At 40.3% G+C, this 238,273-nt stretch overlaps 5 protein-coding genes across 14 annotated transcripts in view; 4 read left to right on the top strand and 1 right to left on the bottom strand.

Moving 5' to 3' along the window:
* Positions 1-12,366: 12,366 nt before the first annotated feature.
* Positions 12,367-67,561, bottom strand: LOC121294766 (A disintegrin and metalloproteinase with thrombospondin motifs 7-like). Its single transcript, XM_041218843.1, has 24 exons — positions 67,162-67,561; positions 66,196-66,545; positions 63,582-63,780; positions 62,383-62,579; positions 61,172-61,255; positions 59,060-59,184; positions 56,444-56,593; positions 54,431-54,574; positions 48,939-49,083; positions 45,907-45,999; positions 44,187-44,332; positions 41,295-41,464; positions 40,813-40,946; positions 39,718-39,838; positions 39,258-39,502; positions 36,125-36,266; positions 30,593-30,719; positions 29,651-29,864; positions 26,267-28,480; positions 24,667-24,819; positions 23,541-23,714; positions 23,180-23,326; positions 20,609-20,768; positions 12,367-13,013 (listed from the first exon to the last, which is right to left on the bottom strand). The coding sequence occupies exons 1-24, from the start codon at positions 67,292-67,294 to the stop codon at positions 12,850-12,852; spliced, it is 5,931 nt and encodes a 1,976-aa protein (XP_041074777.1). The 5' UTR covers positions 67,295-67,561; the 3' UTR covers positions 12,367-12,849.
* A 3,454-nt stretch (positions 67,562-71,015) lies between these two features.
* LOC121294560 (relaxin-3 receptor 1-like) lies at positions 71,016-72,192 on the top strand. Its single transcript, XM_041218347.1, has one exon. The coding sequence runs from the start codon at positions 71,016-71,018 to the stop codon at positions 72,186-72,188; it is 1,173 nt and encodes a 390-aa protein (XP_041074281.1). The 3' UTR covers positions 72,189-72,192.
* Positions 72,193-74,789: 2,597 nt separating this feature from the next.
* LOC121295006 (mortality factor 4-like protein 1) lies at positions 74,790-90,185 on the top strand. Of its 3 annotated transcripts, none has more exons than XM_041219271.1 (12): positions 74,790-74,940; positions 77,753-77,799; positions 79,520-79,587; positions 80,015-80,098; positions 80,586-80,690; positions 82,115-82,140; positions 82,889-82,977; positions 83,369-83,470; positions 84,013-84,101; positions 84,862-85,034; positions 86,546-86,630; positions 89,415-90,185. In XM_041219271.1, exons 1-12 carry the CDS (start codon positions 74,901-74,903, stop codon positions 89,497-89,499), a joined length of 993 nt encoding a protein of 330 aa, XP_041075205.1. In that variant the 5' UTR covers positions 74,790-74,900; the 3' UTR covers positions 89,500-90,185. The 3 variants fall into 3 exon arrangements, with proteins under 3 accessions (XP_041075205.1, XP_041075206.1, XP_041075204.1); XM_041219272.1 differs by having other exon boundaries at positions 80,012-80,098; positions 80,610-80,690; XM_041219270.1 differs by having other exon boundaries at positions 80,012-80,098.
* A 12,799-nt stretch (positions 90,186-102,984) lies between these two features.
* LOC121294662 (uveal autoantigen with coiled-coil domains and ankyrin repeats-like) lies at positions 102,985-140,387 on the top strand. 2 transcript variants are annotated; one of them, XM_041218619.1, is made up of 19 exons: positions 102,985-103,425; positions 120,629-120,759; positions 124,247-124,335; positions 124,660-124,724; positions 125,571-125,628; positions 125,731-125,801; positions 126,369-126,475; positions 127,510-127,691; positions 128,942-128,979; positions 130,149-130,229; positions 130,691-130,798; positions 131,071-131,103; positions 131,560-131,658; positions 131,775-131,805; positions 132,108-132,157; positions 132,824-135,496; positions 136,235-136,375; positions 137,989-138,054; positions 138,803-140,387. In XM_041218619.1, exons 1-19 carry the CDS (start codon positions 103,378-103,380, stop codon positions 138,872-138,874), a joined length of 4,143 nt encoding a protein of 1,380 aa, XP_041074553.1. In that variant the 5' UTR covers positions 102,985-103,377; the 3' UTR covers positions 138,875-140,387. The 2 variants fall into 2 exon arrangements, with proteins under 2 accessions (XP_041074553.1, XP_041074554.1); XM_041218620.1 differs by lacking the exon at positions 102,985-103,425 and adding an exon at positions 119,610-120,078.
* An 82,804-nt stretch (positions 140,388-223,191) lies between these two features.
* Positions 223,192-238,273, top strand: part of LOC121294393 (transducin-like enhancer protein 3-B) — a 24,028-nt gene continuing 8,946 nt past the window's right edge. For 3 of the 7 annotated variants that reach the window (XM_041218033.1, XM_041218030.1, XM_041218029.1), the window contains exons 1-6: positions 223,192-224,176; positions 224,815-224,915; positions 225,522-225,585; positions 226,758-226,802; positions 233,224-233,286; positions 233,851-233,925. In XM_041218033.1, the coding sequence (XP_041073967.1) occupies positions 224,153-224,176; positions 224,815-224,915; positions 225,522-225,585; positions 226,758-226,802; positions 233,224-233,286; positions 233,851-233,925 (372 nt within the window). In that variant the 5' untranslated portion in view covers positions 223,192-224,152. Of the gene's footprint in view, positions 224,177-224,814; positions 224,916-225,521; positions 225,586-226,757; positions 226,803-233,223; positions 233,287-233,850; positions 233,956-238,273 lie in introns of all 7 variants that reach the window. The other 4 variants (XM_041218031.1, XM_041218026.1, XM_041218028.1 and 1 more) reach the window with 3 other exon arrangements.

Raw genomic sequence — 238,273 nt, 5'->3', positions numbered from 1 at the left:
CTTAATAACCACAGAAAAAGAGAGGCACTTTTTATAAAAAACAAAACAAAACAAAACAAGGCATTATTTATTATTTATACAATGTCTTTTAGCATGGCCAGCTCAAAGAAACATCAACATGTAGGGAACGTAGAAGCAATTTGTTTTAAACAAATTGGATAATAAATAAAGGAATGATGGCCATATATACAAAAGGGTTCAAAAGCAACCAAAAAGAAAAACCCATTCAAATTATTCGTGCCAGGGACCCTGTTCATGTGGAGTGAAATGCAGCTGTTCACAGTTGCTCAAAAGCCCTGCAAGTTGGCAACCATGGCAACCTAACCACAACAGCTGACCTGTCTCGTGCATATGAGCCACAAACACAAAAAACAAATTTATAATTGTAGAGTGATTTATTTGGAAGAGTGGAGGAGATGGGGTTTCTCAAATGTTTTAAAAACGTTGTGAAAGGTTTTGAATTAGTGAGTGATTCAGTGCAAGTGGCAGAACATTAAACTGCAGGTGTAATGCACGGGTAAGAGACGGGTTATACATTTAACATTGTGATAGTTCAACATGTTGCACCTGTGGATACAAATAGCACAGTGGAAGTTAAGCATTATTGCTAGAGGGCATAATCAGAGGTTACTGCTGCAGACAGACCCCCAATGGAAATGATTTGTAATGCTAAACAAAAATGTTTCAATATTAGTTAAACATTTTTTGTTGTGTTTGTTTTGCCAGACAATTACTCCGGTAATGTCTTTTAAAATTGGTATTTATGAATTTAGTAGGGGCAGTATTGATCTTCCTAGCAACGGTCTAGGGTAGTCCCAAGCAAATGAAACTGAATGTATTTAATCAAAATACAGTGAAATGAACATGCCTTAAATAAGTCATGAGTTTACGTTTTGTAAACAGGCCTCTGTTATCTCATTCTCGTGCTTGTTTACTCAATATGCAATGTTTATGTGTGTTTCCATGCACCCAATGGGACTGCCGCAAGGGGTCAAGAGATCAAGCGATACTGTAGCCTTCAAGGCCACCAGTGGCTGTGCTAGGAATTTAGGAAATAACAATGCCTCCTTCATAATTAAATAGTCCCACCTTAAATCAGTCTTAAAGGTGCAGTGTCACACATGGTCCCGAAATACGTTATTAACCCCTTCGGGTATACAAGGAATTGAGTGGTTGTTCTAACGGTTTCTTCTTAAAACACATTTGAGAGTGACTCAAGTATCTCAAGCTTGTCTCCCCACCCCTGCTGCTGCTGTTGCATAATCTTATTTGAGTACATCCCCTTGACTGATATCTGAATATTCCCATTCTCATCTCCCCAAGTCAATTCAAGCCAATTAATCCTGTGTGGGATGGGCTCGGAATGCCCTCTTGTTTTGCTCTACAGGACTGACAGATTTTGTTCTTGGGTTTCAGGCTTTGTTCACACAGCATGATTAGAAATGTCTGCTTTAAACTTGAAACCACTGGGACATTACCCAAAACAGACTGAAATCACTGTAATGGTTTGAGTGCTTTCTCAGTCCTTGGACAGAAGCAACTTCTCCTGGGGCTCGCGGTTGAGAAATGCTGTAACAACTCAGCTGATTTCAACTGAACTTGAATGACTTTGACTTGATTGAACCAATTGAAACAGAAGCCAACGCAAACTTGATCAGACCCTGATGGACTAGTTACTGTTACTTGAGGTGTGGCAGCCCGAGACTGGCACTAATCGACATTTCTGAAACCACCTTATAGGTTCTATTGTCAAAACATTTGACAATACCTTCAACAGATAAAATACAAACCTGTTTTTTCCAGCAATGCATCGGAACACTGAACGTGGCAGCGTCTTGAAGCCATGCTGTTAAAGGACAATGCATACTGTACCTGCTGCTGTAATTCTACATGTTTTCCACTGTCCTGATTAACCAGCAACACTGATGAATTAACAAAATAAACATTCATGAGTAATGCAGATGTATTATCCACAGCAGGCCTGTCTGTTTGCTGTCTTCTTTTCCCCCATGGCTATGCATGTGGATGATTTAAAGGCATTGTTGTGAGTAGCAGCTCTTATTGAAATTAGCCAGGCGTGAGGATTAGTTAACCCTACAAGGCTCTCTGTCGCCATGGCAGCACAGTGTTTGTTGGTTACACAGATAGCTGTGAACACTGGAAGCTGTGAAGTCGGCTGGCACTACATCTATGGTGCATTTGTCTTGCTGATTAGCACATACTGTAAAAGTTGCACTTACTGTATTTTACACAATATTCAAGGTACAGTCCTATTCTACTTTTGGTAACACTTCACAGTAATCATGTCTTAATTGCACTTAATGACGCCGGAATCTGACGTTTCATTTTGTAGTTCCAATGCAACAGCATGATTAACTACTAAATTAAAATACACTTGTTCTTTTGTAATGACACTTTATTCCCGCATGCAGTTGTGCATTTACAAGGTAATTACAATGTAGTTATATAGTAATAGTGGTGTAATTAGAGAAGCTTAAAACACGTGTTGGAGGACAAGCAGTACAGGAAACGAAGCATTAGAGCTAATACACACCTGACATGAACGTCACCTCAGATAAATTTTTCCATATCACATAACGTTTCCATTCACAGTTCCATTCCAATGCATTTAATAGTATAATATACAATCAAGGAATAGCAGCTTTATGGGACTGAGTTTCCAAGATATCGATTTCATAGTCATAGTCATTACTTTCTTTGCCTCTCGCTGTGGCTTTTCATTGAATCCCATTAACAGGAGAATCTCAGGTGGAATCAATGGGTGATGGCTGATGTTGACCCTGAGAAGAATTTTAATTTCCAATAGATCGCTGTCAGATCCTGACTGGAGTCAACATCAGGGATTATCCCAGCAGACTCCTGGGGTCTCCCAAGAGATAATGACGGACACGGTTATTATTATACAGCCACACTGTAGCTACTATTGGAAGCAACTGTATTGTCTGGAAATAGTTTAAGCAGTCTGAAAATATTTGTTTCTTTTCATTAATAAACTCAGGATATCACTTCCAGTCTCTCAGCCACTGTCCCTGTAAAGCTGTCCTTGTCAAACACAGGTCCCTAATGAATGATCACACACAAGTGTCTATTAAATTGACCTTTAGCAGAGCTGGATCAAACAGTGGTGGATCAAATAGTCTCTTCTGTGTGTTTTTGTCTTTGAAAGTCAGTACAATGGCACACTCAGCCCAGTTCGAATCTTTAAACGGTGATGGTGTTTAGATCAGTTGAACAGACACCACGGTATTGCCATATCTGACAAGCGGATTCTTGTGCTTCTATTCAGGAGAATGAAGAATGGCTGGGACACCTGTTTGTCTGAACTGACTACTCTGCTTTACTCATGATCTCATGTGAATTCTAATCCAGAGCTTCTTTACCATAAACTAAGAGGCAGGATGGAAGAAAGTTTGATTGTCGTTGACCCGGACGGCTCTAATCATAGTCCACACAGGAAGATAAACACCAGTCCATGTCCCAGTGTGAACCTTGACATTTTTCCTGCTTGAAGTATAATGGGAATAAGCAGAAGGATCAAACAGACGAAGTCGACCCAACTCATCTCCTCAGTGGACATGCTTTCACTGTCCAGATCATACGGTTATATCATCAATAAATATGCATCACCATCTTATCAGCTAACAAGAATCTTGTGTCCACATCATTTTAAATTTAGACATAGGATATGGCAGTGTTATTCATATTTAAATTCTTCCTAATTGATCTTGCGGATCAAACTTTTTTTTTCTTTATCTTATCTTATATCTTATTTCTTTAATCGGACACTATCCAGCATGAATGAAACACAAGGGCGGAGATCTATCAATCTATTAATGTTAAGGCTTTTGTAATATGTAACTCCCCAGTGGCTGAACTGCTCAGCTCCTCTCTGCTTGTCAGTGATTCCAAGCTCCTCTCTGCTTGTCACGGATTCCCAGCTCTTCTCTGCTTGTCAGTGATTCCCGGCTCCTCTCTGATTGTCAGTGATTCCCAGCTCCTCTCTGCTTGTTGTGGATTCCCGGCTCCTCTCTGCTTGTCACGGATTCCCAGCTCCGCTCTTCTTGTCACGTTCATGCTGGTATGGGGTGTTGATACCACTATACTATGCCCTTGAAGGTGTTCTAAGCCATGCTATAAAACCCATTACTTAAAGAGTAAGTAGCGGGGTTCTGACAAATATAGCTTTACACATCCCCACGTGTGGCTACAACTGATTAAATAAAGTACCTGTCATTGTTCTTTTCATTGTTAACATCCTGACAACTTTTTACACTTATAACTTGAAACTCTGTTTCAAAGCTCTTTTCAAAATGCCTGCAATAGTGCACTGATAGTGTAAGGATTGTGGCCCACATTGTCAAACAGGTAACACAGCACTAACAATCCATGATGCGGTACGGAACAGAAAAGCCAGAGCACTCATTCACGAGAAGCCAGTTAAACATCATTAGCATGTTAAAACAAAAAGCATCATTAATAAATGTATTGAAAATGTAGCAGGCATTTCAAATATTACTGAAAACTTGGCACAACTGCATATATTGAAACATTTTCTTAAAGAACTACTATTATAAAGGATATTAGCAAAGTCTAATAAAGCATAGTGAAAAAATGGTCTTTGAAATTCTCCAAATTGTACACTACTTTTCAGAAGAGGAATGGATCCAGTCTTATACTAGATTTTGGCCCACTAGTCCTGCAAACTTTTTGGGCACAGACCCATTTGAGTAGCGAGAACACTAGAGTCTTGCCAGCAAACATTTTTGCCACAAGCACAGCTTTAAGAGACACTGGTATAAACTATGGCTCGTGGTACAAAGCTTCTCCAGAAGAAGTAATGGGCAAGGGAAAGCTGGCCGGAGGCGACTCTTCATTTTGCTAATGATTGTAACACTTTTGGAGCTGAAGCTAACCAAAGTTATTTCTAAGACCCAGACTCATTGTAGGCGGTTCTTTCTTATTCTTCAGCTCTCTCTGACCTCTTTTGCAGAGCTCCTTCGCTCTTTCGACACATCAGCACAGCAAGCAGACTATGCAATTTTATATATTTCCGCTGCAGAGAACATATTTAATGATGTAATATATACCATATACTTAGGCTGCCAGTTATAAATCTATCTTCCAGCTACAACATTACAAGACATTTACATGAGTAAAGTGCATGTCATGTAAATGTGATGCAGCAGAGTGCTTTATGGGGGAATGAGAGAACCTTCAGCACCAGTACAGATTAAAAACAGCACAAACAACGTGGTCTCAAGCACACCAGTTTACTATTATTTTCTTCTAAGTGGCCTCCATGGGTTCTCCAGTTGGACAGACAGACTAAAAGCCCACCAAAAGCTATGGAAATGTAAAAGAGCCGTATAGTGGATGAGGTTATACCAGATCCACTCATGTCAGGGATCCCGCAACCATATCATTGAATTATGGAGGAGGAGGTGGAGGCTATGACAAGAATGATGGTTAATATTGCCTCTGTTTATGATATTATGAGACTATGAAGTGTGTGAATAGGGATCATTGTTGGAACGCTGTTGGGTGTTTTGCTGAAGTCTCTGAGAGAGCTTAAACAGTTATTATTATTTTTTTTTATTTTTTTGCCAACAGCGCTGGCTGGTTATGTGATTTAAGAGGTTATTTGCAGCCTCTGGTACGTATTACAATGAAGTTATTGAGGTTTATTAAAAAAAACAGTTCCCTTCGAGCCATCTTATTCACTGATGATCTGTGGATCCTTTCAGCTTTATTCTGCTGTAATGGTTCTTACAGACGGCTACTCTTGCTCTCTGCAATTAGCGACGAAAACAATTTTCCCCACTTTGCTCTCATTTATAAACAGGATGACAAAAAAAGCTCTTACTCATTTAAATCAAAATGTTGCTCTCATAGCAAGACTGACAGTGAGGGAGAAACTGAGGAAGCCTACCCACAGACAGACACAGGCTGCTGGGTGGAATTAAATGAACCTTGATCTCAATAGAGCAATGTGAAATGTGCCTGAAATGTATTGTGTGCCAGCAGTTTTACCTTAAAGAGAGACCCTCTCTAAGTGATGTGACCACCTTTCCACTACACAAGTATATTGAGGGACAGATTCTCTTCTATTCAAAACATATTCTCTTCAGATTCAAATCTATTATACCTTCCTGGAGAGTGTACAATGTTTATTTATTTATTTATATATTTATTTATTTATTTATTTATTTTACACTGCAATTTATCCTTGCTTCCATTCTTGGTTAACCTCCTGACATGAGATGGGATAATATTTAAAAGGAAATAGCCTATCTAAATGAAACAGTCTATTTTACAAGGTCAATGAAAGTGAAAACCTGCATATAACAATTCCAGATTCAAGCAGAAGGGAGGTGTCTGTCATATTGCAGTGTGAAGGGGCTGAAGAAACGAATGCCTATTCACCTCTGCACACTCTTGTGTCTTGAATATTAATGCAGCTGTTTTGTGCTGTGATTCAGGATGCTGTGGCACTGAAAGGCTGTCTTCTCTTCATGTGCTGGGGCGCTGTTCACATGTTTTGGCAAGTCAGTGTATATTTGCTTGACTGAACTAGCAGACTATGATAAAGAATAAGAATACAAAGTAACAGATTTGGGAGTCACTTCACATCAAGTGTCTCTAATTACTGTGCATTGACATAGCATTTGCTTAGTAAATACATGTGTACTTACATAAAATGGCAATGTTATTATGCATTAATGTGTAATTTTTTTTGCTTGATATAACTCTAACACATTTACACACTAAGTACATTGTAGCTATGCATAATAGCATTGTAATCCTGTGTAAGTACACATGTATTTATTAAGTGACTACTATGTAAATATACAGTATTTAGAGGCACTTCATATAAAGGGTTACCCATTTTAGTTTTACATTTCTTGCTGTTTGTTTCATTTTAAATTGCATTCATCTGGCCGTAGTTATTATGTGTTTCAGACCCTCCACACATGATGTATACCAGCCCTTCTCCTTCTTGCTTGCCTAGTGTCTGTGACTAACAGAATTCTGGTCAACAGCCATAATTGACAGGCTATATGGAAGGTTACAAAGATTACCGAGATGTCCAGAGTGTAACACTATACAGTGACCTCCACAACCTTTACAGCAAATATAGATACATCAGTGAGATTCCTGCTGCCTTTGCCAATATAAGAACATGCAATGACAGCATGAGAACAGATTTAATAAGACAGTAGAAAAGTACTACACTTGTGTCAAGTCCTGCGCTATATGGCTGCACAGGTATACAGTTGTTGTTCCCTTATTTACTCTGGTCTAGGCTTGGTGTAAATAAGACACACAGTTAGGATTGCATTTCAGACATGTGAGGTATTTGTTATGCTGCGGAGACTGTAACTGTAGTACTGTAACAGTTATAATGTGGTGTTATAATAAATACATGCGAGAAGAAGAGGGTGTTTGCATTGTGATTGTTCCTGAACATGCGTGGCAGTCCTGCCTCGTCCGACCTCCTGCTCACACCGGTCAATATGACAAGCTGGCACGCCGTCCGTCTTGCATTTATGACATGGACCACAAGCAGCAACTCCAGCGCTGTACAGATAGGATGGGGGTGACGGGTATTAAGAATAGCTTGAGATATATATATATATATATATATATATATATATATATATATATATATATATATATATATATATATATATATATATATATATATATATATATATATATATATATATATATATATATATATATATATATATATATATATATATATATATATATATATATATATATATATACACACACACACACACACACTCACACACACACACATATATATATCCGAGTCTGAGATATTGTATCTGGAAACTGCATAACCAAAGCAGCTGCCATGGGCCAAAAGTACATCCTCCATACCAGGTCCTATGTGCACTAGAAGAAGAAAAATAGTGTATCAGTTACAGTAGAAATGTATCCTGGCTATTTAATACAAAGAAATATGTTCCCTAGAGGTTGTGTTTCCAGACTCCTAACCACAGAGGACTGTGGGGGCCTGCAGCAAGTGTGGAGGTGCACCATGACTGCCTTTATTAAAGTGAATTCAATTCTTTAACCACACACATTGCTGCCAGATGTAATGCACTTGGAAAGAAATGTGCCTGTGCTTGCATAACAAAAAGGGATTTCAGAGAGCTTTGTGCAGACTAGGAACACACAACTGAGACAAAGACTTCATTACTTGAGTATGGGAAGTGCGTTTCTTTAACGAGCAGGGGATTCTCCTGTACTGCAGTACAGTAAGATGTCTTTAATTCATAGTAATAGACTTTTTGCTAACAGAGTTTTTTTTTAATTGGTACATTGTTGTTAATTGCTCATGATTAGCAGTCTGGCAGTTTTAATCAGCAGCAATACATTAAGAAATGCTTTTCCTCAGCGCTGTCGGCTTTCACGCATGCACAAAGGGTCACATTTCCGCTGTTTCAATTCAAGGCAGCACAGCCCGCACGTATTGCTTCGTTATAATGCACTCTGCCGCACTGGGACGCACGTCTCAGCACTCTCCTGATTTCAAATGGAAGTCCTCCTCATTATTTTTTACGTTGGTGTTCTTCACAAACGGTTGCCATTTGCTTTGCTAAGTGGTTTAGTTTTTGTTCTGTTTCCAAGTCATTGAAGTCAGAATCATTCGCAGCGATGCTGGCCCAGAGCATCCCATTTGTTTGGCTGAAACATTTCAATATGACGTGCTACATGGTTGTGTCAATGACCAAACAGACTCTAGTTCAAAGGTCTCTATTTCACACGCACATGCAGCACAGAGTCGTTATCAAAGCAGAGCAGTCTTCAAAACCATCAATAGAATAGCAACGAGGAGAATACAGTGCACTTCCTTAAAAAAGAAGACAAATAACAATGCAGCTAGTTTGCTTATACAGTATGTTTAAAGATCTAGTTCTTCCTTTGTAATAATCTAGACATTGCAAAAGATACTCCGATCAACTTTGACTACCTTAATCTATCCATGTCTTTCTCTGGTGATGGTAAATGAGTGCATTTTTGACAGTACATTATTTCAGATTACACTTGTTTTCCCAACCAAGTAGAATAATGTGATCACATATTTATCAAAGTTACCAAACAACCTACAATAAAAGTAACTTAATCTATATTAAATATGTATTCTATTAAATTTGGTTCTGTCTTTCTCACTGTAACACACTTGCCAAGTTTATTGCACGATAAGGGCAGGTAGCGATTAGCAGTACAATCATTGTAACATTCCCATTACCAGCAGGCTCTGAGAGAAAGACAGGAGACCCTTTCCTGGCAAAGTGAAGCCCGTTGTAATAGTCTGATTTAACGTGAAGAGCAGCCTGATGATCCGCTGCCTGTTTGGCTTTCTTCAAGGAGCTGAATCTGCTCCAGTGGTGCTGTGTAGCAGAGCGACAACCATTCCGACAAAGAACTCATTACAATGCACTACACGATTTGACACAGTGATACTAGATAACAGACAGTGAAAAGGGCAGTGAATTTCTTCGTTTATAGGTGAAGGTTTTTCTCTCACAAAACTCTAATTCTAAAATGTACAAATCAAATGACAGATTTCACAGGTGGCATATGAGCAGAGAGCGGACCACAGTGCCATGGAAATGCATCAGTATTGCTTCAGGGTTTCGCTATTCCTTTCTTTACCGTTGCATGCAAAGCTTTGAGGACTGGGTCAGGAGAAGTGAGCTGAAACTGAGGGAAAGGGAGCAGAGAAGAGCAGGGTTGTGGGAGGACAGTCTGTGTTTAGTTGCAGGGTGCTGACGTGCAATTGCAAATGCTGTCTGTCTTGAGTTTCTTCATTCACGGGTTAGGCTTTCCATCATACTTGACTGAACTTATTCTGTATACTGTACTTCTTCTATTAATATCTTTGCCGGTGGACTAGCTGATCCCACTGGGAGTGTCAATGCTAAGATGCATTCAGAATGGTCTAAAGCTTACAGGAGAATGTTGCTACTGACACATATTCATTTTTTGCCAAGTAAGAGTCTGCAGTAGCCCCAAGGTGTATGTTAGTTTGAATATACGGTATTTGGGAAAGGTTTGGGATAAGTATTATATATATATATATATATTATAGATATATATATATATATATCTATAGGATATATTATATATATATATATATATATGTGTGTGTGTGTGGGTGTGTGTGTGTGGGTGTAGCTGCTAATGTCAATGTTACCAAATTATATTGATCTTCATGTTTTTTAATAGTTCACTGAGTCTAATTCGGATCTAAATCAATATGTAATATCACCTTCCAAAAAAGAAAAAAAAAAAAAAAAATGTAAACCTAATAAAAATACTTGAGGGATTTCCAGCATCTTGTTGAGCTCTGCTGTCAAAATAAGCTGTTCAGAAATGAGTCAATAACGCCCATAGACTTGCACTTATCTTGTTCAGACTGCACGGTATCTGTAATCTGTAAGTCCAGGTTCTGACATGAGTAGATTCCTGGTGCCATTTTAATATTATAGATACATATTCAATCAAAACAGACCTGCCTGTGTGTCCCATTAGTATTCAAAGAAAGTTACAACTGCTGCTGTTTTATTTATTTATTATTACAATCTTGGAATTGACAGGAATACAAAACAAGTTTGAAATAGTTTAAAAAGAAATGACAAAAATCATGACAAAAGAAAAGAAAAAGAAAAAGAATACCAACAGATGAGCAGCAGGCACACCCTTACTAGCTATATAGGGTTTGGGTTAAATAATCCAGGTGATCATTTAGATGCTGCGGTCAATGGTTGAAACAGAACAAGCTACAGAGTTTAGTTTAATTAAAGCGCATCATTGCACATAATCAGACAACTGCTCCCATTGTATTCTACAAAAAATACAACTGTATATACAGCAAGAAAAATATGTTTCCATATGCAGTGCTACTGTGTGAAGGTATATAGTGGAATCTATACTGCATTCATTCAATCCAGCTAATAAAAAGAAAGCCATTACCCAAATGAAATTGTTTCATTTAGGTTCAAACATACTCTCCTTACCGTCCAGTCTACTTTACTAGAATAGTACACAAACTTACATGAAGCAATACCTCATTACCGTTCATGGAGCGTGCTCTATATATGTTATGCATCGTGTGTTAACTGGAATGAAACAATAAATCCCAGTACCATAGGTAGCATACCTCCAGCATAACATTGTAGTGTCAGAATAGTGGTACTTACTCCTTTAGACTTTGCACCAGAATCTCTTTAAATATTTAATTGAACATATTATTCAGAACGGGCTAGAAGAATACATCAGTGAGCTTGCACATTCCGCTTTGAGTTCTAGAACCAGTTACCCATGTGACTCACGATGGTAGATTACTATTGCATTGATCTCAACCACTATGCATTTGAAATGAGTCCTCTGGGTTTTTACAACTAAATAGCCTAATTGAAAATATATACGACTCTGTACTCTGTCTTTATCCTCTGTGTATAATGTTTTTTAAAATGAACACATTTGAAATGCTTACAATAGACACCATCACCCATACCAAACAAATACACTGTGTCTGTACAAATACATTGTACATCTTGAATACAGATCTTCACACGCACAGCAAATGTGTGACTTGCGGATGAACAACTTTTAGTACAGACCTGACCATACAACATAAAGTGTCCTTGCTACCTTCTATGAATGCAAAAAAAAAAAGAATGTTTACAGCTCACTGGGAAACATATAATCAATGCATAAGGACACTGGGCTAGATTCATAAAAACATTTATTCAAAACCTTCATTAGCAAAGATTTGCCAGCTGGTAGAAAGGTACCCAGTAAAGTTACCAACCCAGAATAAACAGCTCAGAGATTTCATTAGGAGCACTCTCCTGATAGGGTTTATATAGTAAATGATTTGTATTCCCTTGTGATAATGATTTGGAGTAAGAGGCTGTGAGAATGGAGCCGCTATCTTATTTATACAATGGGTGCAGAGTAACAGCGGATTCCCACTCCTAAACACAACAATGGTGCAGAACCTTTACTGAAGACTCACTGAATTGTTATGTTAGACATGCCACCACAGGAACATTACAAATACATTCGTGTATCATAGTCTTTTAGACCTACTCTGTTAATCTGTTTATGCTGTAAATATATTCCTATGTTTGTTACAAACTGAACAAAAATATAAAATGATTGCTCTGGAAATACTAGAGCTAGTCAATTAACACAAATAATGTGTATTTACTTTCCTGTGTAAGGCTGTCACAAAGACTCTGATATACAGTAGCATTATTATTATATATATATATATATATATATATATATATATATATATATATATATATATATATATATATATATATATATATATATAAACCACAGATCAAGTATGGAAAGTTACTGTGCTGGCCTGCCAACACCCCCAGAGCAAGCGAAGAATGCAGGACTGTCGATAGCACCGCTCTCATTGATCGTAGCACCGTCTTTAAAGGGTTCAAGTTACTGGTGGTTGCACTTTGGTCTGCCTTGACAAACCTGTAGCAAGGAGAGATTACACAGCATCTGGTTGGTTCAACCAGACGTGTCTCCATGTTTCCATGTCAACCAGCGGTACCTGAATTTTGTCTGGGCGACCCCAGATGTAAACACTGATTGGTGGTTTCCCAACCAATCAGATCTAAGATATTCTTCTGTTTGCTAGCCGCATTCTGTGAACTTTTGTACTGTATTTTTCTACGGGTCATTTCTCTCTTCTCTTTTAAGGCAGCAGGATGCTAAAGGATCGTCGTGGTAACACTGGTGCTTTTCTGTCTCCACCTCTCACCTACGTGTGGCGCGCTCGTTGCCCCTTTCTCGGACCCCGTAGCCCCCCAGCGTGCAGGTCTGGCAGCACTGCACTCGGACAGTAGGGAGGGAGCACCTTCCCAGGAGCTTCAGGGTCTGGCAGAAACCGAAGGTCAGACGATTTCTTACACAAGTGTGACCTAAAAAAACAAAACAAAAAAACAATACTTAGAGGAATTCAGGATCAACCACTGACTATAATCGACCGTTTTTATCATGTTCTATTGTATTTATGTTGAAGACCTAAGGCTGGATCATAAGCAGCTTTACTATCTGGTTGTCAAAAAATCTGTCTTTAATCCAGATTTTTCCACTACTTTAAGGTGCATCCTCATATGATGCTATCATGCATTTACATCTTCCCTATATAAAGACTAGAAGATTTTTTAATCCGACCCATATGAGGTTGCCATGCATGAACAACTAATCCGACCACTGTCAGTTTGCACCCATCACACACTCAGTTTTTTACCCCTGTAGTGGCATCTGGTGGTGGTTGGGGGTGGATATTAGGGTTCTGGGGGGTATTTTAGTTCCAGTCATGCCCTAGTTGTACACTGCCTGTATCTAAAGCAGCAGAGGCCCTGTGAACACAGACATTTAGAAGAGCTGGAGAGCTAGCAGATTGCACCAGCTCACATGGTCTGTGCCACGGGGGAGGGAATGAGAACACAAAAGGGAGTTATGCTTTTTAAGGTTAGCAGAGCCTGTGGTGCAAAAGTAATTACATTTAGTATAGAGATGGTTGGCTTGAGAGAAAAAAAAAAAAAAAAAAATAAAATAAAATAAAACAGAAAAGTCTATAGTGCTGCTCAGTCAAGTAAATGTCATTATTCCAGAAGAATGTCATTTCTAACACATGGAGCAAGCTGTTTCACACTGGGGTTTTTCTTTTTAGTTAACATTATTCATGAAAACACTCTGGGATGTACAACTGTCTGAGATGAAATATGTGCCAGTCTTGCAAGTGTTTGTTCATGACCAAGTGATGTGAGATTTAATAAGCACTCTGGAAATGTAGACGACTACTCTGGTTTTGTAACTAGGTGTAAAATTAGACCTCTGATCTTTCCTGTTGCAAGATCATACACACTGTATTTCCAACAGAAGCGGAACTATGTGTCTCAGCAAGGCTACCTCATCAAAAAACATTCAGTGAGGGCATACAGCTGACACAGAAACAGTGCTGTCCAAAGAAACAGCTGGAGCAGCAGTGACGATTCTCCACGCCATGCCATCATCATGCCATCCTGATTAACAACAACATGACTGAGCTGCAGAATGAGTGCCAGCCTGCATGACAATCAGCTGTATTCTTACGGGAGAGAACGCGCTTTGGGTTCACTTCACAGGAACAGTAAGCGCCAGTTGATATGATACGTTTCTTTTGCAGAAGTTTCTTTCTTTCTTTTAACGACAGATATCTGAGCATCACATCATTTCAATTCCTTGCTGGTAAATTGATTTTCATTCTTGTTATGGAATGCCGTTTTTATAACAGGTTCTGGTTCTCTTTGTCTTTTTTATCATTAACCCTCCTTCATGTCAGCAGATTCAGAACCCCTGGTACATGAAGGCTGGCGTGTAATGCTTGTAAAATATCCCAGCCTCTTCCTGGAGGAAGTACGTTTTTGGTAGGGGGAATTCTCATGAGGAATTTTCAGTGTATTCCTTTTTTCTGAGTGGTTATTGAAGTAGCAGATTGGCAATGTTTTTGCCAGGTCCAGCTGCTTGTAACATTTCCTGTCAGGGGAAAGGGATTATTCAGCCATAGTGGGCTGGATTACTTTAGCAGGACCTTTCCAGGCTTGAAGGGCAAACCTATCTTCCTCTATGACCCATTCAACCCAAGCTCAGCTCCTCTTAAAAAAACCCAAAACACTAGCACTGGCTGAACTGGACAGTATATTCTCCATATTACTGGAACAACGCCATAATACATTAATACCTCTAAGAAAAGCTTGTTTTGAGCAATATGGTGTCCGCTTGTGAATAATAAAGGATTTATATATTGTAATAGAAATGCCAACATAGAATCTTTTAAAAAGAATGGAATAGAGATCCTATGAGGTGAAATAAGCTTGAGTTCCCTGCTTCATCTCCGGTTAAAGGAAGAAAAACACACACACACACACACACACACACACACACTCACACTCACACTCACACTCACACTCACACTCACACACACACACACACACACACACACACACACACACACACACACACACACACACACACACACACACACTCACACTCACACACACACAGTGATCAATCAATACATTCCCATTAGAACAGGGCATAGTTTATAGCACACGAAACAACTGGATTATAGGAATGCTAAAAAGTATAGTCCGTTTACAGTACAGCCTCATTGTGTCTTCAATATCCTACCTATCTCTGCTCCCATTCAATGCAAGACCCTTGTTCTTGCCTACCTCTCTCTTCACCACACTGAGGATTACACATAACAAAGAGATGCTGCAAGGCAAGGAAGGTAACTGGCATTATGAAACACTAAACTCAAGCCAGAGAGCTCTTTAAATATCCCCAAACATGATATCCAGCTCTAGGAACAAACCCAAGCTCCAGTGATTACACACAAGCCAAAACGAAGCCCACTGCAGACGCAATAGGCACTAACACAAGTCATTCAGTAAGCTAAAGCTGTAGAACTCCCTACAGGTTGTTGTTTATTATTATTATTATTATTATTATTATTATTATTATTATTATTATTATTATTATTATTACCACAGGGTCATCTTTTCCTCCTCTAAATGGAATAACCAAAGGGATTCACAGAGCTGTAATAAATGATTTCCTGGCTGACATTACTGCCCTGCTTCTGAACAGAAGCCCAGTCTTTCCCATACTCTCAGATCACAGCAGAGTGACATCATCATATAGGTCAGAGGGCACAGCTGTAGAACAATACAACAGGGCCCCCTCAGCAATGTGCCAACCCCCTCCCCCTCCCCTGCTCATCCACTCTTATATTTGATTCCTTGAGGCCCAGTAAGGTTAAACAATCTGTGGATTTGGGGCTGAAGGCAGGCTGGCGCATCCCCACTCACAGTACAGAGCCACAGAGATTCCATTTCTGTTGGTTTCTTATGGGGAGAGGGTCTGAGTCCACTGTGTTCTGTTAATCCCTTCAGAAAATATCTATCCAATTGAGACTGCACACCGGAACTGGGTGTGAGGCTTAGAATGTGCTGTTCGCAGTGTAAACGTTTACAGAGCTATGTGATGGTAAACAGAGAGAAGAGGAGTAACGCACAGTGAAAGCATGCTAACAAAAACAAAAGCATGCATATTTAACATGGGGAGCTTTTGTCGCTGAGGGTATGGTTATACATGTTTTCTTCAAGTAGACAAACCTTTCGGGTAGTGCCTTCTTCAGTACAATGCTGATTTTAAAACTCTAGTAAAACTAATCCTTTTAATGATGTTTATGTCTTTCACAGTGATGGATTCATTTTCACACCATGTCATATCTAGGCTCTGCCCAGCGTGGGTCCACAAGGTTTAGAATTATTCCACAGGTCAAAAGCAAAAGGAGCTTAGGTTTCTATACAGCAGACACGCATCTTTGGCAAAGCAGGACAAAGGCTAACAAATAGAAACAAGCTCAGAGCTTTACCACGCCACTTGAAATGAATTAAAAACCCAAGCAAGCAGCTGCCTGATCCAAGACCTGCCTTGAAGCAACATGCCCACTGCAGTATCTGCCAGTCAGACTTGAGGTACATGTCTTCAACAAATGAGCTCTAAACCAGCGCTGGTGGATAGGGAGAATACATTGGAGAGCAGTCAGACAAGCAAGCTGAGAACCTCCTTTACCTAGTGTAGTAACAGATACTATATTGTCTTTTCAGATGAAAAGATATGTTCACATGTTTTTATTTCAGCGCTGCCCAGAACAAAGCTGAACTATCTTATAAAGAATAAGCTGGCTTTCAGTGTTGCTTTCAGTGTTGCTTTCACCTCCCCCCTCTCTCCTCCCCCAGTAGGGTTCTCAGTTACATTATACAAACAGATATTTTTAATCAACTTCCTCATTCCTGTGAGATATGAGAAGGAGAATGAGAGACTGATCTGCTGTCTTTACTTCAGCCAATAAACAGGCTGATAATGCGGGGTGCTTGTTATTATCCAGCAGACGCCTCAACTCAAGGCATAAAAAACCCCCAAAAAACAATCTACATGATAGTCAGAGCCTTTGCACGGCATGCAAAAACAAGCATTATTTTATTCCCAATCCTCTTAATTAAGCTTGAGAGATGGACTTTATCTCAATGTTAGATTTTTATAGATATAATATTCAGGTTGCCAGCTGAGTCCACTTGGCTTGGGGGAGTTGATCTTCTGCTTTGCATGATTAAGGGAGCTGCAAATCCCAGGTCAGATTCACACAGCACTGAATAACTAACAGCATCCTCTACTCTCACTGTTGCTGCTTCTTTGCTTTTGGTTACTGTTGTTGTTTTTTTTCTTTCTTTCAAATCCTACATGGTCGTAAACACTGTAGTACTGGTAACCTTATCTGATCAGAGAGAGCTTAATGCTGCAATCTGTGGAGATAATTGTTGCTGGAAACAGCAGGAATACACCTGGTTTTCAGAAGCTCTGTTATCTCCTGGGTGCAGCCAGTAGGAAGATCAGGCCAGTTTATAGCTTAACAACGTTTCCTTTACAGAAACTCTGCTGGCTTTCATTCTGCAAACCCTGCACTGGGTCAGGCGGCCATCAAATAGTAAAGGACAGTACTTGTAAAGCATATGCTACTGTTGATTTAACAAGTTATTCTGAACTGCAAGTATTTAAAAAAACAATATTTACTTAAAAATATATTTACTTGCAAGAAATCTCATGGTATACTAGATGCAATAATATGTGTAGTTCAATTGATTACACTACGTAACACAATTTTTGTTCCTGGGTAGTAAGTGTTATTTCCTAATTGCTTATGCCTCAAAAGTATAGAAAATGGCTATTATTCCCCACAAACTTTGCTTTTGTGACCAGGACAGTGATATTTCAAAATATCACTATTTCCAATGGGAAAACGGGCAAATGTGTGTCTTTTCGTTCACATAAAGTCAGAAAAAAACAACATATGAATCCAAATTAACATGCATTTATACTAAAGTAATACAAAAATGACTACAAAAGATTTAGAAGTGAGTAGTTTTTCGAGATTTACGATTATACTGTATTTACATTATTTTTTTAAATAATGACATCTCTCTTTGGAAGTGAAGCTGTCAATATCAGGGACAGGCAATCCCAGTCCAGGGCAGATAGGAACGAGGATATTGTTTCCGTTAACACATTGAAGTTGGAAGTTGCATATGCTCTATAGAGTCAATAGATACACCTACCCAACAAACACTTCTTATGTCTCTTCAAGTCCCCTTTCCTGTGTCTTACTGCAAAGATAAGTGAGAGTGATGGATATCCAGCAGAAGGCATCCAGGTTTACCCTTCACTCATTATTCGTGGCTTCACTCTCAGCCTCTCAAGCCCGACAGCCACTTGCTGATAACAGCAGTTGATAAGAGGAGGCGCTTTTGTGTGACCAACGTTAAAAATGATGAGCAAAACAAAAGCAGACTTCATTTTGCAACCCTGCAACCTGAAAAGCCTTTGTTCCATCCAGACCCTAAATTATGAAACCAATGTAGCCTCGTTACAGGTCTTATGAGTCATTGACTGGCACAAATGAAACATGGTAGACTGCTGATCTCGAGGACCTCTTTAGTGCACTGCATTTTGCAAACCAAAGTCATAATAAAAGCTGTGCATTACACATAATGTGCCTTAATATAGAGCAGACACATAGGCTGACACATACCATATTGCCTACTGCACTGTGTAATCTTCTCATTAGTGTTGAATTGCTCTGCTCCCTCACTGACAGCAAGTCCCAGGGTATGTAAGTGGACCCATGCTGCCCCAGAGCGCCTGCTTGTCAGTGCTCGGGTTGTCGCACCAGTGCCCAGATTCATGTTCCCCCTTCCCAGGGAGGCCAAGGCTCAGTGTAGTGTTGAGCTTAGGGCCTCATAAGCATGTGTGCTGTTAGCTACCAGAAACTCAACTTCAATACTGATCGACAGTCAACATCCGAATGTGGTACTCATACAGGCAGGGTTTCGTACTCACAAACTCAATGCATTGATGTGTTCGACCACTATGATGGTCACCCACCTTCATTCTAAAGGGAAACTACAATGTGCATGTTATTACAAATCAGTATCCGGGATTGCAGTATGAGAGGTAACTAGTCACAGTACACAGGGAAAGAAATAGTGCCAGTGTCTAATTGGGCTCATGATAAAAACCTGGAATGGCTCAATGTGCAGCTTTAGTGTTATCCCCGTCACTCATGCATGTACACAGTCATTGAGACAGAAGCATGGACAGGCGTGAGGGAGGGATAAACTCAGTGGCACCGCATTGGCGTCTTAAATAAAATCGATAACAGCCCCAAACTCGACAGACAAGCAGAATCGCCTGCAGAAGCCTGAAAATGTCAGCGAGTGGATCAGTGTGAAAAGATTATGTTCATCCACGAGTTCGCTATCTTTCAAGAAGCTCATTGAAAGCAGAACAGACACAGCACAACACAATACAGCTCGTGTCAGAAGAGTAGTGATCTGCCAAAGCTGGATAGATATCACAAGCTCCATCTTGCATTTGGCACTCATACTAGTTATACTACTGCAGTTTATCAGGTTGAATCTAAATAACTCTGTCACAAGGGCAGCAGTTACATTGAAAAATGCTTAAAGTTATATTTGTAAACTGGATTGAATGGAAATATGTCCAAAAGTGACCATTGTGTCACAAACACATTTTGTAAAAACATCCAGGCTTGTGTTTAGGGCCAAGCCAACAGGTTGCATTAATCTCTTCCAGCAATTACTGTCTGGATTATATATCCACTAAAATGTTTTAAAGGTGTCGGGGGTAGAAGAATGTCCTTTTATTCGCCGAAGGTGACAACGTCAGGTCTTATTTTAAAACATTGCTTTCCGAGTACCAACGGAGCTTGAAGAAGACTCTCCTAACCTCCTACTGCTGCAACACGTCTGCATGGCTCCCAGTGACACAGTATCAACCTTCAGGGACTGTGTGAACCGAGCATGTGAAGAAACCAAGCAGGCAAAGTCATGATGCTTTCTTTATTCCAGCTCTGTACAGAGAACCAGGGCTGATGGCTGGAATTCAGTTTAAATCATTTTCTCAACATTGGCACGCTATCAGACCACTTCCAGGCACTAGGAGGAGCCTGGATAGCAAGAAGACACTTTCCAACATCCTCACATTAACTCAGAGACGCACAGCCAACTTCCAAAACTAGGTCAAACTTCATCAGTTAGAGGCTTCTGGCAGCCACTTACCGTCTTAAAAAAAAGAACAAACCATTTGGCTTCAGCCTCTGTATCAAAATGTTAAGTGCTAGAACTTTTCCTATTTTCTCACACTAAACAATGATCTGTTTTTTCTGCAGGACTGCCGCAGTGGAGTAAAACAAAACAGAGTCCACAAAAAAGCTAATTTGTTGTGTTCAGTTCCAGTTTTCCCCCCAGGGAGAAGCAGCAAGGAGTTCAAAAACCCAGACACTTAGACAGCCTGGAATTGGAAAGGGAACCTGCTGCACTTCTTTACTATAAAAGCTATTAGTCACGTATACATGCTAGCGAGTGCCCTCCACTGTCCTTACTTGGTTCGGCGTTGTTGCATTCCTGCGTGTTGCACTTCTGTGTGTTCTCTGGCCAGGGCTCGTGGTCACACTGGCTGCTGTCCTCCTCAGCATCGCCGGTCTTGGTGTTGATACACTTCACCAGTCGCCGCTGTACCCCCCCTCCACAGGTAGCAGTGCACTGCAAGGAGAGGGGAAATCAATATTATTAACACTGACGACAACACTGCCTGTTCTGGACTCATCAAGGTGACAAGAAACATGCAGTTTGCACCGTTTTTCAGAAATTTAAAAAAACTGTGAATCACAAAATAGGACTGTTTCATGGACTGTTTTTTTTTTCCACTAGGTTAAACAGTACTTTGAAAAATGTGAATGAATTAAGTAGCTTAATTTAATAATAAAAAAAGCAGCCCTTTTAAAAAAATTCTATAAAACAGTCTTTAAAGTTTTGTGAATAGGGCTCTATTTTGCAAAACTACACAACTAACTTCTAGGGCTCACTTTAAGAGAACCTTCTGTCTTATGCTGGCTTTGTTCCCTTTTTCTTATTTGTACACATTTCTACTTGCAATAAAGACCTTGATAAATATGGCCCAAATTTCCACACTCAGAGATGCACCGGAGTCCTGATTATTCAAGTCCCAGGTTAGACTGTACTTTAGCAATAGGGCAGAGGGAGCTACTGTACTACCAATCACAGACGAAAGGGCTCTGCAATAGGTCTGAGCCCAGGCCTTGCAGGGTTCACTCTGCATTTATCCAATATTTGCATGCTTTAACTTGAATAAAAGGGTCCTGTGTTACAGCAATATCTCATTCTGGGCTCCTTACTGTGCATGCACCGCATCTAAAATATCCTATTAATGGAGTCTTTATTTTCTTGCACACAATGTACAGAGGCTGCTTGGGAGCACAGCATGGGCTTGCATGCCACTAAAGCATTGTTACATTACAACATCAGAAACAGCATAATCAAAAGATTATGAGACGTGCACAGGGTTTAGTGTTATTGCATCAAAACGAGTAGATGTTTTGTTTATGTGCGTGGGGGTGGGGGGGGGGGGGGTGTCGTTTTTAATTGTTGTCACTATAAAAGCAAAATCCTGTTATGGATGGATGTCAATATTTGAATGTAGCCTTGCTATGTGCTGGAATAATTCATGACTATTAACGGAAAACTGGAAAGCTGTGATTGTATTACAAGTGCTTGAGGTTCTCTAGTAGTGTGTGTGTGTGTGTGTCTGTGTGTGTCTGTGTGTGTGTGTGTGTGTGTGTGTGTGTGTGTGTGTGTGTGTGTGTGTGTGTGTGTGTGTGTGTGTGTGTGTGTGTGTGTGTGTGTGTGTGTGTGTGTGTGTCTGTGTGTGTGTGTGTGTGTGTGTGTGTGTGTGTGTGTGTGTGTGTGTGTGTGTGTGTGTGTGTGTGTGTGTGGGGGGGGGGGTGTGTGTGTGTGTGTGTGTGTGTGTGTGTGTGTGTGTGTGTGTGTGTGTGTGTGTGTGTGTGTGTGTGTGTGTGTGTGTGTGTGTGTGTGTGTGTGTGTGTGTGTGTGTGTGTGTGTGTGTGTGTGTGTGTGTGTGTGTGTGTGTGTGTGTGTGTGTGTGTGTGTGTGTGTGTGTGTGTGTGTGTGTGTGTGGGTGTGTCTGTGTGGGTGTGTCTGTGTGTGTGTGTGTTTGTGTGTGTCTGTGGTGTGTGGTCCCAGCATGTGTGTGTGTGAATATAACATCCAACGAAGTCAAGAAAATCCACCATTTGATTTCTGGCTTAAAGCCTGTTCTAAAACTGGAATAATTTTACACATATATTGAAGTAATCAAATAAAGCAGCAACAATCTAAACATTTCAAAGATGATCAGTGGGCTGTTTCTTGTGAATTAAGTAACAGGTGCATGAATTAGTTTCAGAAAAAAAAAATAGCCAGATGTGTAGTCCCGTCCCCACTTAGCAGGACAAGGCTAGAGTCGATCATCTGCTTGCCAAGCTGAAGTAGATCAGTGGGGAACAACCATTCCAGTCTGGAGTTTGTTCCAATCAGGTCCTATATTAGTTAAGTGACCCTGAGCGATAGAGCTGCGTCAACCCATTATTGGATTATTCAGATCGAGCTCTCCACAGAAATCAGGTGCTGACAATCAGCGGAGAGTCACTGGTGTTGACAGGGCTGATTCACCATTCAGAGTGAAACAAGTGAAGAAACAGCTGCTTGGGGTTGTGTGGATCGCTGTCCTCCACAGAGTCCAAGAAAAGCAGCCATCAACACAATTCATCCAGCTGTTTCTTCACTTGTCACTTTGAATGGTAAATTAGCCAATCAGCACCAATGACCTTCACTTGATTGGTCCTTCCATTCCTGGTCTTTGTTCCAGCCCTGTTCTACTGTAAATTGTTTAATTCAAACCTCCTTTCAGCCCCTGAAGCAGTTCATTATCACATTTTACCTGTTAAAAGTGTAGTGGAATGGCCCTTTAGGACCTTGATTGGACACGTCTTGTTCAATATTCTAATTTTGGACCTAGACTGGACTGGATCTCGTATGTGTACTGCACTGGGTCTAGCACTAACCTTGGAACATGACTGTCTTCCAGAACCACTCACCTGGCCCCAGGACCCCACCACCCACTTGGTGCAGGGGTGCACGTTGCACCCCTTGGTGCTGTTGGGTTGCATGGACTCCTGACATCTTCCAACCTCAGGACAGGTGACGAAGCGCTCCTGCTCCCCTCCTCCACACAGTTCTGAGCACTGTGGCGAGACCAGAGACATATCGCTGGCGTTTCTCTCAACACACATTACAAAACACTGCAATCACAGCGCTGTCTCAAGCACTGAGCTACGCAAAAGACCTTTGAGGTTTAATACAAACACCTACAGTGGAGTACTTTAAGTGCCACTAGTTGAAAACAAATGTGCATTCTTTATTAATGCTCAAAGCGAAGGGGGAGTTTAAAGAGCACACCTCACTCCATGACGAGGTGTACCAATCCATGCAGGGCCTGGAGTTGCAGGATATCTGCAGAGGGGGCTTGTGGGAGACTGCCTGGCAGTGGAAGGGCCTCAGTGGCCTCTGGTCTCGAGTGTCGGTGCATTGCACCTCGCGCACTTTCATCCCTCCTCCACAATTACTGGAACACTGAGCAAAAAAAAAAAAAAAATGAAGATACTTAAGACTGTAATTTACAATGCACCCACAACAACCCGACTAAAGCACTTCCCCTTTAAGAAGTCAGCCTCACCCTTGTGTTCACAGTCTAGGCTGACCTGCAGTGATGAGTTACCAGGAAGCAGCCACTTAACTGTATCTACATATACCGAATCATAATAAATGAGGTTACTGGGAAATGTGCTTTCCTTGGCTGGTCTCCTGGTAATGTTTTATGCAGCTCGAAACCGCAAAATAACATTGTGATGCAGAGTACAGGTTAGCTAACTGCTTCCTGCGCAGCAAGCTAAAGAAAGCTCAAGGAGTTGTACCCTTTTAGAATTTGTGGTACATCTGACTGTTCTAGAAGGAAAACATTAGTTTATCTGGTGTTTAAAAGGGCTACAGTATTATGAGGTCCATATTTTAAAAGGTTCATTGATACCACTAAGAACTGGTCTGTTGTGTACCAGTGTTTTAATAAATGTATTGTTTGGGCTATACAATGTTGATCAATTCTGAATTGGTTCAGTACTGCTGTCAACACAACACATTTGTGAATGAGGTTGTTTTTCTCAGTGAGCTTGGCTGAGTAAACAGCTTTGGGTAAGTCGTAAGCATGTGAAAAGCATTTTGCAATGATGTAATTGCGATGAAATGAAAAGACACTAGTAGCTCAGGGTTTAGAGAAGTGGTCAGAAAAGACAATACTCTTAATCTTAAAAGCTTAACAAACCGTGAATAAAAAATTCAGAACATTCGTCCGCCAATCACGAAGCTCCATTGGCAGTAGTGTTTATCACTCGCAACCAATGAAATGCGTTTTCAGACACAGCAGAAGTCAAGGAGTCCCACAGGCCTGGGCTCTTTCCTTCCTGGCTCTATATACACAACGGTACTGGCCTCTAATCCGAGTCCTGCCGCTTCCTTCTCATGCTTTTACCTTGCTCCATTCTCCCACACGCCATGCTGAGCAGGGTCTCAGGTAGCAGCTCCGTGCAGGGGCTGGCTTCTTGGTGATGTCACAGTCTGTTTCCCTGTGGCTGCTGCACTGCACTGGCCTCCAAATCGCTCCCAGACCACAGCTCGTGGAGCACTGCAACAGCACCACACAATCAACGAAGGCTTGCAAAACAATCCTACCAGCAGCTTAAACATTGTAAAGAACAACAAGGTGTGGAAAAGCATATTAATAGATATGGCAAACCACTGTACACTATGGTAGATGCATAGTATAATCACAGGAAAAGCATGGTGAAACCACATAAATACTGGTGGTACACTTTTATAAAGGTTTTTTTAAAGAGCTGCTTAGGCAATACTTTCTTGCAGCTTTAATAAATTGTATAAAACGTTACACTTGAGTTCTGAAACCCCAATACAAAATGAAAGCGCTCTTTTATTAGTTCTCTGAAGTACTTTACTTTTAGCCCAATGTACTTTCACCCCTTTTTAACCCATGACTGAATTGCAAGGTAACATATCAACAACAAGCAAAGAGATTACAAAATATAAAGCGGGAGTGAGGTGCTCCGGTGGGTTCATTTTCTTCTAAAAGCTATAGAGGAATATCTTGTATGAAGCTGTTGAGAGTGGAAAGGGTTTGCAGAGGGAACAGAGGGTTTTCAGAACAGCAGAACAAGAACGAGAGAGTGCACGTGACATCCACAGCCATTATTCTCATTGTCTTGTGGAGCTGAGTGTATTGAAGTGCCTGTGCTGCAGTGCAGATGGAGGAACTAAAAATGATGCTAATTGGCCTTGGGTACACATAAACCCAGATAAAATAGTGCATCAGTGATAATCAATTTCCATTAACGATAACGTGAAAGACAATCTCATACAAATCCAACAGCGGAATTATAAATTGGATCAAGCTCAGACTAGCCGCTCTACGGCTAATCAGGTAATCAGGTATCGACATAAAAACATTGTTTATTCTTTATCAAGTACTCTGAAGACAGACATGTGCCTGAAGATGAAGCCGTAATTACCAATCCCAACGAACCTGTGCCGTTAATCCCAGAATATAATTGGCAATTTGTATGTCTTGTTACGTTGTAAAAAACCAAACTGCTCTAATGAAAACAGGAAAGCGCACATTTCCTTTGCACATGATGGTACATCACCAGTAACGTGAATTAATATTCAAAAGCACGTTTATGAAACGCTTTATGCACTTCACTGCATCGTAGCACATAGGTCAGCTTTCCTGGGGAAAAGTGACATTACAGCTTCTGAATGTGGCACCCAATAGTGTTTTATTAATTAGTATAGCATGTCGCTTTAAATGAGATTATGTAGCCACATCTGTTTCAGTTATGCATGCATGAACGTACTGCAATCTCCTAAATTTTAATTTTTAATTTTACTATGTCCTTTTGTTCGTCACACCATATGGGACTCAGTAAATGATATAAAAGACATTTGTTGTGTAGCTATATACCTAAGCATCCCCTACTTGTGTAATAATACATCGTCAACAACTAACTCAGCTTTGATCAGCATTTCTTTTTACGATGAAAAGAATTTGGATCACTTACTGCACTCCAGTGGCTCACCCTCCAGAAAGCAGCCACGCTTGTGTCTTTGTTGGCCGACTGTGTAGACAGCAGCGGCTCTGTTGGATTTGCAAGTGCTGGCGTGGACGTCTCTTGGAGATGCCTCTGAAGATGATACCCACTGGTATGGCTCGAACTGTGAGGTGCATCTGTAGTTTGGTGCTCTCTGTCTTCATGCCTGTGCCTCAGCATGCGCTCGGGAACTACGATTTCATTGGAATCATTCTCTGGCCACTCTGTGGTGCTGGCGGTGGCGGCAAGGGCTTTATTCTTCTGGGGTGTCATCTGAGAAGGCTGAGCAGTCACATGTTTTTGGGAAAAATCATCCGCAGAAGCTGGCACTTTACCTTGTGGAAATCCCAAATGAATTGCTGTAACTGGGGGTGAACTTGTGGAATAGATGTCAGTCTGTGAATCTAACTGATCTTCTTCAAAGGGCTTGTTATGTGGTGGCTGGCTGTTGGATTCAGAGATAATCCAGGGATAACCATGCCCTACAATGGGTGGATGTAAGTCTGGAGTGTGGAGCATGGAGAAAGCTGTGGTTTGAATTTTCTCTGTTGGTTTTGTTCTTGATGTTGCAGAGTCTGGTTCTGAATCTGAAGGGCCATAATCATGATCGCCTATTTTATTATAAAGACTTGTGTCCTGTCCTTCAAATGAAAGTCCCACTGAAACAGGATTTAAATTGTACTGGTTTGGCATAGTTGTTATTGGTGGCTCTGAGGTAAAAGGGATGGCTTCAGAATAAGAAATGATTGGAGTATCCAGTTTATCAGATAATACTAGGGGGGTTTCAGGGTGCTCCTTGGATGTCAAGTACCTTTCCAGTTCAATATTTTCGGTAACATGTTCATTGCTATCTCCTACTGCAGAATCTTGTTCAATCACGTTCATAACATCTTGACTGAAATCATTCTCATTCCTGGAATCAATGTCCTCATCATCCTCTCCGATAGTAAAAACGAGATCATCAATAACATCCTCCTCATCGTCAATAATGTCGTTCAGACCTTCACCTGCATCTTCATCAGTGTCATCGCTTTCATCTGTTTCTCTGAAACCCTCTTGATTAAAATCGTTCTCTTCACTCTTGTGTTCTTCCTGTGGGTTTTCATCATCACCGTCATGAGCTTCCTCTAAACTCTGCTCATGGATGTCTTCCTCGGTGAGGTTTGTCTCATGGCTTTCAGTGCCAATGCTGTGAGGGATTATAGAATGGCTGTTGTGAAGGATCTTGGTCACAGCTACCTCACTTGGACTATCTGTTGGAGCCAGGCCTCCATTTGGTTGCTTCTCGTTATCTGAAGAATTGGGTATCGCTGTATCCAAATATTCCGTTGTACGATTCACAACCGGTAGCAGATGGTTAATTAAGTAGAATACCTCTTCGTCCTCCTTTTCAGTGTCAGCTAGGTCTGGCATTGTTGTTTCAGTCTCCTTTTCTTCATATGGGCTTTCCTTTGCTTCAGGCGTATTATATTTGTCATTTTCCCCACCCTGGAGATTCTTATTCTCTTGTTCGATCAACACACTATTGTATGGTGTATCTAGAGCAGAATGTGAGTCCTCTGATGTAGCATCAGCCTCCTCTGGGGTGGCTGACGTCGTGTTTTCTTTGGGATGACCCAATGATTCTTCATCAACGCCATTTACCCGATGTGAATTTTGGTCAGATTCTCCACCCACGCCATTTACTCCCGGTTTCTTTTCTTTGACGTTTTCTTCTTCTTCTTCTTCTTCTCCTTTTTCTTTGACAGGGTCATAAGACAGATCTTCATGGAAATTGATAAAGTTATAGTCGTAGTAAAAATCATCCACAAATACATTTTTGCCGGGGGAGGAGCCCTTATCATCAGTCGGCTCTATACGGCTGCGTCCGATGAAGTCATCTTCAATTAAATGGTTCAGATCGTCATATTTGCCTGGCCGGTGTGATTTGGGAATCACATGTTCTGGTACGGGGTGTTGATAGTTGTCATTCTTGGGAATGAAGTCGACTTCATTGAACAGTTCTCTGCTCGATGAGCCACTTCCAGACCACTCTGATCCAAAGATATCCACCTTCTTGGGACACGGCTGTGGGCTGCATGTTGTTTCTGATATAGGCTTTTCTCTGGGATCACAATCAGTGCCTGTGTTTTTACTGCAGCCTATGGGACGTCTTTGTATTCCACCACCACAAGTTTCAGAGCACTGAAAAACAAAAAAATAATGCATTTTAAATGACCAACTATGGGAAAAAAAGTGAACGCTGTTATGCTATAATTTTAATTGTTTATGTATGTAACCCCTGCTAAACCGTGATGTATACTTTAATATGCATTTTTAAAAGGTAAGCAATCCGTTGTCTTAGGCAGTGTGTTTGCCATTAAATACTGCATACCTGTAACTGGGACATATAACAATAGCTTCCATTACGTTTTGATATGAGTCCTTAAAAAGTAAAAGTGTTTTACCGAGACCAAGTCAAGAGACACTTCTTGACTTTCTAAAATCACACATTAGCCTTGACTGGCCTCTTATCGCGTTTAGTAAATGGCAAAGTACTTTTCACAGAGGTTAAATGAAGGGTGCTTATAACACTTGATTGCTGGAAGGCTCTTGTTAAAATTCCATTGTTATGCCGTTTGATTTTACTGATTCATCAGTAGCATCTAAGAGCTGTGTAGACTATAACCAGATTGCTCAAAGTACGTCAGGGACAGTCAAGGATCTCAATCTTCCCTTTGTGTGAAGGTTACACTAAAAATCATTTGTTTAATTGGGATTTTAATTTTCCTTGTGATGCAAAAACAAATTGTTTTTCCATGAGCAACTATCACACCTAGCTATTAAATGCTCTCCTGTATAAATCACTGGGATTGACAGGAACAAAAACATATAAATATACAAAAAAAAAAAAAAACGACAGCTTTACAAAAAAACAATAAGTACTACAAAGAAACTTAGTACAACCTAAAGACAAATGTTTGAACAAGAAGTCTTCAGATCAATGTCTCACGATTTTTTAAATACTTACTCGTGGCATATTCTGTAGAGATAATGGGTGGTGGTCATAATTCAAGGGATTGCTGGTAAGTACAATGCAGTCCATTTCCCAGCGTGCTCAGCCCAATGCCATGTTATTGACCAAAAACAAAAACAAAAAGGAACCACCAAGCTAACCAGGACTTAAGAACTGGCGATGGACTGATCCAACAATAAAAAGGTAATCCAGCATTGGTTGTCACACTAGGTATTCATGGTGACACATTTGTGTTGTTCTTGCAGGGCACAATAAATGAATGTATATTTGTCTAACTAATTATCTGTGTTTCTTAGGTGACTGTGACTAATGTGACCTTTGGTCTTTGACTTTCTCACCTCTGACCAGTTGCCCACAGTCCATTGAGCAGGGCAGGGCTTCTCCCTGTTGCAATGGGCAACGGCCTCTGGCTTGGGGATGTGCTGACATTCTGAAGGCTGCAGCGCTCTCTGTTCATCCGTCCCGATGCTCTGAATACAAAGAACGGTTCTCTTCATTAGCCCAGTGTCCCCGCAGCTAGCTGAGCACTTCTGCCACTCTCCCTCCCACCATCTGCAATGGAAAAAATGACAGGAATTCAGTGCCATCACTATCAGGCCTTCTGCCAACTCTAACAAAGTATCTTTACAAAAGGAAAATTAAATCCAAATACAAAAGTTCCCAGTGTAAGAATACAGAATCTGAAATTTGTTTTCTAAATACCCCTTCATTTCTTTAAGTTTCTGCTGTTGCAGAGAGCATTAATTATCATCTGAACTAGTGAGCCATTGCCAGGAGTATTCTAAAAAACACACCTATGTTTACTATCTACTACCATGTTGTATCCTTCACAAGGTGTGCGCTGCTCTCCAATTACCTCATCAGACATTTGAAATCAGCATTTATCATGCTGTGTGTCTTCAGGGAAAAGACTAGACACACAAAGCTTATTATTCTAAGCCTTAAACAGGTGTCACATGGCCAGGAATTTGGTGTACCCAGCTGTTTTTCAACTCTCTCCCAGAAGTAAAAGGCATGTGCTCACTACACCAAGCCCCCACTACTGAACTTTCTTTCAATCAAAACTGAAAGAAATGCAATGGGCCATATTGGCATTTACCACCAGTTAACACCATTTTAGAAAAATGAAAACAATACCTTGGTGTGGAAGTTGTTTCTTGCAGGTTCCGTGACCAGTTTTTTATTTTACCGAAGAATAGTGCAATCTAACAAAAACAAACCCTAGTTTCATATGAGCCATTCCTGCCAGATGGGTTGCCCCGCACTGGAGCAGCACTGACCTGGCCGGGCAGAGCTCCTCATTGCAGCTGGCATGCTTGTCGTCAGGTCGTGTGGCGGGGTCACAGTACCGCTCCTCCACTATCCCAGCAATCCTCTCCAAACAGTGCACAACCTGCCTCTGAACACCTGGAAGGAGAAGCACATGTGCACACAGACACACACGTCAATAAGGAGCTCATTGTTCTGAAGAGGACCTCTGGAACCCCCCCCCACCTCCACAGCAGAGCACACCTGCAAGACACAGTCAATCCTCACTGAGACAATACTACATGTGTTTGATGTCTGGAATGCTGTAATTACATGACCTTTCAGGGTCGAGCCTGAGGTTCCCAATTAAAAGTGTGGTTCAAATTGCTGAAAAAGAAACGACGAGGGAATAGTTCTTTGAGGCTGCAGCAAAAGACTTACAAACAAGACTGTTTACAGTACCAGACACAGAGATGGTACCAGCACAAATGATTGCTTTTTCAGCAACTTTACTTTTTTTCTATTACCGTTTCATATTTTGAAAAACTTTGAACAGACAGCAGTAGCTAAACTAAGCGAAGGTGCCGAGAAGAGCTTTAATGTTAGTGGAAGATTGTTTTCCTGTCTGTGTTGTCTTTTGAAGTGTTAACATCAGTGACCTGCACTAACCCTTCATAGACAGGCAGTCTTGGAGAAGTACCTTCAACCTCGCATCTCTGGGATTTTCCCGGAGGGACAGTACCATGTTTCTTACTGATTTATAGCTTTATTACCAGACCCACTTACTAGCTATTTGACGAAGACACCAGGTAATCCCCTTAAGGGAACAAGAACAGAGCTTTGGAGCCAAGGGATATTCACAGGCATCAAACAATCAGATTAGAATTGTGCTCACTCCATTGTGTATGCCAGAATCCCATACTCAGACAGCATCTGCACTGTGCCACCTCCGGATTCTCAGATTCCCTTGAGATTGAACAAAAACCCAGTTCGTACATCACTTGATCAAAACTGAATCTAAATCGAATGATCAGTTCTTCTCTTTCTACTTTGTTGACGGAGGTCACAACCTACTGCCGTTTCACACAATTATTAATCAAAAGCTAGTGGTGCGATCTACTACCGGGAGCACATCAGAAACAGTCTTGTGTCTGCCTGGGATTGGAGGTCAAAGGCTTCCTACAATCTTAACATGCCACCTGGGCGATCAAGACCTCCCTCACCTAGTTTTTAAATTACTGAGTGCGAAGAACAGCATCAGTTTAGTATACCGAAAAAAAAAAAATCCATCTTTGTTAAAAACTATAACACAGCTTCATTTCCAAGCTTGCAATGAAACTAAATGATTTGATTTCAGTTTAAATTTGACCATGCTGAAAGGCAGAAGTTTTTGTGCTGCAGTTTTGTTTGGTTTTGCACAGCAGTTGAATGCGATTAGCCTACTACACTATGCTTTGGGATATTACATACCTTAGGTTTAAAGCAGAAACCATGAGTGATGTATCTCAATCTGAGGAAACCTTACGGCACTACTGACACAGAATGTGGTTTTCTATGGCACTTAAACAGAATCAGTTATATTATTCAGAGGAAGACTTAATGGATAGATTACTTAACTCCTTTTGATCTCACTTTGTGGATGCACCTGTGTACTAATGCTGTTGTATAACGAACATCAAGAGTCTGTACCATTAGGCTTGTAAGCGCCATAATGAAAACAATAATCTGCATTTACAAGTTCACATCCTTCTTGAACAGCTTTGTTTTGTCCAACTAAAAGGTAATTGCGCAAATGCCATTCATTTTCCGATGGGAGGAATGGGTAATAAGTGCACTTGTGTGTGTTCTCTAAAGATGCAAAGAACAGGAACTCATCTTTTGTTTTAGACAAGAGATGTACAGATGCCCACAGTTTTCGTTCAAGTGCCAGTTCTGATGTTCATTGTTCACTTTGTCCCCTGGCTGCGTTCAGACCAGATCCCTGAGACACAGGCCAGCATCACAAGTCTTTCCATAGATCAGCCCTCTGTGTTATATAAACAGCATTAGAAAATGAAATGCTTTGTTTATTACTTCATGTACAATCTGCAAACCAATTCCACATTAACAGTGTGGTTAGCTCCTGTGTAGACTTGTTGCTTAAATCAGTTTACATAACTAATGCCATTCCCTGCTTTCTGGTTGGGAGGTCACGCCATGAGTGGGTGTCAGATGAAATTAGCTGATGCAAGATAATAAATGCAGCAGTATCCTTATGATCTCTTTTTATAGAGTTCTACCCTGTGTGCTCTTTTTAACAATGGCTTAACAAACAAACAAAAAACAAGGTTGGCACAAACGAGCATGAAAGTGAAGAAAGCCTCTAAGCGTAACCTATAGAGCTGTGTTATTTTTTATCAATCATAATTAGTGGTTTTCTAAAGAAAAAAAAACAAACAATTCTCAATTCTTATAATGTCGGCATCTACTAGTGCATGCAACTACTTTCCATCTCTCACACAGTGGCACAGTCACAGAGGAACAATGCCCCTATTTTACTGCACATCCAAAGAGAATAATTTGCAGTTAGCCCCGTGGCACAGTACTAGACTTTCAGACTGGCATTGGAGAAATTAGATCTGAGATTGCCCTGTCACATTCCAGAAACTAGAAGATGACAGTGTTTTCATAAATTAACATTCTGAACAACTAGAACAAGAAAAAAGTAGCAACTAACCAGCGAGCAACTGCTTCCTTTAATTAAACTGTAGAGACTGATATATATATATATATATATATATATATATATATATATATATATATATATATATATATATATATATATATATATATAAAGGTTGTGGTATTAATTACCTGCCACTTATATGAATTAAAGGGGCTGAGGCATTGCCTTGGCTGTCAAGCGTGTTCCTCAATGCAGCCTTGCAGAATCTCTTATTATTGTACTGGCCCTCAGTATTCTGTTCTACACAGCCAGCAATCAAACCAATCAAACTTCCCTTGATAGGAGGGTATGGCCCAAATGCAGAATCCAGCAATACTTGAAGCCTTTGTGAAACTATAATCACCACAAGATAACAAGCTACAGCTATGGCCAAAAGTTTGGCATCACCCTATGCAATTAACTCATTTTGCTTCATCAAGTCGAATGAACGCTAACATATTAAATTACATACCACATTGTAGTTTTCCACATAATTTACAAAAAACTGACTAAAATTTAAAAAATGTGACATTTCGAAATCTAAGATTAAATAGTTTACCTACTATTATAGCTTCTGTTATACTTTTGCTAAATCATTTTGTAGTTTCTTTGATTATATGAAACATGATTACATGATATTAAATCAAACATCTAAATTATGTTCACACACACACACACACACACACACACACACACACACACACACACACACACACACACACACACACACACACACACATATATATATATATATATATATATATATATTTAAATGTCTGAATCATAAAATTCTAGTTGATGCTAAACCTTTGGCAATAGCGGTACACTGATACGAGAGATTGGTTGTCAAAAATGAAGGTCATTTCAATACAGGGCGGGGTGTTAAAATATCTGGTCTGATGTGCTCTGTCTGAAAGTCAGTGTGTGGGCCCTTCACAGTTTTTTAGAAACTCTACGATCAGCTTCAATCTCGAATGGCAGAGTTGGGAATGGGCTGCATTGTGTCTAAATCTATACGCTCAAGTTCAAACCAGAGACTGCGCGACTTATCTGCAAACCTGCTGTAGTGTGAAATGCATATTTAAAATGTACCAGATGGGTATTTGCACAATAGTTTTAACACTTACCACAGTAACTTTCTAGGATTTTTGGAAATCGTAGCAAGATTTTGGATATAGAATTGTACTCTAATGGGAAGAAAAATGGTAAGAGCTCATTTGTGTGACTGAAGCGCTTTCTCTGCAGGGTCCCAGTCAGGAGGCTGTGAGGCAGGAAGGTAGCACAGGGGTAGGGCCAGCAGGAGGTACCCAGAGCTCAGCTGTAACTCAAATCATGGACCCTGCTCCCCCCACTTTAATAGGATCTCTGAGCATCTCTGCAGTGTTGGCTCAGCCAGCTACACTAACGGCATGGCTGCTGGCTCGCAGTCTGGTGGGATTACCCTCTGACCCTCACCTTTGACCTGCTCTTGCAAAGGGGACTAATTCATTTTGCACATGGGAAACTTAAGACAAGTAATAATAATAACAATAAAAAAAACGAATAAATCTGACAACTGCATGCAGTACCCTGCTAACCAGAGTGCCTGTGCAACACTTTGATAGGTCTGGCTCTCATTCATGTGAACACAAGTTAAAGTGAACTCAAAGCACATCCTACACCTCCATCAAGCTGAAAGAAATGATTTCATTATGAATCCTTACTTCAGTAAATGTAACACCCTTTTACATCAGTTTTTAACCATGCTTTTCCTATGCTGTAGTTTATCATGATTACCCGTGGGTTTTTAGACCACTTTACTATGCCGTCACTGTGCTATACTTTAGTGCACCTGTTTGCTGTGCTATACTGTATATCAGTAATATTTTAATAAGAGTAATATGTAAAGTAAAAAAAAAACTAAAATCAAACCCAATTGCAAATTGCACAAGTTTGGCAAATGATAATGGAGCTTGCACAAATTGGCAGAAAATGTGGCAATGTTCAATAGTCATCATTTAAGCCACGATTGCTGTCACAGGATGCCTGATGTGTTGCAAGATTTTCTTCATTTTCTTTGCACAACTTCACAACCCCACCAACAGCATGGTGTGAACACAGCAAAGAGCAGAGCAGCACCATCAACGCTATGGTTACTGCCTGGAAAACAGAATAGAATTTCAGAATAGAATATTCCCAGCTCTGTCCTGGACTCTGGGCATTTACTGTGTAAGTGAAGGAACTGCCAATACACTAAAACCAATGAGTACCAACTCTGCATGGAGTGAGAGCGGCACTCTGTTACACTCGCAGTGAGTTTTATTGCAGTAAATCACAGTGAAACAAAACCAGGAGGATTCTAAAGTATTCCTTAATCACAGCATTTTAGAAGAAGTCTCTCAAACTTGGATGACACTGAAATAATACAAGAAATGGAGATGAAAAGACCAAACCAGGAAAATACGGGCGTTTTCATTTAAAAGTATAAGCAGATGTTCGCAGATTTGGAAATTATGGCAAGGAAATTCAAAGTCATTATTTCGCAGTACAGGGGGTGGGGGGGTGAGTATTTCAGCCTGTGTTATTTTATCAGTCTGAGATACATTTGCCAGTTTTGTGTGTGCGTGTGTGTGCGTGTGTGTGTGTGTGTGTGTTGCTATTGGCAATAATCCACCCTTGTAAAAAAAAAGAGTACAGTACTTCTACCAACAGGAGTTTGGGCAATACCATATATGTAGTGCAGGAGACGCCAAATCAAGATGTAAATTGCTTTTTAATGAAATGCATATAGCTTTCTAGGGCAGTACACGCTGTGGTAGTAATTCACTGAGAGACAGCTCCATGAAATAATCCGTGCAGAATCACTACACTCTTCCCTCACCTGTCCCACAGGAGGCGCTGCATGCAGTCCAGGAGCCGTACAGCCAAAAGAATTCCGGGGGCTGGATTTCGTTCTCGTTGTCCATTTCCCTCCGGATGGTGTACTCGTAACGGACCCCTGGGTTTGTCTCCTGGAACAGCAGCTGCGGACACACACCCTTAACGGTTAAGAGCATGAAATCACCAAACCTGCCCCCTTTTTTGGTGGGTCTCGCTTTCACCTGCCCATATCCCTCCATCCTCACATCTGGTTGAAGCCATTCACACAGCCTTTCCCCAGGAACCGTATTTGATATGTTATGCTCGACACCATTTTATCATGGGAAATGGTTCTGCCTGGATTCCAGCATGACAGAAGACTTGATTTCACTCGAAGCAAAACGAGGCTGCTGCACCAGATTGCTGAGCCACAGCCTCATGTAATCAAACAGGCCATATTAAAAACATGCCCCAAAGGGTCCGCAGTCTGTGTACCTACTGATTCAAACAATCTGCTGTTTAAATACAGGCAATTTGAGTGACAGATAGCCTGCCCAAAATGAAATATGACCATTGTTAGCAAGAGCATAATCCTCGACAGCAATTCATCACAGCGCACAGGCTCCCTGATTCCACCTTTAATTACTCAGGACTGATTCCCTACAGACACCCCTGTGCGGACTGTGTAGCTATTAGGCCTGAATCAGTGATATGTTCTCAAATCAAAAATAAACACATCGGTATCTTCCCTTATTTCATGATTTTATTCTGTATCCTCCACCAAAAACAAACAAACAAAAAACTCTTTGAATTGTCTTCTGTTGTCAAATAGAAGCTGATTACAAAGTTGTGTTATTACTGTGTTTACTTTCTCCAGGGTTATCTTGAGAAGTCACTCCTGACTTCTGGATGACTTGGATTTCTCAGGGAACAGCTGTTTACTTTAAGATTGGGGGGAGGGGTGCGATAGAAGAGAGCCGTGTGGGAAGCAACACTGCAGAAGCAATTCTGTCACTTGATCCCGCTTTATTATTAGGATTTTTTTTTTTTTTTTACAGTCTGACGCTTGTTAAATCCAAATGTAGTACTTCAAACCGGGATAAAGCACTGAAAACACCAGGGAAGTCTCAATCTCTAAGATCCTTATCTTATAAACTAAACACAGTGTCCAAACAAAGCACAACGCGGCTGCTGAGGCACTGAATCAATCACGGCCCAGGTGACCTGGTTCCAGGCAGCCTCACAGAGGAGGGAGGGTCGTTAGATTGAGCTTGATGCTGCTATAGCGTTTCTACTGGTGACCAGCCATTGACTGGATAGTGTAAATTCAATTCGATGTTATTGTCATTTTTATTTTCAGTTGTTGTAAATAACAATACGAGGCTCTCGGTTTGTTGTACAAAACTAAAACACAATAACGAAAACGACTTGACTGCGCTAAATAAAAGACAAACATTGGAAATGCATGCAGAGCCAACAATGCATCCCAGAGCTGTTGATTAATCTTAAAGCTTGCTTAATTACAGTGCACGCACGATGCATCCTGATTGGCTGGGGGCAGTGAGCATCACTCCACACAACAGCTGGCAGTGTTCACATAAAGACCTGTGCTCAAGTTTTCACTTTCCTATATTCCTATATTCTTCCATTCTCATCTCTCAGTGTGGTAAGACAGACAGGGGGTAATTATTAACAACGTCTGAGAGGGAACGGTGGCCTCCTGTTTGACAGCAGCTAAAGCAGACAGTGCACAACTTTGCACTCTACTCTCATTTGCCAAGAACCTCTAAAGTTGTTTGCTTGAGACACTCCCTATTCTTTTTTCAGTTTAGCTAGCGCATTAATGATCAGGCACCTGCTTTAACGTGGTGTACCCGTGGCATGCAAGCTAGACTGAATTAAAAGCGTCGCCTGAATTTTCAGCACATTTTCATGCTACGGAGCAGAGGATCCTTAGTTTCTGAACACAGGAAATATGCTGCGATGTCTGGCAATTAACCAATACAACGTCTGAAATATCAAAGTACTGCTTGAGAATGGAAACATGCAAACCAAGTTCTACTGCGCAAGCCAGAAGGGGATCATTATCTCCCAAAACTTTATCCCACATTTACAAATGGAGCTATACTAAGCAAAAGGGTACTTGTGTGTAATAATAAAGGCAACTCTGAAAAGGCACCATCAAGGTTAATTGCTTGAATGTTTTCCACCATTGAGTAAACCCCAGTTGAATAAAGCCCCCGCAAAGCAGCATCCTAGCGATGAATCTGGTTTGAAGCCATTACAGTTGATTACACTGCAAAGGAAATGACTTCCAGTATCCTATATGCTTCCCAGGCAAAGTCATCATTAGTGATAATAATGTTTTCATAATATTGCAAGCTGGTCCAGCTGTGTGCTCCTTACAAGCCTCCAACATGCTGATGCGGTGTCTAGCATGGAATGAAGATCCTGCAAATATCTATCAAACACAAAGCCTCACAAAATGAAATTCTGCCATCTGCAAAATTGATGTTTGGATGTACAGGTCATTGAACAGAAAAAAGACAATTATTCCTCTGCTGCGTTCCAGCAACTGTGGATCCAACTAATTTTGAGCTGCAGTAAAATGAAAACTTGAAAGTATGACATGGAGGGACTAGCTCCCCCACCCGTTACTCCCACCCCCCACAACTGCACAGTGTGTGCAAGCAAGCAGGTCTCTGAGGGTAGACCTGGTGCCATGCAGTGCATTTTAAATTGAACACTATTAAACTGGAAAGAACTGTCACAGGAAGCTCTGCAAACAGGATGCTGAGGTTATCTACTGTGGAAGACAGAATCTGAATCTGAATCAGAAGCACAACACTAAACAGGTCGCCTCATTCCGCTCTGTAGGGATACAAGAGAGACAAGCACTTCCTCCAGGAGCCTGCATGGCTTGGGGACTCAAACAGATTAATCTATATTACAAAAAGAGCTACAACTGATTAAACCCCTTCCAGATTTTGGTCTAACCTGATCTAAGTGAATGTGTACCACAATAGACTGTGCTTATATCTGTTTGCAGATTGCTTACTGGCCAGTAGAACATTTTGAACTCTTGGTTCAGTTCTTACTGCAGAGCCTATGGACCTGCCCTAAGACGATGTACCCGACATTACTGAGAGGCTCACCTGGATCCAAACGGGCTCCCTGGTGGGCCCAGGTGAGGTCAGATTCTCCAGGTTTCCGCTCCTCTCGTAGGTGAAGGTGGTCCCGGCCACTTTGTAGTCCCCGTTCCACTGGATTGTCCAGCCCCCATTCAGGAAATACTTTTCCGGGTCCTGGCTGCGCAAGGCTAGAAAGTTCCCAGCTTCCGCCACTTCTTCGACACGGATCTCCCGCGCCCCCTCTGGGATCAGCCCGATATCCACGTAGCCTGCGCAAACAGCACACTGCATGCTAGGAACAGTTTATAGGTGCATGCGTTCAACCATGGGGGGCTCTTTTATTTAGAGACAGGCGCATGGGCTTTTAAATGAAACCAAAGGATTATCTGCTTGTTTCTCAGCACACACCATTTACCCAAGTACACGTGATCATAGTGTGGTCGAAATATCCCCGTGGAGGTAGTCAGCGAGCGTGCTTCCTTACCCATCCCCTCGCTCTCATCGAAGGTCTTCTTCACCGTCTCGCATGTGGAGCCGTTCCCGTGGCAGACCCCACATCGATCCTCCACTGCGTTTGAGTCAATCTCGTAGTCGCAGCCCACGTTCTGAAACACCAGGGGGGAGGGAGGGATTGGGGTGTAAAACGGGACAATCGTAAACAGAAATAAAGCATCCCCTGTGTCACATCATGGTACATCAACCCACTGGGCCTCTGAACCCCCGAAGCACAGAGGATCCAGAGTCTGAAGTGGATACATGTAGAAACTTTCCATAGGTCATTTCATCTTGTCTACAGTCACAGAGTCTTTGCACTGTCTTTATGCGTGTGCCTTATTTTCCTTTCCTGTGTCTCTCCTCACTGCCTCTCCTCCCCCCACTGTTTTCTTACAGTAATACAAGCCAGGCTGAACTTCACCCTTAGATAATCAAGAGGGAAACAGGAAGACGCAAGAAGTGGATGTTTAAATGGATATGCACTAGACTAAATATTTATCACCTCCACAAATCGAAAAGTCCAAAAATATATACAATACACTGGGTTAAAATAATAAATGACTTTTTAATGTACTTTTCCGAGCAATATACAAAGCTCTTGAATCCCATGGTAGTAGATACAGTATGGGTTGTTTCTGATCCAGTAAAATGTAATGAAGGTGGCCTCGATTTACACTGAACTAATCAGGCAGGATACAGGCTTACCTTGAATAAACATCATTTGTGACCCCAGTGGTGCCGACGAACACCGGTTTATGTATAAGAACCAGGGTCAGAGCAAAGTGCAAAATTGCTAATAAGATCTATATTTGAATATGGACAGGGGTGCTACTACAGTACATATTCAGAGTTCAGAGTTACTTTATATATTAGACCTAATAGTTATTTACTATATATAATATATTAAAGGGAGCGCTTACTCAGTAGTAATGCAAATTGGTATAGATATTTCTTTTGCCGCAATTTATTGAAAGCATCTGATGATATCAGGAGCTGCCTGTGTGTCTGTCGGTACATAGGCATGCCACAGGGAAGCGCATTCTTTCCCACGCTATTCGCAGTGCCAGTGTGTGGCGATGCATACCTTGCAAATGCCGTTGATGCACATGTCCCGGCTGATGCTGCCCTCGTAGCATTGAGTCCCGTCCGTGACGGCGTCCAGCATCTTCTCTGAGAAATAATCGTTGAGCGGGCGGCAGTGTAGCTCACAGGGGTTAACTGGTGAGGCAGAGCAGAGCACAGTGTCACGCCAGGGCAAGCTCTTCACTAACTCCCTACACTGCCATATGCAACGTGTTGTTACACTGTGCTGTCGTAATCACAACACAGAGTTTAAACGACTTCAGTAGGTCAAAACTTTGTTTAACAAGGGATTACTGGTTTGATTCAGCACTGTGCAAACATCTGGATTATCACTTGTGGCTTCTATAAACCAGACAAAGTGAGATCTCATCTGAAATATTTGCCATTTATCTTTGCACTTTAGGGTGGTCTTCTAACTCCCTCTCTGTTATAAATGCAGCTAGCTTTTTTGTGGGCTTTTTTTGCCTTAGCTGTTGTACTCACTTCTGTTGTTCACTGGGATCCACTCGTAGAGTTTCCCTTTGTAAGGCATGGTGTCGAAATGTCTGCACTGGATGTGACGGAAGGAAGGGTTACCCAATTGGCAAGAGTCAATATTGCAGATCTTGTATCGTCTCCGCTCACCAAGGCAGTATTTTCCACCATACTTCGGGCTGCAATCCAAAAGAAAATAGCAGGATTATGTGGAAATTGCAGCATGTTCTCCATTCCACACAATAACCATTTTTGCTTGACGTTCTGAGGGCAGGGGGCGATGTATTTTGTTCTGAAATATACATCTGTGCCATATTCATGGGCTATCGATTCTGAAGCCTTCAATAGAACAGCAATTCAGAGGCTAAGCGACAGCCATCACAATGGCCTCACTACCCCCAATACTGCTCACTTTATAGTAAAGAATTGAAATGGAAATACAGTACATCAGTGAGCTTGCACTATCAACACACATCTCTCCCAGATGGCAGAGATATTGGGGGTGTTGATGTCTTCTCTGTACCACTTGCTACTGAAACAGTCAGTAAACAGGCTTTCTAGAATGTGTTACTATAGCATTAAAATGTTACAATATTGGAGACAAGCTGCAACCCTAAGACAGCTTTGAATGACTCTGTTCCCCATGACATCATTCTACTCACAAGAGAACATTGCTGTCCATCAAGGGGAGAGACGCTTTGATCTGTCAAGCAAAATCACAGATCCTTCAAATAAATTAGGCCAATTAATTTGTTCTAATGAAGCTGGAGGCTTTCTGAGAAGCGCTCTGTAACCTTCTTTGATGATGTGTTTACTGATTACATCGCTTTCTCCGTTAATTACGTGACAGTAAATCGTCCCTCCACATTTTCTCCTGTGTAAAATGGTAATTGAATGGATACACAGGATCTGGATTTATTCAGAAGACAATAAAAGCCAGTAATAAAATATCTGAATTCTTTGAGGATTTGCAATGTGTTTCTGCATACTAACACAGTTGTCTCTGGCCAGCGGGGTGTGAAATCGCATTTGGGAGGCACCGCCTTGAAAGGCTATTGTCCAAACACACTTTAACGAGCATATCGGTGAAAATGGCTGGAGAAGAGGTACGAGGGAGTGTTGTGTAAAGTTTATCATTGGCAGGGTGTCCATTGTGTCTTCTGCTCCCTGTTGGAATTCCTTGTCAATCTGGGACTGCGTTATGGTCAACGAGCGTCTTCTTGCCCCAGTTAAATTTAATTAATGCTAAAAGTAAATACATGACTTTTGAATGCCCCACAGTCCCAGAGAGGATTCCAACAAAGAAAAGCAGGGCTGCCTCAAGTCCTCAGACAAGCAGAATGCTGTTTAGTGTATGCAGACTGCACTGAGTCACTATGGGACCATACAGGCTAAAATTAGACAAGCCCATTTATCAGAGTGACCAGGGACATCAATCCTGGGTCCAATCACATCCCATAAAGACCTGCATAAATAAATCTTTTTTTAACTAAGGCTGCCTGCTTAGCACTCCTCGCCTCCTGCATTCAAATTTGTTTGCACCAGAAGCATGATTTAGTGGTTTATAACAATACTCATTTGATATGCATTCTTTTAGGCACTCCAACCCTCAGTGATTTTGAAGTTGTTGCACTAACCACATGCAATATATCATTTCATGGTCAACACAAATGTTTCAAAGGCAATCTGCATTGGATATTTCTGGAAGTTCCTACTTTACCAAAGTAGTTTGAACTTCTGCAAAGCTGATGTGCACCAGCAGTGAGGATCTGCTGGCAAGTGAAGCCCTGCATTCAGCCTTGGAATCTTCCTCCAGCAAGGCTGACTAACTGTGTGCAGATGACATGCCCTGCATTTGTGAGCAGCATGTCCAGTGTGAATTCAAGCCACAATACCAATGCTTACTGCGTATTCCAAGCTGTTATGAATACAGTGAAAATAACATTCTAAGTGCCTTGCTATCCACTGATTTACAGCTCATAATGTGGCGCTTAGTATTATTCTTATTATTCATTATAGCAGCTTTGGTTTGTTATACAATTGTTACTGTCCAATGCTCCAGTGTAGTTGGGGTTTTATTCTTGCAAGATAAAACAAAGATTGTGCCAAGAAAAACTGTTCACAGAAATATTTAAGTTTGATAGAGTGTAGATGCCTGGGGAGGTTATAAAAAGTCTGCACATGGTTGCAACTAAACATGGCCACATGTGAGCAATGTGTGTGCAATACTCTTCACCCAACACCACACTTTTGCAACAGTGCAAGCTTGCTTTTTTTTTAAGGTCAAGCAAATAATTCCATTTTAATAGTCAGTCCTGTGACAGGCAGGTCAAGGTCATAGTTCACAAATTCTGACCCCGAAAATAAGGACTAAAGACTATTCCACCAGCACAGGAAGGGGGAGCTGCTTTAACACATTTATCAGATCTCCAGCATTTCAGTGAATTATAGATCTGAAAGACAAGCCCTAACCCTGACTAATGAAAGTTCAGGAGAACAGAAGAGGGGGAGTCACAGTCCCTGTTTGACATACAATGGGCCCTTGTGCTAGAAATATACAAATCAAACCTGTGTGTGAGATACTAATGCTTTAATGATGAATGCTCGTCTCCAAAAGAGGCCACTTTCTCAAAAAGCTTTAGTTAGAGGACTGTCCTCTGGGGACCGCCGCTTTTCTTAATTGAAGACCGCAACTCCCGTGGTACAGGCTGGGGGAGTTGACAGGAGGTTGAGAGCGTAGGGCTCGAACAGGGGGTCATCTGGCCAAGCTATGCTACCAGCAAAGCTCTAATCAAAGTACCTGTTCTTTTCAAAGCCTCTGAGATATTGACAAGTAAATCCCTGTATGTTTGAGGCAGGCAGTAACACGCTGCTTTAAATCCCAGGCTTCATGCTACTCACACAGGGTTGTTGCACTGCCTCTCTGCATTCTGCACCCCAGCACCACAGCTCCGAGTGCAGGCTGACCAGCTGCTCCAGGAACCCCAGCCTCCACTGATGCTCTCGGGGCGATACCCCACAGCAACACACTCGCCATTGAAGCACCACTGCAGGAAACAAAAGGAAAACAACATCTGTTAGTCCCTTTATAAGTGACCTCCCAGTCCTCCAAGCTGCCCATTGCTTATACTCCTCTTCAGTAGGTGTCCTGAACCAACACATCTCTAGCACAGTCAGGACCGCATCTTAACCCTTTACCTCCCTGTGGGCTCGTATTTACAAAGGGTTTAATGAACTCCTGTAGAAAAACAGCTGTGAATACAACAAAACTAGATCCAAACAATTAGGCACGGTCATGTATTTCTCATAAGCACTCAATAATTCTCTTTAGATATACTTACTAGATCCTTGATGGTAACCAGCTATCTACTGATGGTAGACGTGTTTAACAACTGCATTGCAGACACTTGTTTTTTACAGACTATTTATTTTATTTACTCTATGGCTTCTTCTTGTTCTGGCTTCTCAATTGGTCCTTCTTAAGATCAGAGCATATACTGCAAACTACTGCTGAGACATATTTGATTAATTCCTCCAGTAATTAGTCTCATATCATGAGAGGTTAGCAAAAGCATGGCAAATCCGAGCTCTTTCATGGAAACTGTCAACATGCCACTGAGTTTGAAGCTTTACATTTGAAATCTTGTAATGCAATGTTATTTTATGTTAACAGCTTCATTAATCTACTGAACAGATTGAGAAACCGATGGCACTCATTAGTTCATTTTAAGAATAATAGAATTCATGTGAACTCTATGGGGAACGAGAAGTTGCCCTACCAAGATTTTATAAAACATTTTTTGCATTGTAAAGAACAGTATAGAGAAGAAAGTTAACATGGTGCAAATCTACACACAGTGTAATTGCACTACGGACAGCAATGCTGATAGCTTGTTTATCACATGGACAGCTTTCAGCAGCAGTTCATTTTCATCCTTAATAACACCGTTCCAAGTATTGATTAAAAAAAAATCGTTCTCCCGCTTGAACGACACTTTTCTTTTTTTAAAGACTGGCAAAGGCAGCATTCTCAGTTCAGTTCACCCGAAGAACATTTTATTTTCTGAACAAACCAATTCTAGACCCACAAGCTATTTGTCCGTAAAATTGAAAGAAATCGAGGCTCTCGCTCAGTTTGAAAGGAGCCTAATAGTTGGGGCCCAAGACTAGAACTACGGCTGAGAAATCAAGGATAACTGTGCCATTTATTTGAGGAATGAAGCTCAGAGTGTCTGCTGCCTGACCACGGGAGACGAAGGCAGCACAGAATCACGCTCGGCATCTATCACTGACAGTAATCCGGGACAATGTGCAGAGAAAGGGGTTATCCCTTCCTTAACACTGGATAAAATATTAATGGACACCAGAAGCACTGTTCAGTTATCACTCATACTAACAGGGTCTGGTTAGGTTAAGACAGTTCATGACTCAATGTGACAAAAGATGGAGTTGCTTGTGCGAATCCTGGTTGTAGTGAGTTGCAGGTCTCGGCTAGGGGAGGGTTTGTTTAGTAAGTGGGTTGCAGTGGCAAGAAAAAGTTGTATTGGGCATTTCATACTGGTAGTGAAATTGCTGCACTTACATAAACAATAATATGACTACATAGAACTGAGCCGTTTACCTTGTTTGAGCCACACTTTGTCCCGTCCACCGCGGCGTCCAGCTTTGAGTGACAGGTGTTACCCACAGTGCACCACAAGGTGCTGCAGACATTCTATCAGAGAGAAGACAGGACTTACTCAGAGGAGATACTGGGGGAAAAAAAAAAAACCCTTCTTTCCAACGGTGTCTGAGAAACATAACAGACAACTACACATTTCACCTCAAAGGTTGAAAAAAAAAGAAGAAACAGGATAAAATGAATAAATGTTTCATATTGGCCAAGTACAACAAGTTCACAGTTAATTTCGTCTTTTAGAAGAAAACCAAGTCAAATGAAAAATTGATGACACCAAATTGTGCATCCATAAGATTCCCTTTAATGGATGTAACTAAAAACATAAGGCAAACAAAATATGTATACAGAAGTACAGTTAAAATCAATTTCCTTTGTCAATTTCTTTTATTTAAAAGAAAGCAAATCTTCTAGGTTTAAATTCAACTAATATAATTAACAAAGCTTCTAAGATCACATTTAATTACATTTGAAGTCAAACAGTATGGTATTTAAAAGGTCTTGGCCAGTTTTAATAAGCCTGTCAAACTGCTTTGTATCAGTGGGGCAAAAAGCCTGAGCAACATATAACTCATTAAGTTCATTCAATTAGCTCATTACGATAATCAAAATAATATGTCAGAAAAATAAAATGAATGCAGGATGTCTGCTAATTAACTGAAAATGCAATGAAGTGAGAGAGGAATGTGGAGGGACAACACAGATAGAAAAGCAAGACGTTAGCCAAAGAATTGATCACCTTGCACTTATTTTACCACTGGTTGTTTGAAACTATGAATTAACACACTCTTCGGCATACATAATGTTGTGGAAATATGTCATTATTATTATTATTATTATTATTATTATTATTATTATTATTATTATTATTATTATTATTAGCAGACAGCAGACACCCTTCTCCAGGGCAACCTACCATTGTTACAAAGTATCAGATTACAGATAATAGCAGTTATAAAATACAATACAACCAGTAGTAAGTAAGAGCAATATAAAAAATACAGTAAATAATTATGTTTGAGAGAGACTGCGACTAAGAGAAGTTAAACTAAATAGATAAGAATGTACAATAAATGGATAAGAACAATTTCAAATAAGAGCAATTGTGAATCAGGAACAGGAATGTAAATATACAGCCCTCCTGCTAAAACACTGGGTCTGTCTGATAGGTCAGGCCACCTGCCACACAGCAACCTCCATTACTGCCGCTACCACCAAAGAGAGCGGGGTGCCTTCACACACAGACACACACGCGCTATGTTTAAACAGACCACAGCGGACACACTGCCTACTCTTACAGCTCTGAACAAAGCCCTATCTGAAGAGAAGAACTGATTGGGACATGCTTTAGGAGCCATCGTAAAGAGCTGGTATTTCATCTAGAAAACGGGGCAATTGAGATGTTTGCCATGTAAACAACAACAACACAAGGTTATGGCAATACAATGTTATATACCATGTACGGATTACATAAGAAATCGCTTGATACGCAACATAAACAAATCACTTCAGTATAGCGACCCAATGCATGTGGTTAGAAACACGGTATTAATTAAGATACTAAGAGCTATAAATTAGGATTAGAAATAGCAACATTGAATACACTTTTTTTATATAGCTATATATGGATCCCCAACATTTGAGTGCAGTGACATTGTAATAAACCGCTATCCTTTGTTAATAGACTTCAATACATTTAATAGCATAGCAAGAGATTCATTGTGTCAGGTCTTCTGGCAGCTTGTTGAGAAACTTCCTTTGTATCAGGTGTTAAGAACAGTATTATAAGAAGCTGGCATTAGATTAAATCTCTTTATATTCCATTGCATTCCAATCTTATCAAGGAATAGAATCATTTCTAAATGTATTTTACTCACTAGCTCACAAGCCAAGCACAATGTAATCCTGTCTGTTGATAAAAGCACATTCTTTGGTTAAAAGTCAAACACGTGGAAAATGTGACCCAATGAAACAACGGCTTTGACACTAATTCAATTATTAAAATGCTAATTTTATAACACAGAGTCAAAGTTTCTTTTAGTATTTCTGAAATGAACACTGTAGGTTGTTTAATGGCTGTGGTTCAGGCACAGTTACTGGCACATTTACAAACATGTGAAATTCAAATTATACCTTGAAGGCACATTATTCCTTTTAAAGCCTAACTACAGGCTCTGTATTAATGAATACAAACCTATCCTCAGTCTGATCTGTGCAAGCCTAGATGCTGAACTGTTCAGATTCGTTTGTGATTAAAACCAGTTGTGGCGATACACACGAGACCACGAGAAATGCTTCCCTTAATAAAAACAGGAAAAGGGGCACTCCAGTTCGTATAGTCACATTTTTTTCCATTTGCATTTGGCATTCAGAAAAAGATACAGACCAACATGCACAACACACGCCACACGATTGAGGGCAACTGCAAATGCAGGTCAGCTACATATTTCCTATTAATCAGTGGCATAACTTGGTCATTTCTTTAAGCAAGCACATATGGAGCAGTCTGGAACTTGTGACAAGCTGTTCAAATTTAAAAGAAACAGGAAACTCTTAGCTCAGAGAAGCAATAAAAAACCCAGCATACATACTGTACGCTCAGACCATTATTTCAGAGTTCGTGTTGCTGGTTTCATCTGTAGTTGAGAAAATAAACTTGGAGCAGAAATGCGTAAGTTTTATTGCCTGTGTTGTATTTGTTGGCTTGTGTGGTATTTATTTAAAGCATTAATTAGTAGGTCTAGACATGGCTTATCACTGAGTGTATTTGAAATAACACTTTTGTAACTTTTAACATATTCTGTGTAATTGAAGTGCAATCGATTCTTTTGCATCCCATTGTGTTAGCTACTGAAGAAACGCTCAAGAGCTGACAGACAGCACGCCCCCGAAAGCAGCTGCAATGAGGAGGCTGAGTTGTATTGCTCATCTGTAAACGATGCAAGGTCAGGTCAATCAATAAAAGAAAGTGTACTTACATCCATATCGTCGCAGAAGACGGATCTGGAGCCGTATTGCAGGCGGCACTGGTGAGCAGCATCGTACAGCACTCCAGGGGGCACCATTGAGAACTCAATCACATCCTGGACCGGGGGGTCATCCAGACAGAGCCCCCAGCCTCGACTGCAACGACAAGGGGGGGTTACACGTGTCACCGCAACTGTTATAACGAAGCGCTCACTGCTGTTAAACACGTGCAGAGACACAAGCAGCTCTACTTCACTGAGCTCAATTAGAGCACATTCAACCCCATGCTGCATGGAGCACATCAGCGCTCACCCCTGGCAATTGTGCTAAAGTAGAGTCCTGTGTAATAAATCACACACCACACTGCCAGAGAGGCAGACACCATGCAGAACTCTCCAAGCTAATCTCATCTGAGCGGGCAGCCCTTAATACAGTACCAGCACTTTCACTGGAGAATACCATTTAACTCCATGTCATGCTGCAAATTATTCAATTCTACCTCCGTTCTCCTTATCATCTGTCCAAAGCAACCATTTTTTTTAAGTTGGATGATAATGAATTCCGAAATCTAAAATTGTAGTCAAACATAGAATGGAGTGAGCCACTTTTATTATTAAAGATTGCCAAACAAAGACTTAAGCAATACTGGAGATAATCAAAAGCAGTTATAACAGGCTAGGGGTTCTAACTTCAGCAGATGAAAAACCTTAGACGAATATTCAGCAAAAGCCACTGATTCTGATTAAGCACACTGGGCTTGGTTTTCAAAGACATGCCGCTGCAATGCATTTCTACATGCAAATGAGTGTGTATCTGGTTTGGAAACTCCAGCTCAATATATTTACTAGTTATTTAAAGTCACCTCAGGGCAAGCCCTGATCCTACAATCAAACAGTCTTCTTCATACTGTGTGGAGAAATGGGATACACTGCATCATGTATTATGTATCGACAGCCACCCTACAGTGGATACTTCCAGAATATTTACAGAGGAAGCGAATACATTAAAAACCAAATGATCTAGGAGGCCTCATTAATATGGTAACTACATTGTAACAACACATGTATTTTAACTGCATCTGTAAGAGAATACAGTTGTGTGCCAAATACTGGGAAACATCTTAAAGTGTGCTGCCTCTACACCAAAGTACCGTGAAAAGTCATATGACAGTTGAAAGTGAAGTGTAACGCTCTTCCAGAACCCCAAAGTTTCACGGTTTCTGACATTTTAGCAGTTGAAGTTGAGCTGTCAAAGGCATTGGGTTTTGCAAAAACATATAAAGCCCCCTCAAGGGACGTCTAAACAGAGTGTTATCAATAAATGACATCTATATATAAACATGCACTGTGCATCCATCCACAGCAGGATGCACGGCTCCATTTGCTGGCCGGGTTATTCCAAAGATGCACACCAAGCTATGCGTGTGATCTCCTCACTCATGCGTGTCTAGAGAACTCTTTCAAGTGACAAGACACTGATAAAGCTGGCATCTAATCCTGTCAACCACCCACCATTTATCAATTAAGGAGAACCTCTTGCAGGAATCTGTAAGGCTGTTGATGTGACAGCCACAGCTGTGATATGTTACATAGCACACAGCACATCAATAACCGTCCATTGACCGTCTCCATTGGCAACACTGAAACTCAGTTAAGGAGTGGGATCTTTGAAACAGGAGTTAGGGGAATCTGCTGTTGTTCAAAGAATATCTGAGATTCCTGTTCAGTTTCAAACAACGTATCTGTAGGTATTACCAGTCTTTGCACTGCACTAGTCACACATCTACAGTCTCCTTTTCCGAAGGCACAGGATGCTGAATGTGTACAGCTAATGCCGACAGCAATCTTTCTGTGTAAATCTGACAGCAGTTTGCCATTTACTGTGTAAATAAACCAGCAAAGCATGTGGGAGACACCAAACCCCTTTAGTATCAGCCTGCCGGGTTACTTAACCATTAACAGACTAATGCGTTTATCTACGAGGCAGTCGACGAGCAGTCCAGAGGTGAACAAGGGGGCAGCAGAGGGTTTAAGGCTCACTAGTGAAGCAAGATGTGGCTGGGAGAGAGAGGCCTGAGGTAGTGCTGCAAGCTGCACCTGGTAAGCAATGCTGCTAATCCAGCACCCAGTCAATCTCATTTCATATTAAATGGTACTTCTTATTTTAGACAGTATGGTTTTCAATAGCTGCTGGGGAGAATTTGGGTTTACAGTCAATCTGCGTATTTTGTTGCTTTCTTCCTTTGAAGATGAGTCACGCCAAACAGAATAAGAAAGTTGAGTAACCTCCTGCCTTTGTCTGTGTAACTGGCACTGGCTGAAACGTTTGCGTGCTTGGGGCTGGGAATCAAGGAATGTGATGCTTCTTTGCTGTTTCTCATCTGGATAAGCCAGCTCAAGTCAATCAGCATGGTGTTGGATTTGAGTATAGTAAAGTGCTTGTTTATTAGTAAGGTGCAGAACATAGATCCCAATTGTACTGTATTACACAGTGCACAGCCAAGTAAGTGTCTGCCCAAAGTGAAAATGGCCAAGTTTTTGACTAAAGTATTGCCAGACATGGTTGTGGTCTATTCGATTGATCTAAACAAAGGCTGGGCAGGGTTCTCCTACAAAAAGCACATCTTTTTATGAAGACAAAGTAGGTTCATTTTAAAGGACAGGGAGACCCCAACCCCCACCTTTAAACAGCCTAAAATTATTCTCCGGACGTGGGCGTGGCAATCAATGCGGCTGCTGTTTCAAACAACTGAATAGACTCCATTGTGTTACAGCAGCTTAATAATATACTGCTGGGATTAGTAGTCATTTATTTTCCTTCCATGTTCCATAGCCTTTGCCGTGCTACTTTATTCAGTGCATTCACCTTCTTATAAGAGCTGATCACGTAATATCATAATAGAAGAATGCAGTGTAGCAGATCATATTATAAGCAAATAACTAGAGGGAGCACCTGAGTGGACACAATGTGAGGTGGAGTAAACATTTTTAGTCTGAATGCTGTGAATTTTTTAAGGTCCTGAACGTTATATGCAGCTGCTACTCATACTTTCAGTGGCAAGTGTGCTGTGCCGTGAATGGGAGCCTCTGTGACGTCTGTTAAACAAAACTGTACCGTGAGTATAACAGGACTTGGAATCCTGCTGAGAGTGAACGACATTCCGCTCTTCATAAAACGCAGCTTAAGTAAATCACTGAGAAGTTCGGTAATGCACGGCAAACCTCCGCACAGCACAGCAAATGCAGGAGCGTGGGAAAAGCATGGGAAACAACAGTACATGACAAATGTAACCTTTTCGCTGCTGCTGTTTTTCTCAAGTCAAAATCAGTTCTTTCGTCAGGCCAACACTAGAGGAGTGGAGGGTAGGGAACACTCCTGCTGCTGTCAGCTGGAGGGGAGACGTGGAATCCTGGTCAATGCTGGAGGGGAGACGTGGAATCCTGGTCAATGCTGGAGAGGAGACGTGGAATCCTGGTCAATGCTGAGGTTTCGCTGGACGAGCTCCAACTGCGACAAACAGTGCTCTTCCTTCACTTTGGATGCCAATTAAACAACAGACATGCAGAGGAGGAACTTATAAACTTCATTTGTTCCATAAAAAAAAAGCTGGGAAAAGTGCCAATTCCTGATTGTTTATATGGGTTCAGTTTGTTATTCCTACTAAACAGCGGACAATCTGCTTCTTGTTAGGGTGTGTTATATTTCTGACTTGACAGCACCCACTGTTGCTTTTAAACACAGGTTTATTCCAAGTGTCAAATTTCACTTTTTTGCTCAGCTTTACTCTTCAAGACCTCCATACCCAAGGGAAATGCTTCCTAAGAACAGGGCTTGGGGTGAACCCAGAGTGCAGGAGTATTCATTTCAGATGGAAATACAAATAATCTGAGATCGTGAGGAACGGTATCCAGATAATCGCTGGTGATGTGATTTGGAGGTTCTGGTCCTGATTTAACCCTGTGGTCCCTGGAAAGCTCAGGATACTGTATCGCAGTGTACACAGGACTGTTTCATCCAATACTTACATGCTCCTTAATTGGCACCATACGCTACACTGCTATTTGTTAAACACTAAGGCCAACATTTATTACAGTACTTTGCGAAGTGGAAACAGTCATTTAAGACTGCCCAAAACACAAGGTTAACTCACATATGTTTTCATTTGTGAACAGCTGCTGCAAAGGCAGGAGTGCTAGCTCAGAGGCATACTTATATATAGGTGGGCTGCAAGCATATAAAAAGGGAATTGAGTTGAGGTGAGTATTATGAGTTGACACAGCTCTCTCAGCATTGTGGGGGGGCTATCAACACTTATTTCAGGCATGCAGATTCCACAATCAGTCACGTCAAGAAAATATAAATATATATATACAAAATAATTAGCTAAATTCCCTGCATGAGACTAAACAGGGTATGAGCAGCCAGGATGATCAGAACTACAGCAAGGGAAGAGCAGGTTACTGGCTTGATTCAGGACATCATTCCTTCCTTTATATTTGCCAAGAACTCTGTGGTTGTTATCAAAAATAAAACAGATAAGTGCAGTAAAAATTATAATGATATATTTGTTTTTAGATGTGGCTCACTTTCGTTTATAGCATACTTTTAAGCTCTGTGAATGTTTTTGTTAGTGTTGCTTGTCACAAAACTAAACACCGTCTAAACAGAAACCAGCAATACAATTGCTCTGCAAAGCCACATGCATCTCCCAGAAGAACACATGATTCGAGGTGCTGTGAGACACCGTGGATCTTCCTGGAGGTAAAGGTGTTGAGACTGGCAGTGGGCTTGTATTTGAATTGGGTAATTGCATTATTAAATTGTATACAGGCTATAACTTTCTCATATCGTTGTAATCATGCATGCCTTTTTCATTACTGCCACATTTTGTTACATGATTTTGTAGCGGTTTAACAAACCATGCAGCTATCTAGAAAAAAATGAACAATTTATTAATGATTCATTTTGAATATTATGGCTATTTTGTTTGATCCTATTATTTTCTTTCCTGATATGAACTATACAGGGAGGATGTTCTGCTATGGAAGTCACTGCACCGCAGAAGAGGATCTGTGTCATGTGCTGGTTCCCACAGCTACTGCAGCCAGCCATGGTGCGATTACTGCAGGGAAGGTGATGTCAAAGAGAGCCCAAGGCAGTTCAGGTGGAATCTCTGCTAATCTAGTAATCACTGAAGCAAGGGGAAACAACAAGTTATCTGTGCATCTTCTGTTGCGGATCAGCACATGCATTTGTCTCCTGATCAACAAACAGAAAACAGCTGTATAAGTTACTGGTAGGCCCAGTACATAAGGGTCTGATATCAGGTAAAAAATCCCCCATAAACAAGTGTAAACCAGGTAACTCACACACATAACAAATCAGTGTAAATATCTCTGCATTAATTATGCATTTAATTGCATTTCCATTTTAACAGCTCATTACCGTCTATATAAATGCATTTTCTCATGACACACAAAGAGGAATGGAATCGTGCACTCACTCGAGGAAGCGGGTGATGTACTCCCGGCTGCAGCGAGACCAGCTGGGCGGGGCGCTGCCGTACAGGAGCTGTGGAGACATGATGAAAGGTCTTTTCCCAATCGGCTCACAGTCATTCCCGTTCCCATCATGCTGAATCCCAAAGCTGTGGCGTAAGAGCACAGGTCCCACAAAGAGGGAAAATGAGGGAAATCTCCGAACTAAACAAATAAAATGCTTTGGTTTCCGTCACTGACACAAAACATGAAGTCACTGGACAGGAATGCTGCCTTAATGTGTTTTGCAAAATGCACACAGTAGGATAGTTGCAGATCATCATGATTTGAAACTTCAATTGGAACTCATATTAATGTATAGCAAAGTCAGAGCTGCAGCATGCTATCACACAACATGACTCCGTGGGGCAGTGATACTCACTCGCCACTCTTTCATTCGACTGCACTTCAGCACCTTGTTCCAATCAGGCTCTTAATCATTGAATTGAGCAGTCCAGGGGCTTGCTCTACCCACGTCTTTCATTGCTAAATTGTTGAAGGTGTTCATTCAAAGTAATTAAGATTAAGATCTAGATTGGAATGGACTGAAAGAGCCACCATTGTGAATCACTGCAGTAAGGTCACAGTGTGTGCTAGTGGTGCTATAGACGTGACCTTAATGCCGGGAAATGACAAGAAAAGAAGTATGTGTGAGGCTGAAAAGGATTCATGCTGCTAACATTTCTCATTGTTTGCTGTTGCTGCATCCTGTGCTCTATGTATTGACACTGTAATCTGCATTGTTTTGATATTTTTGTTCACAGGAACCTAGCAGAGATTGCAGTTCTGAAACACGCTTTTTCTCACACTTCTGTCTCAATAAAAGCCTCCCACCCTGCAGCTCTCAAGTTGTTTACACAATGGCTGTGGTTGCAGGAGGTGTTCATTGAGAAACGCAAGTGGAAATGTGACTCGGAACACAACAGGCTCCAGCACAGAGAAAGGGAGGTGAAATGCTAAGCCTGTGTGGATAGATGTGCCAAGACATGTGGATAAGAATATCACAAACAATCACAATTACAAAAAGAAGGAAATTGGAGCTATATTGAGAGCACAGGAGGGAAAAACAGTTAGCCTTGAGGGATAGAAGCTGAGTTGACTACCTCTCCCTTGTTAAAGAACACAGACCTGGCCCAAGTGCTTTATTTATTAATAGTTTTTTTAATGTTTTGTTTGTTTCTTTGTCTTTAACAGTTTTTTGTTGTTGTTGTTGTTGCTAAAACAAAATTGAGCACAATGAGTTTTCTGAAGAGGCCTCTCAGTGTGGAGAGCAGTGTGTCTCTCAGCTATACTCTTCATCTTCATATTATTTACAATGACCCCTTAATCTGCATAATAATAAGCGGAAAATATAATGTTACTGTTCATTATAACTGGCCCTCAAACCATCTATCCTTTCATATTATTATTATTAGAAGAAGAAGAAGAAGAAGAAGAAGAAGAAGAAGAAGAAGAAGAAGAAGAAGAAGAAGAAGAAGAAGAAGAAGAAGAAGATCAGCTAGTGGGTTTGCACATTTTCCACATTGTGAGATTAGTTAAGCTCCAGTATTTAAGCAGGGCTTTTGTTCTGCTATGATTTAGTTTACTCCTACAACACATGGACTAATGCCCTGAGAGGCTGTATTGAATAGCAAAGAGGGGGCTGGTCCTTGCAGCTCCCATCAGCCCTACCCTGAATTACAATTCTAGTATTCTGGGCTCCCTGTAGTTGGTTTGTGAAAAAGAAACAGAATAGAAATGCAACTGGAGTGTCCAGAACACTGCTCTTTAAAGCAGCAGCAGCAGCAGCAGCTATGCTTCCTGTAGCTAGTACCATTATGAGCTGAAACACGCACTTACACTATTGTTCTGTCAAAAACCTTTTAGCACTCCCTTACTAGAAACATTTGAGTGCTGGCATGCTGGGTATGATAGTACTCTTCAGCTGAGGTATCTCAAGCACCAGATCTCAGAAAGGTTGAAAAGTGCAAAAGTCTTACTTGTGCCCGAGTTCGTGTGCCACGGTGAATGCCACAGGCAGTCCTGTGTCCTCATTGATGCTGCAGCTGCGGTGAGGCTGGCACATGCCCGACACATGGGAGAGACCCAGCGTCTCGCAGGGCCTGTTCATGGCAGCGCAGATGTCTTTCCTGTGTAAAATAGACAGCTGTATTTGTCATATATATCCTTTATATACCTGCCTGCCTGAAAAGCTCAGGGTGGGAGAATTTCCATTTTTGGTCAGTAATGGGTGATATAGAAACAACAGGCACTCGTGTGTGAAAATGTTAGACCACTTTGTGCTTTAATTAGGCATCTTAAACAACTTCAAGTCTCATGCATTTTAACCTTCCTGGCTATGTGTTCCTCTTACTATTTTAAATGAATTGCATGTGCGGCCTATTAAAGTCATCAATTCAATTAAACAATCACCAATTCGCCTATTTTGACAGTTTTCAGAGTGGTTTGACTTCATATGCACAACAAATCAGAACTGCAGAAGCACTGGGGGGTTCTAATAAATCTGCACACTAATGTACGCTATATTAATCTGAGAGGACTCAGAGCTGCAGAAGCACTGGGGGGTTCTAATAAATCTGCACACTAATGTACGCTATATTAATCTGAGAGGACTCAGAGCTGCAGAAGCACTGGGGGGTTCTAATAAATCTGCACACTAATGTACGCTATATTAATCTGAGAGGACTCAGAGCTGCAGAAGCACTGGGGGGTTCTAATAAATCTGCACACTAGTGTACGCTATATTAATCTGAGAGGACTCAGAGCTGCAGAAGCAATAGGGGGGTTCTAATAAATCTGCACACTAATGTATGCTATATTAATCTGAGAGGACTCAGAGCTGCAGAAGCAATAGGGGGTTCTAATAAATCTGCACACTAATGTACGCTATATTAATCTGAGAGGACTCAGAGCTGCAGAAGCAATAGGGGGGTTCTAATAAATCTGCACACTAATGTACGCTATATTAATCTGAGAGGACTCAGAGCTGCAGAAGCAATGGGGGGGGTCTAATAAATCTGCACACTAATGTATGCTATATTAATCTGAGAGGACTCAGAGCTGCAGAAGCAATAGGGGGGTCTAATAAATCTGCACACTAATGTATGCTATATTAATCTGAGAGGACTCAGAGCTGCAGAAGCAATAGGGGGGGTCTAATAAATCTGCACACTAATGTACGCTATATTAATCTGAGAGGACTCAGAGCTGCAGAAGCAATAGGGGGGGTCTAATAAATCTGCACACTAATGTATGCTATATTAATCTGAGAGGACTCAGAGCTGCAGAAGCAATAGGGGGGGTCTAATAAATCTGCACACTAATGTACGCTATATTAATCTGAGAGGACTCAGAGCTGCAGAAGCAATAGGGGGGGTCTAATAAATCTGCACACTAATGTACGCTATATTAATCTGAGAGGACTCAGAGCTGAAGTCCATGTGCTTTATACAAAACTTTAAAGCTGCAATGGGAAGATATGTAGGGTTGTGTGTTAACCACACTAACAGAGTGAGGGTAGTGTTAGCGTGCAGAACGCAGGAATGGGCTGGAGCTGCAGTCGATGAAGGGTTGTGTGTTAACCACTCTAACAGAGTGAGGGTAGTGTTAGCGTGCAGAACGCAGGAATGGGCTGGAGCTGCAGTCGATGAAGGGTTGTGTGTTAACCACTCTAACAGAGTGAGGGTAGTGTTAGCGTGCAGAACGCAGGAATGGGCTGGAGCTGCAGTCGATGAAGGGTTGTGTGTTAACCACTCTAACAGAGTGAGGGTAGTGTTAGCGTGCAGAACGCAGGAATGGGCTGGAGCTGCAGTCGATGAAGGGTTGTGTGTTAACCACTCTAACAGAGTGAGGGTAGTGTTAGCGTGCAGAACGCAGGAATGGGCTGGAGCTGCAGTCGATGAAGGGTTGTGTGTTAACCACTCTAACAGAGTGAGGGTAGTGTTAGCGTGCAGAACGCAGGAATGGGCTGGAGCTGCAGTCGATGAAGGGTTGTGTGTTAACCACTCTAACAGAGTGAGGGTAGTGTTAGCGTGCAGAACGCAGGAATGGGCTGGAGCTGCAGTCGATGAAGGGTTGTGTGTTAACCACACTAACAGAGTGAGGGTAGTGTTAGCGTGCAGAACGCAGGAATGGGCTGGAGCTGCAGTTGGTGGATGTTGGTATTGAAGCAGTCACAGTGGATCCAGGAAGAAAGAAACACTCTGCCTGAGACAATCCAGGGGGACAGAGCACCGTGTTTGATGGACAACCCTGCCTGAGACAATCTGGGGGGGGGGGGGACAAATAATCCTAAAGCAGTGCCCGATATCATGTCTTAAAATGAAAATAAATGTTTGTGAAGGACATGTTTTGTTTCAAAACTGAACAGCTGAGGCCTATGTGTAGCTAATGAAAACGCAAAGATGTGTGGGATTATTTATCTTAGCTGTAACAACCTCAACAATAGTCCATTGTATCATCTTCCCACTTGGATTAGTGTTTTAACTGTGCATATAGTAATTATTAGTCTGCTGCCATGACTCTGCATGGATTTCCAGTGAGGAAACTGAACTCTCTAGTAACCATAGCTGGCATTGCCGTTAACCCTTCCCTACCTGGTGAGCAGCACAGCCACGTCGTGGTGTGTGGGGTTGCCGTCTCCCTTCATGTTCAGGCTCTTCTGCCACTTGCAGAAGCTGGAGAGGCTGTTGTCCGCGTGGTGGGTTATTTTGAGGTCCTCCTAACAAACAAAAACAGCGTGAGGCACTCAAAGCACTGGAGAGACTTGTTTTGTAAGTAAAGGTTAAGGAGCAGGTTTCCAATGCAATGCTGAATTGTATTAAAAATGGGAGGGTTGGTTTGTTTCAAGCTATACTTAAGTGTACTTGACAGAAGAATTAGATTACACTCTTCCAAGTTTAATAGGGCAGCCGAATGATCCAGGATAGCAGAGTTGGCAGATTCTAGACCACACAGCTTTACTATTTAATGCTGCATGTCTTTCTTCATTGTACCAGACGAACCAAGCAGAACATGCAATCTAATCTGTACTGGGGCACTGGAGCAAATAAACTTGTTTATTTGTTGGGATTTAGATAGTCGTAGGTGGTACATTTTGGAGGAAACATTTCATTCACAGAGTTCAGAAAATGACAGACGTTGAACTCTGGCTCAAATTAAACAAAGAGAGTCTAAGAGAAGCCGTGCTGGTGCCAGACACCTGGAGGTTGTGCGGATATACAAATCTGTTCAACAGCTATGGCAGCAAATAGTACATAAATTTAAAAAAAAGGATGCATATGTGTATTTTGTGGTAATCTTATCACTTATTGTCAAAGTGTTGGATGCTGCTGTCTTCATTGTGCTCAGGAATTCAATTCCCAAAAGCAGCTTTGTACTGCCATATAGAGCTAAGAAAACATAAAATGCATCTGATGGGCTGACATTGCAAATGGTGTTGAGCAGGCTGATTAACATGAGGCGCTTTTGTAATGTTCATTCTTGTATAGCCTGAGCCAGGAACGGCTGTCATTAAGGTACAGTTGAAAAGGAGAGGAGAAAATGTGTTTAGTTATAATTCCCCCAGATTGTGGAACTCATTGCCCTTTTCCATTAGAGACCGTCAATATTATTAAGTCAAGAGACTTACTTTTATAGTTTTACCTGGCTTTCAAAGGTAATTGTTTTTATTTATTTTATTTGCTTATTTTTATGATTTATGTTGTTTTCTCTATCATTATTAATTTCTTGTTTTCTACAATTGATTTCTTTAGGCTTTTTATTGTTGTTATTATTTTATTATTATAATTATTTACTGCTATTTTGTAATTTTGCTACTTCTTGATGCTGTATACTTTTGTTCTGTATAGCTCTTTAAGATACTGTGATATGAAAGGCGCTTTACAAATAAATGTTAATAGAATTAAAGCATACGGTTTGCATTAGTAAAACCTCATCTGTGCAATGCATTAGCACAATGCATCAGTAAGACCTTATCTAGAATATTGTGTTCAGTTTTGATCACCTCGCTACAAAAAGGATATTACTGCTCTAGAAAGAGTGCAAAAAAGAGAGACCAGATTTTAGGTTTAAAAGGCATGTCATATGCAGACAGGCTAAAAGAATTGAATCTATTGAGTCTTGAACAAAGAAGTCTATGCGATGACCTGATTCAAGCCTTCAAAACTCTAAAAGGTATTGACAATGTCGACCCAAGGGACTTTTTCGACCTGAAAAAAGAAACAAGGACCAGGGGTCACAAATGGAAATTAGACAAAGGGGCATTCAGAACAAAAAATATGAGGCACTTTTTACACAGAAAATTGTTGGAGTCTGGAACCAACTCCCCAGTAATGTTGTTGAAGCTGACACCCTGGGATCCTTCAAGAAGCTGTTTGATGAGATTCTGGGATCAATAAGCTACTAACAACCAAACGAGCAAGATGGGCCAAATGGCCTCCTCTCGTTGTAAACTTTCTTATGTATAGTACGTAAACCATGCCACATACCACTTGTATCAGTGGGCATCAGTCAAGTGCATGCATCAATAGTAGGGACTAAAACTGGGACCCTGTCTGACAAACAAAGAGAATGATGAGCTGAAAGATGAGATAAGAAATTAGTGCCACCATCAGCACCTGTTTATTCAGCTACTGAAGAGCAGTGCATCACAGTGAAGCAAACAAACAGACAGGCGGGTGAACTGAAAACACAAGCTCCTCTCTCACCTCGTCTTCCTCCAATAAAATCAGACGAACCACCACAATGTGGATGGAGTTTCCAACACTGGCATCATGGAACAATCCTGCAACCTAAAAAGCAAACAAAGCCATGAGGATCAGTAATGTTTTTTTATTTTTTTTAACTATATAGAATTCCCCTTGTAATTAATTCTCGTAACCTTGTTTAACATTTTCTTTTAAATGGGGGGGGGGGGGGGGGGGCTCCATACTGCTTTTAAGTATAGGGTTTGGTTGCTGCTTTATAACAGGCTAAACTGTGAAAACATGGAGAAAAATGCCATCCCCCCCCCTCTGTTCTTTCTACAGAAGAGTTGCGTTGGCCTTTTTGTATCCAGGATAAGAACTCGAGAGTGTCCATGGCAACCACAAGACAGGCGCCGGCAAATATAAATTGTACCTCACAGTTTGACAAATAGACCCACTCATCTCTACATTACATGTTCTTGACAGGGTGCTTATATAGCACAACTTGTTCCACGGTTCCTCAGATAATTCAGGGACATTGTTTGTGGAATCGTCTCTTTAATGTGTATAGGGCCAAAATGTGACTTTTTTGTTCCCAATGCTATTAGGATATGCCAAGCTGGCTATGTGGTTCATGTGGTTTACTTCCAATTTCCAATCTGAATCAGTGACAGATTCCCCCCAGGTAAGAATTCAGTTGCATTTTAGAACAGAACATTTGCCAGAAGGGATTTTATTTCCAGTTATCCTAGAAACTATTATCTGAATGTAATGGCCATGCAATATTTAAATTTAACATGTATTATTATTATTATTATTATTATTATTATTATTATTATTATTATTATTATTATTTACATGTAATTCCTTAGAACAAGTGTGCATCATTCTTTATCCCTGCTATAGTCTGCAGAAGTTCAGCTATGCAAAGATTTTATCATGGTCCAATTAGAGCTAAGAATAACGTGTTCACCTCAAAACACAAGACTATAAGGTTCAGAGAAGAGCCACTCCTTAAAGGGCTAAATATGAAGTATAGAAAATTCAAAAACTTGAATCAGCTTGGCAGTTTTCCCCATTTAGAAAAGCCTTTATTTTCCCAGTGCTTGCAGGGTTAACCATTTGGAGGGATGAGATGCTATAAACCCTTTTCTTTGTCACTGTCATAGAGCAGGCTGTACTGAATTAAACAATGCGGTGCACACAGCTGAGGAAGCCCCACATCAGCTCACCATGTTCATGACGGTCAGCACATAGTCCTCCACGTGCTCGCTCCCGTGGTACTCCACCATCTTGGTGTCGGCCACCACCAGCGTCTCCACCCACTTCTCCTTGCTGATGGAGCGCTGGCGGATTCGCCTGTGCCGGCGCTGCTTCTGCTCCCACTTCACCCGCCGCTTCTCTGCCATCTCCCAGCTCCTCCTGGACTCTGAATACGACAGAACAGCCTTTCAGGACTCAGACAGACTGCAGGACGTGACTCAGCTTCTCTCGCTGAGGGACAACAATTCAGCAGTGAATCTCTTGATTATCTACCTGCTCATTAATATCAAGCACATTTTCTTAATCCAGTCGAGCTTTCCGCGAGATCGGACAATGGCATCCCTTCCCAGCTGTCTGTGTGTCTACCCGTGACATCTAGCCTGTCCAAATCAGACCTTTGTTCTAACCTTGTTTTGTAACTGCCTCTCTTCTTTGTTGAATGCACAGAATGTTTTGGAAAACCAATTTAGAAACTGTCTGCCTCTACACATCAAATAAAAGTCTGTATTTTTTCAAACCTGTGATCAGAGCAGAGTGCAATTTAAATAGAAGAGCTGTATCGTTCAGCTGAGCCGGCTTATTTCGATTTCTATAGGCAGACGGGTTAGGTAAGTAATTTAGTGCTTCTCATGCTCCTGAATACATGATGCAAATAATGAATGAACCCTAAGTGCCTGCCTCTCACCCAGCAAGGCACTCTCACACTATCAAAGCTCACTGAAACTGAAGACAAACACAATCTATATTGGCAGATATATCTATATGGCAGCCCATTCACAACTGGGATAGAATGGATGACACAAGGAAGCTGTTTGGCTGATCGCCAACATTGCCTGGATCGTTAAATTAAGTTAAAAGTTCAGTCTAACAGAAGTCTTTATACAAAGGTGATTTAACAGGGGAAACACAGTCACCATATACATCCAGGAGGAAAATACAGAAAAATACAGATATACATATTGAAAACAAACAGTGGATATACTTGTATGCTTTTGGTGCCATGGCAACTACACTCACTTATTTCTATTTATATCCACTAATGTGTTTGTGCTGCAATTTACTACATAGTTAATGATTTAAGAGTCTACTATTCCTTTCTATCTAACCCTTCAGGCATCCTGGTATTGATTCTATTTGTCCATTTATTTTGCTTTGCTCTCTACAGTACCCTTCACTCCACAGGTCCCATTAACGGGGGAGTCCTCGCTGACGCTGTTCTGGCGTTGGGGCTCACTCCCTCTCTCGCCGCCCCTCTCAGCGGCGTGCCGTTTGTATATGGCATGCGGCTGTGCTGCTCCATCCTCCTGCTCCTCTCCTCCCAGAGGTTCAATAAAGAAGTCTTCATTGGAAAGCTGGAAAACACCCATCTAGAGGGGAAAGCAGCACTCAGGATAGAAGAAGCAAAGCACTGCACTTGTATAAAAAGGGATGGGCAACAGGCATCTCTAACAAGAGCTCCTCCAGCTAGCCTGTTTATTTATCTTAAGACTTATCATCACTGTCAATTGAGAGAGAACAAGTGTGTTTACATCTGTGTGACACCTTGATGTAAAATAAAGGTATTAAACAAACAATGAAAACAAATACAAGTAGCCTCAAACTTATAAATACTGCAGTTGATGTTGAAATGAATGATACATTGTAGAGCTGGTATTGGGTGCCTAGATTTCAAACCTGCCCAATGCATTCTTTAGCTATCTACTTTAATCTATTTACTGACCCTTAACTATAAGGTAACCTGCAGGCTATTTTCTTGCTCTGGTTTTCTATCAAGACTAAACGACTCTGTGCACAAGCCTGCTAGCTCACAGCACTGATCCTTAAAGAACACACTGGTACAGGTCTGGAATATCAGCCATCATCTTAACTAATGTATTCATCTTGTTGTTTAAAAACACTTTGTATCTCTTTGTCTGGTAACTTTTTAAACTTTAAAGCACCCATGTCTTCTCTCCAGATAGTACACCAGATGTAACCATTACCTGCTCCTTGCAAAACACATGCCCTACCTTTAGAAACGTTTGCCACAGTAAAAGCACAGCAAAGTGTAATAAAGCACAGTGCAAGCATGGTAAAGCATAGGTAAGCATTGAAAAGAAAACAGGGGGACGGGATAATGGTTACACTCTGGTGTAACCATTATGTCCTAAAGGAGCCCTAAAATACTCAGAACTGGATCTACAAAGCTGTGCTAAGCACCAAGACATTAGTTAACAGAAGTGCTACTTAAGACCTGTGCCAAGCTGCTCTGTAGCTGACAACCGATAATCCTGGCTTGGGAAGCCGCAAGTGAACAAAGTACTGCTTTGGGATTTGATAATTTCATTTTAATAGGGTTGCTGTTACACACAGACGCTTGTAATCTCTGCTCAGACAGGATGGTCACTAACTGCTTGCCTTCACTGCAAAAGCTCTGTAGCCTTTCCCAGAGATGGGAATCGACACTCAGAAATGTCAAGTATAAGGGATTTATAAAGTGGCTTTTTCTTTTTTTTTGCACTGCACAGCAGATGGAAACTCTATGCAGTGCTATACTGTACAGTCATTCAACACAATCGTATCTATACTCTAAGAGCTGTCTCCGCTAGCCTGTGTAACACTGCTCACACCTGGATTAAGCTCTTAACAGCAGGATGCAGACTTTCTCAGCGTTTCAAATCTCGACAGTGAATACCCATTGGCAGGCTGTGGTTTTCAGTGATAAGTCTTTTTGTTTCCACTGCCAAACTTTCTTATGCTGTATTCTGAAAACTTCTGCTCTCTGTTAATTTATCCCAGTGTGGGCTGGTGTTTAAATGAGCCCAGATGTCCTTGTCTTCAGGCTTCTGTTGTATTGCAGATGTTGAAATCTATTGCCCATAATTCGAATGATTGCAATAAGGGGTATTGGTGTAATTTATATAATGTTGCAGCTGCTGTTGATGCACTTCAGGGTAGCATTCATTCAAATAACCATTTCCACTATAAATCATCCTTTCTCTTGCTTTTGCTTTTTTTTATTTATTTATTTTTAGCAGTATGCCAAGAATGTGTGTTTAAAAGGGGTAGATAAGGTGAACAGTGTCTTTTTCTAGAGCACTACTCTGCACCTGGTTAATATCTGTTACCATGCACAATACAGACCCATAGAGGCTTAAGAAAACATTCCTGAACAGGACAACTATTGAAATGCGTCTTATTAGTCAACACTCATAATACCTGCAGACGGGATATTTTGCACAGAACTTTTAGTACAGAGAGGCTAATGGACTTAAATTTAATGTGCTTTTAGCTGGGAGAAAGGGCTTTAGAAATGTAAATGAAATTGTTTTTTTTTATTTGGATTCACCATTAACAATGTGCTAGTCCAATTATTTACTCTGCATGAAATGACCATTAATGTAGCCGCTATAATGAAGCTCGCTGTGCATCATGATATAGTGACCTTGCAGTGTGCATGCTCCAGTCTGTTAGATTATGCAAGTATGATATTCTGGGTGTGTGTACATACAGGGAAGAGAGATTGATAGACACTGAGACATATTTATTTTATTTTAGTTTAGTTTATTCATTTTGTGCACAGGCACATATTGTCAAAGTTTTACTCCGGTCTTTAATGAACTCCTAATGTAGAAAAAGAGAAAGATGCATGTTCAGAAAGTGATCCTTGTAAACACCTGCATGAATATGTCTTTGTGAGCTAGGGTTAACAAACACCACTAACAGAAGGTGGGAGCGTGAACACAGAGCTGTGAGTGCCATGATATCAAAACCCTTGACAGCGCCGGGACTATGCTACTTACCAGTCCGTTGCAGGTACTGATAGCTGCCTTCCCAATGGTGGAAGCCTGGCCCTGCACCTCTCCAATGAACTGACAGGAGGAATGGCTGTGGGTTCGAATCTTGGCCCCAGCCAGGCCCCCGTACCTTCTCTCAGAGACGAAGCCGGGAGCCAGCAGGTGGGGGTTTCTGCTCAGGTTGAAGAGCAGGTCCTGCCCGCTGTACTGGAGCTTGAAATAAACTGGAGTGCTGCTGCTGTCCTGGGAGCTCAGGTCCCGTCTGAGAATCCTGCTCACGCGACGGGACACAGAGTGGGAGACAAACTGCCCAGCTTCATCCACTCTAACAGGGTGGACAACTTCAAAAGGGGTCCCTGCGAAGAAGAAATAATACAAACTAAAGTTACAACAAAAAAAAGGCATATCAATGCTGGCGATCTGTGCTCAACCAGGCATGTTTATTGTTTTTAACAATACCCTTTTTAATGGCTCTGAGCATTAATACAATAATGCAAACGTAATGCCTCTCCTCCTAGCGGCTGATCAGTTAATAACACCGACATCGGCGTGAGAGCCGTACTTACCTGCCCGCTACAGCGCTTACGCTTTGGTTGAATGGTAAAACGTTCGTCTTTGACCCTTATGGTTTGCGATTCTCGTCCATTCCCTTACCTTCCTAGTCACAGCAATAGGCTGAGGTGCCACTTATCTCTAAAACCTATAACAATAACTTTCCTAAAAACTTTCCTTTTTCTTTACACGGCGCACAAACGTCTTCAGTTGGATTAAGATTCAACTTTCCCGTATTTTAAAGATTATTTTTGGTGAACGTTTGTGACTATAGTGGATGACAAAGAAACACTAGTAACGCGTTTCATTTGTTTTATTGTCATCGGTCAACATTGTTAACTATCTGTCTATCTAAAGTTTTAATTTAATGACGCCCCGTTTACCACCACTGTTTACAACTAGGCAGAAGAGTTTACAAACCTTTTCCTTGTGTGAATCTGTATGTCGTGCAGCTGCCCAGCACTGCTAAAATCCCTGAAAGTACCACCAAGAGAGAACATGTCTGTCCAATAAAACGAGAAGCCCAGCTTCTGCAGCTCGGAGGGTTCAACATGTTGCACCAAGAAAAAGAAAAAAAGGTAAAATAAGATCCAGTTCGGTGCGTTGAACCCCTGTGTAATAATTTCACAAAAGATGCATTTTTAAAAGCTTTCGCTCAAGATAAAAATCGTTATCTGTGCTGCTGTACTGTTCTGTCGCCAGTGTAGTGTCGTTAGCAGAGCCAAATTCAAGCTGTTCAACCCACTTTTATCAAGTCCTCAAACTTGTGAATTCCCGAGCTGAGTGACCGCAGAAGGAATCCTTGGCTTTGCACAGTAGCACTGGGACCAAGCCCGGGCTAATTAGCATAAACCTCTTGAAAAAAAAAAACCACCAAACGGAAGGGGGTTTAGCTACTCTTATCGGTTCCCTACTGGCTGCAGGCGGGTCGCCCGAGTATCTGAAGTTTGCATGTACTTTATGTCGTTGGGAACAACCCTTTCTTTTCCCTTTTCATTCCAGCAGTAATGCAATCAACGACGTTTTTACAAACAGGTTAACATTATCAAGACCCCCACGGTGTTAGCTCCTGGTTACTGGCTAGAGGGGGCAGAGCTACTACTATCACGGTGATGCGAAATGTTTCTTTAATACAGTAATACAATACATTGCATGGAAAAGATCATTCCTGTCTGTGTCGTCTAGTCTGCAGAAACCGATTATATATTAGGGTCCTTTTTTTCATTTTCTTCAAGGTCTTAACTACGCGTACGCGTACGCGTGTGTGTGCGTGTGCGTGTGCGTGTGTGTGTGGTTAAGAACTTCCAAGTTGGCTTCTACACACGCCTTTGTCTCGAATACCCGAGTACTTTGCAGTTGAACTCGAGAGCCGTTTAGTGGTACAAAAAGGGAACTGCAGGTCGTTATGACTACCACCTTGAACTGGTCTATTTGGATAGGAAACAGCCCATGACATTGAGATATTCTTTTCCAAGATAGGTGTTATTTAAGTCAAAGCTACTTGGTGTTAGTTATTAATTATATCTCCAATTATTGATGCGAAACTGTGCTTGACCTCGACACAGCAGTTTAACTAGAAAGCTCTCCTAATGGAAATCAATATTGCAGGGCGCGGTGCTGGGCGTGCATTGTGGGGAAAAAAAACAGCGCCTGCAAAACAGAACAAATTGAGTTATCTCATACCATATAAATTTAAAATATCCAAATCGTTTGTGTTGTTGAGTGTTGAACTCTCTGAAAGCCGGCTTACGTTATAACATCAAAACAGTGGCATCATTATACTGTAAATGATGTATCTCGCAACCATGCGCATGTTTGCACGCTGCAATACAATAGTTCAATCCTCTATGCACTATACCTTATTAGAAAGTAAATCATAGTCCAGGCCGGCTGCCCTATGGTAACGTTTAGCTGTGGAAACACAAGCTACAACCCCCCCAATTAAAACCTCCCTGCATGCATAGTCCCTCTGTGAGCCTCATATCCGTGCTCCTGCTGCTTACAGGTTTAAGAGGAGGCTGTGATAACTTTTAACCGACCCATTCAAATTCCATTATAGCTAACCCAAACCCAAACTAAACACTTTGCAGGATACCCAAACAGAGGTTACACATTCAATATTTTAAGGTAGCACCCTTTTCATTTTTCCTTTAATATATAACGGGGCTGTGTTTACACCTACCCCTCTTACAATATCTCCTCCTTCTGCCGTGCCACCTGGTGGACAGAGAAAGAGGTACAGATTGAGGGAGGTTAGCCGTAAATATTTAATATAAATAAAGCACCTGACGCGACAAATGTGAGGTTTTCGATCCTTTGAATAAAGACGATTCATTTGGGTAAGGTGGCATTACTTTATGATGTAGAACATTATCTCTGATTGGCATGCTTACAATAACCAATATCCTATACATTCATTAAAATCTAATTGGCACAACTGTATTTGTTTTGCAATGCACCCATTTATAATGAATTCGGATTTAGAAAACACTGTTAAATTCTGAATAAGAAACAACACACTGTTCTGATGAAGTCGGGTTAACTACAATTTAGCACAGCCCTTTGAAAATCTGGCTGCCTTTTTTTCGGTGATATGAAGAAGAATCATTCTTATTAAGCCAGTGGGCTGTAATGGATTCAATGTACAATCCATCTGTGATCAAGCAGAACAGTTCGTGTTTCCGTTATTTAATTATCCAGTTGCTTCCTATTTGTAATTCTTAATTCTGGATTCCAAATAAAGCATTGCATTATGGACCCCCTCCGAGTTCTATTTGGAACCATTTGATTTCAATTAACATTTCAAGGTTCCGAAGAAATCCTGAAGTATTTATAACTCTATTGCTGACAATGTTTGTAGTTAACTGGGTCTACCTACATACTGGCTGTTAAATGTTATATAATATTACACCTACTAGAATTGGAGGCTATGATGTGCTAATATTTTACTGCCGATGTGCTTTGGAACATCACTGTCACTTCAGCACCTTGGATAAAGGTCGAGACACAGCGCGCTTCATGCTGGAATCCTTGTGTAATGAAAAACTGTGTACGAGAGGCAAAGGTATTTTATTTGTGTGTGTGTGTGTGTGTGTGTGTGTGTGTGTGTGTGTGTGTGTGTGTGTGTGTGTGTGTGTGTGTTTTTATTTCGTTTAAGTGTATACATGATACATGAAACCCCAGGCAGTTTGTATTAATCAAGGATCAGGTTAATGCCCCGGTGATCTGTACAGCACCACATCCTAGCATGTACACGATGGAGCTCACATCCTAGCCTGTACACGATGGAGCTCACATCCTAGCCTGTACACGATTCACATCCTAGTGTACACGATTCACATCCTAACACGATGATCACATCCTAGTGTACACGATGGTCACATCCTAGTGGAGCTCACATCCTAACGATGGAGCTCACATCCTAGCATGTACACGATGGAGCTCACATCCTAGCCTGTACACGATGGAGCTCACATCCTAGCATGTACACGATGGAGCTCACATCCTAGCATGTACACGATGGAGCTCACATCCTAGCCTGTACACGATGGAGCTCACATCCTAGCATGTACACGATGGAGCTCACATCCTAGCCTGTACACGATGGAGCTCACATCCTAGCCTGTACACGATGGAGCTCACATCCTAGCCTGTACACGATGGAGCTCACATCCTAGACACGATGGAGCTCACATCCTAGCCTGTACACGATGGAGCTCACATCCTAGCCTGTACACGATGGAGCTCACATCCTAGCCTGTACACGATGGAGCTCACATCCTAGCCTGTACACGATGGAGCTCACATCCTAGCTTGTACACGACTGAGCTCACATCCTAGCCTGTACACGACTGAGCTAACCGATTCTCCTCATTGTGACAGCTTTGCGACGGACTCTTTGATTGACAAGGCAAGCGAACAATCAGTTTCAGCCTTTTCTGGAACTTACCTGTAGCCTGTACTCCAGCCCAATCAACGATTCCAAGAGGCGGATCACCAAAAATGCACTCGCATTAACTAGCTTGCAGTGGCAGCCTGCTGTCCATTTAGCACATGATGCTTGTTGCTGCGAAATCTGGAAGCTAACAGAGTTGGTCAAAGTCCACAGCGACAGAAGAGAAAAGGGAGAACAAAGTTAGGAAGGCGAGTCAAAAGAGGTTGAGGTAAATCTGGTGGCGGTGGGGAGAAAGCTCTGGATCCGCATTGGTGACATGCTAGCAGTAAACAGTCTGGTGCCAGCGAGCGCACTTGCAGCACTGCTTATGTCTGAGACGATGGTGGACCTTCAGAATGATACCGGGGCGGCGTACAACGCCTCTACCGAATGGCAGACATTCAGTAGTTTGGATGACATCGATGTGATAGCGGATGGGAGTCCAGTATTGAGGATCCTCATCTCCATCATCTACTCCGTGGTTTGCGCAGCGGGGCTGGTGGGGAACCTGCTAGTCTTTTTCCTCATGAGGGTGAGCCAGGGGAGAAAGAAATCGAGCATCAATTTCTTCATCCTCAACTTGGCTGTGACAGACTTCCAGTTCGTCCTGACCTTGCCCTTCTGGGCTGTGGATACTGCCCTGGACTTCAGCTGGCCGTTTGGGGATGCGATGTGCAAGATCATACTTTCGATCACCGTCATGAACATGTACGCGAGCGTGTTCTTTCTGACTGCCATGAGTATCACCCGATACTGGTCAGTCGCCTCTGCATTGAATAACAGAAGCCGACGAATGTCTTGCTCTGTGAAATGGATCAGCTTGCTGCTGTGGGTCTCTGCTACCGTGGCCACCGCGCCCACTGCAATTTTTTCGACAGTGACAAACGTCGCCGGAGAAAAATTATGCCTTCTCAAGTTCCCCGCGGACCAGTACTGGCTGGCTCTTTATCACCTCCAGAAGATCATGGTTGCCTTTGTCATCCCAATGCTCATCCTCTCCATTTGCTATTTGTTACTCCTGAGGTTCATTAGGCAGAAAGGCATGAACAACAACAATCCGAAAAGAAGATCCAAAGTTACCAAATCTGTTACCATAGTGGTGCTGTCATTCTTCCTGTGTTGGGCGCCCAACCATGCCATAACTTTCTGGGGCGTCCTGGTCAAATTCAACGAGGTTAACTGGGATAAAACGTATTATATGGTCCACACCTACATTTTCCCTGTCACCGTATGCCTGGCGCACGCCAATAGCTGCCTCAACCCGATTCTGTATTGCCTAATGAGACGGGAGTTCAGAAAAATGTTAAAAGATGTTTTTTGGAGGGTCTCGTCCCCGACTGTTTCACACACCTGTCCAATACACCCGTTTTCTGGTTCCCGTAAACCGGACCAGGTTGACACACTAGTTATCATCCCGCTCCAAGCTATTGAGAGCGAACACGGCACTCGCGGCTCGCTCTTCAATGAAAGATGTGACACTTTACCTTCTTCGAGTACCCTGGTGCAAAAATGAACGAAGCCACAAAAGAAGCATAAACTGCTGGGTTCAAATAACTGTGAATGTGAGTGTGTGTCTGTGTGTACCGTGTGTAACATGTGAAGACTATTATTATTAATAATAATAATAATAATAATAATAATAATAATAATAATAATAATAATAATAATAATAATAATACCAACACAGAGCATATGCTAAAAAGAAAAAAGAAAAAAGAAGTATATTACCTGATGCATCCATCATTCATTTCGTTAACAAACTATAAAAGGTTGAGAAAATATATAAATCAGAAATGTAATGTGCTAAACTGCCAATGTGTGTTTAAACTTTGCTGTACTAATCTATAGGAGTTGTGATTCTTGAACTGCTATAAGCAGCTTTGGTTGATCTGTGTTCAGATATGACTTACCCCACAGTGCATGGCGGTGTTTGATTTGACTTATTGTATGCATTTAATATATGTTAACACCAAATTCAGTATATGTGGTTATTATGTATTTATTTATTTCTTGTGTTTTACATCTGAAATGTGTATTTTGTAATAAAAAAAGTTTGGATCACGATGTCTTATTTTCACATTATAAGGTAATTATAGAAACTTGAATGCAACCAACATTGGAAATACATCACGCATCTAAACGGGATGCAGATAAATGCAATTCTCACTCAGAATGAGCCCAACAGAAAATCACCACGAAGCTCACTGCCACGCATTGCTTCATATTGCAAAATTTACATTTCTCAAATAAAAACTCCTACTCGGGCTAATAAACAAAACCAATACAGTAATTCCAGACAATCAGGTGATTTCACAGGTTCCGATAAGCGTTACCTACGTTATCTAAAATAACATTGGCTAGTCCAAGATTAGTGCAGACTAGGGTCTATGAAACCAGCTGAACATAGACGCGCACAGTGGTTTGTGGATAAAACTACCAATTATTTTGTTAAGTATTATTATTATTTTTTTTTTTTTGTGCATATTGTGTACTTTAGTGTTTATTGCTTAGAATGTTACGCAAAAAAAGACATGCGTTATCACATTTGATTTAAAATGCAGTCATATTGGAAGGGCGTATGACATTCATATTTACAATATAATAATAATAATTAAAAAAAAAAACTAAAAAAGATGGCGGGTACGACTGTTCACGCATGAGCGCAGTTTGAAAAGGGTTCACCAGCATCCAAAGGTTAATTTAATGTTGCAGTTTGGCGCAGTAAATGAGAATGGTTGCTATGTTGCCTAGATGCTTTGGCTAGGTTTGGTGCTGCACAGATCTGCTGCTCATAGAATGCGGGCAGCACAACGGAAACAAGGACGTTCAGTAGAACATTGATGCCCGTCAACGTTCTAGCCACTGACCCTGCAACTGAACTAAACGCATGTGCGTTAAACACGGATGACAGAGCACTGGCAGATTCACATAACTGATCTCTGATCATCTGGACAAGCGGAGTGAGTTACATGACCATGTTCTCAGGAGCTTTAAACGGGCCACATGCTATTCTTTGACGAGGCATGGCTGTGCTCAGTCTGAAAGCAAATCAATGTTAATTGTACATTTGGGTTGAAGACTGGCTAGTCGCGCTTCCCAATAGTCAACGAGCACCGCAATCGAGGAGACACATCCGTCACAGGGCTGGAAATAAGACTCCTACAACACAGCAGTGCTTGATTAGTCAGTGTGTAGGTAACAAGCTCAGGTGCGTGTTATTAAACATTGAAACCAATGGATCAAACCGCTATTCAGATGGGAGTCTTAGTTCTATCCCTCGAGAAGCAATGAATGGTCAGAATGAAGAAACCTTAACGATGTTGATGTGTGTTCACCCCGAGTTCAGAGTGCGTGTTACAGCAAAGCAAACATATACGCTGTATATATTAATGCAAAAAAAAAAAAAAAAAAAAAAAAAAACCTGTTAAAGAAAGGTCTTTGTTGTGAGTTTGCATGCTATACTTATAAGGTATGTTTCACATCCCAGATAATTTCACCTGGATTGTGAAATACTTAAATATGATCTATATGACTAAACCGTCAATGGCAAAATAACGCAGAATACATTTCAGTGCAATTCTCTAACTTTAATACACCGATAGTAAAAACAAATAAATAAAATAACGATTAACAATAATCGGACTTTTACTGTCCAGTCAGTGGTTCTGACCGGACACTACAATTTCTCTTAAAACCGGATGTCCGGTAGAAAATCGCACAGTTGGCATTGGCAAGCCTAAGGTTGTTGGATACTCTGCTTGGCTCCAACTGTAGCAGTCGTGTGAAATTCGTGTAGGCATGAAGACACAGCTCCCTGCAGTGCAGTCGAGGTAATGCAGCACTAGCAGGCAAGTGTGGTTTTTCTTATAGAATCGGCTAAATAATGAAATAATATAACAGTGACAAGCCCACGTGAACCACTGTCAATGCACCACACGTTTTCCCCACGTCACTCTCTGCAAACCCTTGCCAGTGCAGAACACAGCGCGCAGACGAGAGAGAGAGAGAGAGAGAGAGAGAGAGAGAGAGAGAGAGAGAGAGAGAGAGAGAGAGAGAGAGAGAGAGAGAGAGAGACTCCGAGCCAAGGGGATCCACGTGACGCCGTGCGCAAAGCTTGTGCGTCGCTCGAGTGACGCAGAGCGGCGCCTTCATTGTGTCTGGCTGAATTGCGAGCTGGCGATGCTTAAAATTGATTTTTCAGATATTTTAATAGTTTAATCTGTGAATGGCGCCAAAACAGGACCCTAAGCCTAAATTTCAAGAAGGTAAGGAACCGTTTAAGGTGTAATAAGGTGTCGGAATTCGGGCACTTGCGTTTCCCCCCCCATGAGCTGCGGAATGAGCGCTGATCACAGAGGCAGGCTCGTTTTGGGTTTATGGCGCGCAGTTTTGGGGAGGCGCTTTTAATCTGCTTGCAGTCAGATCGAAAAGGACCCGACACAAAAGACTTGATTTTTATTTGGGATTTGAGGTTTAAAAGAACAAAAACAAAAATTCGCCGCAGTGCATCTCAAACGGTCTGACGCAAACATGTGCACCTTGTTTTATTGTGAGTAACGAAGCTGCAGTCTGCAAGGCAGTGGTGGTAAGCTCTTGTCTCCGAGCTGAATTGTGTAAATTAAAGGTCCTGTCGATTACTAAAGGTGTGTTAACACATCATATAATCTTTTAAGATTACAAAGCGGTAGAAACGATGTTTGATATTTTGGAACATAGCTTAGTGTTTTTCTTGTAAATCAAATTGATTTTTTTTTAATCGTTTTGAATCGCGTCTTGGTACCTTTCCTGCTGCTACTACTAGGCCAGTTTTTTGATTTTTTTTTTTTTTTTTTTTTTTTTTAAAACAACCAAGTCTATCCCTTTTAAACCTCAACACATTATGTTAAGTGTAGTATAAAATATATTTATATATCTTTTAAACAAATCAGCTTTTGATATATACTTTCTTTAACATAGGTTTGCTTTGATTACGTTGCTCAGATATTTCATCCCTGTCTGGCCCAGGTAATTATTATTTTTTATTCTTAATATAATTTAGCAAACATCAGTTTGCTTTTTACAACTATCAATATTCTCAATATATCTATAAATATATCTATCTCTTTTAAATTAAAAATATTACTAACATCGCTTTTATATACAATAAGATATACAGGGGCCCGTGTTGCATGGTTTCATTTGGGAATTAAACATTTTGTTCTCATATAGTGGATGTGTGTATACTACAGCTATGCTTTTGAGAAGCTTGACCAAAAGTGTCCCTGTTCTTGCAAAGCACACTTAATTATATTATTAATATCTATTGAACTATGTAATGTAATTGACCTGCTACTGAAGAGACGACATTTCAGTGTCAATTCACTGCTCCAGATAATGCCTTAAAACATGAAGTTAGCAGTTAAGCATTTTGTAATGATTTGCCCCACTAAAGCATTTGTTTGCAGTTATTTCTGGTTACCGGTCCCAGGATTATGATGGTCCTATTTGTATACATTGATGTAGTCTTTAAGGTGTTTGTAACATAAAACTGGGGGCCACTCATGCTGTTTGTGCCTTGAAATCTAGTATAGTAAAATAAAACTAGGTATCTGAACCCCAAAGTTTAATCTTCACATAAAAAAACAAAAAAACCCTTTCCAGTTCCCCTACAAGCCCTATTGGCGAGTGTTCTGTGGCACTAAAGTTAACGTCAAGCAACTGGCAACCTTAAGAAGAAGCACAGCTCCCTGCTTTAAATATTACAGTACTTTGAATACATTGGTAAGTTCATAAAGTTTACCAGTCACTACTATACAGAATTGTGGGTCATTCCTTGTTTTTCCCCTTCCTCTCCTTTTAAAATTCCCGACATGCAATGTATTATTTAAAATAAAAAGGAAATCACAAGACTATCCAGGTGCTTTTTTTTTTATTACACTATGTTTGAGGTGGTGGTGGAGATGTGAGAGAAATAACATGGAATGACCCATTAAAACAATCTCATGAATGCTCTCTGAACCCCTGATTGCGGGAGAATTTGAAGTCAATTTCAATAAGTTTGACAATAAAACGGGCATTTTTTTTACAACCCTGTCTAAATGAGAAAAGCTGCTGAAGTACAGGGCTCTAGCCCTGGTGGGGGTTCAGGACTCCCCTTGTATTGAAATGACCGGGTCCCATCAGGCCCCTGGTAAGTGAACTCATATTGCTCCTCGTCACAACATGTGTAAGTCACGTTTGTGAGTGTCTAGGTTTACTTAGAGGAGCTGTTTATTAGGGGTTAAGATAGGAACATTGTAATTAATATCAATCTCCTGGCTCAGGATCATTTCAATAATATAATGAATCAGTATTTCAGAAACCCAGGACTGGGTGCCAGGCTAGCGTGAGTTTCAAGCCCTGGTTGTATGGCTTGCATCCAAATGCAATATTGAAGAATAGGTGAAAGCATTGGGTGATTTGGGGTATCTGCTTTAAGCTGTGTGTTGCTTTTATTCTTACCAGTTGGTCATTATTGAATCCAGCTTCTCTGTGAAGCTTGCACCACAACTCCTGCATTCTGACAGTTTCTGCAGTTTCTATTCTAGTTGTTGCCCATTCATTGCTCTTTATTTATTCCCCCTCTCAAGTGCTGAGCTGTTTTAGGAGCAACTAACAATTTGTATCTGCTGCACCAAACAATGTTTGTTTGGGTTTTATAGAATGTACTTGTATGGAGATATTAAGTGAATCGTGAAACCTGAGTGTAGGCCTATTGTATGTATTGGTTAGAGAACCTACGTTTATTGTACATTAAGGGATATCTCTTGTTGATTTAATGATCCAAACGGCTGTGGTGCTGAATACAGCTGCCTTCCTGTAGAGACAATCATTGCAAAATAAGTGATTTGAAAAAACACAAACAAAAACAGAAAAGAAACAGTACAGAGAATTTAGAAAATTGATTTTGTAACCCACAAGGTAAGATGATCTACAGTTTGGTGACTCATGCTGGGTGTGTGTGCAGGGTGTGCAGTTTAAATACTGACCTGTTAAATGTGCCTCTCCAATAGTCTGGTTTCTAAATCCACATTTCTTTTTTTTTTTTTCTCTTTACAGGTGAACGTGTTCTCTGTTTTCATGGGCCATTGCTCTATGAAGCTAAGGTATGTTTTTTTTTTTTTTTTTTATATAATCGTTGCAGTGTATTTCATTTAGAGTAGCCTATAATGCCATTTTAATAAAAGGTAGATGATGAAAATCCATTAACTGGTTTAAAGCATTGCAGTGCAGTTTTTGTTAAGAAATCCCAACCCCCCCCACCCCTTTTTTTTTTTTTTTTTTTGCAGAATGACACAGCACAAATAAAACTTACTTGCACGTGCATAAGTTATTTTGTAAAGGAGATTTGTTGCAAGTTTTAATTTCTTACCTTTCCTTGCAAAATGTTTCATTCTGTTATTGCTGCTTTTTATTTCGTTCAGTTTGTATCCTCTCTTCCAGTAGAACAAAACAAATACCTTTTTTTTTATATAGCGAGTGCAATTACTTTCAATGCTTTTTCCCTTTGGGCTAGCACAAGCCTACTAAAGTAGATAAAGGGTCCCTGAAGCCTCTCGCTGAGCAGAAGGCTGGGAATGTAACTGCAGATCCAGATGGCACCACCTCCATTGTGGCCTGCAGACCTCAGTGTTCTCATTATCTACACAGGCTTATTCTTTATTTGACAGACAGACACTTCCTGGGATTCAGCAGATTATTTCTCAGTAAAAAAAAAACATTTGAATGGCTTTTCCCCTGTGAATTAGATTTGTTTCATTTGCATGTTTTTGAAATATTTTTTTTTAATTCAAGCTATTATGAATGCAAACCATTTCATAAGTGTAATGATCTATATATGATGTAAAAACTGGTGTATAAGTTGTGATCGCCCCCTTTCAGGAAAGTCTATAGGTCACACTGGTGTATAAGTCGCTCCCCCCTTTTTATGACCCTCTAAAAATACCTAGAAAATAGACTTATACAAAGGTTTTTACAGTAAGTAAAGCATTAGAATAACAGTACTGTATCTATCTGGTGGTTGTAATGGAGTAGCGGACTGTTTGAATGTGCTCAATGTGGCTGTCATTCATCTTAGAGAGGGCTCACGTAAAACACAGTAAAATAAAGCATTTCTGCTGGGACTCCATACGTCTTAATGGAAGGCATCTGCTAATTCTGTTTGAAATGTTTATTTTTTTCAGTTCCTAATAACAGTGTAGCTGTGGCATGGATGGCAGTGTAAATATATTTCATTGGTTGATGTTCTGTGAAGAGCATTGCTTTAACTCCCATTGGGTGATGACATAAACAGGACAGTGTAACCCCGATCAAAGCAGCAGAGAAAATAAGTGTGCAAGGCATGTGTATCTGAATAGCCACGCTGAATGGGAAATAAAGCAGCATTTTGATTTTGTAACTAACTGTTCATTTCTTCTCGGAGAAACACGTTTCTCAAGGCAAAAAGCTCATGAGAGGTCATTATTTTATGCCTGCAGATACTGTATGTACCCTTGCAAATTAAACTCAGATTAGCATTTACAAAAACACCCCGCTGTGCTTTAAGTATATTCAGTTTTTGACCGTAGTGGTAGTTTAGCATTCCATTGTTGGATACCAGATACTAGTTGCACTAGCTTTTACACACCTCTCCACTACTTTACCAGCCCTAACAAGATCTAATGCATTTTGAAAAGTTCATCTTGAAATGAACTGCCAATATCGAGGTGTGGGACTAATGAAGAATGAGTATTGAATGAAAGTGCATTTCAAACTTCCCTTTTAAAAGAATTGAATTCATGTATCTTTTTTTTTTTGCATGACTAAAGTACTTTTGTTTTATTTCAGTGTGTAAAGGTTAATATAAAGGAAAAGCAAGTGAAGTACTTCATACATTACAGCGGATGGAATAAGAAGTGAGTTTCTGAACTGAATAACAACTGTTTGGGTGTGGAGCAGTGAGGGGGAATCCTAGCAATCCAAGTGTTTTGTCTGTCTCTCTGTCTCTCTCTCTGTCTAGTTTGATTTGTATTCCTGTTTATTTCTCATAGTTCATAATTATTAAAATGCGTAAGAGGCAAACCAAATACGATGCTGGATGACACCTGCTTGCCTTTTGTCTTTGGTCCTGTTATATCCTATACTGTGATTGGAAACAAACTTTTTTTTTTTTTTAAAGTGCAATGTTTATATTTAAGCAGTCATTTTCCAAGAATCCTTAAAGTGCATTTGCATTATTGTATTGCACCTTTCAGCACGCGTTTTTGTTTTCATTAAGCTGTCACTGTTAAGGACGCATTTCTGTGAGAATGTTTGATGATGTCTTGTGTTTCTTCTTAGCTGGGATGAATGGGTTCCTGAGAGCAGAGTGCTCAAATATGTGGATACCAACCTGCAGAAACAAAAGGAGCTTCAAAAGGCTAATCAGTAAGTGATGACAGTAAAGTTTAAGGTAGACTGCCGAATTCTCATTCATTTGTGGAAAACCTTCTTTCAGTAGGATTGAGTTAAAAGCCAGCGAGGAGTAAAAATGTAATATTGTGCATCTACTTTTTATTCTGCAATGGGGATAGTTCTCATTCCGGTGTTAGTTGCAGTAGGAAAAGCAAGCACATAGTGTAGCCTTGCAGTATTCTTCAAACCATTCAATATTAAACTTGCATGGATTTTTTTTTTCACAAGAAATCCAAGCAGTATAGCCTCCTGTCATAGCATAGCAGTATTCTGTGATTTGTACCAGTTGTCCATTAACTCATCAGTACAAGGTAACCCTACCAAACAGTCTTGTATTGGGGGGGGGGGGGTCCTAAATTTATATTGGGACATATTCAAGACCGGGCCATTGTGAGATAGCATTAGTAGTATTTTTATTTATTTATTTATGTTCCTGTAATCTGCTTCAATATTCAAGTAGTTTTTTTCTGATTTTGTCCCAAAGGGATCAATATGCAGAGGGAAAGATGAGGGGTGCAGCACCTGGCAAGAAAATTGCTGCTGTGCAGCAGAAAAATGTTGAGTTGTAAGTAACAAAAAGAACATTGCCAGCTTTGTTCTCTGAAGGGATTCTGTTAAGAACCTGAAAGCTTACTGCTCCAAAGAAATAAGGTGTATATAGATTCAGAGATGATCCAGGATTTGTAACATTTTATATAGTATCATAAGAATATGCCTTCAATGTTTGGAGCAGTATATCTAGAAAGGGGATCTCATGCATTCTCTTTTCAGCCAGTACATTAAAGTTGATGTACTGAATTCTAGAAGAAAATGTAAGTGATATATTGCTAGCAGCAATTACTTTGAAGTCCTTTGCTTTTATTTAATCCTTTGGGTTTGGCAGCTGGTAATTATTGTGATTTAATAGGTGCCTTTGACTCTTTACAAACTAGAAATAAAACAGTTAGTTCTTGTTCTCTTTAAACGACATTTACAATTTACAAAAAAATATGTAAAAAAATAGCCTCCCTATTTAAATTAAGCATGTCCTGTTTTCCGAAGCATTTTTGTTTAAATAAATGTGCAGGAATGGTAAATTGGTAGTTTCATGGAAACTTAAAATGCTTCTCCTTTCTCTGTTAAATAGGCATGGGAGTGATGCAATTTGCAGCAGTAATAGGTCACATAGTTCAGAGATGAAACAAAAATGGATTAAAAATGAGTTGCATTTAAACAGGTGGATGCTTGGAGTTTGTTTTCCAAGATAAGCACGCTTGAAACTGGCAGTTAATTAAGTGAGCTTCTGATTTGTTTAATTTAATTTGTAATTTCTATCTACACAATATCTAATTATGTATTTGGGATAATAAATACAGAGCTAAAAGTGAAATCTAAATCAAATATTTAATCTAAACTGGTGCTGTTTGTAGTTTGTTGGTTTGTTTACATTATATAAAATATGTGTGTGTGTGTATATATATATGTGTATATATGTGTGTGTGTGTGTATATATATATATATATATATATATATATATATATATATATATATATATATATGAACAGCCGTAAATGTTTGCTCAACACATTCTTCATAGGCAGCTCTGTGTTGGATTACATATTTCTAGAAATGGAACCATTTGACATTCTAAAGCTACTTTGACAAACAGATAGCTATTTCCATGAAATACAGAGCAAAGGAAAATAAACTTTCATATTAGACTGCGTTGGGCTGCTGTTACAGTGCAGTTTTTGCTCTTTTCGGTATTCTTCTTGGTGTTGACGGCTGTCTTAATGGATTGCTTTGTGTATTTCTCTCTGGACCAATTAAATGTATGTATTTATTCTACCACGACACCTAGAGGTAGAAAGCAGCTTTTCATGTTTTAGTTTTCCTTAACCCTGAAAACACACTAGGATGTGAATATCTGAAAAGCATTCTACTGTAAAAAGAGATTTGTTCCCTTGCAAGAGTCGGTAACTTTTTTTCTCCTGTTATCTTTCTTTATAGGAAAACAAAAAAGAACAAGCAGAAAAGTAAGTTGTTTGTTTTTCTACATAATTTGAAGATTTATTTAATCTCCCCGAAACAATTTGTTTTCCAGTTTCATTACATTTAACCATGGGCGTTTCTGAGGGCTCAGTGCTTTTAAAAAAATAACACGTGCGCTCAGTGATACATTTTCATGAAAGAGGCTCTTGTAAAGCAGAGTATAGTTATTCAAGCAACTCTGGAATCCCTTTGGAAATTATTCATGTTCTGCTTGAACAGATACAAAAAGACAAAGAGCAACAACTATTATTATGTAAGCACTGGAGCGAAACAAAAGCCCTGAAACAATTGTTACTGAAGAGTTTAATGAGCATCGATCGTATGGACTGCTAGCTACGTGACTGCGTGGTACCAGCACAAACCCGTCAGTTCCACAGATCCCATTGAAAGAACACAGCAGTACAATACAGGCCAAGCTTCCTGCTAAATGATGGCGGTATGAATTGTGCTTTGTTTCCATGTAGTGCCGGAATTGAAATGAGATCCATTTTGAAATCTGTCCCATTGGTTTCCATCAGGAACAGGGCAGTTTGAACCAGGACTCTTACAGTATGAGAAGCGCGATGAGATTGAGATTTAGACTTGATTTCATGGCACAGATAAAAACACGGCAGTGGCTATGAAGGGAGCATTTGTTGAAGTATTGGAAAAGGTACTGGTGAAGGGGTGGTGGTACTGTGATTGGGTAAAATCGAAGTATGATTTTAACTAGTCTTACTTTCTGTTCATAAGCTCCTGGGCCAGGTGAGGGGACCAGCACGTCTGAAATGCCGCAGCCCCCCAGGAAGAAACGGGCACGCGTTGATCCCACAGTGGAAAGTGTATGTGTTTCTTTTATCTGCCAGAGGCAGACTTGCTCGATAACCACACTGTTAAGAATGGGCAAGGCCTTCAGCCATCTTGCTGGTTGGCTGAGTGGCGAAATAGAATCTGATTGGCCCACAGTCCTGAGGTTACTGTGAAGGGAAATATTCTGATAAATCACTGTTATATATAAATAATGACAGAGTTCAGTGCAGCTGTAAATAGAAACTACAGCAATTACTAATGTTCTTATGAGTGTACTGTACTTGTATCAAAACTCCCAGTTGCTTTCAGCTAAAGTAGATATGGTAGAATACACTGTAAACTGCCATGTAATTATGCTGCAAAAACATGGCAGTTACCTAATGGTTCCTGCTCTTAATTGTACTTATTGCATCCATTCTTAAGGAGGAAACATTTATGAACAGAGTGGAGGTGAAAGTAAAGATCCCAGAAGAGTTGAAGCCGTGGCTTGTGGATGACTGGGACTTGATTACAAGACAAAAGCAGGTAACTGATTGCATAGTGTGAGTTCAGGGTTGGCAATAAGACTGTAGGTGCCATTGTAGGTTTTAGTAAGTGCAACGTTAACAAGCTAAGTGGGGGTATATTTAGTGGTCTTTTAATAGCTGTGCCGTTCAAATAAACAAATGCAGCTTGGTGTTTCATGGCTTGTTAGGCAAAGACATGGACTAAAGAAGCTCACTGGACTGTTTGAGGTGTTGGTTTTCTTTAGTCATTTTTGAGTGAATTCAGCGATAGTGGTATTAAGATCAGTCACCTTTCATTGCAGTTGAATACGCTCCTGGGTGTGTCTTACTGACTTGTAGTAAAACCTCGAATGGCTGTAAATGCTATGCAGTGGGAGCCTGTTTTTCCCCATCTCTGGGCTTACATGTTGTTTTTGTGCATTTTCATTTGGATTTGCTTTGCAGTGCTTCCATTTTAACAGTAATTAATAAAACATATATGATCTAAGCGTATTCTTTAGTATTCCTAGTAATCATAACTGGGTAGTTTCCATATTTATTTTCACCCTTTTTGTTTTTCAGCTGTTTCATCTACCTGCCAAAAAGAATGTCGATACTGTCTTAGAAGACTATGCAAATTACAAAAAATCAAGAGGCAACTCTGATAACAAGTAAGTATTTCCATAAATGTGTTAGACTGTACAACACAAACATGTTTGTAAAAACCGCACTACAAAAATTCATGGGAAATGTCTTGTGTAGTTTTACTGTAAGTGAATCAGGGTGGTACCTGATTTCTCAAATCGACAGCAGGAGAATTGCACAAGCTGGTGGTGTGTTATGATTTTTTTCTTTTTTCTTTTTCCTGCTGATTTGCTTTTAAGTAGTTACATCATTGTTGCTGCTGTTGGTAGATGGTTGGAATGATCATGTCAACTTTGCAGCAACCAACCTTCTTCCAAAACTGAATCTGTTAATTTAGAGTCAACAAAATGGGTTCATGAACTATTGAGTTTGGGGCTGCCCTATATACCACATCTGGCTTTAAATTATCAAATTTTCTCTGCGCCTTCATTTCTAATCGCACACTCAAAATGACATTATTGCACCAGCATGAAGAATGTAAGCACTGCTGTTAGAGCATTCCTCATGCCACAGTGCGAGAACATAGATCTTTACATTTGAAACTTATTCGAATGGTGATCTTCCTCCAAAATACCAAAAATGTCTTAATAGATCTCTGAGCACAAATCTTTGAGCTTACACATCAGCATTTTAGGTCAGTATTGCCATTTTAATGTGATTTCTGTCAACTGGGCAGGGCGTATGAAGAATGTGGAAAAGGATACTTGGAAGCTGGATATATATATGACAGACAGTTCAGTTAGTTTTCCAAAGTCCAGTGCAGATGAATTTTGTTTCCTTTTATAGGGAGTTTGCTGTTAATGAAGTGGTTGCTGGAATCCGGGAATACTTTAATGTAATGCTGGGCACACAGTTACTGTACAAATTTGAGAGGCCACAGTACGCAGAGATACTGGCAGATCACCCAGACGCGCCCATGTCACAGATCTATGGAGCACCACATCTTCTAAGACTTTTTGGTGAGTAATTACTAATTGCTCCATATTCCAAGCGCTGTACTATATGAGTAGTGTTGTTGATTGGCCAGTCAAAGTCTGATTTATTGTGGCAGTTGCTGGATGTAGTAACTACTAGCTTGATCATAAACTTAATTTAAATATTTGCATAAAAATATAATCTTTTCAGTGGATGAAAAATGGGGAGAACGTAAACCAGTTTATGAATATTCAAAAGAAAATGAATGTTTCGAAGTATACAAAAATCAAAGGTTAGGTGAGGCAGAGGATGCACAGCGCTGCAAATACCGCTGCATTGAGGTACGTGTGCACACTGACAATAAAAGAGCATACTGAAAAATAAACGACACATTAAACTAAAACAAAGTGAAGAGAGACACACAGTCCGTTTTATCCAGCTTTTACATGCGCTTTAATAAGAGAGAGCGCAGAATGACTGTGTTAATGAGTTTGTCAGAGCACTGTGCTTTGCTGGACAGTCACTGTTTATTGCAGAGGTATGTATCGATGACTTTGTGTGACAGTACTGCCTGTCCATCAGTTAAAACACTGACTAACGGCGACAATCTAATCGTAAATATTTGACAGAAAATGGTGAATCTTTAGTTGGTAAACTTAAATGGAACACATTGATGTTAATGTCCAGTGTGATTTATGACGTGTCTCCCATTGGCTTGCACCACCCAGTTTTGTCAGTTTTCTTTTTATGATGAAGGTGGTTAAACCTGGCTTGTGTTGTGCTGAGGTCATGTTCATACCTTCTGTAGGTACTATTTATTTATTTTTTTACAGATGTTTCAATTAAAAACTATTTTAATATATGTAAAATAAACAAATTCCCAGATTTTTTTTTTTTTTTTTAAAAGATAAAAAACAAACGCAGAACACTATGTAAGCTATTTAAACCATACATGCAGTCAGTGAGTTGCATGGAGCCAATCACTGGTGATGGTATAATGAATGAATTGGGAATATTAAATACTGCTGAGTAAATGTTAAGGAAAGCAGTTCAGACTTGGAGGTTTTCATCCCTTGAAGATTAAAGATCATCAGGTACAGAAGATTGGTTTCCTGTCAGAGGGCTTGAATAATGGTAATTGTGTTTTAAGTGTGCTGATTTTAAAGTCGTTTGGGAACAGACGAATGGAAGTGCCTCAGACAGTTTGTTTACTTCTTGATTTAAGTAGAGGATTTAATTTGAGCCATTTGTTTCTCCTTAAAATGTCTTTTTACTTTCTGGCAGTTAAAACAGAATTTGCAGCTGTTGATTTATTATTGTTACCTTACCAAAGTTACGTGTGCTGACTTTTTTTTGAGTATGAAACAGCTTCTCATGTGTGTAATGTTCATTAAGAACAAATTATAGATGTTTCAGCTGAGCTTTTATCGAAACAGGTTTCTTACTCATTAAAGGCCTGCATTCTGTCGTAACAAAACTACAATTATTCCACTGGCTACCTGAACCCATAACAAGTGTCAAGCTTTCTAGCGTTGTTTGTATTTGTTATTTTCAGTTCGAATTGGTGCCATGTTGGCCTACACGCCTCTTGACGAGAAGAGCCTGGCACTGCTGCTGAATTACTTGCAAGATTTCTTAAAGTAAGAGTTTTGTATTCCTTTTGAAACTACCTTTTTTATTTTGTATTTTTTTTTTTTTTTTTTGTAAAATACAGCTCTGATATGGTAGACCAAATGGAAAATGTATAAATAAATAAATAGTGCGTCCTCGTTACTTCTGCTGTTTTGCGCATACAATCTAAAAGATCAGATGCTGTGGGATAAACTGTTTGCTGTCAACGTGCCTTAACAGTTCACCAAATGTGTGAACGATCCAGTTAAATACAGAGGAAGCACTGTGATTTTAAAATTAGACAGCAATGTGTAGAATATGACACTTCAAGGAGCTGAAGAGTCTGGACAGCATGTCCTGGGTTGTGATTGTTGCAATGGATCTGTGTTTTTAATTTATTTGTTTTTAGGTTGATTGCTGAAACATTTCAAACTCGCTGACCTGCTGTTACCAGGCAAATGGTCTGTTTTCATTCTAAGTGTTTATCAAAAAGTCTGGCAGTGGGTGCAGATTCACGTCACAGATGATCAGTAACTATGTAGATCTGCGAAAGTCGGCTTTCCTGTTTTTCACTGTCTCTGTATCATGCAGTATTTTTTATTAATCCTACTTCACACATGGTGTAAATAAATAATACAAGGCTTTACTCTGTCTCCGTCCTAAAGATGGTTCTGTATTTACAAAGCTTGTGTGAAGAGTGCACGAATGACAGTTTGAGATTGTAGACTGTATGTATTTATTTGTTTATTATCTATAACAAACCTATCCCCTGGACCCCAAATTAAAAAAAAAAAAACACTGTCAACATTCCGGTCTGTACAAAACAAAAAATTTTATGATGCAACAAAGCTGGACACTGTCTTGATCATTTGAAAGAAGGAGTAACGCAGGCATAGCTCTGTCGTGAATACAGGTTGTCAAAAGGCATTTTTTTGGCTTGTTCAGCAACCATGTGGCAAAGCAAAATTGATTTAAAGAAAAACAGCAAAAAAGGTAACTTGAGGATCTGATTCACTTTTCATGTTAGCTTCATTTAGAATAAAAATCTGCTTGGGATTCTTACGAGTTGGATTGATATTTGGTGCACTTTGAAACTATTCATGTCAGATTGATTTTGCTTTTTGTACTGTGTTTAACAAAAAGGATAAAGCAAAGGCAGAGTACCTCATACATGAGATGAACAAGTACATGTAATTCTACTTTCATTCACTATCATGTCATCAACTTGCTCCCACCGTATCGTTCATTTTGATTGTCCTTTTGCCATAATGAGCAAAAGGCTTGGACCCCAGCAGGTTCATACAGCGGGGGGTGTACTGTCTTATATTTTTGAATGGTTTATCAATCTGTTGCTCTTGACCTGTCATTCTCTTCCATTTCAAATCACTTCAGTATTAGCAGTCTCATTTCCTGCATGCTGTACAAATGGAAAAAGCAGTGTACAGGTGGATTTGTCAAGCCAAGATAAGCACAGCAATTTCAAGCACATTACTTTATCTGGCTGCCTAGAAGATTTCAAAAGAATTAATTAAACTAGAGGCTAGTAGGAAATACATTTGTGAATAGTTTTTAAAAGGTGACTACATCAAACAATTTAGGATTGGAACTATGCTTTGAAATGGATACTTTTAATTGGAATGTGCTGTATGCATTTGTATTATATATATATATATATATATATATATATATATATATATATATATATATATATATATATATATATATATATATATATATATAATATATATATAATTATATTTATGGTATAAAATTTTAATTTTAATCTCCACAAAACCAATTTCAAGTTGGTTAATTTGTAGTAAACTTTTTTTGTGTTGATTGAAATAAACCCACATTACTATGCAGAAACATGTTTTCTATAGTGCCTATTATATTTGATGTATTGCGTAAGTGTAGTGGTTTGGTCTTTTGAAATACTGGAGACTGCTACACAAACCTTGATGCAAGTAGGCCCAAAGATTCATGTTTAATGTCTGTGTCTGAGCAGGCAACTGCTGTGAAAGCACTAGATTGGAATTACCTTTATCATAATTCCAATGTATGCAAGTCTCCATTTTTTTCAGATAATTTATATACTCGTTTTTGTACTGACTTGTATGAAAACATTTCGGTGAAGTGTTTGTGACCCAACTGGAATTTTCCAGATGCAGCTGAGCTCTTTCAATGAGGGCTTTTCTATATACCTGGGGGCTTCTCTTCGATTTTTATTAATTACATTTTTCAGTGCCTTTTTCTTTTTTCTAGATAAAATCTGATTTTGGGATGGGGGGGGGGGGTATTCAGATTGAATCAATGATAGATACAAGTTTGGAAGGAGGGACATTGCCCAGATGTACTGGGAATGTTTTTTTTTTTTTTTTTTTTTTTTCCTTTCTAATGGGAAAGGTGTGAAGTCCATGTTAACTGAGTAACCACTGCCAGGGGTTTTCCAGTGTTTAATGGCTATACACATTTATTTTTCTTTTTTTTTTATTGGGTGTGTTATCGGGTAAAACCGAAAATCAGAAGCACTAACTATACCTCACAAGGGTATGGAATAACAAGCATGTCGTCACTGCTGTGTCTTGTTTTTCTAAACGCGCTACAGTTCTTGCTGCTCACCGTAGAGCCGAGAGTTGAACCATATCATTTTGGAGGATATAGTTAGTAACTGGACCGTTGAGCTGGAATACAGGTAATTCAAGTAATCTAGGTGGGACTGCATGTGGTGGTGTTCATTGTTTTAAAAGACAGGAATGTTTCTGCACACACTGTAATGGTCTCTCGAATGATTTTTGTTATTTTTATCCCAGATATTTAGTAAAGAACGCCTCCACCCTGTTCAGTGCCAGCGATTATGAAGTGGCACCACCAGAATATCATCGGAAAGCTGTGTGAGCTTGCCACCCAGCATTGTGCCACGCTGGAAGAACAGACGCATGGAATCAGAACTGTATGCGCTGTCATGTGGTTTCCAGAGAATACACAACGGCTTCAATCTCAAAAGACTTTTGAAAAGACTGTCAAAGATTGATTGGTTTATTGGATGGGCTTTTTGCCTTGAAGGATTATTGAAGGGTAGGGGTTGGGAGATTGCTGAAGGTAAGCCCGAGTGGTTTTTCAACATGCTGAGTTTCTTACTGTGCACCCACAGTGTGATCAGTGTTGAGACTGGGACTGAGGGTTGGGATTCAGGAAGTCTTAAATGCAAATGGGCATTATGCATTGGTATTAGCGGGACAGTCTTACCGGATAATATACCGAAAATCATGCCTTTGCAATTTTCATGTGAACTGCTGGTTTAAAATCAGCAGACATTTTTATTTTATTTATTTTTTTATTATGTTGGAAATTCAGTATCCTTTCTAGCGTTCGGAAAAGACTTTGCTTTTAAAGCTTTGACATAACCTTGTAAAATGTGTCATGTTTTTTGTAGGACCAGATATAATATTTGAAGTTCGTTGCATTTGATACTGTATGCAATACAACAAAAGGTTACAATGTTGTTGTTCTTCATTTGGAAGAAAGTTTCATTGTTTTTCTCTCATTCATATATAAACAAACAAACAATTGAGGTGTTTATATATATATATATATATATATATATATATATATATATATTATATATATATATATATATATATATATATATATAAAACAATTGAGGTTATGGTCATGTTTTGTATTTTCTGTTCAAAGTGGTTATAGTACCTGTATTCTATGAATGTAATACAAGAAGTACAAAATATTTAAGTACAAAAAAGTTCAAATCAAACTGCATATTTGCTCCTTGTATATTTTGCTTCAGAATATCTGGGGGAATTTTAATTGTACACAAAGGACACCATTGCCTCCCCATATTAAAGCAGCCCCACTCCTTTCCAATAAAGTGTTCGTCAAAATATTTTCCATTGTTGTATATAAACATTGTAAATAAAATCATTTCAATTCTAAAACTCTGGGGGGGGGTTTGTTTATGCCATGCACAAAAATAAACAAAGTGCTCTATTAAGACACAATAGGTAAATTAAGAGCACTTGCACTTTAAAAAGCAGAAAGACCTTGTTCCAGCCTCCAAACAATGTTACACCTTTAATTTAGAATGTGGTTTGTCTTTCTATAAAAAAAAATATATATAAAACTAATAGTGTTTTCTCCTGGATACTGAAGGCTGTGTGGATTTCACATGTTAGAGTACACAATATTGCTCTGATGAATGGAACGAGTCCCACAGTGAGGTATTGATGCTCAGTATTTATTTCTGCCGTAGTGTATGGAAATGAAGCAGCACTATTCAACAGGTGTAGTGTATTTGCCACATCTTTAAAAAAGGGTGTGATCACAAACACATTGTTTTCCATCGTCTCAATCATCGAGTTGTCACGTGTGTAAGAATAAATAAAACTGAATCTTAACACCACCCCAAATCCAAGAGATAAAGGGTTCTAAAATAAGTCAAAACGTTTTCTGTATTTTCATTCACTGGAGGATAACTGGCTCTTAATGAATATGTGCTTGCTAAATGAAGATTAAAGGCCTTATTTTTTAATTAACTCAAAATTCATTGAGGGTTATCATCATGTCTAGCCTAAGGGCAAATCCCTTCAGAATGCATTTAATGCCTTTTGAAAACTTTGAGTACAGTGCATGGAGTGGTTTATTAATGAACAAAGTATTTAAGATGTATCTATTTCAATTGATCGATTGTGCAAATAATACCACCCGAGATGTGATGTATTATTAAACTTTGATGCATGCCTGCCGTTAGAAGAGAAACACTTTTAATTCTGCACAGTATTGTAAATGAATGTCATTCTTTGTTGCCGGAAGGTCCTGAGATCAGCCAAAAGTGAACGTCAAGGTTAACTTGATTGTCAAAATGCTACTCATGCTTGTGATGATTAGGAAAGTTGATTTTACCTAACCCTGCTTCCTCTACAGCTAAAAGAGTCATGCATCACCTTGCTCTGATCCTTGAGTAAAAAACTAACGACTCCAGCACACTGGATTGAATCTGTTAAAGGCAGAGGTGTGCAAAAAAATTGCGGTATGTTGTAGCTAAGATTCCAAGCTTTGGTTCTGATGGAATCAAATGTAAGTTGTCTTCTGCATACGGTAGCGGTGCATCAATGTTTCCATTTCAGTAGTTTTTTGAAGATGGCAGGGACTGAAAAAAAAAAAGAAAGATAACGTAGATGAAAAAAGCAGCCTGCTCTTTGGGTAGGAAGAATTCATTTCACACTGAATAACCCCTGCTGAAGGCAGTGAACATTACATGACAGATTCTTTACAGAGTGGTCTTGCCCGACACAAGTTTAGATGAATTTAGCAAACAATCTACAAAGATTAGTTACATTTGGAGCCGCAGGTCTAGATTCATACCCGTCACGACTGGATTACTGCTGCATCACATTAAAAAGTACAGAAAGGCTGCTTCAGGGAAAAACTGCTATTTTCCACTCTTCCATTATTCAGGTATAAACCTTCTGGATGCTGCTATTTAAAAAAGCTGCATCATAAAAGGTAAGAGAAGCTGGCTGTGTACAGCCCTCGTTCCCTGAGAAGGCTGTGTCTGATTAAATAACGACTGATGTGAGACCATTGGTGTAAACCCTATTCAGTTAATAACAAACTAACCGACTCTGAATGTGTTCAACCATCAACCAGAGGTTGACAGGCAATCACTTATAGACAGGATACTGGATTAAAAAATCCTATCAAAAAGATAAAAGAAATGGAAGACAAATAATCACTTAGGAAATCTAAATGAGTTTTAGTTTGGTTGGTTCTGTATTAAATAACACTATCCGATTGTTCATTGATACTCAATAATTGCAAACGAGGAACTGAATCCGAGGAACCGCATTGGGTTGTGTTGAGTAATTTCATTTCCATATAATACCTAACAACTTCAATTTTCTTCAAGACAACAACTCGCCACACCCTGGCGGAAACCATTATTTTAAATGAATAATGTGTCCCAGCACATTACAGCAGCGTGCTTTTAAAAAGTTCAAATTTAATAGCAGCCCCAATGATTTGGTCGGGTCGTCAGAAGCTTCCGTCAGAAAGAAACTCACCCGTCGACCTGCTGGTGAATATTACAGTGAGGTCTGCAATTGAGAGATAAATATTCATAAACAGATGAATGCAATTTAGGTCCGATCACACACTGGAATTCGTGTTTGTATTACTGATGGCTTGAGCTCAGTTATCTCACTGTAGTCTGATGCTTGACCTGCTTTTCTGCTGCCCCCCATGCTGCTATGTATCACTTTGCTTTCATCATGTATCTTGCACAGGAGCCTAGGCTATATTTATAAGATATAGTTATATTAGAAACAGCATAGCTAATCTCACTGTTTACTGTGATGTCTTTTCCATCTGATACAAACTATGTATTATATGACAGGCAGGCTCCAGTTGAGCTGATACCAACCCTCATTTTAAATCCCACCTCTTAGAGTGTTCTGATCCATGCAAATTCAAACCAAAGACAGAAAAACGGGTAAAAGCAGAATGCTACCTTCATGTCAGGTAAGGTGGGACTTTTGTTATGGGCTTTTACAGTATAATACAGATCAGTACAAAAGATATAATTCACCAAGCTCATTAGTTTATTAAGGAATTAGGTCATTACTGCAATCTAGAATACTGCTGTCTGTGGGATATTGTGCTGGTTTCCATGTGAACAAACAGTACATAGCTGCTCTAACAAATGCCGCATTCATGTTAATGAAATTTGCAGTAGATTGTATGATAACCCTTTGGAGGATGGCACAGCCTGATGCAAACTCTGCCAGGGGATGGCAATGGATATGTCACAGAGGGTTTACTCTGTTTTTTTAGTTAATACAAAAGCATTCCCAGTCAGAGAGGGGTGGGGTCGACAAACAATTAAGTAAATCAGTAGACTCTGGAAAATAGGACTGTCACAATCCATACTGGCTGTTGAGTTTCTGACACTGTGCAATCAGTGCATTCTAATGGAAAGCTGTAGCTTGAAATTAATGTGCACCATGCCCACAGCATGGGATAACATGGCAGGGCCCCCTGTTCAATATGAACAGCACCAGCGAACAATCAGAAGAGAATGAATTAACACTGGTTATTTAATTAAGCTGGTTTTCATCAGTCCCCATTGTGATGACCTCGAAAGGGTTTGTGTTCTTCAAAACACACCAATCCACACATAACTGCTTTCCAGGACACGTGCAACTGGTGTTGCATATTGCATTAAACATGTAATCTTCCATGTGAATAAAGCAGTTTAGTTGCCAGCAATCGATTTGCCTGGATGCTGCCTCGTGAATGGTGAATTCATCCAAACTATGTGACTCTTATCTCAGATCCATTGATAAAGGATGCTACATGTTCCCATGTAAAGGTTCCTAGCTAGCACAGCAAGCTATGACAGCTTCCTTCCCCACAAACAACATGTTTGTAATATTAGAAACTGGCTTGGCTTCTCTGTTCTTTTTAACAAGCCTTGACACAGGAGGGTTGTGAAAAGACAACCCTTCGAAATCAGCACGACGACGTCCCTTTTCCAGGTGGAGCAACCAAACCGGTCCCACTGCAAGGCAATTCTTCACTGAACATTCATAAGCACTGCAATAAAGAGTTGCCTGATTCTGCAAAAAGGACTGGCAAAGGAAAGCATGGCTTTCACAAGAACAGATAAAAAATCCCTTATTACTCTCTAAAGACTTTATTAGCAGTGCTATTTAAACAATTATAGCTGAGAAGGGAATTACCATGGATTACAGACTTTTTTTTTTTAATATTATAGGCCCTACTCGCAAAGCTTTAACTCAGTAGTAACTGAGTGAAAATGTAAAAAATAGAGTTTGATTTGTATAAAACTGTTATGGACTGTTCTGGGTTCTTGGCTTCATTCTGTTACTCATGCTAGGTACCTGCAGGCTTGTACACTTGTATTGCATTGCACTTTTATAAAATCAGTTTGGAATCGTGTTTAACCCCACTTCGTCAGCCCGCTGTGAAAGCCATCTCACTGCTACCACCATTGAAGATGAGGTGAACTAGCCACAGTCCATTTTCTTCCCTGACTCGTTGTGCATGGGATTTGAACCTGGCTAGTACAGCTCATTCAGTATTTCAAGGGGTAGAACTTTTAGCAGGTGAGCCACTAGGCATTTAAAGGAATAGTACAACAAACACATTGCTGGATTTAAATACAAATAAGTGAGTGTGTATATATATAGTGTTAAATCAAGCTAGAGGATAGCATTCCCACTGTTCTAAATCTGTATTCCCATTAACCTTTTGCATTTAAAGTCTGAGGCTTCATTTGCATGTGAAGCGCGGTGGGATTAACAGAGACATGATCTCCACTTGCTCATCTCTGTCAGGCTCCCACTGGCTTCTCAAATGGACTACAGTGTCACCTTCAGCAATCAACAGCAGGAGAAATGTTTAGTGATCAGATTTGCATTGCAAATGCTTCTGCTTTATCTGTAACACTGGCGAGGGTCTGAGTGCAATACCTTGGCTGACTGATTGGCTGACCAGCTTGCTTTGTTAGGATCAGTGGCACAGTTTATTATTGTTTTTAAAATGGTAAAAATTAAAAAGGTTAAACTCGTCTGACTTCAGGAGCCTTGTTTTAAGTGGCAGTGATCCCAAGAGGAGTTTTGTTGTTCAAAAGCAGAGATTGAATCATTTTGTCTATTGCAGCCCCTGGCCTGTCTTTGAGCTGGCTTTGAGAACCCTTTGTTGTTTGTTTATGTGCTTCCTGATTCCATCATGTGAGAGCGTTAATATCTGTTGGCTGAACCTGCTTCTATTATTCATTCTCTGTCGGTGATGTTTTTGAATCCCTCTGCTGCACTATAATAGTTAAAAGAGGATATGCATGACATTAACAACTTGTTCAGTGATAGCTGTCCGCCTCATTAGATACAAAGAGGTTATAATAGGCAAGCAAGACCACCAATTAACCATAGGAGGAGGATCAGGGAAAATCAAACCAGGGCATTGAAATGGGAACAAGTGTGATCTGGAAACAATGAAATGGGAACGAGTGTGATCTGGAAACAATGGAATGGGAACTAGTGTGATCTGGAAACAATGGAATGGCAACAAGTGTGATCTGGAAACAATGGAATGGGAACGAGTGTGATCTGGAAACAGTTCTAAAGGAATGCAACAAGAGATTCTCCTTGACTCATTCAAATCCATTTAGATTATTTATATATTTAACAATGCTTTTTGGACAAACCCCTGCTCATCAAGCTTGAAGGTGTGTGGATTAGCTGATCGATGTGTACGCTTTTCAGGAAATTAACCATTCCGTCTGATATAATGACAGACTGGAAACTGTGGCCTGCTTTCCGCAAGTCGCTCACTGCCATCTGAGGAACCCATTCATCTCAAGCTTTGCAACAGAACAGATCTCTGTAACGAGATTGACTACAACATGAAACACATGTTCAGTAAAGTATGGGCCAAGCTTGGTAAGTGCTGATGAAAAACTGCCTATTGGCTCAGCAGTATCCTCAATTTAGTAGCACATTCTGGTGTTTCAGTTTGTTTACTGTTTCAAAACCAGATATAAACAAACCGGGAATGCTAATGCAAGCGCTCTTACTTTGCAGGCACCAACCTTGTTGCTTTACTGTTAATATTATAAAGTGAACAGTTTCTTGGCTCCAATGCCAGCTTTGATCTGGTGGACAAGCTTAGTAAAACTGCCCTGTGATTGAAAAAGCACCACATTAACCATCATGTAAAAAAACACAAAAATAACTTACATCCAATGATGGGTGGATGCTTTAGAGCAACGCATTGAATATGTTGTGCTAAATCTGTATCCGGAGGATTTCAGTGAGGTCTGTATAAATGTAACGGTTTAATTTTACATTTCCTTTACGCCACAGATCGAGGTGCTCTGTTTACCCGAAAGGAAAGGATTATGCACATTGTAGATATGTCATTTAAGAAACCATGGCAACTCAGTATAAAAATATGTTGCCATGGTCACCAACCTCAGTCCCTTTGCAGCCTGATAGTGTATCTTTCATTTTAAATGACAGAAACAGGTCGATCAGTTTACATCCGAATTGGAGCAGAAGAAATGTGAGCTGGTGCTTTGTCATGACATCCTAGTGTGGGATAATAACAATAACACCATCTCCAAATATAACCCGAGGACCACCGTCACCCTTACCCCGCCTTGCAGAGAAGCAAACAATCGCATGTTTATGTACTTAAATATGCAATTCCTTTTGTTTGCTTCTTCTTTGTGTAGTGTAGGAATTGTAATTCTCATTGTACAGCTGTCTTAGGAAGACAAAAAACCAAAACAATCATAAACATTTGGTTGCAATTTGGGATTCAACCAGAAGGGGGAAACCACACTCTTTTTGGGAAGAGATGGGTTTAAGCCATTATATTTGGAGAATGTTGAAGTGTCTAACACAAAAAGAGCCTAGATTAAGCTTTTTCTTTTCTGTGGTAGAGAATATATTTAGTACTAATAATATTTAGTATGTGAATGTTGTTAAAGCATGCTGTATTTCACTTTATAATTTCAAACAATGAATACTTTTACAATTCAAAAATTCCAGCACATTATAAATAATAAAATCCCACTGACAGCAGTTTGGGAAAATGAAGATTCTGGTTTCTCTGAACAGCACCTGATCCCTCTGCTATACTGTGCTTGCGATGGCATTAAACTAGAGTCTAGCTTAAAGAACAGTTTGCATTGACACAGTCACTCAGAGCTAGGGTGTCAGTGTGGAAATGAACACTGTATTGATCTTGTTCCAGTAAATTAAATCTGCTCTTCTGCCAGTTTGGAATTGGACACATCGATATTTCTGGGACAGGCATTCAAATCCTTGTACAGTTTATGAACACCACAGCGGCAGTGCTGGACGTGTCAGTATTTGCAAGCAATTTATAGAAGGTTATAAAAAAAAGAAAAAAAAAAAATTGTTATTTTTATGTACTTCTTTAAAGCTCTTTTCCACTTTACTTTAAAGCTCTTTTATATATAATATATATATATATATATAATATAATAGATATATATGATATCACTGTTATATATATATATATATATATATATATTTTTTTTTTTCTCACCATCCCCATTTACATAGAAATTAAATATTCCAGGTGCACATGCTTCTAAAGTTTCTTTAGGGATTTCAGAAATGAAATTTAAGAACTGTAATCCCTTTTCACAACTGTGTTATGCGTAATAAAAAGACAATTTAGTGATATACAATGCTATAATTGACTTGTCAACAAACAAAGGTGGCTTCTTTCTTTCTTTCTTTCTTTCTTTCTTTCTTTCTTTCAACTTTGCATCTCTGGCATGGACTATGAAACTGTGTTTGGCATCATTGAATGAATACTTAAACGCTCACAGTACCAAACTGAAAATCTGTTGCTGTCGCTTTCAGCGCTTACACTGGTTTACAGTGTCTTTAACTATTTGACTGTTCCCACTTACCCCATGTAGCTTGTACACACTTTCTGTACAGAATACAGGGGTTGGTCAAACAGTAAAACAAAGTATTACTATATGTACAGATATTCTGGTATTAGCTGATTTCTACTCTCTATATCTCTGAAGGAACCATTGAAGAATAGTCACGTTCTTCACCCCCATCCCCCCATTCAATATAAACCCTCTGCAGACACATCAGCTTGGATGCATATACCCAATTAACAGTGCTATGACATGTTATCACGTCTTTTTAACACAGAGATACAGTGTTATTTCTGGGCTTGACTTCAGTTCCATTATTTCCTGACATCAAGACTTACTCATTGAACTTAGAAACAAGTGGCCCTGATCTCTGGATACTGATAATAATATCCTCTCTCATATCCGCAGTGTCCTGTATACATCAGACCTTAAATATGTGTCCCCATTTACATATAATCCATGAGAGCTCCCTTTTTGCATTTTAATAATCTGCCACACCGGGATATTACATGAACTGCTTGTTCTTTCTTACAGTGCTGTGCAAATTCATTACAACACCCCATTGCTTCTGCCGTTTTCATTTGCTGTGCATATGAAATCAATCCACTGTAACTGAAAATCTTGGATGATTGTCAAAATTGGCAAATTAGTGATTGTCTAATTTGATTGATGACTTTAACAGGCCTTTTAGCATTTATTAAAGATGCCTGATTAAAGCACAAAGTGGTCTAAGATTTTCACACATGAGAGACTGTTGTTTCTATATCACTGATTACTGAGTGGAAATGCAAACTCTCACACCCAGAGGTTTTCATGCAGGTCGGTACAGGATATAAATAACACATCTTGAGGTGTTCTAATACATTTGCATACTGCTGTGTCTCCCTCAGAAGTGATGCTGCTTTCCTGCCAACCCCAGCGAGGGCAAGTTATACCAAGGGTTAGAAATGAATAATATTGGCTGTGAACTGGGATTCCATCCACACCACAGCAATGACTTTCTTTAACAAACAGCACAAGCAGCAGCTACCAGCAGTACATTATTCATCTGCTCAAATCTGTGCTGGCTTCACCATAGGGACTGTGGAGGAGAAAGATTGCTGTCAGCTCTCACCCTGTGATGTTTTTATCTAAAGCAGCTAGCCCCTTTCTCTAACCACTGGCTCACCAAGACTGGAAATATGACCATAAGTGCAGGAGACATGTCTAAACCCTTTAAAGCATCACCCATCCCAATAGACAACAAGGAACCAGAGTGATGTATCCCCACAAGACTGCTTTGACTACAGGATACTGTACATGAGACCATAATTCATACTATCAGGTGCACACATTACTTTTAATTATGTACAGATAGGTAGACTTTCACTACAGTTCAGTAACATGAATGGGGACTGTGATTCAATTAGTCAACCCCTAAATGTTGAACACAGAAATTGGAGTTTAATATTACCAGTGCAAAGCCCATTGCAGAATGAGCGACACCCTGTTTAAGGGGAGAGGGATTTCATCTTGTAGCACCTGCCTAGCTCCTCTGTTCTATAGCCCGGTGTTTGAGATCTGAAGAACTGTAACGCATGTTTCTGACCGTGTCCCCAGGGGTTGTCTTCGTCTCTCTGTCAGTCTGAGGGTTAGAGCTCCAAGCCCTTCAAAAAAAACTCTTGTGAATTCCAGCAAAACTTTGTGCCAGATGTATTGTGCATTGGATTGGACAGAATTGCATCATCTTAATGTATCAATAAAGTTAAAATCGGATTAAAGCTTTAAATACAACAATACATTAGGGTCAGCTAACAGCTAGCTTTAGAAACTCAAAAGAAAAGAAAAACTAAGCCAGGTTTTGTTCTGTGTGAAGTTGTTTGCTGTCTGTTTTATGTGATGAGGTTTTTGATTATGTGCCAGGCAGAGAGAACTAGATTGTATAAGCACGACCCATATGCGCACTTCAATTAGCAAGCTTTTTTCTTTTTCCATTTGCATTTCAATCAACGCCTTGTTTACTTTAAATAAAAAGGGCCATTCTTCATCCGCTAAAAGCTGTTCTTATGTCCAGTGGAGATGAATTCTCAGAAGAAACAGCCAGCAGTGAAGAGCTTTAAAGCCGAGGAGACACAGGGAGTACATTCTAACTGGGTCACATGACACCAGAATCAATTAGCTCAGCATTGTGAGCAACAAAGCCAGACAAACATGTTTACAGGGCTGTGAGGGACGAGAACACACTGACCAGCACACCCTTAAACTGCAAAGAGCAGGAGCTCCGGATGGTGGGAGTCTGTCTGTTGCACAGTAGGTGGGAAGCAATAGGACTAACATTGAACTTGAAAAGGCTTGCTGTAAAAAACTTTTTCTGTTCGCAGAAACCACTTACTGCTTTCCTTTAATATGCTAATTTATTTAGTTTTCTCTTGTTTTTAAACCACTAGATGTTAATCACACCAGTTTAGTCATGCTATTTTGCAATTTAAGATTAACAGAAACAAACAGCTATCATTATCCCTACGCTGTGCATTGCTTTCCTAAAAGTTTGATCATTTTGATCAGACTACTTACTGAAACATTCTGCATAAACAGTATTGTACTGTTGGAAGAATTGTGAAAAGTATGAAACAACATTTAAATATATTTCATTTTTTTATTTTTTATTTATGAAACTTTTTAAAACGTTTAGCTTGTTTTAAAATTCAACATCAGTTTATGCACAATGATCTGAGAGATTAACAAACTCCTGGCTCTTGAAAAACACAAGTCCAGGCCTGAGCGATCTTGTTTCTACAAGCCTCTAGACTCAAACAGGTTTTGTCTGTTGATGTGTTTTACAAATTCCCTGCCCTCTGCGCTGTGCATTAGTTCCCAAAACAAACAGAGGCTTGATATATCCATGCAGGAGATATATGTAAATATGCACTATTATCTTTATTGGTGATGAAAAAACAGCATCAGCTGAGTTTGGGAGTCACTGAAGGAAAAGTACAAAACTAAAACAGAGAAAGCCCTCAAACCCCATGTAACACATGATAAAAAATAAATCTACAGATTGTAAAATATATTCTCATTTTCCCCATCAATCATAGCTTGAAAAAAAGTATAATGTCTGTCAGCATTTGTACCGTATTTCACAATCCACAGACAAGCAAGTCCCAGCAGGAAAACATCTTATATAAAGGGCTATATTGCTCTCTTCAAACCAGAGCAGGGTGTGTATCAGATGGCACTAGAGTATTGTATCATACAATGACATGGTAACATACAAAACAAATGTATAATGGATTTAATAATACAGTGTAATATTGGGGAAAAAACAGTATTGAAACCAGTGGAATAGTGAAGGATACTTTTACTTATACAAACACCCATATGTATAAATATGTCTCATTTACTGTTAACATGACCTAACCGGGAATTAACCACATTTACTGCATTGTGAAATATCCAGGGAGCGCAGTCAAACTTTAGACACTTTATTTGTTTTGTAGAAAAGTGTAATTATTTTAGTGAATTATTGACCTAAACAATATCCAGTTTTGCTAGTGATTGTGACCCACCAGCTCTAAGTGTAATTTACAATGCTTACCTGTGCTTCATCAAGTTTACACTATGCTTTATTACACTTTGGTGCTTACAGGTGCTAACACAAATAATAATATAATAATAATAATAATAATAATAATAATAATATAATAGCCTTATATCCTTACCTATTAATTACACTTAAAATATGTACAAAAAACCCCCCAAAAAAACGTGTTTAATGGTTTTGTTTGGTAATCCATATCAATTTCACAACAGAACAGTATCATGAATAAATCTTCTTACAGTGTCAATCAGCAGGTATTATACAAACAGATAGTGGATGACTTTTGAAGTAGCTCCTGAACTGACAAGCATTGTGGTCAGAAGTTTTGCATGATTCCTGCGCATTTAAAAACCCTGTGTGACAAACAAAAAGAAGTGCTTTACCAACGCTTCTCAAAAATACTTCAACTTTTGTGTTGCTGCAGGAAAGTATGCTGAAAGCCCTGAAGTCGGTCAGCCTTAATTATTTTATAAACAATGGGGTTGAGCTGGTTAACCATGTGGAAAACTTTTAAGTATAATGAGGTTTACAAAACAGGGTGTTAATGAGAATCCCGTAATAAAAATGCGTAACAAACTCTAAAGTCAATCATCGTGATGCATCTCAGAAGGAAACCTGGACAATATAAGGATGAAGAGCGTTTCTTATCTGTAGCTCTTGTGCAAACTGAAAACTGAGCACACAAAACAGCATGAAGACGCCCGGGTTTTAATTCAAGTTCTCTTGTGAAATATTTTCAACAGTTCAATATGTTTAATAGTTGTGAAAGGAGAAATAAATTAGGTTATGTTACAAAACAAGGGTTACCAGTGACGTTTAAATGGAGTAATCAGATGAGACAGATAAGAGGCGGCACATCTCTATCCACTCGTAACTGCTTCAGCCAGGTTACACGGTGCTAAGATTCAAGACTAAAGCCAATTTACTGATGCAGTGATGCGTGGAGCTGCCGTGTGTCTGTAGCGACGCTTTACCACCTGAATTCCCTCAGGGAATCAGCACCGTTCTTGTTACCTGAAGAGGATGGGCGATGCATTCACCTGCGTGGCTGCAACATAAAACAACGCTGCAGGAAGTATTGCGTGTTGTGATTCTGATACCAGTATAATAGCAGCAGCAGGCAATAAAAATAAAATGAAAATCAAAGAAAAACCACATTCAGCAAACAAATGGTTAACTAATCTAAAATACATTGTATATTTACTAAATATAAAATGAAAAACAGTTTGCTTTATTTGCCTTGTATTCCTTTACATTCTGTAAAATAAATACATTCCATATAGGGTACTTTTTTTGTTATGCAGTATATAATTGAATATATTGGCGGTTAAAATGCACAGACACTGGCGTGTCACTCCAGCCCACAGGTAGTGGCAGTTTCTCCACAACTACGCTCCAGAAATCAAGGTGTTTTCAACTCAGCCCTCGAAGGAAGTCCCGCCTAAATTCCTCGCTGATTGGTTCAACTAATAACTTTGGGAAAACAGTTCACCGCACTATTGGTTGTTGAAAACGTCTGTCGAGGAGTTGGTCTGGGCGTCAGGTGAAACTTACAAAGTAAGGCGGTGTGTGTGTGTTTCTGAGCGCTGGGGCAAGTAAAGGGAGTACTGTACCTGGCGATCGAAAAGTTCAAAGAAACTACCGGAACTGGCCACCCCCTCCTCTCCAAGGAAACGCTCTACTAACTGGTCCAGCAACAGGATACGGGGGGCGAAGGTGTTTTCCTGAGAAGATGAAGAGCCTAAAATCCCGATTGAAGAAACACGAAGTAACAATCACTGTAAGTTCAAAATGATGTCTTTCTCCCTGCCTCCGTCCCTTACGCTAAGCGCCGGAGCATGTAGACGTGCTGCAGCAGTATGCGAGATCCTGAAGCGCTTGTGGAGTGAGCGTGTAATAGGGTTATTAGTAGTGCAGTCCGAAACTTTCTGTTCAGTGAATCATGCTTGCTGTGATTTGTATATGATGTTTTCATTGCTAAGCTACATGTTTCCTGCTGTTAGTTTATATTCAAAAAACGCTTCTGTGTTGTTGTGAAAACAGTTGTGCGTTTGGAAAGCGACTGGTTGCTGAATGCTCTGTGATACTGTTTATTGTTTTTTTTATTTAAACCATGGGGTCTTTCACCTTTATTTAAGGAATTTCAACACGGTGGTCTGTCTGTTGCTTAATTGTAATTTTTGTATGTATTTGTTTAGTTATTGATTGATTGTAAAACACAAACGTTTTTTTTATTTTTTTTATTTGACCATGCACCAGGTGTTGGACGCAATAATTTATACACAGGGCTAACCAAGAAGTACATCATATACCAGGCAGACCACACAGTACACCCCAGCAATCCAGCCCTTTATCAAACTGAACGCTGAGTGCTGTACTGCAGTATCAAACAGTACACAACAACGCTTTCTATGCACAAACCCTGCTGTAGATAATCAGGAAGCACTTCATCTTATTGTATGACTAGCATACTGTAATGAGTTATTCCCCAGACTCACATGTGTTAAGACTCCCAGACTTGCCATAATGTTTTCTGACAGTTGTGGATAGAACTATAACTGAACTGCCAGGTCAAGATCACCAGTGTTTGACAAGTGTTTTTTATAGCCCTAAACAGTCTTGAAGCAGACCTATTAATTCTTTGGACTGCAGTGTGATGTCAAGTTGACTTAAATTCACTGCTGGCTAATTAAGAACTGCATTTTAACCCTTTCAGTCCTGGTGGGATCTCAAGCTCCCTCCTTATCTTAGCACAGTTTAGAGTTCTTCTAAAGTCTAATTTACCAAAATGTGTAGCGGTATATAAAACTTCATTTTGTGTGTGTCCAGTTAAAGGAGCTCCTTTTTGAAATTATAATAACTTCACTTCACCACCTTCAGAGCGATAAAAGTCATTCTGGACTGAAAGTGTTAGATGTGCAGTTTGAAAGAAATGGCACTCTAACCGTTTAAAGAGCCAACCGAGGCTGTAAAATCTGTTTGCTTAGGTCTTATTGGTACTAGTTTTATAGAGAGAACCCTTTGGATCTGTTGTCTGCTTTGGTTTGGAATATGCAGATACTTCAAAGACAATGCTATAGCTGGCTATAGGGGCTCTGCTTTCTTGTAACTCTGTGTACTTGTAGTCCACACAGGTGAGCTTCAGCAAAGGTAATATTCTCAGCACACTGACAGTTTCTCACACTAATGCATCAAACTTGATGGACTTTATCCTGCATGTGTGCCTTTGTGTAAACTCTTCACCTTAATAGATTGTATTATAAATACTCACTCGGAGATGTGTTTATTCTCGACATAAAACACACTGACAATTTAATAGATGTGAAGTATTTTCTGGCATCAGATTTCATATCTAATAAAGGGAATTTGACCTTTTGAAGATCCTAACTAGAAAGAGAAAAAAAAAACAAAAAACCAGAATCCTGAATTGCAGGCCCAGTTCAACCCCTGTCGTGCCTCACAGCTCAGCAGACTCGTCTGCAAGGTGTTCGTTATGTAGATGTGCTGTGTGTAAACATGCACACAGTCATCACAGCGCTGCCTCACAAATGAACTGTCGACCCACTGCAGCAAGAACTGTCTAGTTGGTGTTTTGGGCTTCTGTCAAAACCAATACTTTCAACAGTCTATCCAGAGTATTACTCCACCCGAAGAGAAGGTGGTTTTTATTTTAATGAAACGGTAACAATATATTTTAATTCCACAGTATTACACAGAGTGGATGATTGCTGCTTCACCCCATGCACATGCAGCCACTGTATTCAGATGGAACATTCTATTCACTTCTGTGCTTTCATTGAGAATCTGGCCAGTGGAACCGTGACCGTCACGTGGCTCTAAGGAGCATGCAGTAATTAACGTTGCATACCAAAAAAAAAAAAAAGGTTCCAAGCCGAGGCTAGGGTTTGCTGTTTGAGAGCCAGTTCAGAAACAAATGATCTCTTCAGGATTTTTCTCAACAGAGGCTTGGGAGATTGTTGCATGTTTTCACGTGCAGGGATGTTGCATGATTGTAGAAACTCTGGCACACAATTTATTGTGCAGTTCTGTAGCCAGCTGCTGCCCTGTTAACTTGTGTTAATAATGACTGTGCAGAATTATGAATGGCTGAAGGCAATCCAGAACCCATTGCAAGGGCCTGGCCTGCCTATTTTAGCATTCTGCCATAAAAATATTTAAGCCGATAATGGAGCAAATTCCACTTGACTGAGTAATGAAATCTTAGTGCCCAGATTTTTCAAACTTAAATTCTTAAAAGCTTAACACAGAGCTTCACCTTATACCAGAACTTCCCCTAGAGATTGTAATACACAAGAATTAGCTGCTAAACCCATTAAGACTCACTGTCCAGTCCACAGTAGATGAACAGTATGGCTGTTTTGCATAACATGCAGATGCAGATTTTCAGACAGGAGTACAATATTTTAACAGTATGAAATTAGCTTGAACGGTGCTTGAACACTATTTTCCTTAAACGAAATGGACCCATTCTGGATGCATGCTGTTACAACTGTATTAACTGGTAGTGAAGTACGACATGCATGCTCAGTGTGAGCACTGCAGCCAGCAACTCTTTTGATACGGGTTTGACAGGAATTCATACCTGCAGGCTTTCATTCCTCACCCACTCGTAGGCACAGGTCAGGTTGTTTGGAGAGCTTTGGGGACACCTGAAGGTGACATGAATTCAGAAGAAATCAAATCTGCCCTGAGACAGCTCACATGATAGATTGTCTTGTGTGTTTAGTGGATTCATTGTGGTTAAACGTGTGCTTTGGGGAATGCAGATCAACCCCAGCGCTTTTAGCAACCTGTCTGTGATGAGGTTCAGGCTTGTCTGACGTGTTACTGTGTGTGCGTCTGCATTATAGCCGTCAAACCTTATAAACCTGAAACAGCTACTTTATATGTGGTATCTAAATTGACATTATTTAAATAAGCTCTTATTCCCAAACTTGGTTAGGACATTATTGGTCAGCATTGAGATGCCCTGAGTCCTGGGATATAAAGTGCCTGACTCTGTCTTACTGTCTCAGGGGGCAGACTGGCAGTGCTTTTTCTACAGCTCAGAGTGCATTTCAGCTGATTATTCTGAATTGCAGTAGCCTGTTTGTGAGTGTGATTTCCCCTGGGTACCATCAACATCATTGACATCGAATGATTTGGTGTGCGAGAAGACCGTGAGAACATGTTTATTGAAGGGCCGTGCTAATCAAGGATCTGGAAAGAATGGGTTTTCCCTCCTTCGTTTTAACCCTCGATAAAGGGATTGGGTGGAGTTTGAAAACCGCTTGCTGCTTGGTGAACACTCCTTGTTGAAGTTGCAGCCAGGATGGCTTCATAGTGAGGAGAGCAAAGCAGCTGATGTTCCCATTAGCCTCATGTGACGCAGGAATGCTTTGTTGAGAGCCATTCGTTTATAAAGAGCTCTGTGATCTGAATTGTTTTGTTCTCATGGGGTGTGGGAGCTTTTATGTTCAGTCATTTTAACTTTGATATTTTTCGCTTTTATTTCTTTATGACACAAAAGGATATACGTGCACTGAAATACACAAATGCATGTTTCTGGTGAGGCTGAGGAACAAAAGCTACTTTATTTTCTTATTTTTTTAATTGAACATCCACTTAAAGCTGCAGTCATGTTTCAGGTTACAATGATCTCTATTCAGTAGCAATACAGTGCAAGCTGCATCCGTTTCACTTCATGATGCTTTTGTTCTTCTCATGCTAAAATTGTTGCTAGATTCTGCCAGGTGGCCCCTGCTGCATTGTAAAGAACATCATGTGAACAGTTCTACATGATTCCATGTTGCTGATCCCATATGGTTTGTCATGTTCTGCCTTGCTTTCTAACTGTTCTGCTTCCAGGAGGGGTGGGGAAGCATATTGGAGCTGTGCTTAGAAGCCCGTATTGTGCATTTAGCCCAGGGTGGCACTGATCTCATGCTTCCTCACCTTTCTTCTAATTCATTTTTTGCTGGGATAGATACTGTATGATGGGGAATTTATTTTGGCTTTACTGGCAGTTTTGATTGGATCACCAATAATACTTCCACCAATCAGAGGGCTGCATACAGTGAGCGGTCCCAACCTCTGTAGCACAGGTTAAAGAAGTGCTGGACAAGGGAAAGAATGTGGCAGATGTCTTAGTGGATATGAGAATGGCAGGGATGAAGCCAAATGATTTTACAAGGGGTTAATTAAATAACAGCCAAAATTGTTAATGCCAGACTTGTTGCAAAGTCTGTAACAAAATGGTGCAAATTTGCTTTGGATTGTTCTTGTCTAAGTTGTAAATTCTGAGGCACCCACCGTGCAGGTATCCATAAATAATATGTTAAAACAAATTAGTTGTGCACTGTATAAAAATGAGCTGATTTTGCAAGACCCTTGCTAGTCTTTAAAGCATTTTTGTTTTGTCTTTTATTGCTTTATTTTTAAATGTGGCAGTACTGTCCTACAATTACAAAATGGTACTGTGGTCATTCCACTGTGTTATATTAGTGAACCTATAGCTATGTTTTAAAACTGAGAGTTAGCAAATGCCTATTGTTTTAAGCTTACTCCAGTTATCCTTTCCAATTACTGGAACCTTAAAATAAAGGGCCATATTAGAACGATAAATATTGTAACAGATTTTCAGAAGGTCTTCTTTGTTGTTCTCCAAGTTGCTGCAGTGACATTGTAGATGCGATAACGAGTTGCTGTCAATGAGATACTGTTTTAGCAGACACATTTCATTAAGTAAACATGTATTTGAATGTTTTTATAGTTAAAAGTATAACTGCAAAAATGTGTAGCATTTCTTTGTGAATGTGCTAAGGGAAAAACGGCCATTCAGAAACAGTGAAAATCCACCAAGGTGGCAAATCCTGTGGCTTTAATACCAGCCAAAATTTCCCGTTGTACTGTAAAGGTTAGCATGGCACACAGTGATCTAAGCAGAAGCAGCAATAGAGGATCTTACGGAGCACACATATTAAACAGGAGTTAGGAATCTTGCTCTTTGGGAGCCAAGCCTAAAAGGGAATGACCTAATCTTGAAGACCTCTCGGGAATTCAATGGTTTCCAGATGAAAGCTTTCTGTCTGCGTTGGTTAGGGAAGGTCAGTAAATCCTTTGGAAATAATAAACAATACCTCACTGCTTTTGTATTCGAAGGTTGGATCAGTTAGACTTAACCCTCTATACGCACACACCTACTTAAATACAGGAATTCCCTTAGAGATGTTGTTTGTGCAGCTTTTATCAAAGTGTCTGGATCTTTTCATATGACCTAGGTGAAATAATCGGCTTCTCCGAAATGCTGTGCTTGCGAGTGTGACTTCACTGCTCTGCTCTGGTTTCAGTTAGCATTGCTTTTGGAAAAAAACACATGGAAGGCATGTCTGTGGAGCAGGAGAGGAAGGAAGGGGATGGTTGTGACACCTGGGAGTGTTGATGAGAATTCCTCCTAGTAGCTGTGCATCTCTCTGCTGCCAGCGCTGCTTGTTTAGTTCCTATCACAGTTAGGAGCTTCCTCTTCTCACATTCTGTACTGCTGTACGCATCACAGCCTCAAACAGGAGTGTGGGGGTGCTAGTGCTGTGATGACTGTTGGCGTGTGCATTTGAATCTAATGACATGTCCAGCTGGATTTCTGCATTGTGTATGGTATTGGGATCTTGTACAGTATGCCACAATGTCTTGGACTTTCATCCCTGGCTCTTAAGTGCCAGTAGATTATTTTTTTTAATATTATATGAGTAAATAAATACTTTTTATAATGACATTTTTATATATGATTCCAGTCCTGAAAGGGATATAATAAAAATGCACCTTTGTCTTGCCTCAAGGGCAACATCCCAGGAACTGAAGACCAGGAAATTCTGCTATTTGTAGTCTGTCCTTTTTTTAAATTTTTTACTTTTTTAAATATATGTACTTGAAGACTTCTGGAATTTGTCAGTTCTCTTTAAATGTTTTCAAGGAGAGAGCGAGAGAGAGAAAGAGAAATGTGTGTGAAGTCGTCCACAAGGCAGTGCGCCAGTGGTCGCATGGACTGGAAGCCTTTGGGGGACAGAACAAAAACATAAACAAACATTACAAAGACATTGTCTTTCACTTTCCATTAGCCAATGCAGACAGCTTTCAGTGGCTGGCCCCAGCATGGTGTTTGTGCAGCCTTGTTACTGCAGTTTCTTGGAAAAGGCCTAGTATACTGTCAAGTCATTTATCAAGGCCTTTATTTGAACACCTAGCTTAGCGCTTCCTGTTCAGATTCTGAACGCTCGTCATCTTCACAGAGTGGTACTGTTTGTGAAGTTGCTTTATTTTTTATTTTTTGAGCTCTGTGGCACCGAGGGCAGTATAGCCTCCATATACACAGATAATGCAGCTTGTACTGTGAAGCTTGATTATGCTCCTGGGGCGATGCCTAGCCACGTGTCCGGGTTCAAAGAAACTACTGTTTGCATGGAACTGTGAACGATCCCAATCTGCATACTTCCGGCAGAGGTCATTGGTAGCACTCTCGCTTTTCATATGGAAACAAGATCATGGGATGGAAATGGGCCGTAGTGGTCATGCTATCACTAGAACACCTGTGCGTTTGAGTGAAGCAGGTCCTTTGGCTAGGCGATGCACAATAGCTGGAGATGTTTTTACAGTCCTTTATTGTGTTGGGAGTCTCTTCATATTCATGCCATTATGGGGACAGATCCTGTGGGAATCAGCCGCACCCTGCTGAATAATCATCAGTGCAGATTCAGTCTCTTCTCTAATGAAAATGATGAATGGCACAATCACCAGAGAAGCACAATCACGAGTGAAAGAGAGAAAGAAATCATTGCCTGCTTTGGCAGCGGGATGCGTGGTTCACTTGGTTCGTTTTAAAGATAAAAGAAACCTTAAACCGAGTTAAATATCCCTTTGAACCGTCCCGCTGCTTCTTTTTAAACTGCGCCCAGTGATGTCAGACATGCATCTGGGGGTGATAGTGTGAAGATGTTTTAGTTTTCATTAAATCATATACTGCACATGCTTTTCAAGTTGTGCAGTTTGAAAATCCATTGTTTCAGTGTTTAATCTTGTGAAGCTTTGCTTCTGTGATGGCATGCAGCGGTTATAAACATCTCATCAGCAGATTTCCAGAGCTGCTGCTGCTGCTGTCATGGAAAGAGATTAGGATAGTGGTGCTCTGTGCAATGAAGGGCAGACGACAGGCAGTCCCTTCTCCAGCAGACCTGACCTCAAAGCACAGTCCCCAGGCAACAGCACAGGACAGCTTTTGGAATTCAGAAAGGTAGAAAAGCTTAGATTCAAGAAGTGACTCACAAAGACCTCAGCGTGTTAATATTTTACGTGCAGAGATATTTATAATGTAACAGTAGACATGAAATATAAATTCGATGAAATGTTTTTAACCCACTGCTGTGTAAACCTATACAATATACACGGCAGTGGTGTTAATACTGTATGATCCGTATGATAACACAAAATCTATTCATTAATCTATTACCCCTGCCCCAGCCCTTACTCTAATCTAGTGGTGTAATTGCACAGTGCTGGTTTTCAATAATTGGTTTTGCTGAGAGCCCCCGATTCAAGGCAGCAGGGCTGCCCTCTAGTGGAGAGATGAAAGTCTTTCAGTCGCTTTGTGTGTCTTGGTGTTGCTTATTGCACTGTATGATCTGCCTGGTGTCAAACAACCCTTTAACCCTCCTGACGTCTTGCTTAAGCCTGTCCTTTAGGGTCCTTGTGTAGACACCCTTTGATACAGTATTCAGAGTGGGATATTATCCAAGGTAGGACAGTCTTAACAGTGGACGAGGTGCAGTTAAGCAGGGCTTTGTGTATTTATTGTAGTTTCTCACATGTATCTCACCTTGGAGGTAATTGTTTCAGTCTTTGACATCAGACTGTCTTGTGCATGATTCCCTTCCATATATAATAAATCAATTGCTATTTCATTCAGTGTGGTTTCTATGAGAGTACACTTTTTAAAGCCATTATTTTCCCTAAAGGTTAAACAGTGAATGGGGCTGTTTAAAATGCAGGATGAACCTGTATTGCAGACAAACAGTCTAGACTACTCAGTTATCTTCATCAGTGTAAAATGAAGTCAGTCAGGGAGCATCATAGAAGCACTTCTTTGCATTCATTGTACCCTTATTTGTGCAATGTATTGCACTTTTTAGAGACTTTAGGAGATTTTGGGGGGGGGTCAACTAAATAATATCATTACCTGTCAACTGGTCTTCTCTGTCTTGTTAAAGTATGAAAACCAGCCTTCAGTTTCCAGCTTTTGGGCTACTGTGTTTGTCTTTTATTCACCTGATTCAGAGGTGATTCAGCAGGGTGATGCTGGAGCTGTGCCGTGCCATCGCTTGTATTGCACACCATAAACCAAGGTGTTCTGTGTGGCTGATAGCACCTTCATTCCCACGCAGGCTGAAACCCTCCCCACAGTCCTTTAGTTGAATGCCACAGCAATCCAGGAGTTGCATTTTTATTTCCCACCTGAGACATAACCTTTACGTCTACCCTTACTAGGAACATGCAAACCAATATGTTGATGATCTCCTGTAAGTGGAGTGGGGTTATTGTATTGCAGTATACCTGGGCTGTGTCTTTTGATTTTAGTGGGGTTTTATGGACAGTAATCGGGGAAAGGAAACTCTTTCCATACAAGTGATCACGTTCCCTTGATACTGCAAGAGAACGCCCTTATCGGCACATACAAAGGCTTATTGTACAGAGGCTTAGCTAATGGGAGAAATGGCAAGCTGTATTGTCGGTATGGTAACCCTGCGGTAACTGATATTCTTGTCTTTTTTTTACCATTATCGTCACACCCTACGTCTCCGGGTTTGCAAAGATAGTGTTTTAACACGTTGGCCGTTCTTTTGGGATTTGCCTGTGAACCTGATAATCTGCTGCCTGTTTTTTAAAAAAAAAAATTCCACGGCTCATTTATAATAGCAAAGCATTGATGTGTAAACTAATATGATTTTGTTTTGTGCTTTGCTGTATGGGCCTGGGGGGCAACATCCTGCTGTTTTATCATCTATTTTTTCACAGGAATTTGTAGAATGATTCCTACCAAGCCATCTACGATATCGAAAGACGAGGTACAATATTTGGAGGCAGGGGGTATAAGATCAAACATTACCATAGTCTAGTAGTATGTATAGAACATTGTTATTTTTTGTTGTCATGTGTCTGCGTGTGTTTCCCCCACACATACCTTATATTTGCCAAAATGCGTTTCGAAGCGTTTTAAAAAGGGGCAGACTTATCTGTTTTAAATGTTGCAAAATATAAAGCAGGTACTGATGTGGAATTGCGTTATGTTCCTCCCTTTCTACAGTATAGGAAGAGGCACTAATCCTTTTTCATTGATCCATATGTTACATCTTAAAAGGTTTGACAGTTTTACTGAAAACAGAGAAATGCTTCAGGGGAAAAGGGATTGAAATAATTTTTTTTGTCATCTGGCAGACCAAATAAAATAAAACAAGCCGTTAATATACGATCCTGCCGCCTTTTTTAATACAGTAAGCTTACTCCCTGAATGATAACTACTTACTTTTCTGTGTCTATACAATGTTATTCTCTTGTACTAACAAGTCAGTGACTGCACAGTCCACTCGCTGTGTTGTACAGTGGTGTTAAGCTGTCATTAGTGCTGATGTTGGCTCCCATTCTCGAGCAGTCTGAGTGTACAGTGTGTTCTTGTATGAACAGGCATGGGAGGGCTTACAGAGCCCTGGAAACTGAGAGCTTTGATGAATAGAAAGAGTTATCTTTCAATTTCCACGTTTTGAAGTATCGCAGTTGGTATTAAAGTTTTCCTCTGTGCACTACATTGACATCAGCAGTAAAGACTGCAAGCGACCGGACTAACTGAACTTGCATGTCGGGTTGATGAGACTTTGTAGTTTTTAAAAGTGCCTCACTTTTAGTCCTGCAGCTTTACTAGGTTATGTGATTCACTGAAGTCAGCACTGTATGTCATGTGGCGACTTAGTGAGTTTAAAGGGACAAGATTGTGTGCCTGGCAGAGGTTTTAAAAATTCTGCTTCCTGTTGTTGCCTTGCTCAGGGCTCTTCTTGTTGAGCGTGGTCCTCGTGAGTTTGTAAAGGACAGCAGTAGCTGCTACTGGTCGAAAGGTGCAGACTTCTGATTGGTTCAGAACCTGTGCTGAGAATTCCAAATTGCATGCGATGCTGAGTCAGAACTTTATTTAGTTATAGCTTGGTATATGTTTCAGTTATCGCATCCTCTTGGTGACTTTTTAAAACATCTGAAGTTTTAAAACACCCTTTGGCTTCAAAAAGGACCTCGAACATGCCACCTCTCTGAGTACAGCTAGAACACCAGAGCGTAGCCTTTTAATCTGCCCCCTTGCACCAATCTGCTCCTAGTCAGTGTAACAAATACATGAAAAGAAATATAACAATTGCAGTGTTTTGTACGTCCACTGGGGACAGTGTTGCAGGAGGACAGGTTAATGACGGTGCTGTAGTTTGATAATTTACACTACATCCTGGTAGCATAGAAAAAAATACCCAGTTTTGAAGAAAAGTGGCAAGCGCTTTAATATCTGTATAAACCTGGCAAAGTCAAACCATGTCTTTCTTTGCATCTGCATGTCATGCAATAGCTTGGGTGATAAATAGTGCAGCGTTTTGTTTCTGATGTGGCTGTAACGACTTGGTCACAAAGATCTCTGAAGTATCTCAGGAATCTTTAATCATGGTTGTTTTGATAGGTTTGCATTCCTCTGGTTTATGAGGGATGTTTTAGTTTTCGAATGCCAACAGTGTTGGCTGTATTTCAAAAGTTTTCTAGTGATTTATTTCCTATTATCTGAACCTTCATGTACTCTCTCAGCATTACTAGCCAGATGTTCAGAGAAATGTTGTTTTCAAGCTAAAATACAATAAATATCCAGCTGCACAATTTTAACAAGAGCATGGAAATAAGAAGCCTGGCAGTACCTAAACCAGTCATTTCAGATCATGGCCGTCTACTCTCTGACACACCAGTGGTTTTCCAAGTGCGCCCTTTTCCTCCACTTGGTTGAATTTATTACTTCCCCTTTCTAAAATTAGTATAGCAGAATAATTAATCTTAATAAGGTAAAGAGTTTCTTGACAGAAGGAAATCGAAAGCCTAGTGTCTCTCTCTTTATATGAGAGGCTACAGCTTTAGGGCTAGAAGTGCTGTTCCTGTCGCAAACCAGTTGAAAACGAGTTGGAAGTCTTGCGTGAAATGTAAACAAGCGCAATGCTTTTGGCGACTTTTTCAGGTGCAGTTGCGGTTCCTAATGTAATCAGGGTTCCTGCATACATTCGCAGAAATGGGGTGGAGACTGTAATGAGATTTACTAAAGCTGCCGGCAATTGCGACACTTACAATTTGCATCAATTTGTTAAGAACTTTTTGAAAGCGTGTTTTAAACTGTCGCAACTGTTGCTGGCATTTCCCAGTCCACTTATTCTTGTGCGTTGCCAGTTGTGCTCTGTGCATTTGAGGTGAACATCCTAGTACTTTAAGCCTTGAAAACAAATTTCTATGACATGTTGGGAGCAATAGACTTTACACATGTGACACCAACCCCTCCAGCTCATTCTGAGCATCTGTATAGGACCACGGTCTATTTTGTGTTAACATTTTTATAGTTGAGCTGAAATCTCCAACTGTTTAAGAGCAGAAAACATTTAAAAATTCCAAATTAAGCTAATTATTAGTTCAGTTAAGGGTTTAGTTAAGTAATTGAAAGCTCAGTTGGAATGAAAACCAGCCCACACTGGGGTCCCCGAGGGTCAGGATTGAGAACGACTGCAGTAGATCTCATGATGTGGAATTTATTCAGAGACTGACCGTTCATGACCGGCTTCAGCAATGGCTCATCTGCAGCTTGCAAATCAGCAATCTGCATTGGGACCTGAAGGTACCTCACTGCTGTCTGCAAGGAAGGTGCCAGCGAATCAGATTGTGGAGAGGGGAATGCAGCTTCAACCTTTAGCCTGCGCTGTCTGAAGCAGGCAAATGCCTGGCTCAGGAGGTTATAGGTTCACATTCTGCAAGTGGATAACCTGGACCCACATCCGAGCTAGAAGGATCTTGACACATGTGGTCCACAACCTTTTAAGAAGACGTGTAATATGAATCTACCCCTGTGCAGACTGTGGTGGTGCTTTCAAAATTCAGGTGTTAGGAATGAAGGTGTCTGCTGGATCACTGCTGGAAGCAACACATATTACAGTTTGTTTCATTTGGTTATTTCCGTGTTTATTTTATTAAATACAAATAACCAGTACGAATGCTACCAAGGCCTCTGGGGTTGCAGTTATTTGTGGGTGTACTGTACAGTGTGTTCTGTTTTTTAGTGAAACCTCATTTTTACATTGGCTTGATTGATCATGTTGCGTGTGGCAGTGTGCTGCAGTCCCCGAGCTGTTGAAGGGAAAATCACTATTGGGCTAAAATAGCAAGGTTTAATCTGCTTTGTGGACATAAAAAGACGGTTGTCAAAAAATATCAGACTATTTAAAAGCCTCAGTTCAGCACCCCAGTATGGGGACTGCATGTTTTCTTGTAGCCATGATTTGTAATACAGTTTCCTCAATAAGCCATCGTGTATGACATATTCAATTAAACAATATCTCCAATGCAAATCCATAGTGGCTCCTTTTGCGGTTCTGTAATTTAATTCCTCCCCTGCTGGTCTTTGCAGTGAAATAAGATCTTGTTCAGAGACGAGAACAAATGGGTTTGGCAGCTGTTAAGTGTCATGCTAATTCCGTTCCGACTGCATTAACCTTGTTTTCAGAGAACGAAAGGCTTCTAATTCAACAGCATCAGCAGTTTGGAAAATACGTTTTTGTTTTATTGTCCTGTAAACCGCATTTTTCAATAAAATAAAAAATCTTAAAGAACTGCGGAGCATTCTTGGAGTCATATTCACGGTTTAAAGCACTCTCTGGCACTCTCTACACCCTCCGTAGAGATTTCTATATACAATCCCATGGCTTTCTTTTGTTCTTTAGGTCGATGCCTCACTTGAAGTATTATTTTTTTATACTGGCTTGTATGCATGTGCTTTCATATCTAACTCACTAATTTTTAGGATTCTAATTATTTTTTTAAGATATGCCTGGTATTATGATTGGGTAGTTATTGACAGTGATTGGGTAGTTATTGACAGTGATTGGGTACAGTAGTTATTCAAAGTGATTGGTACAGCAGTTATTAACAGTGATGGTACAGTAGTTATTAACAGTGATGGTACAGTAGTTAACAGTGATTGGGTACAGTAGTTATTGATAGTGATTGGTACAGTAGTTATTAACAGTGATTGGTACAGTAGTTATTGACAGTGATTGGTACAGTAGTTATTGACAGTGATTGGTACAGTAGTTATTGACAGTGATTGGTACAGTAGTTATTAACAGTGATTGGGTACAGTAGTTATTGATAGTGATTGGTACAGTAGTTATTGACAGTGATTGGTACAGTAGTTATTAACAGTGATTGGTACAGTAGTTATTAACAGTGATTGGTACAGTAGTTATTGATAGTGATTGGTACAGTAGTTATTAACAGTGATGGTACAGTAGTTATTGATAGTGATTGGGTACAGTAGTTATTAACAGTGATTGGTACAGTAGTTATTAACAGTGATTGGTACAGTAGTTATTGATAGTGATTGGTACAGTAGTTATTAACAGTGATTGGTACAGTAGTTATTAACAGTGATTGGTACAGTAGTTATTAACAGTGATTGGTACAGTAGTTATTGATAGTGATTGGTACAGTAGTTATTAACAGTGATTGGTACAGTAGTTATTGATAGTGATTGGTACAGTAGTTATTGACAGTGATTGGTACAGTAGTTATTGATAGTGATTGGTACAGTAGTTATTGATAGTGATTGGTACAGTAGTTATTGACAGTGATTGGTACAGTAGTTATTGATAGTGATTGGTACAGTAGTTATTGATAGTGATTGGTACAGTAGTTATTAACAGTGATTGGTACAGTAGTTATTGATAGTGATTGGTACAGTAGTTATTAACAGTGATTGGTACAGTAGTTATTGATAGTGATTGGTACAGTAGTTATTAACAGTGATTGGTACAGTAGTTATTAACAGTGATTGGTACAGTAGTTATTAACAGTGATTGGTACAGTAGTTATTGATAGTGATTGGTACAGTAGTTATTAACAGTGATTGGTACAGTAGTTATTGATAGTGATTGGTAATGTATTACTTGACATAATAATCACTGTCGCTGTTGACTGTGAGACCCTGTTTCTGGCACTGGATAATAAATAAGTGACTCTCCGTCACTTCCTCCCTCCCTTCCTGTAGAGGACTTGGTTGCAGCACAGCTCAAATATCGGCAGTTACTTCATATGTCAAAATAGTCTTGGGTGAGCATAATGTCAACCCTGTCATGTCAGGCTAATGTCCTCGATGCTGAATGGTGAGTATCTGGCAATCCTGTACTGCGCTGTGGTGTTGAAGGTCAGGTGTTAATTGCTGTTAGTTTTAATCACTGTTTGTTTAAAGATGTTTTGTGTGTGTTTATGTAGGCTAGGTCATCACTGAAAATGCCAATGTGTTCTCTGTTCATTTACCTGGGTATTGGACTTCACCGATACGTTAACCATGCCCAGCAGCCTGGGACGTTGTTATAGTTCACACCATTGTACCTCAATTGGATGCATACACGTGTATTTGAAATGTAGGCCTAGTGCAACTGGGGATTCCTGGTAAGGGACTCTGAAGGAATGGATGTTGCAATGACTTTTAACAGGAATGATGCCCCAAACCCGGCTGTTTTAGTAAATTGCTATTGTGATGTATAATGTATCACCACACAATAATATTGTGCAACTTCTCCATATTTGGTAGAAATGATAAGCTTCATGAAGGAAGGGAAATATACAGTTCAATTCCTCAGAAGTGTCTGTGCCTGATATGGGTGAGACAGGGAGGACATTGACCTGTTACTAACAGCTGTTACTCAGAGCTGCGCTATTGTATCCTGTTCCTCTTAATCAGATTCATGTGCCAAATGACTTCACTTTGGGGTTTTATCTTTGAGTAAAGAGCTGAGCAAATTAACAGCAAATTCTATAATTCAGAGATTGTTTATTTACAGTCTAATTAAATATCTTTGGGGAGTGTGATGTACTGTACCTGCAGCTTGGTGTTACAAACTACTGCGGTCAAATAGTCGTCAAACAATTTGAAAGGGGACACCTAACCTTGCACGTTTATAAATCTTTCTGTGGGCCATTTCGCATGTCAGTAACACTTCTCAATTAACAGACCACTAGCCAGACTGGCTGCAGTTATAACATGAAACCTGGTTGACGTAGATCCAGAGAGAGTGCAAATTAAATGCCTAGCCCCCCACCCCCACTCCCAAAGTCCAAAATAAAATGTGACATCTTCCACTGAAAATAGAAAGAACACGTTGTGTTTACCACGAAGGCACCGTCCTGTACGGTTCTGTCCACAGACAGCTGATTGTAAAAATCTGAAATTGAATCCCGGTATCGTGCGTCGGGATTACCGGCTCTGCTTCCAACAACATTAATAGCAAGCAGTTAGAGCGCTCCTGCAAGAGCGCTGCTGGGGGTCAGCCAGAGCCTGCTTAAAACTGTCACTCTAATCCCTCTAGGTGAATATTTCTAGATGCTCAAAACATACCAATGCTAGCACGGTTCCTCCTTGGTGTGCCTTGTTTGCTGTCAAAAGCCACCGATTTGCCATTAGTCACAGTCCTGGCATGCTCAGAATGTATTATTAGACCTGTCTTCCTATCTGTCACTGGCAAAAGGTTGAAGGATCAAAAAATAAAGAGGTAACCAGTCTGAGAGGCCATCTGCATAGTGTTTACTGGGATATTTTAGATCCAAGTGAGACCCATATTTACTCACAGGGTAAGCCAGCCTGCCAATTAGCTTTTCTTGCATCGCAGAGAGCAGAGCAAACTCCTTAAGTCTCTGCTTTTAGGAGAGAGGAATAAACAGTGCCTGTGTGACAGGGACAGCCTCAGACAGGACTTGGTATGAAGAGGTGGAGCTATGAGCTACTGTACCTGGCTCAGGCTGTCCCGGGGAAGCAGGCAGTTTTAGTTTGGGAAGAAACTTTTTTTTTTTTTTTTTTGAAGTTATGAAGTCTCAAGAGGATGCAGCAGGCTGGGGAAGTTTGCACAAAGTCTCAGCTTGGCTCTTTAAGGGTTGGGTCTGCAAAGCTGGTAAAAAGTTTTGAACAGATTGCACAAGCTGCAGCTCGTTTCTGATTCTGACAGTGTGCCTCCTCTGTTGCTGAGAAACACGTTTTAAGATAGAAGAGAAGCTGGCTTTGCTAGGACTTGCATTACTGAACAAGATGAGTCGGTGGCTTACGTGTACCTCCTCATACGTTGTAGGTATTTATTTATTTATTTTTAATTAGCAGTGCATGTCATTGGCTGAAAAGATTTCAGGTCTGTGCTGATGTTGGAGTACAGTGTGCTGGCAATGTAACTGAAATGTGTAATCTGTGTTTAGGCTCTTTTTCAGTTAAGTGTTTGAAGAGTAATGATGCTTTGAAATTAATTTTTGAAAGGATCGTTATTTGTTTCTTGTCGTTTTTTTTTTTTTTTTTTTTTTTTTTTTAAACCCTAAAAAAATATATACTGTAGGTTCTCATGTGTTAAATATCTTTTTCCAATGCACACAACTTGGCATTCAAATTTAATAATTTAATTTAGGAAGGAGAAAATGATGCAAAACAGCCTTTTGAAAAGCATAGGCAGGTTTTATGTGTTTTTTTTTATTTTTAAAGACACCTGTCTTTGGGGGTGTATGCTACCTGCCTGAAGTGCGTGTAACAGATGTGTTCCCACTGGACCCTTTTTTAAAAGATTGCTGCTTTCTAAAGATTGCACATTTCCTAAGTTAATTGTCTCCCTGTTTTATTTTCTCTCTCTAAGAATACGGACTGGAACAAGTACGATGACCGGCTGTTGAAGGCAGTGGAGAGGGGGGAAGTGGACAAGGTTTCTGCGACTCTTTTGAAGAAGGGAGTCGTACCCACCAAGCTTAATGTGGAGGGACAATCCGCGTAAGTAACAATCCTCCTCGCTTTGCTTGCGATTCGGCGATCATAAGAGATCTATCTGGGGAAAAGAAAAAAAAAGAAACATGCAACCTTAAGAATTTTATTGAGAATAAGGCATTCCAAGGCTGGGGTATTTGTTTAGTGACTTCTCCCCAAATAATGCAGGTATGCATTAAAAGCAACTGGCTTGAGACCAATTCTACCTTGAAAAATGAACCTTTTATCCCTGATGCTTATCTACAAAAATAAATAGCGCTCCCCCCCCCTCCCCCCCGCCGGCGTTGTGTTCCTGTGGAAAGACCAGAAGTGCTGCATTATTTCAGACAGAAACTCCCCTGAAGGATCCCTCAGCCTGCGCAGTTGCTGTCCGCTGTGTTTGCATGTACACGCAGCGTAGTTATGTCATAAAAGAAAAAAAGGAATGATGGTTTTGTTGTCTTGTTTATCCTCCACCGCCTTTTCTTTACCTGCCTGTTTTGTTTCTTTTGTTTTTGTTGAAACATGCAATATATCCTCCGGTCCTCTTGCTGGGCTTGTACAGCACATGGGGTTGCTCTTAATTACGCCAAGTTCAGCAATGGGAAGACTAAAAGTCATGTGGTCAGAGGTCGAGCCAGCTTTAGCCTTTGTGGTCAGGAAGTGCTTTTGAGCTGGATTGAATTATACGTTTCAGCAAATTCTATTCAAGCCAGTGTAATTCCAGGGTGAAGTGCCTTGTGGCAATCAGCAGGGTTATCTTTAGACTGACTTGTTTTGAGAGCTGTTATTGGGAGCACTAAAGTACGTGTACAACTTCCTGCCACTTCATAATAGAAAACAAGCTTCACTGTTTGTATTGATGTATCATCTGATCTAGAAAGAGTTTTTCTGACAAAACAATGGAGATGCATTATTAATCTACAACTTTTGCTTCTGTCATTTCTAATAGGTATACCACAGCTGTGCGCAATATAATCTGTAACTAGGAATGCTTCCCTGGGTGTTGATGATGATAAAGTTTACCATTTTCTGGTATCTGATTTTAACTTTTTTACTGTGAGTCCTTTTACAAGTATCCTTTTTTATTCTGCCCCCCTAAGTCCTGCTCGTCGAGACATTTTGCACCTTTTCTTGCCAGTGGAAAACTTGTTTCTCCTTGGCACACAGTGTGAAGAACATTGTCTGGTAATAAGATGCTGGAATTTCTCGGTATCACCCAAGGTACAGCTCCGACATAGACCGTATACACAGAACATTGCAAAACAGCACCCTCAGTGTTTAGTGGCCCTGAGCAAGCTTTTGAGAGATGTGGTGGTCTGGCAGGGAGGGTTTAATATCAGCTGAGACCTGAAGCCTTTATAGTGAGTATGGGAAGAGCGATGGCACAGGAAAAACATCCAACGACTTAATTAGTAAAATAAAAACCATACAAGTCATGCCTGACTTTCATTCTGATGATTCATCGCTGCATGAGTTCCACCCGTCAGTCTCATTCCACCCGCATGAGTAGTTGCTTTGCTAGCAGGCCGCCTCCTCCTCATATCTTCAGTGCCCACGGTAGTCACTTCCAGCACTCTGCTGGGCATTTCCCAGAATGCCTTGTCACTGCACTTCTCTACTGGGCTGCTGATGTTGCTGCTGGGCTGAAGCTGTTCTGCTCACTGCGGTCCTGATTGTCCTGACTCTCTTTATTTAAACCCCAGTGACACCGAAAATAACAAGTTTTAACTTCTAGCTGATTGGAATGCAAGGTCATATTCCTCGTTGGGAGGAATGCAAGCTCCCAAGAAAAAAAAAACAAGCTTCAGAACAGTAAAGTAATTTAATATAAATACACTGCGCTGCCAGTATTGGAAGTGCATTGCAGCAAAGTCTTTTGTGGCAGGTAATGTTTTACTAAAACTGATTTTAAGGTCAGCAGAGATGCACTGCTTATCAAAATGTTATTCTTTGCAAGACCTGATAAGAAAGGAAAGGTCATTTTAATAAACCTTCTCTCAGCACAGTATGCACCCTGAACTTATCACCACCTTTTTGTTCTTGTTCCATCTAAGAATACGCTGTATTTGCAGCACTCTTTGTTAGGAGCGTTCTCTTTGACCATCAGTGTCATGCGGAGATGACAAGGTGCATAGGGTTTCTTAACATGGGTCTGTCATCAGAAAAGACTAAAACGTGACATGAATGAACATGAAGGATGGTGCTTGCTGTCACCGTGTATTAAATAAACTCGGAGACTTAAACAGAGGGAACAGGAGTACATTTTGTAAAATTGAACATTCTCTTGTACTGTAGATTATTATTTATGGTTATGTTCTGTCTAGAGCAGTGCGGCTTGTCTTTGCAATGAATTAAAGTCACTTTTTTGGGTTAAGAAGTGTCTTGGACCTCACGCTTTGTGATGCTATGGAAGAACGTACGAAGCATTACAACATGGCAGGCAGAGGCCTCCAAGTAAGGACAGAAAGATCGTTTGACTTCCACGATTAGTCATGCAGTAGCGGATGCTTGTACAGTAGGTGTCCTTGCATTGCCTGGCTGAGCCACGTTCAGTATCACTTTCCACTCACTGCAGTAAATGACATGCAGCTGTTTGCAGCAGTGCCTGCTACACATTTACCTACTAAACAAGGTGGCGGACAGGGCAGTGTAGTTTTGTTAAAAGGTGCTTTTAGTGGGATTAGTTTGCTTTTGTTTCACCTAGTCCACCTAGACGCTCTGCCCCCACCAGTAATTCTAGCTATAGCCGCAGACACAAAAAAACAAATAAATAACTGCTTCCTGATCCTTGCGTATTTGTTAAATGGATGCTTGAGTTTTCGCTGATAATAATAGTAAACAGCACTGTTTTGTGAGTGCTGAGATCATGCGTTAAGAAAAGACTCAGCATGAAAATAAAACCCCAAAACATTACTGTCTATGAATTTCCGAATGAAAATCTCCACATCTATTTACATTAATGCAAGGACTGAGGGGGAAATACATTATGGAAACCTGAAAAGGCTCATCCAATATTAACCACCGAGGCATCATTCATAGACAATGTGTTCCTGTGCTTGACTAGATGAGTGTGACAGTTATGTCCCTGCTCGTTGTGATTCCTCTTATGTTGAGAGGTTCAGAGGCTGAGAATCAGTATAATTGATAATGACTGCTGCTTTTCTGGCTCTGATGCTGTCTTTCTCTGAAGTCACATTATGGTGAATTGCTGCAAGATTTCCTCTTGTCCATTCATATTTTAACAGCAGTCATTAGTGGCCTCAAACACTGTCCTTGAGTGTTTCCCAGTCCCAAGGCAAGATTAAAAAAAACTATTGAATAGGATGTTTTAAGGTCCAAACATGTGCCTTTGACTTCAAACTGGGAAAGTGTGTATAACGCTGTTGTTTGCTGGTCCATTCAAAGACATCTCGTCTTCCACGCTTGGTAACAAGGTCTCCTCAGAGATCCAGAACTACAGAAATCGAAATCAAGTAAAACTGAGTTGAACAGCTCTGTGTGTTTTTTGTAGGTTCCACCTGGCTGCTTCCAGAGGGCATCTGGATTGTCTCAACATCATGCTGGCCCATCATGTTGATGTGACTGCAGCCGACGCCACTGGTATGTTGACTGAAGGAATATTTTGTTGCAAAATGAAATTGAGCAGAGCATTGGTATTCAAACAGTATAGCTCCACAGAGCCCAGATGTCTAATGACGTTGCTCAATCATCCTAAAATAATGTCATTGTTATTAATGGTACTCATTCTCTATTCACGTATGTACGTCAGTAAGGCAGACAGTGTGACTGAGTTCAGTGGAGGGGGATTAATAAACATGCACATTTAAGCATGTTCAAACCACCAGTGTGGTTTTTTTCTGTTTACTTTAATGCCGTCTTCATAGTCATGTACTTTCTAAACTGCATTCTTGTTGTATCCTTTAGGGAAAAATGCCTTGCATTTGGCTGCAAGGAATGGGCAGTCACTGTGCGTGCAGAAACTACTCCAGGTAATATGCCAGATCACTCTTTACAGGAAACTGTATGGGAACCTCCATGGTAATTCAGCAGTCACAAATGGGTTTTAAATGTTGGCCAAAAAGTTTTTAGCTATGTCAAGACTATTCTTTCTCTGCCAGTGTGTATATTAACATGTCTGTCATGAATTGAATGTGGGCACGTGTTGTTTTTTGTTTTAAATATACAAATGTTTAAACTGGTCCTCTCTAAGTCTGTACACAGGATGGCGGTATATAACTCTCTGTGCTCTAGATAGAATGCTGTCTCCTGGTCTAGCCTAATTCCTGTGCCCCAGGGTTTTGAATGTCAGTCCCTATGTGTAACATTAGTACTTGTTGCTGGATGTTTTGGAAGCTGTGAGGAGTTGCAGTGCACTAACAGGCTAGCCTGGTCCAGCCTTGTCTTGTGAACTCCTACACATGAACAGAAAGTCTGGATTTCACTGGCCGCTTCTGTCTTGCTGCAGGCAAAACTAGGGTTCAGAAAATGTACCGATGCATCTGGCTTCACACAAAGATCAGTGCTAATCAGGTCCTGTGAAACCAGCCAATACTGTATTAAGTGGTCGAGGTTGGGTGGGATATAGAAAACTTTTGGTAACTTTTTAAACTGTCAAAGTTGATGTCTCGCACAGACTATAGTACAGTGCACAGGCATGCAGAACAGTGACGTTGGATTATCTGCTGTTTTATTGAATCTTAATGCAAAGTTGGAGCCTAGTGTGGGCAGCATGTATTATGACAGTCCATCGAAAGCCCCTGATATCAAGCTTTGTTTGCATCATCCCCACAACGTGATGAACCGAAGTCCCTGATGTTTATGTGCTCATGTTTCAGCACAACTGCCCTGCTGGAAACGTGGACCTGCAAGGAAGAACAGCGCTTCATGATGCTGGTGAGTTGTTCATACGTTTTGGTTCTTCAGTAATAGAAATAGCAGTGATTTCTCCTGCACGCTTTCACACACAATGTATTTTCACTTGTGTGTGTGTTTCAGTGATAGCGGGCTGTTCTTCGAGCGTGAAGCTGCTGTGTGACAGTAGAGCCTCTGTCAATGCAAAGGATTTTGTGAGTAGCGTTCTTTACTGCAGAGTGATTTTGACACCATTCTGTCAGAGGTTTACAAAATGTGCATCCACCGCAAACCTGCACACTTGGATAAGAAATCTGTTAAACTGGATGAGAGTCTCTTACATTTTGTCTTCATAGTTAATCTGCTGTAAAAATTCCCAGCAAGTAAGCCTGTAGTTATATATAGAAATATATTCATCTCAAGGTTGGAGGGATTTCTTCTGTTTTTCGTAATTATTTTGTGTGGTTTTACATGGTCTGTTTACTTGCTAATTCAATGTTGTATAATTGGATTTCTAGAGAACTAGATGTATGTATATGTATTGATATATGGAGTATGGATGCTCAACAACCTAAATTAGTGTGTATATGTATATAATATACTTTTTTTTTTTCATGTCTAAAATGTAACTAATGAATTTTTTGAATGAACATGTTGGATTTCTTCATGAATGTAAGTGTTGTCTCTCTGTTGAAGCGTTACCTCTCTTTGCTTCAGAGTGCGGTTGACATTTCTAATGTAATATGTAATGCAGGAACAATCCCTTTCTTTCTCTTGGGCAGGATGGAAGAACGCCACTGGTGCTGGCCACACAGATGTGCCGTCCAAAGATTTGCCAACTTCTGCTTGACCACGGGGCAGACATCAGTGCCAGAGACAAGCAGAGCAAGTATGAGAGATGGTCTTGATCACCGTCTGTTTGTTTGTGTTTGTTTTCCAAATTGCCCCTCTTTCCTTGTTGTCCCTTGGCAGATCAAGCAAATCAAGACATATGCCCAAACGGTGGGGGCTCAATGCATTTCTAAAAACAGTAATAATGGCATCACTTTAATCCCAGTAATCGCTTTGTCTCGGCACATCGCTTTCTGGGAATAATCTCGATTTACTGAGCAACAGGGGCAGCGAGGCAGAGCCATGCTCTCCAGTTTGTCAACAGATGAGAAATACGATCCTCCCATTCCCTTGTGCTTCTTGATGCTGATACACACGTACAGTGAATAAATAAAACACTGTTGCAGAGCTGGGGATCCATTCACAATTAAAGTGTCTTAGCAGAGTGACACTAAGCAGTCCAATCTCAGACCCCACCCCAACCAAAAAATAAATAAATAAAAAAAGTTGATTTAAACCTGTGCAGCTATTGTGTGTGTGTGTGGCTGCTTTCTCGTTGCATTTGTATGATAGATTTTTGAACAGCGCTCTTAGTATTGGTATAGCTGCTATTTGAAAAGCTGTTTTCGTCACATCAGACAGTTAGTCATTAGCTGCAAAATCAGTGAGAATGTGTGTTTGCATGTGTGAGATCAAGTCTTTCTCCATTGATTGGTGTTGCAGTAAACGCATTTTGCCTGCTGGTTTTGGATGATGATAGAAAATGATGCAGAATAAAGAAAAACTCTAGAGTGATGGAAATGAATCCTTGCAATGTAATAAGGAAATTTAAAAATAACTGTAATCTGTGTTGTTGTCATTGCTAAGTCAGGTAAAACAAAATCTTTATACCTGAAAAAAAAAAAAAAAAGAATTTGGAGGAAAGAAGGGAGAGTTGTCTCATAAGCTTTTGCCTCGCAATATTTTTCACTTGAATTCCAAACAATTTCAGTGGTTACATGAAAATAAATAAACACATAAAATAGTCCTATATGCTGCAGCAGGCAGGACGTTTGTAACATGTTTTTTTGTTTTCTCCGCCCGTGTCGTTAGGACGGCTCTGATTTTGGGCTGCGAGTACTCCTGCAGGGACGCAGTGGAGCTGCTGTTAAAGAGGGGTGCTGATGTCACAATGATGGACTCCCTGGGTCACGACGCATACCACTACGCTCGGCTCTGTAAAAACTCGGAACTCCTGTCAATGGTCAAGGCTGCCTATGATAACGCCAACAAAGGTATCTATCCTATTGTGCCCACCAGCTTTGAATTATCCCAGCGCGTTTTTTATTAATGAGAAAATTTCAGCAGCCCCCCCCACTCCCACCCCCAGAGGTCTCTATCTTTCTCCAGTCGGCAGCGTGGCGCAGGTTGCTCCTTGACGAAACTTTCATGACGGGCCTGGGGTAGCTGGCACACACTGGTGATGGGATAGTTGGCACCAGAGTGGGTAGACTTTCCCTGTTTACACAGGAGGACGTGTTAGACAGGTATCTGCTGCATTGACTTCTTTGTCTGGCAACCTCACAGAAGTGACCCAGCCTGTAACTAGTTTGGCCCTGCCAGCTGGCCTCAGTTTGATCCGAGGCTGACACGTTGGTTCGTGTTACTGCAGAGTAGGCAGACTTAAAGGATGCTGATAGACCCGTAGTTGCTACCAGTGTCATGCACATAAAAGCATATGATCTGCCTGCTCAACACCATCACAAGCACAAGAAGAACTCAAGTTTATAATACTTATTAGAATAATTATTATAGTTAGTCCAATAACACAGGCAGGGTTATTTTATCAGTCAGTCATAATTCACAGCTGTGAATTACAAGCCGGAACTGTGAATGAACTATGCTTGTTTTTTAGTGTTTAATTCCATTGCATTTGAATGGAATGACTTTTGCACAACAGTGGTGTTAATAAGGCCTTGCTGTGTATCTGCCATGGCAGGTTGGTATTTGTGCATGCAGAGTAAGAATGCAGTAAAGGTTGCGGCTGGTAATATGTGTTCTAAAACATCTATATTTCACGAATAGCTACGCCCAAGAAGCAAGTATCTGTGCTTTATCACCATTCAGCTGCAGTCGGGTGCCTTGCAGTGTCTGTATTTATATTAAGCACTCTCTCTATACATCTGTCCATGCAGATAGGAAACAGATGGCTGATAACAGCTCATCATTGTGCACCACGATATCACATTTTATCTCTCCTCTTCATTGGTTGGTATTCATACTCCTTTGAGACGTAGCATTCAGGTCCTGGAATGCATACTTAAGCAAGTGTTCTCTATTTGCAAGATAGCAGATTTCTGCATTAATCTCCAAAAGAAAGACAGGGGTGGTAGGGGGGTGTCTATCAGAAAGACCTTCACTTAAATATCCCTAGCGCTTTCTTTTTTGATGTGCAGTTGATAAAGGCTGGTCTTTAATGAAAAGTGATGTATTTGGGAGTCTGCAGTACATGCTAAACTGACTTGTGTTTTTTTTTTTTTTATAGCAAAGGAAGCTACCAAGAAAGGACAACAGTTTCACCAGGTAACGTTGTAATATATACAATTACTACAAGATGCATCCTGGAAACAAATGACTTGAATGAAATACACTGAATTTGCAAACTGATCTGGAAGTTGCATTGAAATTGAATCCGAACCAGTGGTAATTAAAATGCAAATGAATCCGCCGATCTGGTAATGGAGATTGCAGGAAAGAGAGTTTGTGCATTTTCATCAGCCAGCAAGAGATAAAACTTGGTTGAAACATTGCCTTGTCAGAATGGGTTGTGATTCTGACATTATTTCTGATGCCACCAGCAGTAACAGTGTGTAATCTCCTCGCCTGTGCGCTATTCTCACAGCTCACCGTGCTTTAAACTGGCAGTGATTTTGAAACTTCTATTTTCCTGTGGGTTTTTTTTCATTCTTTTTTTTTTTTTTTTAATAACCTGATCTTCGAGTTTTTAATAACCTAATCTCCGAGTCTCGGATAATCTCTTGGAGACCTGAAGCTAATTTTCCCCTCAAATGGGATCATCTGATGGCTGAAGTAAATATGTAATGGGTGTGATCATTGTTCTCTGTGCCCAAAATTAATTTATTCATGATAAATCGTTGCAGCCAAGGGCTAAAAACAGATTAAGTGTGGCATTGGAAACAAATATTCAACTCTGTTCATACATAGCTGTCATATTATAAGGGGGGTGGGGGTATGATTCACTAAGGTTAGTGGTCCCTGGTCATGTATGTTTGTTTGTTTTACTCTCCCTTTTTAGTGTAAATTCGAACAAGACCTTTTTTTCGTTTCCTTTTAGGGTAATCGTACATTACGGTAAATTAACTTGTTAGAGATATATATATATATACATATACATTTAAATTTTTTATTGAAGAAATGTAGATATTTGATTGTATTGGGTCAGGGAACATGAAACCTGTTCTCAAACCTGGACAAGCTTTTGAGACTGCGTTACTAAACAATGCAAGAAAGATGCAAGCTGCATTAAATTGCAGTGAGCTTTATCATGCTGCCCATGCCTGGGTCAGCTCCTGTGCACGGTATTAAAATCGAAGCAGTTTCCAAGTGACTTGACTGCCATCTATGGAAAAGCCTTGTAATTGCAAGCACTTGGTTGCTTGCAGTGCATGCACAGTAGGCACTTACCCACATACTGTTCTTTAACAAGATAATGACCACAGTGATTCCTTCAGGTGCAGAGTGTGGAGAATCCATATATGATGGATCAGGTGAATGCAGAGGCTGAAGCAAATCTAAGTGGACAGATGTTCCAGGTGAATGTTTGTAGTGTCTTTTATAAAGATAGAAAAGTGCCCTACTTTAAGTCCAGCAGTCTTTATCCGCTGTGTGGGATTTCAGCTGAGGATCACAGTGAGATGTGTACATTTTATTTCTGTTAAGCGTTAGTAGCAAAATCCAAAGTAATAGAAAACCTTGCATGCTTGTATGTATGCATGATTACCCAGATGTTTGACCTATAAGAAGATGTGCTTTATTTGTTTTTTAAATATAAAACATTTACATTTGTATTTGCTGAAATACAGCAAAGACTGACAGCATTCCTTCTAACTCCACTAGTTTACAAATAAGTGACTAGGAAATAAATAAAACTCCTTGAACTTTTCTTGTGTTCTTTTTAAATGTGTGTGAAAAAGTGTTTGTTTGTAGTTAATAAGAATAATTAATACCGATGAGGATAATAGCTATTCATGTTAACATTCATGTCTGTTTTTAGGAACTTGAGGTTGAAAATGAAGACTTGAAGAGTAAATTGAGAAAGTTTCATCAGGAACAGAGGGTGCTACTTGACAAAGTTAATGGATTACAGCAGCAGCTCAACCAGGTAATACGAGGACAGTAAGAGCAGGGCTACATTTTACATGCCCTGTTGACTCTCCAACTGACTAAACTCTGATTGTAATCTAATTCAGTATTGCAGCAATGATCCTGGCAACATTTACACAAATACATCATACAAAGTCAACAACTGTGCAGTCTTGAAATCTTTGTACAAAAAGAAAAACAGAGAAAGATATATCTCTGTGTTCACACTTAGCTAGGCAACAAACCTCACTTTTTAATTTTTTTTTTTATTGGTTTTATGTTTTTTCCCAGGAGAAGAGAACAGTGGAGGAACTCCAGAAAGAGGTACGTTTTTAACATCATTGCTTTTGTGCAACCAGGCAATTCTACTAATTGATCAATCAATCAATTCGAAAAGCGACAAATCATGGTCACTGTTAGCTGCGTCGGACGCATCAATGTTTTCTCTGCACAGTGCTTGTATGCTGTGGGTGAGGTTGTATGCTGTGAACAGCTCGGTATGGATTTCGCATACAACAGGCTTTTGTAAAGGATTCCTGACTTCACATGTCGGTCTATATTAACCGTTACTGTTTACTAGTCTCTGAAATGAAGTGTTTCAAATGTGTCACGCTTGCTTCATATCGAGGCCCATTCAATGTTCTCTTGTAGCTGTGTGCATCTAGTGTTGTAAATTGATGCAAACCTGTTATGTGGTGTTTATAGAACCGGCTGAGGCTTCCCTATTGCTGACGTACCTTATTTCTTTAATAGTCATAAAGAGCTGTCTCTTTGTTTCAGAGAGAACAATTAAAACTCCTTTTAACAGCAAAAGACAAGGAGCAGGATGAAAGTGTGAAGGTTGTGGAAGCGCTAAAGATCAAGCTAAAGAATTATGAGGTATCTGCTTAAACAATACGAACAATGATCAAGTAGAACACTCAAGCATATCTTGTTTCCCTTTTTTTAAAAGATCTTTTTGCTTAATAAAAAAAAGTCTTACTTTGTTTTTACAGGGTGATCACGTTGGCCAGTGTGGGCTTAAAAGTAGGTACATGGTTAAATATACCTATATTGTGACAATTCATTTGAAGAGCTGTTTATTAAATTAGCTGTTGCATGCTTCTTATAAAGTTATCTTGTGGCTGTCTTCTCGGACCTGTATGTTGCTGTGTAAAGAATAGCAGGGTTTCAACTGTGGCAAATGCTATGTTTTAAACTTCTATTTCTAGTTGGCTCTTGGGGCAAATTAGTAATTGGTGGTGCTTCAAATTGAATAACCCTCTAAAATAGGATTGTAGTGTGGAGCAGTTTTCCTGTCCTACAGTATTTTTAATTTCTCCGTCTAGGGAAAGATCACCTGCTTACAAAACAGTCCCGCAGCTTTGACGTGACACAGGTAATGTTTATTCTTCTTCTTTTTAATGCATCATTAGACTTGGATGAACATACTGAAGAAAGCTTAACTCAGCCTGTCTTCAAAATTGTTAAGATTTAGGAGCTGTACAATTGTGCGGAACTGATGTAGAAAACATTGCAGAGGTTTTCAGAAGCTGATAGTTAATCCTCTTACATAGGTCATATTCCTGGTAATCTGGGGAAGACTGTAACTGATCATGAAGAGAAACTAGATACAGGGAATGGGCTTAATAATAAAAAAAAAAAACATTGTGTTGCAAAAGACAATAACCTTTCTGTTTTATAACAGACTGCTCTTGAATATCTCCCCTGTCATATACACATTCAATATTGTGTTTCTGCAAGGCGCTGTGTGATATTAGTTGATGAGATCAGAGTGGGTACCCATGAGTGGGCTTACTGGAGGCTCTGGCATTGAGTGGGTGGAAACCAGCTTGCATCTTATCCTGTACTATAGGAAACAATCGACAGTGTGTGTGTGTGTGTGTGTGTGTGTGTATCTATATCTATCTATCTGTCTATCTATCTGTCTATCTATAATTTAAACTTGTCATTTCCATTTCTGATACAAAGGATTTCCAGATAGCTGTCAGGGTCTAGTATTTATGTGTGCATATTTATTTATTTATTGTCTGTAATCCCACAGTTACAGTCTGTTGCCAGACCACTGGAGTTATCAATGGCAGGCCCAGCCTTTCAGGATGAAAACGAAGCCCTCAAGAAGGATATGGAAGTGTTAAGAAAACGGTATGAGGCAGCGAAAGAAGACCAGGGCAGGCTTCAGAAAGAGCTCTTGGCCAAGATTCAGGAATGCAGAAGTTTGTCTGAAAAGTGTGAGACAACAAAACAGGACTCCGACAAGCAAGTGAGGGAGATGGAAGATGCACTGAATGACGTACAGAAGAGAATGGTGGATTCAGAGATGAAAGTAAAACAACTGCAGGCTCATGTGTTAGCGGTGAAGGACCACCTGAACAACCAGGTGGTGGACGATCTGAAGGAACAGCTGCAAGACGTCAAGGGGAAGTACGAGGGGGCCTCGGCGGAGGTGGGGAAGCTGAGGAACCACCTGAAGCTGAACGAGAAAGCACTGGAGGAGTACAAGAAAAGTGAAGAAAGGTTAGCGGAAGACATGGAGAAGGTGCAGAAGGAACTTAGCAAGTCGAAGAGGGAGAAGGAGCAAGCGACAATGGCGCTCGTGGACATCGAAGGACAGATGAAGGAGCTGGAAGCCAAACTGGCCTCCACCGTACCTGGAGAGAAATTTGACAACATGAAGAATCTGCTTACGGACGCCGTGGATGAGAAGGAGGGACAGATCGCAGAGCTGAGGGAAGACTACGAAAGAGCACTGGAGGACATTGCGGGGATGCAAAAAGAACTTGATAGACGTGTGACACTTGAGGAGTATGACAGACTGAAGACCTCCTTCGAAGATCAGGCTGGAGGTCTGAAGAAAAAACTTGCAGATGTCACTGCCAAAAGTCAGATGTTGATAAAGGAAGTAGAAAAGAACCAGCAGGAGAATCAGTTACTTAAAAAGCAGCTGCAGGACTTGACTGTAAATATTCAAGCCCAGTATGTGCCGTTAAAGTCGTACGAAGAGGTGAAGAAATCATTGAGCAGCACCACCGAAGAGCTGAACAGGAAGCTTTCAGAGGTGACACAAAAGCACGATCTGGCACGAGCTGAAATGGAGAGGCTCCAATTGGAAAAAGACACTCTATGTGAAAATGTGACCCATCTGCAAGCCCAGTATGTTCCACCTGAAAAGTTTGAGATGGAAGTGACCAGCCTTTCATCCCAGAAAGAGAGTCTAAAACAAGAGCTTGAAGAACTTGATCAAAAATACAACAAAATGGAAAAGGAGATGGACAAGTTAATCTGTCAGAATGCTGATCTGAAACAAAAGATGGAGACGCAGTTTGTGTCAAAAGAGCTGTACAAAGAGAGCAGAAATTCACTTGGAAATGCTTTAGAGAAGGTTAGCAATGACCTCTCTAAACTGGAGAAGCAGTACAGAGATACCCAGCAAGAATTCAAGAAGGTGAAGGATGAAAATATAACGTTGAGAGAAAAGTTGCAGGTTCTCGAGAAGCAGTTACACCATGAATACGTTAGTCTTAACGATCATGAAGCAATGAAAAACGCACTGAATAGCACTGTATCAGAGCTTCAGAGCAAAGCTATGGCAGCTGAGTCTGATTGTCAGAAAGCACAGGAGGAAGCTTTTAGACTCCATAAAGAAATTGAGGAGCAGAAGAAAGAATTGGACACTATACAGGAAGCAATTCGGTCCAAGTTTGTTCCGATGACTGTCGTTGAGGAAAGGCAACGCGCTTTTGATGCAACTCTGAAGGATCTGAGGAATCAGTTGACAGAGGTGCAGGAGAGGCTGAGGGAAGCCAAGCTGGAGGGAGACAGTTCTAAGCAGGACAACGAGAAGCTTAAAGTGCAGATTGTTTCTGTACAGCAGAGTGTGGAAACTGGATACGTTCCTAGCGCGAAACATCAAGAAATCGAAAACGCGTACAAAAGAAGAACAGAAGAGCTTACCAGTGAACTTGGGGAGCTAGCACGGAAACATGAAGACGTTGCTCTTCAGAAGAAAATGTTGGAAGAAGAAAACACCAAATACCACTCAGGGTTGCAGGCGCTGCAGCATCGCATGCAAACAGAGTATGTTTTGCAGGAGCAGTTTAAGACAATGCAACAGTCTTTGAATGGCACCATCGAACAGCTTAAGAATGATTGTGAGAAAACAAAAGTGGCTTACAGACATGAATCTGAGAAAGTGAGGATGTTACAGAAAGAACTAGATGTTCACATTACTGGCTCTGTAGCGCTGGAAGAACACGTTCGAATGAAAGAGAACTTGGAGGGACAGGTTGCAGATCTGAAGAGCTTTCTGAAAAAGGAGGAAGAAAGAATGACAGAAAAGATGGAGCTGGTGGTGACCCTTCAGAGAGACCTGCAGAGCGCCAACAGAGCCCTGGAGCAGATCAAAGAGAAGGAAGGTGGCGAAATATTGGTGTACAAATCGGCAAAGAGTGCCCTGGAAGCAGAGGTCGTTGGCCTCAATGAACGCTTGTCAAGTTTGACACAAAAGTATGAGGAACTGTGTGAGGAAACCTTGTGTGCCAAGGACAAGGAACTGACTGCAAAAACCGAGAGTGAGACACAGCGGGCCAACAGCCTGTCTATTGAGAGAGAGATTAAAGAACTGAAGGGGAGATACGACGAATCCTTGACCACGAGTGCCGACCTGCAGAAAAGGATTCAAGAATCTGTTGAACAAATGGCAGCAAAGGATAAGAAGGTAAGGATGAACCTAATTCGTGCAATGCTGTATTTTCCTGTTTTCCTTTTAACATGCCTTCTGAAGGATGCGCCTCTGGGGTTTCCATGTGGAAGCGATACGCATGCCCACATGCACACTCTGAATCCATAGACATCCTTCAGTGGGAAGAGGACATTCTGAGTGCTGTTGCAGTGTGTTGAAGTGACCTGAGCCTTGTCTTTCCCTACGTACGTGTTACAAGGACAAAGTTAATCTTTGAATATGAAAAGGGATCCCATCTGGTACATGGAGTACCAAGTCTCTAACGCGCCTACAAGGGAAATGTTATATAAATGTCAAATGAGGGAAAAGCGAGCGCGGGGGTTCTCCGATCCCTGGATTAACATTAACTCTTTAGATGCTGTGATGCCTGAGGGTGGCTGTCCTGTAGAGTTCTAGAACATGTGCTGCTAGCAAGCGGTTCAAGAGACAGCATTAGGCTAAACTGATTGGTGGAAGCAATACTGAAAAGTGAACAGGTGTGCTAACCACCAATAAAACACTAACACCATAGAGGTCAAAGTTGCTGCAGCACCTGCCTCCTTTGCTGTATCTCAGACTGCAAGATATTCAATATAATAAAAGGTGGGAGTCTTGAGCTTTTGGTAAGATGTTACAGCCCCCCCCCCTCCTCTTCCGTTATCCAGAAGTCCTGCAACAACAGCACATAGTGACCCGTTTACTCAAAGTGTACTTGATTTGTTTCTTTCTGTTCAGATCACGGAGCTCCTGAATGACATGGAGAGGTTGAAGCAAGCCCTTAAGTTGGCACACGCCAGCAACACTCCGACAAAAAGACAGAACCAGCAGGTGGAGACCCTCCAAACCCAGATCAAGAGCCTGCAGCAGCAGCTGGCTGTGAGTATGGGGACTCGATCAGGCGCAGGTTGGAGAGTGTGATTTCCTGGGAATCAGGAAGCATTCGGAATGAGCAGGCAGCCAGAATTCCACTGGCACAGATAGTGCCAGGTGGATTCTGATACAGAGAGAGATTATTCAAATCCAGTATTGGAGAAAGCACTCAAATTATTGTTAACGTCAATAAACAGCATAGGAAATAAATACAAATAAACATTTGAAACTCGTTACCCTTTGGGTCTTCAGACCTGCAGGAAAATGTGTGAATACTAAAAACTAAATTATAATGTATTAATCTGTATCTGTTTGTCTTCTTATTATTGTGATGACTGATATGAATAATTGTGTTAATAGTATTTACATTCTTTTTCCACTTCTCTATATTTGAATTAACCATCTGTTCTTGCACTTGATGATGATTTCTGTTCATTTTGTTAGGGGAGATGCTTCAGTAAACTGCTCTGTCATTAGACCTTCTGGTCTGTACAAACAGACAGGGATCTCTGCACGATGCCTCCCCTCCCCTGGAGTACACATATCAAGTGACACACTGACTCATGGCAAATTGTTGTGTTTTCTGTCAGGTTACATGGAAAAATAATTTCAATACATTAATCAATCTTCCTATATCATCGCTTGCTGCAAATCGAAAGAACATGTGCTGAATATTTATCAGTGTTCTTCTGGTGAGCTCTGGTGCTTTTGGTCTCTGAAAGCTACAGCAATGTAAAATGACACCCCCTGTTTTAAAACGCATGCTGAAAAAGAATTCTAATGAAAAAAATATAATATCGATGAAAAGGAAAGATTATTTGGAAACTGTTAATGCAAGATAACCCTTAGATAACCCTTAGACCAGGGGTGTCCAGTCACAACTCTAGAGGACAATGCCACCTCAGGTTTAGAGGTAAAAACTTAGAATTAACTAATTCAGTTAATACTTAATTTGAACTAGTTATTCTCTTGATTGGTCAGCACTACACCTTGTCCATGTATTTAGCTATTGATGATTTAAAGAGACCCTAGTATAGGCACACCTATATAGACGACTTCACTTTCTTTAGGGAAGTTATTCTTCCTAGGCCTGCGTTTTGAAAGAGTTAATAAAATATATGAATCTTTCTTTAAACTGTTCTCTGCCCTTGGTTGCTAATCAGGACGCTTATCTTGTGCTTTTATGTCTTACTCGTGTCAAACTCAATTTGCAATCTGCTAATGCAACCAAAAAGCCAAGCGTTAGTGATTTCACACAAAATATATTTCAACGTGTGCAGTGAATTGAGAAATGTATCCTCAGAGAGAGCGAGCGAGAGAGAGATAATTTTATTAATGGAGAATTGTGCAGGAAGCGTTATTCTCGTTCTGTACAGGCAAGGTCCTTCTTTTCACCTTTTGGATGACATTAACACAAAAGAGAGGGTAGAAAAGAGATACTGCTGGGATTGTCGCGTAATACAAAGCTGTGTTACCTAAGCCTGACTGTGGAGAGCTGCTAATGCAAGAACCTGTACTAGCAAAATGACCTTCAAGTGTATTTGTTTCTTCTGACCAGATGAGCGTTTTACAATTGATTGCATGTATGTGTGTGTCTCTCTTTATTTTTCCCCTCACAGGATGCTGAAAGGCGACACATAGAAGTGGTTTCAGTTTATCGAACGCACCTCCTCAGTGCTGCACAGGTACAGAGGCTCTCAGTGAATCAGTGATAATGACTGGCTATCGTTGCCATTCAATGGAAACAATTGCTGTTCAGTGCTGCATTGGCAGGCAAATTACACGGCTGATTGGCTTGAAAATGCTCGCAGTCCTTACCATATATCTAGAGTTGTGAAGAATTTTTTTAACATGTCTTATAGAGTATCGTAATCTTTGGAGCTACAAGGAGATGCCTGTCTATCTGTATTTATGTATGCCACACTAACATTGTTACATGTAACATGGGTATGGCATTGCAAATCACACGTTGGCATTTGCTTTGGGCATTTGGCTTTAACTGATGGTTATATGGGCTTTTTAGCCGTGTGTGTGTGTGTCTAAAATATATATATATATATATATATATATATATATATATATATATATATATATATATATATATATATATATATATAATCGCCTACCCTTTTCACGTATCCTAGATATCCTGCCCTTTTCAGCTTGCAAAGTTTGCATCGTTATACATATATTTTAGTATCTGTTTTTGTAATTGAATCCTTTTATGTTGTCTGTTCCTATATAAGCGCAGCCAGATAGTGTAGCGCCCTGTCTTCAGATCTGATTCACTGCAGCTCTTCAAAGCATTGGACAGCCTGTTTGTGCAGCCCAGTCTCTCCTGCTCTGTCTGATCTCTGTTCAGTGCAGTGTGTGGCTTGTTGATGGAGGTGCGAGTGCTGTGCTGTATTGTATTATATTGTGTTCTGCTTGTAGGGGCACATGGATGAAGATGTGCAGGCTGCCTTGCTCCAGATCATTCGGATGAGGCAGGATTTTGTTTGCTAGGAACAGAACCACACTGAGTGCCGTACAGCCATTGTGACCTAAATCCCTCACTTCACGATGCACTACATAGCAAACCGAAGAATACGCAACCAAGCATCGCCTGTGACACAGAGGTCCACAGTGGATTGTTTAATGGTTTGAGAAAAAAATGAAAAAGAAATGATGCCTAGTTTGACCTTTTTCCCTCTAAATCGCAGCAAGTTTTACTTAATTATTTGAATGAAGCTGATTTCAAATATTTTTATAAGCTTCTCTGGTTGGTAAACTCAGAAACTGTTTTTTTTCTCAAATTGAAGACATGTGGAGCGTTTTGAATTGTCTGATTGCCGAGACAGTTAGTTAGATTTCCTGCAGAATAAGGACATAGCGAGTTCTGTTTCATGTTTTACAATTTACTATATACAGGAGTAAGTTATACTGCTATATTTACTTTAACTGACTCCCAAGAGTAAGGCAGCACTGTACTGTACATAGCAATAGCAAGCAATGCTGTTTAACACTCACAAAACCAAGCAGTGACATCACTGAGTCACGTCCCTGTGTCTTTATTTAGGATCTTGTCAGTCTGTCAGGAAGGTTCTTTTTCTATTTTTTTTTTTTTTTTTTTTCTGACTTATTTTCCAGACATGACTTTGTTGCCAAGCCTATTTGTTTCCCCTGGTATATTATCAACAATTACTTGTTATGATAATATCTATAAAGCAAGCATTAGCACAGTTATATATACACACTTTTTAAATACATCAAACCGTACCAGTCTGGTTGTAAACATCCTAAAGAGGTTTTAAAGTGTCATTTTCATTTATCTTTCACTTTAAATACAGCACAACTACAACAGCAAAAGAATGTGAAGGATGAGTACAATTGAATTGAGGTCACAGTGTGTACTGAGGTGGATGTGTTTGTGATAGGGCTCAGTTCTCATCCCAGTTAGGCTAGTATGCCTACAGATACTGTTACACAGTACTGGGTAAGCACTAGCCTTACTGGGATTAAACCACTGCCCAGGGTTGTGGCTTGGCTGGCCAAGTTGCCTTGTAATTTAACGGAGCTAGCTAAAATACCATGACTTTGCCTTGCAGGTAAAAATAGGAATTGAGTTTTTAACTAGACTAACCTTGTGCCTTTTTACAGATATATTTTTTCAAGAATGGCTTTGTTACTTTGATTTAAACACTATATGAGTATTATTCAGCAGGACTGGAATGGAATAGGATAATGATTGTTCTTGTTAACATTTCTAATGTCGGGGAGGGTGGGGCACTGACCCTGGGGACCCCACCCCCCACCCCGTGTATTTCTCCAGGTTGGTACTGTTCTTAATAAGGTATAGATTACCCCCATGAACTACTGTGTGTGAAATATGAAATATGTATCTAATAACACTTTGTCAGGATGTTCAAAGAAAAACAGAATAGCCAAACACTTGTTTTAATAGCCAGTTCATATAAAAAGGCAAATGTTTTTATAGTAATTATAATAATAATAATAATTTTATTGTTTTTTTTAAAAAGACCCCCAGTCTGTATTTGTCACCAGTTAAACGCACCTCTAGAAGGAGTCCTTGTGGTACTGGTACTGATGGTTATAGTACAGACACTTTGTTTTGAAATGTTTCCATCTTAATAATTAGTTGTACCAGCATTAATAAAAGTACCTATTTTAGAAGAACAGATTCTTGTGTGTGTGTGTGTTTTTTCTACTGCTGTATTTGAAATGAGTTTACTGTATTTACACTGTAATTACATACTATAGGAACGATTAGTTAAAACCTTAACACTTCTTCCATCTGAATTGTCAGTAATTACACTGTTGTTAAACTATGGGTAGGTACACAGTATCTAACGTAGAGGCTAATTAATGTCCTACCATTAACAAAGCCTTATATAATGTTTCAATGATTGTCTAACACTTTTTGTAATATCATAAGCAGGTGTACACTTGCTGTCTGTGTGCGTGTGACCCATTTATCCTTCACAAGTAAGAACATTTGCAATAAGAACATAAAGCAATCCAGTGATCAAGCGTGCCCCAAGTTTAGATCTTACTCCTCACTTTGCAGAGCCATCATGAATGTTGGACCATCTTTGGAAATTGACCACGTTTTTAAAGACTGATAACTGCCAACTGTCCTTCCCTGTTAAGAAGGGGTCCAGGAAAAGACCCTCTCGGAAGACTTTGAAATTACTGTGTTGTTGTTATTATTTTTTTAATAGTGTTTTAAAACCATGAAATGCCAACTGCTGCATAGTTCAGAGTGAATTGAAATGTGAGTTTTACATTCCCGGCGAGGGCTTGTGGTTGGTAATTAGATTTTAATTGAGGAGGCACAGACGGTTAATGAAGCACAATTACGAGTTTTAATTTAACATGCGAGCGTCACCCGGACTTCTGTCCTGTCGGCATGGTTGATGTCAAGTTAGTGCACTGTTCACATCATTCTCATTCTCTTAGCTTGACCTTCTGTAAGAGAACACCCTGTTGAATTTGTGAAAGCACTTGGCTCTCCTCCTGCCACTCCAAACCAGTGTCATTGTGAGGCAGGTATCGCTTGCTCATGTTTCAGATACAGTATTGCAGTCTGCCCTGTGTCCAGTAACAAGCTGTGATAATAAGTTCATGCTGAAACAGGTATGCTTTCCAAGTGTAAATCAAAGCTCGTTTTCCTGTTAGAACAGTGAAAAGATGAAAGCTAAGCTGTTCTTTTGCAAGTGGCGGTTGTGTGAAGTTGGGTTCATCTTGGGTCATCTGAAACCCCGGTTTGATTATTTTAAAAGGTTGTTGATCACTGGAGTGTCTCATGGGTGCCACCTTCTGGAGATCTTGCATTGGTGGATCTGTTCAAATTAAATGGGGCATTTCTGCAATACTGCCCAAAATAGAGATCCTGTAACTGCTAGACAGTTGATCATGACAGCTGTGCAAGGTAAGTGATTGGATCAGTTATCTAGAAGCAATAACCGCAATGCCACTGCAATTAGCATTTGTGTATTTATATAAACACGCACATACATACAAATAAGATGGAAAGACTTCTGTTTGCATGTATTTTGCAACTGGAAACAAATAATACTGAACTGAGCTGCACCCACCCCCCTTCAAGAATTTATCAGTTATAAGTTAATTTGGACAAAATCACTTTTATAGAGTGGTTGATGTGATGTTATCGAGTATGTATTTCTTAATAGCATACTGTATGACACTCAAAACATCTGTCGCACATGTGTGCAGAAGGGGGAGGAAGAGAGCTGGATCTGGTGCTGTCTTCCAATGTGCTAACCAGAGGCTTAACTGAAAACAGCTCTTCCCTATGATTGGCTGTGTGTCTGGAGATGTAGGGAAGGCAGGGCTCTCTAGAACCTAATTGTTTGCAGTGATACATTTATAACTAATTCAGATCCTTTTCTCAGGGTTTTAAGCTGCTGGGGCCTTTAGGTTTTAGGTAGCATGAGCTCATCTGCAGCATACAGCAGGAATGGGCTCCGGTGTGCTGGGCTGCTGATCTGCAGTGCACAGCTGAGACGGGCTCCGGTGTGCTGGGATGCTGCTGTTGATTTTCTTTTGGCAAACAACATCTTTTTCTTCTGGAGAGAGGGTCCAGGCCAAGACCTGTATATTAGTTATGCCCCAGGGCTTGGCAGGACATTGTGTATGTTTGCCTTCTCTATAAAGAATTGAATGGCATGACAGAAATGCTTCTGGTATTTGCACAGTGTTTTCACACTGGGGGAAGTTTGCAGTTGTTGGAGATTGCTTGGCTGGAACACCAGTACCTTTCAGAGGTCAAGTATCTACGCCAAGGCAATGTGGTGGAAAGCATTCTTCTCAAAGCTATATAGGGTCATAAATCAAATGCTTTTCAGAACACTGTGTTTACTTTGACATTTGTTACATACTATTCATAGAGCGCAGGTTTGTAAGTTCTGTTCAATACTGTACGTTTCCGCATAAAACTCACAGCATGGGTATGCTTTATTATTATCACGTTACCATGAAACTTTAGACAAACGTTTCAGCAAAAAGTGTAGATGTCTTTTGTGTTTTAACATGTGATGCCTAAAGTCAAACCTGGGCTACAGTGCCTGCCTGTGACTGACTCTCTGCATTACATTTTTATTTTTAAGGACAAATTTGTTATATATAAAAACACAAAGTCGTCTTTCTTGCAATATAATTTTGCTATAAAGTAATTTGGATGTTTTCATTTACCATAGCAGCGAAAAAGGTTAATAATGTAAGTTTATTGAAATCTCAGATAATTGTGCATTCTGCCCTTTGGAATAATCAGGCTGTGAATGTTCTTTAAGTGTGTTAACATGTGCCTGACTGCTGGCATGCTAGTGTCTCAGTAACTCGAGCTGCCTGCCCCAGACACATCTGGAATCCATAGAAATGGTTATTAGGGGTTTCCAAGGGTCAGTTATTATCAGCACAATATCACAATGAAAAAGGTGACATTAGAGCGCGCCCTAGGGTCAGTGGGGCAACCCCCTTGCTTACTGCAGGAGGGTACTGAGTTCCTGTCTTTAAACTGACTGATCCTCCTGTTGTACAACTGAACTGGCTTGTCAAATATAGGAGATTGCTGAGCGATTCCACATGGCTTTACTTTAATCAAAACAGGGGAAAAGAAGGATAATTCCTCACACCCTCCCTCCCTCCCTCTGGCATATTTGCACCTTCACCCCCAATCATCCTCCCTCCTGCTAAACCTGCGTCTCAAATGGCGGCCCATTTTCATTGATTTAACAGCGTGGGTCTAAATGTCTCCGAAGTAACCCTTCACAGTCCTCTTTGCACTGTGCCGTTGTTGTATTTAGGGATGCTAGTAAGAGGGAGGTGTTGGTACTTGGGTTGGAAACACAAGAGAACTAGCTCAAAGCTACCACTCCCTTCAGATTGTGCATTACGGTTAGGTGTGTGCGGTACAGAATGTCACTAGCTGTGTAGCTCTACTTGTGCTCCAAGGTTATCAAGCTGGGTTTAGAAAACAATGTCAGTGAAAAGCATTCCTTAAGACTTCATGCATTTAAAAAGAAAAGAAAGGAGTGAGATCTAAATAGGTCTGATAGGCAACGGAATAGTAGCTTGCTTGCAATATCATTGACATGAGCATGTAACAAGCATCAACGTGTAAGCCTGCCCAGTCCATCCCGTCTAGGGCCCAGTGCTGTGTGATTTCTATTTTTATTCAACTTTAAAAGACTTTAAAAACATGTGCTGTTGTACAGAGACTGCTTCTATCCGTGTGGCACCAAGTAATGCTTCCCCACTGACTTCTCTGAGAAAGTGTGACTTAATTGTAACCATTTAAACTTGCTTATTAAACAAAGGAAATATTAATACTACATTTACAACTTTCCTTTTTTTTTACTACTTCTTCCTTCCCTTCTCAACACACACACACACACACACACACACACACACACACTGACACACAGATACCCCTGCCTCCTATTTAATTGGAAAGCAGTTCAAAAGCCATGAATTTCAAGTTGAGGTTTTTTTTTTTTTTATTGCTGTGTTATTTGCGGTTTGTTCTGTATAAGCTGTTCCCAGCAATTACGGCCTATGTGATTCAATTCAGTCTGTCTGCTTCCTTTAATCTAATTCCCAGCGCCCTAACTGGGAACAGATGCTTTTCTGGTTTTTCACAAAACATTAATCATGTTCCTTTTAAGAACAGTACCGATTTGTAAAGTCATTCAACACCCCCCCTCCCCGAAGAAGTGCTCCTAATCCACACTCTCCTCCTCTTCCTCCCTCGGTAGCAGGCCACATTGCGTCTGAGTCCTCCCTGGCTCTGATCACAGAGGACTGCACTTTATTACACACACTGTGGCTTCAGTGTCTTTGACAAGCGAGACAAATTGTTTGCTCACTTAAGGCTCTCCTTATTGAGTGTTTTTTTTCATTGTTTTTCCTCTTTTGGTTTGGTCAGTTTAGAGTTGGATGTTGCTTCTGCTTTAAGACCCCACTTCTTACACATAACAGGCCATTAGTGAACATGACTTCTATGACTTCTGGTCTCTTGTTACACCCTGGGGGGGGAGGGGGGGGAGTTCCGAACTTCAGTAACTCATTAATGTTTGTGGGGCAGAAACACTTTGCAGCCTCAATAAAGGTTCAGTTCATTTGTAGTAACAGCACGTTGGTTGGACACCACCTGTTGTTAATTTGGACTGAATGGCTTCGCCGTGACTTTATTGGGTTCAAATCTGACCCGGGATCTCTGGCATGTGAGAAAGGAGGCAGGCCCTTGCTTTCATCTCCTCCGGATCTACAGTGTGATTACGGGCTGGACAAAGAAGAGCTCAAAACCAGCAGGAAAACCAGCTCTGGGCTGCTTTGTGTAGAGCACTGCAGGGTCTGTGTTCAATTTAAACCCCTTGGCACTGAACAGAAACCACCTTACAAGAAAGTGCTGGCTGTAGCGCTGAACTAAAAAGAAACACACCCGTGCTCTTTGGTTTGTGGTTTTGGCTGTGGATCCGACCAGGGCCCGAGCTGAACCATGATCACACGTCGGGTTTAGAGCAAAACGTTTCATTCCTTGTATTATACACTCTGCTTGCTTTCTTTTTGTTATTTTTTTCTTAGCAGTGTTTTTTTTTTTACCCCCCTCATTAGCTTTTGGTTAGCCACTAATGCAGCGTTTGAATCCATTTTCTGTCAGATACTCCTAGTGAAAACCAGATGCTGTTCTTGCACAGCGAGATCTGGAGAGCTAGCCATCTTTTTAAACTTCCCCAGGTGCTGAACTAAGACTGTGGCTCCCTTACTTCAAGAGGCAGGCACTGCAGTTAATACATTCATGAACATTCAGATGAATTGCAATAGAAATTAAATAATGCTGCTCATATTTACATTGCTGTTATTGTAAAATACATCAAAGCATTTCTTTTCTTTTTTTATGTACTTTAAGAAACCATTCTTGTCTAGTGTTTTGTGAGTGACACAGTGCTCCCTCGTCCTTTTATACCATGGGATCTGATCTAACAAGTCTGTATGGTGGTGGCTCCCAATACCCATGATGCCATTCCACTGCTATTCCATTCTCGTTATGGGGCGGAACACTAATAGCATGGCCTCTTAACTGTGACTCCAGCGTCATGAAGGTCTTTAGTCGCCTATTTTTGCCCTGGAGTAATTTACTGCAGCTGAACCCAGCACAGCTCTTCATCACCCTGTGTAAATTAGCACTGGCAGTGCTGTGACGGGTCATGACCCCGCTGCTGGGATTGGCACATGAAACCTATCAAACAGATACACACTGATCCCTGGAGACATGCTTAGCGAATGAAGCCTATCAAACAGATACACGCTGATCCCTGGAGACCTGTGCTGACCCTGTGTCTACGGTGAGTTACGACCACAATCTGTGTGCAGACTTCCTAACGTTAATGTCCCCCTCCCCTCCCCTCCCTCCCTCCCTCCCTCCCTCTGTGGTGGCTTTCACTATGAGGCTGCATGCTTCTCTTAAAGTGTGATGGAGTTGTAATTCAGTAGCCAATATGAGCAGCTGCTATTCTTAAATATATATGAATGAGTTTCAGCAAACTCCTCTGCCTGCTCCCTAATGGTCAGGGTTGAAATGTAGCTAGTGCGAAGGGGGGTGATGGAAGAGAGTTTGAAAGTGCTCAGTGTGTTAAGTGTGCAATTGCTGTATATTGCAAATACAGCGGGCATTTGAATTTAAAAAGAAACATTTAAAATACATATTTTTTATTTTTTAAGTAATAAATTGCAGTGTCCCGGCACCAGGTTGTTCTAAAGCCTCATTTAAAAGCTACCACCGGAATGAAAAGTGAAACAGGGGGGTGTTTTTAACTAACTCCTTTTTTCTTGGTTTTTCTTCACATCCTTTCATCCCCTTCATCTTTTATAATGTGTCCATTTACAGAGTGTTTGGCTGCTGCAACATTTTTTTTTTTTTTCCAGTAACGATTTGCACCAGGCGAACTGGAGGCTGTTCAAAAACACAGACCCGCCCTGCAGGCCACCCTGGCCCAATTGGTTCTGCAGAAAGGCAGAACGCTCTGGGGGAGGCGAATTAGCTACAGGGTTCACCGCAGCAGCTCGCTGTGGAGAGTGGCAATAAAAGCCATGGGATTTGTTAACTGCCCTGGTAACCAGGGCCAGGAGCAAGGGAGGGAGGGAGGGAGGGAAAGCCAATCCCAGCCTTAGTTACTGTGCTGCACACCAACTTCAACCTGTACCACATAGTTCCACTAGGTGGGGCAATTGTATTGTAGTAAAAAAAAAAAAAAAAAAAAAAAAAAAAACCCAAAAAAACACCATCACTCAGTGGTTCTTTGTTCTTAGTTTCACACGGAAGAGCTGACATGAAGGCTGTAGGTTATCACTTCTTCAGGACCGCAGGCGAGACAGTTATATTGCCCAGGCTCTGCTAGGGCCAGTCCTCTTGACACCCAAGTCCAGTGTCCTTTTGACCATTTATTTGATTTCTTGAGGTTGTTTTTGAATCGATTTATACATGCAAGTGTTCATTCATCAGCGTACAGGTTTCTTATTCCTACCTCTTTAATCATTCATCTAGTTATGAAAAGAACACCCGAAATGTTGACTCCGCCCTGGCCACAATGTCCTGAAGATCTGAAGATTTTCAATTACTGCTCTAGTCTTCATGGCACAAAGTGATTGGTTTTCATTGATGCAAAACAAATTTATACAAATAAGTACATTCTTCGTTTTGAACCTTCTTACAACAGTTGACAGTGTGCATTTCTCAACACAGACAGAGACAGACAGATAGATATACCCATATTTGTTGCTTAACCACTTCCTCACAACCTGGCTCTCCTGGGTTTTACTTTAATTGCAATCAGGATGAGAAATGCAGATTAATTAGGAGCTGCTCGTTAATGAATGAGCTATAATATAGAGCCTAGGCACTAACATTTGAGGGATACTGAAGCCTGTAACAGATGTGTTTGTTTAGAAGTAAAGACACACTGGTTAAATTTAAACATGACCTCTGTGGTGTAGGAACCAAGGGAATTGATTTCTGAATCCAAGTGTGGAGACTTAACCACTGTGCCGTCCCTTATAAAAATCTACCCTCGCAAAAGCATGGGAAAGCACAGGCAAGCGTTATAACGAATATGGTGACTATGAAATAAACTTCAGTCCCTGGAAATGAATGTACTGGGTCTGGAAACACTATCAGTTTGACTTGCCTTTTGGAAAGAAATAGGGAAGATGCTGTATAGTATTGCTGTAGTGAATCTTCCCCTGAAAAGAAATAGGTTAGCCCAATTAAATAATGGTCATGGAGCCTGTGGCACTGAATCAATCTACAGGGACTGCTGATCATTAGTATTGGAAAATTCATTTGTAATAACAGGCTGTACTCCACAGTCCAATTAAAAACATAAAAGTGTTTTTTTTCTAGTCTCGGGAAGGAATTTACAAGACATAAACAGGCTGTAAAATGAAGAAGTACATCTGGGTTCAGTTTTAAAACCCACCACATTTGGTAATCTTCAGGGAAAAATCTTCTAAATAATCAAGATCTCTCTCTCTCCTTTTTTTCTTTTTTTGTAAAAACTTTCAAAGCATCTGTTTTCAATTTCTTGTAAGACAGTGTAATTGGAAAACTGTTTCATTTGTTTTTTTCATGGTTAGGGTTTGTTTAAGTTTAAATGTTGTCGCTGCTATTGGATACAGATTGTGCAAGGATGTGGTGTGTGGGGGGGCTTTCTCCTCTCTATCTAATTGACAGCTTCATCAGTTTAGGATGTTGCTTGTAATCAATTATCTGAACTGCAGTAGTACGAGAAGAGATTAGCCAGTTAGCATGGAGGTCTTCATTTATTGACGTTATGCAACAATATTAAAACTGAAAGCTGAACAAAGAGATGTGACAAGAAGCAGCTTCCATGTTAGGGCTTGGTAGTAATATAATTAAGACAACTACGTGGATTTTCTACAAGCACACCCATTACTCATTTTACTTAGTCAGGGTTGGGTTCAAACTTCAAAACATTATTGTACAGCCTTTGACACACTGAGCTCATAATTGTCTACGTCACTCATTCATGTATCATCTCAGAGTTCTGTGACATTGTGCCGATACAATAGACAAGCCATCATAGCCTGTGCTATTGATCTGAACCGTGGTGAATCTTTAGAAATCCTGCCATGATTTCAATCCATTTAATGAGGCCCTTTTGTGTGCCAAGTGCAGGTCTCTTCTATTTATCTGTTTCTTCTATATAAACAGTGATGTGCACGGAAGGGCCTGGCTGCTGTAATGTTTTGAAAATTAAATAAATCAATTTCTTTCAGATGTGATTTAAAAAGCTTTGCTCTTAAACAGCAGGTTGCGCTGTGCTTTGGTCAGAGGAGCCTTGCGGTTCTAACTCTTAAGGAGAAGCGAGAGGATTCCATCCTGACCAGGCTCAGCAGAGAGAAGTGCTTTCCCTGCAAGTGAGGAAACAGAGGTCTAGCAGGGCACTAACATAATCCTCCTACCTGGAAGAACAAAGCAGCATAGGAAAGGGGCAGTGAAACACACAATGAAAAGGCAGGGTCACTCCAAATATTTTCCTGCTTTTGAAGCAGTCACTGGGCAATGCTGTAAAAATCTAGCTCCGGGTTATTCTAAAACAAAGGTACAAGCCTCAGCCCTGCCACTGAAATCGACAGCCTGATTGTCAACCTCTCTGTCTTTCTTTGAACAAGGAAACTGAGCACATTAGGTTAATACATGGCTTTCCTCACTGCTAATGCTCATATTAGGAAAGTGAGTAAAGCCCATCTAAATGATTTAGTTATACATTATTAATCGCACTGCCACTTTGTATATTGACTTGCGTGAATGGAATGTTGCTTTGCCCTTAATTGTGTGATGTCTTTACTGGGCTTTGCATGATCCTTTTGTTAAGTCAGTACTGCATGCATCCAGGAGTATTATATTAACCAGCTGTGCTCATGTCATCCCTATGTGTGCATGCGATCCATAATACTATAAATAACCGGGCACTGGGAAGTTTATCATGTCAGTGGTGTGATCAATAAAATATCATTGTGCTAATAATGGCTACATTTGTACTAAAACTATTGTGCTTTCTACACCAGCTCCATACAAGCGTGATGTTTGATTTATCTTTCGGTCTGTAACTTCCCCAAAGAACATGTGGTTTTGTATCAATAACAATAACAGTACGATGACATGAAATTGAACCGGTCGCGGGAAGAGAGCCACTGAAACTGGACGCTGTGCGAGCGTGCCGAGCTTGCAACATATGGTATGGAAATAAGAGCACCGGTCACATAATCTGTGCCTTTACCTCTACTAAAGAACAATTACAAAAAAAAATCATTAGGATATTTGTCAATCAACACCTTACCTATTGCAAACACAATGTCAAAACGGGCTCCTAATGAAACGCGCAGAGCTACAAAGAGATTTGGTCTCCTACCATTTCTAAATTGTAAAACACTTCAAAGAATGTGCCAGTCAAAAAATAAATAAATAAAAACTCCCTCTGCATCTCTTGATTACAATGTGTTCGGTGCATTCTAATTACTGCCAGAAAAACAAGTACAAGAATGAATTAGATCTGTTTAATCGTATCTAGTGCAACTGTCTCTCAAAATATTCTGCATTATCCTTTAATAAAACCCAACGTTCATCCTTTGATGTGTGAGCTGAGGTGTAAAAGGCTCTCAGCTGAAATGTAATTAAATAACCTCCTTTTCTCCCTCATTAGTCAAGGTGCTGTGTAAACACCTTTTAATTTCTCTTTAAAAATGTGTTTTTTCTCTCCTCTTTCATCGCGCCTGTCTCATCATTTTACTTTGATCTTCTGTCTTTTCTTTGATTTTGCACCTTTGTGTTTAAATTTGTCTTTGAATTAAAATGCAAATTTCTTGATTAGCAACTTTCTCATCCAGCCCGGTGCTTCCCAGGCTGCTCCTATAGCAGCCATATTATCCGATTTTTACTTAGGAGACAGATCACAAAATACTTTCAGAACACGAAGCGCGGCTTCTGTCTGCTGTTTCTGAAAAGGGGTGGGGGGAGAGAGGGTTGAATCTTTCAGCATCTACTCTCGCATAAAAGAAATGTTCATATTTATAAAAACATCTGTTATGCAAATGTGAAATAGTTTAACTGCTAGTAGATTTGTGCATTAATCACTCACAAAGCTTCTTCATGCTTTGTTCTTCCACACAACCACATTTCTGCTTGGGGGGGGGTTGAGAAGTTCAGATTATGTTTACACCAGATAGTTTACAGCACCCTTCTGGCAGGAGGAGATGAGCTGGGTACACCAGTGGCGTACCCAGGATTTCATTACTGTAGGGCAGGGGTATCCAATCACGGTCCTGGAGAGCCATTCCACTCACTAGGGAAAACGCACTTTAACTTTCTTAGGGTCTGGATGGAGTTTTAATTGGTTCAATTAAACAATTTAAAACGGGGTTGGAACAAAGACCAGGAGTGGAAGGGTCAGCTTTAGATAATACCTACTGTAGGGTTTATAATCATTCAAACCCATTTCTAGACTTTCTAAAGAATTTCTGTAGCAGGTTTTAGTGACTGGTGCTTCAGAACTCAGGTTGATGTTAATAGGGTAAACGTGGAGTGGATTTCCAGACCTTTAAATAAAGCAGAGAGAACGCTGGACCTGGAAGACGAGTAAAGCTGCTGTAAAAGAGCTCTCCTTTACTCGCCAGTCAACCTGAGCATTGTGTACTGGATTGGGACGCCAAAGAGACCTGCATTTATCAGAAAGCCCTGCTGACCTGGAGGTGTTATAAGGACCTGGCCAGAGTATATTATTCTATCCTCTCTGAGCAGCAAGGGATAAGAGCAGGAGTTTACACTATCTGGTAAATAGCACAGGGAGGATGGGATATAATACTGTCACAGAGACCCTCTTAATAACTCCCCATAGATTACAAGAAGGAGGCAAGCTGCTAATGTGACATGATAACAGAAGTCTGCAATGCTGGCAACAAATATCTGCAGGAACTGTGCTTCTCTTTTCAGTGGTAACCGTAAGACCAAACTTACCCCCCCCCAGAGCCACCGAGAGATAATGGAGCAAACAGCTGTGTCGATATTCTATACATAAGGATCAGCAGCTTTGCACTTTCAGATGTAGGATTGACCTGTCAAAAGAAGGTCAGTTGGACAGGCTTGGGGTCGTGTACAGCAGGGAATTAATAGAGATGACCCCAGGCTCTACTACGACATCTGATAACACACCTTATTCATGGGTAAAGTTCTTCACAAAGCTGTTCTTTGCTGACCTATATATTTAGATATGGTATTTTTAATATGCTGCTCTCCAGTGTTATCACAGTCCACCTTATTCAGTGTAAGGTTAGGACACACAACTGCACTAGCCAAAGAGAGAAGTTAAATAAATCCAAACCACGTGTTATTCAATCCGTGGTTGCTACTTGCTGATGTGCAGTGATTGAAATCTGGCCCTGAGAAAGCTGGGCTGTTTATTTCTGTGTTGTGGCAGGGTGCCAGATCACAGGAAATGGAAAGACAGAGAGAGAGAGAGTGAAATAGAGAGAGTGGTTCTGAACTGCTGAAAAGCATGTGAGGAGTACGTGGAGCGGTGTCATTAGGTACCCATTGCAGTCATCATTTAACTGCCAAGGCAGCAAGCCTGGGGGTGGCGATGAAAGCCAAGAAGCATTGCCAGCTGTGGAGCGGCAGTTTTAGATACAACTCTACCCTGAAAGAGCTGTAACAGCAGGGAGAAAAGGAAGTGTATCTCAGGCACTGATTAACAGTGAAGCTAACACCGGTCTGTCAAGTTACATTAATGAGGAACTAGCGAGTAGGTGTTACTGATAACCAGAAAATAAAAAAAAAAGAATTACTGCTTTACGCTGAAAATATTTGGTTTTGGTGTCTGTGCAGTACCACCTGCCCACTAACAGAGTCATAACAGACCCTTCCCAGTCGTGATCATTCCTCAGTCTTAGTATAAACACAAGAGATTAAAGTGATTCTGCAATCGGAGCAGACCCTCACTGATTCGATTACAGTATATCAAGAGCTGAAGAACTACAAGTTTCCTCTAATCTATTCTAGTATCTTCTGCACTACACTATGAGAAGCTACAGTGTTTGCAGACTGTGCTATGGCATTTTATACTGGGTATGTTTCTTTCCCTATAATAGTTGCTGCATCTCCACTAACCATTTTTATTCTTTGAGGTTGGGACCCATTGGAAATTTCATTGGCTTTTGACAGTGGTAAGAGCTCGTCAGAATGAGGAGTGCTCTCTCTGAGTGTGCTCCCTCGCAGATCAATGCTATTAAAGACCTGCTTTTCATCTCGTGCAGAGCGATTTGGAAAGTATTGGCTCTGTTACTGCTGATCCTGCTGGGCGGCGTGTGGGAGTGCACTGAAGTGTAAGTGAAAACGAAGGCAGGATGGAGGTGTGCACATCACTCAGGGGTATTTTTAACAGGAAAGTACCCGCACAATGACTGAGAATCAAACGCATTTCATAGGGAGCATCGGAGCAGGGTGCGGGGGCGGTATGTGTGGCATACATACAGGCTTCTTGTTTGCCGATACCGGTAAGAAGAGAGGTCTTTGCATCGCACTGCTGGTCAACGTGATCATGTCTGTGCAACCGAAAGAACATTCGATCAGGTTCTCATCCTGCTGTCTGGAGAAATTCATTATTTTCATCATTTATTTATTAATTTTGGATTGGAATTTAATTTTGCGTTGTTTTTATTTGTTATTGCAGGGATGAGTGGTACATTTTCATGGCAAGAAGGTGAGGCAGAGACAATGTGGATCAGATTTTGTTACAGAGGCCACTGTGATTACAAGCAGGTAACTTAAACACTATCACTCTCTTCACGGCTCAGAAGTTCAATGTTTCTGTATTCAGATAAAGGCCATCTAAATCAAACACACTGAAACCCGATCCAGGATTTGTTTCAACTAAGATACTAAGAGTACATTCCAAGTTTAAGATCTCTTCATTGCCAGCATGAAATAACATTCATATAATAATTCATTTCTATCCCCTCAATACTCACATTACTAACATCCTACCACAAACTGAATCCAAATCCTAAAAGTAAAATAGACAACCCGGGGAGAAATGTGGGGTCTTATTACACTGCCATTAACAGAGGTAGCCAGTTAATTAAACTATTAAACTCCAGTCTGTATCGAACCTGTCAATGTTAACTGCAATATCACGCGATCACAGGGTACTCAAAGCTTTGATCTATTACTAAAACACTCAATCATAAGATCTTCTCATCAAGTTTCTTCATTTCTTTTCAATGCCATTTCAACAGACCCTGAAAAAGACTCTTCTCTGTCTAATTATCACTTCCATATCACTTTCCACATGCATTTTAACAGGTTATCTTTTTTTTTGTATGTAGTTATTTTGTAGTCTCTTGATTAGAGATATTATATAACAATTCTACATGAATAATTTTGGAACAGCTCAATTTTATTAACTAAAGGTTTCATTGTATTGAAGAACTAAAAAGAAAAGCAGTAAGTAAGTAGGCAAATGTTTCTACGAGAAGCCTTTATCAACATCTTCATGTGGCATGATAAGAGGCTAAATATATACATAAAGAAAGATGCCGTTCGATGTTGTTTATCCCAAACATCTCCTTGCTTTCCATAATGCTTTTCAGAGAACGTTTGCTGTCGGTAATGAAGCTGCAGAGGGCAGGCTTGTATTTGGGTTGTTGTGACTGTAAGGGCTACAGCTCTCACCACCGCAGAGAGTGACGCAGCTCTCTTAAAGTTTCGATTGCAGAATCACTGGTGTTCAGCAGTGCGGCTGAGAACACATGAAATGACTTTGGCTCCAGTTTAGCAAGTGTAAGTGCCGTGGGCCTGCAAACTTGTGATTTCCTGCCATTTCTGTGGAAACACAAGTTGGTAACAAGCACTCTCTATCTTGGATCTAGGAAATATAGATGTTCATTGCCAGTGTAAGTTACAGTGTATATGCTGGAAACTGAGAGATTGAAAAGCAAGGAAGGAGTTTGCAGCTTCAAAGTGTTTGACATTTTTTTTTTTTTTTTTTTTTTTTTTACAGCACGAGAGTACAATCCTGCTACAAGATGTTATCGTTGTGTGTAAACGTTTCCTTTTTGCTTTGCATTATTATATATGGAAAAAAATAACGGTGGACATTGGTAAACAATGTAACGTAAACATCTAAAGGTCAAAGGTAAACTGATAGCCACCTGGTGGATTGTTATTGTAATTGCACTCTTATTTTCAAAGAGGATTTCAATGTTTCTCCTCAAAGGGAAAGCTGCTCTTCACACATTCCAAAGATGTCATACCGGAAGATTATTGTTATTTTTTTTATTATTATTTTTTGTATTGTTCTTTGACACATTTGTAGAGAATTCTTTAGCTGTGGGTATTCTTAGTTTCCAGTTTTAAAAGGTTGTTCTTCTTGTATACCTGTTTTGGAGGATGCTCATGACTTGTGCAATGGGCTCTAGAATGGCTTTTTACACTCAAGCGATGCATGGCTTTTGTAGTTCTTGGAAATAGGACGTGAACAATTTCTTTTCCCATGAATTCTGAGTCTTGAATTCTGCTTAAGTATGATAATGACTGAAATATCTCCACTCCTGAATCAGTACCTAAATCAATATTTTAATCCTTGCAGCTTGAAGTGTCTGAAATAAATGTACGGTACTGCTCAATAGACCTCGGCTGACAATGGCACTCAAAACTCCAACAGCACAACACGGGACCCAGCGGAAAGCAAAGTCAATCTTCAACTTGTTCTTGTTGTTATTCATTAACGAAAGGCATTCTGAAGAAAACAAAACAACTAAAATCACACCTTGGGTTGTGAAACAGTTTCCAGGTACACGGAGGCTCTGATTCAAGGCATCTCCTTGCACTCTTGGGCTCTTGACCTCCTGCCAGTAAGCCGAGAGGAAGTGGTTTGAGGAGGATGATGACAGCTCTGGGTCTGATCTGCAATGTGGCTGACTCTTGAGGTTTCTTCTCTGGAAGTATGACTAATTTCTACCAATTGCATGCCACAAAAAATCCCAGAAAAACGATTACTAACCTTTTTGACACAGTGTTGCTTCAAATAGGACTGTGTTTTTTTGTTTTTTTTTTGTTAGTGTGGGCTCTGAGAACATGGGGCCTATTCACTTTTCTAACCTCCTTTTTTTTCGTTTTGACACGAACGAGAATCACGTGGGTGTCAGAATGACTGAGCGGCGAGGCATATTAGCTGAGCTGGAGGTTTTTGTTACTCCTGCCGTGTTAAATGTGGTACCCAGGAACGAACAATAATGTTATGTTAACTGTGCAGTGTATAGGATGAAATGAGTCCTTGCCTTATCACGGGGAAGATGCAGTCCCTAACCATGCATTATGATTTCATCAATGGTACAGTCCATTAAAGAGGAAGAGGCACTGATGGATTTGTCACTGTGCTAAATATCTCTGACAGTTCTCCACAAACTGCTGAAAACGCATCAGTGTCATTTTGTACTTAAATCTTAATGAAAAATGAATTGCCCAAACAATCAAACAGAGTTTAATTTTACCAAAGAATGCTGGCAACATTCAAAAATATATAATGTATTTTCCACAGAAATTTCCAGGACCACATTGTCAAAGATCCTTGCTAATATCACAGACAACTTGAGAGTGCGTATGAGAGACCTGTGAGATGTAATAATTAAAAATAGCAATACAAAAAAATAAATGGCATAAACATTTTGCCCCTAGTCTTAGAATTTAGGAAAATGGAATGGAAACCATTTCAGACACCTTTTCCTTACATGCCAGAACATGTGAATATATTAACAGTTAGCCCCTGGAATGCTGGTTTTAAAAGTGCACTGCTGACCCCGGCAGGTATGAGTAAGGCTCGGACTGTATCACCTCCGCACGGCTTGCCAGTGCCAGTCTGTGAGGGGGTGGTCTACCACACTGTTTCCCAGCCTGGAACCAGCATGTCTGATAAGGCAGAAACAAAAGCTTCGGCCACAGGGAAGTGAAACCGTCCTCTCAGCATTTGGAACACGCCTTCAGAAAGGGACCCTGTGTCCCTTCGCTAGAAACACCCGGCATAAATTATCAGAGGCTGGCAGATGTTCACAGGCCTAAGTATTCATGAATTAGCAAAATTGGCAGCTTTTTCTGAACTTATTAGCTTTCACGAGGCATGCAGGAACAGTTGTTATTCTGGCTGTTTTACAAAGGCCATTAATCTAGCCTGTCATCACCTCAACCACTTTGGTAGAAATGATTTCTCTCTAATAATATAGGAACTGTGGTGCAACATTACAAATGCCAGAGAGGTTAACAGCCTTGGCCCCTCTATATTCTTAGAGTCATTCCTGGATTTAGGAACCTCTGTGGATCTGGCGTCTGAACCGAGTTTGAATGGAAATGAAAAGAATGCGACTAAATCTATTCTCCTGCTGCTTGCATAACGCTCTCCCTGAAATAAGTATTTGAAAGAAAACCAGTTTTCTCACTTTATATTTAAGTAATGTTACCTGCGGTGCCACCTTTACGGAGTGAGAGTGCATACTGGGTGTGTATTAATTATGCATTTTACACTTTGATACATGCACCAATGTTCAAAGAAATGCAAACCTCTAAGGGTTACAGCATACAAGATTCATCCATTGCAGCAGGACTTCAAAGAAGCCTGGAAATGACATTGACAAAGGAGAGATACTGACTGGTTGCAAAAATGCTAGGAACAGCTTTTAAGACATCTTCCATAAAACCCCAAAATGCGACCAGACGTTGGTTTCAGGGGTGCTGTGTTATCAGAGGTCCGGTTCTGAATAGAGATACCTGTACCACTGGCTCAGCCTGGTCCAGTACCCTCAGTAAGTTTGTGGTCTCCTGCTATGTGGTGATAAAGAAAGCTTTTCCAGTGACTCTGCTGTAAGTGAGTACTGGTTTGTGTGCCATGGGCTAAAGCAGTGGGAAGCTGTCATATGAAATGTACATTACAGAAGTTCCATTCCAACTAACTAGGGAGCAAAAAATAAAACAAAAAAAAACACCACTTGTGTTAGCAGACATATGCACGCTCCCAAAGGTCGACTCATATAGCTGTTTTCACGCAGCACACTACCATGAAGATGTTTCACACTGTAGAACTGGAGTTTTTGCATCACTCCACTCACAGTTATTGTGTTGTGCTACCTGTCATTTGTTCACCGAATAACTCACACTTTAAACAAGCTTCAAATATTGTTTTCATATTCACTTTGAAAGATATCGGGCTAAGATTATAAATCTGTCCGCTTTTAAGGGTGATGTGAGACACGTTTCTAGACTTGATCCTTTAATCTGAAGTGTGTTACAGCAAATCAGCCTGATAAAACACCACAACGCAGGCATCTGTGCCCTTGATCCCAGCATTGTCAGCTACTGCTATCCTACCACCGACACCTAGTGCAGAATCGAATGTCTTTCGTGTTCGATTTCCTCGGCTCCTTGGCACATGGCTGAACAAACTCCGGCACAAGGCTGTTTCTTATTTTCTCTTAAGTTTCACATATTCTTGAATCTGTCAGACTGTCAGCTCTTGTTCCATATTCAGGGAATGTGAAGGCATAGCTGTTATTCTGCACACTTAACAAAAGACACCAATTTGGCCTGTCACTGTAACAGTCGTTTTAAAGCAGTGTTCACCGAGGGTTTAAAATCCACATTCTTACCTCCTATTAGCGCTAGCAGTACCATCACCTCTCCTACTTTTCATCCACAGAGATGTTTTAATATTCTGTATTCAACTTAGCGGCTATTGACTCGTGTGTTTCACACAGGGGTCTGCTGGGAGGCGGGGCGTACTGTGTTTCTAAGTTATAGAACAGAGACACAAGCACATTGTAAAGCAACTCATTTGTTTGAATCTACCACTCACTGATATGAAATGGGGCTTATCATAGTGGAAGACTTTACATTACTTCACTTTATTATAAAACAGATAGCTAGCACGAATGAACCCAAAGTCCAGATTTTATAACATTTGGCTTCCTTTGAAAACCACTGAGATAGCAGTGACTTAGACAACCATCTTACTCCTCTAAATGTCACCCTGTTTCACAAGCAAAGGGCAGCAGCAGCAGCAGCAGCTCTAAAGAGAAGCACGTAGAAACACATTACTTAGGAAATCAAAAAAGGAGAAACAAAAAGAGGAAACCAAAAGTCTTCACCAATCCCAAGGTCATGGAAGCTTCGCAGAATAGCCCAAGAACTGCAAAAACAGCAATGCATTGCAATCTAATCCTTGTAATTGTGTGCACAAATACAAACACACATCCATTGTCTTTAATACTTTATACAACAATACTGCTGTGGGAAGGCACAGTATGCTTTCTTTTATCCTTGGCAAAGCGAGTCTCTTGTTGAATTGTGGCAGATTTCCATGGATCTAAATTGACCCTAAGGCAGTTAGATCAAATAGATATTTAAATTACCCCCCCCCCCCCCCCCCCCCCATGTTAGGCAGTGGTGGCATCATATGACCTGAATGTTAAAAGTGAGGCCCAGTATCGATATTTGGTATTAGTGGTCTTGAGCGTTGCCACTGATATACAGTAGGGTACAACATTTTGCCTCCCTTGAAATGCCATCATTTGATATAATGTACATGGGATTAAATATATAGCAAGTAAATACTTAAAAAAAACAAAACAAAGACAATGGTTCTTGGATGATGAGAAAACCTAAAAAATATAATTTGTGTTCCTTAGTGTCAGATCAATTTGATTATTCATTTGACCACCTTTGAGTCTAATGTGTCTCTACACACTGCAACTGGAAGTCTGCAGAATTGAGATGCCGAAAACGACAGGGGCATTGGTGGGACACTTATATGAGATGTCACAATGAAATGTCAGCTTGTTTTGTACTGAAGAGGATGAAGCAGCTGGAGATGAGAATATCCCCTGGGCCTTTTTAATAAAGCATCCCTAAAAAGACTGTGGCATATTTCTTCCCTCACTTTGCTTAAAAATTCCCTGGCATGCAAACATCATGTTTTGCGATGAACATGCTGTGTGTTTATCTTGAAACAACTGTACTCACTTAACTGCGTTTGTGTGGAGTTCAGAGAATCTTTTTTTCTACTGCCTGAAAGAAATATGTGACAGCAGCGTGGTGCTCTGTTTTTTCCTTTTCTTTTTAAGATGCTTTTGACACTGAAGCTATTAATAATGAAGCACCTTTGCTTTGCAGTTTGTCTTTAAGGAAAGACCACCAAGTACCCTGTAAATGGCTCTCCACCATAAGCACAGATAAGACTTCTGGATTCCTTCCAGAAAAGTTCCTGGTGCATGAGCCACTGACAGCAAACAGCACCTGAGGGAACCGCAGGCATCTATATATATTCATCCAGAACGAGTTTTATAGAGTTTGCAGTAAAGAATTTATGGTGCACTGCAAAATGATCCTGCTACGTTGTAGCCTTGCCAACAACCTTGTTCAATGCACTATAGTGCTTGAGGAAAGCCCCTGCTGCCTGTAACTGCTGTGGCACAGGGGGAAAAAGAGTAACAGGGTTCACAGCAGATGCAATTAAAGCAGGAGTCCTGGAACAAATGTGTTTTTGAGGCCTAGAGGCACAACTTGAATACACATAAAAGGTTAATCGATGTTTCCATTTCTTTAGAGTTTGTGGGGTGTTTGAGGCACTTTTATGCTATGGTGGCATAGTCTGTTACATCAACATCTACAGCCAAAAGCAGAAAGTGCTAAGGTTAGGGTTTTATTGGGCACGTTGCAGTTAATATTAAAGACTGATTCTGCTAATTCCTATCTCCTGAGTTATTTGGCAGTTATTTATTTGGGCATTGTATTTATTGCCAGATAAGGCTGACCCTGGGACCCATTTTATTAATGGATAAAATTAAAACAAAATCTTTGTGCTCTTGATCTAATTACAGTGGAGCACTAATTGACTTTAGTTCCCTACAGCAGTCAGGCAGGCCAAGAGAATCACTTACAATGTCAATAGTGGCTCTTTATCACTGATCCTGCCCCCATAGTGGAATACACAGTTCATGATGAACTACTGTCGGGTGGATCGTTCGATGGGTTTAGTGAGTTCAGTGGATGGTGGCTACAGCCTGGCACATTGCAGTCCCGGCTTGCTACTCACAGGAGTTGGATGAGACTGGCAAGTTCACAGTCATTTTGAGCTATTCACCTCAATGTTTTGCACAGGTGCCATGTTTAATTAAACCAGATACGCAAACTGGCAAAATAGCGACAATAAGTTTTTTTAACAATGTTGGACAGGCATATGTCCCAAGTTTCATTAACTGGAATGCTAGTCTAGAGCATTTGAACAATGATTAATCTGACCTAAAGGAAATCACCAGATTGTGTAACAGAATTTATGTAACATAAATAAATGGGCCTGAATTCCCCTTGTTTTATTTTTTGAAATTAGTACTAAAAGCACAAGGAAGGTGGGTGTTCTCTAGTAAAGACTCAGTTAAACCCCCATATCCTTCAGTTTGTCTCTTCTTCACCGCAGAGAGCTGCATGAGCCCCCAGTAACCACACTGTAACCACAGCGAACACAACAGCTCTGTTTTGAAGTCCTTCTGTTTTTCTCAGCCACTTTCCCAAGCAGGCAGCTCTTAGCACCAGCTGTAAAAAAAAAAAACAACAATCTAAAACAAGCAGCACTCTATCTGGGTCTGTTTGTCAGCTCTGCAAAAAAAAAAAAAAAAAAAAAAAAAAAAAAAAAAAGCAGAATATGAAAGCTGCAATTCAGCAGGTGATTGCTACTCTGCTGAGACTGTTCTTCCTCTTTCTAAACAGCCTGGACAAATAACAGTAGTTGGAGCAAAGGTTTTGCAATTTTTGAATAAAGTTGTCTTGGGTTAGGCCAATAAAACAATCCATGCAATGACGCAATTGTTAGGGTATCTTAAAAGAAACATAACCTCATTATTAATCAACAGCATCTGTAATAACAATGCAAAAAACCCCATTTATTAAAAGACCAAATTGTAAGGTAAACGCCATAACCAATATATCTATGTAGCTGTTCTTCATAAACTGTCCCAGTCATTTCAATACACACATTTTAAACTGCGCAATGTATTTTCAGAGCCGGAGCTCAGATTCCGTGCATGAAATAAAAAAAAGGGGAGGTTAGTGTCAGTTCATAAAAAAGCTCTAAAGTCTGAGGATAAACCCTGTGTTTCCTGTTCAAGTTCACTTCCTGTGCAGCAGAGATTTGGGTCCTACCTGACCTCTCCTGCAATGTGCGATCAGGTTCCGGGGGGGGGGGTGGTCCTTGTACCCTCTCTACAGTGGTGTACCTGGATACTTGAGCTTCACTTCAATGAAGTTCTGCAGTACAGGGGGAAGGGATTTCTTCAGATGTTGTTTAAAGAGAATTGTTAAGAATATGTTGGCTATTAACCCTTGGCTATTACTAGAGATGTGCAGAGGAGTCATTGCTGGTATTAATCTACTCTTACTCTGATCATGCAGGTAGTGTGGGCAGAGCTAAATCCGAATGTGTTGAAAAATAGCATTTCTGGCACTTAGAAAGTGATCAGACAGTAATATAACATTATTTTTATAGTATAATTTTATTACCAGCAGATGTGTTCAGGGATAGATCCAGAAGAGCAGCAATCAAGTGCTTTTATATTAGGCATACTATAAAATTCCCATACTAGCTATGGATACTTGTTTTAAATATTTAACTGGCACACCCATAGGTATTACCCAGTTAATTAGCTATTAACACGCTTTGATGTTCACTGTTAGTTTTGAAATACTGTCTACAATCGTTCCAGACAGAATCAAAAGATTAGTATTCCGGAACCCTTGCCCTTCACTTTTAAGACATAGGTTTCTATAAGGGCCAGACAATCCCATCAATGCTCAACATACAAACACAAATACACAATGCTACTGTATTTCTAGAGATAAAGAGTTCCATAATCCAAAAGTCTGGTAGTGAGTGCCATGTCCTTACAAGCATTGTAAAATAGGAAAAATAGGAAAAAAGCTTGGGAAGCATGGAAGGGAAACTACTGGATATTCTGCTTGCTCTACACCAGGGAGACATATAACACTCCCAGTGGTTTAGCCCTTACTATGAGCTTATTTAGAGCTATTGTGCTGGCCTACAAGCTCACATGCAACTAAATGGGGGTCTTATCTGAGACACAGCCTTGCTGTTAGAACAGAATCTGTTCTTGTTTCCAGTCAGCAAGTGGGTAGCACTTAGTACTTTATTAACCCCAACCCCCCGAGACCACACTTCAGCCACAGTCAGCATGGCACTCAATCTAGATCTTGGCTTCTGCTAGGCTTCCCCATGAAAAAGCCAGTGGACCACACCTCCGACATATTTGCAATGATGATACTGTCAGACCTTCAGTGGCAGTGGGTGATTTCACAAGCAGCACCCATAAACCCTCAGGGCTCAGGATGTGGTCTGTGTGTGAGATTTCCTTCCCAGCCCTTCCCCCAGATCCTCCCTCCCTCCCTCCCTGCAGCCCCCAGCGATTGAGATGTGATCCCCAAAACAATTTCAACCAAAAACAGGAAGCATTTAGATTACGTTTAGTTACGTTTATTTTCTACTGCAGAATCTTCAAGCCACAAAACAACATGATCTCTGTTTGTCTTTGCTGGTAATTTATTTTTTTAAAGTGAGAGATTTTTTTTTTCAATAAACACTGTGTAATATTGCCTTTGTTTGTTATAGATGGCAGACAAGTTAACCATACATTCCAAGCTTTTATGCAATACATTTCTTCTGATGCCACCTTACTGTCAGTGAATGCAAATTGGCACAGAAATAACTCACAGCTTTCAAAGCTGTCTAAGATAAGTATTGCATCATTGTACCCTCAGCTCGAGATATAATTAAACTAAACTGATTTTTCTGGATAAGTCAATTACAATGACGACACAGACGAACCCCAGAGTTCTCCCTGGGGGCTTGGTTATAAAAACAGGGCAGTTATTACACCGTTACTGTCTGTGGTCCAAGTAAGACATGTTGAATAACGGCATGTCAAAGTCAAGCAGATGACATGCCATTGTTAGGCTGGCTGAAGTCGATTGATCCACGGTATGTTCGCGTACTGTGCTATAGATGTGGCTTAACAATTCACTGTAAAGTACGACTTCGGTACTCGCATGCAAACTAGAAAAATCAATTGATTGCACCCATCAATTTAACTTAGCAAATTTATAACTGCAAATTACAGTGCTTACAAAATGAGCCACATGAATGAAATGAAAGAAAAACAAAATGACGCTTGACCTGCAAAGCTGACCAGACGCATATGATGATCTTTTGCAAAACAATGACTGTGCAATACAAACATACCTGATGTAATCTGACAATGAGCCCATAATGGATGCAAATGCTATCGGGTATCATGCTACTGATATTAAACCCTCAGCTTCCATGTAGATGCACGTTACCATTACCCCAAGCACTTCAATTCCGAATAGAGAATTCAGGCAGAACTATGTTTCTCCCAAAGTGAATGCCAGTGCACATGAGGAATAAGTTACCAGGAAAGGCAACTAAAACAGATAGTGCAAGTGGATTGAAGAAGAGATTGCTGGATGTGTCTCTGGAGACTCGGAGAGGGGGTTACAGTATATGTGAGATAAAGCAGGAAGGTGGATAATCCAAAAACGGGATTTTTATAAAGGTGGTCTGTCTCGCAAGGGGTCATGCTGTGTTATGAGAGGACTTTGAGTGAGTTGAGAATTTACATTATCAGTTGCTTTAGTTCTGCTTTAGTTAAATGCTGAGGTCTGTGGCCTGTGGTGTGAGAGGGGTAGGGCGTGTTTTTGTGTGTTGACTGTTTTGCATTTACCAAAAGACATTAGGAAGAAGGAGAGACTGCTGCATGTCCTTTTTCTCTGATAAAGACAAATGCCTCTGGTTAGAAACAAGAGACTGTGTGAGCTGGGGTTAGAATGAGTATCGAGGCCTGTCGCTTCTTTTTAAATGTTTCAATCATGTATTCTTCGTTGACAGTTTCATTGCTTTAATAAAACTGCTCATGACTGCTTTTCAACAACCACCTCACCTCAGACAAAAAAGGAATACAATTATGATAATGTACAAGATTCTACTCATGCTGTCACAGACAGAACCTCAGAGAGACTAACTAGAAATAACAGTTAGACGTCCTGACCTGTCTGATGGCTCTCTACGGCCCCAGAGGTAGTCTGACAGATCGTCATTGCATGTTGCGTCGAACATAACATCGCAGCATCTAGTGGGACTGAGACAGGACTGATTATAAAATGAAGGGAGTGCTGAGGACAGTGCCGTCATGGAACTGACAGATGGGACGGTCTACCACTGAGAACCCATGCCAGCTGTGGGAGGTGGGGTTGTCATGACAGTGAACGGCTCTTCCTTTCCCGTTAAGCCACGGCAACTCCAGCAGGTGACGTCAACTGTAACAACGTTGAGAGTAAAGCCAGGTGGAACTCAATGGGGTTTGTTTTGAGATGTGTCATGACATACCACAGATGAAACGTGGCCTGAAGCACAATTCCTGTTTCTCATACACACTGTTTTCACTGAGACAGCCTTGTAGGAGTCAATCTGCTGCCAACATTATCAGTACCGATAGTATACAGTGAATATTTTACAGCGCTGTACTCGCCGACACATATGAACGAATGGTTATAAATCAAAACAAGTAAAGAGACCCTTGCACGCAGTGAAGGCCCACTGTTGTATAACTCTCATCTTAGGGTGCTCACTATTTACTGCATTCGTTTACAAAAACGCAGGAGCAAAATAGACAGTAGTGCAGCTCCAACTGTTTTGATATGTTTCGCTGCACGACAATGAAAAGCAGGCAGAAAAGCTGAATGCTGTTTCTTCAAAAAAAAAACAAGACAATTATAATAAACAATTATAATAAAGTACCAAAACTATTGCGGTGCTCCTTACAAGTATTTTAAAACCCCCCCCTCCATTTAAAAAAATTTTTTTAGCAAATATAAAATACAGTATTCCACTCTGTAAAAAAAACTAAAACTGTTCTTGCAGACTGAGTATCAATGGGCAATTAGCGGGCAATAAAATATGGGCCATACCTAATTACAGCATCTCTGAGAGCCAGTGTCTAATAAAATGCAGGTATCCACAGTGAGCCATGGGACTGCCTAACCCCAGATCAGTCAACCCCATCTATCAGATCCCAGTCCATTACTCACACATCCACCAATTACCATCCCCATGGCAGCACTGGGGTCAAAGAGCCTCCTATTCTTCACGTTGCAGCATGCCCAGAAACACGGCCCTAGAAATCTCATTATCCAGTAATCTGTACATTTATGTGACAAGACAAAAGGGACTGAATGGCCCAGTTATCATTAAAGATTAATAGAAAGCATTAAAAAAAATCTGCCTCAACCAGCATTTCTGTTTAGTGTGTGATAGGCCTGACAGGATTATTAATAAGGAACCAAACAGATTTAGGCCTCTCTGCTTTGGTTCCCCTACTGTAAGTCTTTAGTATCCTGCATCACGTAGCAACCAGAGGTCAAAAGGACTGGAACTAATTGGTTCTACAGGGTTTTGAATAGTAATGATCTGAGCCCAATTATAAAACCACTGAGAGACAGAGGTGATGATAATGTGAGGGACCCCCCCCCCCCCCCCCCCCACTTCTAACAAGCATCTCTTTCCCTCAGTGCAAGGTTATTAATAAAATGTATTAATCAATGCCAGCATTCATTTCAATAGTAGACTAACAAATTCACCTCATTCCTTATTCCATTTGCATTAAAAAAACAAAAAAAAAAAACACTGGCAGATGATTTTTTTTTTTTTTTTTTAATGCATTAATATATTAATGGTGATAGACGTGTTTTACTTATTTTTTAAATGTGTGCCTCTCCAGAGCTGTAATATGCATCAAACTTGTTTCAAAAGCGCTCGAACGCAGTAACAGGAAGACATCGGAAACTGAAAGCTGCTTGTTTTCTGTATCGTTGAGTACATTTTATAGTATATGCTGCTCCATCACCCCGTGATGGCTCTCTGAAATCAGAGGAAGTGGAGCAGTGCTGGGTATATCAGCGCTATCAAACCAACAGCATTTTAAGGGTTTGAAGCACCTCAGCGCTTTCGAAACCTAAACTAACACTTACAATGCATGGCTGCGTCTGCTTCTCCTTCCTCCTCCTCCTCCTCCTCCTCCTCCTCCTCCTCCACAGTGAAACAGACTTAGGAGGTTTCACATCAATCAGAGATGAGTTTCCAGAAGGCACTGTGTAAAAAATCAAAAAACATATGAATTAGAAACTGCAGGAAAGCTAAAAACACTTCTGAGAACTGAACATATAGTTTGGGGTTAAATGCAAATGAGGAAACTAGCCCTGGTAACATTTTGCAGAAAGTGTCTGTGATTACACTGTAAATTTCCACTGTAATTACACATCTGCTCATGTGTGAAAATGTAACCACATGTGTAGATAAAAGTGTAATAATAAACTAAAGGCTTTTGCTCATTGTACAATATGAAAGATTAACATGTAGTTCTATTGTACCTTCACCCCAATTAAGGTGTTTTTTTCTGTGGTGTTAATGTGTTATAACAGTGTAATTAAGAGACAACTAAACCCTTAATAACCTTAATTCATTGTCAACATCCGGAAGTGTGATCTTCACTCTTATAGAGAGCCATTCACAAAGAAATGGAACATTAAACCCGAAGACGGGCAGAAGAAATGTTCCGAGTCGCCCGAGTTATCGCTGTGAAGGAAATTCCACAGCGCCCGCACATACCAGGGCTATCAGTCACTCCCGACAATGACTGCAAAGTAATAGAGAGTGCCAACAAGCTGACCTTTCCAAGGCCTCTACCGTTCTTTAAAGGTTACAGGAAAATGTTCACTTCAGGCGTAGGAGGCGTACAGCGTCAGCTCTTCGGAGGGTGGCCCGTGTATCTGGAGCAGAAACGACCTTCACAGAATGCAGACCAACTGGAAAGTTCCTTGTTTTTAATAAAGCACTGTGCACAAAAATGTAAATTAGAGACGAATAAAGTAACAGCCAAATTGAACTATATTTCCAGATTATGCAGCTCTAAAGAGGCTGATATTGCACTGTGCATGTTAGTACACACGGTCTGACCGGGCCACATTGTAATGCTGCAGTTCTCATTGGGCTGATGTGCATTCACATGTCCAGTTTGTGTGAAACTGTCCTCCGCACATCTGGACACAGAATCACTGATTAGCACAGAAACATCATGTGGTACTGCTAGTTTGGTGAAGTTCTTATCTTAAGAGTCTTATTATACTGCTTTACAACTTGCAACTGCTTATTTTCTGTCTGCTCTAAAAAGTGATAAATGTTCTCACTTAAAGCAAAGAGACCCTTTAATCCCTCTATTTAAAAGAGCACATCTTCACTATTCAGCGCAATAAGCACAGATAATTATGTATGCTAAACTTTGGAACATGTGTACAGTAGCAAACCTGCAGCTGCAGTTTCATAAGCATTTCCCATTTATTTTGTCTCCCTGGTTAATTAATTCCGTTGTTTTGATTGTTGTGTTTACTGTTTGCTTTGCAGATGCACAATCCTGTACCATTTCTCTGTTTGAAGAAAGAGACATTTTTGTGAATAATTCATACATGTCTCACGGTGGCAGGCAGCGTCATCAACAGAGTTGTGAAATTCTTATCCACTGTTTACCCAAAGCTCATGGAAAAGGTACATTGACGGCTTTCAAATGCTAGAAAACCCACTAAAATAATTCACCATCCAATTTAAAAGCAATAGTAATAATAATAAAAATGAATGCACAAACACACACTCAGCTTCCCATATCTGACATAGTGCTAGTGTTGCTGTTAGCTATCGTAATACTGAAGACTATTGGGTCCACTTGAAAACATTTCAAGATCCTAGGAGTACTGGCAGCTTTTCCTGTTTTGAAATCAACACATTAATGAATGAATTCATTTAATACCTGCCAATAAATACTTCTTAAAGGCAACTGTGAGCGCACCCCATATTGAAAGGCCAGCGCATCATGTGATTATTATGGAATCAGAAAGTTCTCAAAATGAAATACTGGAGCAATAGAACTGAGACCCAAACAGAATGAATAAACACATCATCAAAAAATAAGAACTCTGAATCCTTTCAAGTGATCCGATTCTAATCGTGTTTATTGGAAAAGCACTGAGCAGCAGCAGCACTGTGAGGCAGGGTATAGGTTGTTTCAGTGCTGTGGGCTGATTGAGCTGTATCCTGCTCACTGCACTGCCACACTGTGTGTTCACAGAGCTGGTGCTGGTGTGTGTGCTCATTATTGCATCTCTCTGGGTTGCTTTATTTATGTATTTATGTATTTATTTCTTCGTGTGTGGTCCCAGAGATGTCCCAGGTCACCAGCACACAGCAATTTGAACCACATCCTGAGAGCCAGTATCTCAATCCCTCCTTGCGGTTACATCTGATCCTGCAATGGAATTGGATACAAAGCGATCCTCATAATGTTCTCATTAGCAACAGAACTAAGCAGCCAGATTTGTGTACATATGAAGCATGTTTTACATCAGTGAGTACAACATTATAGTGGATGTATTTGAATCAGAATTTGCAGACAGTGGTGCACTGACTTTAATTCACAGCTCAAAGGTGCGTGACAGATTCTCAGTTTATGCTTTTTGACGCATCTGAAGTTACTTTCAAAGATTCCTATGTTGTGGTGAGCATTACATATCTCTGGATGCAATTCCGTTTTCTTTAAAAGAAGGTCAGATTCGCAATGTATTAAAACTATAATTTTCAAAGAATTTTATAAAAAAAAGGCTAAAAATAAAAATCTACAAGAGTTTCAGGAATATAAAACTGTATTTTATTAAAAACAAATTAAAATACACAGTATCATTACTTAAATAACTCCCAAATTACAGCTGCACAAATAGGGCCCAGTATAACAGGATGATAATGAAAGAAAGCAATCACTCAGTTCCATTGCACCCCTCAGAAAGCCCAGATCTCTGCCTTTATTTGTTCTTTCAGAAACAGAAAGGTGCAGCCACCTACACATCGAGTTCCTCTCGTTTGAGTCCCTCTCTCTGAATAGCACACAAAGAAGACGCCTGGAGCAGCTGATGTTTTTTATTTGTTCCCTGGGTTATGGATTCTGCTTTTATTTCATCTTTCTTAATGTCTTTAATGCTCACTTCAGGCAGTATCTGTGAGCAGCAAGGTCCCTTGTGGTCCCTTTGCCAAGTGCAGCGTGATCATTGCTTCTGGGGTCCCAGTGGAGGACAGTAACAACAGAGCAAAAACATGATCAAAGAATTGAAAGTAAAGGGATGGGAATAACAGAACCTCCTGGAGCAGGTTCGGTGCTGGCAGTCCTTTTATGTGACGTGAGAAAATCGGGGTAAAGAACGGTTGCGACGTTGGTGTAAACCAAATTTATTTTCTACTGTTTTCATGAGCTGTGTTTAAAATGGTTAGAGGTTTTGAGGGTACCTGAATTCCTGTTAAGAATTCTCGGAGAATACGAATTATGCTATTTAAAACTGATTTGCATAATTAGAATGAAAACTAATTTTTTTTAGAAAGCGGGATAGGAAACACCCCATGCCTGGAGAATATATTACACCCAGCGGGGGGAGATGTTAATTTCTTTGTGTGTTTTTTTTTGTTTGTTTGTTTTTTCAGACACAGAAGTAAGGTTATTAATATAAGGTAATTAGTATATATGCAAATTACATCTTAGTAATTCAGGTCTGGTGCATTTTAAAAGAATATATAAATGTATATACATACACATATTTGAAGAATGTTATAATGCTTGAGGAGGACCCTGATGGTGCTGCTTGTTTCAATAGCGCTCTGCAGGGGGCCGCTAGTCCTACAGTCAAGGGTCTATGGTCTGAGCACAGCACCTCAGGTCATTTTCGCCTCACTTCCTCTCAGTGTGCTGCATACCTAGCCCCTCCCCTCCCTGCAGCCACGTGGCACACACATGGCAAACTGCAATTCAACCGGAGGACTTACTGTGGTAAACGTTTCTAAGGGATGTCCCACAGTGGGAGTCTGAGAAATGTGTGCCTTGTTGTCTGGCTCATTTAGCAGCAGCAATGCTTTGCAAAGGGAAGCAGGGAAATTAGGAAATTCCAAAAGCTGCTGGTTTTCACACATGGCTACTGGTTTCTAGCTATACTTATTGCACAATCAGTAAGCGTCTAAGTTTAAATGGTACAACAGTAATACAGATTTGAGCAGACTTGAAGACTCACATGAGGGTGATAGAAATAATGACCTCGAATAATGTGTCTTGATAATATCTTTTTTGTAAACCGTGTCACTTTTTGTTTTGCTGACGGTGCTCTACTTCACGCTGTGTGGCGGTGGTGCTTGGTGAAGTGAGAGATGACAGGGCTGCAGGGGTTCCTGATGTCAAGTGTAGCGCACACAGCATCCAAGCTGGAGTCCCCGGTCTCCCCAGGCAATCACCATCCTGCCACTGCTGCTCAGCCCTTCCCTCTGCAGAGTGCTGAAGCTTTTAAAGGTTACTAACCATGCGTCCCCTGCCCCGTTAGTATTTCACAACTGAGACAGCTGTACTGCAGCTCCTGCCACAGCCTGGCTCCTCTCTCCTGGAGATTTCTACCTAGCAAAAAAAAATTAAATCATTGCTCCTTCCACAACTACAGCTATCACAGTTCTGTACGATATTTTGGGTACTTTGCTTTTTTAGAGCAAAAGCAATAACACAATCTCTATGGTGTACAAGTAGCAAGCAACTTCTGTCTTGCGAGTTTTATTGTATTAAGATGCTTTTATATATATATATATATATATATATATATATATATATATATATATATATATATATATATATATATATATATATACACATATACATACACTAACTATGGGGTTTATTACACACCATGCACACTCCTTACAACTAATCATGCTTTTTGAACTTTCATTTTGCTTTTGCACCAGATGAAAACTTGGATTCTGATACATTTGCGCATGCCTGGGTTTGAACTCCACTGCACATGGTGCACATTGTTAGTCCCTGTTTTATGAATAGAAATCCTTGTTCCATCTTTTTGCCATGATGAAAGGGTGTCCAAACCTCAACAGCACTGCACTTGAGAGACACACACACAGGCAGCTCTCTGCTTCTAGCGAGGGCTGTAAACTAGCAAATCAACCCTCCGTTCATTGAAAGTCCACAACAAAGCAGGACTGCATTAGCACTGCATTAGCGGTGTGGCGCACATGGGAGCAATGGCTCGGACCTGCATGTGCATCTTGCAAAGGGATTTTGCATGGCACTTGTTTTGTTCAATTTTAGATCTCAGCGAGATGAAAAAGGAGTTGCTTAAGAGCTTTCCATTGAAGAGCAGTTCAAATATCTAGGGATCTGGGACTCACAGCAGAGTGGTTTCAAAATTCTACCCAGGGAGCCGGAATGTTTTTAAGATTGCCAGGTTAAAGGAAAAATTGTGCTGCAGCTAGACAACCTGAATGACAGGAGCAGAGTGCCTAGGAGTGTTTCTACACGGCTGATTCAGCCGGTCTTGAGTAGAGGAAAAAAAAAAAAAAACAATGCCAGAAAGCTTGCCCTGCTTAAAGGCCATTTTCTTTTCTTCTACCACCAGAGACAGGGATTAATATTTCAAAACACGTCCGCTTTCTAAAGCTTGATGGAGAGACAGGCAATATTTTACCATCTCTTGTGTTTGCTGCTCCAGTAATCATCAGACTCAATCGCTCGTGCAACATTTTAATGAATTAATAAAAATGATCGCAGATGGTCCGGTGAGACAACAACAAAAAAAGAAAAGAAAAAAATGAGCACGGTAGAATTTTAATGAGCACCATGGGGACTTTCGAAGCGGCGTGGTTTTTTATTTTCTCCTTTCCTTGATATCCTGACGCTGCTCTGCTCTAAATCACTGTCATGCGAATTAGGTATTTCCCATCATGCTTTTTGTTTGGCCTGTAACTGTGCTGCCATCGTGTGCCACAACTGCTGCAAATGCACACCTGCTCTGGTGTCCTAATTGAACAGATGATCTGCCAATTTGTCATGTTTATCTTTAGCCTCTTTCTGGCACCCGCGCTCATTGCTCTGCTCAGCCTCGAGAACACAGTGCAGATGTAAGCAGTGTTTTTTTGTTTTTTTTTGTAACAGATCTTGTAGTCATTATTGAATAATTCATCACTGATACCATCTCCAGCTTCCCTGCTCTCTATTTCTCTCTCGTTCGACCCACTTGGGAAAACTTTATTATGCTTTACTCTGACGGCAAAGTATACAGATAAAAGATAATTGCCTGGCTTGACTCCTCCATTGATATGAAAATAGGATTTAAATTATTCACTTCAGTTTAAAGGTTAGTTGAAGGTTATTACTGGGGGATAAAAACATGTTTATGCATAGCGTTCCTGGCTGCGAGACAAGATGGGACTGAAAGGCATCATTTGCACTGCATGCACAAGCGGCTTGTTGTGAATAAACTAGAGGCCCCTCAAGAGATTTGAATCTGGGAGAAGTCAATTATTTATAAGCAAATTATAGCTGGCTTTTCGTACACCAAACACTGTTAGTTGTAAATAAGACAGGCCCTTGCCTCGCTCCTTATTCCCTTGCTTTTATCATGGAATCATTACAAGGCACTTTCCTTTTTTCATTTCTCCCAGTCCAGAATAAGAATAATTAGGAGCACCGCCCCGTCTTCAGGAGGGAGGTTTGCTTTCGTGCTTAATAAAAATAGAATTTATTTCAATGTATCCATTTCCTCCCGGAACCCTGAGTACTCTTCTAGATGGATTAGTGAATCATCAACTGCAGCCGTATTTCTCTGGGTGGTGACTCTGTTAATGACGATGATGCTTGTGGGAGCTTGTCTTTAAAAATGCTTTACTTTTCACAAAGGATAACTTGGAGTAAAGTCAGTAAGAGTTACCTTGGTTTTGCATAATAGGCAAAATGTTGACGCTGTATGCCAGAGTTATTCTTCTTTAATATTTTTTTCTAAAACAAACTTGAAAAAAAAGAAACTCTGTTCAATAATTTCTATGGTTCCCAACTAAAAGCATTTGTTTTTATTTAAAATTCAGAAAGGCTTGTTTTCTATTTCCGATAGCGAATCTACTGTATGATGGTAGCTATTGATCACCTAGAGCTAATCATTCTGCACAAAGGGCAAGGACTCTTTTTTCTTTCTTTTTTAATTAGCAATACAAGCCCATGGGCACGAATCTCTGAATCCTCCTCTGATATTCTTCAGATGTAGTGAGCTTTGATTTCTCTGACCCTAGAAGGGACACTGGGATTGGACAGGCACTTCTGTGGAATGCTAATGCAGCCGTCTCTGGAAGGTCTTGTAGGGGAGGTGTCATCTTGCCAGTACAATTAGATTTATTAACCAAGGCTTTAGAAACATTAATACACTCTCATAGCTTAGCTATTGGCTTGCATGACCTTCTCTGCAGACAAGGCAGTTGAGAAGTTCCAGGTAGGGTCCCGATACTTGTGTCACTGGGAGTGAATCTACGGCAGGTTAACTCGACTTCAAACTGACCTTACTCAGAGTGAAAATAAATTCTGGAAACATGAACACAACTCTTTTTTTTTCATAGAGAACGTACATTTTCAATGTGTTTTATACAGCATCATGTTATTTCTTCTGAAGAAAATTCATACTTTGCAGCTGGGAAATCAACCAATCAATAAATAAATGACATTAAAATTTAAAATTTAAAATTGAATCACGCACGCCTTGTTTTTCACGGGAGTCAGGGCTGTGTTATTACAGATGAAAAAAACAATGAAACTAATGAAAGTACACTAAAATGAGACAATGAGACAACCCACTGGAAAGAAATATGTTCCAGCACTGGCTTCCTGTCAGAGATGGACACTGGGGAATGTTCTTACCTCCTGTGAAGTGTGACTGCATCATCGCCCATCTCCAGCACTCCTCGGCCCTGGAATTGAGTTCCTTGAAGGGCCCTGTGGAGTGCGTCACTCAATCCTCACCCAGGTACTGAGACAGAGGAAAAGCCAATGCATAACTGGTGCTTAGATTAGACTTTCACATGTAGGTTGTAGGACTTTGTTTTAAAGCCAGATATGTGTGTTAAATTGATCTTTTTTTTTAACTAGACATTGTGTTTCCATCTGCTTCAAATGCATAACATTTGCACTCCATTTTCTGCGACCACATCCTTCAAGTACAAGTTTCAGTTGTGATGCAGAAAGCTGTTTATTCACTCGTGGGTAAAAGAGACAGGTAAACTGCCCCCTCCTTTCCAGCTAGTGCTGCAAGTGGTCCTGCAATAGAAAAGTGATCTTGCTGACATGTAGAAAGTGTGCTCTTGGCTGTCTCCAAGAATAAGCCAGACACTTATTATAAAGTGCTACCGCCACCATTATCTATACGCCTTGGGAAAAATTCAGCGTTTGTGGAGGAGGCGGGCCCTTCTCAATGAGACAGAGCAGACCCAATCTTAAACTGCAATCTGATTTTAACCTTTCGTCTCCAATTCAAAACACACCGGTTAAGAGCGTTAATCAAAATGCCCCAACAAACGCTCCACTGTCTCTTATCTTGTGGTTACGATGACTCTGAACTCCTGGAAAAGAGACAGTCAGCCCTTAAAGTGAGTGTGAATTGAGTAGGCAACGAAATGTCTGGCAGTTTCTTTGATAGTCCCCTCGCTCCTCCTACCTGCGAGGGGAAAGAGCAGTGATGTTTGTGCTCTAATTGAAGGGGAAGCTTGCTAATGGTGAAAATGAATGATGGCTTACATTCAGAGAGAGAGAGAGGGAGTGCCCTGTGCATGATCTATTACCAGTACTCCGGGAGAGAGTGTGTGCGTCTGTGCAGTGGGGGGGGGGGGGGGGGGGGGGGGGGGGGGGGTGATGTGGTCTGGAGAAACAATCATGAATAAGCTCCCTTGTTTTTACATCTTTTATTGGCAGCCTTCCTCCCACCAGTCCTTGAGTGCCATCCTTTCCTGTCTGAGGGTGAGAGGGCTCCAGAGACCTTGTAGTATACCTGGCAGACCCCCCAGTAAAATGATCAGCGAAGTAAAAGTAATCAATCCGTACTGAGAGCTCATGTCTATACTAGTACTAGCAAGTTGCTGGACACTCCACTTATTACACCTGCATTCAATACCACCCCGACCACCTGCTGGACAGTAAACGCCCCATTCTGTGTTAATGAAGCCACCTTTAAAAACAGAGGAATCCCAGGAATGGCCTGCATGTCCCTCCTCTTCACATCAACCCCAGATGTGCTTCATGCTCAGTGTTTCCTTATCAAAAACATGTTGATTCATTAAGAAGGTAGCTTAAGCCGTAATCCCCCAGCCACCCAAGGAATGTCTTCCATCTTTGACGTGTCTTGTTTTTACATTATATTAATATCAATCCAGAAAATTCAATTTTCCAATAGTCAAATATAAGGATTCTGTTCTGTTTTTGTTTCCTCTATCACCAGTCTGTGTATTATTAATGATGGCTCTGACTAACTTAACCTTTTGCGAGGATTGTCACATTTCTTTTGGTTGTCAACGTTCGCTGGGGAAACCAGGTCTATTGTCAAAAAACCCCCATCAGGATCGAAATTACCCAACATTTCACTATGGTCCACCCAGAACAGCTAACTCACAGTATCTAATCACTGTACCACTGGAATACATGCAGTCATGAAAATGACATCATCGAAATGATCAGCGCTCACCTGCATTGCATTACAAATGCGTCAGTTCTTGGTGATGAAGGGGTTAAACAGTGTAAAAGCCTGCCTGGAATTGTAGAGAGAACACTCAGCTTCAGTGGCCGACTAGAAAGAGTAAAAACAGTACTCAAGTACATCAGAAGAGCCTTGAAGTGTGCATTCTGTCTCCCAACCTCACTGTCCCTTGTACCTGAGTTTGTTTCCGATTCAATTTTCAGTTTTTTCATTATATCTCCCCTTGGTTCCAAATGGCTTTTTTTGTTTTGTTTTTGCTGCTGTTATTATTTATAGCTGAGTCAGTGTCTTAGCCGCACAGTCTCTTGTATTGAGCGTTTTATCTCCCCAGCAGTTTCCTTGTTTGAAACAATATAGCCTGACTGTTGTTATTGATTTTAGTGGATTGTGCTCTGGTAAGAGCTCCTTTGAGCCTGGCGCTATATTAAGCAATCATTTCTATAGCAGATGACATGACTCCCTGGACAAAGGCTGATCCTAATAGGGCTTGTATTACTCATATCTTAATTGATTGGGCTGCAAGAAGGGAAAAAGAAGGGAAAAAACAATCACGAGGAGGGATATAAATATCATTTACAATCGCAGAGCTGTAAGAAGCTTAATGTTTGAGCCACTAAATGTATTGCAGGGCTCTGCTTCTATTCTATAGCAATGCAATCCTGTGTATCTGCTTAAAGCAGAGCCAGAGACGCTGGTTCAATCTGACACACTACAGTTTCTATCTCACAACAAACAGCTTTAGATTTGGGTTCCTTTTTTCAGTAAATGGCTGCACAGTTTTATAAGGCGCAGTTCTGAAAGGATCAACGGCGGTCAATGAAGAAGCCGGCGTTCAGTGAAACCCGGATTGAGTTCCGAGCACGGCCATTGAAGGTATGAGGCCATGAGCCATGTACCAGCAGGGCTCACTTTTAAATTAGAATTCCACATCAAGGGGCCACACCCTTCTGCAACTCATAAGCACTACTGACCACCTGCAACCAACCATGCAGAGAGCGAGCTATCTAATGCACAGCGGGGATTGCTGATGCAGAAATATAAACACATATGGGTCTTGTAGAATTCACCATATTCACAGCATTGGGAAACAATATGAAATTAATAAAAACCGTTTTCTATCAGAGCCTATTGGATTATAAGTGTGGGATGCAGCTTGAAGTTGATTTATTAGCATTTGTTCTCAGTGAAGGCTATTTAAGTAATCCATGGGCAGTTTAAATCAGTTCGGAAGAATGCAATGTTTACTCCTGGTAATGTGTGGCACTTCACAGTCCATGATGTAGGGTGGGTATTAGGCAGCCCTAATGGAATTACCCTGAGTGATCGCTGCATTGCTCCTAGAGCATTAACAGATATATACAGTATTTACCTTATAGTGGGCTCTGCGTCCATGATCAAAGTCTAGCGGTTACAATATTAATCAGTTGACTTGGCCCTTTGATATTAACCTGCTACACACAGACACAGACCTTCATTAATCTCGCAGTGCAGCCCTTGTACAAATCGGTATTTGTTCAATCAATATGTTTGCATGCAGGCCTTACTGTGCAGTGGGTCTCGACTCCTGGGCATTGTGTACTCTGTGGAATGACCTTTGTGTTGGCAGGAAATCATATAGACAAGGTCAGAATGCTCTAACGGCACCGCAACTTTCCTGTGGATCAATGGAATCTTGTTTTCACAGTATTCTTCTCTGCCTGCCTCTGAGTCTTTACGAGATCTGACCTTTTAAAGCATTGTGTTTATCTGCTGCCTGAGGAACTCCCAGGTACAACACAAGTGTTCCATACCGTAGCTGCTGTGAAATCAAGGTAGCAGCTACGTGGAAAACAGTCTCTGAACAACCTTTGGCACATTAACCCATTAGCCTGGCACTGCCAGAACAGACGAGTACTCTGGACTGAGCAAACATAATCTGAATAGTATGTGGCAGCTTTTTATTCCTCTGTTGTTTTTTTATTGCTCTTGTTTTGAATTGATTTCGGAGAGATGCTTTTTGCATACCACACAGAGCCACTAGTGGCCAAATGTTGTAATGGTTTCATGGGTGCCTGCTTTCTAGACAAGAAGAAGATGTCAGACCTCCCATAACACATACTGCTACTTAATTTCTTCTATCTTCCTTGACCCAGGAGTTGCGGTGGTTCTGCCATCTGACATCACAGGAAGAAAAAATAACCCATTCCACGTATCATTATCCTCCCTTCTGTAAGTTGCACTGAGAAAGACAGATGACTTCACAGTACCAGGCTTGGAATGTGCATGGCATGGTGAGAGTATTCGCAGGGCTGTGTGCTTTTCAGATCAGACATGCATTTGAACCCAGTTATTATGTGAAATATCTCCCAGTAGGAGGACTCAGCAAAGGCTGGAGACAAATCGATAAATCATAGCGCTTTTATAGACACCTTGGGTTAAGTGAACGTGTACATCCACCTCCAGTCATGCATATTTAAACGTACACGCATGCAATATAGGTGTTTATCAAGCGGAACAGCAAGGCTGCACAGATCAGTGAGTGGAAGATATGTCTGTCATTTGGGAGAGTTTAGTGTTAAAAACATCTGGCATATGACGGTATGGCAGAATCCAATTGGCTGAATTTGCTAGTGGGAGACCAAGGCATTTATGTGTGTGGGGTTCTCTAACCACAAATGGCTTGCACTTGTGACTTGCCTATGATCTCCAGCCAAACACATTGTCTGCTGTGTCGAGTAAAAAGCAGGGATGCTTTTAAAGACTCTCCAGAGTTTATTATACAGAAAAACAAACAAAAAAACAAGCCTGCATTGCCAAGGATCCGGGAGCAGATTTACATTTTTACAAGCAATCTGCATCATGCTCTTACTATAAGCAACTGTGTACCCATGTAATATAAAAGCATATTCAGTATAAACATTAAAGCAAATGTCACAATTACAGTATGCCAGCACTTATGCCATGTCTACTTTTGTACAGGTCCGATAACAGTTGTGCATTTACTAGTACAGAGAAACCACTGTAGATTTGCTTTTTGCATGCTTTAGTTTTACGCAGAAACCATTAACTACCCAACCAGTCTTAAACTCTTCTTTTAAGACTCTTCTTTTCTGCTGTATAATCAGCTATCGAGGACTTTCCCTTTGCTGGCAACATGGCATTATTATTCTAACCCTGACAGACAGAGGGCATTGTGTTCTCAATTAGGGCAGTATGAGGCATTCAAATTGCATGTTACAATCTGCTGGCCACCAATTAATGGATTTATTTTTGTAGTGCTGGAATAAATGCAGCAGCCTCCCAAGCCCGCACTTGACGAATTTGTAACACTGCTATCCAATTAACAGCACAGATCATTTACATAGTCACAGAGCTGATTTTCATAATGTTTTCTTTATTATCAGAGGAAGAAATTAACCCAGGAATTTATTTACATACCATCCTCGAACGGTAACAGCTTGCTAATTGCCTGTTAGATGATTAATAAGCTTACAGCAGATGCTAATGAATCGTGCACTCGTTGTTTCAAAGGTGCTCTTGCAGAGTGCTTGTGTTTTGGCAGCTTAATTAGCGCGATAATGATGTACTTGTTGCTCCTGCTTTCAAGCAAATACCATCAAACATTAAAAAAGATTAAAGTGAATTATATTACCAAGAACTAATCATGCTTAAGTGTTTTTGTATGCTGGCATTTTTATTTTACCTGCAAATCACTTGCATTCTCATTTTTAAAGCGCATGCACGGTGTACAGTAGATTACTTCTAATGCATAGCGTTTGTTATACCGTAGGTAGTTCAGTTCAATAGTTCAGAAAATGATTCAGTTCTGCATCAAACACTTTCTTACAAAATGGGATGCATCTGATAGCCCAGAGAAAGCAGAAAAACACTAATGAGTTTGCATACTATTATTGCACAATCCCCAACCAGATACATTATACTGAAATCACTGGCATGCCACATAGTAGTCCTGTGTGTTTAATTCAGGTTAATGCAGCATTATACTGAACACCACAGATGTGCGTTTAAATAGTAAAACTGGAAGTGCCTTTGCACTGCTGCATTAATTAATGAAAGACAGGCATCCGGACCCAAGAACAGCGAGTCCCCAGACTGAATCGCCAAGGCTATGCCAGTGCAACGCTTAAAACTGTCCCCCCAAAAAAGAGAGAAACACACATTGCAAAGAAATGAATTGCAGTCTTCCTCTTCCACAATGATTCGTGGCTCCTGTTGTAACGTGAGCGCTGGTTTTTGTTACATTAGGGGGAACTGGCCACTGCAGAGTGGCTGGTATGGATACAGCTGCCATCATTTACTTTGAAGAAGGTTTTATTTATTTATTTATTTATTTATTTATTTCAGTTACAGCTGCAGTGGTTGTATAATTTAAATCCACTCTCATGGCAATTGTGAACTTTGTTAGGAAAAGCTAAATGGTGCATTGAGATTTAATCTGTTAATACAGTGTACTGTCACATTATTAAGAGTATCTTGTATAATTCTTAAGCTTCTGTAATGTTTTTTGTTTTACTGAATTAGAAGCATGATTGGCTCTTGCCAGTCATGGACAATCCCTCAGTGTAGTGCGTCAGTGTTAAACATCTTACACATAATATTACTGAATTGTTTACATGTTCTGGTTTATTAAATCAAGCTGTTTTTGAAAAAAAAAAAGTTTCTGCATTGGGATTAAAGAAGAAGTGTGTTTTGTGTGTCTAACAAAAAAAAAAAAAAAAAAAAATCTGTTTCATCTGAAAGCTATCTGTCACTTGTAATTCAAAAAGACCTTTCACAATTTCAAAGCGTTATTGAAAGCAGAGACAGCCTCTTTGAAACCTGGAGTCACAGAAAGATTAAATGGTTGTGTGACACAGCAGCAGTAGAGAAGAAAGGGACCCTGTCACAAAAGTGAGAATAGTTTGAGGTTTTATTTAAACAGAAACTTGCTTTTGCCGTGCCTCCGTTTACCCGTAATAATTGAAATCACGTTACGTAATGTCAAACAGAGTGCAGCGCTGTAGTGTAAAATCTGAGCTGCAACAAAACCAGTGCAATTATACAAGGACTTTTCATTCAGGGACTCTGCTCATTGCATGATGCCTCACTGAGTAATATTGGTGCAGTGCTGGTGAAAACAACCTTGTTCTCTGAGGAAGTTCATCAAATATTGAGCAGGGCAAAAAGAAAACAAAAGCAAATGGTATGAGCAGAAATCCCTCAGGATAAGGTAACAAAAAAGTTTCAGAGGGCTTTTTTTTGTTTCTGTAAACATGGACAATACTGGCATCAAAATAAATCTGTGACCTTTTCTGGTTTGGAGTAACCGTTACATCCATGCATAACCTGTACCTCAGAATGCAGCGAAATGAACAGTACTATAAACAGAGGCATGGTATGGAAGAGCTGGCCTGCTCCTTGTGTTTCTGGGCCATTTAAAAAGAGTCACAACAAACACAGAGACTTGATTGCCACAATGGTGTCCTGTTATGAAGCTGAGAAAAGGCCTCAGATATTTCAGTGTTCATTTTCCAATAAACTGTGACCCCACAATACAAACATTACTTTTGAAGAACAAAGCCAGATAAATGGTCTCTTAGATTACACAACAGCCTTGTTATAACTGAGTAATTATACACGATTAATGCTTATGTTAACTACTATGGAAGGACATGGGAATGGTCTTCATGTGATTACACACATAATCCACCAGTAGTTACCATGTAAGAAGGAACAATTGGTAGTTCCTCAGTTATTACCATGCTATTACATGGTTATGTATCACTCATATTTATACCAATATCTCTTAGCATTGGAACACTGGCCAGAAAAACTTGACTATGTAACACTATAGATTAGAGAAGCTCTTTCAAAAGTAATTTAAGTGTAATCACAAACATAACTCTTTGTGCCAATACATTTTTGTCAAACGTAGTTCACACTAACCCCGAAACAGCACTGCAATACCATTAACACCCATTTCGAGGCTCACTAACGTCGATTCCCTGCTGCTGCTGGTAGCAGAGAGTCTTTAGATCTGTGTCGCAACTGGTTCATCTCAAAAGCCGGCTCGATACTGCAAAATGTTGGTTATAAAATATTAACGTCAAAAAATCTTCAAAGACTAGTACAAAAAGTAATATAGAAACCAATTCAGAGAACTGTCTGCAGTTCTATTTCATAGCTCATTCTGTTCAGTCGAATCATGTACAGAAAAATGCATTACATGTTGGAAAAAAAAGAGACTTTTGTATACACAAATATATACATATATATAATATCTATATATATATATATATATATATATATATATATATATATATATATATATATATATATATATGTTTTTAAACAACAAATTAAACGCATATAGATCTACTTAATAAAACCAATGAAGTATGTAAAAAAACAAGAAATAAATAAGAAAAAAAGCAAGAAAAAAAATCTGTATGTAAAAAAGAAACTAAAACCACAAATAAATGGCCATTTTTATAAGCGTACTAAAACAGCTGAAGTTGTAGATTGTACTGAAACAACCCACTTTGCAGCCAGACTCTTAAATGGCTTACCTTTCTAAACAATAAATGCTTACCATAGTAAAAGCATAGCAAAGCGTAATAAAACACAGGGGTGGTAAAGCAGAGATAAGCATTGCAAAGAATAAGGAGTTATGGTAATGCAAGTTAGTAAACATGGAAAAGGAGGGTAAACTATAGGAAATGCATAATATAACATTGGGAAACGCAGGGTAAAACTGAAGAAATGCAGTGCAGAAACACAGTGGTAAGCTGTTATAAGGGGTCATTGTTGAGTCAACACTGGATTGCCATTGAGCATCGTTTTGATGAGGGATCATATGGACCAATACACAGTATTTGTTTCAGGTCCACTGTTTTCCACTGCTTTCAACATTTGTCATTGATGGTAGTTCTAGTTGTTTGCTCTGATTGATTTATTCAGGGTATACAATGCTATTATAATGGCATCCCAACAGCTTTCTCTCAGTGCATCTCTAGGTCCAAATCCATATGTATGCATTAAGAGAAGCTGCTGTACAAATACAACACACTTAAAGGAAGAGATGTACAAACTGCTGCTGGGCAAGCATGCTATACTGTGTCATGTCAAGAGTTAAAGTGAAGCACAATGTAAATCAAGGCTCGTTAATGAATAACTCTCGTGGCAACCTGAAGCACAATGTAAATCATGGTAACCTGACATGAAGCATGAATTTGCTAAATTACATAAACATTATTACGAGCCATCAAATTCAATGACTCCACACTTGTTTACTCATGGCTGGTTTTAATGTTTGCATAATGTAATATAACGTGTCAGTTTTCTCTCAGATTGAAAACATCTGCCCATTCAATATGTGTGAGGGAACCTTGATGGAGAAATGTGCAAAGTAAGCTAAAAGCCTAATGCAGTATTCAGCTGAAACAGTAAAAGGTTCTTAAACGAAAGCCAATAACATTTAGATCAGTTCCTGGCCTCCTGTCAAGCTTCCATTTGTAACCCTGAATGATCGGTAAATTTGATCTTAATTACCATGAAGATGAGCCAAACTTGGAGTTTGTAATCAGAGGCACTGTGTGCTAATTATAGAAGGCTTCTGCAGTATTGATGGTTTATTTGGTTACTTATCGCCTAACAAATGTATGTCTAAAAAAAAATTGTTTTATATATATATATATATATATATATATAATATATATATATATATATATATATCAATATATATATATATATAGATAGATAGATAGATAGATAGATATACATATACATATACATACACTTGTCGATTGCTAGCAGCCAGCCTCTTCAACAGATGACCTGCTGCTCATCAGCATAGGCTTATGTTACATTTCCCTCAGATTCACCAGCAGCGTGTAGGTTAAGTTCAGTTTTACCTTTAAGAACAGAGCGATGGAGAGGAGAAGGCCCTGCACCCACGTCACGCTCTTCATACCTCCAGGTAAGAGTTGCGCAGAGCTCTGATTCAGTGCCCCTGAAGCTGTGCACTGTTTCAGCATCTCCCACAGATGCAATGCAGGTATTACTCATTCACGCCATTGAGTAACGGGTAGTGCTGAGCTCAGGTGTTTTCAGTTATTCAAAAGAAGAGAAAGTTGTTCTATTTACAAGTTTAAATGAAGCCCTTGAGAACACGCCACCTCTTTGAAATTCTTGCACCAGTGCCACCTTTTAAACACTTTTCGTACAATTACCTCATCTGCTGGAATCGTTAACAATCTCAGCATGTCTCAACAGATCTTATAAACTGACGTGGGCATCAACAAAGGTCTTATTTTGAATTGGCCTTGAAATAATCCCAGTGTACTGTTTCCTATACAAATGCACAGGCTGAAGAATTGTAATTAATATCTACATTATTAATGCTAGCAAATGTGAGTGTTTGAATCTGAGCTGCAGCAGTGAGTGCATATACAATGTGAACAGTCAAGGTGAAAACAAATTAATCCAAGGCAAAATCATAAGAGGATGTTAGTGTGCTAATGAGGGAATGTTTTATTATTTTTTTTCTTTTCCACGATTTTAATAACCCCAAGTAAAACAAGAAAGCTAAAAAAATGCTGAAAAGCTACAGCCTTCATTCTGCTTGTTTTACCAGCCAACATTTTTTCTAATTCTTGAATTGATTTCAAGAGCAATCACAGGTCTACTTGATCAGTAGAAGGACAATGGAGACACATAGAAACTCAGGAGAGGTTCAGAAAATACATCCCAGTGATATTTAGGGATCTAATAATACACAACACCTTTCAGCAGGGTTATAAGAACACACATTAGAAAACATTGTAACTTTATTCTGACTCTCAAGAAATGGAAATCAAGTGCATGATGGCTGTACTCTAAGTGCTGCTCCAGAAAAAAAATAAAAATAAAATAATAATAATAAGATAACCTTGTCTTTGCCCTGCTGTAAAATCGCTCTTCGCTTAGTAAAAGGTTTTCCTAATCTGCTTCACTAAAACCCATAAAGCATTTACAACACTTCATTGGCTTTGACATTTCGATGATGAACCCACTTGAACGCTCGGCACTGTATGCAACCACATGCACGGGTGGTGGATTTAATACAGAGACATTATGACTGTGAGGCAGGTTAAAAACAAAAGTGCTATTAGAAAAATCCATAGACGAGAGAAAGCATGGCTGACCATTGCTTCTGATATCCTTGACCTGCATTTTGACTGAACAAGCACTGAGAGAGAAGCACGCTTTCTTATAAAAAAAAAAAACTCTCCACGATGCATGATGAATCAAATGGGTTCCTATAGACAGACAATCTTTTATGAGATAACACGTTTGACTGAGTGAGCCCAAGAAAGCATCACTCTGTGTTACTCTCTCCATTATTTGTACAAATTGTGCATTTCCTTCAATTCATCCCTCCATGTATCATTGTAGCATGTGTGTAAGAGACAGGAAAGAGGTGTGTTAGTGTTCCACCAGTAGCTCCATTACACCACAGAGGAGGGAAGTTTGTTGAAAAGCTTAGAGCAGTAAACCCTATTACTGAGCAACAGCATCATGATTCGTAATGCCCATCCTGCAGCTGCTGCTGTTGTTTACATGGTCATTTGAGGTGTCTGTGACTTTAAAGATATTTTGTTCATTCTGTTGTTCTGTCACATGAGAAAGGCAATATGTTCTTACCTGGGAATAATGAAAACAAACAAACAAACAAACAAACCAAAAAAACCCTCTTTCAGTTCAACCTTTTCAGTTTGTGCCCTGGGCAAAGACAAATAGATTGTGTGGATGTCATCAGACACACCGTCTAGAATAAATACCCTGGAAAATGGAGCCAGCTATAAATAAACAAGCTGCAATATCCTGTGTTATGAATATATAATTTCCATCTTTAATAACTGGGTAGGCCCAGGGGATTGTCTACAACTGCTTTGGCTAGCCCTGATATTTGTGCATAAAATGCCTACCGAATTATTAAACCACATGTAGACAGAATTCTCATCTCAAGCAGGGGACTGTCCTATAGGACTGAGGTAAACACTGGTGTCTGAAGCATTCAACCTGAAGCTTTGGGGTGCATTACGAAAGTCGCTGTCTGTTTTACTGAAACATTCAACTAATTGGTTATCCAACAGTGGTGGGGTTAATCTGACTTAAATTCTTATTTAAAGCACAGAAAACCAACAGAAAACCAACAGAATACCAGTGTTCAACCTGCTCTTTATCTCTTGTGTGCTGGCGTGCTTGGAACACTTGGGTGGAAAGTTGAAAGAGAGGGGGGAGTAGATCATAAACACAGCTATATAGTGATATTTCCCTATTGTCTGAATTACTATTACTATTTGAATGTTTTAAAATGTTTTATCTTGTATGGCTGGGGTGCTGAGAGACATGGGGCTGCTGAAAAAGCTACACGACGACTGCAGACACAGCCCTCTCATGCTACCCGCTCCTGGTGTCCGGCTGTCACATCACAATTATTATTTTTCCAAATAGTTTTTTCCAGTCCATGAATTCTCAGGAAGCTCTTTTCTGTTCATTAGATCCAAGTGTTCTTCACTTTTTAGGAACGCTTATTGAACAATATTTGAATAACACCACTGCACTGTGCTGCTAGGATTGAAAAACAACCCACTCCTCCTTGTTTTCTCAAATTCATGTGAAGGATCCGATAAGAAAAAGGCAGAAAGCATGGCTCCACTCAAGAACCCCATACCTGGCTACCATGCTAAATTGCTTTTAGACTCATCGTTTAACGAAATGTGCAATGTCAATATTCTGTATATTTCATTCTCTGTAAGATGACACAAAGGCAGGATATTGAAACCCAACAATACAGTGTCATCATTAGTTCATAAATAAGCCATAGGATATATTGACTGACCGGGATTGCATTACTTCCCTGTAATACCTTTTAATACGAGTTAGGGTTAGGGTTAAGGCAATTAATGGAAATGCTGACTAGTCCGTTGTTACTGCTTCATAGCAAGCACAATTACTCTTGATTATTGCCAGGCTTGCCGGAGGCGTGACTGGTCAATTTAGCTGGCTGCTATCGCACTCCTGGTAGGAGTTCACTTAATATTCGATTCCACTTGGTTCCATTAGTTCTGCTTGGAGGCCTTGTTGGTTTGCGCAGGGCCACATTGTGGAGTGGGCTGTTGTGCTTCCACGGCTCAGGAGTGCACCAAATACTCGTGCTGCTAATGAATGGGCACCTGATGTAAACAGGAGGTCAGCAGGACCAAGGCCTGGCTTTGCTGTGTGCACACAGACCACAGAAACGTGGCACTTCTTACACGCTTGTGCTTTCAACATTTTCCAGGAGGAGTGAACACCGTCGCTTGTGCAGCGTACATCACAAGCGAATGCGCAGTAAAGGGGAACAAAAAGAAAAAAAACCTTTTAAGCGAAAAGAAAAAGCAACTCTACCTTCGCTTAGGCTTTTTAAAAAATGGTACAACGATGTGTTTTGTACCAGTAAATCTTTGATTTTCATTTAATTCTGGATAACCTTTCCTGGATCAGCGAGGTATAAAGAAATTTAATGACACAGAGCTGCTTTTATGAAGAGAACATTCATATTCATTAGGAGCAAATATTAACACATCACACCCGTGACAGCTCGGTAATGCATGTTTTATGACTACAGTTAATGGTACACTAACAGCGCTGGTAGCTATAAAAATGCGATACCAACCAGCTGAATAAAAGCCACAAATGCACAGTGCCTATTATTGATTCTCCTGTGTGTCCTATTGATTTAAAATGTTTTCATCCCACAAAGGGATGCTAATCTTTAAGAGCAGAGCAATTCTTTCTGCAGCAATGCCTATATACAGTAGGTGTATGCTATTACATTCATATCCCTTTATTTCACTCAAGATACAGTATATACAGCAAGGGACATGCATTATGACCAGGAACACTCCAAAGCGCTTGCGAATTCTTCAGATCAAATAGTCTTACAAAAGGAATGTAGCAGGTGCTAAAAAATATACATGTAACAAGCCATTTCAAATGAATTCCCTGATAATTCTGCCAATATTTTGTTTTTATATTGATATTAGGTTTAGATTCAGGGAGGGAATAACCTATTATATCACCCAATATTATTAGTAATAAAAGTGTTTGGCTCATGATTTAGCATGAATTCCTTAAATAATAATGGCATGACCTGGGAATTGCCTACAGCAGTGCCTTATTACCAGTGAATGTGTTTTTTGTGATAACACATTTCATCAAGAAGAAAAAGAAGTGGTTATTAATTTACAAGAAATGGAATTAGAGGGAAGGTCACCTGGGAATTGCAATTTTACAACGCACCCATGTGTCTCTTCCGGTGATTGTAAATGGAGATTTGTCACACTCCACTTGGCTCCTTCCCCGGAAAGCCAGCGCTGATGAGCTGCTGGTCCCACAGGAGACCTCACTCCAATTGATGTGGAAGACAAAAAGAGTCATCATCAGCACTGCCTCGAATGAGAGCGATATTTCACAGCTGACAAAAGGGACGCTGAGCAACAAAGCCCATTTCAGAGAGACAAAGAGGGGGCTGATACTGTAAAAGCAGAGGCTTAAAAGCTGCAGGAGGGAAAAGGAACACAAAGATGGGCATTGTGTGGATCAGCTGCCGCTGTTTGAAAAGTGTGGGTCTCTGTAGTTTAGCAGATGTTTCCCAATCCCATTAGTATTTACTTTAAATAAGGATCTTCTAGCTTTCTCACGCCAGGGCTCCAGACTCCAAGTACAGAACACCATAATCTGCACTGCCTGTGTGCGTTCTGTGGATTGCCATTATTCATAAAATGTACAGTCTATTGGTTTACTCAACACATTCTACATCAGCTTCTTTTCAAAAGGATCCTGAATAGTGCTAGTGTTACAGCAATGCTTTAAAAAATTTTTTTTGGGGGGGGAATGTTTATTATTACTGCACGGACTGTTTTGTTCTCTGCAACCCCTTCTATGACTGAGGTTAATGACGATGCTATGTTTGCTCATATAGCACTCAACCTCCTATCTCAATTGATGATTCATTATTTACAAGAACAAATGGTACAAAAAGAAATCCTTATTGTGGGACCGCATCTGTGGATGTGCTTAACAGCTCCCCCACCATGTGTGAACTGCAGATCATCCCTAAACCGCTGAAGCAACATTATCCTGACCATAACAGCTGGAAGCAGCACTCGACACGGGTCAAGTAAATTGCTCCGTTAAAAATAGCTGCACATGTGCGCCGTGGTCGACTGGTTATTGATCAGGGGAGGCTATTATCAAACAGGAAACTGCTTGACATGCTACCTGCTCGCTGCTCAATTGAAACCCTGTAGTCCTGTTTAAAAGATGAAATCACCCAAAGAGGCAGTAAATGAGAAGGCAGACAAGAGCCAGGGGCAGGAAGGTGGACAGGGAGGTTGTTGAGAGGGCCAGAGGAGGGGTCAGGGGTCAGATATTCAGTTCTGCATATTGCCTTCACTTCTGTTGGTGCCACATTATAGGTGTAGCGACTGGAAGCACACAGCTAGCTTATTTCTCTGCATTACCTGACAACACAGACAGCATGCATGAGGTTATATTCCCAGGGCATTTATCCACGTGCTAAAAAAAGAGAAAAAAAAATGAAGTCCCAAAGCTACTGATAAATAATTCATGAGGTAACTTAAAACTCTCACATGCACCTTGGTTGTTTCTTTCCAGTTATATAACGTTAGCCGTTTTTTGTTTATTTAAAACAATGATGCAAATTAGCACTGCTGTCATGTTTGGCTTCGGACTAGGTTGGCATTGTATCGAACTGTGTGGAAATTTTAGAAAGGTATCTGATATCCAGCTTGACTCCCAAGCAAGTTAAATGGAATACTGTCTACACTAAATTGAAAGAATAACATGCATGTAAAATCTAACGATAACCAAGGATTATATAGACTATCCTAAGGCTATGTTTGTAACAACGAGCAAGTGACTGCACTCTAGGCTTAGAAACAAAACAAGAAGCCCTAGGACACCCCTGTATGGTATACTCTATATGCAACTATAGATCCATTCCAAGTAAAGTAAGCTTTCCTCGGCTAATCATTTGTGGGTGTGTGTGTGTGTCTATATATATATATATAAAGCTCTGATTATAATTCCCCCAAGGATTAAAATAATATTTTTTATACAACTGCTGCTAGTCAAAGGGTGAATGATACAGGAGCAATGAACATGTCACCACCCTGCGTTCAACATGCTTTCACTCAGCATTACTACAATTCACCATGCTTTTACTATGGGATACCATGGCAAACTGTACAGGTACATTCTCCTCTAGACGACTGTGGGAGCCCAAGATTAGCTCAACTGTTAGCAGCTCCTGTACTCTTTATATTCCCAACCCGCTGTACAGTATGTTGGGTGACATGGCATGCTAATAGGACAATGGATAACACCTGCTTGATTCAAATTAAACTTCCCTACTGGTATCTTGTTAACAAATTGGGCCCAGTAGACATGACTTACAGATACAAATTCATTAAAAATAATGCTCAGAATTGCACAGGGGTCTCTAGGAAGCTATAAATAACACTCTTAAATCCTAGAGATCTGTCAAAGGAAATGCAGCCACAGATCTTTCACTTATCTCAGAACGTTATTCTCCTGGAAGAGTCTTGCTCTGGCGACATCTTTCCAATTTGGCAGCATAAACAGCTCCTTTCTTTCAGCAGCTGACTGCTTTGGACCCTACTTACTTAATTGCAATTTGAAATCAGAACGGTTTCAGTAGTTATAGGCTTTAAAGAAAAAGAAGAAAAAGTGCCCAAGTGAGAAAGATACCTAACTGGGTGTTTCAGATTCACCCCAGATCTCAAACACCAGGAGTTTATTTTGTTGATGTGATGTGTCTTGGGCTCACAGTGCACAGTGGAAGAGTCTGAATTTGTTGCTGGTTCTGCACAACCATTGGCAGCATTGCTTTCCCAACCCCCTGAACGGTAAGTTAATGACCCCCAAGGTGGAAGAACTCCATTTATATTTTTAATGTGAGGTTTTTTTAAACTATGCCAAAGTTATCTCACAGTTACAGTTGTGGGTTGAACAGTATGAATATATGCTGACTCGGAAAGAGACAAGCAGTATCTGAATTTTTTTTAACCACAAACCAAAAACCACATGTTGCTTCTGCACCAGCTACAGCTTCACATTTAAAACTGCTTAAAGATGTTTTACACAAACGCCAGGGAGCTGGAATAACATTTTTCTTGGTGTCTTTTCTTTTCTACCACCTTTTGCATGTTGATGCACAACTAGAAAGCCAAGATTTCAAAAGTGTAGCTCTTTAGATGCTGCAGAGCTGGCTCATATGGAAACAAAGCGGTACCATTTTTTGTGCTTGTGGCTTTCAGCGCACAGGACTGAAATAACTCACCGCGCTGTTCTGTCAGAGCGTGCGTCTTCGAAACGTACAACCGCGTGAGACTGCATAACATCAAACGCTTTATCTTTGTTTCTGCAAAAGACACATCTGATGTGTGGCAGCAAAAAACTCCTCCCTTGTACAAAACCTCTACAAGCATTCACCAGCGCTGTGCTAGGGCTTGCATGCCTGCAGACCTTTGTGCATTCTCCTGGACTCGTGTTTGGTTACGCTGCACTTATATGAACTCATGAACCCAGAGGCATCATTGGGCAAACAGTTTATAGCACACTTTGTAAATACAGTAGACAAGCATTTAAAACAAATCCTCCTGCATACCTCCAGCAAATGTACACTGGGTTGTAAAAACAGAGTTTGGGCAGTAACTACAGAAGCATTCCCATTATTTCTATTAAACTATACCAAGTAAGGACCAGGCCTGTGTCAGAACAGGCACTAAAGGAGGAGCTGCATTGAGAGGAAAACAAATAAGTGGGTGAATGGAACCTTGTTTGGTGTCTTTAGACACCGCACCATCTTAGGACTGTAGAGTCAGAGTGCAGCTGCACTTATCCGCTCTGACTTTCAGTAGCTGTTATCTGGTAATCGAGTTGGGTGAAGTGTTGAGATACCAGTATTCACAAACAGGATGCATGAAGCGCTGTGCCCTCCGAATGCTCTTAGAGAAGTGTGAAACTGTGTGCATTTTACATTTTATTTATAGAAACCATCACTTAAGAAGAGTTCAAACTGCTTACAGCAGTTACAATAGGAGCTGTGTGTGTCTGTGTGCACGTATGTGTGTGTGTGTGTGTGTGTGTGTGTGTGTGTGTGTGTGTGTGTGTGCATGTCTGAGAGAGAACGTGAGAGAATGTATAAGCGTTTGTGTTGACAGCTTAGTGTTGAACAAGCACAATGTGGGCTAGGTGTGCGAAAAACATTTCTACTCTCTACATTCTGGTTAAGAGCTTCAAACCGCATGGAAGGTCACATGACCACAATCAATCTGAGATCTCTTAATGGAACTCAGGCTTCCTGCCTGAGAGGCCCAGACGCCTCGCTCAGCGAGACCACAGTGGTGCACCTTGGGTGTGAAGTGTCAACCGAATGCAGCCCTGGCTGCTGTTCACATGCGACAGTTAAGTGCAAGAGCCCTAATCACATCAGAAAGAGTGTGGTTAGAGAAAGCTAGGCCATGACTCTGAAAGATACGTGAATTGAATGGAAAATATGAGTGTGGACTATAGTTCTTTATTTTTGTGCTTTGTTTTTTTTATTTATTTTTTAAATCGTTTCAGAAGGCTGACTGTTAGTCTGTTTGCAACAGATCCTCTTGCATCACAAAGCAGCAGAAATTGGTAAATGAAAAAAAAAAGACACATTTAAAACAAAATAATAGAACAGTGAAGAAATAAAAACAATACCAGAATCATAATTAGAATATAATATTGATTGCTTTGTCTACAGATAAACAAGTTCCCTTGGATTGCATGTTTATATGTAAATTAACTGGGAGCTGAAGCAACTGCCAGTATTTGCTGTGCTGCCTTGCAACATGAACCCCTGCAAATGGCACGTTACATCTTGTTCTGCTCTCATCTTGTATAAGCACATCTCATTACACAGCAGAAATGCAAATCACTGGTTGCAAAGACTTGTTGTTTATTAAGTGTCTGGAAAACTGACCCCTTAATGACAGCTTTCTTAAGAGATATCTGACTGACTTTGCAGCAGGGTAAATGCTTCCTTATCGTATTATCTGCCTTGCTTGACCTATAATGCAAAGCTTCAACCACTTCCTTTGTTTGTTGCGATATATAGGTCAACTGTGGCAGACGAATGGAAATTGAGCTTGAGTGCACAGCTCCTAAGACACAGCATAGGTGTAAGCATCTCTGTAGGATCCAACCAAGCAGCTCCTGGTGCAATATAGAGGCGATCCTGCAGTCTGTTAACATCTTAACAGTGGCAGTTCTTAATACCACCACACACCAATTTTAAACTTGATTTTTCACAGCTCATTTCACTGTGTTTTATTATGTGTAGTAATGTTAATATGTGGGCTGATAAATCAAATGACTGCAAGTACAGGGTGATTAAAAAGTAAGTTTACGGCATGAGACATGGTGCGTTGATGTGGCAAACTGACTTTCGAATCACCCTGTATTATACAAATCCTTTCTTATCACTGTCTGCACCGGTCTTGTTTTAGAATTGCATTTTACAGTCTTGCATGACTGTTTCGATCCAAATACAATCCTATAGTTTCTTTTGGGATAGGATATACTCCCAAGGCACCTACTGGAGATTAAAAACATTACATCCTATTTGGTTGAAACAGGTCAACAAGGTCAGCAAGGCTGCAACATATCCAGATAGTGTATATTTTATTTTCTCCAGCGTGTGAGCTTGCATAAGAGTTATGATCCACTGAAGTTATGAGGGCGGGCAAACCTGCTAACAACAAAACTGAATCAGCTGTCAGCCCGACAAATGCCAGACTGTTTCCTAGATACTGTAACATCACTGACGGTGCAGACAGAGGAGAAGGAAAAGTGATCTCACTTGTTCTGTAGCAGCAAACCCATTTGGTTTTGCAAACTTGGTCAGCTGGTGCAGCTGCTTTTGTATCCATCACCTGATGCTAGTTTGTGCTGCAGCAAGAGAGTTTAGTGAGGTGTTTTTAATTTCTTATTAAGATCATTTTATTATATAAATAACCTGCAGGGGGCTATGAAATGTAAGACTTCTGATATGGTAGGTTTAATTTGAAAAAAAAAAACAAACAAACAAAAAAAAACAGAAACAAACCAAAAAAAGCTTTCTCTTTCGAAAGATTTTAAATTAGACAGTCCACCCACATAGCAATTGTTGCATGAGGCAAATATAGAGGGTTTGTAACCCACTTGTCTTCGCGTCCCTAAACTATAAAATAATGTTTTACATCTGCCACATGTTTACTCTGCTATGATCCGGGAAGTAATGCAAAACAGGCAGCTGACACAATGATTAGAAAGAGCATTCTTTCTGAGTTGAAGATATTGCAAAATACTTTGAATTGATTATGTTTCTTTTAGCATTTCTGAAGGATCTTTTTATTTACGTCGCAACTCGGGTGTCCTGCGTCTTTGTCCATCAAAACCATGTAGGTTATTAAGGCCCCACACCCATTGTTCAATGTTTCAAGATCAAAAGATAATACTATTGCAAGGCAATAACAGAAAGGTTATCTATAATAATATTGCAAGACAATAACAGAAAAGTTATCTTTCCAAGAATCAGGCCCCGGTGTGAATTAACATCCTTGTCACATTCTTCTACGTCACATGACTGTAAGTACCACGTTTCCAAAAGGACTGGTGTCACCCTGTGGTGTCACAAGCAATCTGGAGTGAAGGGGTGACTCACTCTCCTGAGATGCCCAACTAGATAAGCCAGGGTATGGGGTGACCACACCTTCAAGGAGTGGAAAACAATTTGGCCTCTGGCCTCAGACTGACATGATGACCCCCACAGAGATATCTGAGCTGCGCTTGTTTGTCACACAGTCCAAGCTGAAATAACAGGTCTTGTGCTGGCTGTGGTTTGGAGAAAGGAGAGTAACCTTTAAGGTTTTTAGCTGCTGTTAAGCCACTGTCGATATCACCATCCTGAAATTTCCTGCCCATAACTGCACAATAGTTTGGATTGCTGTGTGTGTCTTTACAAATCACTGGCTTCTGGTAGTAGTTGTCTCCACATGTGCAATCACTAAACTGGGATGTTCAGGGGGAGGTGGCAATGTAACATGATCACCCATATTAATGTCAACCTTGAAATACCTGCAGTACCTACTCTGGGAAAGATCACAGTGTTACTTATACATACATATACAGTACCTCAAAAGCAGCTTGAAACTAACCATAAAAAAAAAATTGATTATGATTGCCAGCCCAACAATCTCCTCTCCTAGTATTACCCTGCTTTCAAATGTAAATGGCTTTTCGAAGTCCTGGACTGATGCCTGTGTATTCTGTATCCCACAGCTCTATTTCACTCATACTCCCCAGGGTCTTGGCTTCACACAAAGCTATTAACTTCTAGCTGATCTCTTTTGTTATTCCTGGTTTAAAGGTGACCCCCCTCTCGTGACATGCCCCGGCAGTGTTTCACACAGATACACGACGAGCATGCTGATAATTACCTGATTATCTGAGAAGATGCTCACTTGGCGTTTAACTCCACCTTTTTTCTTTCTGTTTACGACTCATTAACAAATTCATTTACAATGTGCGCTATAAAAAAGAATGCTGTGCTGCTATCGATTTTAAAAGGAGGTTATAGCATGTGTGCTGCTTGGAGCGTTTTACTAGGAGCAGTAAAGCAATCATAAAGATGGGTTGGAAGTCTTCCATGTATTCCAATCAGAATTTATAAATTGCTCCATTACCTTCATTTCCAGTGGTTACTCTTGGTACATTAGCAATTATTTTCACATGGGCCTTGCTCATAAAACCAATAATCTTTTGATTTAGTGCCTCATAGCCTTGTGCAGTAAGGCTTTCCTATGTCTGAGGCAGCAATCCATTCATCTTGCAAGCTATTAGTTTTTAGACTTTAGTGACGAAATTGATTTTTAGTTTGCTGAGTGGATTGAGCTAAAACTGTGTGAGTAGGTAGTATTTTTTTATTTTTATGAATCATAGACGTTGAATACATATCTCATTCATAGCTTATATATATATATATATATCTATATTATATTATTATATATATATATATATATATATATATAGCCATCCTGATAGTCATGTCACTATCATACAGTGCATTCCTACAGTCATAAAAGAGAAATGTCAAAAATCACTATCATACAGTGCATTCCTACTAGTCATAAAAGAAATGTCAAATTTTCACATTCCCAGTTTGAATCTCTTTTCAGTTTGAATCCTGATATAATTCTACAATGTGCAAAAATATTTACACATTAAGTACATTGTAACTATACATAATAACATTGTAAGTACACATGTAGTTACTGAGTAGCTACAATGCAAATACACAGTCATTAAAGACACTTAATATAAAGTGTTACCAGCTATAGATTCTTTTTTTTCAATGAAGTTTGGTGCCACACACCTGATTTAAGAGGCAGGTTGCACATTCCCCAATATCTTGGATTACCTAATGTCAACTTTAGGTAAGGTAGTCCAAGATCTGTGCAAACCTGTTTTAATGTATTTTTTATTGTATTAAGTTATACTAACTAATAGATCACCCCAGGATTACAGCCCAGTACAAGATAACTGTGTCAAATGTGTAAAAAACTAATGTGTAAATATAAACTATCTTGAGATGTCCCACTCTTCCATTTCCCATGGAGTGATTCAGAAAGAGACCACCAAGGATTGCGTTACAGAAAGAGGAGGGAAGTAGCATTATTGTGTAGTCAGACTTTGAAGAAAATAAATAAATAAGCTGGTGAGAGATCGATAGCGAATGGACAGCTGGCTGAGAAGAGTCGTGACAGCCTGGCTGGTGTTGTCTGGAGTCTGAGGCTCAGTGTTCCATCATCCCATTAGAGAACAGGCAGGAAGACTGGACCCAGCGAGACTCAGCAAATGACTTAATAAATCACAGACCCAGGGTGAAAAGCAGAGAGTGATATTACCCCTGATACACACAGTGATCTTAGGAGATAGAGATGAGGATTAACACTGGAAAACATGTACTGTGCCAGGGGGGAAAAGGAGGCATCCGTCTTCTTCTGTGCAAAAAAGAATGACATATAAATATAATCTTACTGCACATCAATCCCTGGCAAGCCTTACAAACACAGTCCGGCAGGTATTTAGCACACTGTAATGGGAAGAGGAACAGGAACGGAGAGGATTAAAGCCACCTTCGCCAGGGCTTGGTGCAGTGTTGCAGTCACAGCTGAAAATCAGTTGAGGCACTGGTGGAAGAAAAACTCACTCTCACTGCCTTTTGGAGAATTAAGAAAAAGGAAAAGAGATTTCAGTCATCAGCTGAGACAGAGACTGGATTTAGCCTCTTCTTGTAATGATGCTCTGAGCTGCAGGACGTGTTCTTATGGGAACAGCCCGTCTTGTCTCAGTGTAGAGCCACAGTTTATCTGCTATTGCAACAGTTCAAATGAGGGCTCTGTGCCCTTATAACAGTTTACCATGGTCTCTCAGTAACGCTTTACATTAAGTGTCTCTAATTACTGTGTATTGGCATAGTAGGTACATAGTAAATACACAAGTACTTACACGCAATTACACAAATATTTAATGTGTAAATCTTTTTGCACAATATATGTAAGTACAACATTGTATCAGAAAAGGGGTAGGGTCAGGGTTAGGGTTATATTATGGGAAATTTATTTACACAATAAGTACATTGTAACTATGCACAATAAGATTATAAGTAATTATGTTAAAATATACATGCAATACAGTAGCTGCACAGTATTTTTTCAGTTTTCCTGTATTTTTCCCATAATTCTGCTTTTACCATAGTTTGCCATGCTTCGCCATATTTTTAAATATATTCTACCAAACCATATTACGGTATATTTTTCATTGGGTTAAACAAATGATTCACAGTGTACAGTATGCTAAGGGGAAATGTAAAAATACCAGTGTAATTAAAATATTATGCAAAGGAAAACAAGAAACCATCACACTCATACTTTTGCATATTCCGAATGGCACAAGCTTTTCAGTCTAGTCTTTTTATTAAGAGGTTAGATTGTTGTGGCTTAACAATACAACCAAGATTAAATGTAATTAGAGAACCGTGCTTAACTGTGTATCTCTGTGGGTAAAAAAAAACCCCACCCAACAATCATTGTGTTTGTTTAGCTGTTACTCATACAAACCATATGAGGTGGAGGGGAATAAAAACAGAAGCATGCAGGAAGGAAGCTCTTGTTTGTGGAAATGCAAGTCAAGCTGCAGATTGAACCCACCTAACAGAGACACCACTCTCCTACTTACCCACACTGCACGTCACAGGAACTGAACAATAGTGATTAAAAAGGCAATTTTCTTACTTACCCTTTCTTTATGTGTGAGTCACCTTCATTCTATACAGAAATAATGCGAAGCTATTAACATTTCATGTGGCAGACAGGCTGTTTCCTAGACAATTTGACAATTAGGATGTTCTCGTCACACTGACTTGCTGATTATCATCACTTGATTTATGGCTTTGAAATATCTATTTCTCCGGCATATCACAAGCTCAAGGCAGAGTTATGCAGGAGATTTGAAGATCCAACAAAGGCCTGTGTCCTTGTATCCGACAAGCACCAGAAAGCAGCAGGGATCCACCATCCATATTACAATGTGACTGTATTACTTTCTGTCTAGTTGTGTTTGTATTAACCACAGTTATAGGTACCTTCTGATCTTGTAACCCACAATACTAATTCAATACTGGATTAGTACCAGTGTAATTTTAAAATTTAAAATTACACTGTTACTGTTACAAAACTAGCAACAAGAATCTCAAGGATATATTGTCAAAGCATACATGCAAACAGTCCGTATATGGTCAGGACAGTCCCAATTTCCTTGCAAATGTCCCACATCCAGATGCATAGAAAGAAAGTCCCAATATTTATCCTTGTAAATTCTTCACAGCTCTAGGGCACATACTGTTTTTTTTTCTCTCTCTCTTTAGCGCTCTTGCACTGCATGACACGTGTTCACATGACAAGATCTCAGTTTATTGATATATGTCATATCCAGTCATATTGGACAAGCGTATTGTTTCCTCACTGCTGCTGCAATATGATTTGATGTTTATGATTGTGAGTAAAATGTGAGAGCCAATGGAACATGAAGGACTGGAGTTAGCCACATCCATCATTGGTAGTGATTGAAGGTTCTGAGATATCATACATATTAAATAAAGTCAGCCTGTCGGGTCCAGGAAATGAAAATCTATCAAAGCAACAAAAGAAAGAAAGAAAGAAAGAAAGAAAGAAAGAAAGAAAGAAAGAAAGAAAGAAAGAGCTCATTTAACAGTAACTGGATTAAAAAATCTGCTGATCGTTAACTTATACAAAGACAAGAACGTGTCATCATGTGTATTTGTACTCTCGTGATGGTCATGTGGTGTTTAGTTGAGGGGGGTGAGTCTATTACTTATATGATAATGAGTGTTTGCGTGTATGTGTGTTTTTAAGTGTATGACCCAACTCAATAATTAATATTCTTAATACAAGTTACTCATATGGTATTTCACTTTAACCTCAATTTAATATTTAAAAGCAAACACATATTTAGCTTGTTGCAAGTTTATGTCATATTAATTATTGAGAAAATAGAACTCAATGGTTGATTCATTTATCAAATTATCCGTTTGTGTTATTAGGACGGCTTCAAAGTGCTACTTGTTAAATATTAATATGCATTTCAATGATCAGGGTAGCCTTCATTAACTATTGATAATTACAGCAAGTTATTAGAGATCTATTAGAGTAGATTTTTTTAGGCTGCATTGCAAAACCCACACAGTAATGGTGCTGTACCCAGTGAAACAAGGGAGATGCAACTTTAATATACTGCACAAAACAGGGTCATGGATTCCATTTGCATTACAAAGCAGTCATGTGCAGGAGCAAGGAGCTACATGTGGAGGCTGTCCTCTTCCTAAACGTGTTAGCAGTTAGTAATCAGTAAGGCAGGTTTTACCACGGGCTGACACAAGAGCTGGGAGCAGCTCTGCACAATGAGACAGCCAGAGACACTTCCATCGAGTTACAGAGCACACACACGAGGAAATAACCCAGAGAACACTGAAGCTGACAGGGAGTGGCCAGGGCAGCAGTGCATGAGATGACAGTAGTGGATGATGGCTGCACATAAGCAGCTCATTGGTGGTGTGAGTGCCTCTGAGCAATGAGGTTATTGACAGCAGCAACAGGAGGTGAACAGCGAAGAGCCATTTGCACGCCCCCCTGACGAGCCAGTGGCGTTTTATTAAACAGAATGAAAAATAAATGGTATTTTAACGTCACTAATGTGAGTAGGCAAACAATAGTGTAAATATTTCTGCTCACCTTGCTTGTAAACAAACACTAGGTCTCAATGGGTTTATTCCTGGTTTGAGAATGAATAAAGAAATACAAAAATAAATAGTGTGAGTTGGGGGTGGGTGGTGTTGAAGCAGAGCCTGTATTCTTCATTGTGGGGTACCTGTGCACACCTGTGATGCTAAAGGGCATCTGGGAAGTCCATTTAGCATGTAAACATAAGACAAGAGACAACAAAGCATGTGAGCTCCTTGCGGGCTTCGCTGGCTGGAGATCATTAGGGGTCCGTGATGCCATGCTGTAAGTTCATTAGCACGTCTCTGGTGAACGGCATGATGTTTGTCTTCTCTTTGATCTTGCTACTTGACATGACTCCACCTAGGCTGTTTACAGTGTTTGTTGAGTATTTGGTTCCTGACCTGTGCCTTGACCAGACTACGGTATCCTCCCATTGCCCAGCTTACACTCCTTGAGACTGGATTGCACACCCCTTGCAGATAAAACAAATGGAACGTGCCAAGCCTAACAGCACCCCCTGTGCCAGCTTGCAAAAAGTGACACTTTCCATCAGCCTGTAGAACTTAAAGCAGACCATACAATTCTATAAGATTGTTCTTCCTCTTGTGTATTACAGTATATCTGGGTATTACAGAGAATCATATGTTTAGTGCTTCTAACCATGCTTATACATGGGAACACTAGCAAGTTCTGCTTCTGCCCTGTAAACATGACATGCATCCGTACTGTATAGAGTATTCATGAAATGAAAGAGCTCATGTCAGTTTGATTTTCCAGTCGAAATGTTTAGGCAGTTTCATACGCGCATAACGTGTGAGTGTTCCCATCAGAAAATAAAATTCACATTGTTGTGTGTGTGTGTGTGTGTGTGTGTGTGTGTGTGTGTGTGTGTGTGTATTAGACAACAGAAATCCCTGATGATAATACTCTTTTGGCATTCTAAACACACACCTATTTTTCTTTTTCAAAAAAAAAAAAAAAAAATTGAACCACTTCAATTCTGCATTAGACAAGGTGGTATTCATAAAACTGCTACCCTAACAGTTGACAATGTTAAGCCTTCATCACCTGAGGCAGGGATTAGGTGAGCCTAATAGATAACAGGGCTTCTCAGCACCATGTTACTAAAACCTTTTCTTTTTGGTAGACGACACTTATTACAATAATCTGCCATGATCACACGCATCTGAGCATTCATTTGGAGAATACTGTTTGCTAGCGTGGGTGTGTCACAAAGTCCTGCAGGGTAGAACAGGCATGAATAGTTAATCCTGCTACTTCTCTCAGGGGTGAGTTTAACAGGATTTACAAAGCAGTTGTTAACGCAAGCCTACACAACCATATTTTGCAGTGCTTTTCTTGCTGTAATTAACTCTTTGCAGCATAATCCCATGTGTCTTCTCTGCATCACAGCAATAACAAAAAACAATGCTTTCGTTTTAGAATATGGTAAATGAAAGATCATGCCATTAGTGATGATGAATACTGGCATGCCATTCACATCTTAAGCTATTTGGAATGTCTTGCATTCTCAGAAAACCTTTCCCAGAATAACGGTTTTCAAAACATTTGCCTGGGATGTAATTTTACACAAAGTACTGAAGAATGTCCACGTATAATAATGCTTTTTTTGCAAGACAGAACTTCCCTGGTTCAATTCCTAACACAAGGAATGGTTCAGTAGAAACCTCCCATACAGGCAATGGTTCATCAACTCTTCTGCCGGGTCTTTTTTTTTTTTTTTTTTTTTTTTTTAAGCATTCAGCTCTCTTCAGTTACCTGTGGCACATCTACACTGCAATCATTGCCAAAATGTATGTGGCAGATATTTAAAAACAAAAACGGCCTTCGGACAAGCTGAAACGTGTGAATATAAGTTTCAGCATAATTTCCTGGAAGCTTGGTGCTTTGTAAATTATAATTGAAGATCTGCATAATGACATAAGACAGGGAGTTAGATTATCTGCTGCCTCCCCGAGGTATTGTCATTTCCAACCTAATGAACTGCAGTCATTACTTTACCGTGCAGTAATCTCTCGTCAGTTTCATCTGTGAGGGATTCAAGTAATTGGAATGGAGTGGTGGCTGCTGAACTCTCAGAGAGACTTGTTTTAGGTTTTTTTAAAAACGTGGAGGTTACCTTGACATCAGCAACGCTGAACGCGGATACCGCACTAACTACATAAAGGTCAGCTGAGGATGATAGACAATATTGAGGCTTAATAAAGGAAATTGGATGAGATGAGATCCGTCAAAGGAGCGATCGTGGGCAAAACCTCAGTCAAAGCAATCAAGTGCTTATAATTACACTGCACACGGGAGCCAACCGATGACTGATATGATTGATTGTAGTGGCGGGAACCGCATTGTAAAGAAGCAGGCTTCAGCTCTGCAGGAATTGGTGTGGTATAGACTGCTGTACTGGAAGCTGCTGTGTAGAAGGATATATAAGGACCTTTTTATTTTATTGTGTTACATGATCCCATGTGTTGCTACAACTGTTTACGTAAGGTGTGTGTATTGTTTTAATTTATTTATGTTTTTTACATTTTGACCACTTTCTTTAAACTTTTACATTGCATTCCCTGCCTCAAGATAGCCTCCCATGTACCCAAATGGACCTCTCAGAACTACATTTCCCATCATCCTCCTGCTCACGTATGTAACTGAGATGGATTTACCAGTGAGGAGGAGGATGGTGGGAAATGTAGTTCCGAGAGGTCCATGCAGGTAGATTGGAAGAAATCTTGAGGCAGGGAATGCAATGTAAAAGTTTAAATAAAGTGGTCAAAATGTAAAAAGCATAAATAGATTAAAACAATACACACACCTTACATAAACAGTTGTAGCAACACATGGGAACATCTAACACAATAAAATAAAAAGGTCCTTATGTACCCTTTAAGGTTGTTTTACTCATTGTGTAATGGAGGTAAACTTTGCATTGGTGCAAACAGAATAAAAAGTGGACCCATTGCATTGTCCTGTCCCGAGGGAAACCAAGCACTTTCCCAGGTACCATTGCATCCGCAGGTAAGCAATACAGGAGTAGGGCTCTTCTCATGTCAGGGTCAATAATCATTACACTTTCTGAGCCAGTTTAGTTTCATAGCCCTGTGCCCAGCTTGTTTTAAAACTGTAATCCACTGAATCACATGTACCACCTCCTTCAAAAATACCAGCTGCAGAGCTTCTTGCCTTTATAAGGCTGTAAAAGCAAACTGTTAAATGGCTTCTAAAGTTAACGACTAAAAGGGAGGAAAAAAGAAACACAATGGAAAAGCTTTAATAGTAGATTTCTAACTTGAAAAGAGTCTGTTTTTATTTTTGACATGGATCCCCTTTTAAAATGGCTGACTCTGAAGAATAAACAAACAGGAAGTGTTAGTGTAACCACGTTCTCAGTCTGCATGAGCACAGAGTTGGGTTTGGTGGTGTGGTAAATTACACCCTCCCAATAAGCTTTGCGGTTACATGCCTTGCATTAGATGCTGAACCTGCTGTCTCTGTCTTGAGGGGGCGGGGAGGTTCAAATGCACTGAGGTAGCAATAAATGCATTTTTTACTTCATAGACCACACCATGCAGGAGACATAATTGCATGTGATTTGTACATCCTCAATTCTACATTCTGAATTTAAAATAAATTAATACATTTGTATTCACTGCATTCTGAATTTAAAATAAGTCAGTATATTTGTATTCACTGCATTCTGAATTTAAAATAAGTCAATACATTTGTATTTATTTTTTATCAGCCATGTTGGAAAACAAAGCCCCTCTGCATTTGGAAACCGCGGCCACGTCTATGCAAATGAGTTTGTAGAAATGTGCACACAGATCAACGGGCATGAGCTGATGTTTTACTGCAAGGTGAAGGCTCTCAGTGAGGCTGTGACTCCAGAACGTGGCTTCATGAGGGATGTGGTCTCAAAGCCTGATTAGTGATTCAATTACATTTCTCTTCATTCGTCTTTTTGTGATGTCTAAACTAACCACACATTCTACTTTACACAAGTTATTAATATGTTCCTGGAAGCACTGCTGTGCCTGCTCTCAATATTACCATCATTTTCTAAGCTGAAAGATATATACCCATTGTAAACCATAAAGCTTTCTTCTTATTGCATGTAAATGAATGAATTGGGTACAAACATGTGCTGTAGTTCCCCTTGAGATTGCATTGTGGATGATTCTCTTGTCTTCCATTAGTTCATATTTATTGTTGAAGTACATCAGCTGAAGAATCTACTCCAGTGTCTATTTCTGGATTAGTGCCTAAAGTAAAACTAAATAAACTAAATATGCTTAGGGGGAAGTAGGGGCGAGTGGAGGGGGGGGGGTGCGTTGTGTATTTAACTATCATTTGTACAGCTTTAATCTTCAGCTGGAGTATAGGAAACGGCATTCTGCGAGGTCAAAGCATGAGAAAATATGAATTGAATCCCACTCAAATGATTATTGTGAAATCTACTAAAGAACTTCCGAAACAATAAAGTGTATGTACATTCAGGGCTTGATGGCTGGATGTATTGCCCATGATTTCAGCCGTGGTTGGTAGTGATCCATATCTGGATTGCTGTTGGGAAGCTACTTCAAAAAGAGTTCCACTGGTCTCAACTCACTAATAATACACCATTGTACCATCAGCATTGGCAGTGCAGGCTGGCTGGCATGCAAAGATTGGATGGGCATGGAGGCTTCTGTCTAGGCACATTTTGGTGTGGCTATAACTTGAATTGCCGTTGCTAAACCTACTCTGTAGACAAATAGAGGACTGTCCTCAAGATCCAATGCCGTCTACCCAGCATCATTCATAAGCATCTACATTCATCACAAATCACTTCTTTCTCAACCAAACAGCAGCAGCGACACAAATGGCCAGACATGATGTAGTGTGTCAGCGTTTGTTGGAAAAAACAGCCGTGTTGCGCTCTTGGCCTGCCCCTGCTGCGAACAACAGCCTAATAATAATTGCTGCGGTCTGTTTACACAGTAATGCACCTTTCACCTGCTGAAAAATTAGACAGTGCAAGAAACAACAAAACTGCAAGCTCAGGAACACATGCAAAACGTCCAAAAGTTGCTGTTGTGATATTTTTGTTGTTATTCAGATGACCTGTGGCCACCTTTCTGCACGCTGCTCCCAGACCTGTCGTTTTCACACCTGCTGCCATTTAATTCTGCTCACCCCAGCTGGCTGTGGCTTTCTGCTTTCAGTTTCACCTGCCTTGGCAGTGTCCCATCCAGCACTGCTTGCTCCTTCCTCCACAGGGCTGGCTTTCATGTTGCTGCTTTCAGAAGCTGCCAGCTCCCCTGTGAAATGCAAATTAATTACATTCTAATTACTCTTTGCACGCTATTTTGGTTCTGCTCTCTCCTGTTAGCTTGGTCAGATGTCTTTGTTGTTGCCAGCCATGTATTGTTGGGGACTGGGGCAAAACAAGGGCCAACCTATATATTTGCAGAACTAGCTCTAGCTACAGAAGCCACAATATAATCTTTCAACTTGCGCAGTGCTTGTGCTGCTGTTGTGTAACATCAAGCTCTCAAATGTTTGCTCCCACTGAAAGCCTGACCCAGACCATCATCACCGCTGCAGTAAATTGCACTTGTTGAAGCGCTGCAATGACAGCTGTCTTGTTATTAAATTTCTAGTTAATGACGCTTTTACTTTTTGTCCTTTTTTTTGTACCCCCTTTTTCTTCAATTTCTGTTGAAAAAAAGAATGGAAAACATCAATTCAAGATATTTGTAGTTCCTCCGGAAACCCAAAGCCACCTGAAATTATGACATAGTCAGTCTGGGGGTAAGAAGCTATGATGAAAAAAAACAAACATTTGAATGCTCCTGTCCTCCCCTGTACGGCACAGAGATTTATCTTCCTCTCCTATATTGTGTTTTTGCAGCCACAGGAGACACCATGACAAGCATCACAGCACCCCAAAGTCAATTGTTCGGTGGAGTTGAAAATGTGTTTTCAGATCTCAGAGTAACATGCTCTCCTCAAGGTTGGTGTGCAGAATGCTAAGTGACCCACTCTGGATTCAGCATCGCTGGGGGAGAGGCAGCCTGCTGCCAAGTGATGAGTTCAAATAACACCATACATCAGGGAGAAAATAATCAAGAACTGTGCACTAGCAGATCCTTGCTCACGCCCATCCCTACCAGGGGGTCCTGAACCTCTGCTGTACATTATTTAGTGAACTTGTTAATTACTCCAAAGCGTTTTCAGATAAAATGAACTATAATTTAATAAGCATGTGTTTTAACCCTTGGATGGGAGGCCTGCGAGAAACAGGAGCTGTGCAGTAACAGGAAGTGATGTAGATGGCTCAGTAGGAGGTTCCCTAACCCTCTGGGATAAACATCATCCAACACTCCAAAAGGGATAGCTAAGAGGCAGCATACTGCTGGAACTGCCATATGCTTTATGTCACCTTTGGATTGGGTAGTAACCTCACTGTTCTGCAATGCCAAAATGGAAGAAATAAAACTACTACAATACAGTAAACACTTATTTAAGTACTGTACAATACCATAGTAAAAGCACAATAATCTGCAGTAAACTAATGAGCGCTGTACAACTCCATAGTAAAAGCATACTCTGTTATTGCCATGGTAAATGCACCCTATAAGTGCATACATACTGTATATACATATATGCCTGTGAAAACTGATGAGCACTGCCTGCTTTGGAATCTTTTTTTAAAGGGATTTGACCTCCATGTACTGTACATGTGTGCTGCTTGAATCCTAGTGTGCACAGCTGCAAAAACTACTCAATAATGCTGCATACAAATGTCACAGTGTGCTATCAGTACAAGCCAACCCCCTGGTGCCAAAACCCATTTCACACAGGAAACTTCAAACCATAGTCATTGAGCGCTGAAGGACTTTCGCATCAGACAGTAAATGATAACCTCCATCCCATGAACAGTGAAAAAAATGAAACTGTATTCATTCATCATGCTTGAGAGAACCCCAACCAACTGGAAATAATGCCAGCTCCAAATCTAACACCTGAACAAGTTCAGAATTGAAAGAACCCATTGACGTCTTTTCTTCTTTTCTGTTTTTGTTATCAGCGTATGCTGTTCCTCATACAAGACTCTGGAAGTCATCACCTCTGTCTGCATGCTCTATGTTACCAAGGCTACCACTTGATAGCTTATTAAAATCTCTTGCGTAAAAGAAGGGAGCACACGATACAAAAAAGTATGTCCATATTGTAAATACCCCCCCCCCAACCACCACAACCCATACATAGAGAAGCCTTGTCTTGCTAACAGAATTGTGTTGCCATTTTTTCTATTCCTTGTTATAGACGGATCTAACTGGAATTTAGATTTATTCTTCAGAATGTTCTTCACTGAGTAATACAAAGCAACACCTCACAGCTCATTAAACAGCCTGCCAGCGTCTATATCGACGTGGCTCTGCTCTATTGCTTAATAAGATACTGCTCAGCAAATATGAATTCCCTGTACTGGATGCAGCTCCATTTTCCCATTGGGGGGACCCCTGTCAACATTATACCAGTAAATGTGATCCTGCGGTTAAAAATAATGATTTATGAAACTGTGGCGAATCAACTTAATGACATAATTTCCTCTCTTGGCTCTAAGGATGGCTCAGATGTTAATGCAATCATTTGTCTTTCCAATTATCCTGAACATTAGCCGTTTATCACTGGCTAGACGCAGCAATCTGAAAGCCTAACTTTTTGATAATCGCCATATAAAAAAAACATAATTCACTCCTTGTCTTGCACCGCCTGTCAACAAACTGCCTGCCATCTCATCTGAGCATGTGCATTTAGTTTATGACAGCTGATTTTTTTCATCATGGTTTTTTATCTTCTGAATGTTCCTGGATATTGCTGGGGTTTTGATGAGCATTTGTAGAGAAAAAAAGGAGCTGTATACCAAAAAAAACAGACTGTGAAAATTCACACAGAAGTTTTGTAAATGAGGGCAGAAAAGGGATACCAGTTAGAGCACAGGTGTCATTTTCACGGGCAGTGTGGACGACATGACTCCCTCACTCTTTCAGTGACATGTGTCCTTCACATGGCAGCACTACCAAAACTTTCTGAATAATTTATTTGTACACTGTAATCACTAGTCAGTAATAGGACCCAGCAGAAATGCCAATCAACTGAGGCAGTGTTGGCACGCAGTGCATTATGGGTGATCCCAAGCCTAGAGGAAAAAGCAGAGTCCGATAGTAAAGAACTATTTTCCATAAAACGGTTATTCTTTTATCTCTATATATATCTATACAATATATATCCTAAATAGATATTTCATATTTAATACCCATATTGTAGAAATTTATATAGTCGTGATACCATTTCAAATGTCAATGGTCTCAATAGTGCTATAAAAAATATTTTTATAGGGGGGGGGGGTTCGAAACATTGAACTTCTTGTCATAGAATGGCAGCAGTGAAATTTCTGACCCACATGTTCTGTGAAGAGGGAGAGTTCACCCCTGAAGATGGGTGGACCCAAAGCCTAGAATTCCTCGATAGTTAAGTGAATTGCTAGAAATATAATATATATAGATTAATAATACACACACACACACACACACACACACACACACACAACACACACACACACATACATGCACACACACACTTTTGAAACCAGTTATGCCACTGATTTTGATTCCCTGGAAATCCCTGGAAGTCTATTCGTGCTAAAAAGTGAACTCAAGAAAATGAACTATTCCATTTAATTATAGTGTCAAACAAAATAGTCCAAACGGTCCATCACTGCATTACTACTGCATATTCAGCACTGCTATGCTGAAAATGAGCAGAGAGAATTTGAACATCTCTGACAGAACTGTGACATCATCTATTCAAGAATAAAACCAGTTCTTAACAGGAATAAGATGCAATGGAAATTAATTTAATATGCTTTATAAAGAAACAAGCCATGTTAACATGTTAGTCTAGTTCCTGATTAAATGCAATGGAATCGCATTAGCACAGATTAAATATACAATTTGTTTAAAACTTGCCTTTGGCGTTGTTTATCATAATGTCTCGGTGCTACAGGCCGAGATGTTTATAAGGTACAAGCTGATAATTAGAGGCTTATTAAAAGAAAGTCAATTTGGATCTTCATTTGAAAGAAAAACAAGAATCTAAGCTTTACACAGAGAGTCTGTTATTTTATTTTATTATTTATTTTAAATCTTTTTTTTTTTTTTTTTTAAACGGTAATTATGCTCAGCAGTTCTCGGCAAACACATAATTTATTATTCAATACCAAAACAATCTGTGATAGCCTGTTGCAATCGCTTAAAAAGGTCAAAAGGAATCTCAGTGCTGAAATCAATGACCTGTCAATTAAGAATTCTAGGACACAGCGCATGTGGGAATGATTTTCCAAAGCAGCCTCCCGTGTCAATATTTATTGAGCCAAAAGAGACCTCGAAGCAGACCATCACTGACTTTAAACAGCAAATAATAAAGCAGCGGAGCCCAGGCCTGTGCTGTCGCTAGGATACCACTTAGACAGCTCTTGATCTCATGGTTTAGCTCTTCTGCTCTTTGAGATCTGCCTGTCTGGACTTTTATTTCTTTCAGTGTGGGGGGATTTTTCTCTCTAAAGATGAGGGAACATGGCTTCTGGAGACTAGAGCCCCTTTCACACTGGCATGCTCTACCCGGGTCAGGACCCGGTGTCATGCGGGTCGGCTATGTGATTTCACACTGCTTTTGATAAAGCAGGGTTGACCTGGGTGACAGACGCAAGTACACAATGCTTGTATCAATGCCCCGGAAGCAGCTTGTTACTGACGCTTCCATCCAAGCTTCTCTGGATTAAACCGTCAACCCAAATGTTGATCAGAGGAAGTGTTTCTACATCCCTGCTGCAATCTGGCTCATGCTGTGTCTCAAGCAACAAAAATATGACTAAACAGAACAAACAGAAACGTTCCTTGTGGAAGTGAAACCTTCACACAGGCGTGGCTGTTTGTTATTGTGTCAGCTCACGAATGGCCATCAAGCATTTTGTCTTGCACAACCCGGGTCAAAGCATGTCACACTAGTGGGATTGTGACCCGGGTAGCCAGGACCTGAGTCCGGACCTGGGTAGTAGTGCCAGTGTGAAAGGGGCTTAGGTTTCTGGCCCCTGCATGGCACAGCAGAGGAGACGTGGGGTTTTGATACATCAGAGGTGTCTCAAGCGAGGTCTCCCAGTCTCCTGGAATCTGGTTTGAAGCCACTGTTCTTGAAAACGGGTCTTCAAGTTCCCTCAGCTTTAGAGCTTCTGTCCGCAGGGCTGATATTCTAGTGGGTTATATCGTGTGCTGCTGCTTCGGCAAGCCAAAACCCTTTCTTGGAAAATACTTTTCTTTTTTATTTTTTTTTAGAAGCAATTGTCACAAGACATGCAATCACTTCTCTTGCCGAAGGGGTATTAGTATTTTTAGCATGAAGAAATAAATAAAAGATGACCTTTGGAGAATTACTGGGTCCCTCAAGAAGTATTTTGTATTTTGTAAAAATGTATTTTTTGTGCTAATTTTACATTTAAAAAAAAGTTAACTGTTCGTTCTGAAAAAGGTTAATGCTGTTATTTTTTTGATGCAATAATTTTACAATATGTTATATTCATCAAAATGTTTTTTTTTTTTGCTCTCTATGTTGACAGCATCAGAAATAGATACTGTATAATAATAATAATGACCTAATTATTGTATCAAAATGATTCCGATATGCCCTCTACACCCTTAAATAGAAAAGACTTAGCAACTGGGAGAGGTTGAAGGGCTGACCACTAAACCAATCAAGAAACTTAAGAAATCAGACCCTTCTGTGTCTTAAAAACAGACAGCACATTAACTGCAGACTGTTTCAATAAGACAGCAATCCTGCCACTGTAACCAAAAGCCTTGCTTGTCTATCAGGTCATGTTAGAAAAGGAACGTCTTTTGTTGAAACTATTTAATAAGGAAGCATTTTTGTTTGTTTGTTTGTTGTTTGCTGTGTTTAAACCAGCAAGGCAAAAGCCATCAAGCAGTCTGTTCTTAAACAAAGAGACTTCATTTTCTGAAGTGCTTTGCCTTTAAAAAGCTGAGTGATGTGACCTCTTGTTTATCATCTTTTGTCAAAAATCATATCAACTCAAGAGCTGCAAACTCCCTGACCCTAGCGTTGCTTGATCGGATACAGCCCTACTTGACGGAGGCGAAGATTGCAAAGTGGTTAGTATGATTCTCTGTAAATACTTGACCCCTGTCAGCAGGAGGCTGGGGGTTTGGAAAATCTCAGTTAATGAGAAAAGGCTTACTGTGCATGTGGTGTTTGACTGAGGCAGCTTCATTTAAAGAGTTTTAAACCCACTTTTAAACCCTGACCAGGCCTGTTGATTGAACAGTGCAAAGTGACAGACTTGAAGCGGCAGTGTGTTTAAAAAATATGTACTGCGTGTGTCAGAAGGTTGTACCTCACATGTGTCATCTGTTGATGTTTCTGCTAGCACTTTAGCTAAAGTGTCTCTAATTACTGAGTATTTACATAGTAGTTACTTTGTAATTACATGTGTACTTACACACAATTGCAATGTAATTATGCATAATAACAATATACTTAATGTGTACATTTTTTTGCATGATATAACTCTAATCCTAACCCTAGCCCTAACCCTAACTCTAACGCTAACCCTTTTCTGATGCAATTGTGTACTTACATATATTGTGCAAAAGATTTACTCGCTAAGTACATTGGAACTATGCATAATTGCATTGTAATCAGTAAAACAAAAACAGTGTTTGTAAAATTCCTGTTGTCCGTTCTGAGCTATAAGAGGTTTAAAATGTTGTTGTCGTTGACCAAGAACAAAGAGATTTATTTTTAATATGTTGGCCATGCGTTTCCTCAAGCCATTCATAATGAATCTAACAAAGAAGAGTGCAGAACTTCCCAGGATCCTATGTGGGACCCACAGGCATTCACAAATCAAGCGTGGCATTTGCAATTCTGTAACATATCATTCATACACGCCTGTGCATTCCACGCGGCTCTGAGTCCACTGTTTACTTATATATTTCCTAGCTATTCTTTATATAAAAAGAGAATGAGGTCTCTTCAAAAGATCCAGAACTAAACAACCTCATCATTCCAATCATTCAAATGTGAACCTTCCTGGCTTTCTGTATGGTTAGAAATAATCTAGCATGCACTGAGAATAAAATCCATTGACAAAGGCACAATATTCAGTAGGATGTCTTTTGCAGCTCACACCACACCAACAGGTTTTACACAAACCTTGACCAGGTTTTACTATGAGTTTAATAAGACACACCTGAGCTTGTTACCTATACACTGGGGCTAGTCGAGCACATATTAAAACCTTGAATGGGTGAAACTGCTGTGCAATAGGAGTGAATGGTCCTAAAAGAATGTTCAGGACAGAATCTAAGGAATCTAAGTTGATCAAAATAAGAAATAAAAATGAATCAATACAAAAGCTGGATCTCTTGTTTTGGGTACATCTTGTTCTGTGTGTTTTTTTTTTATTATTTTAGTTTTCCGTGCTCTGTAAGCATGGCACTGGTTGGAAGAACAAGTTACAGGGCAGGTAAAGATATTCCACAAAACAAACCATGTATGTGTAAGTTGAATTTTGCTGGATCATGAAGAGTCTTCTTGTTCAATTCTATGATTGTAAACCAAGCCAATTCAAGATTTTGGCAGGTTTTCCCCTAGTAAAAAAAACAAACCAACAAAAACAGCAACACATGTTAACATTTCTTCTGGTATTCGTGCTCGGATTCAATAAGTTCAAGAGGAAATTAGGAATTCATCTCTGCTTACTATTGTGTTTTCATTACATTTGTACCTTCAAAAGGCAGCCCACACCATAGCAATCCCCCTGGAGAGGGTACAGCATGTGCTTTTCTCTTGTGTAACATTTGGGTTTAATAACTCTTGTTTTTCTCTTGATATTTTTGCATTCCAGACTTTATTATGACTTCGGTTTTAACTACAACATTTCACGGGGGTTTCATGAAAGCAAAATGAAAGGATTCATCCAAACCTTAATAAGAATCAAGTAGACCAATCATTCAGCTAAGGCATTGCGGCTACTAAAATATCAGCTTCACCAAAGTCAAAGGGAATACAAAAGGAGCTACAGCTTGTCTGAATGTTATTATGCCAGTGTGAGGTAATAAAGTCATTGAGTATGACAACTTTAACATATCCATTTTATTTACCATATGTGATCCAATATCGTTGCAGGGTTAATTGGTTCCATGCCTGCATGGTTATGTAATTTCTGCTTACGACTATAGCAAATAAACGATGACCATCCCCACAGTAAAAGAAGCAGTGCAACACAGCACCTGCAGTATCTCTTGATAATAACAGATATGACTCCTTATTACTGTGACATCAGTGAAGTTGCTTGCTTAGTCTAAAAGCACACTATGCTCAGCATCTAGTGCATTTGACATTTTACTGTTCACAAACTATTTTAAGTGACAGCGGCTGATTCTGTAGGAATATTGCAAGTGCTTTTGTTGTTTTGTTTTAAATATAGTTTAGAAACCCAATAAACAAATCCTTTTAGACTCATTAACACTCGAGGATGTGTTTATGAATGAACTCCTGTTAGCAGCTGCAGGAACATGAGCAGTGCTCCTGGAGCAGAAACGAATGGCTTTGTACTGGCAAAGTGCTGGCATTGAGTGGGACGCGATAGGAATGCCACTGAATTGCAGGAGAATCTGGCTCATGCAAAGAACTGTCTTTCAGTAGAAATGTCCCACTCACAGAACCCTAGGATAACACTTGAGATTTTTACATTTCAAATGGCATGGTAGCTTATTGCAGTTTTTAAAAAGTGCTACATACAAAAAAAACCTACAACAACTGTGGTGACTATAACAGGGGAGCTTTTGTAACTGAGTGTTTTGAATATGTTGATATGCCAAACTCAATGGGTTTTGTAGGAATCAATGCACTGCAATCTGTTAAACACCCAAACCTGATTGGAAAGTGGTTTACACGCAGCAGGACAGAGAGAGGGTTTGGGAGAGTCCTATTGGAATGTACATTTGAACAAGGCTGAGCAGCTATCTGCTCCGTTCCTGTTGCTGACTGCTTATTTCAGGTTTTACTGCATATTATAAAGCTATAAAAATGAAAGCATGTCAGAAGAAGAAAAAAAAAACAAACATATCAGATGGTGGTTCAATGCGCGTTGCATTCATCCATTAAGCAGCACAGAGGAGTAGATGAAAGCATTGCTCTGCAGAAACACAAACGAAACATGCTGCATGTCGTGAAGAGCGAAGCGGGTGTACAGATATTAAATATCGACTTCCTTTGTTAGGTCATCCCGTCACTGTCAACACAAATACCACGGAGGAAACCAGCACTTCTTCTCGTCTTTCTAAAGGATAGTCTTGTATTTGTGTTTGCATGTATACAGCTAAATCTATGTGTGCAAAGTCGGATAGCTACAGTATAATATTATCTTACTTAGATTCTATGTTTGCAATATGATTTTCTTTTAAACTGTTATTCATCAAACAGATCAAACTGAGAGAACAAAAATCCTTTTAAAACTTGAAATCCCTTCCTGCCTCCTATAACGTGAGCGTTACTTTTTAATTAAGCCTGCCTTCAATTATTTGCGTAACCTGTCATGTACATGATAAGAAACAAATGGTGCTGCCTCCTAGTGTTGAGGTCTATATATACAATAGCAGCACTTGCTCCAGTGTACCCTCCTGTCAAAGGTAATTAACACAGGCTTTACAATGCTATGTACTATAATTGTACGAATGCGTACAGATTTTATCCATATCCATATGCTCACTATACAATGCTATTTTTTTAGCTCAGAATTTCACAATGTAGTACCATCTGAATGATCATTTTGTCACATTCAGAAATGAAAAATTAATCAAACATTTCTTTGTAATTTCTTTGATTTGTGACTAGATTTATAAAAAAAAAAATATTTGCAAAAACATGATGTTGTTTTTTTTTTACCTCTTAGTCTGTGAATGGAGGAGGCATTTTTACAAACAGCATCTCAACAGACTATAGTAACAGTGGGCAGGACTGTTGTATAATTTTCCAGGTTAGTTTTAAAAACAAAAGCCTTGAAATAACTACAGTATAATCCATTACCATTTGTTTAACCTTGTCTCTGCATTACTACAGGTTAAACTGAGCTCTGAAGTACAGATGAATTCAAGTACCGTACATGGAAATCTCAGCAGCTCTTCTTTTACCTCTGATTAGCCGAACCGAGGAACTTAGTAAATGCTTAAGTGATTGAAAGACTTAAGAGCAGTAACAGTGTTGAGCACTTGAGCCTTGCTGAAGTTATGGAAGCAGCATCACAGGAGATTGGGAGTGGGCAAGCCTCCAAATGTGTGATAAGTAGACCTCATATCAAGAAGAGGACCACTTGGTGAAGTCAACAACAAAAGAAAACACACGTTGTTATTAAGCAGGTCAGGGCACCCCATTCAGAAGTTAAAGCCTTCCAATATTAGCATGCATCAATCAAGCCACACTGCTAGATAAGCACATAATGCAGTTGTGCTTTTAATATGTCTGTTTTCTATATTCAGCATAATTATGCTTGTGTATGTGCATGCGTGTGTGTGTGTGTGCGTGTGTGTGTGTGTGTTTTCATGCGTTTGCATGTGCGTGTGTGTGTATGCTTGCATCAATCATGGCTGTGTTCAGTTTGTATCCTTATTATCCAGTGCTGGGTATAACAGTGCGATTAATAAGATATTCTGGAAACCCAAGTAAAACTATACAGTGTGGAACGAAACAACACAACACTGAATCTGACATCAACCTGCTTTTGTTAAAGCTGTCCAACAGGAAAGGCTTTGTCGCGCGCAGTATTAATTTTTTGTTGTTGTTGTTTTGGTTTTTTTAAGGTTGTGAAACCGTGACCTGACCTGTTTTTGCTGAATTGAAATCCAATGAATGAAAGACAGAGCTAAGCTCTTTAAACATGTGCTTAACTCAGCAATGCATTGTGTGAATGTGTGGCCCCGGTCGTCAGGCTGAGACACTCCTGCTTTTTATTTCTCAATTGATGTGAGCAGGATGGAGTAGGAGGTAACAACTCTTACTCATGCCATGAGCACCTGGCTAGTGGCTTGTTTCACACCGTTTTTATAATACTTGAAACTATGCAAAACTATCCAATGGAAATTAATCCTCCTGCTGACAGTGCCACTAGGCAAAGGTTAACATTTTTTGTCACATGCTTTTAAAAGGCACTAAGAGAAGTAGACTGCTTTTTCTGTGACTCACAGTCCCACCCAACTTGAACGCATTATCATGATTTAACTACAGCATACTGCATTCTAGTACGCTACTTCCAATGCACCTCTTCATAATGTTCATAACAGGAAAATCTTTTAGTGCACCGTTACTCTACATGAGCAGACACTGTGAGTGGAAAGCATTGTCTAGGGTAGCAGTGCCAAACACTGCACTATTTCTGTGTCTACTAATTGATATGCTTCCTGTGTCGCCTGCACAAACCCACGTATGCATCTTTAGAGGAAATCGTAATTTAGCAACACAAATAAAAATGAGACTTGGAATTTTTGTTCTTAACTCTTACTTTTCTGTCAGCCCAAGAACCTTTCTGTCTTTCTCTGTTCTCTACCACGAGGAAGCTTTCTCCTGCAGTAAGAAAAGATGAAAATAGCCATGCTGGGCTGGTCTGCAAGCATCAATTATAGTTTGACCAAAGCTGAAACCTGAATTCACATTCCAACTGAACTGGAAAGAAAGACATTGCCAGAGAATCCATGCTTTTAAACATGTAATTATCCAGATTTCAACTGTAACCTCGAGTTTCATACTGGCAGATCAACAACAGAGTGCTCACCGACATAATGATTGTACAGTACGTGTTCAACGTTCATCAAAAATAATTATGCAGACAGGCCCTTTACATTTTACTTTTTTTTTAACAAGCTGGCATAGTTATAAACATGGTTCATTGAGGTGCTGGAAGTGCTGTCATGCTTTGAAAAGCAAAATATTCTGGTGCTGATCCTCAGATATGACTTAGAATGATTTCTTTGGGACTATTTAACGAGTATCTTAGTGACATTTATTTACAACCTAATACTCCAGTTAAACTGCAGGACAAACAAACTGCTTAAAGATACACTAGCATGAAACAATTGAGTTTTAATGAGGATTTTTTAACTCTAAAGATATCGATTGTTCAGCAGAATGAACAGCTCATTGGTTCTGGAGATTTTCAGATTCTGATTTTGTTTTTGTTTTTTTTATCTTTAGTGTCTAAATAATGAATCTAATTGGCAGCTGGTATTTTAAAGAAGCAAAGTTCTCTTGCTGTCTGGATTGCTTCTGTTATTTGGGGATTAGAGCAGGATGTATATAATGCTGAATAGGTGTTGCTTCTTGCAAAGAATCCTGGCACCACTAACCCAACAACACTACACCCCATGCATTGCAGGGCACCAATCAGCACAGCATGCTTCACACAACGAAGTGTGCTCCCTTTAAATATGCGCTAAACCCTGGGCTCTGAATCCAGTGGGATTATGCTAGTCCTCGTACTGTTAAGATATGGTTAAGTAGCTGTTGATGTCAGAGAATTTGAATTTCAGATTGGTAACTGGCTCCATTCCTCATTGCCCAGAGTATTCAAGCAGCCTGTTTTCGTGCCAAAGTCTCCATCCATTGTTTGGCAACACTGTTCATGTCTGCATTCGTCCCTTTGATAGGGGCTTTCATTCTATTTGCATTGATTGCAGCCCCGCGAGTAACCCTGATACACCTCAACCATTTCCTCCCCAGTCACACATTGAGCTGATTGTGGATCGGAATGTGTTTCTTTAGAAGCAGCAGCCCATGTATGAAAGCATGTCAATAACCTTGCAATTGCGCTGTTGCACAATACCAGGGCATGATGGAAATAAAACCTTGTGCAAACAGGAAACCCAGTGTGTGCAAAAAGGACAAACAATAAAAATTACATTATTCATGGCAACAGGTTTGTTTTTTCACCACCAAATAGGTTTTTGGTGCAGTAGGCCTTATTTTAAAAATACAACAAGCATAACAAAAAAAATACATCAATCCAGAATTCTTACAATCACAAGTGATTTTTAATACACTAAAACTAAACATATTTTCATCTAGTCGCAAGATAACTTTTTCAGTTGGTTTAAGTGGTTTTAATATTCAGGTTTTTTTTTAAATAAATGAGGAAAATTGTTATATAATAGCTTCAATTAAAGCTGTTGCTGAAGACCACTTTGTGTAAATGAAGCATAAAACATCTGGAGATACCATGTTTTAAGCAAACCCAAACTTGCTTCCAAGGAGTATTAGAGGAGTTTCTGTTTGAGAAGAAACTGTGTAATTGCACAGTGAGGCAGCCACACAGACAAAGTTCTACTTTTCAGCTGATTTTCAGACAGGGACAAAGAAAAACAAATAGCCAATTCTTCTTCTTCTTCTTCTTCTTCTTCTTCTTCTTCTTCTTCTTCTTCTTCTTCTTCTTGTATTTTGTAGTTAGCCAAATAATAGGAGGGCAACGTATGGCTCCCATTTTGTAAGGATCTCAATAAGCTTCACACTGGCACTACTGACATATCTGGTTCTCGTATAAACAAACAGAAAGTAAAGAGCTAAGAAGCTCTCCCCATGACAGAAGGGTCCTGCCCCCAGGGCCAGGCTAAGTCTTTGTCGCTTTTAATCCCAACCCAGTCTATTGATTGGAGCTGAGAATTGTCGTAAATGACAAGCCCCTCAGTGGCCATGTTTGCTTCACTGCTTACAGAGAGTGTGCGCTTGCCAGATTCAGTGGGATGACCTGTTCAGTGATTCCGAGTCAAAGCGAGGACAATGCTGAATTAGCAAATATTGGGAGACAGGGAATTCTCTGCTTAGAGACAGGTTTTTTGTTTCAATGGCATTGACCGTGGAAGAAAGAACATGTGCCACTATTGATTTGAACTTTATTTAAAAGGTGTTATTGAAAAGAAAGCAAGAGAAAAAGCAAGGGCTATCATAAACTTCCCACAGCTATTTAACAGACGAGGTGAAACTTCCCTATATTTGTGTAAGGAGTGCTGTACCATCTTCCTACCGTGACACACTTTTATTGTGCTTTACTACACTTTCCTACTCCTTTTCTGCAGTATTTTTTTTTTAAAGAGACGACGACATGTTTTTTTTTTTCAAACCCAAGCTTCCTTGCAAAGAGACCATGATTTCAATCAATCGAGCATGCTGTGGTGAAGTTACTTCCTTAGCTTTAGGGCAGAAGAGCCTGTTCCTTTGGGATAAGGAGGTTCACATGCATGTACAAAGAGGTCAATGTGGGGCAGGGACAGGCAAAGCCAGGCATATGGCCTTTTAAAGATTTGGGACTGATAAATCTACTAAGTGCATAGCAGATGTAGGGGGGCCTACAAAACACACCCCCCCCCCCCCCCCCCCCCCCCAGAGTGGGAAGCAGATTCCACAGTCAGTTATCATTGAATAGAGTTAGCGCTATAGCAACATCAACGCAAACTGCAAGGATAAAGCAGGAGGTGCTGCCCCACAATCATGTTCAGTCTTAATTACAAGTATATAAATAAAAACATGGAACGGTTACAACACCGTTTAGTCTTGTGTGCGATCTTATTGGTTTTTCGCGTCTGTTTACACCCACCCAATATAGTGTAAGGGGCACGTTTAAGAATGCAAGGACGTTTTGCATTGATTCCTCTATTTGCAGTTTCAAACCGTCGACTTGACACATCTGTTTTGTCATATATAAACAACAAAGAATGCGGCAAAACGGGACAGGGCAGCGGGCTGCGTGCAACACTGTGCGAGCTAACTGCAGCTCTAATTGAAACTCCAGTCCTGGATTTCGTTCCCGCCCTTCTCGTTGTGGCAGTTGGAGCTCCGGTCCCACGTGGGATGTTTCCAAGGTTCTCAATTAACCGGCCAATGAGAACTGCTCTTTCCAGTAGCCAATGACCCTGACACGTCTTGTAATATAAACAGTTGAAACTCATCCAATTAGATTGAGATAGGCGAGCAAGGCGTTTGAACAGTATTACAAAGACATACTGCAGCCACATTTAACGCTATAAACAGATCTAGAGCGCAAACACTATCCCCTGTTTATAAAACTGTATTTCAGTATTAATTGCATTATATATCTATATATATATATATATATATATATATATATATATATATATATATATATATATATATATATATAGGTTTAATAAAAATACCATATTTTACAACTCATTTTTTACATGTAAACAAGGTTTAATAAAAATACCATATTTTAGTATGTATTTAATTGAAATACAGCTAAATGTTCTTAATTAACATATTGTTGACAGAAATATTTCCCATTGGGTTTATCTGGAAGATAGCTCTGTGCTATTAAAAATCTATATTAGAAGAAAGTAATACGAAATGAATTCCTGTGAAGGGCGTTTGGTATGTAAGGACTTGTTTTTCATAATGCCTTGCCTCCTACACACATCAATAAACACGGGCCCGAGTTTAACACAGGCGGGACCCCCTACAGTCCAAGGGCATTGTCTGTTCTCTAGAATAGTAGCTTCGGATAATTTTAGGACTCTGTGGTAATTTCAATAAATAATCACCAACTAGCCCCCTTTAAATGGAAACAATGAAGACAAGTGTTATGGGTTACTGCAGACTCCACGAGAACCAGGCACACAAAACCCCAGCAACTGGCTGCAATGTGTTTTGTCTTTCACTTGTTATATATAATTCCCTTTTTAGCCCGCAGCGTCGCAGCAGCAGGCAGCACCCCCCCCATCCCACCCCCCCCCCCCCCCCCATAAAGTCAAGCTTGGTTAGTTCCAATGAGCCTTGTCTGAAATAAATGCTTTGTTATGTGGTAATAAAAATGTATTCCCTGAATAGAAGAAGAAGAAAAAAATCAGACTGATATTTAGCCCCTGCTTGCTTTTTTCTGTTTTGTTTAAATGTTCCTTTGTTTTATGCATGGCTCTTTTTACCACATGGTAGTGACAGATTGTTTGAGCTGGAAGGGAAAGCCATTCAAAGCTAATTAAGCAGCCATTCCTGGCAGTATTTGCAAGCAGGCGGCTGAGAGGCAGAGGCATTTGTCAGCGCAAGACCCCGCGTGACTTTGATTGACAGTCGCGGCTCATGACTGACAGGCACGACCCGTCCCAGCCAATAGCGAGCGAGGAGCGCCGCTATTGGACAGAAAGGGGAGCAGCTCAAAGAGCCCCACGTGAGTTAGAGTAGCGTGATCTGCCTCAGCACTTCGGGAGCCGACATGTTGTGCCTAAAAAAAAAACAAAAATTAAAAAAAACACAAACACGAGATAAACATTTTACTTCTGAATTGTATAACCCTAGTATACGCGAGTTCAAGTCAATACTAAAGAATACATATAGAATTAGGCATGGTGACTGCTGAACACGAACAAAGGGTTCTTGTTAAAAAAAAACAAAGACAATACATTTTAAAAAAAGGTTCGAGGCTCATTCTTTTAAAAAACAAACAAACATATTTATAAAGTTTTAAATTTCTATTATCTGCTCGGTGCCCATCAGTCATGGGCAACCTTTTTAAAACGCATTATACTTTTTAATATGGTATATTGCCCTGATATTGTAAAATATATAATGCATTTTAGCTGTGCCGCCAACTATAGCTGCATTTACTTTGACCCTTTTAACAAGAACACTACGAGTCGCTAGGTATGACTCGAGCTGTTTATAAATAAATTATTTTGCAATTACAAAATCTGTTGCAGTATTTTGCAACACGCACACAAGTGCTCTTAAGTGTGAGGACCAGCGCCTTGCAATTGTGTCTGAAGTTTGTGTTCCATTTAGATCCGAAATGGCGAGGGTGACGTCATTCCGACCCACCAATCAAATGACCCGCACGGAGAGCCCCCACGTGGGGACTGAGCTCTGTGATTGGCTGCCCGAGTAAAACCCCTTTTTGTTAATGGGAGCTGGGACTGGGAGTTGCTCTCGCGGCAGTTCAGACCTCGTGTCACTATGCTGCGTGTGTGCGGTGCAGCAGACCTGTGCGCTTCAGAGACGGGGAAAGGCGATCGCAAGCGGTTACTGAACGACATCAAACTTTAAAAGGGCTTTATCCTGTTCAGATCTGGAAGATCGCTCTCATCGACGCTGCAGGGCGATTCTCACAGATCAGCCCGGTTTGAGGTGTTCCGAGTGTGCACGGGTTCAGTCCAAAGCGATGGTTGAATCCTGCGTCCAGACAGATGCAGCTAAAGCCACAATAGCTAGCAACGCCAGAACGGAGATGTTGTGTTTTGGACTTAATCTCTGGTGAACTCTTGATTTTCATCGTCTTAAAAAAAATTGGAAGATTTATAAGTGTTGAGGAACCTCGTTTTATCGCTTAGAATTCTTGGACAACCGATTCGACACAAAACCAGGACGGTGTACATTTCGGGCGTCTTTGCATTTTTTGTTGTTGTCCGTGTATACTATCGCTGCAAAGAGATCTATCAATTCAGCACATACATCCGACGGGAGCGAGTAAGGTGGTGTGCTGTGAACGCATATCTTATCATCTGTGAGTGAATTTATTATTTTATCTCAAAACCAGGATTTCTGGAGCAAAGCGAAGATTAATTCAGAATTCCAAAACTGAGCAGAAGAAATTATACTTCAAACAAATAATCCGATTTTTGATTGCGAGATGAATACGGAGCGCCGTTTCAGATGTAAAGCGTTGTTTGTCCCCTCCATTTGAATCTGATCGACGTTCTGTTATATCTTTTTTGTTTTTTGGTGAAAGGGGATAAATAGAACTTTTGGTTCCCGTAACTGAGACTCTTTTGAAAGCCGAAATCCTCCTGGTTCAAGTATTTACTTAACCCCAGCCGGGACCGCTTTGTTCCAGTCGGTGCCTTTGGGAGGGGTTCGTGAACTCTCATCTTGGATTATTACGGCATTTCCTCTAACTTCAATTTAAAAAGGGGTACATTTCTGAAGATGTATCCTCAGGGTCGACACCCGGTAAGTGTGATGCACGTACCTTTTAAAATCGAAAATGACATTAGTGTCGTGCTTTTATTGAAATTGGCAAATGTTGTCGACCGGTGTGGCATTAGCCTAACCGCTTAGTACTTTTTAAAAATGTAACTACAAACAACGCCGACCGCATTTCTCTACGAATGATTACAAAACATGTTCATTTTTGTAAATTGTAAAGGACCACCAGCGGTGTTTGAAGTAATAAGTGATGTGGTTTCGTTTCCAGTTAAACTCCAGCTTAATATCCTCACTATAGGTTGAAATTACAGATTGCACACGTATTCCCCAGATGCCCAGTGCGCATTGTTTTGAAATCAAACAGTGCAGTCTGGATTGCTGGCAGTCGAGCACAGCGCCGGTGTGATCTGTAGGTGTTGCTGTTATGCTAGTTTGTGGTTGCCGCTGTGCGCTCCACCGCACATTATAAAAAAAGGAAAAAGGGAGGGAGGTCACTCGGACCCCCCCCTGCAATAGTGTCTAACCGCCCGAAATGCGGCTCATTACAAGAGAGAGAGAGAGCTAACCTACTGCGCGAACCGCCAGCTCAGCAGTGTTATACACATTCTACATTGTTAAATGATTGTGTTTTTTTTAGTTGATTGATTGATTTTATTTTTTAGGCTCCCCATCAACCTGGTCAGCCAGGTTTTAAATTCACTGTTGCAGAATCGTGCGACAGGATTAAAGACGAGTTTCAGTTTCTGCAAGCCCAGTATCACAGGTAAAAACAAACAAACAAAATGAACTAAATAAAGAAAACAAATAGAAAACCCATTGATTGCTTGTTTGTATTGCATAGTGATTGCCACATTAACTGAAAGGTATACAGTTTAAAGGGGTGTGGTAGTAGTAATTTGGGTTATTGATTACCATGATCCATTGGTTCTTCCAGTGAATTATAGATCTGCTAATTTTAAATTCTGTTGCTACCAGCTGCCGAGTTTGCTCAGAGCTGTAAAAGCACTGCTCTTGAAAGTTTAATATTTCGTTGCAATTCTTCTGTTTGACCCAGAATAGCTGGAATTTATTTGTGGAGATACTTTATTTAATCCATTTTAGGGTTGATAATCTTTGCAGTTATGTGGTTGATCGCCAGATGCTCTAGATTTTGTTTCCTTACATGACTATGCAGTAAACATTGTCTGTTATAAGGAATACCAAAGCAATACTGATGTGTACATTGCTGAAGTATGCCTGTCTGTGCTTATTGTTGATTGTCACTGTGAAGCACCTGTATTGGACACTGGCACACACTGGGTTAAGTCGTGGAAGTGTGCACAGTGTGTAGTGAAGGATGAAAAGGGACACCCTGTTTCTTTTTGTCTAGTCTGAAGGTGGAGTATGATAAGCTGGCTAATGAGAAGACAGAAATGCAGCGTCACTATGTTATGGTAAGAGTCTTTTCTGCTGTTCATTCTGTTGCATCAAGCCCTGCTTGTTATGCGTGCACTTCAACAGTGTAGATCAGAGGATTTACTGGGTTGACTTTTCATTTTTATAGTGTAATCACAGCCTCACTGTCTAGTGTGCATTTGTTCTGCAATTACCCGTTACAAGCTACATGCTAATGAACAGTCAATAGATATGCAGTAGGGGTGCACCTGTGTATCTACCATTGCAATATTTATATTCATGTTCCATAGGTATGTTTAGACTTCTTGGTAGCTTCCTCTTCCAACAAAGGTATCTGTGTAAGTGTTTAAGTTGGGGAACAGTACTGTGGGTTACATTCACTATTGCATATCTATTGATTTCTTATTAACACTTCAATAATGGCTAATTGCATAGCAATTAAATACAGTGCTTATTCGTCCAATGCAAAAAAGTCATCAGGGCATGCTGTGGTTAATCTATAACCTGCAATACTGCTCTTCTGCCGAATGCATACCAAGTCCATACTTTTAAAGTATTGGTATTTGTAGCTACCACTTGCATGTGGAACCTTGTTATAAGTAAACTGAAGAATGAGGTTAAATAAACAACCCCCTGGCTTGGAGCAGACAGAAAACAGCACGCTGTAAAAGTGTCCGATTACAGGCTATTGCAGTAGTACACCGATCCTGCTGATTTACTTTGTGTGTTAAGAAATGTCTGCTATTTCTTACCTGAAGAACTGTCAGGGTGACAGTGCGTGGGGCAGGACTAGAATCAGAACTCTGAGAGGGGGTTAACTGCTTTTAAGATTCTGACCTTTTTAAAGCTCAATTGCTTGAATACATTTTGTGAACTCTTTTGACTTGGGGGTGGGGTAAAAAGGCAACATGCAAACATGTGTTTTGCTTGAGAGACATGAAATGGGTTCAGAATTGTATTTAGCAAGAGAAGTCCTTTTGAATAAACAGTTTGTTACAGGTGTGGTCTAAATCCTTGTTATTTAAAACTTCCCTGTCTTGGACTGTGTATATGTCTCTAAAACATTAGCCACATGTTGCAGAAGGGTTGCTGAAGGTAGTGCATGTTCATGTGACTTTCTAACTTCTTTTTTTTGTTAGCTCTGGCTTGACACAATCAACAAATGCCGAGTTATTTTTAATCCGTGCATTTATCACCTCTTCTGTTTCAGTACTATGAAATGTCTTACGGGCTGAATATTGAAATGCACAAACAGGTACGTGCTTCAACAGTAACCCACATGTGTTTAACTGAAAGTGACTTTGGAATAAGATGGTTGTATTTTTCATTATTTTTGTCTGCTTTAAGCCAAGAAAACAAAAAATGTCATTCTGCCTAAAGTATAATGTTGGATTACTTTAGGGATGGGAATAACTTTGCAAAATTTAGGAACTATCTGGTAAAGTTTAGCATCCTATGTTGCCTATAAAACAGATAAATTAAACTTATATAGATCATCAACAAACTGAAAAAAATGTATCAAAAGAATGAAGGCTTGCCATGGAATCTGGTCTCCTGTCTTTAAGATTAAAGGTAGCAAGCCTCAGGGAAGGCATGCAATGCTACAAACTCGCAATTATCGTGATTAGCAGATTTATTCTTTCTGCTTCAGTTTGAGTCCAGCCCTGTAGCAAAACAGCAGCAATGATGATAATTGGTGTGATATTGGGAAGGCAGTCTGACTTGTAGTGTGTGTTTTTTTGTTTTGGTTTAAAAAGGAAATTAATGCCTAGCTAGATTAAAGAAAGGGATCTGCATGCTTGGAATGAAACCTGCCTGTACATGCTGTGTTAAAATAACCAGTGACTGATTGCTAAGACAATACCTGAGTGAGGGAAATCTAAGGTCAGGATATTTCTTGTGTAATTTGCACAGTTTGTGTCCTCTGCCTCATTTATTAGTGTTTTTGTCCGTGGTGTTTGAACTGCTTTATCTCTGCAGTTATCACACTGCTCATAGTTACCAGAAACAAGGGAAACATTTGAATAAAAAGAAATGCTCCTTAAGAGTTTCACGTCTTTCAAAAATGGTCTCAACGCACTGAAATGAATACCTGAGAGCTGAGCCTGAATGTTATACTGAAGGTGTTCCAATGCAGCCGCCCACATGCACTTATCCAAGGAGGGCAATTTATACAACAAGCTCATTATGGGTTTTTAATGTGATCAAGCCAAACCTATTCTAGGTATGGCTGGATTAATATTCTGCTAAATTGTGAGTGCCTGATTCATCTGCGGTGGTGTGTGACATTCTGCCAGACGTCTCTCTCCTAGGCCACTAGACGTGATGCGCTCGGATCAGTGTGCTGCTTATACTGCACAACCCCGAACCACTAATAGAGACGCAACATATGTGTTTATGTGCATGCTGTGGAAGGAGGAGTGCTCCAGAATAATCGAGCTTTTCAGATGACCCTTTTTAGCAGTTGACTGTTTTATCATTAACACAATTGAGTGCACTGAAACACTTGAATTATTCATGCACGAGTCCAGCCGTCCAGACCTGAGTGTTTGCGTTTACATCTGCTTGGGATAAACAGTGACTCATGGCTCATCACCCAGACCTGATGAAAGGGGTTCATGCAGGCTTGGGGCAGATTATCCAGCACAGACAAGCATGATCTTTTCCAGTTAGATCTATGGAGGGAGGGGGTAAAGAAATTGAGAAAAAGAGAGCATTTTGAACAATTTCACCCCCCCCCCCCCCCCCCCCCCCTCTGATCCTTGTTGTTGTGTCCTGTACAATCGCATGATGTCATTTTAAAGTCTGGACTGGCTCAGCTGCTAGGCAGTGGGTCCCTACATTTGCAATGCGAGTGGGAAGCGGAGCCCTGACTGAATTGGATGGTGGGGTTTTACATCTTTTTTGAATATTTGTTTTGACAGGAATAGAATTGCAGTTGTGTTTTGTCAGTCGACACTTTCAATTGCCGCCGCTCATTGCACCGCAGCTTGGACTCCCTCTGCACAGCACTGTTTCAATGACGTGGTGTGTGCTGCTGATAAATAGTCTATTAATTCAGATATTACAGGAGATCATGTGGCTTCATGTACATGGAATAGTATTCGTTTATTAACCACTTCAAAGTGTTCACGCATACCTGCAGTTATATAGCATATACAAGTAGCAGGGTCTTTAGCTGTAGTAAAGCTTGTTCACATGCATTATTTATACAGCATTCCAGGAGTGAGTGCCACGGTTATAATGCTTGCACTTGTCTGGAAGCCAGAATTTACAGACAGCTTTTTGTAGAACAGGAGCAACATGCTCCTTTGTGGAGAACGAGGGAGCAGTGATCACGCCCTCCTAGGTGGTATTGTTCTTATCCCAGCAATCTTTTGATTTCCGGTACTGCTGGTTCTAGACGTCCCTTTTTAAAATCAGATATACAGTGTTTGATTTATCACATGTTGTGTTTGCCTGTTTCCGGACAGACATTTATGCCAAAGTAGAGAGTTGATTACAGACCTTAGAAGGCAAACTGAAGAGGATCAATTTGGGTGTTTTTGTTGTGCTTGAATGCTGCTGCTTGCTGCCCACTGACTGCTAACTGGCAGCCAGAAGCCCCCCTCTCCCCCACTCTCCCAGCTGACCCTAGCACCAGTAACTGCAGGGTGATTAGCGTTGTTTGTGCCCCTGGAGCCAAGCGCCTCACATCTACAATTACCAGTTGTTTTCCTGCAAATTTAATACTCATCAGTGTCTCTCTCCACTTTGCTAATGCCAATAGCAACAGGCAAATAGCTTTCAACATACCATTGACAGGCTGGTTTAAGAGCGCTCTTGAAGCGGTGCTAGACAGCTCAAAGTACCTGTAATTGTGTACCAGAGCGCAAACCACGCGGCTCAAGGGCCTTGTTTTCATTTGCTTAAAGTGACAATATCCTATTTCTGTGTGCTGCTGACGTACCTGGATGAGTTCGCTCTCCCTCAGAATGCAGGGCTTCAGGAGCGTCTCTGTGCATTTTTTGATCTCTAGGTTGCCATAGGAACTCCAGAAGAATAAACGCATGTGAAAGGCAAGAAAGCCTGCTGCTAAATGTTTAAACACTTTTTTTCACTGTTTTTTTTTTTTTCTCCTTTCTACCAATAGTTCTGATTTTTTTTTTTTTGAATAGGCTACAAACAAAACTCAAATTGAAGACTGTGTACAATACCACAGCTCTTTCATTTGGGAAAAACAAAGCCTTCTCAACTGATTCTGCTTTAAAGCAATAGTACTGGTACTTGGTTGTCAGTGGAGTGTATTCACCGCATTCTAGGTCTTTTCCCCACCAAGCTAGACTAAACAGGATGTGCTTTGAGGGCGGTTTATTTCGGCTTGACCGTAGGATGGCTAGGGTGCCAACTGCTTCTGGTAATCCGACCTCATGCCCTGCTGAATGCCAGCCAGCAGTCTTAATTGCCTTGTTACCATACCAGTGTCTGTGTAGAGTTGATTTCAATTGACGGTAGGTATTGAATTGCACACATTCTGTATATACAGTGTTTCCTTTGTTTTATTTTTTCTATTCTGTGTTGAGTATCAGACAGGCCTTTGTCTTTCCTGGCTGTAGCTTCTATTGCATGACCTTGAAGCGCTACAAGTAAGATTGCACAGTGAACCCATTCTGTTGGAGGTTTCTTTTTTGTTGTAGGAATGGCTCCTTACCAAGGCTGGCAGCTTGGTTGGTGTGTTTATTAGTATGTCGGCTCCTGGTTTACGGTGTTTGTTTCCTTTTGCTGCTGCTGCTGCTGCTGCAGCTGCTTAACCCTTAGCTGGCCCTGGCTAACTTGAGAGGGTTTGAGTTTGAACTCTCCTCCCTGTGAAGCTGCCTGCCAGCTAGCCTGCTTCATCACTGGCTCGCGGGGGTTTTGTTAGCGTACTGTTCATTGTTGGACCGCTTGGTTCCAGAGGGTTCAAGTCTGTAAGGCTTGCCTTCTCTCGACAGTAATCCCTCGATCCAACTGCCCCCAGCAAGAGGCTTTTACACACCTGAGCTGAGAAGATTACATTGAACGGGGGGGTGGGTTATAACAAATCCCCTTTTCCAATTCTGATCTGATCGTCAATTCAATTTAACGACCTGCCTCTGTGCATGTAATATGATTTTACGGCCTGTTACGGTCAAGCAAAGGCACAATCTACGCAATGATTGCAACGAGATAGGGCTGTTGGTGTTGTTATGGAAACCTGAAAGGGGAGGGTGGGGGTTGTTGGCTGGGATTGCCAAGCAGTGTTTTGGGGAAGGAGATGATGGCTGTCATAGCCCTTGATGAATGGGCAATGTTAGAGAGGGTGTGATTCATCATGAAGTCGCCCCTGTTTCTTCTTTAGACAGTGATGCTTTCACAGGCTGATGCAGCCTGGCATAGACTAACACAACTTGTCTGCCATCAGAATTGTTTATTTTGTAGTTCTGTCCTGTTTTGAAGGAAGATATACTAAGCGTACTTGAAGTAAGTGATATTTACTGCATAGATAACAAGGGGCAGAGGAACACCGTACACATTTTAATATTGCAGGCCTGTGCAATATTATTCAATTTAAAACTGCAGACAGCTGTAATATAGAAAGAAACTTCACAACAGACCAATAAACTAATCCTGGATTATGCCCATATAGTTGTATTTTACAAAAGCAGTGTGCTAAGGCTTATTGTGTGTGTTTACTTAACGAGTTACCTATTGAATAACTATATGAATTGCAGAAAGCATGCTTGTTTGTTCAAGTGTACCAGCATGAGGGCTTTAGCTGTGCTATTGTTTGAAACCCCAATCCTATTGTTCATTGTAACAAGCTGCTTCAGCATTCCGTGTTTTGGAATCGCCACGAGCATGCTCAGTGTGAGCAATTGCCCTGGTGTCAGAGGTCATTCCACCACAAAGGATAGTTTGAGCAATCTGAAGTCTTCCCTCAGAGGTTCAACCATAACCCTAAAGCAAGAGGCCGATCCAGCTCCCTACAGGTTCATAGATCTCTTTTAGAGGTTGAGGTGTTTAATAGAGCTCTAGTTCTGTGTTCTTGAATCAGTAAGCCTGTGCAGAAGCTCAATCTTAGGGCTGCTTCACTGTGCTTGAAACTACGGGCCACGGAAGGCAGATTTTAACTGGAAATCAAAGTCCTTTTTATTTTTTTTTAAAGGTTTTAGTGTTCAAGGTGTGCGTTTTGTCTTTCCTCGCTTCCTTTCGAGGTTTGCTGGTGTATTCTTTTAACAAGCCAAACGTACAGGACTTGTCAGAGTTCATGAGTTTTTTAGTTTTAATAAAACACGTGTGTGGTTATAGGTACAAAGCTCCAAGGCATTTACGATAATAAATGATGCAAACGCTTCCTCAAGTTACTTTTTTTCTGCAGAGTTGAGCATATCGAATATTGAAGCCAGTAGACCTGAGATTACTGCGGGGTGTGTGTGATTTATCTTTGTGTGGGTTTCTGTCAGTATAAACTGGCTTCCAGTCTCTGATCCCATTCTACTAAGGATGGGAATTTTGAATAGAGTTCTGTTCGAATACACCGGGCCAACATTTTGGTGTATTCGAATACCTGAAATAAAGAATAAAAGGCAAATATGTACTACAGCGGACAGCATAAAAAGTGTAAGCCACGAAAGTTTAAGTTCACTCTTTGGGGAGCCGGCCGGGTTCACGAAGTGTACAAACAATGTCCTAGATGAGATTTCTTTGTTCAAGTTACTTGGTTTATTCAATAGCCTGTAAATAATTCAAAACAATGAACACACCTGGTTGTGCTTTTAGTGGTCAGTGCAAATGTTGCCATCACTCCATCCATTCACTGAAAGTCAGTTGTAGATGTTTTACGTTGTACTGCAGTCCACAGTTTAAAAAAAAATAAAAATAAATCTACTACTGCTTAGCAGTTTAGCATTCTAATTTCTTTTTAGCACTTGCTGTATCCATTTGTTTACAAATTTAAAGTTAGCTGGTGCCGTGCTCCCGGAAGCTGTTTCACGACTGCCTGGCAACAGCGACTGTGTGCAGTCATTACAGGTGAACTCAAGCAGGAGATCAGTTCACATTAGCTGAAAAAATGGCAACACAATTGCCATGAATTTCAAACAGAATACGTTTACTGTAGAATTTAGCTGTTGCAAGCATTGCATGATTAATTAGGGTCCTTGTGTTTTTTTAATATGCCAATCTCATTCACATGAACACGCAGGGTTTAACACTGATTCTGAACACGTGTTAAGCATCAGCTTCTACTGGTAGCTAATAGAAGTCTCTCTCATGTACTCAAATATGTAATCTGCTATTCGAATAGTTTTTCCTTTTCGTGTATTCGACTACACTGACCCATCCCTATTAAATAAATGACATTTTTAGCCTTATTCCATTAGCATGTCGTTCTAGATGTTTCAACTGATGCTCTTGGACGATACAGCTGAAGATTACATTTTGGTAGATGTTTGATATCAGAAGACTTATTGGACATTATTTTGAACCTAAAATGAATTTAAACTAAATAGGCAGGGTTGGACAGAGCAATAGTCATGTAATTGTTGTTGGTTTTTTTTAATGATTGTTTTATAATTGCTTGCTGCTTGCTTTTTCGTCTTTGTGAAGCATGATCCTTAGCACTGACTTGTTAACTTGGCACTTGTTTTTACAATGTCTTTTTTTTCCCCCTCTCTTAGACTGAAATTGCAAAAAGACTCAATGCAATTTTGGCTCAAATCATGCCTTTTCTGTCACAAGAGGTAAGAATTGATTCATTTCTTGAATCCGTTTTGAAAGATTGCATTGCAGTGTGTCAAATTAATTGTGGCATAGCGGTGTGTAAAATGTAATGGATTTACTCTGAAAGCATTGTATTATCTATTCATAGTGTATTGATATTATACACCAATATACTGTATTGCTGTGTGAGAATTGCTGTAAAGTACAAATTCAAAAGGGCATTGAAACAGTAAACGACTGATTAACTACTGCAGCAGAAAACGCTTGTGGGAAGGATATCCATGTCGCGCAGCGCTTGCTGTTAGTAGTAGTAATAGTTTATTTAGCAGATGCCTTTATCCAAGGCAACTTGGAGGCTATGCTTCCCCACAATCATCCTGGCGGGTCTTTCTTTTTAATCCGCAGTGTTGCTGGAATAGTTAGTGAGCAGGATATTAAAAGCATTCCATCCAGGCTATGTGACTGTGCTTGTCCTTGTAGAGTGTGCATTAACCCTCCTCTTTCTCTCTCTCTCTCTCTCTCTCTCTCTCTCTCTCTCTCTCTCTCTCTCTCTCTCTCTCTCTCTCTCTCTCTCTCTCTCTCAGCACCAACAGCAGGTTGCACAGGCTGTTGAGCGTGCCAAGCAGGTGACCATGACCGAGCTGAATGCCATCATCGGGGTACGTGGACTTCCCAATCTGCCTCTCACCGTGTGTATACCCCTCTTATTCCTATCATTTTACCACAGCCAGGGGCAAATCTGCTCACTGCAAGGCTCAAGGGATGAGTGCTACCAATCCTGTTTCTCGTTTAAGCAGTGTGGGGACGCAAAACAAATCATGCCGACTGCTGCTGTTTTAATGAGTGCGCTGCCTGTCCGCATTCACCCTCCCAGGGGGACATGCTAAAGAACAGCCTCTTCATCCTCCTGATGGTGGAAGACACATTGTAGCCGTTATTGAAAACCATTGCAGATCAAACCCATTGCTTCTGTTTGTTTCTGTCCATTTGGTACAATGTAGTGTGTCCTTCCTTTGACGTCTTCTGTGTGCAGATTTGACTCTTGTGAAATGTTTATTCATTTATTATAACTTTTGCAATGATGTGTTTTGTTTTTATCGTCATGCATTAATTGTGTTTTTTTTTGTTGTTGCTGTATTTAGTTATTCATTGCATATCGTCTTCACTTAGCACCGATTTTCTAATGAATTCAAGCCTCATATAATTCTTCTCTAATCTACCATGGCTGTCGCTCGTTTCATTTCAGCAGGCAGAACGGTGAGGTGTCTGTATTTTTAAGGCTCCTCGGATCAGGAGCCTGTACTGATAACGCATACAGGATTTGTGTCACTTTAGTTGGGTAAGAGCACTGAGTCTCATAGTTCACCCGTTACTCTGACAATAAAGACGGGACGAAACCGCTCGCAGTGCCTCTTGGACCACCAAAAGTACGTTCCCCAAAATGAAAAGGATTACTTTCATTGCACCACATTTCAAATGTGTTCCAACCAAGTAGTCTCCCCCACCCCGAGCAAAGTTTAAAAAAAAAAAAAAAACGCACACCTCTTAATCATGTCATTTTTTGCCTGATTAAAATCCATTCTGTTCTGAGAGAAAGAAAACTCTTCAAAGCTGTGAGAGAATAAAGAGGTCCTGCTTTGATTAGCTTCTTTTAAGCAGTCGTTGGGGAAGCTTTAGTCGGGTCAATGCAGCTGCAGGCAGATATTGGAATTCAATTAAGGCAAATGAGCGAGGACTGTGACCCTGACCCCCCCCCCCCCCCCCCCCCTGTTTTCAGGGTAATTGCTTCCTCAAATCTGGCTGAATGCAACTGTCGGCGGGGCCCATCATTAAACAGACAGCCATTCACCAGGCCACTGACCAGGCCTCCTCACAAGGAAGGAATTATGGTCAATTAAGGGGCACCTCAACTGCGGGCTCTGCGCCTGGCTGCACATTCGCAAAGGAGGCCTGGGCAGTCAGCCGTTTCGTTTTGTGTGGCTTTGCTTTGTGTTGGAGAGAGATGGCAAGAGATCACTCCCTCCTCACCCCCGGGGGCAGAGAAGGGTGAACTGGTAATAAGAAACGGATTGTGTTAGCCTACTCCGTTCGCTCTGGTCAGAGGTACTTCTCTTTTAAAAAAAAAAAAAAAAAAAAAAAAAAAAAAAAAGGCCGGCATCTGTTAAACGAGCCGCAGTGTAGGGGTGGGGGCGTGGTGTTGGAGGAGCCTCCTTTTCATTTAGTTTTATTGTAGACCCCCTTTTAATCGGAGGGGGATTGGGGGAATTGTTAGGGTGTACGCAGTTTGATTTCTTTAGAAAAGATTTTTTTTTTTTTTTTTTGACTGACGGATGGATGTTGTATTGCTTTATTCCTGTAATTAAATTGGAGACCACCAGTGGGGGGAATCCACTTGTTGGCCTCTGTGAATGGGTTTGTCCTTAAACTGCAGCATTCTTTTTAATACCACTTCTTTCCCTCCAGAAGAGGAAGTGTAACATATACTTGAAACTGGCTAAGGAGTCGTAACTAACCCAGAACTTCATGTTTCCTGACCTTGCGGTAGAGGGTTTATTGAGGACATGGTGTATAATACATTTTATACTGCGTCTCACTCTCCCTAGAACCAATCCCAAGTATTGTTTTTATTACCACTTCAACCACAGTGTGCAGCAGTCGTCTTGCTCTGGGACTAGGCTATGGGTTTTAAGCAGTAATGATGCCAGTGGGTAACTTGCTTTTCATTGTTTAGTTTGAGCCATTCTGGTTTCCTTTTAGCCGTTTAAATTGGGAGTTGTCTAAACATTGCATCGTTTTTGTACAGTGAGGACCATACTAAAATGTCTCAGTGCTGTGTGATGGGAGATTATACCCTGGGTACATTGCAGCTTACTTGCCCATTGGAGCAGGTAATATGAGATATTAATCAAGAAATGACTTGCCCTGTCTTCGAAATCTACACTCAAGTGTTCCAGACAGCTGAAACATTTCTGCTGCCGTGTACTTTGGTCTTGTTATCAAGTACAGCAGATAAATGAATTCCTCAAGGTTGCATTTTAATAAACTGTGAACTTGTTTCTGGAACTTCAGTTCATTTGCTGTTTTTGATAAACAAGCAGGAGTTGAATGCCAAAGGAAACGCCCGATTCAAACTGGATAGGAAAGTAAAGTAAAAGTAACTGGCTCTGTGCTACGCTTTTGCTAATGTGGTCTGGATCGTTATTGCAACGCAACACGGGCCAGCCCAGTAGCTCGCTCTAGCTATGCTAGCAAGCCCAAAGGCTGGTTATCCTAGAAGTAATTTGCCTCCCTTACTGAACTACTGTAAGTGGTGTGTTCAGTAATGTGATGAATGGTTAAATCAATTAACAGCCTTACAATGCGTTGGGCACTATTTAGTGGTTTTTTTTCTATTTAGTGGTATTTTTTAAATCATTTTTTATTCGGTTGTTAATCGACCACTCAGCCTGTCACGTATCTTTGTCTGTGTCGGATCGTTGACTCTAAATATTAAACTGTTTCTGAAAGCCAAGGCTAAATAATTTATTTAATGACAAGCATCTTGGTTGGTGGAATTTATATTGAGTATTGTGAGTTTGCTGTGATTAATTATTTATCTGATTTTCTTGATATATTCCCAGTAGTGGAGCTCAGACTGGTGTGTGGTTTTTTTTTTTTTTTGTCATAATGAAAGTATTTGTTTCCCTTTTACACTAAACTGAGACTCCCTGGCATTACATATTAAAGTGAACATGGATTTGGGAGTTTGTTCTCTGAACATGTATTTAAATGTTTCACTGTGTCGCTCCTGTGGTAGGAAAGGAAGTTTGAGTGTTTCACTTCCACAAGTTAACGGCTCTCCTTTGCATACACTAATGCGCAGCCGAGCGTAGGGCACCTGCACATTTGGACAGGGAGGCAAATCTGCCGAAGTGTTCGCTTGGGCATGTAGGCTTGTGAAGGGTTTGTTTTTCATTTCTAGCTACCGCAGCAAGCTTTCTACACACCCCTTACGCTTGGAGCCCAATGGACCGTGCACCCTGTTCAGAAGCAAGCGCAAAGCAAGACTATTTTTGACTTTTCACATGTTTCAAAATAGCGACCCCTGAGTTTTGGTGGGATTAGTGATTTTAGAGCTTTGTTGAGTGGCTACTCATGGTGCAATGAAAAAGAACATAACCTTGACATGTTCCGAAATCTATTGGGTTAATATTTATTTATTTACTTTCGTGAAAACTTCGAATAAATTCTCAGTGCAACAGTTTATTTAGATTTGTATTTATTAGTTTACAATTTTACCCTTTCTGAATTTTTTTATTTATTTTTTTTAATTAAAATGCACAAGGACACAAGCATCAGTAGGAACGAGGAGAAGAGAATAGCTGTGATGTATGTGTGTACGTTTTTAATTAGAATTAGGTTCGATTTCGGCTTCATAATTAAGCAGCTTGATATTTTAACTTCTGTTTTGCATATTCCGTTCCTCATTAAACGTCGTTCTTCATACTGAATCAAGGGCTGCCACTCATGAAATGAGATTGGGCATGATGACCCTGTCCTCGTCAGCTGACACCATGACAACGTTAGGAATTTGTTCAGTGTCCCCAAAGAAACAAAACCAAGCCTGGACAGAAGTAAAAGCTCATCCCACAATGCCATGTAAACAATTGAACATCCTTGCAGATGGTAATAAATAATGAATGTCCTTTTTTGGTAGGGCCATCAAGTAATATTTAACCTTGCTGTAAACTGTACTCATTTCCGCACAGAGTGCCTTTTAAGTCCCATCTGTTTTTTGAAGACAGACGGGAGTTAAGTGTAAAATATTGATGTCAGTATAGACAGGTTTATCATCTGCCAGTTTGTTAAAGCTGCTGGTTGAGTGGCCACTTGATTGGCTCGTAACAGCTGCTGCTTGTTTAGTATGTGCTTAAAAAAATAAAACATTTACAGTTTCTTTCCTTTATTATTTTTAGACATTTTTACTGTCCAGTAGAAAGTGTAAATGTCATTGTGTTCAATTAATTC

This window comes from Polyodon spathula, chromosome 19 (assembly GCF_017654505.1).
Source record: "Polyodon spathula isolate WHYD16114869_AA chromosome 19, ASM1765450v1, whole genome shotgun sequence".
NCBI classification, from domain to species: Eukaryota; Metazoa; Chordata; class Actinopteri; order Acipenseriformes; family Polyodontidae; genus Polyodon; species Polyodon spathula.
Note: the sequence above shows the minus strand (reverse complement) of the source record. Positions and strands in the feature narration are given on the sequence as shown.

Bases quoted from the DNA above. Each gene is read 5' to 3' on its own strand.
- LOC121294766 (XM_041218843.1), bottom strand. From the start codon at position 67,294: ATGTTGAACCCTCCGAGCTGCAGAAGCTGGGCTTCTCGTTTTATTGGA. The intron at 49,084-54,430 runs GTGAGTGCACGA...TTGTCGTTGCAG, and splicing joins TACATCACCCGCTTCCTCGA to TCGAGGCTGGGGGCTCTGTC. The intron at 23,327-23,540 runs GTGTGCTCTTTA...GTCTCGCCACAG, and splicing joins ACACCTCGTCATGGAGTGAG to TGCTCAGAACTGTGTGGAGG.
- LOC121294560 (XM_041218347.1), top strand. From the start codon at position 71,016: ATGGTGGACCTTCAGAATGATACCGGGGCGGCGTACAACGCCTCTACC.
- LOC121295006 (XM_041219270.1), top strand. From the start codon at position 74,901: ATGGCGCCAAAACAGGACCCTAAGCCTAAATTTCAAGAAG. The intron at 74,941-77,752 runs GTAAGGAACCGT...TTCTCTTTACAG, and splicing joins TAAGCCTAAATTTCAAGAAG to GTGAACGTGTTCTCTGTTTT. The intron at 77,800-79,519 runs GTATGTTTTTTT...GTTTTATTTCAG, and splicing joins CATTGCTCTATGAAGCTAAG to TGTGTAAAGGTTAATATAAA.
- LOC121294662 (XM_041218619.1), top strand. From the start codon at position 103,378: ATGAAGAGCCTAAAATCCCGATTGAAGAAACACGAAGTAACAATCACT. The intron at 132,158-132,823 runs GTAATGTTTATT...GTAATCCCACAG, and splicing joins GCAGCTTTGACGTGACACAG to TTACAGTCTGTTGCCAGACC. The intron at 135,497-136,234 runs GTAAGGATGAAC...CTTTCTGTTCAG, and splicing joins TGGCAGCAAAGGATAAGAAG to ATCACGGAGCTCCTGAATGA.